At 37.8% G+C, this 265015-nt stretch overlaps 21 protein-coding genes and 1 long non-coding RNA gene across 41 annotated transcripts; 9 read left to right on the forward strand and 13 right to left on the reverse strand.

The window, feature by feature from the left end:
* Positions 1–216: 216 nt before the first annotated feature.
* LOC149940732 (solute carrier family 35 member F3) lies at positions 217–71862 on the forward strand. The gene is made up of 8 exons (XM_090178916.1): positions 217–765; positions 59051–59534; positions 64246–64465; positions 65807–65935; positions 66008–66197; positions 68387–68476; positions 70186–71269; positions 71482–71862. The coding sequence occupies exons 1-7, from the start codon at positions 252–254 to the stop codon at positions 70401–70403; spliced, it is 1845 nt and encodes a 614-aa protein (XP_090035042.1). The 5' UTR covers positions 217–251; the 3' UTR covers positions 70404–71269; positions 71482–71862.
* Positions 71863–75532: 3670 nt separating this feature from the next.
* LOC149940733 (putative transporter slc-17.2) lies at positions 75533–79044 on the forward strand. Its single transcript, XM_090178889.1, has 9 exons — positions 75533–75717; positions 75794–76005; positions 76509–76745; positions 76808–77128; positions 77199–77348; positions 77409–77541; positions 77604–77759; positions 77827–77912; positions 78351–79044. The coding sequence occupies exons 1-9, from the start codon at positions 75702–75704 to the stop codon at positions 78561–78563; spliced, it is 1524 nt and encodes a 507-aa protein (XP_090035015.1). The 5' UTR covers positions 75533–75701; the 3' UTR covers positions 78564–79044.
* On the reverse strand, positions 78737–94632 carry LOC149940734 (uncharacterized). The gene is made up of 3 exons (XM_090178890.1): positions 94333–94632; positions 79476–79949; positions 78737–79413 (listed from the first exon to the last, which is right to left on the reverse strand). The coding sequence occupies exons 1-3, from the start codon at positions 94384–94386 to the stop codon at positions 79042–79044; spliced, it is 900 nt and encodes a 299-aa protein (XP_090035016.1). The 5' UTR covers positions 94387–94632; the 3' UTR covers positions 78737–79041.
* Positions 94633–100626: 5994 nt separating this feature from the next.
* On the reverse strand, positions 100627–116082 carry sturkopf (lipid droplet associated hydrolase sturkopf). Of its 3 annotated transcripts, none has more exons than XM_090177402.1 (6): positions 115877–116082; positions 114669–114840; positions 113344–113408; positions 113187–113268; positions 112965–113119; positions 100627–101872 (listed from the first exon to the last, which is right to left on the reverse strand). In XM_090177402.1, exons 2-6 carry the CDS (start codon positions 114823–114825, stop codon positions 101327–101329), a joined length of 1005 nt encoding a protein of 334 aa, XP_090033528.1. In that variant the 5' UTR covers positions 114826–114840; positions 115877–116082; the 3' UTR covers positions 100627–101326. The 3 variants fall into 3 exon arrangements, with proteins under 3 accessions (XP_090033528.1, XP_090033525.1, XP_090033527.1); XM_090177399.1 differs by having other exon boundaries at positions 114669–114844; XM_090177401.1 differs by lacking the exon at positions 115877–116082 and adding an exon at positions 115519–115778 and having other exon boundaries at positions 114669–114844.
* On the forward strand, positions 116047–121159 carry qtc (GRIP domain-containing protein quick-to-court). The gene is made up of 5 exons (XM_090177396.1): positions 116047–116439; positions 117383–118074; positions 118149–118849; positions 118916–119050; positions 119494–121159. Exons 1-5 carry the CDS (start codon positions 116421–116423, stop codon positions 119894–119896), a joined length of 1950 nt encoding a protein of 649 aa, XP_090033522.1. The 5' UTR covers positions 116047–116420; the 3' UTR covers positions 119897–121159.
* Positions 121160–121164: 5 nt separating this feature from the next.
* Positions 121165–122058, reverse strand: RpLP1 (Ribosomal protein LP1). Its single transcript, XM_090177405.1, has 3 exons — positions 121882–122058; positions 121362–121560; positions 121165–121295 (listed from the first exon to the last, which is right to left on the reverse strand). Exons 1-3 carry the CDS (start codon positions 121948–121950, stop codon positions 121222–121224), a joined length of 342 nt encoding a protein of 113 aa, XP_090033531.1. The 5' UTR covers positions 121951–122058; the 3' UTR covers positions 121165–121221.
* Positions 122059–122490: 432 nt separating this feature from the next.
* Positions 122491–125792, forward strand: mus302 (mutagen-sensitive 302). Of its 2 annotated transcripts, none has more exons than XM_090177394.1 (11): positions 122491–122739; positions 122872–123038; positions 123120–123491; positions 123562–123647; positions 123714–124016; positions 124085–124304; positions 124368–124525; positions 124599–124817; positions 124890–125085; positions 125156–125347; positions 125420–125792. In XM_090177394.1, the coding sequence occupies exons 1-11, from the start codon at positions 122676–122678 to the stop codon at positions 125579–125581; spliced, it is 2139 nt and encodes a 712-aa protein (XP_090033520.1). In that variant the 5' UTR covers positions 122491–122675; the 3' UTR covers positions 125582–125792. The 2 variants fall into 2 exon arrangements, with proteins under 2 accessions (XP_090033520.1, XP_090033521.1); XM_090177395.1 differs by having other exon boundaries at positions 122509–122603; positions 122781–123038.
* A 52-nt stretch (positions 125793–125844) lies between these two features.
* Positions 125845–126786, reverse strand: ATPsyndelta (ATP synthase, delta subunit). The gene is made up of 3 exons (XM_090177404.1): positions 126560–126786; positions 126330–126483; positions 125845–126120 (listed from the first exon to the last, which is right to left on the reverse strand). Exons 1-3 carry the CDS (start codon positions 126680–126682, stop codon positions 125909–125911), a joined length of 489 nt encoding a protein of 162 aa, XP_090033530.1. The 5' UTR covers positions 126683–126786; the 3' UTR covers positions 125845–125908.
* LOC149940740 (uncharacterized) lies at positions 126616–128204 on the forward strand. 2 transcript variants are annotated; one of them, XM_090177398.1, is made up of 3 exons: positions 126616–126985; positions 127050–127604; positions 127674–128204. In XM_090177398.1, exons 1-3 carry the CDS (start codon positions 126919–126921, stop codon positions 128144–128146), a joined length of 1095 nt encoding a protein of 364 aa, XP_090033524.1. In that variant the 5' UTR covers positions 126616–126918; the 3' UTR covers positions 128147–128204. The 2 variants fall into 2 exon arrangements, with proteins under 2 accessions (XP_090033524.1, XP_090033523.1); XM_090177397.1 differs by having other exon boundaries at positions 127050–128204.
* A 23-nt stretch (positions 128205–128227) lies between these two features.
* LOC149940741 (leukocyte receptor cluster member 1 homolog) lies at positions 128228–129310 on the reverse strand. Its single transcript, XM_090177403.1, has one exon. The coding sequence runs from the start codon at positions 129107–129109 to the stop codon at positions 128273–128275; it is 837 nt and encodes a 278-aa protein (XP_090033529.1). The 5' UTR covers positions 129110–129310; the 3' UTR covers positions 128228–128272.
* A 15803-nt stretch (positions 129311–145113) lies between these two features.
* On the reverse strand, positions 145114–145720 carry LOC149940742 (uncharacterized). Of its 2 annotated transcripts, XR_016481385.1 has the most exons (4): positions 145678–145720; positions 145397–145607; positions 145233–145318; positions 145114–145172 (listed from the first exon to the last, which is right to left on the reverse strand). It is a non-coding gene; the product is annotated as an uncharacterized LOC149940742 (long non-coding RNA). The 2 variants fall into 2 exon arrangements; XR_016481386.1 differs by lacking the exon at positions 145114–145172 and having other exon boundaries at positions 145246–145272.
* Positions 145721–158336: 12616 nt separating this feature from the next.
* Positions 158337–163009, forward strand: LOC149940743 (post-GPI attachment to proteins factor 6-like). The gene is made up of 12 exons (XM_090178404.1): positions 158337–158515; positions 158587–158752; positions 158813–159026; positions 159093–159220; positions 159292–159572; positions 159636–159898; positions 159954–160085; positions 160144–160349; positions 161538–161695; positions 161757–161935; positions 161998–162258; positions 162331–163009. The coding sequence occupies exons 1-12, from the start codon at positions 158425–158427 to the stop codon at positions 162697–162699; spliced, it is 2448 nt and encodes an 815-aa protein (XP_090034530.1). The 5' UTR covers positions 158337–158424; the 3' UTR covers positions 162700–163009.
* Positions 163010–163830: 821 nt separating this feature from the next.
* On the reverse strand, positions 163831–168575 carry LOC149940744 (gamma-tubulin complex component 5-like). Of its 6 annotated transcripts, none has more exons than XM_090178676.1 (21): positions 168444–168550; positions 168232–168329; positions 168061–168167; positions 167898–168003; positions 167638–167722; positions 167441–167520; positions 167144–167370; positions 166934–167078; positions 166662–166872; positions 166286–166598; positions 166040–166212; positions 165754–165973; positions 165525–165693; positions 165405–165467; positions 165262–165350; positions 165115–165202; positions 164925–165045; positions 164754–164854; positions 164468–164682; positions 164298–164401; positions 163831–164014 (listed from the first exon to the last, which is right to left on the reverse strand). In XM_090178676.1, the coding sequence occupies exons 2-21, from the start codon at positions 168310–168312 to the stop codon at positions 163947–163949; spliced, it is 2766 nt and encodes a 921-aa protein (XP_090034802.1). In that variant the 5' UTR covers positions 168313–168329; positions 168444–168550; the 3' UTR covers positions 163831–163946. The 6 variants fall into 6 exon arrangements, 5 of the variants coding, with proteins under 5 accessions (XP_090034802.1, XP_090034801.1, XP_090034800.1 ...); XM_090178675.1 differs by having other exon boundaries at positions 163831–164011; positions 166040–166218; XM_090178674.1 differs by having other exon boundaries at positions 164754–164851; positions 166040–166218; positions 168444–168549.
* Positions 168414–169221, forward strand: LOC149940745 (PAT complex subunit Asterix). The gene is made up of 4 exons (XM_090178684.1): positions 168414–168569; positions 168786–168882; positions 168945–169042; positions 169104–169221. Exons 1-4 carry the CDS (start codon positions 168502–168504, stop codon positions 169174–169176), a joined length of 336 nt encoding a protein of 111 aa, XP_090034810.1. The 5' UTR covers positions 168414–168501; the 3' UTR covers positions 169177–169221.
* Positions 169222–169226: 5 nt separating this feature from the next.
* Tnpo (transportin 1) lies at positions 169227–181348 on the reverse strand. 6 transcript variants are annotated; one of them, XM_090178678.1, is made up of 20 exons: positions 181101–181348; positions 180806–180942; positions 179704–179779; positions 179381–179637; positions 179101–179316; positions 178770–178892; positions 178415–178702; positions 178297–178357; positions 178070–178222; positions 177678–178000; positions 177534–177608; positions 177382–177468; positions 176687–176794; positions 175869–176115; positions 175701–175799; positions 175541–175636; positions 174293–174368; positions 172315–172489; positions 172103–172241; positions 169227–169460 (listed from the first exon to the last, which is right to left on the reverse strand). In XM_090178678.1, exons 2-19 carry the CDS (start codon positions 180920–180922, stop codon positions 172134–172136), a joined length of 2685 nt encoding a protein of 894 aa, XP_090034804.1. In that variant the 5' UTR covers positions 180923–180942; positions 181101–181348; the 3' UTR covers positions 169227–169460; positions 172103–172133. The 6 variants fall into 6 exon arrangements, with proteins under 6 accessions (XP_090034804.1, XP_090034806.1, XP_090034803.1 ...); XM_090178680.1 differs by lacking the exon at positions 169227–169460 and adding an exon at positions 169471–171114; XM_090178677.1 differs by lacking the exon at positions 169227–169460 and adding an exon at positions 171237–171774.
* Positions 181349–198386: 17038 nt separating this feature from the next.
* On the forward strand, positions 198387–202077 carry LOC149940747 (F-box/WD repeat-containing protein 9-like). Of its 3 annotated transcripts, none has more exons than XM_090178702.1 (9): positions 198387–198505; positions 198664–198882; positions 198964–199103; positions 199314–199427; positions 199502–199611; positions 199687–199933; positions 200001–200108; positions 200448–200609; positions 201846–202077. In XM_090178702.1, the coding sequence occupies exons 2-9, from the start codon at positions 198666–198668 to the stop codon at positions 201852–201854; spliced, it is 1107 nt and encodes a 368-aa protein (XP_090034828.1). In that variant the 5' UTR covers positions 198387–198505; positions 198664–198665; the 3' UTR covers positions 201855–202077. The 3 variants fall into 3 exon arrangements, with proteins under 3 accessions (XP_090034828.1, XP_090034825.1, XP_090034827.1); XM_090178699.1 differs by lacking the exon at positions 201846–202077 and adding an exon at positions 201623–201839; XM_090178701.1 differs by lacking the exon at positions 201846–202077 and adding an exon at positions 201623–201839 and having other exon boundaries at positions 198490–198527.
* Positions 202078–202087: 10 nt separating this feature from the next.
* LOC149940748 (guanine nucleotide-binding protein subunit gamma-1-like) lies at positions 202088–204975 on the reverse strand. The gene is made up of 3 exons (XM_090178703.1): positions 204816–204975; positions 202888–202986; positions 202088–202819 (listed from the first exon to the last, which is right to left on the reverse strand). Exons 2-3 carry the CDS (start codon positions 202984–202986, stop codon positions 202718–202720), a joined length of 201 nt encoding a protein of 66 aa, XP_090034829.1. The 5' UTR covers positions 204816–204975; the 3' UTR covers positions 202088–202717.
* Positions 204976–205206: 231 nt separating this feature from the next.
* LOC149940749 (inactive pancreatic lipase-related protein 1-like) lies at positions 205207–210321 on the reverse strand. The gene is made up of 10 exons (XM_090178337.1): positions 210036–210321; positions 207555–207832; positions 207235–207490; positions 206928–207161; positions 206772–206864; positions 206274–206327; positions 205982–206188; positions 205774–205909; positions 205462–205683; positions 205207–205396 (listed from the first exon to the last, which is right to left on the reverse strand). Exons 1-10 carry the CDS (start codon positions 210163–210165, stop codon positions 205312–205314), a joined length of 1695 nt encoding a protein of 564 aa, XP_090034463.1. The 5' UTR covers positions 210166–210321; the 3' UTR covers positions 205207–205311.
* Positions 210322–210729: 408 nt separating this feature from the next.
* LOC149940750 (pancreatic triacylglycerol lipase-like) lies at positions 210730–217134 on the reverse strand. Of its 2 annotated transcripts, none has more exons than XM_090177332.1 (10): positions 216081–217134; positions 214997–215280; positions 214789–214935; positions 214615–214723; positions 214451–214546; positions 214226–214342; positions 211656–211913; positions 211458–211590; positions 211198–211392; positions 210730–211137 (listed from the first exon to the last, which is right to left on the reverse strand). In XM_090177332.1, exons 1-10 carry the CDS (start codon positions 216307–216309, stop codon positions 210966–210968), a joined length of 1740 nt encoding a protein of 579 aa, XP_090033458.1. In that variant the 5' UTR covers positions 216310–217134; the 3' UTR covers positions 210730–210965. The 2 variants fall into 2 exon arrangements, with proteins under 2 accessions (XP_090033458.1, XP_090033457.1); XM_090177331.1 differs by having other exon boundaries at positions 214430–214546; positions 216081–217133.
* Positions 217135–224337: 7203 nt separating this feature from the next.
* On the reverse strand, positions 224338–231865 carry Nup154 (nuclear pore complex protein Nup154). The gene is made up of 27 exons (XM_090177744.1): positions 231750–231865; positions 231451–231620; positions 231242–231379; positions 231071–231167; positions 230931–231001; positions 230770–230862; positions 230552–230703; positions 230367–230472; positions 230232–230305; positions 230078–230169; positions 229761–230008; positions 229606–229703; positions 229366–229533; positions 229025–229304; positions 228863–228955; positions 228652–228799; positions 228523–228589; positions 228255–228459; positions 227990–228183; positions 227717–227926; positions 226030–226377; positions 225854–225958; positions 225639–225793; positions 225314–225557; positions 225003–225234; positions 224678–224921; positions 224338–224576 (listed from the first exon to the last, which is right to left on the reverse strand). Exons 2-27 carry the CDS (start codon positions 231617–231619, stop codon positions 224438–224440), a joined length of 4170 nt encoding a protein of 1389 aa, XP_090033870.1. The 5' UTR covers position 231620; positions 231750–231865; the 3' UTR covers positions 224338–224437.
* Positions 231866–258382: 26517 nt separating this feature from the next.
* Positions 258383–259823, forward strand: LOC149940752 (proteasome inhibitor PI31 subunit-like). The gene is made up of 7 exons (XM_090177895.1): positions 258383–258667; positions 258737–258886; positions 259027–259103; positions 259163–259306; positions 259369–259533; positions 259593–259658; positions 259718–259823. The coding sequence occupies exons 1-7, from the start codon at positions 258539–258541 to the stop codon at positions 259770–259772; spliced, it is 786 nt and encodes a 261-aa protein (XP_090034021.1). The 5' UTR covers positions 258383–258538; the 3' UTR covers positions 259773–259823.
* Gli (carboxyl ester lipase-like protein Gli) lies at positions 259824–264182 on the reverse strand. Of its 2 annotated transcripts, XM_090177893.1 has the most exons (13): positions 264165–264181; positions 263961–264102; positions 263218–263847; positions 262855–263001; positions 262453–262792; positions 262147–262376; positions 261941–262073; positions 261692–261882; positions 261498–261627; positions 261275–261437; positions 260830–261150; positions 260295–260357; positions 259825–260163 (listed from the first exon to the last, which is right to left on the reverse strand). In XM_090177893.1, the coding sequence occupies exons 3-13, from the start codon at positions 263758–263760 to the stop codon at positions 260079–260081; spliced, it is 2346 nt and encodes a 781-aa protein (XP_090034019.1). In that variant the 5' UTR covers positions 263761–263847; positions 263961–264102; positions 264165–264181; the 3' UTR covers positions 259825–260078. The 2 variants fall into 2 exon arrangements, with proteins under 2 accessions (XP_090034020.1, XP_090034019.1); XM_090177894.1 differs by lacking the exon at positions 260295–260357 and having other exon boundaries at positions 259824–260163; positions 264165–264182.
* Between the last annotated feature and the right edge of the window lie 833 nt (positions 264183–265015).

Below are 265015 nucleotides of genomic sequence, written 5' to 3' on the forward strand. Positions count from 1 at the left end.
CGCTTCTGACGGAGATATTTTTCATATTTTTGGCAACGGGCAATGGCGACCTAGAAGACCCCCTACTGGGCTTACGAGGCTCGAGAATATTACCTTATAGTAACGAGAAATATTTGTAGCATTCGTTCCGTGGTTTACGAGTGTCGCGAGTGAAATGTGTTCGAATTATTGGTTCTCCCAGAATCATTCCTGGCATAAACCGAAGCGTCACGCGAATCTTATAAAAGGAGTTAAGTGACCGCCGCTCGAAAATGGTGACTTCCATCAGCGAGGACATATCGGGTCAAACTCACCATCAGCATTCGGTGCACCACAACCAGAACAGCGGCGGCAGCGCCCGGCCCAAGTTGTCGTACCTGAGGTCTTTGTCCAAGCCGCGTCCTCCGCCGGCCGTCGTCATAACGGATGACTCGGAAGCCTACCCAGACAATGGCGGCGGCGGGGTCAACCCTTCCGTTTTCGACGTTCTCTTTTCTCGACCTTTCGGCTCACCGAGCGCCAACAATCGTGGGGGCAACGCGGCGGGCGACCATCCTCCGGTTCTGGGCTCTCCCGGAAACTCGACGGCCGTGGTCGCCGTCCCGTCTTCCGCTTCCACCGCCTTCAACAACAGCGCCAGTTGCGAACTGTTTTCGTCTCCGTGCGGCAAGGCCAACGGCGTTTGTTCCGGTTCCCCACTGCGGCATCTTGGAAGGAGCTTCTCCAGGGACAGTTCCGCGGCTCTTCACGGAGCCGCCTCTTTCGCGACCGACCATTCCTTCGACGGTGAGTCCTTTTTATCCCACCTCGTACCGTCTTCCCGTCTTTCTCCATCTTTATCTCCATTTTTGTCTACCGTATATTCCTATCGTGAAGCTTATTTCATTGCAACCACCAGGCCTGACCGCAACTAGAGCCCGGATTTCGCCAAACAAGGTCTCCGATAAAGTATAGCTATCTCCAGTATAGTAACGGCTCTCTTGGGACCCGTAATTTATATTTTACAGGCGGCCCTGCAAATAACATCACCTCGTAAAACCGTCTTAGTTCTAATTAATCTATCTCGTTACGACCATTATCTATTATTGTATTATCTTTCACGAGGGGTCGGACATTTGCCTGTTTTGTGTACGGGATTTTGGATTTTTTGAAAATCCATGATTTTTTGTTGTGGATTTGTCATTTTTTTCCAAATTTTGTACGGGATTTGGCCGAATGACCGACCCCTCGATCTATCATCATTATATCGCACGCTAAAAGAGCTCAAGAATTAAGCAAAAATATGCCGAAATTAAGTAAAAATCAATTTAGTAGAGTAATGAGCATAACCGAGTTTAAATCAATGTATGTACATATATTGCTTATTATTTTAAATCCTAGTGTATGACATATTCCAAATTCTGAGTTCCTTTATTCTCCAACATTGTATTTATTTTACAACATTTTATTTATTTAACATTTTATATATTCAACATTTTATTTATTTAACATTTTATTTATTTAACATTTATTTACCATTTTATTTATTTAACATTTTATTTATTTAGGATTTTATTTATTTAACCCTTTATTTATTTAACCTTTTATTTATTTAATCTTTTATTTATTTAACCTTTTATATATTTAACATTTTATATATTTAACATTTTATATATTTAACATTTTATATATTTAACATTTTATATATTTAACATTTTATATATTTAACATTTTATATATTTAACATTTTATATATTTAACATTTTATATATTTAACATTTTATATATTTAACATTTTATATATTTAACATTTTATTTATTTAACATTTTATTTATTTAATATTTTATATATTTAACATTTTATATATTTAACATTTTATATATTTAACATTTTATATATTTAACATTTTATATATTTGACATTTTATATATTTAACCTTTTATATATTTAACCTTTTATTTATTTAACCTTTTATTTATTTAACCTTTTATTTATTTAACCTTTTATCTATTTAACATTTTATTTATTTAACATTTTATTTATTTAACCTTTTATTTATTTAACCTTTTATCTATTTAACATTTTATTTATTTAACATTTTATTTATTTAACATTTTATTTATTTAACATTTTATTTATTTAACGTTTTATTTATTTAACATTTTATTTATTTAACATTTTATTTATTTAACATTTTATTTATTTAACAATTTATTTATTTAACGTTTTATTTATTTAACGTTTTATTTATTTAACGTTTTATTTATTTAACGTTTTATTTATTTAACGTTTTATTTATTTACCCTTTTATTTATTTAACGTTTTATTTATAAAACGTTTTATTTATTTAACCTTTTATTTATTTAACGTTTTATTTATTTAACGTTTTATTTATTAAACGTTTTATATATTTAACCTTTTATTTATTTAACATTTAATTTATTTAACGTTTTATTTATTTAACATTTAATTTATTTAACGTTTTATTTATTTAACATTTTATTTATTTAACATTTTATTTATTTAACATTTTATTTATTTAACGTTTTATTTATTTAACATTTTATTTATTTAACGTTTTATTTATTTAACGTTTTATTTATTTAACGTTTTATTTATTTAACATTTTATTTATTTAACATTTTATTTATTTAACATTTTATTTATTTAACATTTGTTTATTTAACATTTTATTTAAAAAAGTGAGATTTTTTCTTTACACCAAATTTTCCTATACACCGAACTTTCCTTACAGAGAATTCCTTACACCAAACTTTCCTACACCGAATTTGTTTACACCGAACTTACCTAGACCCTTCAAAACAGTTTATTTAATTCTTTTAAATTTTTTATTTAATAATTTTTAGGTCCTTATTTATTTATATATTGCCAGGTTTTTAAGTCCTTATTTTTTATCTGATATTAAAACTGTTTATAATAAGTGTTTGTGTGTAGTCTTCGTAACAAGTCCAACTAAGGGCTACTAGCCAATATTATTAGTATTATTATTTAAGATGATCTTTAAAGATAACGCTATTACATACGAATGAAAAAAAAAAACGTTTCCGGCATCAGTTCATCGAAGAGAGAAAGAATTCTGTTTCCCGAATATGTTTTTATTTTTTGCGCTGTTTCGAAAAAGTGGGGGGATAATGGAAATATTCGAGCGAAATATTTAGGATTTTTGTTCGTACAAACTTCTCACTCTATAGTCTCCAGCATGTCTCCAGTCAATTGCTTCTGTCGTGATATTCCATTTCATATAGCAGACGAAAGATCATACAGGGAAATCCATATTTGTAACCATCGAAAACCAAAATTCCGAAAACTTAAATTTAATATTTTTGATTCCCGCAAATTGAAATTGATATTTTTGATTCCCGAAAATCGAAATTGATAATTTTGATTCCCGAAAACCGAAATTGATTTTTTGATTCCCGAAAACCGAAATTGATATTTTTGATCCCCAAAAACCGAAATTGATATTTTTGATTCCCGTAACCGAAATTGATATTTTTGATTCCCGAAAACCGAAATTGATATTTTTGATTCCCGTAACCGAAATTGATATTTTTGATTCCCGAAAACCGAAATTGATATTTTTGATTCCCGTAACCGAAATTGATATTTTTGATTCCCGAAAACCGAAATTGATATTTTTGATTCCCGTAACCGAAATTGATATTTTTGATTCCCGAAAACCGAAATTGATATTTTTGATTCCCGAAAACCGAAATTGATATTTTTGATTCCCGAAAACCGAAATTGATATTTTTGATCCCCAAAAACCGAAACCGATAATTTTGATCCCCGAAAACTGAAATTTTACCTACGATAACTAATACAGAAAATTCCCTTTATAAAAGATGTTCCATTTCGCCAAAGAAACTGATAATTTGGACCTATTTAAAGCGTTTATTTTAACGGCAAAACAAATAAACAGCCTTTGTAATAACTGCAAATCTGATTTCAGACTTCGAGAAACTGGCTGGCACGGTCATTTATTAAATCGTCTGGAAGGTTTCTCTGACGTGGTTGACCTTTCGAAAATCGATACGTTCGGGCTTAAATATTTCTTTTCCTATATCGAAAACAAAAGACTATAGCCATTTCATCCCCCTTTTTCTTCGCCTCCCCCCAGACTCGCGAATATTAACTTAATATTAGGGATCGCCAAAGAGCCGCGATCCTAAAAGTGAAACCGTACAAAAGACAGCCAATCGCGAATTCGCTTCTTAGTTTCAATATTTCGTTTTACCTTTCTCTCCCACTCTTCTACTCTCGGAGAGTATTTTGCCCAGTGCCGTCTTTCCCATTGGGCAAATAGGGCACTGCCCTAGGGCCCCAAGATTCTGGAGGGCCCCATTTTCAACTTTTGTAAGGCAAATTATTAAAATTATTTAACTATCTAAAACATGTCTTTTCGTGATATTTTTTATTTGAACCAATATTTGTAAATTAGGGCAACGATGAGCTTCGCATTGGAGGTTAAGAAATTGTCTGGAATTATTAGGGGCCCCGCTTATCACTTTGCCCTGGGGCCCCCAATCATCTAAAGACGGCCCTGATTTTGCCCGAAAGATAAGAGCGGAAGCTACAACGTTGAGACAGAGTTGCTCAACTGGCGCTCGCTCTCGATCGACTTCTCCATTAATATCCTATTTCAGCCTCCATTTATTTATAAGGCGCTCGTGCGAATTTCTTTCATCCGCCCACTCCGCTGGCTATTCCCGCTTGGAAGATGAGTATAGTCTTGAGGGCCCGGAAATGGTCTCGCCGAAATATTTTATCAATATTCCCAGTTACGCCCAGCTTTTTCTAATAGTCTTATCAAATATTGGACATTTTTATTCCCAATATTAACTTCGTTTCGAGCCAAAGAACCTGGACGCTGATATTTTTTTTAACAAAACACGACTGGAAACGCGGTATTACGGAAGTTTTTTAGTGGGAAATATTTTTATTTTGGACTTGGAAAGATAAAAATATTATCACCTCCGTAATCGTAAGAAATTGTAATTTTTAAATTTTGATCCTACTTCTTAATTTATATTGGAATTATTTTTTTAAGTAAACCAAAGTAAAACAATTAAATATCAAAATATAATCGGGAAAATAAAAAATTTAAACATATATTATTTTTTAAGGGTTTTTATTTTGGACTAGTCTAGAGGTTTAATTTTACTTTGGGATTCGCCAAATTTAATTTGGCGAACAATATTAGGCTAATCATGGAATAAAAACCTTTTTTTTTTCGGAGAAATACGGAATATTTTCCGGAAAAAAGGCTTCACTAATTTTACACGGAACATTTTCCGATTCACATCTATCCAATCTCATTATTTTTCATTCGTAAATAAATGCAGGGACAAAAGTGTTTCTCAAAGTTCGAGAACCTTATTTTGTACCATTTAAACATTTTCTTTTGTGTACTGACTGGCCAACAACATGTTTTGCGAAAGTGAACAAAATGCGCAATTCGCGTTCGGATTTCAAAAGCGGATTTACGCACGACACCGTGAATCGGTGACTGAAGTTTTTAAGTTTCGAATCACTCGTTGCTGGGGCTTATTTTCTGAAGTGGGTGTCGGGTTAATGTCTCGCTTTCGACGATTCATCGGGATTTTTGTCAAAGCTTTAGTCGGATCTGAAGGCGTTCAAAATAGTTTGCGAGTTTGTCGAACTCTTTGGCTCCTTTAATTTTTCGGTGAATATTGATCAGTGAAAGAATAACCTATGTTCTTAAGTAACCTAATAAGAATAAGTATGACACTTCCTATTGTTTTAACGCTCAATTTCTAATCGAACCTTATTTCGACACTGACAAATAATCAACTAGGCAAATACTCAAGGCACCACCTTAGGCCAAAGTCATCTAGCGACTTTTAAAGCCATTAATTCAGGTTGCCGGGTTACAATGCGTAGGAGGGTGGTGGCAAGCCCTTCATGTCACGCGAGCCAACAGCTCCCTACACTAACTATTACCGTTAACCTCTACACTTTTTTATGGAAAGGCGAAACCGAATAACTCGGGGGAAAACCTCTTTAACCAGTGGGGAGTGGTTCCGAGTTTTCCCCAAACCTGAGTAGTATATTATCGTCCTTTGTAGTCTAGTATTTAGACACTAGGGTGCTCTGTGCTGAGAAAATAAATTGGGCAACAATTTTTGCTAATGGTCGTATTTGCTATTTTAGACAGTAAAATTGGGCTAAATTCGTTAACTTTCCACCCATAAATTAAAAATAATGTCCAACGCGTACGGATATTTTTAGAGCAAAGATAATTACAATCGCAATTACCTTTGTTCGTACCCGGTTAAAGAGTAAAAATAAAACCGCAAACTTTTCGAAAGTGTATTTCTTTATCGTTCGTACACACACTCCAACCTGGCGTCCGAAGAAGGTAAGATAGAGGGATGGGAAGAGGGAGGGAGGTGATGGCCGCTTCTATATCGAAGTCACGCAACGGGTGTAGACCCCTTTCTAAATCTCTCGTCTTCACAACAGGCCTTCCGCCGCCGAACGGTACACTCCCGCCGACCTCGCCCTACTTAATCCTGCAGCCTCTCTTGGGTCGGCGCTGCCTCGAGTCCCTTCTTCTCGGCACGTTGAGGGAGAGAGCGATCCGTGTTCGGCCTCTTTTCGATTATAAGCCGATATTCGTCCATTTTTCTGTACTTCTAATTTTCTCGCGGGATTTATAAGGGCTCGGCTTAAACTCGAATATCGCGAAAAAGTCTGAAGCCCTTCTTTAGACGAGTTTCCTCCTTTCCCTCTACACGCGCCTTCTTTTTAGGGCCACGGATCGAACTTTCTCTCAGGTAGGCGTCGATTTCTCCGGGGAATACGATATTGGGTTTATCCCCGGGATGGATGGCCCGGATCACGATAGCAAATCGACAGAGTTCACTCACCCGAACGGAGTCCGTAGCTCCGCTGTTTGCTCTCTCGTTACTTTCTTATTGAATTAGATTAGATAGTTTTCATCGAAGGTATGATCAATTTCAATTTATTTCTCCAGCCGAATGATGATTTTCTTGTAGAATAACCGCGTGAAAATTGTACGAATTGACCCGAAATTTTTTTTTTAAACTTAACCGAGATGTTTTATAACGCAGGGTATTTTCAAATAGCGCTTTCAACCGGTTTTCATAGATCAGATTACGCATTTACGTTCAGATATTAACAGATCAGTTTATTTGGGTCAGAATGCAAACCAGATAGTTTTAACTCGAAACGTATCTGAATTCAAATATCTCTCAGTTATTTTTATATAATTCCTTTTTAAATATTCATTAAGAGTTATTTTAATTTGATTTCTACAAGATTATATACGTAATAAACTTATCAAACTAAATCTGGTGAGAATAATGATAGCAGATCAGATAATGAAGATTAAAAATTGCAAAAACCACTTCTTGTACAATAAAAAGTTTATTTAAATCTTTAAAAATATTTTGACCTGACGAAGCCCCGAAAGGTGGCGAAACTAGTCGTCTGAATTTTAAAGATTTGAAAAAAATTTTAAAGATTTAAATAAACTTTTTATTGTACAAGAAGTGGTTTTTGCAATTTTTAATCTTCATTGTTTTATGTAAAAGTGCCGTAAGTTACTTCTAATAAGATCAGATATTGTATCAGATACAGTTTGAAATCAGACTGCTGGATGGGGGAATAGATAAGATTAATTTGATTGGACTAACTAATTATCTTTGGGTATCTGAAAGCACTATTTCTACAGGTCAGGGAAATCAGGGAATATGAAAATAGCCCTAAATAGTCATGGAATTTCAATTTATGTTGAAATATTGGTGAAGGTAATTTCACTACCGTGCTGTAATAATTGTGCGTTTTTTAATTTAAATATATAAAGATGAAAAATGTCTAGTTATGGCCTTAACAAAGGTAATTCATACATCTCTTAGCAAAATACATGACATATATTTCTAAAATTATTACATCTGGAAAATGTGGTAGTGTAGTTTTTACATTTTACTTTATTAGAGGCAGGTTTCATTTTTATGGCGTCAATGGAAACTTATTTAGAAATGTTTTATAAACTAATGATAATACTTACCTTTTTTGTAAGAAAAACATGTTTTGTAACATACTGTTTGGAATTTTATAATTATTTAATTTTTTAGTTCAGACATTTTTCGTTTTCTGTTTTTCTCATTTGCATTTCTTAGAGTGTACAAATACCAATATGAAAAAAAAATCAAATATTTGTTTTCTGGGTACGTTAAAGGGAATATAACCCGCAAAGCAATCTTTACGGAACACCCCTTCAATTTTCTAATTTTCCCTGTACAGTGGCGATAAACAGTTTTAAAGCCAAAGGCAAGAGCGGCCAGAGCTGCAAACGTTGGTGTTCCACACCAAATACCTGAGGTTATATTCCCTTTAAATACTAAATCAAATATTAAAATCGTCGAATATTTCGTTCGAATATTTTTCAATGGAATGGCAGGTTCCGTTAATTAATACTTTGACGTATTTATTTTTACAGTTTTAGTTTTACTTCGATGTTTTAGCAAATTTTAAAAGACGTCCAAAAACTCTAATTTAGCCAATAGGAGACCAAACAGCTGACTGAGCTGCACCACACCAAGAATCATTCAGTTTGCCAAACTATTTGAAATACCAAATATTTTTTACCCCAGCTTAAGAATATTCGACTATTTGACCAGGAAATTTGGAGTATATTCCAAATCGAATATTCGATTCGTTGACACTGGTAGCATATTTAGGCAATAGGGGGCTCTGTGCTGAACATTACGCATTCACTCAAAATTTTGCTAATTGCCATTAATTATTATTATTATTAATGAGTGCTTTTCGACCGCTGGTTCATTGTGCAAGCCCAAACCGTAAGACTTAAAAAGTCCAATATCCGACGCAAAACTTAGAATCCGTTTGGCCGGCATGTTATAGAAATCAGAGCTTTCCAACTGATGCATACCAAGATGCTCGAACCTTTTGAAAAGTACAAAAGATAAAGTTTCCTCCACAACCTGGCAAGCCCTACAGATTTAATCATCTTTGATTCCAATCAAGTAAAGATGTCTGTTAAGTAGGTCGTGGCCTGTTAGTAGACCAACGACCAACGTAATATTGGCTCTTTTGCTCTGCATAGAGGGGCCCGAGATAAACTCTTTAGCCTGCCTTTGCGCTAATTGCCATACCAGAAGTAAATTACTTCTGGCCATACTTATATAACTATGTTACTTATGATACTGCGCTTTGTTATTCAGTTTGCATAAAGATCAAATTTATTTAATCAAATTTAATGTTAAATATTCGATATCGTAGGTTGATTATTTTCAATTTATTGTAGATTTTAAACTAAAATTTTCGTTTTCTGTTTTTCTCATTTGCATTTCTTAGAGTGTACAAATACCAATATGAAAAAAAAATCAAATATTTGTTTTCTGGGTACGTTAAAGGGAATATAACCCGCAAAGCAATCTTTACGGAACACCCCTTCAATTTTCTAATTTTCCCTGTACAGTGGCGACAAACAGTTTTAAAGCCAAAGGCAAGAGCGGCCAGAGCTGCAAACGTTGGTGTTCCACACCAAATACCTGAGGTTATATTCCCTTTAAATACTAAATCAAATATTAAAATCGTCGAATATTTCGTTCGAATATTTTTCAATGGAATGGCAGGTTCCGTTAATTAATACTTTGACGTATTTATTTTTACAGTTTTAGTTTTACTTCGATGTTTTAGCAAATTTTAAAAGACGTCCAAAAACTCTAATTTAGCCAATAGGAGACCAAACAGCTGACTGAGCTGCACCACACCAAGAATCATTCAGTTTGCCAAACTATTTGAAATACCAAATATTTTTTACCCCAGCTTAAGAATATTCGACTATTTGACCAGGAAATTTGGAGTATATTCCAAATCGAATATTCGATTCGTTGACACTGGTAGCATATTTAGGCAATAGGGGGCTCTGTGCTGAACATTACGCATTCACTCAAAATTTTGCTAATTGCCATTAATTATTATTATTATTAATGAGTGCTTTTCGACCGCTGGTTCATTGTGCAAGCCCAAACCGTAAGACTTAAAAAGTCCAATATCCGACGCAAAACTTAGAATCCGTTTGGCCGGCATGTTATAGAAATCAGAGCTTTCCAACTGATGCATACCAAGATGCTCGAACCTTTTGAAAAGTACAAAAGATAAAGTTTCCTCCACAACCTGGCAAGCCCTACAGATTTAATCATCTTTGATTCCAATCAAGTAAAGATGTCTGTTAAGTAGGTCGTGGCCTGTTAGTAGACCAACGACCAACGTAATATTGGCTCTTTTGCTCTGCATAGAGGGGCCCGAGATAAACTCTTTAGCCTGCCTTTGCGCTAATTGCCATACCAGAAGTAAATTACTTCTGGCCATACTTATATAACTATGTTACTTATGATACTGCGCTTTGTTATTCAGTTTGCATAAAGATCAAATTTATTTAATCAAATTTAATGTTAAATATTCGATATCGTAGGTTGATTATTTTCAATTTATTGTAGATTTTAAACTAAAATTTTAATACCTCAATCTCTCGAACCGTATGCGAAACCACTATTCAGTACGCCATCTGTCTAAATGTAACCGAAACACTGTAGTATAACAGTACTCCATTACTCTAAACACGGGACCAGTATATTATTTTTAAAGATCTCGCTTTGTATCGCGAAAATTTGGGATATTTTAACTAAATTATAATTGTTTGTTATACGCGGCTCGTAAAGTCACCGTGGTAATGGGTTAATTCGGGGAACATTTTAGTCACATTCTCGTCTTGATGGTGTACTTAAAAACCAAATACTGAACTTCCAAATGCCCCAAAATGGCAGTCGTTAAAATGATGACATCCGAAAAGATTTCTTCTGAATTCGCGGAATCGCCCGAGGAAGAACGTTTATTCATATTTTCCGCGAAGTACCGAATGAAGTGTGTTTTTCCATTTATTTTCAACAATATGGATTGCCAACATTTTTACCAAAAAGGCGGGAACTAAAAGTATCCCTCGGGTTGATTGGCTCGTTTTTTAATTTGACAATAACTTAAATTATAGTAATTTTTAACAATATATTTTATATAGGATATATAATTTAGTCCAATAAGTAGTATAAGTTGTCTAATTTTAATACTCTACTATGGTTCTCTGACGACGTTATTGTTTCGCTATTTTGAATTTTAACTTCCTGAGCCATTAATAGATGGCACCACGCTCTGCAGTAAAGTCGAGTAAAAACGTAGACTGCTTTTACAATACTGCCTAGCTAGCTTGACGGAACGCTGGTGAAGCCTTAGGGCGTTAAATTAAATTTACGAAGGACTTTCAATTTAATCTTTTCCACAATTTAACTACATAGAAAGATAAGGTAACGCCTACAACGTCCACCATTTCTCCAAGACGTCGCCGCCGCCCAAAAATTTTAATTGGCGCGCCGAACTTTTTTACCGCCGATTTTATTAAATCCTGATTAACATAAAAATTTACATAATTTTTTTTTGTAACCCGTATTTTTTTGTAATTTTGAAAATCATGAATTAATTTTAAAATTTAACTTCATAAAAGTGTTATACATATACCTTAAACGCCAAAGCGCTCCGCCGAATAAATTTTGGTTTAAAGCAGCGTTCAGACTATGTGAAAATATTACGTTAGCATCGGTCGTGTCGTTTCGGTTATGTTGGTCGCGTCGGTTCGTTCATTTCACTGTTCAGAAAGGAACCAACCTTGCGCGGAGATTAACATAAAAGGTGATTGTTCATCCAATCAGAGCTCAGTAAAGACGGCGGAAAAATTTAGATAATTTTTTATCCACCTCTGATTGGTTATAGTATTTCGATGGTTCTAAAGGTTGCCACTACCTAGAGTCAGCGCTGATGAGGCATAAGGTTAATTGTCTGCTATGAACGTTTTGAGCTTTAAACCGAGACGGAATCTAGGCAGTCCTCAACGAAATAAAAAATGTAAACGACACGCGCGAAAATTTAAAGTCTCGGTTGAGAAGTCTGAACGGTGTAAGAAATCGAAAGAACCGACACGATCGACGCAAACGTAATATTTTCACATAATCTGAACGCTGCTTAACGTCGAAGTAATTTAAAAATCTGCGCCCGGCTCTACTCGCCGCCGCCGACTAAAATTTGACGACGTCGAGAACTATTCTACACGGTCGTTTATCTTGTAAAAAGCCTTAAAAAATTTCAATATTGGAGAAATTATTAAAATTCGAGGTGACGGGGAAAATGAGTAAATCAATTTCACGGAAGAAAGATTTTCAAGTCATTTCTTCCGTGTTTATTAATTTTCAGAGATTGAAATCGCCTTTAAGCTTTCGTGCAGAATTTAATCGCGCAGAAACACTTTTCCTTAGTTGGCATTTCGCGAGGAACCCGAATTGGGCTTGACCTTTATTACGGCCAATGGCTAGCTTGACCGTAGGCTTGTAGGCCAACTTTAGATCAAAGAAACTACACGGTTGTGAAATTTGAACAAGTGACCGATCAGGACCCATCAAACCATTGAAATGGCTCGCCAAGTTAACCCTAAAATATTAACGTTTACCAATTTATTAAACAAAAACGCGTTATAGAGTGTTGTCATCTGATACGATTTTGAAAACTTGTAACGTCACAGCTGTAGTGTTAATAGTGGCCGCCATGACAGTTACCGTTTTTTATCAATAGGCAAATTACAATGGTGACGTCACAGGGTTTCAGACGACAACACTCTATAAGGAGAATACGCTTCCATGTAAACCTATAGAAGAAAATTTAAGTGGCCAGTTTGATAATGAAGTTTACTTCTCATTTTCGGCACTTTTGCCCAAACACTGTATCGCGTTGTCGGATTCTCCCCTTCACTCGAAAATGAAACAAGCATAACTAAAGAATATCATTTCATCTTCACAAGTTGTTCAAAACCAAAATCAGATATTTTTTGAGTTTGGTTTGTTATTAAGTCCTAAGATTTGATTTGGGGCCCCTTACTTTAAATTAGGTATACGCCCCTTACATAACTCAAGTATTCCGTGACTGTTTTAAGCGGTCCTAGCTGAATTTTAGTAGCACCTTCATTTATTTATATTATATAAGATTTCAAAAGTGCCCATCATTTGGTTGGGAGCACAATATTTTAAATAAGCGCACAAAATTGGGTTTTGGCTAATATCTCCGTTTTTATTGTTTTTTCGGCTAAAAACCCAATTACGACAATTAAAGCCCGGTTATTGTCTATATAAAAGGTTCTATGGAATATTTCGGTGCGAGCCATTGTTTTTGCGAAATTTCAGTTTGAACGTTGGACCCGAAACACCTTTTACAATTTGGCGCCTTCCTTGACTAAAAACGCGGCCCCCGCTTTCCTTCGCAATTGTTCGCGTAAATTTAATTCGCGTTTCTATCCATGTAGCCGCGTTTAAAATGGATAACTCGACTAGAAATTGTGGTTTCTGTAATAAAACGCTTGAAATTAATCACCTGTGTAAATTAAGCGTGGATTGAATACCCGGATAGAAGCTAGTATTGAGAGGAACGATAGGAAAATGAAATTAATGGGCAATGTAACTTCAATTAAAGTCCATATAGAGCATGGTTTTAACTCAACGAAAATCCATGGTTAAAACCCCCTTTTTTTATTAAAAAAATAATGAATTAGAAATATTGAAAAAACTAAAACTTTACCTTCACTTTTTGTCGTAAGTAATGAGAGCTAGATCTTATTTTCAGTAAGCCTATGTTATACTTTTGAAATTAAAAGTTTTGGTTTGATATAAATAAATAATTTAGCCAAGGGTCCCAAAAGGTCGTAGCGCTATTCTCGTCCCCATCATTTCGCAGAATATTGAATTAGTAGGTTTTGAAACGCGGCCATCTTTTCAATTTAAAGGCCGGGCCTTGAACTCGGTTCCTAATTGAGCGAAAAGAACACGCTATACGGCCTTAATCCTTTATTGCCTTTTCTTTCGAAACTATTTCCGTCCCCCAGCGGACTTCTACTATTAGCAACCATCATCATCGTCTAAAGTAGAGCTTTTAAAACTCTTTCTTTTAGTGACGACAACATTTTCGTCCGACTATTAAGAAAGCTTTCGTGACCAATCAACGCAAATTTTCATTTCTTTAAACCTCGCGACCTTTCACCCGAAATATACGGTCGGTCGTGTCTTCGTCGATGTTCAACGTCTTTAATAAAACGGGTTCTTCCTCAACGGAGAGAATGATGGACGCCTCTGAAAAATCCATTTCGAGATTTTCTTTAAAAGCGCGCTCCGATAATTTTTCCGCCGCGATATTGGATGGACGGTTTCTTCCACTAGTTGCCCGTTTTTCCGCCATCGATTAACCATTTCTCTTCTTCTCCAGATTCTTGTTGCGTTCGCTATTTAAATTTTAAATTGCTTTAAATTAAATAAAAGATAACGTTTTTCTTTTAAAATAGCGCGATCTGCTCTTGGCGTTTAAATTAAAATGTGAAGCGGCGGAAACGTCTACGCTACCATAACGTTTCGCGGCTTATCAGTTGAACCTCTACAGTCGATTTAGACCACCCTGGAAACCTTCACGTAAAATGTCTAGACTAGAATTTGCAGGCGTTCCGACAGGTTATCTTTTTAGCGTTGTCGATGCTTTGAAACGCGTGAGGATAATTAATCTCTCTAATTACGGCCGGGTTGTTATCGGTTAATGCGAAAGGAGCGTTACTCTATTAAGTAAAATTAGGAAACTTTGCATACATTTTATTTTATTTATTTTATGTTTTCACTTACTCCGAAGTTAACCAAGTGTATAGGTGTAATTCCACTATTAGCATAAGTAAATTAGCACGAGTATGACCGTTAATATACTTGCAAGGCTTTTGAAAGAGTCTATATCTCCAATGATCGTATAAATCATTACGTGCCTAAGGACTGAGCTATTAGTAGTCTTTGGGTTTAAACTATCTGGTTTTCAATTAGGCCCAAATCAATTGATCAGATAGTATTCGAAGGTAAATGCTGATAATCTGATAGTATCCGAAGGTAAATGCTGATAATCTGATAGTATCCGAAGGTAAATGCTGATAATCTGATAGTATCCGAAGCTAAATTCTGATAATTTGATAGTACCCGAAGGTAAATGCTGATAATCTGATAGTATCCGATGGTAAATGCTGATAATCTGATAGTATCCGAAGGTAAATGCTGATAATCTGATAGTATCCGAAGGTAAATGCTGATAATCTGATAGTACCCGATGGTAAATTCTGATAATTTGATAGTACCCGAAGGTAAATGCTGATAATCTGATAGTATCCGATGGTAAATGCTGATAATCTGATAGTAGCCGAAGGTAAATGCTGATAATCTGATAGTAGCCGAAGGTAAATTCTGATAATTTGATAGTACCCGATGGTAAATTCTGATAATTTGATAGTATCCGAAGGTAAATTCTGATAATTTGATAGTATCCGAAGGTAAATGCTGATAATCTGATAGTATCCGAAGGTAAATGCTGATAATCTGATAGTATCCGAAGGTAAATGCTGATAATCTGATAGTATCCGAAGGTAAATGCTGATAATCTGATAGTATCCGAAGGTAAATTCTGATAATCTGATAGTATCCGAAGCTAAATGCTGATAATATGATAGTGTCCGAAGGTAAATGCTGATAATCTGATAGTATCCGAAGCTAAATGCTGATAATATGATAGTATCCGAAGCTAAATTCTGATAATCTGATAGTATCCGAAGCTAAATGCTGATAATCTGATAGTATCCGAAGGTAAATGCTGGTAATCTGATAGTATCCGAAGGTAAAAGCTGATAATCTGATAGTATGCGAAGGTAAATGCTGATAATCTGATAGTATGCGAAGGTAAATGCTGATAATCTGATAGTATCCGAAGGTAAATGCTGATAATCCGATAATATCCGAAGGTAAATGCTGATAATCTGATAGTATCCGAAGGTAAATGCTGATAATCTGATAGTATCCGAAGGTAAATGCTGATAACCTAATATCTGAACAATCTTGTCGATTCAGATAACGCAAATGCTATCTAAGAATCGGAAGCCCGATAAATATCTCTTTATACGGAGCAGACAAATCTAAGTAAAAATTGGGACGTTTTCGAAACTAAGAATAACTCTTTCGCGAAATAATTTTAAGCTTTTGAATACGAATATTAAATTGGTTATTAACACTTACTTTCTTTTCTGAAGGTAGTTATTTTGAAACCTAAACGTAGTGCCACACTTTTGGTTTTATCTTACTTATGCTGTTAGATTAACTTTTCTTTTTTCGTTCTGCTATTTTTAAGTGGCGTGGTTAAACATTTGTTACTCCGAACTAGAGCAATTAGTTCTAGCTAGCACGAAATTGTTTAATAAAAGTAATTTAAACGGTGTTATTTTAAACTCATTACTACTAAACTTTTCAATTTATTTTAAATAGTTGAATCTAACGCGTTTGAAAATACGAAGAGTTTAAGTAGGAACAAACAAACGGAAAGAAAAGCTTATAAACTCTGTTTAATTAATTGTGGATTATAATAAAGCTGGAAATAGTGTGGAGTTATCATTGCTCACCAAATCCAGGAAATATCAGCTTAACTCCAAATAATTAATATAAATCAGGGAAATTCATCTTAACTTCAAATAATTAATATAAATCAGGGAAATATCAGCTAAACTCCCAATAATTAATATAAATCAGGGAAATATCAGCTTAACTCCAAATAATTAATATAAATAAGGAAAATATCAGGGAAACTCCCAATAATTACTATCAATAAGGGAAATATCAGGGAAACTCCCAATAATTACTATCAATAAGGGAAATATCAGTTAAACTCCAAATACTTACTATACATAAGGGAAATATGAGGGCCACTCCAAATAATTAATATAAATCAGGGAAATATCAGGGAACTCCAAACAATTAATATAAATCAGGGAACTATCAGGAAAACTCTAAATAATATAAATCAGGGAACTATCAGGAAAACTCTAAATAATATAAATATGGGAAATATCAAGGAAACTCCAAATAATATAAATCCGGGAACTATCAGGAAAACTCTAAATAATATAAATAAGGGAACTATCAGGAAAACTCTAAATAATATAAATCAGGGAACTATCAGGAAAACTCTAAATAATATAAATATGGGAAATATCAAGGAAACTCCAAATAATATAAATCCGGGAACTATCAGGAAAACTCTAAATAATATAAATAAGGGAACTATCAGGAAAACTCTAAATAATATAAATAAGGGAACTATCAGGAAAACTCTAAATAATATAAATCAGGGAACTATCAGGAAAACTCTAAATAATATAAATATGGGAAATATCAAGGAAACTCCAAATAATTAATATAAATTAGAGAAATTTGTGATTGTTGTGAAAATTTTGCACTAAATGACTAAATAAATTATTGACGTGATTACGTAGTTCACACAAACGCCACAACGAGTTTGGCGCTGTGTACAACTGCCAGGTAAAGACGGCGAGCAATCTCCTTCGTTAGACAATTTTTACTCGAGACCCAGGCTTATTGAATATTAAAACGCTTCCAAAAGAAAAAAAAATACAGCTTGATTCGGCAAAATAATGGAAACTGCATTGCATCGGAATCTGAAATTAATTATTTTGAACACTAGCTTCGTTTTTGAACTATTAACTTGTCCTCAGTTGCTAAAGTGTAGTGTTTTATCTATGTAGACGAAGTTCTTTAATAGTTTAGATGTTCTCGCACCTGAAATATCAGAGAAATTACGTTTCACATATTTTCTACGAGCCCTGTTAATTCTTGTTTGGAACGTTTTCATATTTTTTCCATAAGCCTATATTATTGTTCCATAAGTTTGATTGCTAATATTTTACTGAGAGCTAGTAACGGAGTGACGTCATCACAAGAATAAAATCTCCCTCAAGCGAGCGGACGCAAAATGGCGACGAAGCCCGTAATGCATTCTGTCTCGTGAATAACTCTCAGTAAAGCTTTTGCTTGTGAAAAATAGGAAGCGTCACACTTATGTAACAATATTATATACTTATGATTTTACTAAACTCATTGTCACAAGAATTTACAACAAAATTTCAATCACTTTGAAATATTTAATTTAATATTTTCCCTACGCGCGTACTAACTTCAGTTAAAATATAAAATTGCCAGTCACGAATTTGCAATTTGAATGTATTAATTTAAACTACACCGAACTTATTCCATTATATATATATATATATATATATAGCCTAACAAGTTCCCTTCTTTCTCTTCGATGTATTGTTCGCGTGATCTCAATTTTACTTCCTCTCTTCTATCTTCGAAATGACGCTTTTTTCGCTTTCACGGATGATCCATACGATTCTAGGCGTGTTCCTTTTTTGGGTTCTTAGAGAAACTATAGTTTCTTTGAAGAAGCGAACTCAAACCCGGTTATTGGCTCGCCGAGGAAAAGACAGTCATTTTGGACCCTGCAGCGTTCTAAGCAAACACAGAAATATATGCCCCCCCCCCCCCCCCCCCACCCGTTACATTTTAGAATTTTACGTAGTTATGTCTTTTTCTCCCGTAATGAATGAGTCGCGATGCTTTGCCTGGAAGCTCTTTCTCGTGACAACCTTAGAATTAAGGCAATAAGTTATAAGGCTTAGCTGATTATTTATTTATTTAAATAGTTCTTTTTATAAAATAACCTTGGCCATCTTGTTGAAATGTTGCCTCCCCGCTTCAGCTGTGGATCCGTTTTCTCTCCCACTAAAGAGTTTATGAACTCATTCTTAGGCATTGGCTGAACTATTCCAGGGCAACATTTCAACAAGTTGGGCAAGCGTAAAGACATTTTATAAAATCAACTATTGAAGAGGCTTGTGGCGTAACTTAGTTAAAATCTTTAGTGGAGAGCTATAATCAATTACAACCTTAAAAATGGAAAAAATCTATAGTACACTTTGGAGATGTGAATTCATTGTAAACCAACAGACAGAAGGTGACCATGGTGCTTCTAGCCGATTCTCAGGTGACAGTTTCCCGAGGGGTCGGACATTTGTACAAAATCCCGTTCACTTCTCTAGAAATCTCCGACGAAATCGCAAAATCTTATGAAATCCCGAAATCTTTGACGAAATCGCGAAATCTCTGATGAAGTCGCGAAATCTCTGACGAAGTCCCGAAATCTTTGATGAAATCGCAAAATCTCTGATGAAATCGCGACATCTCTGACGAAGTCACGAAATCTTATGAAATCGCGAAATCTTTGACGAAATCACGAAATCTCTGACGAAATCGCAAATTCTCTGATGAAGTCGCGAAATCTCAGACGAAATCGCAAAATCTTAGACGAAATCGCAAAATCTCTGATGAAGTCGCGAAAGCTCTGACGAAGTTGTGAAATCTTTGACGAAATCGCAAAATCTCTGATGAAATCGCGAAATCTCTGACAAAATCGCGAAATCTGATGAAATCGCGAAATCTTTGACGAAACCGCGAAATCACAGAGATTTCGATATCCCGTACGCTCTTTTTGGGAATGTCCGACCCCTCGCGGTTTCCATTAACTGAACCGAGGAAACAATTCCGATGGTTCAGATAAATAAGCCCGAAACTAATCTAAATTAATTTTCAACCGACAGACAAAAGGTGAGTAGATGACTCACAGTTCATTCTTATATATATCCCCCGTTTAAATTTATTTCAACATTTTAATTCACGTTTAATTTATTTTACTTTCCACAAGATTATGTACTAAACAGATAAATGTTCAGCTAACTGAGTCTGATTATATCAGATCGTTATTGCGATAATGTATTAGATACAGTTTGAAATCAGATTGTTGGAAGAGAGGAATATAAAAGATTAATCTGATAATCTTAAGGTATCTGAAAATTACATCCTGAAAAATCTGAGCTGGAAACACTAGTTGAAGTCAACTGCGTATTATTTAAAAGCGATATCGGTGTTACAATTTTTCCCTTTCTAAGATTGCAACCGAATACAGGGTGTTTTAAAAGGTTATGCAAAAATTTGAAGGAGTTGTAGGGGATGAGTTAGAAGTATGCCTGTTTTTTCCCCATTTTCCTACGATGAGTGAAAAGAGCACCAGAGAGCTTCAAAGTGTGGCCTACTAGCCCCTGGAAGTAGGCTGCAAAAAGCGCCAAACCAAGCAGCCGGGATTTTAGATACTGTTTAAGTTTACTTTTTTACGCTGGTTACCTCGATTTGTTTACAAAGTTCTTTTTTACCCATCACACGAACCCAAACCTTAATGTTCGTATTTCCCTGCTGCTTGGGTTTGCGCTTGTTGCAGCCTACTTCCAGCTAGGAGCAACAAACACAGCACCCACACAAGGAGAACGCAACCCGTCAAAAGTAGTGCATTTTCTTGCGTACCATTTTCATTGGTTAGACGCTTTAGCGCCTGCCGCTGTCGGAAGGGGAAAATTCTGAAATTGTCTTCCCACCCCCCCGCCCGCAAAACGTTCAGCGTAAAGGCTCGTCCAATGAAATTTTTACGCAACACTGCGTTAGTGTGTTTCAAGGCTAGCCGCGTTCTCAGCGTTGCCAGGCGTACCATAATTATGGTACACTTCAATAATTTTACTTCGAAATCTTGGTCGTACCATAATTTTAACCGTGTACCATATGGTACGCTATTATGCAATAATTTCTATAAGTTGTACCATATTTTCAATAATTTTTACATAAATCGAATATTATGATTTTAATTCATGTTCAGCCCCATACAAACAAAATACTAAAGTTACTAAACTCCGTTTGCGGCAGTTTGACAGTTCTGTTCTACTCAGCGTAATGTTTCTCGACGAACCTTGACTCAGCTCCAGCACGATAGCGCCATCTCTTATTTTTCCCCCGAAACACAAAACCACCGCCTTCCGCCTTAAAATCTCTAAATTGGGTGATTTTAACTCATGTTTCATAAAGAAAATAATATTAAAATTTTAAATAACTGCAAGTTCTTTGAATATGGCCTATAAGAGGATATGCAATAATTTTTCCAAGAATTCAATAATTTTTGATCAGGGGTGCAATAATTTTTGATCAGGGGTGCAATAATTTTTGATCAGGGGTGCAATAATTTTTGATCAGGGGTGCAATAATTTTTGATCAGGGGTGCAATAATTTTTGATCAGGGATGCAATAATTTTTGATCAGGGGTGCAATAATTTTTGATCGGGGGTGCAATAATTTTTGATCGGGGGTGCAATAATTTTTGATCGGGGGTGCAATAATTTTTGATCGGGGGTGCAATAATTTTTGATCGGGGGTGCAATAATTTTTGATCGGGGGTGCAATAATTTTTGATCGGGGGTGCAATAATTTTTGATCAGGGGTGCAATAATTTTTGATCAGGGGTGCAATAATTTTTGATCAGGGGTGCAATAGTTTTTAGTTTCTGACCTGGCAACGCTGCGCGTTCTTCTTGTGTTTGTTGCTCCTAGCTTCCAGGGACTAGTAGGCCACACTTTGAAGCTCACTGGCGCTCTTTTAACTCATCGATTTTAAAGAAACTTCACGATAATCATCCAGTTTTAACCGACATTTTAAAATACTGTTACTGGAACTATTCATAAATATGTCGGCTAACTATGGCGACGTTTGGAATGAGGTATTATCGGGGGGGGGGGGGGGTGGGACGCGATGCATCATCGTCTAGCGGTACAACCATTCTTCCGTATTAGTTGACCTTTTCCCTGGCGGCGTATAACGGGGTTATAAAAGCCGCGGGAAAGACGGTAGAGTAGCCTTTTAAAGAATAATGGACTGGGCTTCTCATTTTATCGGCCTTTTCTCGCGCGGCCGGGTGTGCCCACTTTGAATGATGATCTTTATTTCGAGAATCTTTCGCCTTCGTTTTAAATTGGAGCCGGCGTCGCGAGCGCCCCCTATTTTCTTTCCGCGGCACCTCGGGACTGCCTTAGCCTTAACAACCCTTTAATGATTTAGTAGGCTCTGGGACTATCACGTAAGATGGAGCCACGGATAGAGACGAAACTAAGAAGAATAAAAACCAGTTTCTTATACAGTCTCCTCTAATTCCGGATCGTAGTTTGAAGTAGATATATCCCCCTTAACAGGTTGAAAGGGTAATTAGAAGTTGGCATTATTCAAAGGGAGAGCTCCACCCGCCAATAACGGTGACAAAAACCTTAATTAGCTTTTTGTTTTCTTTTCTCGCGGGGCGCCCTAAAAGAAACGCGTGTAGGACCTTGGTAAACGACCCTTAACTAAAAAGATTCTCGCAAAGGCTTAGCGGCTCTTTTGACCGTTTTCTTTTATATTACGATAGCGCTTTCTTCCACGTCCGTTTAAAATTTTCCCACTCCCAAATATTCGTAAAGTTCTAACTCGGGATTCTTTTTTTGCGTCGTTCTTTTGCCAAAATCTCTTCCGCTTGAACGTTTTTCCCCAGTACGTTGTATTAGTTAATGACTTTATAATAATTTATCTGTGAACTTCTAATATAAATAATGAATAATTATAATGAGGAATCTTGAAACTTCGCGCTAATTAGGCTATGTCTTACCGCTATTAATTACCTAATCTCGTGTAAAAAAATGCTACGTTAGAAAATCTTAACGTCCAACTGATCAGGGGCGTGATTCTACTCTTATCGTTAGCTACTTAACGAAAATAATTTTTCGTTAGCTAATATAATTTCAATGGAGCCAACGAAAATTTTCTTTCGTTAACTCCTAACGATAAGAGTAGAATCGCGCCCCTGGATATTCCGGTCATAATTTTGACCAATATCTGATTATATCTGAGCGTAAATGCGGATAATTTGAACTATCTAAATTATTTACTCGGTTCATATAACGCGACTGTTATCTGAGGATCATTTTGGTAGCACTAATTGGTACTACTATCGAAGGCTAGATGACCCTTGTACGTCTAAGCTTTCTATTTCAGTTATTATATATTTTGATGATTAAATTGAACAGCTCATATTTCTTTAGCAATTTAATTTGGATGTAAGAAGAAACTTTATCCGCTAGGGGCGTGATTGAGCTAGAGCTCCTATAAGCGGAAGTAACTTAAATTATTACGTTGGTATTTTGGACAACAAGTATTCAGGGCTGGCACCATGGACACTGTAAGAGATACAGTGTCCATGCTGGCACAGCTCAGGGAATTTGAATATAGGCATGAAAGGGAATTTCAAGAATTTGTAAAAATTCTGGGAAAGGTCAGGGAAATCAATTTTATCTCGAAAATGTTTTAAAGATAATTTATGTGACTGAAATATAAGTTGAAGTTAATTTACGAGTTTTCACCCAGTACCACAACTCGGCTCCTATTGCTTCGAGGCGAAAGTGCTAACCACTCCGCCACCCCACTAATGAGATAAAAATTTGAATTTTGTTTAGCGGGAAGGAGGTTACTTTTCGAGTATGAGGGGGATTTGGAATAATGGTCGTCTCAAATAAATAAATCCATTCTTGGTATATCAAAGACCAGAGTATTATTTGAAGCGAATAAATAAAGATCCTTTGAATTTAGTTCCTACAACATTTCGTGCAATATCAGTTTGAAAGATATTACGAAGACTGGGATGAAAAGAAGGTGTTGGTACCGGAGCTTATTGAGTGTTGGGTTTATACATTTGCTATTCAGGCTTAGTTTGTAAAGCGTTTTAATAGAATTTTCTCTGAATGATGAGCGGGGAGCGTGATGGAAAACGCGCTTTTAAAGTTCTAAGGGGCCGCCGCTTTTGAAGTTTTCTCCACTTTCTGGACAATTAGATAGCGCGCCAGAAACTGAGCGGAATAAATTAGGAGGCGAACTCCTCGCGTTGATTACTCCCTTTTGCCGTAATATAATTGTCGACGGACTGCGGCCCGTAGTTTCATTTTGTCGAGCTGAACTCTTTATTATTATTTGTTGGCGGGTAAACGCTTCGGATACTAATGTTGGTTAACTCTTTATTTTCATTTTTCTCTCGCCTTTGTTGTACGGAAATAGGGGCTATTGTTTACTAAATTTCACTAATTTAGTTTGGGAATTTAAAAAGCGAAATTCTCAAATAATGCCGTCTCGGAAAGCGTCGGTTGTAAGTAATTAGTTTTAAATTCAAAGGGCAGTGAAATGGATAAAATGGGGACAGTTAATTGACATTGTGATTAAATAATATGTTTCATACACATATGTAACGTAATAACTCTTAATTAACTCTTCAAGGTGTTTTCTCAAATATTACGTCACTTCCAATTCCGTGACGGAAAAAGCATCATCAACTTTTTAGATGAGAAACGGAAGTTTCTCTCAATCTATAGTTTACCTAGCGATTACAAGATTCGGTTTCCATGGTAACCTTTTCAATAGCAATATGAATATACGAAATTAAATTTATGTATCATTGACATTTTTTCTATTTAAATGTTATACAGATACATACTTATGAAGTGTTTGACTGTCAGAGTTGGCTGATTTAAATCAATTTGAGTTAAATCACAGCTTTCATATATTCAATTTAAAACTCAGTCGGTAGGCGGCGGTACTTATGACCCAAAATTTAAACTACGCGCGAAGTCTATAAATATAGCGGTTATACAGATAATTATATTTTCGACGAAAATTAAGATAGAACTGCGCCCCAATAAGAAATAAATTTATCGCGTTCATTATCATTTAATAGCGTACTTACCTCTTTTCGGATAATTACGAATAACTATGAAACACATGTCGAGACCTGTTCGTCCTTGCCCTTTCGTAATTGCGTCCTTCCCCTGCGCACAATGTGCTAAATTCGCCACCCATGTTTCAAGGTTCGCGCTGAAAAGAGGTAATTAAATATAAGGAACTCTTCCAGTACCCCGCGGAGCTTGTATTGTCGTAATATCTAATATTTTTTAATTTCATTTTAGTTTTTAATTATTTTAAAAGCCGCCTGGTGTTGAACTGTTTATAAAGGTTATTTTTATTTTAACTTTAAACACTGACTGTTCTATAGGAATTAACCCTGACCCTCTTCGGTGATAAAGAGGTTAAGGACGTACGAAACCCGGTTAGGATATGAAGCCACGCTATTTCCTAAGAGTAAAACGACTGGTATCTTCTACATGGTGTTAGGCTTAAATAATACTCTAGACGTATACGATCTGGAATATTTTAGCTTAACTTCTCCAACGCGCTTTCGTACACGCACCGTGTAATAGAAGCACGGAATATGTATATAAGTATGAAGGGTTGGTTCTCCAAATTAGAAATGGACTAATGTTTTATTATTATTATTATTATTATCATTAAAATTTCGTGACGCGAATTTCAATGTCCCCGTGTGTACCAAGACAATCTACAATTGACGCAATGCGTAACAGAATTTTGGTTTTAATAGACTTTTATTAAAAGTAACGTACTTCAATGGATTATTTATAAATATTCAAAATGATTTCTGTAACAATAAGCAGATCCAAACATATCAGCCGAAGAACTGGCGCTTTCCTTAAATTATTTGCTGAACTACTAATCAGCAAAACCGTCATCCGTTAAATGTTAAAGGAAAAGTCCAGGTTGGGTAAAACTTGGGTCTATTTGAAAGATCATGTTTAAATATACTCAAAAATATCAGTCGTAAAATTGTATCTTTATTTAATGACGAGAAATTAATTTTTAAACGAGCGAAATTTACACGCCAAGCGAGCTGCCAGTCCTAAAACGTCACCGCGAAACAAAATGGCAGATCGCTTGGCTGGTAAATTTCACTCGTTTAAAAATTAATTTCTCGTCATTAAAAAAAGATACAATTTTACGACTGATATTTTTGAGTATATTTAAACATGATCTTTCAAATAGACCCAAGTTTTACCCAACCTGGACTTTTCCTTTAATTAAGGTGCTAGAGATGATGATTGCGTACTTACAAATTTTCGTCCGCTATAACAAAAATTTAGTTTAAAATTAAGTAACCAAAAATAGGCTTATTCAAGTTAAAAATAAAACAAATAACGAGTAATAATAATTTAGTTTACTTTTCTATACGCGTAAAAAAATAAAAAAGGGTATTTAGCTAACTAGTTATTTCGGATCATAAATCATTCGTTAAATCACGATTGTTTGGACTAAATTCAAGTGGCTCCAATAACTTCGTCCGTTATATCTCCTATTATGGATATTTCCAAAGCCCTCGCTTTGGACGATCTGTTAGCAGTAAAATCTCCCCATTCTAGATAAGTCCGGAGACAAAGCTTCTGAGAAAGCCCGGACTTAGTGATAGGCCACCTACGCAGTCAGTCTTCCCCCTACCCCCCCCCCCCCCCATCGTTACGTTTCCTCTCGCTCATAAAAGGGGGCGCTCGTAAATCATTCCAATACCAAATCTGCGTACTATAAACGACCCAGTCCAGTTACTCGCTTATCTAATCAAAGACCAAATAGAGCGAAAGGGGACAACCTTACTAATCAGCACGTATTAGGATCCCACCAATTAGGCGTGTCTCTTCCCTCCTGACGCTGTACGGCCAACTAAGGCTGTCTTTTGCCCTGGGAGGATGGAGATTATGGGGTAGACTGGGTAGGTAGGCTTGGCAACGTTAAAACATTGAACTTAATACAATATAGACATCTAGCGGATATATTTTGAACTTCAGAAAATATTTTCGTCGGCTAGTTGTTGGCACCTAGGAGCAACAAACACAAGGAGAACGCAGCTAGCCTTTATACACACTAACGCAGTGTTGTGTACAGCTTTCATTGGGCGAACCTTTACGCTGAACGTTTTACGGGCGGGGGGAAGGCAATTTCCGAATTTTCCCCTTCCGACGGCAGCAGGCGCTAAAGCGTCTAACCAATGAAAAATGTACGCAAGAAAATACACGACTTTGGACGGGTTGCTTTCTCCTCGTGTGGGGTGCTGTGTTTGTTGCTCCTAGTTGGCACACCACGTGTTTTTATAGTAAAAGCGTTCAATTTAATTATCCCCAAGAACACCACAATTAGTAAATATATATTGTGTAATTAGAGATTACAATATTTTGCTACTAAAACCAAACATTCAGCTTCCTCCACTAATTAAAATCAGTTTGAACTACTAAACCTGCCATAAGATGGCGCTACAGGCTGAGATTAAAGGTAAGCTCGAGCGACGTTACCGTAGGTGCGACCGGGAGCCCGAATTGGAGGAATACAGTTTTCCATTCCCGGATACGGGTCATTCATATTCCTACCCCAAATATCCCCGAATAAATAAAAGCTCTTAACAAGCGTCGACTAAATATGCGATATACTGGCATCGACCGTGCGTCACCAGAATTTTTTAAAAAGTTCATTCATATATTTAGCTTTGGCGAACCATGGTGGCCTGTTTGAATCGCGTTCCCGCAATTCAATTTAGAGAATACTTGATTTTATATAATTCCTATTTTTTGCGTCTTCAGCAGCGCGCGCTTTTACGTTGTTTTTCTGTCTCACCGACTTCTCACCAGGTGTCGCGGCGGACGCGCGCTTTTCGATTTCCCGAAATTTCTTTATTTTATTAAAAATTAACCACTCAATATTTTTTGATGCGGTTTTCGCCATAAATTTTAGTTTTTAATGGGCTATAGGGCTATTAAAGCTTGACCGTTTCCCTTTATGAATTGACCGAGATTTGATTTTGGAAGGCAGTGTAAAGGATTTTTTAGTAGTCTTTGATCGCTGTCTATAAGCGTATTACAATTGGCCACGTATAGAGGGCGCCATCGCTCCTATTCTGGCAGTATCGAAAAGTGGAGACAGATTTTCCAACTGATTAGGAATTCCTTCGGTTTTCGTTTCGATTCCGCTCCATTGACTTGGCGATTTATCTCCCGCGTCTTCCTCTCCGTCTGTTTTGTGGTTTGTGGAGCCCGTAGCCGCTACAGACGATCAGCGAAATGACGTTCGTGGCAACTTCGGAATGCTTTGCCAAGTTTACACTGTGAATTTCATTCGCGTTTGTAACGTCGGGAACTTAACTTCTCTTACCCAGCGTTCCTCTTTCGGCATCTGGATCAATAAGTGGTTCTCGGGTTGCGTTTGAATACATTATTCAGTCTAATTTTAGATTTAAAGGGGGAACGTTTGGTCCTTCTTAGCTCTAGAGAGTCTTTATGGGTAAAAAAATTACTTTATCCTAATTTAATTTGCGTGGGATTGTTACTTTCGCAGATAGTGTGCTAACTTCTTTTTTTTTTTGGAACTTTATTTAAAGAAAATATTTTATTATTTTCCCATGAGCAAAGAAACGACAGATAAATATTATTTATTTAAAAAAGAAATGCTTAAAACGATTTATTTTGGAAATTGATTTTAGGATGTCTATTGTTGACCTACTGGCCCCTGTAGAAGTATTCCATTCGCAACATTCTGGTGCTCAGGAACAAGCGCACCACCAGGCTGTCTCTTTTAATTTTAACTTCCTGACTTATCACCTTAAATTTAGAACTTTAGAACAGACTTAAAATTAAAACGAACTACATAATATTTTTGTACTTTTTCGAAAATTAACTGTGCTCTATTATTCGTTAATCTAACTATACTATTATTATTCTCAATCTTCCTTTACATAACTAATTTTCGTTTCATCGATTATAGATAAGCTATTGTATATTTCGTTTCATTCATTTTTCTGATAAATGATATATCGATAACGGAATCGATTAACAACCGCTATTCAAATCACGCAATCAATTTTTCGAAAAGGAGCGTGCAAATTAATAAAAACTTAATCACCATCCACAATTTTTAACCCGACACCGATAACCAAACGTAAAAACCAAAGTACATTAATAGCTTCCGGAATGGCAGAAACTAAAAATAGCAACTGATCCGAATATTGAGGGGCGAGAGCGTATTTCGACCCGCCGTCTGAGCCAGCGTTGATTAGGGCCATTCGCGAGGAAGACTGCAGGGCGTCAAATTTGGCCATTCAACTAGAGGCAAAGAGTAAATGGATGTTAGGCCTAAGTCGTTATACAAACACACACGGTAGAAAGGACAACGCCAGAGGCTAAAATTTTCTCTCCCTTTTTTTAACTCTTTGAATGGCTACTTTCTCCCGCTTCCCTTTCGCATCTTCCGCGTCCCTACTCAGCGCGCAAAGCGGGACTCTCTCGCGGGTGGCGACGGAATTGGGGATTTCGGGCGTGCCGTCGCCTGATAGCTTTATGTCAGCCGAAAATATTCGGCCTCCCATTCTGTTTTATACGCGGCTTCTTCTTCGGCCCAGTTTAGGCCTAGGACGCGTTATTCCGAGCGAGAGAACGAAAAGCTTTTTATTCTTGAACGAGTGGTTCGGGGGCCGTGAAGGGCCAATCGACGAAAAGCGTTTTATTTTCTGGCCCCCGGAGATATTAGTGATGATGAAAATGGAGGGCGAACCAATCTCGAATCTCACTAATAATTGCCGCCGAGGAAAGGAATGGGAATGGGGGAAGGGTTAAGGGTCAGGTGAACTATTAATTGCCCTAGAATGCCCCATAAATGCTTTTTTTTTGTCTATTTGCGGGTGTTGATTTTATAAAAAGTATTAAAACTATTTTGTCGGAATTTAATTTCAGCGTTTGCGCACTTGGATGGCGGTTGATACCTCATTAGTTATTCACAGAGTGTTGAGTTTTCGATTAGAAACTAGTTGAGCTGCTAGTTTGAATATAAAGCTTTTTTACATAAGTCTATAATATTATTCTATAAATTTGCCCCTTTGGGAAATATTTTACTGAGAGCTAGTAAAGGAGTGACGTCATCGCAAGAAGAAAATCTCCCCCTAGCGAGGTGCTGTCAAAGGCTACGAGTGACGCGTTAGCAAGCGGACACAAAACGGCGGCGAAGCCCGTAATACAGTATGTCTCGTGAATAGCTCTCAGTAAAACTGCGTGTAAAGAATAAGAAGTGTCACACTTTTTTAACAATATTATTCACTTACGGTTAAACGTGAATGATTGTTTAAACGCTACAAAATGGGTATAACTTGTAATATTATGTCCTTAATAAGTTGTTTATTTTACGTTAGCCTTGATAAAACAACTTAGTATATTCCGGGCACTGAGTTTCCTTTACGACCGGCACGTGCTTCCCGGAACACGGAGCCGTATTTTAAGTTTGGTGGGCTTAAAGGGAATACAACCGTAGCACGGTAAGTCAAGCTGACGTCGATTATCATTAGTGGCGCCACAGCCTAGAACGTATAGTAGAAAATCCTGCTGGGAAATATCGCTCACAGCAGGATTTTCTACTAAACGTTCTAGGCTGTGGCACTACGAGTGATTATCGGAAATCTAAGGCTTTTCGTCAAAGACTAAGTTCCAGAAGCCGGACCTTCCCTGCTAAAGTTAATCTACCTTTAAATTATTTGTTAAATTTAGTTTTAAAAACAATTATTTAAAAGTAAATTGAAAATTGTAACTGTGGAAAAATAATTTGAAGAAAGCTCTACAGCTTTAACCCCAAAGTGAAAAAATATCGCTAATCAATTCACTTATTAAGCCTACCGACAAAAGAGACACATTTAGTTACGCCTTAGAAATGTACTAATTACGGCAAATATTGTACACGTTTATATCTCGGCGTTTTTGGCGCTGAAACTCTCTATCGGGAGAGCAAACCCCCGGTAGCTCGCTTCTCTTCGCACAAGGCTCGAATTTGATCCGAACTTGCGCGGAAATTTCACTCAATTTACCTAATTTAGCCTCCATTAAAATTAATCGCGTTTCCGCATTTATACGTTAAACGAGCCATCGTTATAACTTTCCACAGTCATTTATTTTGCCAGATCCAATTTAGACATCTCCTTTTCAAGCCACCTCCCAAATTTCCGACCGCTTTCCTCGATTATTTATTTTATCTCGTTCGAATCCGCGTATAAAGGGCACACATTTATTAGGCCCTTTCACGTAGGTGAACTAAGTTACCAGTTTGCTCTTGTTTATCTTAGAAATGCCCCACTTTTCCCACAAAAAAACTCGTATTAATGACCACGTTGTAATAAAAAAATCGTACATTTTGTAGCCGCGATAAGAAAGCGAGAAAACACTTCTGTTTTGGCTTTTATTTCGCTCGAGATTTTTCTTGAGCGTGGAAAAATGTAGAAAAGACGTTGACCGAAAAAGTAATCGCGTTTGACCTTTTTAGGTCTGGGCGAAGAAGAAGAATAAAAGAGAAAGATTCGTCACTTTGTTTTGCTCAAACGGTTGTCTGAGAAAGGCGAAATGCCCTTCGGCTTACCTCGAAATCGAGGTTAGGGAGGGAACTAGTAGGTTTGCTCGGCCCCCTACGTCTCATAAATCTGTGGGCCGTGTGGGGGAACTTCGCTCCTTCCGCAATTGTAGTCCTAAAGAGGGCGATTGCATTCGCCGCCATCTTGTTTTGAGTCCTAGTCAAGGCAATCCGATTTTGGTCTGGTTCGTAGTCTACCAGAATTGAGGCAGTATGCCCGAGACTAAATGCACTAATTTCATAACTGGTCTATAAGAAACTCTAGTTGAAAATGGGTTCTATCGAGGATGCAGTGCTACCAGAGACCTATTTTTGTACGTATCTAAAAGGCAGGCGCTCATTGTTACCAGACAATTTATTTTTTTAATTCGTTCCTAGACACGAATACATCAACAAAACAAAACAATCCCTTCAATGCAGCGCGTTCTGGCCATTACGTTACCCGTAAAGTACAACTTAGCGATACGACCGCCATCTATTATCCAGTGTCGCGAACCGAACTATCAATTTTCATTCTCCAAATTTTGGCTAGACCGTGATTCCGGATTTTCTTTACTAATAATCGGGAGTGGTTTATGTTTTTGTTTAACCATTTTGCGAGCGTTTGGCGCTCGCCTAACCCCGAATCAAAGTATTGAAATACATTGCGTTCTTCCGGACTCTCCATCACTCTAACTAAACCTGCTGTGAATGGATTGAGGAAAAGCCGAGATGCGAATCAATGTATGGATTTTATAATGGAAATGGCCACGGCTTCTTAGCGGGCCATCTCGCAGTTTCACTTTACGCCGATTGTTTCGGCCACTAATGGAAATCTATTGTTAATGGTAGTTACGCGTTTGTGGTCGAAACAATTTTACGGCTCGCTAATTTACGTGCAAGCCGCGCAATCTGGCACTTATAACATCGCCGTAGACTGGCCGCCGCCGCTAGATGGCGTGTTGAAATGGTTAAACCCCTCGATCTATCGCGAATCTTATATCGATTTATATCGTGCTTAGATTTACAATTTAAACTGCGATTTAACCTTATTACGTGCGTCACGTTTTATCGTGCAATTACTAAATATATTGATTTAAGTGAAAAACGAAATTAACTTTCTTACTTTACGAGAGATGGCGCTACGAACGCTAGTCGAGAAAATCTTTCGGATCGTTTTCCCGATGTCGATTTTTCGCGTTCTTTTCTTAGCGAAAGAAATTTATACAACACATTTGCAACCGCAATGACTCTTTTCCGTAGAACAATTAAGTCAGTAGATTATAATCAATATAATAGCGTTTTATCTCATTATACTTTTGCATTCTAAGCTCGAATAGATTTAATTATCCTCGAAATCCGTATCACTATTTTGGGGAAATATTAGTAACCCCTTAATATTTCTTTTTAATGTATTTTTCGGACATTTCGTAAAAGACTTTTCAGGGTCATTATGGAAGTAGGGCTTCGCTAGGTAGTCAAACCTCTTTCGATTTGTTTTTATCGTTTAATAAGAATTATGAGGTGTCGAAAGCCAACGCCAGAGAGAACGAAGTATTTGTTATTCTCTTCGGATATATGTCCAGAGTATAGATATCATTTGTCATATAGGGCTCACCATAGCCGGCTAGTGTTACCAAGCAAGTTCGGTACGTCGTTAGAAATCTCCGCCTCCGTTTTTAGCGCCACCTAACGATGACACACCCCGAAACAAAGTGAAAAAATATCGATTTAAACGCTCTAGCACTGCTCTTCTGTCGAAAATTTCCTTTTTCTTGTCCTATGTGAAGGAGATACAAAGGTTAATATTTAGTTTTTATAGCGAACGATCTCCAAAATTGTATTAGCAAAGAATTTCGGTCTTTCTGTCGTTAATGGTCTAGGGTTTTATATTATATTATAAAATAATTATTGCTTAGTTTTATCCTAATTACAAACGTATAATAAATTATTATAATAACCCTCGCGAAAATCTTGTAAAAGTAATATACTAGGTGGTTTCTTTTCGGAGTATAATAATAATAATAATAATAATAATAATTTTATTTATAGACCCTTGGGATACAATAAATTCTTAACTGGTTAGGCCAAGTCGAAAGACGACTTTTATGGTAAGAAGAATAACGCTATGACGTCATTTTACTCCGATTCTGTGGTCGCAACCACGCTTATAATTCGAGTTGAAGTAAAAATATTTTTCAAAAATGGCTGCCTGATAAATTCTGACTAGCAGACGACCAAATCAGATTTTGTTTTCTTCACATCTCCTTTTCAGAAGGAGTAATACCAAGAGTAGCATAAGACCCAAAAGTGTGTCCGAACGGTATAGTAGTTAATGAGAGTTTGTCGCAAAGTAAAAAACGGAAACGAGGTGGGGTTATAAAATACGTCATCAAAATCGAGGTACTCCAGCGCCGCCGAGTGAGGCATTTTAGAACGTATGTCTACGGGTGAGTAAATCGAATAGAGATAATCGCGCCAGACTAAATATAATGTTGCAGGTACTATTCCAACTAGTAGGTTATGTAGTCTATAGCGTGACTAGGTCTCACTAGAAATTTTAATAGGCGCGAAGGTACAGCTGACACACTTATGGGTCTTATGCCTCTTTTGGTAATACTAATACTCCGGAACAAGCGAATAATTATGGGGCGGAGTAATTATCATTGCCGGAACACGCTAATAAACGTTTCAGGTACACTTTTACTCCGAGAACAGGCGAAAATAAACCATCTACTCGTTAAAGCAATTTATTGGAAAATTAAAATATTTATAATTTATTTATTGCGAAAAATTCACCTTTACATTTATGAAATTTTTTGTAAGTGATTCCTTTAATAATAAATAGATCATTTGCTAGTCATCTACTCAAAAAATTGGTTCTGAAAAATTATATGGTTATCCGCTAACCAATGAGGTAGAATATGAACTACTCTAGATTCCAAACAAATCTGGGATTCGCGGGACACGTTTTATTTGAGTAGGGTAATTAGGCTTAAGTTTCAACTTTATCCAATCGTGTTGGCGCCATCTGTTTCTATAAGCATAAACTTTTGCAAAATATATGAAGGTTTAGTTTTCCAATAATACGATAGATGGCGCCAACACGATTTGATTAGGTTCATTTACTAGGCCTAACTCACCAACTCAACAAATACTGTCCCGCGAAACAGTAGGTCCTGGAGGCGGATTTGGATCTCTATTTATTCTACTTCTACCTCATTGCCGCTAACCAACCGAAAATCCGGTAGCCAAGGCTTAAAACAATACGGCTTTTCCCGACTGTAAATCGAATTTGAGCGCTCTTTATAAACGACCAATTAATTTCGTTTCAGCTATAGATGGTAGATGCGTAAGTTTAATTACGCCAAAAGTAATTAAAAGTGGGGGAAAATCCAATCGTTTTGGTCCGGGGGTGTGGGGGGTGTTGAAGCTTTTATCAACAGTATCCCCTCGCGCCGGTCGAAGATCGAGAAATAACAAGTTTCCGTTTAAAGCGAGCCGTTTCTCCTTAAGGCTGTCGTGCCAGTTGGAAATAGCTAAACGGATCACGCAATATATCTTTAGAGCCCCTCCGTTCTATCGGCTTCCGCAATCCAGCCGGTATTTTTCGTTTAATTCTTAGCGGAGCTTTCCAGTATCTGTCTGGATAATTTGTTTCTCCCTGAAATGAGTTTATTTGTAATCCGTCAAAAGAGATAACCCTACTTAAACGTCGTAGCTTTCAATGTAATGTAAAAGGGTTTGTTATATTTTATTTTCCAACAAGAGAAAAGTGGGGGGTCATATTTTAAGCGCTTTCGCGTTATTTTTCTTATTGTCCCGAACTTGGAACTGTCATAAATATTATATTGCCCGCTATTATATATTTATCGTAGCTTTTAAATTAATCACCTAGGCCTATATGGCGGGGGTAATTGATCGAATTTTTATCTCCCTCTATCGGTGACCTTCGATCCGTTCAATCAATTATTAAACTTAATTGCCCGTAGTTATTCGCAATTGTCTTAGGCCTAAAGTTAAAAGGCAATTTCTCTAAAAGTAATTTTTCGTTTTGTCGGTGAAAATTTTAATTTGTTTCGAGTTGTTTCTGTTAATGACGAAGTACCACTTATTGAAATTAGACATTAGTTCGGCCTCTGCATAATTTCCACAATTTTGGACAGAAACTGAATTTATTTATATAGATATTGATTGGTGCGGACGAAATCATTGACGAAAATACGTACCCTATATGGGTCCCTTCGCGGCTTATGAATAATTTCGAGGTTTCGGTTGCCTTCTTGACTAGAAACATGGACCAAGGGGACTCACTGTTCAGGCCCCCGCCCGAAAACTTGTAGGATTGTAGACGTACGTTTGTGTGTACAGCGTGCACCTTCTATAAGTTCCCCGTACACGTTTTCTGGTGCTGGCTTAACGTCTCTATTTTAGACTTCGTACTCTAGATTCGAAATCACCGCCTTACGCGTAATCATCAGAGTTCACCCACTTTCCACCGGAACTCAGAAAAAGTTAGATTTCTAGTTACTACGGTAACTGATGGTGACCGATTTTTCGGAAGTCACGTGCCGGAAATGGGTAATCGCTTCGTCACAAAACTGTCAATAGGAAACCTCTCTCATAGTTCTATATTACCTTTGGCGTCGACGCGAAAAAAATATTATGCACTTCTGGTTAGGCCTATAACCGAGATTTTTTGCGTCATTGATCGCCATCACACTATTTTTGCATTTTGACGTCAGCGCTGTGGGGGCGCTGTCTACTCAAAGGAAACTACGTGGTAAATCTTCAAAACACCCAGATTGATCATCATTTTACATTCTTAAATTTAATAGACTAATCTTAAATTACAAATGTTTTAAGCGTATCTCTCTGCCTCCATAAAAATAGAAATTGTTTACAATTTTACTAACAGGAAATTAGCTGCGCATCACATGAGTAGATATATTTCGCACATCTTCCACGAGAGGGCCGTTGCGACGCGTTGCCATTTGAAAACGACCTTGTGTGTTGGCTTAAGCATGGACCAAGAAACTAAGGAGATTCACGGTTCCGGCTTTAAAAAGCACGCGTTAATACTGCTAATAGGAAATGATTAGGCTTAGTAAGTTTTAGACCTTTTATTTTTAAAATTGGTTCTTTAAAAGTTTAAGTAATTAAAAAATTTAATGAACTAAGCCTAACCTAACTTTCTCGCACGTACTGTCGCCTAATCATTGTATTAAGTAAAAATAACCAGTAAGCCGCGTATTTATAAGGTCATTTAAGTGGTTTTTCGACTAATCCTTTAGGGTAGCTATGAAAAGGACACGTTACAGTCTATAGACTTGAGAGTTAACAATTTTGTTCGCTTACAGACTCTGATATCAATTGGTGGATCTTAAAATTCATTTTGACCGTGAAAATAGGTGTTTCTATAAAATACGGGAGGTCACGTGTAAATGTTTTTTCTACGTCACTAGCTAAAGTTATTGAAGATAGAGAGCGTGCGCTCGAATCGATAAAGATTTTGGAATTTGAAGTCGACGTGCGAAACGCGCGTGCCAATATAGTACTAAAAAGCTTAAGCTCGTGACGCGGGGAAAAACATTTTATACATTTAATTTTTTTATTGATTTATTTTATAGAAACACCTATACGGCGCCATATGTTAGGGTATAAAAGCAGGTAAATGTACCAGCTATGCCTCACAACGTAAAGGTGCTGTCACGTGAAAAACGTAATTTTGAAATTGGTCAATTGAACGCTTGGTTATGACTGATAAATAATTTAACGAATCTTTATTTTCACAAAAAGTTCGGAATCTTTATTTTCACAAAAAGTTCGGAATCTTTATTTTCACAAAAAGTTCGGAATCTTTATCTTAACAAAAAGTTCGGAATATTTATATTAACAAAACGTTCGGAATCTATATTTTAACAAAAAGTTCGGAATCTTTATTTTAACAAAAAGTTCGGAATCTTTAACTTATCAAAAAGTTCTGAATCTTTATTTTAACAAAAAGTTCGGAATCTATATTTTAACAAAAAGTTCGGAATCTTTATTTTAACAAAAAGTTCGGAATCTTTAACTTATCAAACATTTCTTAATCTTTATTTTAACAAAACGTTCGGAATCTTTATTTTAACAAAAAGTTCGGAATTTTTAACTTATCAAAAAGTTCTTAATCTATATTTTAAAAAAAAGTTCGGAATCTTTATTTTAACAAAACGTTCGGAATCTTTATTTTAACAAAAAGTTCGGAATTTTTAACTTATCACAAAGTTCTTAATCTATATTTTAAAAAAAAGTTCGGAATCTTTATTTTAACAAAACGTTCGGAATCTATATTTTAACAAAAAGTTCAGAATCTTTATTTTAACAAAAAGTGTGTAATCTTTATTTTAGCAAAAAGTTCGGAATCTTTATTTAAAAAAAAAGTGTGTAATCTTTATTTTAGCAAAAAGTTCGGAATCTTTATTTTAATAGTTCGCTATTATTTCATTTAATACGAACAATATCAAGTCGGGGAAATAATGTCGTATAACTTTTATAATTCGGTTGGTAGTTTTGGGTGGGGCCACGACGGTCCGTATTCGTGAGAAGGTGAGTTGGCTTGTTAATATTTTGATGAACTGCCTACAACCGCCGTTACCGTTCTTCTATAGAAAGTTCCTAGTATTAGAAACTATCGATTTGGTCGCGCGGGGACAGATGAATGCGAAGAAATTGGGGGCCCAAATAGGAGTTTATCGTCTCCTTCCAAGAGAGAAGGGGTGTCAAGGCAAAGGGGGACTCTGGCGCACAGGTCTCGCTAAACGAGGGGGGGGGGAGTTTATCGAACGGGACGGCGCCGGCGCCCAAAATTCGGTGCCGTTTCTTTGGCCGATGCGGAAGCGGGTGTTGTTGCGTTAGCCGAATTCCCGCTCACTCTAAGAGTTTCGCTGGCACTCTCGGCTCACGCGTCAGTCGCCCCCCCCCCCCTTTAACTTTGGTTCGGTATTTAGCGCCACCTCCTCAGCCTAATCCGGCGTGATCGTGGAATGCGGACTGTAGGATCGTGCCGGCTCGAGGGGCTGACTTTCGCGTCTCCATTCGGTCAGTAGCGCAGCGCGGACGGGCTCCGGCACTGGCCACTTCGTCCCACGCTGATGAGTGGTCATGCCCGCCGTCCAGTTCACCCGCAAAATGGAACCGGAGCCCGAAGAACAGCGTCTCAACGTTCCTGGCGATGACCAAAACGAAGACGGGCCCATCGTCTTAGGTAGGAGGACCCGTTCACTCTCTCTCTCCATCACTCCCTCATTCGACTCCGGTTTGACATAAACGCGCTGCAGTTACTCGTGGCGCGCTGGTCTGATTTGCAATTTTAAAGCCGGGCTTCCATTTTAGACTTTAGGTCAGCAGAATTATGACAAGCCGCTTAAATAATCGACCTTTTTAACTGGTCCCATTCGCTTACAAATTTGACATAAATTTGTAAGGGAACAGTGGTGTAGCGAGGTTATTTGGCGCCCGGGGCATAACACAAAAATTGTCCTCTGGAAAACCACATTATTTTGGTTCATTTTTATTTTTTAGTTTTCAAGTTTCAAGAAAAAAAGAGTTTAATATATAATCAAATTAATCCATTTTACATTAAATACTTTGCCCCCCCCCCCTCGCTACGCCTCTGCAAATGATTAATTGTAATATTTACGAATGGAAGTACACGTTGTAGTGTTTAAATAAATATTACAATTTTCAAATTAAACCGTAGATAACATTTTAACAAACTTCTACGTCAAATTGAATAATTTATCAAGGTGTACGCAAAATTTGTCAAATAATTGTCTAAGTGAAGTGAGAGTCAGGAATCAGTGATTAAATAATATATCAATATATAATATATATATATATATTAAAGAATAAATAATAATAGCAATAATGAATTAAAAATGGTTGAAAATGAATAATTAAAAAGTACGATACGCGTTCGAATATGCACTGTTTTCACAATGTTTTATTTTATTTCTGTATTCCCTTAATACCAGCGTGATGGTCTTTGCCTTTAACCGGTTTCAATAAACTTTAGATCTTTAAAACCAGCTCAACGTGTAGTAGATTTATATAGATTTCACTGAACTGGTTTGAACGCCTAGAAGCGAAGCGCCAGTGAATGTAGAGGTTAAGCATGGGCGATAGATAAGAGTACGGAAACATGTAGGAGTGAAGATTTTATCACAATGTCGATTTTAATCTTTATCCATTCAAATTGGAAAATGTGGTGTTAGTACAAAACCGTTTAAATATCACTCGCTTTGAAAAGAACAAATGGTGAAGCCCGAATTTTTCAATTTCGAACTCTGATCTGGGATATTTCGGTACGATATCACGTCATGGCAAGTCAACTATAGGAGTGAAATACATATTCCCATAATAGTAATAATATTGCGATTATAACCAATTTTAATTTACAATCTGTGGCATGAGATATTTGTGGTCAAAGATAACCATTTTAAATTTATGTTTATTTCAAAAGAAAATACAGAAAAACAAGCATCGCTTTAAGCCTACACGTCCAAGTTCAGCCTGACGTTGCTCAAACGTCTAAGGCAACCACGGTTTTCTTCCTGAAATTACAATTGCGGCACTTTAAATCCGTCAACGTTTACGACGGAATCTCGCAAACGGAGCTTCCTCTATTCAAATTTGCATTAGGCCTTAGGCTCCTTTTAGAAACCACTTATCGTTCGGCTCGGATCAAAGTGGCAAACGCCATCAATTGAAACGACCACTCTCTTTCTTCGCGCGTTCTCGTGGTTATTATTGTTGTTCCCCGATTAGTACCCATCTAGATCTCCTCTCTGGAAGTGACGAAGCCCACTTACTAGAGCGAAAAGGCGCTCACCAAAATAATCGATACCTTCTCGCCCAAAATCGATAACTTCGGATCGAAGAGTTCGGGCGCAACATCGAGACTCGTAAAATATTGAAAGACGGGGGGAGGGGGGGATACGAAGAAATAAGAAAAAGAGCGGCTGGTCGGACTTTCAATATTTGATCTCATATTTTTTGAAAACGAGAGATATCGGATTCTCCATAATATCTTTCTCGTGTGTCCGCGAGCCCATTCGAGAGTCCCCCCCCCCCCCCGCTGTGACGTCCAAATTCCTTTTTCTAATCCTTTTTTTTTTATTTGCCCTTTGACTCGTATCGTGTCACAATTTCTGAAGAGATAAACTGAAATACCTGCTGTGTTGCTGGCCGCCCGTCCGATTTATAGCGAACGGAAAATCGCAGTTTCTACAGATGTTTTAAAGGAAATTTCTGAAATTCGAGGCTGTTGATATAAAATCTATTTAATTAAATTCGAATTTCTTATTTTATTTTTAATTTTTATTTTTTTTATTGATTTTTCATCATTTTACGCGTCTTTTTTTGGGCAAATTGGTTATATATTTCCGTTCCGAGGTAATGTAATGTAAAACTTAAATTAATCCTAATTAAATTGAATTTATACGTGTAATTTGGTTTGCTCTAAATTTGCATTACTACAGAAACTACTTCGGTACAATTATCATAAATATATTTGAGTATAATAGGCGATTTAAATCAATGATTTTTTTATAAAACAATAATTTTAATTAAATTTAAATTTGTATTTCAATTATTAATAGTCAGGTTAAGTCCGCACAGACGGTTTTCCGCCAGCACGTTCTCGCTACACGGTTTCTAGGGAGGACTAACCATAACCAGGCGAGCGTCAAAATAGTAAGAAGGAATTCTTCTCTTGAGAAGAGTTCTTCGTGGGAATTTTTCTCTCCGTGAGAACTAGCTAAAATGCGTCAAATGTAAAATGATGGCGGCTTACGAAGTTACGATAATGGCACAAACGTAGTAAACTAAGCCTTTGACAATAAACATTATTTTTACACGATTTCACGACAATATATGAAGGAAGAAAACATTTTTATATAATTTAAATGGAAATATTTCACCGAAATTAACTTAACATTCGATTTTCTCGGAAATTCATTCACAAAAATATCATACTGCTTCTTTTCTTCAGCATCAATTAAACTAACTAGAATATTAGTTTTATTTATCATTATCACCCCTTTTTGACCAAGTGAGAATGCTCGGAGGCATTCTCACTCTTCTCAAGAGAACTCGTGAGAAGAGATGACGTCACTTCCTGTGATAAGGACCGTCAAAATTTGTAGAAGTGAGAATTCTTACTATCAACGGAAGAATTCTTAGAATTTTGACGTGCCCTATGGGCGGCGGAATAGAGGGGTACAGGGGTATTACATTGTACCCTCCTAGATTTCCGGCGGGGGTTCAATCAATGTATTTTCATAAATCACATTTGATTCTATAACTTTCCAAAACCCTCTGAAATAATAATTATATTATACATAATATAGTAATATATTCATATAAATAAATAAATGAAGAAAGTGATTTAATTAAATACTGAATTAGACTCGCTATTTGCCAAACACTGCACTATTGTCGTGAAAATCACTAGCAAATATACCATATATATTTATATGACTAAGGTAGCTTAAATAATTTGGATTTAATTAAGCATTTGGCCAATATGATTTTATATATTCGAGGAAATTAAATTTCTCAAAGTTGCCAAAATCATATTTAGATAATCATGAATTAATTTAGTTCTTTTGATTTGATTAGATTTAGCGATTTAAAATTCATTTCAACCGATAAAAAATAATCTAAATGTAGCAGTTTTAGTTATTTTAGCTATTTCACTCTGTATCTGTTATTTTAATTAATTTTTAAAGCTATTTTAAATAATGGTATAAGTTTAAACTCTTAACAATATGGTATTTCTATAATTAAATTTTTTTGAAAACTAACTAATAAACGAGATTTTTAGTAAAAATGAATAACTGAAAAAGATTTTCACATAGCCTAAATACCTTTCTCATACTATATCCGAAAATACTTGAATTTGGCCGGCGACTAACCAACTTGTTTTCTTCCAATAATCCAATATTTAAAAAAAAAACAACCACTTATTTATCAGAGGGTAACGGCTATTGTTTCAAATAACCCCATATTAAATTTTATTCCCATTAGTTGTTCGTAAATACGGTTATCTATGATAAATATAATAAATATTGGAAAAATGTCCAAGGCCCTTATTTTATCGGAATAATAAATCAATGGGGGGAAGAACATTGAAATCGGATAAGCGCATTTCATTCGTTCCAATTGGACCTATTTAAAAAGTTATTTTTCAGCGTGCGCTCGGATATAACTGTTGATTTTAGACGAGGAATGTTCGCGTGCGCGAATTAATTTGGACTGAGTAATGGCGCTTTTAGCAACGCGGCTTTGGACGCAAACGTGTTGGACTAAATGTAGAAAAGTTCAAAAAAAAACTTCATCTAGAAAATAACTCGCTAACTATAATATAGACCCCGAACTTATACAATACCCCTATATTAAAAGGTGGGTAAAAATTTCGACCCACCCTACGAAATTTTAATTTATATGGAGATGAATTTCCTGTCTTCGGTTTAAAATCGTCCGCGTTTCAGACGACTTGTACCGAAATAGCAGTTTCTTATTGGTCTTTCATATACTTTCAAATTTTTCTGGGTGGGTCGACATTTTTACCCACTTTTCAATATAGGCGTATAGGGCGCCCTCTACAATTATAAAACGAACTAGTGGCTCTTAAATTCTTTCCGAAAATTAATGGGCCGAACAGATCAAAAATAAGAGCCATTTGTTTCGTTTTTCGCCTCTACACGTCACTAGTGTTTGACAAAAATTAAACTACACGCGAGGCTTACACCCGTATAAGTAGCTTTCACGTGACGTCATCTTCTCCATAATGGAAGGCTACTGTCAACATTTTCTCCCAATCGCAGCCGGCCTCGGAGCCCTGGCAGTTACGGCCGGATTAACCAATAGGCCGAATAGGCCTAGGCCTAGGGCACCAAGCCTACAAGGGCCACCAAGAGGGTTCGAAAAAGTACAAAACTTTAATCATTTGCTTTTCACAAAATATTTTCCGGAGTAATTTTAGAAAATGCGTCCACCCCTACGAACCAAAAACGTTTGATTTTCACATTCTCTGACGGACTGCCGTCTAGCCCCTGACGACATACTAAATCTGGCAACAAAATGAATTTTCCTTCCATTTCTCAATTATAAATTGAGGAAGCGCCTAGCTCGCTATTGAAAGGGGGCACCAAAATTAACTTGGGCCTAGGGCCCCATAAAGTCTTAATCCGGCCCTGCTGGCAGTCATTACATTATGTAACGATTTTTATTTGCATAATATTGACCGAGTCCGCGAGTTGAATAATCTTGGCGCCTAATCGACAGTTGAGTATATTTACTGACTGGAATTGAAAGAGAATGGTTTCTAGGACGAATGCGCGCTTGGTTTTAGTTTCCCGGTTCTTTGGCTAGATGGGGCGGCTGTCTTTAACGCTTCATTTGCTAGCTCGATCGATGCTGGTTCGAAGGAATCGAAAGGATTTATTGAATGAGAGTTATTGGCAATTGGTTTATTTTTAGCTCGACTGAAGGTTTGCTCAAATTTACCTTCGATTTGTTTTACGAACCTAGAGGCTAGCTAGATGAGAATAAGGTGGACCTGGGTTGCCACAAAATTTTGAGATTCAAATTACCTGACTAATCCCTGTTTTCCCTGACCATTTTAAGAGATTTTCCCTAACTTTATGAGACCAAAATTTTTATTTTATATTTCACTTTTATCAGAAGTTAATAAATTTAAATGGAGTTATATTTCAGTAAAACGGTTATTGCAATGTTGAAAAAATTAGTCATATTTTCAAGGAAAGAAATGATAATCATAGAATTTATCATAGATCTAGAGTAAAATTACCTTCAAAAAGTGCCATAATAAAATTGAAACAAATTCTTAAAATTCCCTAACATTTTCCTGATTTTTTAGGCGAATTTTTTAAATTCCTTGAATTTTCCCTGTTTTCCCTGACGTGTGGCAACCGTGTAGACGCTACCCAGGGATGGGTTGGTCTACAAAAGTCTAGGTGATTTTTCGGCTTACGGATTCTAGGAATTCATTTTTAGGATTTTTCGTTAGGTCTCCTCCAGGGAAAGTAAAAAAATACCAGTAAAATATAAAATAACTAAAAATACGTTAAGGAAAAACTATCCCATTAGAGTTGCGAAACTGTTCGTATCAGTTTTGACCCCAAAAACATGTAACATCGAAATCGTGTCCCTATATTGTTCGACATATATTTTGGACGTATCTAGCTGACGGAAACGACGCGGCGGAAGTCACTTTTGGACTTTGACCCGCCACGATTTTTATAGGTACATCCTTCTCTTCTCTCTCTCAACCCCCCCCCCCCCTCCCCCCGGGGACTGGTTACAACAGTGCGAAATCGATGCTGTGGACTTTAAGGCCGCTACTGTCTTGGCGACAAGAAGGAGCCAAATCTCGTTCAGAGAGAGAGAAAGAGAAACAAATTTGAAAGAAAAGCCTTGGCTCTTTTCCGAATTCATCAGCGGGATTTCTGGACGCTGGAAACGCTCTCTTTTCATCCCGTTCTAGCTGGCTGGCAGCGCCGTCTAGCGAGGGATAAGCTTAAGTCAATTTCCAAGGCTTAACTTCCCTTTCTCCAAATTTCTTTTCTACAATTCAATTTCCCCTCTAAGCTCCAAATTGAAAAAGAAACGCGATTGCCTTCAAAAGAAATGTGCCTTCCCTCCAATGACAATCAGAAATTGATCTGGACTAGAAACAAGACAATTTTCCACGTAAAATGCCACGCGCATTTAAGAAAATTGTCACTAATATATAATTAAAATATATTAATCGTTTTAATAGAGTTTCAACATGCGTAACATAAAATAAATACAGGGTTACCTGGAATTCCTGGAAAAGTCAGGGAATTGGAATATAAGTCAAAAATCAGGGAAAAGTCAGGGAATTTTAAAAATTAGTCCTAAAATCAGGGAAATGTCAGGGAATTTAATTTCAGTTGCAAATAGGAAACTTTTACTAAAATATAGGTTTAAAAATACAAAATCTTGGCACAAAATAAGTCAGGGGAAATCTCCGGAGATGGTCAGGGAAAACCTGGAAAAGTCAGGGAATTTGATTGTGAAAAAGCTGTGGCAACCCTGAAATAAGTAAGACACTGAATGTTAATTTTCTTACCGAATATTTTCCGACACTGACAGGCAACTTCCAAGGGCGTATTTAAGGGGGGGGAGTTTGGGGGTTTCCCCCCCCCCCGAAATGCTGATGACTGGGGGGGAAGGGGTGCCTAATAAAAATCAGTGAAACTTCCGTCAGCACCCCCCTCTTGAAATTTTCCCTCAAACCCCCCCTGAAATAAAATCCTGGATACGCCCTTGGCAACTCCAACTTGAACTTAAGAACTGGTTAGTATATTATTGTCCTTGGTAGTAGTCATATTTAAACGCTAGGGGGCTCTGTGAAGAACTAAACTTTGATCAGTTCGGCGGTATTTTTTCTAATTGTCATACTTATTTATATTACGTTACTTATGGTTTTAATAATATTCCAAATAGTAAAACATTTCTTAAATACAGTTATATTTTTTCAAAGCAGTATGAAATAAATTTACTTTGACAATTTCCAGTCAATGAAAGTTGCTATCGAACCCAGAAATATAACTCATAAACTATCGGTGAAAAATCATAGATGTCGCCACTACAGCTGTACGTGACAGTGTGGCTGCTTTCGAAGCAGTGCCTATTTTCGCTCTTTCTCTAGTTTAAATTTCAAGTCGACTCCCTCAAGGCAAGGCTAGTATATACGAACTCCCTTTCCGTATTTGTCCATATCTAACTATCCCACCTGTCACGCTTTGTTTTCAAACTCTGACGGAGGTGGTCGATAAAAAAAACGTCACTCAGTTCTTATACAGTCAAGACGCGCTATTTCTTATACCCTACTAAAAATATCGGCGAAAGAAATCAATTTTTTTTGTTGACAAAAAGTTGACGCCTCTCTAGAAACAGCGGGCTTACGAACAACAACCGTTGAAAAGGGGGAGGGGGCGAGGAAGGCGTGACGCTTTATGGTTCCTTTTGGAAAGCGGGGGGGGTGGCACCCAAAGAGATGAGACATTGTCCTCTAGAATCGGTCTCGCGGGGATCCCGGGCGAAGGGGCCGTAAAACGAGGCGGGGGGGGGGAGTGGGCGCGTTGCCATGGCGACTGACAATAGGTAAATGGCTCTTGCGCAATGGCCGCTCTCTAGGTTCCGCGCGCGCCGTCAGCTCCACTCTCGCCGCACACACACGATTATTTTTTGCGACCCTCTTCCGTCCACTCACCTGTTTGATTAGGCTGGTCACTCTAGTTTTTTTAATTTACCTTATTTCCCGCCAGTGGACACTACCGGTAGGCCAATAACCCGGTCGCGATCTTTACCGTTATTCCGCGACTGCCCCCTGCAATCTCAAAAATGACCGGTTTGTTCACCAACGGAACGGCTTACACTATTTCGCGTAAGTATATACGAATTATTGTAATTGAGAGCCGCCGAGGCTTAGCGGAAAGAAGATACAGCGTTTCCGCGTGCGTTTGCTGACTTAATTTTTGCGTCGATCAATTTTTAGCGTCGTCTAAAAAAAAACTTACTGTTTTGAATCGCCATGTAATTGCCGGTGTTGCCCCCTCTGGAGAGTTTTTAGTTTTTGCGTTGTATTGACATATTTCGTAATGGTTTTGAGTGTTTTAATTGGGGAAACGGAGGTAGGGGGAGTGCGTAGTCATTTGCATTGCAAACGTGCCTTGTCATTTTTGTGGGTCCGTGATGAATTGTAATTTGCCATCCCCTCCATATCGCTTTTCTAGAGCGTGTAATAGACCGGGAATAAAAACGATTTTGTGGCGGGAATTGTTAAATAGTCGTAATTATGTCGTATAGCTTGGCTGGTTAGGATTAATTTAGTTTGTATTCGTTGCTATGATTTCATTGGCGATTTAATGTTGTAGGTTATTGGCCCGGTTCAGTCGCTCCGTATAGATGGCGCTAGTGTCCATAAATAGAAATGATAACTGGGAATATTTTTCCTAGACTTCTTTACGATAAATTTATTTCGCCCAGGGCCGGATTAACCAATAGGCCGAATAGGCCTGGGCCTAGGGCACCAAGCCTACAAGGGGCACCAAGCCTACAAGGGGCACCAAGAGGGATCGAAAAGAAATAAAAGTACAAAACTTCAATCATTTGCTTTTCACAAAATATTTTCCGGAGTAATTTTAGTAAATGCGTCCACCCCTATGAACCACAAACGTTTGATTGTCACATTCTCTGACGGACTGCCGTCTAGCCCCTGACGACATACTAAATCTGGCAACAAAATGAATTTTCCTTCCATTTCTCAATTATAAATTGAGGAAGCGCCTAGCTCGCTTCGCTCGCTATTGAAAGGGGGCACCAAAATTAACTTGGGCATAGGGCCCCATAAAGTCTTAATCCGGCCCTGATTTTGCCTTTCCATAGGCTAATGTATTTTTTAAACCTTTTTTAACCTTTGGTTACCCGCCTCTCTTCAACCTTAATGTGCAATCTAAAAATGTAAATCATGTAAATTAATTTATAGCCAATAGAGTAATATCGGCGTGACGTATATCGACGTCACCCATGATTTATCCTATAGATAAAAAACTGCCCTCAAAATGGCGGCCATAGCCCAAAGCTACAGAGTGATACCACTCTATTGTTGTGAAACCCGCGAATGTTTAGTACGGTTGTCTGACACTAGATGGGGTAAGAGCTCCCACATCTTCGCGCGGTATAGATCTTAAAAGAAATTGATTTGAAAAAATTCAACGGTTATATTGTGTAAATTGGCGCGTGCTGGCTCGGAAAGGATAATCTTATTGGCTAAGACAAATGCGGATAAATATTTCTAAGCCCACGTGATTCTATTTTATTATCAGAATAAATAATTACACGTGCGACGAAAAAATGGGCGATATCATCGAGATTCACGCGTTTTTAATTTAAAAACCCTTCCTTTTGACGGTTTTTATTTTGGAGCGAATAATTTCTTTTAGCGTCTATTGCCGTGTTAGGATGAATTAAATTCTGTACGACCAAGACCGGTACGCGTCTAAAACCTACAGTTTTTAATAAATAAGATTTTTTTTGGAAATATACGCATCTAAAATATGGCTAAAAATCTCAGGCCTTCCACATTTTATATCGAAAATTTCCCTCTTTCGATAATTTCATTAAACTCTTATTTGACTTGAAAATTCCCATTTTTATCCCTCGCTATATTTTGGAGCTTTTAATACAAATTTTTACAGGGTATTTCAAAAGGTTATGCAAAAATGTTATGGAGTTGTAGGGGATGAGTTGAGAAGTATGCCTGTTTTTCCCCATTTTCCTATGATGAGTGAAAAGAGCGCCAGAGAGCTTCAAAGTGGGGCCTACTAGCCCCTGGAAGTAGGCTGCACCCAGCGCAAAACCTTGCAGCAGGGAAACGCGAACATTAAGGTTTGGGTTCGTGTGATAGGTGAAAAAGGACTTTGTAAACAAATCGAGGTAACCAGTGCGGCGTATAAAAGTAAACTTAAACAGTATTTTAAGTCCCTTCTCCTTAAAATTGTTGCATAACACTTTGAAACACCCTGTATACATATTCAGTTTCATTCTGAAGAAATAAGGTTTTATTTATTACAAAATTACTTACATTTGAATAATTTTGCAGAAATATATCCTCAAAAGCCACAAATAGATATTTAAATCAGGACTTTCATTTCTATCAAAATTACCAGCATTTTAGGAACGTATTAAAAATATTTTTTACATCTGAGACACATAACATGGACTAAATAGATAATTAGTCATTTCCCCCGCGAAATAACGTTTTCCCTCTTAAATTGCACTATTTCCTTTTAGCGATTTGGAATGTTGGAAAATCACGGAAAAGGGAAAAACTCCCCGCATGTGGAAGCACTGGCTAAAATGTACCTTTTACCTGCTTATATTAAATATTTTGTAAAAACCTATTAAGGGCTTAAATGAAAAATATAACAAAATAAACGTAAAATATATTACTATGGCATTTTTTAGTATTTTCCAATGTTTAGGATTTCTAAACAAAATAATTCCTAATAATAATAATGTTTAATCTAAAAATCGGCTCCCTCTGAAACCTGTAGTTTACTTTTCAAAATCAAAACCATTTTTAATTTAAGCGCCTAGAAAATGAATTAGAAAATATCAGAAAACGCCATTTTCGCAGTGTGTCACCTTAATTATCGTAAATTAAATTAATATTAAATGAAATTAATGTGGACAAAAATGTCGTGATCCTATTACGTAGGATTTTTTCAATGTCCCAATTTTTTTTTAACAGCTTCTGGAAAATGTCAACAATTTGGATGTCATTAATGTTTTGAAATAACTTTTTAAAAGTAATCATAATTTAGAACAAAATATTTTTTTAGGATCCATTAAAATTAAATAATGGTTTCGTTACAAAAATGACCTAATTTTGTTTTAACATTAGCCTTTATTTCTTTCCAATTTTTTTACTGATTTGTCTCTATTTCGCCTCGAATAACATAGTTTCCAAATTTTAAAACCATTTTTTGAGTGTTCGCTTAAATCAAAGAGTATAAAAACTATGTAAACTAGAGATATAATGACGGTCGAAAGCAGTAAAGGAAGTTGTAGCAACCGGGGGGGAAGGCACTCAGTGAATTTGCACTTCAAATTTCGGTACCGCAGCGGCACTACGGCAGTTTTTAGTACAATAAATAATAATACCGGAGAAAAATGGCAGTTACGGTGTTGCGGAGGTGCTAAATTTGGCATTTTGGATATTTAATTGTCTAATATCTGTCAATTCAAAAAAGTGACAGTAATTGGTTACTGTTTCGTGATTTTTTTAGTAAGAATTTGTGGATTCGTTGTTTCGGTGTTTATTTTCAAAAAGTGAAGAATAAGGCGTTTGTTCTCTACCGTTGCCAAGTCCTAAATGTAGCCAAGTCCTTAAGGAATTTTCAAGAATGTTGAACTAAATCAAAATGATTACCACTTAAAACTGCCGTAGTGGCGCTGCGGTACCGAAATTTGAAGTACAAATTCACTGAGTGTCTTCCCCCCCGGTTGCTACAACTTCCTTTACTGCTTTCGACCGTCATTATATCTCTAGATTACGTAGTTTTTATACTCTTTGCTTAAATCAACATATTGAAAAAGTCACGAAATGTCGTAGTTATGGAAGTACTTGATATTGCCGCTAGAGCGCTTCTTAATACAATCCAAACTTTCGGTAACACCTTGGTAATGAATTTATCTCTCTCTCGGCCGTTACTAGATTGTTTTTGTTCAGCGCAGCGCGTCGAAAAGTTACATAAGCTCTATCTCTCTATCTCTCTCTCTCTCTCTCGCCCCTAATGTTTGAGCTTTCCCGCAAATACAGGTATATAAAAAGTTAATGATTCGTCCCTAATTTTAGGAGCTAGGCTCAGTCTCTTTTGGCTAATGGTTCCAGTTTCATGGATGTCTCGGCTTCTCCTCCTTTTCAACCCATTTTTTTGACTATCCACATTTGATATTTATAACGTTTACCTTTGGGGACCAGCGATTTCTTTTAAATATTAACAAGGAGAAGTATATATCCTGACTTTCTCGCTGTTCTTGTTTGGAGAGCGACCATTTCTCCGACGGTAATAGATTCGGCGCTAGCCCGGAAGTGAAAAAGTTCCGCTTTTTTGGCCCTGAATTATTAACGAAGGCTTTCGGCGCGTCCAAGTAGATCGTGACCCCTGGGCCCGTTTTCACTAAACTCGTCGCGATCTTTTTCCCACTTTTGATTTCCACTTGTTTTTTCCAAGGAACTTTTTACAAGCGTTCATTTATAGACTTTTATTTTATTGTAAAATTTATATATTTAAGTGGGTTTATTATTGAGTGTTTTAATATATGTAAGAATAGTTATTTCTATCTAGGAGCAACAAACACAGCACCCCACTCAAGGAGAACGCAACCTGTCAAAAAACGTGCATTTTCTCGCGTACATTTTTCATTGGTTAGACGCTTTAGCGCCTGCTGCCGTCGGAAGGGGGAAATTCGGAAATTGTCTTCCCCCTTTTCGTAAAACGTTCAGCGTAAAGGCTCGTCCAATCATAGACAGTATATATCCCTAAGGGGACGAGAATACGCTCTGATTTTTAGACCCCCACCACAGTCGCTTTGCGGCCAGCTGCAAGAGTTCGTGTCGATGCTAGGGCCCCAACCGAATAAAGACGGCCGTACTTTAAAAACGGGAACTTTCAAGGTCGTTTGAAGCGCTTAGAAGCTTACGTGTTTCCCCCCCTCTTTCAATAACAGAGCGTCAGTGAGAGAAACAGCGACGTTAATGCAGTGGAAGGTAGGCGATTTCTCGTCCCCTTAAGGATATATACTGTCTATGGTCCAATCATGGACACTGCATCTCCAAGACTCCAACCGGACGGGAAAAGCTGTAGCTTCCCCCATACAAAATCACATGCCGCCGCCACCGTCTCTCTGTAAAGGGGGGAGGTTCAAGAATTTTGAAAGTTTCGGGCTGTCAAGGCCATATAATTCGTCACGTGGTCGACAATACGTTCTGAATGACCTTGACGGCCCTGCGAATCGAGTACGGCCGACTATTTCAGCTCATACGAAGTAGGACGCAAACGGACAGTGAGGGGGTACCTCTTTTAAGCTGCTTTTCCCGTCCATTTACAGATACAGTGTCCATGGTCCAATGAAATTTGTACACACCACTGCGTGTTCTACTTGTGTTTGTTGCTCCTAGATTTCTATGAATATGATAAGTAGCTAAAATATTAAAATTAAAGAGTCGAAAAGAAAATGCCGGCATATCTGGGTGAAATAAGTCTACAAATCTATTTCGGTCGTCGTGACAGAATCGCGCCTGAATGTATAAATTATCTGTGGTTTAAACCAAGTGATTTTTTTTTAAAAAAAACAATGGTTTTTTTTAATATTTTGTGTTTTTTTTAATTAACTAAAAATTATTCCAAAATGTTGGTACATTTTCTTACCGAAATTATTACATTTCTAAAACATTTACAAGGTGACCACATTTCCTTTATTTTCAATACCTTCCTATTCACCCCTTAGCTTTTCTCATGTAGTATATAACCCGTGGTATATAATATCGTCGTGTACCCTTCTTCATCCTATATTTCACTTAAATTTATCTACGGTTTTTCGATAACAATCCTTATTTTTGCTTATGGTTTTTCCTATATTTTCCTTTAATTCGCTTAAAAATTTCCTATTTTTTCCAAAAAAAATTCGAGGCATTTTCCTGGTCACTCTGCATTTATACAAAATCCAAAATTAAACTAAAACTAAAACTTTGTTCTGGCCACGTGAGACTTCTAATAATACTCATATTAATTTTTAGTTGATTTTTAATATGTGAAACAAAAGCAAAAAATAGATAAAAAGTAAAATAAGGAAGTGTTTAATTTACCATATTTTTTTTTATTTCATCAAAATAATGGTTTGATGTCACAATAATAATTAAAATAGTATTTTTATTTTAACATAGCCTAGGTTACATTAAACTTAGAGAAACCTCCTAGATAACCCCTTAGAAATACATTTAAATGTATGGAACGTAAAATCACTGTGCCGGAAATTAGTCTTTAACAGGGAAATAATTTGGTTTTCTGGTCAAATGTAAAATGTAATTGTTCCTTCTTTTATTTGTAGTTTAACAACATATTTTTGGGTGGTTTTTGCTTTATAAAAAAATTAGTAAATTTACCGGTAAAACCACTCGGTAAATTTACTGTAATTTTACCATTACCGTTAAATTTACCGGATCACATCTCTACAAAGAGCTGGTCCTTGGCTCCAGTGGCGTAGGAATGGGGGGGTACATGGGTACAATGTACCCCCCTTGAAATTGGAAAGGGGCGCCAAAGTGGTATGAAAAGGGCGCCAAATGGTTTTAGAAGGGGCGCAAAAAGGACGCGCCAAATTTAGCATCCAAGCTGTACCCCCCTTAATCCAAAACGTTCCTACAATTTCTATTTTTGTAAATGGAGGCAGAGAGATACGCTTAAAACATTTGTAATTTAAGATTAGTCTATTAAATTTAAGAATGTAAAATGATAGAAGTGAAGAGAAGCACATGGGTAAAAACTAAATGAAAAGAGACTTAAAACGGTTTTAAAATTCACAATTTATTTATTTAAAAAATCAAACGTTTCGGAGGAACTGTTCCTCCTTCTTCAGGGATTTTTACAAGTCTGTAAAATGATGATCAATTTGGGTGTTTTGAAGATTTACTACGTAGTTTCCTTTGAGTAGACAGCGCCCCCACAGCGCTGACGTCAAAATGCAAAAATGGTGCGATGGTGATCAATGACGCAAAAAATCTCGGTTAGGCCTAATCAGATTAAAGTGCATAATAATTTTTTCGCGTCGACGCCAAAGGTAATATAGAACTCCGTACCCTAGATTCTAATTGAGAGAGCTTTCCTATTGACAGTTTTGTGACGAAGCGATTACCCACTTCCGGCACGTGACTTCCGAAAATTTGGTGACCATCAGTTACCGTAGTAACTATGAATCTCATTTTTTCCGAGTTCCAGCGGAAAGTGGGTCAACGATCATGACTACGAATCTAGACTACGAAGTTTATAATAGAGAAGTTAAGCCAGCACCAGAAAACGTGTAGAAGGAACCTATAGAAGGTGCAGGCTGTACACACAAACGTACCTCTACAATCCTACAAGTTCCTTCTACACGTTTTCAGGCGGTGGCTTAACCTGTCTATAGTCTTTTTTCGCGTCCATCGGGACATTTGTACACTCTTGAAAACTAGCCCTTACAAGGACCATATAAATTATAGGTTGCACATCCATGCACGATGTATTACTACTTTCTAGCGAATCGGTGAATGTGTTTTCTGTTGCATTTGACTTTTACAACGAAAAATAAAGGGTTCGATTCTGATCACGTATTCAACATTTGACGTCAATATTTCATTTAGGAAAATTCGTTTCGAACGACATGTAAGTGTAACACGCTCGTTCAACGAACTTCAGAGCCATCTGCCGGGAAGTGCATTTTTCCTGGTGGGTTTTGGGGGCCTCATAAATAACAACGTGTCAACGCGCTATGTCAGGCCCGGTGAGACAGGGAAAATACCGGTACAAATTACCGGTACCCGTGTTTATAACATCTAATAGTTCTTTTTATAAACTAACGTGGCCTTCTTGTTGAAATGTTGCTCTTACGTCACAGTCTCTTACTTTGACAAGCCTACTAGCGCGCGCTACAGTCGCGAGGAATATAGCTTTTTCTAGAGCGCGTGCAAATCGCTCGTGCGAGGAATACACTAATAAAGCTGGGTCTTGTGACGTAAGAGCAACATTTTAACAAGTTGGGCAAGACCACTTTTTATTTTATAAAATCAATCTATCCAGTGGTAATGATTCTGTTAGGGCCCGAAATTATGGTTGTACTGGCGCCGGGCCCGGGCCTGCTCTCGGAGGCCCTATGAGGTGCGCGCCTACTTAAATATTTTGGGAAGTTTTCACGTGACCGCCATCTTGATGAAATTAATTATAATCTTAGCTTCGGTCAATTAAAATAGGAAGTATGTCCAAGGTTGAGGGGCGTAAGTGGTCTTTTAATGGTCAGTTTGGCCTTTTAATTCGCGTCCGCGCAACTAGTGCGCGTATTGACCTTCGGAGTTGAATTCGCAACGGCGTGTGTGAAACGCAATAACAATAGAGCTTGAAGCGCCGGTAATAAATGCTTTTTTACTGTTTACGAATTTCGAATGGCCAAGGTTGTTGTAAGCCCGTCTCCATGGCGACGAGAACCGCGCGGGGGGAGGGGGGGTGGTATTCTAAACATTAAATATGTCTCTCTCTATTCAACGCGAGAAACGATTCTGCTCACATCGAATAGGCGAAATTCAAACCCGAATTAAGTTTTAACGCGATTTCTCAGATTCGATCCCCTTTTTGAGAAGGATTACGGGATGATAGCTTGTTGAATTTCCATTCGGTAGCCCAGACCTCTTATCAATTTACTGTAATATATCTTGGCATCCGCTAACACTGAACCTTTGTTTTTGTGAGGAATAAAGAAAAAGGTTATCTGTTAGCACCGCATTCTATTTCGAATAGGTTGAACTGTTATTGTAGACATTATAGGTTGTTCCTTTTCCTTGAGTATAGCTCGTGTCTCAAAGCTTGATTTATTACTTTTGGGCTATCATAGCCCGGCTATGGACTAATTTTACCGAACTTTAAAACAATTATAAAGAGCTTTTTTGTGACTTGAGTGCTTTGCCTTAGATAAATTTGGTTGTTTGGCAACACTACATAATCTGGAAACGCCACTATTCTCGATATTTTTTCAAAAAACATTATTCACAAAATCCGTCGATTTATTCTTAAAATACTCAATTTATTTTTAAAATACTCAATTTATTCTTAAAACCCTCAATTTTTTCTTAAAATCCTCGGTTTATTCTTCTAATCCGTCGATTTATTCTTAAAATACTGATACATGGAAATCAGTGAAAACCTGGAAATATCAGTGAAATTTATTTAAAGCAAAAAAGTCAGGGAAATATCAGGGAAAATGAAAATTTTCCTGAAAAATCAGGGAAATCAGGGAAAATAATTATGAGAACTCCAAATTATGTGCAATTTGTTTTAGTATTAATGAAATTATTAATTAGTATTGAATTCATACGTTCAATCTTGACTAAATTAGAAAGTGTAACAGTAATGCTTTTAACATTTTAGAGACCCCTATTGTTTTAAAAAGTACACCTGGAAAATATTCAAAACTACTCTGGAAAACCTGGAAATATCAGGGAAAATGGTTTTTGAAATATTGTATGAACCCTGTAAAATCCTCGGTTTATTCTTCTAATCCGTCGATTTATTCTTAAAATCCTCAATTTATTCTTAAAATCCTCAATTTATTCTTAAAATCCTCAATTTATTCTTTAAATCCTAGATTTATTTTTCTAATCCTCGTTTTATTCTTCCAATCCTTGATTTATTCTTAAAATCCTAGATTTATTTTTCTAATCCTCGTTTTATTCTTCCGATCCTTGATTTATTCTTAAAATCCTAGATTTATTTTTATAATCCTCGTTTTATTCTTAAAATCCTAGATTTATTTTTCCAATTCTCGTTTTATTCTTCCAATCCTTGATTTATTCTTAAAATCCTAGATTTATTTTTCTAATCCTCGTTTTATTCTTCCGATCCTTGATTTATTCTTAAAATCCTAGATTTATTTTTATAATCCTTGATTTATTCTTAAAATCCTAGATTTATTTTTATAATCCTCGTTTTATTCTTAAAATCCTAGATTTATTTTTCTAATTCTCGTTTTATTCTTCCAATCCTTGATTTATTCTTAAAATCCTAGATTTATTTTTCTAATCCTCGTTTTATTCTTCCGATCCTTGATTTATTCTTAAAATCCTAGATTTATTTTTATAATCCTCGTTTTATTCTTAAAATCCTAGATTTATTTTTCTAATCTTCGTTTTATTCTTCCAATCCTTGATTTATTCTTAAAACTCTTGATTTCAGATCAGAAAAACGTTTTTACTTAGATTATTCAAATTATTGGCGGTTCAATTTTTTATATTCTAAGTAGTAAATATTTTCCACTCTATAGTTTAAAATCTATATTTTGAATTTTTACTCTAAATTTAAACCAGGTTAAATAGTTGGGTGTAAAACTCGTCCAAGGTATCGCCACATTTTCAGTTTCTCACAAACTGTAAAATCTCAGGGCCATATCCGTAATTATCCTTTGCCGGGGCCAAAAGGGGGTAAAACTTGATAGCCAAGTGACCGACGCGAGTCGCTTGACCGTTTGATATAAGCGGCGAAAGTGGACACTAGCCAGTTGATTTGACCACGCCTTTTCGCCGGACTGTTGTGATACTAATTTTTAATATTTTGGCAAGTCCGACGTGAAGCGAAAGGGGGCGGTTCTATTAACGCGCGTGTTCCTCCTTCGTCGTCGCGGCGTCCAATGTCCGCTATTAAACACGAGCCTTGACCAGCTCGCCTCTGAGACAAACGAGATTGCGCTCATTTTGGAATGTAAAATGTAAAACGCGTTTTTTGTTATGTATCTGCCGCGTGACTTCCTCGATTCGTTTTTCGCGTCGCTTGTTCGTTGGAAGACGATATATCTCCGCGTCGGATTTGACTCCGAGCGTTGACTCGACGTCCATTGTTTTGATCTTAGTCGTTTGTTTCCGGGGGATCTCATGTCCGAGCCGCAGCGACCAAGTAACGGCACGGTGTCGAATCTCGTGACTTTGACGGTACCTACGTGTTTGGAGTGTACCGGGATAAATCCGTCATCAGCCTTTCCGTCTCCCGGTTGGTCTCTCTTTGGTTTGTATAGCTGATAATTAATGAAATGGTGTGCTCTTGATGTGACTCGCGTTCGTTAGTACATCACCGACGATTTGCATCGCGTTTCAATTGGTCACCCTCCATATGCGAAGTGATTCATTGTCGAAGGGACTTTACGCTCCGATCAACTTGTCGGGTTGCGACGATTTCTTGGCAAATATTTCGGTCTATTATAAGATTATATTAATTTCTATCGGTTTGTAGACCCCGTAATGTTGTAGGAGATCATTTAACTTAACAATATTATTTCGTGTAAAAATACTCTACTTCAATGTCAACTTAATTTCCCTAAAATAATATAAAATGAAACGTGGTAAGCCTGGTTTTCACTTGACGCAATTCATCGGCGGGAACTTAAAAGTTGGCGGTGGTGTTTTTCTCGATTCCGCTCGCAGCCAGCGGTAGAGCATTTTCACAAGGCTTTTTTCATAATAGCAGATACTGAACGGTTTTGAATAATTTTAATAACACCAGAAGAAAATAGGGGGAAGTACGCTTCTAGTCAGCTTTGGAAAGGCGTCACTTTTCACGAATTTTCGCGCCAAAACGGTTTGGCGGGAAATCGCGGATGAATACATCGTTTAAAAAGTCAGTTTTCTTAAATTGAACAATTGTAACATATTGCCCTTCTCATTCTCTGCTATTTGAGCTAAGGCGTATTTGCTTTCGTCGATTATAGCCGTGTTGAATCAAAACAAAAGTAGGACTACTTTTTAAGTTTGGTTTATTATGCGTAAAAAGGCGTTTTCGTGGGTCACACGACGACTTCTACGGCTCAAAGCTACAGATACGTACTTCCCCTATTTTCTTCTGATAACACTCCACATTTTAAAGAGCCTAAGCTCAATATAATATGTATGATTTACTTAAAGTTTGGTGGTTATATACTGCTGTCCTGAACATTAATTGAATGTTAATTACTTTTATTCTAATCATATTTTGTTAAAATTAATATTAATATAACAGTAATAATTATAAAGATGAATTATTCATAATTAATTAATCTAAATATAGAAATAAGGAAAAAATAATTAACATAACTGTATTTATTTTGAATCATTTTAAAAATATTTATAAAATGCTATTAATTTGATATAAACTAATTAAAGGAGCATTAAACTTCAATATCAGTGAGCGGAATCGCCCAACTCAGCGGAAAATCAAAATCGCGACACAAAACCGAAAACCGACTGACTTTACACCAGGCGTCGACGGCAAATATCGCCCATTTCCCGTCGACGCCGAAGATTTCCGCCCAAAAACCGCCAAGTGAAAACCAGTCTTACTTCGAAGGAATAAAATATTATCGTAACTTAAATATCAATTTTACACGCCAATTCTTTAAAATTTAGATCAATACAAAATAAAACAATTTTTAGTTGGTGGTAAGGTAGCGTTTTTTAATTTAATAGAGTTCATTTAATCTACATTTACATTTTTTGAAATAAGTCAAGAAAACGTATTTAGTGGTGTCGTTTGTTTTCGTCTAGCTTCCGACAACACCGGAGACCCCGAAGCCGCCGTTTCCGCTCTTCGAACGAATCGCCGCAAATGTTGTTCGGATAAACAGCGGCGCGTCGTCCAAGGCATTTTCCTGACTCTGATCGTGGCCGGTTCGTGGGTCGGCTCGGCGCACCTCCTCAAGCGAACCTACATGACCAAGGGCTACTCCATGGACCCTCTGGTCGCCGCCACGTCCGTCAACGACACCAACCGGAACCATTTCGTCGTCGGACAACAGTCTTCCGTGAGTCATCCGGACCAAGCGCCGCCTCCATTCCCGGCGCCGCCGCCGCTGACCCCTTCGGCTGACCAAGACCACCGGGTCAGTCGCAAAGCCACGGACGGCTACAACGCGCCCTTCTTCACGACGTGGTTCTGCACCCTTTGGAACAGTTTCTTCTTCCCCGTCTATCTGGTCACCTCTTGTTGCGGCAGACCCAGAGACAAATCTTCGTCCAAGAAGCTTTTCGTGTAAGTACAGCCACATTTTTTTTACTAATTATGATCATGATTTTTAAGTACCAGCTTGGAAAGGAAAAATAGATACCATCCCTTTTCGCGTTACTAAATTGCGTTGAAAAAAATTATTGGGGCTTAAATATTTTTATTTAATTTCGAATGTGACTAAGGCGATTAGCTTTTTTCACTGACGCCCCATCATGTTTTAAGTAGTACTGTGACACGTATCACCATACAAAATTTCATAACTTTACCACCTTTACCACGCGAGCTACACGCGATTTACCTATTTTTATTCCTAAAGCTGCGGAGATGCGGTGCAACTTAGAACATTAATTTTGAAAACACAATAAACTAAGATGCGCGCGTCCTCGGCAACAAGAGCGTTTTTTGCTTATAAAAGTTTTTCCAGTCGGTTTTTTTGAAAAATAAAATTCAGGTAGTCGAGAGTATAGTTCAAGGCACGTGTATATCAATTTTCAGAGCTGTATACCAATTTCGAACAATCGGGTATGTTTTGTAACCATTCGCTCTCACTATATTTTCATACGTGGGAAATGCAGATTTTAAAGTTTTTAACACTTTAGCTTAACGACCACCATTGATCTCACGTGGTCACGTTCTCCTTCACATTATATCAGGGTTGCGAAAAATGAACTTAATCGTGTAGTAAGACTGCAACCTAAGCGAAGATATTCCCTTAACCTCGCCGTCTCGATTTTCGGCTATAAGCGCTCCCCATAAATTAGCCCGTAATAGACGTTCTCCAATTACCCCATCCTTAGACAACAATTACGATAAAAATCCCCATCCAAATATAATAGAAAACGGCTGAACTGGAGTGTAATAAAACGGATAAGCTGGAGCGCATTTGCGAATGAATGTTGTTATTTGGACACGTTCTTCTCCATTATTCTTAATTAAAGGGAAAGCGGAAATCTAGATAGTCCGTATCTGTGTCACTCTTTTGTTTATTTTCCTCGAAATGGCCAACTATCGAGCGTCATCCGTAGACGCCAAACTCCCTTCCCCGAAACTATATAATCGCGACTCGTAGGAGGGTGCTGCCATAATTTGAAGTGGAAAGCGACCCTCCCTTTATCACTGCCCGCTTTAAGCCTAGTTCCCACTTGACGAAAAAAGCAGTCTTCGCGCTGTTAATAAAGAGGAACCGGGTTCGATCCCAGTTTGTGGTACTAGGTGGAAACTCGGAACAATTATTTCTGCGTTGAGTTTGCAAATGATCGCCTCAGTGGTTTAAGGGGTTTCCCCCCGAGCTCTTCGGTTTCCCCTTCCATAAAAACTTGTAGAGGTTAACGGTAATAGTGAGTGTAGGGAGCAGCTGTTGGCTCGCGTGGCACGCGGGGCTTGCCACCACCCTCCTACGCATTGTAACCCGGCCACCTGGATTAATGGCTTGGGTATTAGCCTAGCGAATTATTTTTTTAAAATAGTACAGCTATTTTCTGTAAGAATTTCCAATAATTTTCTTCGCGTGTTAACGTGCAAAATCACGGTGACGTTTAGTTGACGTACGTACGAAAAGGTCAAAGGTGGTGCCATGGGTATTAGCCTAGCTGAGTATTATTATTATTAACCTAAAAACCAAATAAAATTTAATTTTCAATCTGAGGCTCTTTCCATGAGCGCACCCAGATCGACCTTTCGGTGTCGACGCATCTGAACGGTCATGGAAACGGGTTAGTGCGATAAAAGTGGTCGACCTTCTTGGCACGACAAAAGAGGTGTTCCGGGGAGAAAATATCGCTCCTTTTTGTTTCTTGGAAACGGTCATCGCATCGTTCTCACTACATTTTGGGTGTATCTCTCCTTATTCCTTCTATATTCGGTGTGCCTCTTAGCCAATTTCCGAATTGAAAAACAACTGGTAATTTCTATCTGAACATATCAATCCGTTATCTTTTTCTCACATGATCAGGTACAATTTGAATTATATATCCAAACTGCTTCACTAATTTCACCGTCAAATTTACATTTATATGAACGTATAAATTTGTGGCGTAAGCGTAAGTAAAATTAGTTTGGGTGAAAGTCGAGTTTGGCATTGGGCTAGAAAGAAAATATTAGGATAAATGCTTCAAAGTGCCAGTTAGTAGCACTACAAATGGAGCGATCTACTCATCAGTGGGGGTTCGATTCGACAATGGAAACAGGCGGCGATATCGCGTCGCGTAATTTTCATGACCGTTCAGATGCGTCGACACCGAAAGGTCGCTCTGGGTGCGCTCATGGAAATAGCCTCTCTGTCAAACATTATTTATTTCAAATTACTCACTTGAAAAAACTTTCTCGATCGCAATTCCTCATTTCTTGAATAAGGTTATTGCAATTAGTGTCTTTTTAGAAATATATTTCTAATCCAAAAACTTGTTTGATTTTTGGAGAAATATTTATCAAATATTGTATAAACCAATACACTCTTTTATATCCTTATTTGTGAGAGCTGCCATTTTATTACAGGTCTGATTTCAAATAGCGCATGCAAGGCCGCTTCACGCGGTCAAGTGCACGCGACGTGTCGAGCTGATGAGCACGTGCAGGCGCCCTTGCCTGTACTATTTTAAATTAGGCCTGTGATGAAATGGCCGACTTCGTAAAAGAGTGTATTAGATATTAAGTAAAATTAAATTTATTTGATTGAAATTCTCAACATTACTCTCCATTTGGTTCATTTTGAAGCGATATTAGGCTTAGCGTTTTTAAATATTCGCGCCAAATGAGAACCTACCCCTAGCGATTAAAAAAATCGCGCTTTTTTCGTCGGAATATTTCGTCAAGTGGGAACTAGGCTTAATGCTGAATAATTGGATGTCTCTTGACGTGCGGGGCTCGTTTATTAATTGGGAAAACTTCCCGGGTCTTTCTAGCAAGCTGCCGCCGCCACCGCTTTTGTTCTTATCATTCTTCCTCGCGGATTTAAAAAAAGTCGGCAAGACGAAATTTGAAGATGATGGCCCCTCTAGTTATTTAAATATGGATGGCGTCGCTGGTTCGCGGAAGGGTCATTTCTCCGAAGGACCCCCCGTTTTTCGGACCAGTTGTTTATCGATTGGATAGTTCCCATTAATCTCGCCAGGGGGATCCGCCGTCACTTCACGTAACCAACCTATTTTTCCATTCTTGATAAATTCGGATCAATGCTAATTTTCCAAAAGATATTGACGCGACGTACATAAAATGTCATTCCGTAATATCATTTTACGTTCTTCTTATGAGAAGGAACGTAATACTTAAACGATGTCACCGTTCAAAATTTAAAAAATATAGTGTTGTTAGTCGGAAAATTTTCCGCAAAATGACCGAGGCCTTTTTTTCCGGAAAATTTTCCGTATTTTGCCGGGAAAAAAGTTTTCATTCCATGATTAGTCTAATATATTGTTTGCAAATTTAAATAAAGCTGCATTATCGTCTAATTTTTCGAATCTGAAAGTAAAACTAAACCTCTAGACTAGTTTAAACTGATTAACAATGTAACACTATTAATGTTTTGTAGTATGTTTACTGTTATTAGACATTTTATATAAATAAAAAGTTAAAAACGTTAAAAACCCTTAAAAACTAATTTATGTTTCAATTTTTTATTATTCCGATTTGCGGATAATTTTCTGGAAATTTTTCTGCATTTTATTTTTACGGAAAATTAACAACACTAAAAAAAATAACACCATATAAAGCTTTATTTTGTACATTAAAATGTAATTGCACTAAAACTGTTAAAATGGTAACATCATAGATACTTCATAAAACACGTTGACCTTTTCGTACGTACGTCCATGAAACGTCACCGTGATTTTGCACGTTAACACGTGAAGAAAATTATTGGAAATTCTTACTGAAAATAGCTGTACTTTAAAAAAAAATGATCAGCTAGGCTAATACCCAAGGCACCACCTTAAGCCTAAGTCATCAAGCGACTTTTAAAGCCATTAATTCAGGTGGCCGGGTTACAATGCGTAGGAGGTTGGTGGCAAGCCCTTCAAGCCACGCGAGCCAACAGCTCCCTACTCTTACTATTACCGTTAATCGAAAATGTCGATTATCATTAAAAATATGAATTAAATTTATATATTTTTTAGCTAGTTAGTGTAGAGAGCTGTTGGCTCGCGTGGCATGAAGGGCTTTCCACCACCCTTCTAAGCATTGTAACCCGGACACCTAAACTAATGGCTTTAAAAACGTCGCTCGAAGGCTTAGGCCTAAGGTGGTACCTTGGGTATTAGCCTAGTTGATTATTACTTACTTATTAGTTATTACTATTACTAAACACAGCACCCCACACAAGGAGAACATAACCCGTCAAAAGTCGTGCATTTTATTGCGTACATTTTTCATTGGTCGGAAGGGGAAAATTCGGAAATTGTCTTCCCCCTCCCGCCCGTAAAACGTTCAGCGTAAAGGTTCGTCCAATTAAATTTGTACACAACACTGCCCGTGTTTAAAGGCTAGCTGCGTTCTCCTTGTGTTTGTTGCTCCTATATTCAACAAAATCGTTAGAGAGTGCGGTTAAATGTTACTGGCGGAAATTTTCTTTCCATTCGGAAGGAGCGATTCGATTGGCCAGCTGTGTTTGGCAACCGAGTAAAGCTAAAAGGTTCGCTTTCGCGAGTAAGCCTAGCGTATTTGTATGTGTATTTTGTATTTCCAAACGTGTTAAATTTAGATTTTATATATAACATTCGTGGTTGTTGTTTTTCCTCGAAAGAGAGAGCATTCAGCAGTTCCAAGAAAAGGGTTTCACGGTGCTGCAGTTCTTCGGCCGATGTGGTTTCTTCAGCATTTTATGGGTGGCCACCAACTACATGTTCGTCCATTCATTGCGCTTGCTGCATACTACCTTCGTGGTGGCGCTCTACTGCTCTAACGTCTCTTTCGTCTACCTCCTCTCTTGGGTGGTTCTTCACGACCAATTCGTGGGCATTCGAGTATGATCACCTTGCACCATAAGTTTGTAATATACCAGCTTCCTATAACTTCGAATCGTACATAGGCTGCGCGTTAACAGCGATTTCTCCCAAGACGTGAAAGTCGCCATCTGGTGGCGAAAAATCGAAATACGAGCTTGCCTGTGAGATCCGGTATCGTTTCAACGACGGGATCGAAGCTCGTTAAGCCTAAAGCGAGTGGTCGCGAAGAGATAAGCAGTACGAATATATTACGACAATACCTATTCATATTGAAATTAATAAAATTAGCGTTGTAAGTCGGAAAATGACCGAGACCTTTTTTTCTGGAAAAATTTCCGTATTTTTCCGAAAAAAATAAAAATAAGTTTTAACTCCATGATTAGTCTAACATATTGTTTGAAAATTTAAATAAAGCGGAATTTTCGCCTCGGTTGTTCGAATCTAAAAGTAAAACTAAACCTCTAGACTAGTTTAAACTGATTAACAATGTAACACTATTAATGTTTTGTAGTATTTTTACTGATATTAGACATTTTATATCGATAAAAAGTTAAAAACATTAAAAACCCTTAAAAAGTAATTTATGTTTCAATTTTTTATTTTTCGATTTGCGGAAAATTTTCTGGAACTTTTTCCGCATTTTATTTTTCCGGAAAATTAACAACACTAATAATATATTCTTATTCACATTAGTTTCGTTAAATTTAACCAAAATCAAGGATTTCGCCAACCAACAAACCCATCCCCGCCAGTGTCAAATTTAAAAAAAGCGTCGTTACGGCTAGCTCAGCTCTACGTGCTAACTTCGAGCGTTTCGGTAGATCTCGTATCCATGGAGGAAACCGTTTCCGCTACCGACTGAAGTGGACGAAGCTTAAAAGATAGGCCAAAAAGCAATAAGGTAGAATAAATAGAGATCCAAATCCGCCTCCAGGACCTACCGTTTCGCGGAACAGTTTTTGTTGAGTTGGAGAGTTAGGCCTAGGAAATGAACTTAATCAAATCGTGTTGGCGCCATCTATCGTATTATTGGAAAACTAAACCTTCATATATTTTGCAAAAGTGTCTGCTTATGGAAATAGATGGCGCCAACACGATTGGATAAAGTTGAAACTTAAGCCTAATTCTCCTAATCAAATAAAACGGGTCCCGCGAATCCCAGATTAGTTTGTATCTCTAGTTCATATTCTACCTCATTGGCAAAAAGTCGCCGCAGGGAGTCACGTAAACCGGTTCTGATTTTCTATGGGAGAAATCGGTGTTGACATTAGATCTATGGCGGATTCTAACTTATATGGAGCTAGTATGTTATAAACAACGAAACGTTTCTAATCTTTGACCTTTTCCCGCGAATTATAGATTGTCGCTGTCATTCTTTGCAACACAGGAATCGCCCTTTTGGCCTACATGGACGGCGTCAGTCGCGCCTCGACGCTGGGAGGAGTGGTCCTGGCGGCAGCCGCAGCCGCCGGTTCCGCCGTTTACAAGGTTCTCAATCAAGATGTCCACTCAAATACGCGGATGTTGTGTATTGACTTATCGTTTCACTCTGTTATTTAGGTTTTCTTCAAGAAGCTGGTGGGGGAAGTGTCCTTCGGCCAACTGTCTCTCTTCTTCTCGCTGGTGGGCATCCTGAATCTGTTGCTCCTGTGGCCTATCGTCTTGACGCTCTACTTCAGCAATGCCGAAATCTTCTCCTGGACGCACTTGCCCTGGGGGTCGTTGGGAGGCGCTGCTGGTCTTTCTCTCGGTGAGAAAAACCCACTTTCTAACTAGCTTATTTGCTATGTGGCGTATTTGGCACGATAAACTGTTCCAAGTAAGGTATCCTTTACGAAAATGGTAGATCGAATTGCATTCCATTTAAAATCAAATTCCAAATTGTGTTATATTTGACGCAATTACAATGAATTAAATTCAACTTTATTCCGAGTTGATTCAATTATTTGATGCAAAGAGAGTTGGATGCCAACTGGATGCGTCTTGATTCTAGTTGGATACAAATATTTGGACACGATATCAATTTATTTTTGTAAAGGATATTATTATTGGAGAGATGGCGAGATTAGTGTGCTTTATTTTAGCACACTTGGATTGCCTCACAGTTTTTCTGTATTTTCCGGTGAAGGTTAATTACTAAAAATCATACTAACAAATTATTAGTGTCTAACTGGGATCATACGGGTAATTTAAACCGTATATACTTATAGAATATTAAGGGGATGTTTTAATTTGCTGCATGGTTGTCAATGCTACTTATAGAATATTAAGGGGATGTTTTAATTTGCTGCATGGTTGTAAATGCTACTTATAGAATATTAAGGGGATGTTTTAATCTGCTGCATGGGTGTAAATGCTACTTATAGAAAATTAAGGGGGTGTTTTAATCTGCTGCATGGGTGTAAATGCTACTTATAGAAAATTAAGGGGGTGTTTTAATCTGCTGCATGGGTGTAAATGCTACTTATAGAAAATTAAGGGGGTGTTTTAATCTGCTGCATGGGTGTAAATGCTACTTATAGAATATTAAGGGTATGTTTAATCTGCTGCATGGTTGTAAATGCTACTTATAGAATATTAAGGGGATGTTTTAATCTGCTGCATGGTTGTAAATGCTACTTATAGAATATTAAGGGGTGTTTTAATCTGCTGCATGGTTGTAAATGCTACTTATAGAATATTAAGGGGATGTTTTAATCTGCTGCATGGGTGTAAATGCTACTTATAGAATATTAAGGGGATGTTTAATCTGCTGCATGGGTGTAAATGCTACTTATAGAAAATTAAGGGGGTGTTTTAATCTGCTGCATGGGTGTAAATGCTACTTATAGAAAATTAAGGGGGTGTTTTAATCTGCTGCATGGGTGTAAATGCTACTTATAGAAAATTAAGGGGGTGTTTTAATCTGCTGCATGGGTGTAAATGCTACTTATAGAATATTAAGGGGATGTTTAATCTGCTGCATGGTTGTAAATGCTACTTATAGAATATTAAGGGGATGTTTTAATCTGCTGCATGGTTGTAAATGCTACTTATAGAATATTAAGGGGTGTTTTAATCTGCTGCATGGTTGTAAATGCTACTTATAGAATATTAAGGGGATGTTTTAATCTGCTGCATGGGTGTAAATGCTACTTATAGAATATTAAGGGGATGTTTAATCTGCTGCATGGGTGTAAATGCTACTTATAGAAAATTAAGGGGGTGTTTTAATCTGCTGCATGGGTGTAAATGCTACTTATAGAAAATTAAGGGGGTGTTTTAATCTGCTGCATGGGTGTAAATGCTACTTATAGAATATTAAGGGGATGTTTAATCTGCTGCATGGTTGTAAATGCTACTTATAGAATATTAAGGGGATGTTTTAATCTGCTGCATGGTTGTAAATGCTACTTATAGAATATTAAGGGGTGTTTTAATCTGCTGCATGGTTGTAAATGCTACTTATAGAATATTAAGGGGATGTTTTAATCTGCTACATGGTTGTAAATGCTACTTATAGAATATTAATGGGATGTTTTAATCTGCTGCATGGTTGTAAATGCTACTTATAAAATATTAAGGGGATGTTTTAATTTTCTGCATGGTTGTAAATGCTACTTATAGAATATTAAGGGGATGTTTTAATCTGCTGCATGGTTGTAAATGCTACTTTTTTTGCCCGAATAGTAATGTAGCATTTGCGTTAAACACTATAGTCAGACGGTCCTTAAAATGTACCATACATTTCCCAGAAAAACTATTTTGTAAAACTTGAACTTAACATGAAAATCCTGAAATTTGATTTAAAATTATCTCTAAATCTAGTTAATCACGACACAAATTTTGAAATTATGAAATGTGAAATTTATTTATTAATGAAATTGGATTCCGTCACTTTTTCATCGCTTACTCACTTTATTAATTCTTCCGATTTAATGACAATATTATCTTATACAGTTGCCAATCTTTTGGGTAATTTCGGGGTCATCTGGACCTACGAAATCTTTCTGACTTTGGGGCTTGTCTTTGCCGTCCCCGCCTCTGCCGGTAAACCATTATCTTTCTCTTTCTGGGTCGTACCAGAAGTACCCATATCTCAAGCGAGAGAAGTATCCATCTACTCGTGTGTTTCTACCAGGGCCTCACAGAGCGGGCCCGGGCCCGAAGAGAGCCGTTATCACAGACGATAGCCATAAATAGATAAAATCATAAGTGGATCATTCTCTCTGACGAGGAGTGTACCCGAGGTGTAAATCACTGATTTCGATGAAACTCGGGGGTTATGTAGACCTTGGGGTAACTTGAATTTTCACCAAGGGAAAAGTTACGCTGGGCTTCCGTTTTGCTATGGCAACCGAAAATGTTTTTGACAACTTAAAATGAAAAAAATCTACATTGAAAAAAGCATGGGATTTTCTCGGTTTCACAGGGGGGATACTTGATGAATATCACCCAAAATTGTTCAAATTTAGTATTTCAGTTGAAATTTAAATTTTTTTTTTTTTTTTGGGTTTTCAAAAATTCTCATACGGTATACCCCCTGTGAAACCGAGAAAATCCCATGCTTTTTTCAAAGTAGATTTTTTCATTTTATGTTGTCAAAAACATTTTCGGTTGCCATAGCAAAACGGACGCCCAGCGTAACTTTTCCTTTGGTGAAAATTCATGTTACCCCAAGGTCTACATACCCCCCGAGTTTCATAAAAATCGGTGATTTACACCTCGGATACACTCCTCGTAAGTATACAAATTCCGGGTCTCGGTCGGGTATCTTAGTCTGGGTTTCGTGACGTCAGAGCTTGTATGGAGAGCAAACTCCAGAGATATTTTTTTTTTAATATTTCGGTGGAGGCGCCACCGAGTGGTCAAGACGGCAACTAAAGGGGCGTTTATTAAACAAAACTCTACCCTTGGATCTGAAACTGACCTTGAACAAATATGGTATAGGTTTTTCGGGGGGAAAAAATCGAGGAGCCTACCCCTAAAATGTCTCTCTCTCGGGCCCTCGAGACACGTTTCAGACGTGAAGAGATGTAAGAAACGCTAGATTCGGCAGCAGGGCCAGACTGGCTAGTAGTTGGCCCCACCGGCTATGCAATCGTGTTGGCCGCAGTTCCCATTAATGCCAAATTCTTCCTCTTTGGCCCCCAATTTGAGTTGGCCCCGATCTGACCGGCGATCGCCGGTTACCCGCCCAGGCCAGTCCGGACCTGTTCGACAGTATAAATTCAGAGTGAAGTTGAAGTGATACATAGTATAGGGTGGTTGTAAATAGCTGCCAGACCGACCCCGACAAAGACTCTAGTCATAGGTAGCGTAGCGTTTTGTCTACTTAGAGAGAATGATCCACTTATGATAAAATATAAAGGTACATCGTAATGTTCTAATCCCATCCCTCCAAGGATGCACGTAGCCCTACGATTTGTATCAGATCTTCACCTGAATACTCCCCCTATCGATGAAAATGTTAATATTTATTTGTTTATAAATGATATTTATGATATGTTATAGTTTTAGAAAATCACTATATATTTTTCCACCGCTCTTCTGAAAAGTGTTTATCACAGCGGAATCCCGCGAAGGTGCGTGTTGCAACCGATGAACATTAGCAGTATATTAAGATGAATTTACTTCTCTCGCGAGAGCTATTTGATATACTTTTGATTGTTTTAATACTAACAATTTTTCCATCTTTTGAAACTTTCCACTTCCGTTGTAACCAATTGGCACGCGTCTCGTGACTGACCAAAACGTAGTCATTGACGTCATCATGTACGACGTTCACTTCGAAGGCATGAAATTGTCCGGCATCATTTTGATCGCGGTCGGTTTTTTCCTGGTCATGTTCCCTCCCGACTGGCCGGATTACTTGACCCTTCTACTGAGGTGGCGCCGCAAACAACGAACGGCTCAACAGGAAGCTTTGACCGCCCACCGGTCGAGATTACGGACGCCTAGTGGTCAAGTCAAGTGATGAATTTGCCAGTCCAACGGGGTTTCTTCATTCCATCTCAACCAGCCAAATGAAAACATTACGCGGAAACTTTATTTTCTCGCCACGGATGGGCGAAGGAACGCGCGTCTACCACGGACGAGACACTTGGTTTTTCGCGAAGAAACATTGCGCGTTTTTAATCGACATCACGAACTATTTAGAAGAAAACAAGAGGTTTTAAGCGGTACATTTTTTGATTGGGGGGTGGAAACATTTTCAAGAATGATGCCAACGAAATTCATTTCTCTCTATTGTCACTGACTAATATCTTTTTCTCTGTCATTTTGTCCTAGCTATATCTCTCTATTTTATTCTCAAAAATCCTGGAAAATTAACTTCTCGACTACGTATACTTCAAATTCAATCGAGGATACGGCCATTCGTGACCAATTTTAATACGGAATTTGTCTCAAATCTAACGTCATATTTCGATGGATAACTTATATAAATTATTATTTAACTGATAACAGCCCTACACCCTTCTATTGTAGAATCCATAACGCTTTTTATCACCACGAATTCATTTCCGTTAGTCTCTCGATCAGGGTACGAAATACGATATTTTTCTGAGAACTGTGGAAAGCGAGGTGCAATGTTATATTGCATTATCAAACTATAGCATTTTAAACCCTTCTCTTACAATCGTTTGTTAATAATCCGCTATCACCTAATTTGTCATAGCTGGTCCAATCTTCTGGTTCCGCTACCACCATTAACCGGAAAGTAGTCGAACCACTATTTAGTACAGTCTCTATAATTTAAGAAGAGTTTTAAAGTGAAGGTCGCAACGCCATCTGTCGAAACGTGGTAGAACCAGTCGACGTAAAAACAACCATGACGACAAGGTGGGATCGGGTTAAATAATCCGCTATCACCTAATTTGTCATAGCTGGTCCAATCTTCTGGTTCCGCTACTACCATTAACCGGAAAGTAGTTAGTCGAACCACTATTTAGTACAGTCTCTATAATTTAAGAAGAGTTTTAAAGTGAAGGTCGCAACGCCATCTGTCGAAAAGTTTTCGAACCAGTCGATTTAGAAACAGCCATGACGACAAGGTGGGATCGGTCATTTCCGCGCAGTTTCAGTTAAATGAGAAAATTTTATTACTACCCTAGTTAGTTTAATTTTGTACTCCCTTTGTAATACGTGACCAGAGCCAAAAATCACGAATATGGCCGCCATGTTAACCTGAATAAGCTGCTCACCATCACCATGTCAGAATCCTTTCAAATTCAATCGTACGTTTAAATACAGTTCTTGCTTCTTGAAAATACACGCTCGTAATATCAAACCACAATTCGATTCCGTGTTATTGTTATTGTTCGTCAAAGTTGAATCCAATTTTTAAAGTTGGATTTACGTTTCATACGGAAAATATGAAAACATCGGTAAAACATTGAGCTGACAAATTATTTATCATTAGTTCGCATTTGGTCAATAACCTTCATTTCCGTAGAGTGCGAATAAACCAGCTTTAAAAGTTTAAATAAAACTAAGACATTTTGACATTAATTTTAATATACATAGATTTTTAAGTCTCGCCAACCTTTCCAAAAATAATTTAAATAAAACAATTTTGTATTTTCGTTATAATTAGAACGATCTGGGGGTCTTGTTCTACCACGACGATGCCTATAAAACCAGGCTTAGAAAAACCAGGGCTTTATCATTTAAATCTCAGTATAGTTAACCATGGTTTACTAAATGAAATCTAAGCTCGTGTTTTATAACCTTCGTTAGAAAAATTCATAACGATCGTTACCCTATGAAATTGCGATGAATAACGATCTATCATTACCGATAACGAACGCGTTAGAATAAGACCCCAGTATTAGTTATAATGAAAGTAATTTTTGCTTATGAATTAATTTATCGAATTTCCCTAGAAGTTGTAACTTTTATCTCCAATCATTGAAAAATCTCTCTCGCGTTTTGTTTTCGGTTAATATAAAAAGTGTTATCGGCCAAAATACTCATGTAATGCCCCCAAAATGTGATATAATCGAAACTTCTCGATAAACTCTATTTCCGCCATATATATATAACATTTTTTCAACTAGTTACGTGAGAAAATAAAAATATATTATAAAAATATATATTCTATTTGACAACAGGGGCGCAAAAAATGTGGTCAAGTTCTCTTTCCGGGTTACCAAAAATATAAATAATATCAAAAATAAATTAAATAACAAAAGTAAGTTCAACTTATGGGAATTTCCAAAAAAAATTATCAAATCTCTATAGCGAAATAAATGAAATACAAATCTCAATATATACGTGCCAGATAAAAATTTATATACTTTAAAAAATAAAATACATGAAATGAACTGAACCGTAATTACGAAATATATACGATTTATCGATGTCGTTTGACATAATTTATTTAAAAGAAATCAACTCTATATATATACCCGTAGTAATAATAAGTATATAGATAAAAAGTTCCGATTATTAAGTGATTTCAGTTCATTGAGAGATATTTTTGTATAGATAAAATGAAACGGTCTAATCTACGGTATTTTTATTATACGCATTCACTCGTTCTATAAAACACAAGATAACCGAAAAAATCCATTGTTTTTCGAGAGTTTAATCGCTGGAAAACGTGTGGAGAAAAATGCGTAAAATAACGGTTTTTATCATACTTTTATTAGAGTATCTCACTTTTTGTCAGACTTAAAAAAAGAACTAATTAATCTTAGTATTTTAAACGTTTTTCTCTTTGTATTGCGCCGCGCTTAAACTCTCAAGTAGTAAAATGATGACGCGTTATTTATTGGTTTGCGGTGATTTATTATTGTTCTAATTATCAGAAATGGGCCATTTTAAAAGATACGAATTTTTATTAATATGTGAAATTATTTTTAACGAATCACGTAACTAATTTGTTAGTTTAACTTTTATTTAATAATTAAAAATTGTTGGTAACTACTTTATCTTTTAACACGGAAGTCAACAAACCGTTCGCTGAGAAATTCTTCGATGATCAAATCCCAACCAGGATTCGAAGATACGACAATTTGAAAAATATTGGCAGTTTGAAAACTGTAATAACGTGTTTTTTTATTTTGTTTTTATTATTTTTTATACATTGAAAACACGCAATGTTTTCTACTTTTTATTTATCAATTTAATTTTTTTTAAAGTTTTAAAGTTGTTTTAAATATAAACGCGTATGTCTATGTATACTTGATGAGATACGTGATAAAGTTTGTATTTATTTCTATTAAATCGCGTAGGAATAACACTTAACTTTAAATTTACACCTTTGAAACAAGGTCGATAAAAATTTCGTGTCTACCGTGTTTGTACGAGTTATTTTATTCGTGCTTAAACTTAATGTTTAGTTGCTCTCATACTGTTGAAATAGTAGACATTTTTTCTAAACGTTCAAGTCATCTACACGTAGGTGTTGGACGTGTAAACAGTTTGCTTAAATATCAGGAACAAGTTGAATTTGATATCATTTTAATCCCTCTGAGAACAAGGTTTGTTTGATTAAATTCCTCATTCACTGCCCATACGTTATTTCTAACGAAACAAAGTTTGCGTAAAAATTAAATTTTAATTACAAATGGTAAGCTTAAGGGTATTTAAAAAACTCATCTGTCCATATTATAAACAGATACCATTTCTGCAGATTAATAACTTAATTGTTATCCAGCCGTTGGATCAATTCGTTTCGTGAAATTTGTTCGTATTTGTTAATGGATAATTGGATATTGTTTTCAAACCGTGTAATTTTGATCCCCCTCCTTCGAATTAAGCCCCCCCCCCTTCCCGAATGAAATATAGTTTGGAATAAATTATATTACTATAGTTGTTTTTAAAAATACAGTTTTTTGGTTTTGTTTCACGGGTTACCATAAGTGTATAATATTTTTACATAAGCGTGACACTTCCTATTCTTCACGTGCAAAAGTTTTACTGAGAGCTATTCACGAGACAGACTGCATTACGGGCTTTGTCGCCTTTGACAGCGCCTAGCTAGGGGCAGATTTTCTTCTTTTGATGACGTCACTCCGTTACTAGCTCTCAGTAAAATATTCCCAAACAAACTTATGAAACAATATTATAGACTTATGGTAAAATATGAAAACGTTCCAAACAAGAATTAACAGGGCTCATAGAAAATATGTGAAAAATAATTTCTCTGATATGTGACAAACTTATGGAACAATATTATAAACATATGGTGTTACGAAAATTATTTAGTTCAGGCAATCGCGTAAAGGTACGTTGCAGTTGGAAAAATTTAGGAATGCGCGCGTTGTCCTTGAAACAGCCAGCGATTTGGAAACGTGAACTATGATCATACAAAATTGTTCCGTTCAATTTTAACGTAGTCAACAGCAATGTTTCGGTTAGACGCTTTTTGAACCGTCACGCGAATAACTACCGATAGAAATTTCGTTATTTTTTTAGTTTTTCGTCTTTACCGTGATTTTGTTAGAAAGCCGAAAGTATTACTGTACAAACTGTTAATTTCGCAGTCCTGACTCAGCTCCGGTACGAAATCTTGTTAATCATATTGTAGACCATCGTGATAATAGACAGATGAAGTCGAATACGTGAACGGGGAACGTGTAGGAGTGCGGATTGTACAAAATAAAGCTAAGTCCCTACACTCGGCTACAGGTTTCCCCGTTCACGTTTCCTAGCGCAGGCTTAATCTCTCTATTTTCTAAACCACGAGCCAGAAGGACGAATTTCCTGTAAATAGAATATTTTCCAAAACCATAACCTACAATCGTCGTCAGGTGGGTAGAATGTAGAAGATAGTTAAGTGTAATGGCAGCGCACACGTCTAGTAACGGTAGTTGTATTTTCGTTCTGTACGAGCTCTTAAGCGTTATTACCTTTGTGGTTGAAAATTATTCTTTTAAACAGGGGTATATCCTTATCCCCTTCGTATACCTATGGCGTACAAACAATGGTCTGGCAGCCATTCATGGAAATAAACAAGTTTTATTCCTCAAAGTCACGGGTGCGCTTTTGTTTTTTGCTTCATAAAATGATATGATACGTCCAAATGAATTGGAAGCGGGGGTGGAGAAAATGAGGGGGTGGGGCGGTAATGAAAGCCTTGTCGGTGCATTAACGAGTGCCATCTGCCGACGGGGGTAGCGTGGACTGGTGGAAGACACTGCAAAGCCAAGCGTAGATAAAAGGTGTTTTTTAGTCCGCGCCTCTATCTGTTTAGGATAGATACGACGCGAAGCGATTTGAAAATTGTGATATTCGTCCCTTTCCTCGCGTCGAGCGTAAGTCGACGATGAATTTATCTTCAGGTACGGCGCGTGGCTCTTGTCTAATGAGTTTTAATTGTTTGGTTCTTAAAACTAATCCTGTTTTGTTCGGGTTCAGGCGGCGGCGGCAAATGCAACGCCTTTCAGATTGTGCCAAGTCGTTATGTTTTCACGCTATTGTGCGCTGTAGGTCTGTTTATGATATTCGCTCTGAGGGCCAACTTGAGCGTTACCATCGTTGCGATGGTCAAGCATCCTCCCGTAAACATGACGCCGGAAAACAGTGATCGCTGTCTGAATCCCACGAACAATTCATCACACGCCAGTGAAGTAATTCCAATAGTACCGCTTGTTTTAACCTTAGTCATTGCTATTTACCCAGGCCCATCTTTACCATCCGGTAGGTAGGGCTAAGCCCTAGGGCACCGCGCTCCAGAGGGGCACCGTCTGGCCCTTTACATTTATTTTTCGATATAAAAAGGGCGCGTGATATTATTAGCCCAGGGGCGCCAGAAGGGTAAAGACGGACCTGTATTTACCCCTTGCTTTGGTAGCAGTTTCGTCGCTTTTAAAAACGCCGTTGTAACAAACGTGCGGTGTGATTAGTCAGTGAACCAAATCCTTCTCATGGTTTTGGAATATTAGAATTACGTTTTAAGTTTAGTTTCCACGAAAGCGCGTAATAATGCATTTTTCAGAGCGTAAAATACGAGTGATAGTGGAAAAAAGTTAGACTTCAGTAGAGTAGAGTAGGCTAGAGCGAGTGCGGTAAACCGCTCCTTTTTGATGCCATGTGTATTTGCCAATGTTTGAGCGGTGTCTTGTTTGTTAAGATTGATGGTCCATTCAGTTGGAACCTGTATCAACAAGGCTTGCTTCACGGCGCTTTTTTCTACGGAGCCGCTGTGTCTCACATTCCAGGCGCTTGGTTGGCGCAGGTCGTCGGCGGAAAATGGGTCTTCGGCGGAGGAATGATCATTCTGTCCACGCTGACCTTTCTCGTCCCGGCCGCCTCTTACGCCGGATACGGACTGGTCGTCACCATCCGCGTTGTACAAGGACTGGCTGAAGTATTTAGCTTCAACCACCGGTTATCATTCGTATACATGGTAGCGTTGTTTTCAACTTTCAGGGCGTATGTTATCCGGCCATGTACAACATGATGGCACGCTGGGCGCCGAAGAATGAAAGGACCATTCTGTTGGGGATTACCACGGTTGGCTCGATGTTGGGCAATATCTTCGTTTACCCTATGGCCACTTACCTCTGCAGGCACGGATTCTCCGGTGGATGGCCGTCCGTTTTTTACGTCACTGGAATGATGGGTGTGCTTTGGTGTTTCATTTGGAGTTTTATGGGTTCCGGCTGCCCCGAGGACCACCCGAGGATCAGCCAGGAGGAGCGCTTTTACATTGAAAATTCGCGGGATATTTCCAAACGCTCTTTCCAGAATGTAAGAAAATTATTTTTGATTGGCTCCTGGATGATATTTCTTACCAATCGCATTTCTATCACCGTACAAGACATCCCGAATTCCTTGGAAATCCCTTTTCACTTCCAAAGCGATTTGGGCTCTGATCGCCGTTCGCTTCGGCGCCGGATGGGGATATTTCACTATTCTTACGGAGCTTCCCACTTACTTGAAGACTGTTCATCATTTCAAACTTAAAACCGTGAGTTCTTATTGCATTTGGTGTTAAGTACGCGATGGTCTAACCGTGATGATTTTAAAGAACGGGGCCTTGAATTCCACGGTGTACGTGTGTCAAATATTTGGGACTCTCGCTGGTTCGTTCGCCGCGGATCTCCTCAGAGCCAAAACCACTTTAAGTATTACCGTGATACGTAAAGGCTTCGTCGTTTTCGGTAAACGTTTTTAAATTGTCTCGTGTCGATCTTTTCGCGATGACTTATTACGATCTCTTCAGCGTTCATGTCCGCCGGCATACTCTTGTGTTTCGTCACTCTGGCCGGATGCGATATGGCGGCCGTCATCGTCCTTCTATTGACGTCAATGGTTTGTTACGGAACCGTTTCCGGCGGAGAGTTATCCACTTTCGTTGACCTGGCACCTCAATTCGCTGGTACTGTATTTCTTTGGCCTATCCGGTTGAGGAACTGATTGTAAAACATCCGATTTCAATCCCCCAGGCATGGTGTACGGTATCTGCTCGGTCTTCACCAGTATCAGTGGTTTTCTAACGCCCCAACTCACAGGAGCCATTGTCCAAGAGAACGTAAGCGTTATCGTTTTATTGAACTATCTGTGCCATTTAACGAAATGCGACCCGTTTGTCACGAGTGTAGTCTATCGTGGTGAGGGTAGGGAGTAAAGAGGAAAATATCCGGTTTCGCAACGCGTCAATTATTCATTTGAGTTTACATAGAGCCACATAGCGGTCAACTTGACAATTTCATAAACTGCTAGATTTTTATCCGCTAAGCTTTTATTATAATTATTATGATTTATAATAATTAATTATAATTAATTTGAAACACAATATTTATATTGGTACCATAAGATATTTGTTTTATATAATTTCCTATGTGTAGTTTTCGGCTCTAAGACAGATGGCGCAAAACCGCACAGTGATATTTTCCCCCGTCCTGACACTGACTAATGAGTTGCGCAAAAAACCGTTTCCAGTGCAATTAATTTGTTTTTGTGATTCCAGGCTACCATATCTCAGTGGAGTGTTGTCTTCTACGTCTGTTTGGGCATCTACGTGGCGTGTTCCTTAATTTTTCTAATGTTCGGGTCGTCCCAAGCTCAATCGTGGGCGGATGGCGACGAAAAACTCTCGATGGACTCGATTACCTCTCTTAACGTGGCCCCGACAGAGGTTGTTCTTACCGAATACATGACATTTCAACAGTTGTCAAGTTGATACCCCTTCTTTAGGATCCCTTCTGCTATTCTATCTCGGAGACATTTCAGCGTTCTTCTATTATAACTTCGGTGGAAAATTCGCACCGGAAATCTGTCGCGTAAACGGTGTATAATATTATATTGAACTGTTTTGATTTTAAATCATATACATTTTAATTATCGTGAGTCTTTTTATTTAAAATTTGCTATTATCAGAATTATTTAAAACATTTTATATGTAAAAACACTCAATTAAATTGGTAAGTAGCTAAATTTGCGTATACGAATCGTGACGTTCCTCGTCCGGAACGAACAAGCCTATAAATACACTTATTGAGTTGAAGGGCATTTTTCGGCGAATACAAAATAGTACGTACTTATATACTATAATAGTTCGAATCTATCATCCGCGTATATACCGAAGAATATAAAAATAGTTGTATTCGGATAATTGTAAACCCGGAACCTTTTCTAATAAAGATGAAGGTCTGAGGCTGTCATTGTTCCGTTTTCTTGGTGACCATTTGCACTATGATGTAGATGACTAGCACGGCGACCACGCCTAATACCGCCACCGTGATCAAGATGGCCGCCGTGTTTAAGTTCCATTCGAGGCACTCGCAATCCAATATTTTGTCCAAAAGGGAATCTTTGTCCACGTGCAACGCGTACATGGCGCGTCGTCGCTCCATCAAGAGGTTGGCGTCGCCGAATTCCAGGGTTCGCTCCAAGTGACTATAGCCCGAAATTGGTCGTTCGCGACGCAAACTCAGGACGCTGTTGCGGCTGCTTGGGGTGGTCTCCGACTGACGGATGTTGGAAGCTCTGCTGGACCTGCTCGCCTCCGATGGACTCGGGCTGGACACGATCTGCCGGAAGACAAAGATTAGACGTAATCGCGCTCGACGATGATTATACGGGTTAAAAATACCTCTTCGGTGGAAGCACTGGCTCTGGACGATTCGGGCTGATGGGGCTTGGCGTCTTGGAAAGTGACCACTTTGGCAATGTTACCATTAGGGATAATATCGGCCTTGACCAAGGCTTTATCGCCAGCGTCCAACGGAGTACCCCTCTCATTGCGATTGATGTCCACCGTCGGCAAGGCACTGACCATATTCGTCTTGGTGAAATTGTACTTGGGCTTGTTATCCCGCCTCGGAATTCCACTCGTCGTGGTACCGGACGGCGTCCCTACGCCTATGGACTGGACGTCCTTCCTACTTCGGGACGGCACCGAATGACCATCGTTCTTCCGCCGATACCGGGAGAAGAAGAGAGAGGTCGGTGGACTATTGCCGACCGTCACAACTCGCTCCACTCTTTCGAAGCTGGACGGCTGCGGATCCAGCGGCAGCCGCGTGCCGGAATTCAGCTCTCGGAAAGAACTCTCTACCAGAAATATCTACATGGAAGAGAGAAGACGACGAATTAGAGAGAGTATTTCAGCGCGGCCTCGATTAACGCGCCCATTCTTTATAGTTCACGAACGACATTAGCCTAGATCGAATCGTCTGCTACAGCGTCGTTTTCTTACGATTGAACTCTAACCTAGATAGCCCGTGGCCACGCACTCTCTTTTAAGTGTGTATAATAACTGCGGGTAAATGGCGCGGTTTTTGTTATTCCGGAAACGGGAGCGGAAGTAGGGCGGCACTCTCCACTTAATCTTGGACGCGGTCAGTTATTTTGAAGGACTCGGAGGGTTTCCACTTTGACGTCATTACGCGCCGTAAGCACGATTAACTTTAACGTCTGGTAACACCGCGCGACTGCCTGCTATACCAGTTCGAAATTGATCGTCGGATATAGCGCCGCGTTCTCGAGAAACGAGGATTTCTCAGTAAGGGTGCTCTTGTACCGGACGTTTCCCTGGGTGACCTCTAATTAATTCATTATTGAATACTACCAAAAGGCGCCTGAGAGAGTACCACTTTACTTTACACCGGACATTCCGCTACCTTTATATTTGCAAGTACGTGGCCCGAAAATGTTTCCTAATAATACTTTTCGACTTTTTCTCTGCCGCGAGTGAAAACATGACCCTGTTCTCATTTAAAAGTTACTTCCTTTTTGGGCATACCCTTAATTTGCTTATTGAACGAGTGTAAATTGCGAGGGGCTAACCACTCTTAAAAAGTCTGTACACCGGATTACGCTTAGATTAGCACTGCCAAAGGCAGGGACTTCAAAGATTACGCGTAATCCCATTAGTACAGTCAAAGGTACGGCTCTGTACACCGATTACGCTGAGTGATCAGCCCCTCGGTAAATTGCTAAATTATTCGCTTTCAAAATTGCAAGGCGAATCTTTGGCCGCGAACGAAAGTTACTTTCTGGATAAATTTGGAACTAGAGACGTTAAATATAAATTTATCTCTAAACTAACTATAATTATATACGAACATTAAGATTAAATTAGATCTATTTAAAGTTAAGAGTCATGGTCCTTCTACAATAAAAATAGATAAGCATAAAAATTCTATATCTTTAGTGAAAATAATTTTTGTTTATCGCAATGATCACATACCCTACAATGAGAGATAGAAAAATAGTTAATCGTTGTTTCGGTCGGTAGATGTTATTTTCAGATAGGCACCATGGCTACCCAACGGATATATATTGCAAAAAACAACATCGATAGTCTAATATTATACTTATTCCATAGACTAAGAAATGTTTGTCTGTTTTTTCATGGTAATATTTAACATTGTTTTCGAAGTCAACCCGTGGGCGTGTACTTCCCCATGAACAGCGCTTTTACTGAAATACTTATATATGTGGTAACTATAATAGATATTTTTGAAAAATACAAATACAGGCAGCTTCAGTACCAAAGGTCCTTAAGTTTGTTTCCGCTTGACAAATTTGAAGCCTGAGCTACTATTAATTTTTCTGCCAAGCTATGTTAACGTTGATTAATTAGCCTTTTCATTTGACACGGGGCTTAACTTAGCCGCTGATTTTCGTGTGCTAGGCAGACGCTTTGTCTTTAACATATTTCTACCAAGCTATGTTAACGTTGATTAATTAGCCTTTTCATTTGACACAGGGCTTAACTTAGCCGCTGATTTTCGTGTGCTAGGCAGACGCTTTGTCTTTAACATATTGCATGTATGATAAAGCGAATTGGTAAAGACCGCTTCGATATTAAAATGTTAGAAACGAATATAAATAAAAAGTGCTAACTATGCTCCATTTCGTGACCAGGGAGTCTCGTGGTTTTGACAAAGTCTTCGCGAAGATAATTGGCACAGTAGTGTTTTCACGTCGCCTCCCCCGATTTTCGGTTTCCCTTGACAACAACTCCGAATTCCCAAAATATCCGCGTATAGGTTGTCGTATTTACATTTAGAACGCATTAATGTTGCTCGCAAATCATTATACGAAACGTGTATATAGAAATGGTGTTGCCAAACCCCATAATTTGTTATGCCAAGTATGGGGATACGCGCTATCGGGCCTACAACGAGAAACTAGGCCTAGGTTAATATTACGATCCAGAAACACTACGCGGCGGTTCTTCCAAACCAAACATATAAAAAGTATATTTCCCAAGAATTCTTCGAATTGCGTAGTAAAGATCTTACGACGGTCTATAATCTTACGTCTCAGAACATATACACGGTTCTACTCCCTTAATAGTGCCAAGCGCTATAGACGTCTTGATGATTTTATTTTATTTATCTTCAACTGGGCAATCTCAGAGTGAGCGCCGATTAGTTCACTCATAGCGTTTTCCATTTGACTGCTCTCGAGCACTCTATATCGCTCTGATCAACATTTTATGTTCCATTAGCGTGCTCGGATCTGCTCCGATCAAGTTTCACGTGTTCCATTTCACGCTCTCGGGTGCTCCGAGATCGCCCAAAACCGATCTGCCGATTTCGACAGATCAACGGATCGAGATCGAGATCGGAGCAAATTTTCGCGTGTTCCTTTTAGATTGTTTGTCAAAATGGCAGACCAAGACGCGAAAATTCAAATTAAAAGCAGACGAAAAACAACAAAGCACGGGAATATGTTCATGGAATGCTCCATTTGCTTTTTACTCTAGTCGATTGGGGCGAGATCTATGACGTCAGAGACAGATTCAGAGCGAATCTTGAGCAATCAAATGGAAAACGCTATCAGTCAGTGATTGTTCACTGCGCGGTGAGCGAGATCGGATGGATTATCGACGCTCTAGCCTGCTCAATTTTAAGTGAGAGACAGGATAGTTCGTTTTCCCGGAATTCGCTCACAGTGGGGTTAGAAAAAAATTACAAAAATAATATTTTCCAGTCGATTTGCATATTCAATGCGTTTTTTTAATAAAACAAATCGACCAAAAAAATATATTTTTAACTTTTTCTCACCGCGTTGTGAGCGAATTTCGGGAAAACAGACTATCCCGTCGCTCATCGGGATGAGAAATTCCAATATGAACAAACTACTGCCTCAATCAGCTCGATCACGCTCTGCTCGCCGTCAGCGCTCTCTAGTGATTAGTGAACGAACTATCTCGCCGCTAGAGGACGCGGCGCTTAAAATTGAGCAGGCTGGCGCGCTTTCGTTTTGACACAGACGATAATTAGTTCCCTGTGTATGCAATGTTTGAGTACGTTTGGTTTTTCGAGAAGCAGCGCTACAAGGAACACCATTTGAGTAGCTCACCCGCTCCAACAATGTGGTAGCGGATCACTGAAAATCGAACGCAATCGCTATATAGTGCATCGAACGTACCTTTATGGGTCTCTGACCCAATTTATAAACACACGAGAATCTTCACTTGGCCGATAGTGTTTGCTTTTCTTATGGGCGTCCCCTTAAAGTTGGCTACGAGGTAAACAAGGGAAAGTTATCGGGCTATAAAAGTAGAAGAGACCGAGTCTGTATCTATCAACAACGTCAGGCCACCATTGTTCTGGTCGTAGGAGTCGAGCCTTCCATTATATTCCTACGGAAGTTGATAATTTCCTAAGGCTGTCACCCCTTTTATTTTGAGCCCCAATTGTCGTAAATAGCCCGCTGGTGAAGGACGAAAGGCAAAGGCTTAGAGAAGACGCGTTTCTTTAAACGCTTCGTAGTTGGCGCGCCGATTAGACTATTCGGGAATCGATTGAGTCACGGGAACTTAAAGGGTAATATTTCGTTCCGTAGGCTGTACCCGTTTCACGTCTTCGATTGCAGTATTTAGTAAAGTTAAGGTTTTATCAATAGACGTTAATTTATTATTCATTCTCATCGTTAATTTTGTTTACTTTTTCCCCAGTACAAATATTTCAAAGGGTTTCTTACGCTATGAAGTTTAAATGACAGAATTTGAACTTCACCTTTTCTGAATGAGGCCGATCTCAGCTTACAGTACCGATGGCTACTCCGATATAAGTTTCAAATTATGGTTGTTAAAGAATAGGTGTATTGCAATCATTTGTAACGTATTTCGTGTTACAAATCACCAAAGTTTATTTTTATACGGAAATATGTATAGAATATAAATTTGAGTGTATTGAAATAGATTAGATAAACCTCGTCCACAGCGGGAGCTTTTTAATGGAAATTTCGGAAAAATTGGAAGAGTTAAGGCCTATTCACACGAAATAACATTTTCGTAAAACATTGTTGGGATGTTGGCCAACAGGAGTCGCAAACCGAATTGCTCCGTGCGAATTAGAGCTCGGCCGGGGAAACGGATAAATTAACCGCCAAAATTTCAATTAACCATAAAAATTCGAATAACTGTTTATTTATGGATATTATTCGCGACTATTATATGATTTAATATGCAACAAATAAGTTTTTATTCCAATAATTTTCGGATATGGATATAAAAGAAATGAACGGAAAATTTCTTATCCGAACGCCGAGCCCTAGTGCGAATGGAGAGTCACTTTCCACAAAGTGAAGGGCACACAAACGCTTTAGTGGGCCAAGTTTTGAAGAACGAACAGTTTTTACGACAGAGGAATACTTATTTCCATAAAATCCTCTTCAACTGTCTTGCCCCCTGTCGAACATTGCTGCCAGAACTTTGACAAAAGCTTTGGCAGTATAAAGAAAAACCGCTTGTAAGTTCAGTTGCGGTCGCACAAATTCTATATTTGACTTGGATGGGGATATTAATTTAATATTAATTTTGCCCACATTTATTAATTATTATTAATATTATATTTATTATAATATTAGCAAAATGGAGAAAAACTGTCCACAACGTGTTGCCCACCCAAACGTATTTGTTTCGAAGCTAAGCTCCAAACATTTTAATCTAATAATTTTCGTACACATCATTTTTATTACACAAAACTAAATGATAATATTAATATTAAACACCTTAATTCGTTTAAGTTGACATTTTATGTAGTAGGTAAGGTGGTTTTTCAATAATGACGATTTAAGAGTAATTATCTACAACTTTTCGTGTTTTTGCAAATTCGTGTAGATATCAGTGCTCAACAAATTTGGGCAAAGTTGTGGCTCGAGTCCTTAAATTAAATTAGCAAGGACGTATATAAGGGGGGGGGTTTAGGGGGCTCAACCCCCCTCCCTTAGGACTCGATTCCTTTCTTACGAAAGGAGCGCAACATTAAGAAATAAACAGTAAGACGTAAAAATTAATTGAAATATCCGCAACGCAGCACAGTAAAATATATTAATATATTAAATATATTAATAGGATCATTAATATTATCATTTTCTCGCAAATGTATTAAAAAACTTCGTTTGATACACGTGCGGAAATGTCATTGTCACTCGTCCCGATCGAGTCTAGCCAGTACTTTAAATATGCGTTATTTCGCGGTCGCTGCGCTAGCGATTTCATCTGGTTGTGTTAAAACTCGTCCCCCCCCCCTTTAGACTTTCTATATCTACGTGCTTGTAAATTAGTATATATCTCGTAAAAATAAAACCACTTTCACTCGAAGTAATTTATTTACAAATGGAGCTTTTACCATAGGCAATTTTTTCCCTAATGGCCAAAGTACATTTTGCGTGTTTTCTATGAATGGTTAACTCCCACCAAAACGAGATTCCGATATTGACACAATCATGGTATCCGAGATTCGTACACAATATTACGTTCACGCTAAATAGGTAATTTTACAAAGTACATAAAAGTAAATAAAAACGTCCGTTTAAAAGACATCGAATGGGCCAAGACGGTAAACAATTATTTTTCTTAATAGTAAAACCATTAGTTACCGCAGACAGATACAGGGAGTTTCTGATAATAGTTTGACTAGAATATACTATACGCTTCTGGTCCTAGCAATCAGGGTCTGAAACCAATTCGAAAACCCACGCTAACACACTTTGGTTAGTTCATTTCAAGGTCAAGGACGCGACAAAGAGGTTAGAAATCAGAGTAATATACACGGGACTCGGTGGAAAAGAAGAGCAACCATGCAAGCTTAATAAAGAGGCCAGCTATGTTCTTCGTCCGCACGCTATTTCATTAATAAATGTCCGCGATTGCATAATTCCCTCGGGCAAGGGTTGTTGATCGTTTGATTTAAAATAAAACTAAAACTAGATTTATTTGATATAAATTGGATTTTAATTTCCATTGTTTTTTTTTAAATTTTACTCTGAAATGTAATCTACACCAAAATACATTAATCTGAGTTAAACTTAATTAATACTTGTTATTATTTTGCAACGGCAAACATTTTTGTCCATTTTCAAAAATAATGATAAAAAGCGTAAAAAGTTATATAAATCAATGATTTAGAAAAAAATCGTTTGATATAAACAGCATCTTAAATCAATGATTTAAATCAGATGCCAAGAAACTTCACACGCGTGACTCATTTAAGTGAAAGAACACGTTTCTGAATTTTTGGCAGACGTTTGAGAAACACGCTGTATATTGTAACAGTCCAGTTGGCTATATCAGACGCGTATCCGAAACCCATTAGAAACCAAAACTGCCCTATTTCCATCCCAAAATAGCTATTTGTATTTTTGTCGAGGTTTAATATTGGAGAGTCCAATATGAAGTAGACTTCATTTCGGCTTTCCCAATTCCTTAAACGAAACAAACCTTCTCCTTTATCGAGGAGGAGCGCTTTGAGTCTGGACCCACTCGACAATTTCGTAACTCGTCACGGTACATAGTATGAAGTGTGTAGAAAGGCGGTGACGTTCGCGTTTAGGAGTATTGGACAAAGCGTATCCGAAGTAATGGCATACGGGGGGCCTATTTGATCAGCGCGTGATTTGCTTTTTTCATTTTTGCTGACGTAATCGTTGATGATATTTGGTCTTCAACCTATTTTTTTTCTTCCACAGCGGTTCTTTCACTTTTAGCATAAAAGTAAGTCTTTAAACGCGTTCACCGATAACTGATGGACGTATCACGTGTTCGGGGTTAATTTTTTTTCTCGCAGCTGTTGCAAACGCTTCCCCATTTTTTTCGCTGGATTTCTGAACAATTTCTCTTGAGAAATGGGACGCCATCAAGGTTATTCGCGGTTCGAACCAAACTTTAAAACTGCGCGTTTTTCTAAATAAAGATGAAGGTGACCGAGGGACATTGCGCACAAAGTGACTCGCAACCCCACCGTGTAAAAAAAAAAGTCACACGGATAATTCACATCATACGAAATTTATTTAGAATAGAATATAGTTTTATTGTTTAGTAATAACAAGAATGTATTTATTTATACCTAGGGAGAATGTCTATGTCGAGACGGTTTTTAGCCTTTCTCTCAATCCACCCATTGGTCCCCCCAGTACGCTCCTCCGGTTAAAATAAAACGAATAGTCCCGGTATTTCATTGGCTGCTTAAAATTTACGTCACCTAACGCGATGGTAATCAAACGCCGGTGACGTTTTGTCTCCCCCCCCCCCCCCGCGCCAGACGGGGGAAAGGCGTTCAACGTGCCCGGCGATTGTCGCAACATAATCATTCTTCCTAAATATAAATAAATACATTCTTGGTAATAATAAAGAAATTTCCCTATTCTAGAATTTATAGCGTTTTCCATTTGACTACTCTCGAACACTCTAGATCGCTCTTCTCAACATTTTATGTTCCATTAGCTGCTCGGATCTGCTCCAATCAAGTTTCGCGTGTTCCATTTCGCGCTCTCGGGTGCTCCGAGATCGCCCAAAACCGATCTGCCGATTTCGACAGATCAACGGATCGAGATCGAGATCGGAGCAAATTTTCACGTGTTCCTTTTAGATTTTTTGGCAAAATGGCAGACCAAGACGCGAAAATTTAAATTACTAGCAGACGAAAAACAAAAAAGCGCGGGAATATGTTCATGGAATGTTCCATTTGCGGTTTTACTCTAGTCGAGTGGGGCGAGATCTATGACGTCAGAGACAGATTCAGATCGAATCTTGAGCAATCAAATGGAAAATGCTATTAGTGATACACCACACATACTTTAACCCTCAATGATTTTAAATTTAAACTTACCAATCTCCATTTAAATAATGTATTAATTTATATCATAAGCCTATCATAAGGTCCCCATAAGTAAAGGTCTACCATAGAGGCCCATGGTAACGGCGTTGTCCTGGAATTTATATCATAAGGTCCCCATAAGCAGGGTTGTAGAGAGATGGTTCGATCACTTAGATTTTTCATTTGGCGAAATATTTTTCTACCACGGATGGCGCTAGTGACGCTAAGTTGCCCCTACAGATATTTTGTGGGCTTTACCTCATTACACTGGAGTACCTGCGGAAAGGGAACACTACCATGTTTTCGTGTCGATCGATCTCGGTTCTTTATGATTTCTAAATTAGTTAATTGTCGCTTTGTTATAAATTCCTTAACAATTTAATTTTTGAAATTGCGAACAATCTAAGAAAACCTTAGCTAATTAAGAGCCAAAAGGCAAAACTACGGTCAGTGTTATTCCTTTATTAATTCTAGTACAAAATTTTTATTTCAGTTCAAATAAATATCTGATAAACTGAAATTTAATGTTCGCTAATTATAAATATTAAAAAAATAAATTTCCTTAAAATTCACACGTGTAAAAACGTAACAGAAATTAAAGCGATCCCAGTTAGCTTGTAAAATTTAAATTTCCCGCTGTCTCCTATAAATTAGGCTGCACCTCAGTACTTCTATGCATTGGGAGAACGCCCTTAAGTATTTGAAGGGGCTACACAGTGTCGGGCTCGCCATCTATTTGCCACTTTTTCTTTAGCCAAACTCTCCTATGGTAGAATTGCTAAGTGATCGAACCATCTCTCTACAACCCTGCCATAAGTAAAGGTCTACCATAGAGGCCGTTGTCCTGGAGATAAGGAAATTAACGTACGACGATAGGGCAGTAGCGACATCTTTTTAAAAATTTCTACATCTTAAATATTATCTTACTTGGTAGAGCAGCCACGCTCGGGTTGATAAATGCCACACAAAACGCGTCTAAATCTCAAATTAGAAAAAATACCTTCAGAAACAACTTTTATTTCTAATAGCCAGTTATAGGTTCTGATGAATAATTTTGCAAAGATAAGTGTTAATTTTATGTTTTAAAGCGATAAAATTGCGAATAAGCCTTGGCTACGGTGCTAAGGGCTCGCGGCGGAGATTTCTCCCGCGTGGTTCTAGGTTTAAAAACGTTCGTGCACGGCTTGCGCGCATTCATAATGCATTTCGCGAAATTTATTTCAGAAATGCGTAGTTGAGGACGTAGCCACTAGGAGGTGCAGATTTTGAATACCTACCTCTTAATAAAGGATATGTGATCGTAAAAAAATTGGCCCAGACCTTTGCTTATGGAGACCTTATGATAGGCTTATGTTTATATTTAGAGATAATCAATCCGTTGAAAGCAACATGTTCTAGTTTTAATCCGTCACGAGAGGGGAAAAGGAAACACGTCAGCCACCGGTGTCCCAACCAATGATATACCGGAATGATTTGATTAACTTTTAAGACATTATTTCATGATTAAATAGCTAATGGCTATTCTAAGATGGTCTAACACACGAGTTAGGAACTTAGGATTTTAGTTTGGGAAGCTAACTAGCTCGGGCCGTTGACCATCGAAGTATGAGAACAAACAATTACAAAACTCATTACGCTGTCATAACCAGAACAAATAAAAAAAGTATTCAAATTATCCAATTCCTCGTATAAATAGTTCTTCGATAAATCGATATCCAATATTATTAATAGATAAAACTGAAGGTTATCGGTGCCATGCACAAAGAGTATTATGTAAGGAAGAGTGTAAGACCATTATGCCATCGATAAATAATCCGGCGTGTGTAATGAGATAAAATATTATAAGCGATTTCGCGTATTGTTTACTTTCTAAGCACGATTTTCAAATAAAAGATTTACTCGCGCATATGTATATCATGCCCGCGTATACCGATAGTTAAAATTGACATTTTGAAAATGACCTATCGGTTAGATTTCCTAGGCATATACTTCCGGATTTTGGTCGTTAGTCTTAAACAAGGAATAAGAAATTCAGAGAGAGAGAGGCGAGTGAAAAAACACGGAAAATAACAATTTAGAAACGGATAACACAATACGAGGAAGAGGATTTTTTTGGCTTGAAACTCGAAAACACGGGTTCCCTTGGCTTTAGTTAATAGGTTGGTAATTTTCCTGGTACGGAAACGGTCCGTCGGGCCTTGGTTACAGCTGGTAGCTCGTTGGTTCGGCTAAAGGCCACGCGTCGCTTCCTCTCTCCGACTCGGACTTCTCTCTGGAAACCGGAAAAAGGGTTTAATTTATTCCTTTTAACCGCGAGGCTACGGCCGAACGGGTTAACGTCCCTATTGTTTTCTGGTCGATGCTACAACGAGCGGTTGTTACGGCTTATTACCACGCTTATTATACCCCTACCCCTTCGAAATCACGTCCCTGAGTATGAGGCTCAGGGTAACGCGTCCTTACACTATCGTGATAATATTTCGCGCGGTTACAGCGAGAAAGCCTCATCTAATGAGAAACTAATTTCCTCTGGGGTTTTTTCGCGTCGTGTGTCAGGGACTCGCTGCTGTGTGACCATATTTATATAGCTAATTGGATTGCTGTAGGTTCAACATTGTTAATGTTTACCTAATGGATCTAGGCTTTATCCGTTGGTGTTTTAGACTTTAGACCAGGGTTCATACAACATTTGGAAAATTAATTTCCCTGATATTTCCAGGTTTTCTCCTGGAAATTTCCCTGGTATTTCCAGGTGTTAAAGCACCGTGTGTTTGGGTTTAATCGAAAAAAATTAATTATAATTATTGAGGCACTTCCAGACTCAAACTAATTTCCCTGATGTATCCAGGTTTTGGTTAAATATTCAAAATTTCCCTGATATCTCTCTGATTTTTATGAAAAGAATTTGTTTCACTGATATTTCCAGTTTTTCCAGGTTCTCCAGGTTTGTATGAACCCTGTTAGACCGTAAATAACAATTGTTAAGGGTGGTTAATCGTAAAATAAATTAACACCTGATTACGGATTTCAAAAAAATATTTTGCGTAAATTTTTCGATCATTTTCAGTGATTTCCCGTTATTAGCTGCTATTTTTACACCTTATTACTTAAATCACTACTCCTTCGATAGTCAGTTTTACCAGGTGAACTTCCAAATGTTGACAAATAACCTGACGCACCTCTTTAAATAGATTGTGGACAGGCGCGTAGGAACGTTTTGGATTAAGGGGGGTACAGCCTGGATGCTAAATTTGGAGCCCCCTCATCAGCATCCTTTTTGCACCCCTTCTAAAACAATTTGGCGCCCCTTTCCAATTTCAAGGGGGTACATTGTACCCCTGTACCCCCCGTTCCTACGCCGCTGATTGTGGAAGTATTTAAACGGTGTTAACTTATTCAAATATTTTATTTCGTTATCATAATGTTAGTATCGTTCAGACTTTAAAGCCGTGTTCGACAGAGGCGACTAAAAAAATGTGCATTTCAACTATAAATTCGGCAGATCAAGCTGGTTATAAAACTGAAAAAGTTTAGATAATCATGGAGTGTGAATAACATAACAGAGCTGCCAGGCTTATTTATATCAATAAGTATTCAAGTTTTATTTATTTGTTAATCAATTGCTAGTGTCGATTTTTCTTCAAAACCTTGTTTGACTGAAGCAATTAAACAAAATTTGATATTTCAACACGGCAATCTGCCAGATAAATGGATTTTGGAAACTGGAAAAATTCTTCATTCTTAAGAATTAATTCAAAATTTATATCGATTTTCTAAGTGTGTCTAATATGTTAATGATTGTAATCATCGAGCAATTAGAAACTAATACCTTCAAAATGTGTTATGTTGAAATGACCCGTGAGAATTATGGTCGAATTTTCCCTGGCAGGTAAAATGTTTCCCGGGAGGTGTCACTCTGAGTCTGAGCTAAAAAATGCAATAGGAACTTGGCAGTGCTACGTCAAAGTTTTTTTTTTTCAATAGTTTTTATCGTGGGGAGAAAAATATGACCACAATGGCGGCCATGGCCAAAGCTACGGAGTGCCAAGTCTCTATACAATCTTTATGCTTTTTTCAAGGCAGTTTTCAGCCTCCAGAAAAAGTAACAATTATCCGCGAGCCTCTACAACTGCACAAAACTTGGACTGGTTGGCTTTCAGTTGTTATAATAATTATAGTTTACGCGCGTCATCGATACGTTGGTCTGTATTCTTTTCGAGTGAATGTTCATTCGATCACTTGTTATCGGAATTTGCAGGGTCTACCTCACTTTTCTTAGAACGTGTAAAAACACGCCGCAGTTCTTTCCGTCTATAGACCGTAGATGGCTCTGGTATCGCGTACTAACGAAGTGAACAATTCCAGGTGTTGGAATGAAGAGGTTCTCAGGAAAAGGGTGACTCTTTTTTATTTACTTTATTATTTTAACGTGTAAAATTATGCCTTTCATTGGTACTTTTCTTAAGCCTAATGGAATGTGAGCTACCTAGGCTTAGGCTTACGAAAAGTATCAATTAATAGTAGTATTTCACACGTTTTTCTCTACAAGTTTCGCGGCGCTTAAACCATTTATTTGAACCTATCTATTTTTTTTTTTGGAGCTGATCGTGAAGGTGATATTCGTCACGACTTGGGCAGCGCGACCAACTCCGCCCAGTTGGCTTTCCTATCAACTAGGATCTGTCTTTAAGAAAATTGCCCCCGCTGTATTCTTTTGAATCGATAATGACCGCTTGTTTAGAAGAATCGCTTTTTGCCTGCCTATATCACTTCTGGAAAGATAAAGTTCTCTTTGTACGCGATGCGCGCATTTTCGTTTTGACTAGCTCGCTTGAATTTTAAGCAGTGCTATTTTGGCGATATTACATTTGTTAATGTTTGTGTTTTTCGTTTTTCCAGATAACTTTTGACTGTAATTACTATTCACGTAATAGTGGATTCCACTATTAATTTGAGAATTAGAAGTAATATGTTATAACCTAAAGAAGCTTAATGTTAGATTATTGCTGTTAAACTAATGACCCCAAAATAGTAAATACAAAAAGGTGGGATTGAGTTTTTCAGTAAAACTACAAATTATCGTGGTAGACAAATATAACTTAAAAAAGGCCGATTCAATATATTTTTATGTTTCATTTCAGGTATTAAAAAAAAACATACTGAATTATGTTGTATACCCATAAAAACTTGTAGAGGTTAACGGTAGTAGTTAGTGTAAGGGGCTGTTGGCTCGCGTTGCATGAAGGGCTTGCCACCACCCTCCTACGCATTGTAACCGGGCCGGCGGTTTAATGGCATAAAAGTCGCCTTGGGTATTTGCTTTGCTGATTATTATTATAAGTAACATAATAACAATAAATATGGCCCTTCCTATTGTATTAATGTAAATTTTCTGACCGAACCTTTTTTTTTACACTGACCCTTTCCCCTAGCTCTGACTTGGACATGGGGGTTATGTGCTGAACTGTACATTGATTGCGCAATAGCTCTAAAAATCAGTTCGGTAATAATTTTTGCTCATTGTCATACATGTTGTTTCTTATGGCTATTCTAAATTACTAATACATCAATTTTCCTTAAGAAATGTTAAATAACTTAACTCCTCTACTTTTTAGCTTTTTTCAACAAAACTGAAATTAATTATTTATTTCGTAATACATTTCGACTGGCGAAACATCATCAAAACCTATTTTCAGTAGTCGTAACAGTAAATTTACAAGAGCTAAAAGGAGTTAAGTGAACTTTTGTTCGAGACAAGGCTTAATGTCAAATCGGCGACGATAGTTTCCGAAAATCTCAGCTGTAAACCACACCCGTTTCTATGGGTATCATCAAGACCATCACGGTCTTCCTTAAACATTCATATTAAATATTAATTAATTTCAAAAGCTTAACCTTTGACGTTAAAAACGGGTTAGGTTTTTTTTATTTTAGAGAAAGGATTAAAACCAATTGTCATAAAGAGGCGCCTGTAGAAGTGTTCCACACGTGGTGAATGAATGAATGAATATTAATTTAACCACAAATACATGTTCCTTTTAAATCAAGGAGGAGGCGTTGCCTCCCGGTTACAGTTTGCAAAAATTGTTTTACGAATTTTAGGTTATTTACAAAATTAACAATGAAAATTTAGGGGGATAGTCTCGCTTAACCCCACTCAAATAGAATGTTTTTAGCTAAATTGATAGCTTCCCAGTTCCGTTCGCTAGAAAAACCTAGACTCCATGGTGTCCACAGCCCTCTCTGAACGTAACGTTTGGAACACCGGTGTTCTGGGAAATGTTAATTTACAGGATTTGAAGTACTAATGCCATCTCGAAGCGTAGACGCGTTCCCACGCGCGCTTATAATACTTTTAAAAAGCATAATGAAGTTTGAGAAAACAATTACCTGTTTTCCCTTGTCTTTGGAATCTCTTCTGACGTCGGCCAATCGTTTTGCCATAGAAGGGACTTTAATCCGAGATGTAAATTTTCCAGCCGAGTTGTCAAACTGATTCCTTTGTCACCTTCATTGCCCATTTTATCGCGAATTTATGGGCTTTCGTGTATTTTTCCAAAATTATTCTTATATACAACTCGAACTAATATTACTTTTAAAAATAAAAATACTCGCTCGCGACTGTGTGACGCGATGTATACTTTTACGAAGTTGTAACCACCATAGAGAGGAGGATTGAAACGTCGCCGGATTCTCTCTCCGCCGCTGGAGAACTTTGTACCAAATGGGGAGGGAGTGAAGAAAAAACTTTCGACGCTGGGAAAAAGGGTGAAAAATCATAAATGAGAAAAGTTCCGCGCTCAGTGGTGGTTGCGAGAAAGAAGGCGAGAGAGATGAAAACAAGACGTTTGCGCAAACAGTAGTAATCGTCTTAGGCGGAACTTCGTCGTCAACTAGCGCCATCTGTCGCGACTCGAACGAAACTCGGATCCGCGAAATTTCGAAATTGCTACGGAGAGAATATCTAGCAACTTGTACCTCTTCTCTTAATGATACCTTACAAAATACGCGTTTAATATTACGTTTTTTAAAAGAAATATTTGTTTTATTTATTTTATTACGCGAGTGGGTGACCTTTCGTATAATAGTGGGCGCGTTTAAGGACCTTAGCGATTCGTAATTCTACTTGTCACCTATTTTCCCCTCGCTTTTTTTATTGCATAGGTCGAATCTGTTTGCGCCCCGGGGATTCGCAAACGCTTGTTTGACGAGGATTTAATTTACGAAATTAAGTTTTGGGTGGAGATTTCTCTCGGTACGCGCGAGTCGCCGGTTTGGGGTCGCAGCCGCGCATACTAATCACCTTCCTGAGCTAAATTATCTTGTTTTTTTTAATCGAAGAATCGTTTTCCATTGTCACAACGTTATAGTGTTTAAAGCTGATTTTGAAAGCGGCGTATTTCGTGTAGAAAGAAGGTATATTTTTCCGCTAGGGAATATTTATCAAGTATTTAAAGCGTAGATTTTGTCCTCGTTACACTTATCGGTACGCCTTTCTAAGCCGATTGAAATCCGGCTATAGTTCTTTTTTTCTAACGAGTATATAACATTTTAATAGGCCTATTTGCTTAGTTCAACAAATAATGTGTATTTTTTGTCCGAAATTATCAGTGGCGCAATCAGGGCGGGAGGCCTACTAGTCCAAGAGCCCATGACCAAATAAGCATGTGATAAGGTACACGATGGGTCAAGGTATTTTTTAATTAGGTTAGTGATTTGTAACAAAGAACTGTTTGTCTTACGAGTCAAAGTGGGGGCTTTCCGGAAATACGAACCACGTGACGTCACTTCCGGTGACCTTGAAATTGATATGACCTGATATTGGTATCATTCGATTGGTCTCAACGTGCTTTTACCAAATATCGCTAAATTAACCTTCAAATCTGAACCAAACGGCGTATAAGACTAATAAAGTAATTTTGTCTTATACATGTAAATTTGGGAGGGGCTCGAAATTAATTTTTTAATCTTATACGCCTCTTGGTTTGGATTTGAAGGTTAATTTAGCGATATTTGGCGAGAGCACGTTGAGACCAATCGAATGATACCAATATCATGTCATATCAATTTTCAAGGTCACCGGAAGTGATGTCACGTGGTTCGTATTTCCGGAAAGCCCCCACTTTGACCCGTAAGACAAACAGTTCTTTGTTACAAATCACTAACCTAATTAAAAAATACCTTGACCCATTGTGTAACTTATCGCATGCTTATTTTGTCATGGGCTCTTGAACTATACCCCCTTGTGAACTAAATTGAATGATTGAATATTATTTTAGAACTGTGTCTTTCCGCAGTCTCCGGAACAAATTCTCGTTGTGCAACTGATCAATGTAAAAAACTGCTGTATATGAAAAAATCTGGAAAAAGAATTAATGCGCGTGTGAACAGACTGCATTTACAATACCTTTCAGAATGATTATGTTGCTCAAAATCCCCCGAATGCTCAACAAGTATAAGCTCCTTCCTCCTAAAAAAAATTCAATCAGCCCACCGGGTTCGACCGCGGCTTGTGGCACTAGTGAAAACTCGGAACAACTCCTTCCGCGTTTAGTTTGCAAGTTATCTCCACACTGGTTAAAGGTATTTTCCCCCGAGTTCTTCGGTTTCCACTTTTCATAAAGACTTGTAGAGGTTAACGGTAATAATGCGTGTAGGGAGCTGTTGACTCGTGTGGCATGAAGGGCTTGCCACCACCCTCCTACGCCATTTAACCAAACCCCCTGAATTAATGGCATTAGTGTGGTGCCTTGGGTATTAGCATAGCTGATCATCGATTGACGTATCGGAAGAAATGTACCTTTAAGGCCCATTTTCATGCTCGCATCCTCCACTCGCAAGCGTGAAAATAAAGCTAAAATATCTGTTTGAAACAGATCGACGCGGAAAGTGAAAAGTGTGTAGCGGAAGCGGATTTTGTCGATTTTTACCCGCTACCAGCGAGCATGAAAATGGGGCTTTAAGCTAGTTTTCCACTGGCGCGCGCAACGACGCGTTTCTCAGCTTTGAAACGTTCAAACGTTTTTCGCGCGTAAAGAAAATAACGTTATGACGCGCGCTAGTGGAAAACAAGCTTTAGAAGTTAGAACTGAAACAATAGGAGGTAGGAGCTACGCTAAAAAATTGAAATCCAGAATAGTTTTTTTCTTGGAAATTTTATTAAAATCATCACAGAGAATGGAAGCACTCAACATGCACGTCAACCATATATTCGTTTCGCCAAGGCACACTCAATTTACACTTTGCGCGGGTTACACTTTAATCAAAACACAAATATCAATACACCACTTTATTCTTAAATTTTCTTATGGAATATCAACACGTTGTTGTATAGATTTAATTATTGTTTGGGAATTAACAAAAAATGGTAAATAATATCGTAATTTATTCCGTTTCTTTAAAATGACCTTGTTCTAAATATTTCTCACAATTAATTAAATTATTTTACACCAAGTGGTTAAACGTTAAGGTGAAACATTGCGAATGTTTAGTACTGGCGTCTGACACTAGATGGAGTACGAACTCCTTCAGCTTCGCGCTATAAATATGAATTAAATTTGGTCCGACCAGAGGCGAATAAAAAGCTGTACGCTTCTAAAACAGTAAAACCTCCACTTTTAACTAATTCATATTTACGTCGTAAAGAAAGGAAATTAAAATAAAATGATTGAAACATGTTTACAAGTGTGGAAAACGTTATGAGTAATATCATAAATATATCCAAAATAACAAAAGTATGACCTTCCTATTGTTTTAATGCTAATTTTCTCACCTAACTTTTTTTTACACTCGCCGAGCTCCAGCTTGGACTAGAACTGAACTGACAAGGAGACTACCCGAGGTGGTTATCACAGATTTTGTTGAAACTCGGGGGTTAGGTAGACCTTATGGTAGTATGAAAATTCCCAAAGGGAAAAGTTGGAATGGGCTTTAGTTTTCCTATGGCAAACGAAAATATTTTTACCTCTCCATTTAAAATAGCATGGGATTTTCTCGGTTACCCAAATTTTGTAAAAATTTAACCAAAATTGATCAATTTTACCCAAAATAGGTGAAATTCATCTTTTTGGGTAAGTTTTGAAAATTTAATTTTTTCAAATTTTTTAAGTAAGTAAGTACCCTGTGAAACCGCGAAAATCCCATGAGTTTTTAAATGGAGTTTTTTTGTTTTGAGAGGGAAAATCATTTTCGGTTGACATGGGAAAACTAAAGCCCATTGCAACTTTTCCCTTTGGAAATTTTCATACTACCATAAGGTCTACCTAACCTCCGAGTTTCAACAAAATCTGTGATAACCACCTCGGGTAGTCTCCTAAAATAAATTCGGTGATAATATTTGAAAATCGTCATACTTAAAGAATATATGTTACTTATGGTAATATAATTTACAAAATAACAAAATAAACCGCCATTTTCACAGTGCTTCACCTTAAGAGTATAGGGAAAATTCGCGTATAAATAAAAGATTAGACATTCTTAATATTCTTGTATCTGAACGTGGACGTCAACGTATAGGTTTCCATTAACCTCGTGGAACTTTAGCATTTCACGTTCGCGTTCAGACGTATGCTGTTTAATCTGTTTTATAAAATCATATTTTATATTAATTAGGCATGTTTTGGTCAATTCCTTTATTAAAAAGTATAAAACGTGAAAATACGCGGTTGCAGAAGGCATTTTGATAGCATTCAATTTCTTTTCCTGTATGACGGAATAATTTTCTCAAACATTTTGCACGGTTAACAAATACGGGCGACATTTACGAGTCATGATATTACACATTTTGGTTGAACTAGCGTAATATAACCGCAATGAGGACGATTTCTACTCCAAATACGCTGAAGATGGCGCCACACGTCATTAAGGGATTTTTCCGCTTCAGATTAATAACGGCGCTCGACCATGGACCAAGAATCTAAGGGGACTCACTATTCCCGATTATTTAAACACGGTAGGCGTGTCCTAAATCGGAAGGCTTACTGAGGTACATCATGGACTAATGTTTTAATTAGTCCATGGGTACATCAGCCGTTTGGAAGCGATTCAAGAATTCTGATCAACCGGGGTATATTTTATTTGTCTTGGGTTCGTGCGAGAAAGCTAGGTTAGGCTTAGTCAATTAAATTTTTTAAGTTTAGGAACGAAATGGACTCCAATACATTTGATTAAAAAACCTCAGACATACGCGGCTTACTGGTTATTTTTACTTAACACAATGGTCAATTACCATTACTTAAACTACGTCGGAAATCGACTTTAGCGACACCAAGTTTGTCCACATTGAACTAAAATTATCCTATTCCCAGTATTAACGCGTGCTTTTTGAAGCCTGAACAGTGAGACCCCGTCCATGGCTCGACGGTTGCCCTGTGGCGTATGTTCAACTTGAATGTGTCACGGAGCATGCGTCGTGCAGCGTTGCCAGATTTTCAAATTCAAGTTATCGTTCCAAAGACTCAAAATTATAGATTTTAAATCGAAATTATCGTTCCAAAGACTCAAAATTATAGATTTTAAATCGAAATTATCGTTCCAAAGACTCAAAATTATAGATTTTAAATCGAAATTATCGTTCCAAAGACTCAAAATTATAGATTTTAAATCGAAATTATCGTTCCAAAGACTCAAAATTATAGATTTTAAATCGTAATTATCGTTCCAAAGACTCAAAATTATAGATTTTAAATGGAAATTATCGTTCCAAAGACTCAAAATTATAGTACCAAAAACCTTCGCCAGGAAAAAATTTTGAATCCCAAAATCCGGCGTAACCAACGCTCAGCGCTATACTTTACATATTTAGATTTTATAGTATGCCAATAACGAAGATATCGAAAGGTCCTATAATAATAGGACGTCTGGCAACGCTGGCCACTATAGTGTCGTGTGGCGCCATCTTCGGCATAATCGGAACAGAAATCTTCCTCATTAAAACTTAACAAAGAAAAATATTTCAAAATTAACGATTTTATAAATGAAATGTAAATATTTTAATACTGAAGTCTATACATATAAAGGGATTACTATATATATAAAAAGATTTTGTTCACGGGTCAATCAATATTTACGCGTCTATAGGATTTAAGTTATGGCGTTATTCAAATGGGGTCTTTATTTGTTCAATTTATCCTTTTGTGTTACTTGGATAGACTACTATCATTATTTTCTATTAAACAATGGATATATCATTTAGTTTGACTCGTGTTTTCAGTGTTATCAAAAGAATATAATGGGTTGGCTGGTTTTAACAAAATGGTTTAAAAAAAAAACCAAAAAAACGTTTTTTTTTAACTTTGGTACACAATTTACTCTTAATGATAATTATTGGTATATATTCTTACCAAAACACAGGAAAATAAAACTAAAACGTCTTCTTGTCCAAAATATTTGTACATAATCGAAACAAAAACTAAAACTAGTGAGAATTTTGTAATATTCAAAATCTACACATTTTAAAGCAATATTGCTGCTCTATAGTTGTTCATTGGATAATAATAATCGACTAGGCACAGATATAGCATCTAAACTTGTATTTTTGTTTAAAGTTTTTAACCAAAATGTTAAACAGAGTAAAAGAAGTGTAAGCCCTTTAAGTTTAGTAACAGAAAATAAAAAGTTAATTTTTTAATATGGGCATATTATTTTGGTACTTTAATTTTTACACTCAAATTAAATTTTAGTTAATAAAGAACAGTATGTACAGTTAAAAAGAATTAACACGAGCGAAAAAATAGTTTAAAATTAATATAAACCAATATTTAAAAAAAAACTCGGTTCAAAAAAAACAAAATCTGGTTTAATAAAAAATAAAACGGTTATTCGGGGTTTTTTACCAACCCATATTTTGGAGTGAATGTTATTCTGTTAAAACATACACTCGCCGGCTCCCGCTGATTTTTTAAGATGCGGTACTGTTAAAAAAAGTAGTTCAGTCCGAATTGCATTATATAGTGAATTTTTCTCAAATCTATTATATCGTTAAAATATGATTTACGAATTAGTAAGTATCCCTCCGTAGTTTCATTAGTAAATTTTAGAACGTTGGTCGTAGTAATAAATACGTACACGTTTCATTTTTAATGCCTTTCTCGTATTTTATGGTTTTATCCACTTGCATCGGCTGATACTCAAAATACATAATTACCGTACTACTATATAGTTAGGTTGAATATTTAATATAAATGGTTGGGATTAGAGCTTGGGTTCGTGGACAATCCATGTTAAATATATCAAAACAATTATTTAAGCCCTATCTGGGCTATGTACATTTAAGTTTAATATTCATCATCGAAAATATGAGTTTGGACACTAAAGGTATAACGTAATTGAACACTAACGTTCAACTGATCGTAGCCGCTGTTTGAAAATGAAGGAATGACGCGGTTCAAACTAAGAGAGATTTGGCGTGAATGTCCCTCGGGGTTCCCAGAATACCTTCTAGAATCCAAGCGGCCAAGAGAGCGGCCATTTCTTTGCCATTCTCGAGGACAAAAGCGTGGTGGAAGTTGTGTTGACATAGTCTGACGTCCCCGTCGGGGAAAATGTCCTTCATGTCCTGGTAGTAGGAGACGGGACACCAGGCGTCGGAAGCCCCGTAGTACAGGGTGATTTTCTTCAAGTTCTCCTGGATATTGTCGACGTCCAAGGTCTGCACGGTGTCGAATTCGTCCTTGGCCATCAAGACCACCGCTTTGACGCAATCGGGCCGGAACACGTAAAGGGCGGCGCGGACCACGCAGTCCGGGATGGAACGACCTCGCAAGTACCACGAGACCAAGGCCTTTTGAGCCGATTCCCCCAAGTAACTGGCCGCGTAGACTCCGAGCAGCATCGGGTACTTGAGATAGTTGACCAGGATCGACATCCATTGTCCTTGAGGGCTCACCGACATCCGCTCGATGGTGGGAAACAGAAGAAAGGCCCGTACAACCTTGAATGGGACGATTACAAAATACGCATACTCGTTACTCTCAGCGTTACGCCAAAGTAAAACACTTCTACGCGTCAAGAAGTTATATAAATCTTATCGCTATCGATAAAAAATCTTTAAACGCGATTCTTCGTAGGCCTATCCAGGCCCGTCTTAAGACCTTTTGGGCCCCTGGGCTAAATTATTTATTTATATATATATATATATCTATATAGAGATATATCTATATAGAGATATATCTATATAGAGATATATCTATATAGAGATATATCTATATAGAGATATATCTATATAGAGATATATCTATATAGAGATATATCTATATAGAGATATATAGATATATAGAGATATATAGAGATATATAGAGATATATAGATATATAGAGATATATAGATATATAGAGATATATAGATAAATATAGAGATATATAGATATATAGAGATATATAGATAAATATAGAGATATATAGATAAATATAGAGAGATATATATATATCTATATATCTATCTATATATATATCTATCTATATATCTATCTATATATCATACCAAAACTTTTAATTTCAAAAGTATAACATAGGCTTACTGAAAATAAGATTTTTATATCTAGCTCTCATTACTTAGGACTAAAAATGGGGGTTAAGTTTTAGTTCTTTCAATATTTATAATTCTTTCTCAATATTTTTTACTCGTTGTTAGGTTTTAGAAATTGTTGGTACCGTATGACACGCGATGTGGCGATGAGTCAAATTACTTTAGACGTAACTAAAAGATACATAATATCATATGTAACATAATTACTCATAAGTATGCCTCTCTATAACATTTCCATTGAAAAAAATTCAATGAGACCTTGTTTCACGCGGAACATTCATTAAGCGGACCAAAAAATGCAAAATTCTTATAATCCTTGCGCTATTGAAAAGGTTACCAAGGAAACAAAACAAAGCCAGGAACGCGCGAGGAATTCTCACTAACTTCCGTTTCCAATCAGTAAAGTTGATGACGCGTATTTCGTCACGGAATTGTAAGTGACGTAATTTACGTCATATCCCGTGAACAAGGTTTCATTAACGAAAATACTTTTATGGCATACTTATGAGTGATTATGTTACATATGATAATATTAAATGAGCATAAATAATATTTAACCAACTAAACCCTCATCCATAGAGTAGAGGCTGTATGGCTGGCCTTTCCGGGGCCCAAAAACTGGCTGGGGGCCCTGGGCTGTAGCCCATTTAGCTGGTCTCGGCCTTTAAGACGGCCCTGGGCCTATCTTCTATATCTTAACGACGGGGATTCTTTACGGCTTTTCAATAACTGAAAATCGTTGCGTGTAAGCCCGGGAAGGGATCAACCCGCAATGCTAAGGTTACAAAGCCAAAGGGGTTCGAGCCTTCAACTTCACGTCGCTAAATTTAGATGTATCTAGTACGGCGATCGAAGAACGGGGGCGAAACGATCGAGAACACTATCGTCTACTTTCTCTTTTAATCTCCGTTGTATTTATTCACTCTCTCAGGACCCATTTGTATATTAAAGTTCTAAATATATTATCTACAGGACCCGTTAGGTCTAACTCAGAAAAATACGTTATTTGTCGTAAACGAACTTCTCTCTAGTAAAAAAAAATGTTCATTTTTGGTCGCTCTATTGTCGACTCTTTATCGCGGGCGTCGTTGGAGTTTTAAAATGCCGGAAACGTTTTGTCAGGTGGTTTGATGTATTGTACGAAGAGAACCTTAAGCCCGAGTAAGAAAACGCCTAGGAGGAACGTGTAGCTTAAATAGTCTACGCGCGATAAAGCTACGTCGACGCTACTACACGTTTCCCTTAGACGTTTTTTATTATGGTATGCGTGGAATGTTTTGAGCGAAGGTCTTGTTTAAAACTTTTGAGGGCATATTTTATATTTATGAAAATGTCTCGCTCTAAAAATACTTTTCGGAATCAATATTTCGAAAGTTCAACGAGGCCGAACTAGGCTCAAATTTGTCTCTGGTATTTTTATCGGTGACAGAGTACGGACCACGCAACTACGAATTTTATCGTGGTGATGGGGGTTTTTCCCGGAGGTTGACCAAATGAGGGACATTTAGACCAAATAATTCGATCGAATACCAAATCGAATATTCAATTCGTCGAATCGAATAGCACTTGGGAAAGTTCGCGAATATTCGTTTTTCTTGATCAAATAGTCGAATATTCGAAAAGATATTAAAAAAGTATTTGGTATTTTCAAATAGTTTGCAAACTGGTCGAATAACCGCGGGTCTTTTTCTAATTTGTTGAGTTTCAAGGCCATCAGAGGAGAACGCTGTGAAATTTCCGAACTAGTGCTTATTTCTGGCACCTCTCTTTAGGCCACAGCGGCAAGGACCATATAAAGAGTAACTTGCACGTCCATTATTCATACCGTGTGTATTAAGGCAGAAGTTATTTATTCTAGCGCTTATTGGCTAGAATATTCGCGTGTTCTTTGTTATGGAATTTTCTAGAATAGCAAAGTAAAACTAAAACGTAAACCAAGTTCAAAACAAAACTAATAACTGGGAGAAAGGTTGAAGTAAGTAACTTTTTGGATTTTCCGGTTTTGAATTTTTGAGTTCACTAAATTATTGGTTTAAAATTATTATAAATTAAATTAAATATTATTTTTTTATTTGTAATAAAAGATCTGTTCCTTCGTGTTTTACATATATTTAAAAATTCGAGATTTTAATGAAGTGTTTGCAAAGCATGAAAAATATAGCATATCCTTTGATTTTAATTGTAGTTAGTAGTTACTAAAGTGGGGTGGCGGAGTGGTTAGCACTTTCGCCTCGCAGCAAGAGGAGCCGGGTTCGATCCCAGCTAGTGGCACTGGGTGAAAAACTCGGAACTACTCCTTCCGCGTTGAGTTTGCAAGTTCTCTTCCCACTGGTTAAAGGGGTTTTCCCCGGAGTTCTTCGGTTTCCCCTTCCATAAAAACTTGTCGAGGTTAACGGTAATAATTAGTGTAGGGAGCTGTTGGCTCGCGTGGCATGAAGGGCCTGCCACCACCCTCCTACGCATTGTAACCCGGCCACCTGCTTTAAAAGTCGCATGATGACTTAGGCCTAAGGTGGTGCCTTGGGTATTAGCCTAGCTGATTATTATTATTATTATTAAATAAATAATAAAAGTCGCTAGCTGACTTGGACCTGGGGTAGTTAAACTTTAAAAATGTGTATTTTAAACCTTGTTTGTAAAAGTTTTCTTTGAAAAAGTTTAGTATTATAGTTTAAATTTATTAAATAAAATAAAATATAAATTATACATTTGGTTTAGTATTTTACTATTGCAAGTAAAATGAACAGTGATTTCAATTACTTTTTTATTTTTTTGACAAATATGCAAACTATTTGGTTATTTCAAAACCAAATAAGTCGAATTATTTGGTATTCGAAATACTTTTTGGTATTTGATCAGTTAACTGGCTTAAATTTTGCTCTAAAAATATTCGACCAAATTATTTGACGGTATAAATATTCGATTTGGTATTTGACGTGCCTTGAAAAACAAAATTTGATATTCGATTCGATCCCCAAAAAATGGTATTTGCACACCTCTAAAGCGTACCCAATTTCGCTAATTGGACGGCTTTTAAAATTCTCTTTGGGCTGGAAAATACCTTTACATGTTATGATAAAAAAAGCGGGTAAATAAATCAAGCAGCATTAGCGTCAAGCGCAAAAACCACATTTCAAATTCGGTCAATTACAAAGACTATTAATAGGAACTGGTTTGATAATTACATAAACAAGATGTCACGTATATTTAAGTACACACTTTGTATTAACTATATTTTAAATATTAAATTTCAATTTGAACAAATTTCCAATCATCTTGTACATTAAAGAGAATATTGTCCGCTGCATTATATAGCTTTAGATATTTCTGGCGCTAGCTAGTTAGTGAGTTCTTGCACAAATTATTAGTTGTCTCCCATAAAGAATGTGTTGAGGTTATATTCCCTTTAACTTAATAAACCCAAGAGGAATTTTATCGAACAAGAATTTTTCGAGTTACCTGATTTTGCAAATAAAGTAGCGAAACGCGAACACGTTACTTTATATTAATTTTTCGAGTTACTTGGTTTCGGAAATAAGGTAGCGAAACGCGAACACATTAATTTACATTAATTTTGAGACATACCGTATTTTTAGAGTGACCTGGTTTTGGAAATAAGGTAGCGAAACACTTTAATTTAAATTGTCATTCGTACCTTAAAAAGAAAGTATGTAACGCTCTGTAGAAGACAATAAACACAGTTAGTACCAAGGTCGAAGATCAAATATATGGAGACAGATGGCACTTGTATACTGAATTTTGAATTGGTACGAAATTCAAATATGACAATAGTGCGTACGCGGTTCGTAGGGTCCCGCGAATTGACCAGAAATATGACTTAAAATTAAAATTTCTTAGTACTGATCATTTCAGAACTACGTTTTCAGTTTCACTAACTAAAAATATAATTTTCAACCAAATCGGTCTTCATTTAAAAAAGTATGTAGAGTTTAAGGCGAAAATTGCGAAAAACCACTAAAATGGGAAAATGACTTACTTCTTCGGCTCCGATTCCGAAAATTTAAAAGGGGCTACCGAGGGCATGACAAATGCTTTCGATTGACAAATCACTGACTCTTCTAGACTTAATTGTAGAAGAGTTATGAAAGATTCGGCGGTATGGGGCGCCAAACCGGAAAAAACTAAATAACATTTCTAGGTATATTTTAATGGGTCTGGGATTATTTTAACGGGCCTGGGATTATTTTAACGGGCCTGGGATTATTTCAACGGGCCTGGGATTATTTCAACGGGCCTGGGATTATTTCAACGGGCCTGGGATTATTTCAACGGGCCTGGGATTATTTCAACGGGCCTGGGATTATTTCAACGGGCCTGGGATTCTTTCAACGGGCCTGGGATTATTTCAACGGGCCTGGGATTATTTCAACGGGCCTGGGATTATTTCAACGGGCCTGGGATTATTTCAACGGGCCTGGGATTATTTCAACGGGCCTGGGATTATTTCAACGGGCCTGGGATTATTTCAACGGGCCTGGGGTTATTTCAACGGGCCTGGGATTATTTCAACGGGCCTGGGATTATTTCAACGGGCCTGGGATTATTTCAACGGGCCTGGGATTATTTCAACGGGCCTGGGATTATTTCAACGGGCCTGGGATTATTTCAACGGGCCTGGGATTATTTCAACGGGCCTGGGATTATTTCAACGGGCCTGGGATTATTTCAACGGGCCTGGGATTATTTCAACGGGCCTGGGATTATTTCAACGGGCCTGGGATTATTTCAACGGGCCTGGGATTATTTCAACGGGCCTGGGATTATTTCAACGGTCCTGGGATTATTTCAACGGGCCTGGGATTATTTCAACGGGCCTGGGATTATTTCAACGGGCCTGGGATTATTTCAACGGGCCTGGGATTATTTCAACGGGCCTGGGATTATTTCAACGGGCCTGGGATTATTTCAACGGGCCTGGGATTATTTCAACGGGCCTGGGATTATTTCAACGGGCCTGGGATTATTTCAACGGGCCTGGGATTATTTCAACGGGCCTGGGATTATTTCAACGGGCCTGGGATTATTTCAACGGGCCTGGGATTATTTCAACGGGCCTGGGATTATTTCAACGGGCCTGGGATTATTTCAACGGGCCTGGGATTATTTCAACGGGCCTGGGATTATTTCAACGGGCCTGGGATTATTTCAACGGGCCTGGGATTATTTCAACGGGCCTGGGATTATTTCAACGGGCCTGGGATTATTTCAACGGGCCTGGGATTATTTCAACGGGCCTGGGATTATTTCAACGGGCCTGGGATTATTTCAACGGGTCTGGGATTATTTCAACGGGTCTGGGATTATTTCAACGGGTCTGGGATTATTTCAACGGGTCTGGGATTATTTCAACGGGTCTGGGATTATTTCAACGGGTCTGGGATTATTTCAACGGGTCTGGGATTATTTCAACGGGTCTGGGATTATTTCAACGGGTCTGGGATTATTTCAACGGGTCTGGGATTATTTCAACGGGTCTGGGATTATTTCAACGGATCTGGGATTATTTCAACGGGTCTGGGATTATTTCAACGGGTCTGGGATTATTTCAACGGGTCTGGGATTATTTCAACGGGTCTGGGATTATTTCAACGGGTCTGGGATTATTTCAACGGGTCTGGGATTATTTCAACGGGTCTGGGATTATTTCAACGGGTCTGGGATTATTTCAACGGGTCTGGGATTATTTCAACGGGTCTGGGATTATTTCAACGGGTCTGGGATTATTTCAACGGGTCTGGGATTATTTCAACGGGTCTGGGATTATTTCAACGGGTCTGGGATTATTTCAACGGGTCTGGGATTATTTCAACGGGTCTGGGATTATTTCAACGGGTCTGGGATTATTTCAACGGGTCTGGGATTATTTCAACGTGGCTGGGATTATTTCAACGTGGCTGGGATTATTTCAACGGGTCTGGGATTATTTCAACGGGTCTGGGATTATTTCAACGGGGCTGGGATTATTTCAACGGGGCTGGGATTATTTCAACGGGGCTGGGATTATTTCAACGTGGCTGGAATTATTTCAACGTGGCTGGAATTATTTCAACGTGTCTGGGAATATTTCAACGTGTCTGGGAATATTGTAACGTGTCTGGGAATATTGTAACGTGTCTGGGAATATTTTAAAGTGTCTGGGAATATTTTAACGTGTCTGGGAATATTTTAAAGTGTCTGGGAATATTTTAACGTGTCTGGGAATATTTTAACGTGTCTGGGAATATTTTAACGTGTCTGGGAATATTTTAACGTGTCTGGGAATATTTTTTAACTCTAGGCATATTTTTTACCTCTAGGTATATTTCTAGAAATGTTAAAATATTTCTAGAAATGTTAAAATATTTCTAGAAATGTTAAAATATTTCAAAAAATAAATATTGTTCGCCTGACAATTAGGGGTAAATTTTAATTTTGTGGAATAAAAATTTTTGATAACGCTTAAATTAATTTCGACATATTGAAAACAGATATCTAAATGTTAATAAGTAGCAGTTTTAACTAGGCCTGCGCGGGTACTCGAAAATAGCGAGTACTCGGACTCGGGATTCGGGACTCGCAACCCGTTTTTCTAAGGCTCAAATTTGTACCCGAGTCCTTTGCCAAGGTCTAAAAATTACTCGAAGTGGACTCGAGCCCGAAAAAAAAATCGCGACGAGTCCCTTATTCCCGTCGTGCGAGAAATTTCAATTCCCGGAATGGCGCTACAGTAGCCATTTAAGTGCACACAGTTTGTTTTATGGAGATCACTTGGCTCACCTTTTAATTTATAATTTTACGTCAAAATGTGATAAAGTAGTCACTATGTTCCTTACTTGAAAAAAAGTTTTACTTTTTAAGATAAGATTTAAAGTTTACTTTTTATTGTAAAAAAGCTAAACAAAAATAATAACCAAAATAGTTTACCAAATGTTGCTGGTGAATAATAACCATCATTATCCAGATATAAAAAGGTTTTTTAAGAGAAAAAACACGAGAACCACCAATGGTCTAGAGAGTTAGGAGTAAAAACGCGAACAAGTAAAGAGACCAAGAAGTGGGGGAGAAAACTAAGCTTTATTGGGGAAAAATATGCGGTACTTCAGCCGATAGGCCTTCCAGGCGAAAAACTTAATTTAGTCTTAATTAAGTTTTTCGCATATTTTTATCCAATAAAGCTTAGTTTTCTCCTTCACTTCTTGGTCTCTTTTAAGATAAGATTGATTTGTAGCCAAAAATTTTAAAATTAGTAGTTAGTGAGAAAGAAAAAGACTCAACAACGTTTTAAAGTACACTATTGAAGATTTTATTAAAAATCTTTACAATTAAAAACTCGCGACCTGTTTCGATATCTGCGAGTACGCAGCCGTTATCAAGCGATACGAGTCTAACCATCATCAGATGGCCAACGTTGCACCGATGAAATCCAAAAAGGAGGTTGGGGGGCGCGAAGGTTAGAAATACAGTAGTTATTTTTATTATACAGTGTAAATGCATACTGAAGGATGTATGCATGGCGTTTACGGGAATAGTGAAAAGTTTTTTAAGTGAGGGGGGCACAATCTCAAAGGGAAGATAAATATATTTACGAAAAAGTTTTGATTTCTTTTTCAACGCCCTAAATGACTTTAACCAAGGTATAAGTTTTACAATTGAGTACGGTGCCAATAATAAAAAAAACTATCCCGTTTTTAGACACACTAATAGATATACGGGGTAACAATACCAATATTTCCGTATATAGGAAACCCTTCTCCATATGTACCCCACCCCATACGTCTTCAGCGCACCCTAGGAGTAAAAAAATCTCCGCTCTTTTAAATACACGTTTGTCTTCAGAGCTCTGCATATTTGTAACACGCCTGCAGCTATATCCAAAGAATTGAGTTTCTTGAAACAAATCGCAATTGACAGGGGCTCCCCCCCCCCTCTGATATTATAGACCGGGCATACCATCAATTTCATAATAGAAAAGAACTACAGAATACAACCAAGCTCTGTTCCCAAAGAAAGTTAATCATCCGTAGATTAGAATTACCTTTCTACCCGGTATATCTACTAAAATTAGTAATATAATAACTAGAGATACTGATTGGGGGGTTGCCTTCAAACCATTAAATAAAACTACGAATCTTCTAATCAACTTAAAATTCCATGTAATTGCGAAAAATGTTATATTGGACGACCTGAACGACGTTTCTCAATTAGACTTAAAGAACATACTAGAGACGTAACCAACAATAAATTTGAACAATCAGCCCTAGCTTCACGCATTAAGGACAATATTCTATGGAATGAAGCCGACCTCATCTTCAAATCTAAAAATTCGATACATCTAAATATTGTTGAAACATATCTCATTAAGAAACACAAGGTCAATACGCGCTAGCCCAGAAATTATAAAATTCTGGAATTGCTTATTATAGGTCGATCACACCCCCCACCTGCCTCCACATAGTTTGTAATTTCCCTATACATGTATTGGTTTTTTTTTCCGTAAATATATTTATCTTCCCTTTGAGATTGTGCCCCCCTCACTTAAAAAACTTTTCACTATTCCCGTAAACGCCATGCATACATTCTTCAGTATGCATTTACGCTGTATAATAAAAATAACTACTGTATTTCTAACCTTCGCGCCCCCTAACCTCCTTTTTGGATTTCATCGGTGCAACGTTGGCCATCTGGTGATGGTTAGACTCGTATCGCTTGATAACGGCTGCGTACTCGCAGATATCGAAACATGTCGCGAGTTTTAAATTGTAAAGATTTTTAATTAAAATCCTCAATAGTGTACTTTAAAACGTTGTTGAGTCTTTTTCTTTCTCAATATCTATACACTAGTCTGGAGTCACATACCATATTAGTAGTTAGTGTTCGAATTTTTTTTCACAAGTATAAATAGTTATTTTATAATCGGGACTCGAATTAGACTCGACTGGAAATTCTAGACTCGAATTAGAATCGACACCATATTTAAGGACTCGAGGGAGTTCAACTCAAGGTTGCTAGAGATTTCGCTAATATGAGTCCAACTATCAAAGACTCGAGACTCGTTCAAGTCCACTTTTCCAGGACTCGGGATAAGACTCGAAACCCAAAAAAAAACAGGACTCGCACAGGCCTAGTTTTAACTGGTTTTTTGCAAAGTTATACAATTATCGTACATTAACGTACGCGCACTCTGAATTATCGAAAATAGCGTACTATTATTATCCTACGGTCTAACAAGCCGTGATATTAGTTCTACATCAGCCAAATATAAGCCCCCCCCCCCAAAATGGGCATCGCTATCGAGATAAAATTTGATAACTCTTGAATCGACGTATCGTTTACATATGCGGTCTCAGCGGTTTCCAAGAAATCAATTTCCCATAATTAAGGGCGCCAATGGGTATCGCGATTGAGATAAAAATTTAATCAACCATTAATGGACGTGTCGTTTATATTTGTGGCCTCAGCAGATGCCGAGATATCAAGGGCCCAAAGTTAGGGGCCCCGAGCAAGGGCGTATCCAGGATTTTATTTCAGGGGGGTTTTGAGGGAAAATTTCAAGGGGGGGTGCTGACGGAAGTTTCACTGATTTTTATTAGGCACCCCCCCCCCCCGTCATCAGAAAGAGTTTTTCATAACCCATTCATGGACGTATCGTGAATATTTGTGGCTAAATCTATGGACTCCTGAGGTATCACGATCAAGAGAAACTTTCATAAGTCATGAATCGATCGTTCGGTAGAAGGTAAAAACCAAATGTTTTGAGATAACTGGTTTTAAAATAAGGTAGCTAAACGCGAACGCGTTAATTGACATGCTTTTTTACTCAAACCGAGTAGTTTTAGAAACCTGGTTTTGGAAATAAGGTTGCAACGACACCCTATACCACAGCAATGACCTCGCGAGTCATCGTCAGCGCGCCCGAACCAGGTAGAAGGTACAGTAATTCGTTTAAAATGATGGTACTGCATTTGAACGGTAGATACGATCCAGATAAAAGTCATTAAAAAGAACGACATTGATTAGTAGTTCTGGGAAATAGTTATTAGAGTGCGTAAAAAATAATTGAAACTTCAGGAGGGGTAAAATGAAAAGCTCTTCCAAATTGTAATTAAATAGTTTAAGCTGACGAATCCTGGCTCTGCGGGTAGCTTTATAAGCATTTTGAAAAAAATTATGATGTTGATATGAAGCCCCGATAAAAAGTTATGAAAGGTTTTGCAAAGTAGGACTACCACTACTACTACTGCTACTACTACCACTACTACACTTGAAAGAAACCAATAATTCCACTTCTATCGAAATATATATATATTAAAATTGGCTCGGAATTATCGACCTGAAATAATGGCTTTAAAAGTCGCTTAATGGCTTGGGCCTAAGGTGGTGCCTTGGTATTAGCCTAGCTGATTATTATTATCGTACGTCTGTCAACGCTGCTGCTGCCCATATTTTCTCTGTTCAATTCACCCGAATACATAATAGTTGAGAACGTGAAGTATACTGACCCTGAGTTGAGGTATCCTTTTCATGAGTTCCAAAATGATGTAACAACCTATGGAATGTCCGACCAGAACCAAATCTCTGTCGGCTGGAACGTATTCTTGGATGAAAGCTAATTTGTGTTGAATTTGCCCTTCCAAATTGTACATTTCTTCGTGTTCTGTTCGTTTAATCGATAAGAAAAAGTATGACTATATTGAATATAACACGGTGATATAAACAATTACCTCCAATTTGTGGTCCGCTGGTTTGGTCCGACGGTGGCTGACCAGAGTGGCCAGCGTGCGAGATGGCCCAAATCGGGACGGCCTGCAAAAATGGACAAAAATTAACTTTCGAAATTTTTATAATAATATATATATAATTAATTAAAAAACCACCTACCCTTTGTAGTCCCTCGTACAAGCTACATACGAATTCTTCGTAATATTCTATGGCACCTGGATTACCTGTACAAGTTGAAGTTGAAAGTGGTCAATAACAGGGCTGGCGTTAGGGGGGAGTAAGTAGGGTAAAAGTACCCCGGGCCCAGGTGCCTAATTAAAATATTCTGACTATTTCTAAAAAAAAAAAAAAAATGGAGTAAAACAATTTGTGGGGTGCGGGGTAGGGGCCTGAGAACGCTTACCTTATCCTAGAGCCATCCCAGGTCAATATCGAAAACATCTTAAGCGCGGACTCTTTGCTAAACTAAACCTTAATTGCGCAATAAATTTGAAAATCAGTTCGGTGATAATTTATGATATTAGCTATTTCCGTTCATAGTGAGGTTAATTTCCGGGGGATGGCGCGGTGCGAAATGTTCTCAAGAATACTAAATACCCGATTATTAATTTAAAACCCTCTGTAACGCAGACGCGCAATGTTACAAAATGGCCAAATTAATTTCGTGAATTGGCGCCTCAATAAAAGCAAATCAGCAAGTCGTCAAGGAGTAATAGCACTGAGAGCGTAAAATGGAAAGCTAGGTTGTATTTAGTCCTTGTCTTTTGGTATTGAAGCGGTGCCGAAAATAAGGCCACATTTTAGGCGGTAAAAGTTATATACAAGTTTAAAAAATAGAAAATTTTACCTTTATATCATATAAAATTTATCATTTACTTCGACCAGGACAAACACGTGTGCAAAGGCTTGTCTCTTTTGTGAAAGCATGGTGAAAGTGAAACGCAAAATCTATTTTACAAGTCGGATTAAAGTTGGCTTAGTTGGTTGGTTGGTTACCCTGTTACCGCCCGACCGAAAATATTTCAGATCAGTGACTAGGTCATGGGAGAAGCGAAAGGAGAGCGGCGTTTATTGAGACGACTATTGAGTCAAGGAGATAAGATTATCGGATAACCGCGAGAATCAGTGAACCACGACAGAGTAAAAACAATTTCCATTTCGCGTAGACAGAAAACCAATAGTTCTTTCTATAAAGTAACATGGCTTTCTTGTTTTAATGAAGCTCTTACGACACTATATTTACCTTTTCCAACACTACGAGCGCGCGCTCGAATCACGAGGAGCTTCCTATTTTCTAACGCTCGTGCAAATCGCGCGTGCTAAGATAATTCTGCCAAAGCTAAGTTTTGTGACGTAGGAGCAACATGTTATACGTCTACTTTTAACAAGTTGGATAAGCGTACAAAATTTATAGAAAGAACTATTAATGGTTTTTATTTTCGGTTCCATTTATTTATCCCAATAAAGAAAGAACGTAGTTCTACCCGGAATGACAATGATGAGCAGTTTCTCGTTGACGGGCAATTTCTCGTCGAGCCATCTGCCGCAAGTGATCACTTTGGTCGGAATCCTGTTGACGGTGGCGAATTCCTCGTGCAGAAATTGGCGGTCGCTCGCCGGATTGTACGGTACCTCCAGCATCTTCGACGCGCTAAACTACCTTTAACATTCAACAACGTGTACCTTTAATCACTTCAATAAGGGTCACTTTCTTTCCTCAACTCTCTCTATATAATATATGGCAAAGCTAAACTAATGTTGAAATGATTTCCCCTTTGGCAATCGGTCGCGTTTCTACCATTGTTTCTATTTCCTCGAGTTTTAAGTCATTAGGAAACATTAATTTCTATACTCTAACGGGAAAGCTGAAAATATTCGAGAGACGCGTTATTTGATTGACAGGTCCAACGATAGAGGAGAGCCTAGTGGGCCTGATTTTGAAAAAAAAAAAAACATGGTAAATTCTGGAGTATATTTTTACCGGAAACGTATAATTATTTCCAGTTATTTCACTTGGGGGTCGGAATTAACAGTTTAAACGGGGCCAGGGCCCGCTCTCGGTGTTAATGATTATTTTCGTTAGGAATAGAGAAACCCCTGTAAAGTTGGCCGTGATATTTTATTTGCAATACGACTATCTTTCAGTTAAATAAAAATTAAAATTAATGTAAAATAATTTATATTTCGAATCTACGTTCTTAGAAATGGTTTTCCACGCCTTAAAATGCATTGACGAGATTCTTTTTACGCATATTTCAGTTATTGGTGGATAATTAAATTGTTTAACGCGATAGAAATACGTTAACAAGGTTTGCTTTAATTTAAATAATTTACCTCTAGTCGTCACCCTGAACGTAATCTCCAACGCCGGGTTTTAGAGTGGGCCGTTGCCCTTTGCTAAAAGACGCACGTGCCGGCTATGTCACTTATTTTTGCGTTATACCGGGTTATTTTTCGCGTATAACGAACCGTTTCACGTGTTAACGGTGCGCCTTTACATCGCGTCTCCTCGTGCCATGAAAGCAGTCTCGTTCGATAGGGAAATTTCGCGATAAGTAAGAAATCTGGCCTCCGCTACTTTTAAGAGATTTGCCGTTGTCTACATTACATCAAAAAGGAGGAATTATATCTCTAAAATAAAAGTGAGGGGGATAAGGCTTAAAGCGAATGTCTCGCGGGGAAAACCACTTACCCGTCTATCGATCGGAGTTTTCTTCTTAAAACATCAGTCACTAGGCTTATTTTCTACGCTAAAAGGATTCTACGGACATCGGAGATATACGTACAAAAAATCTACAACGGGAAAAAGGTTTTCTACCCCTACGGCATACACCTAAAGTTCCCTCGCGTTCTCCAACGGCGGCGATTTCCTTTTGATGTTTCTCGAATGAAACAGCCCCTCGAGTAGGAAAAAGCTAGATGCCGCGCCATCTGAATCCATTTTACGATATTATTACAGCGTAGTATTTATCAGCGTCATAAGGCCTGAAGCGCAGACAGATGTATCTGTTTCTTCGCTACCCACTTTCACGTTAAAATGTTTAATAGTTAAAATGTTTGCGTGAAACTTAACCGAGGCAAATTATGGGCCTATTTTTCTAGTCGAAAAAAATCAATAGCTGTAAAAATGTACCGAATTACGCAGCTTGATAACTCGGTGTGGATCGAAATCCAGTAAGCCTCGGCAGCTTTCAATAAGGAAACGCGTTTTACCTTTACGCGTACTAGTAGACAACATGGATGACAACAATAGCTGTAAGTAGAGCGTATTTTGTCTATATCGGGAACTGTTAAGATAAATCAAATCTTGATACGGTTATATAAATCGCTTTCCTATAGGACAAGATGTAACGCTTCCCGTAATAAACCATGACAGCCTTATGACCTAAGTCATAAAATATAATTTAAAAGTTTGTAATGGAAATATGGACTTCCCCCGAGAATTCACCCTTTAAGATGGTCAGCGAATGTAACGCGTCAGTGACTAATTTATTAGCAAGGCGATGAGCCATATCTCGAATACCACCATGAGAAAGATGCGTTAATTACAAAATGTCAGTAAAAACGCGAACTTTCCAGTTAAAACGAGAGAAATTATCGAGTTTGTTGACCGTTCAGTAAAGTTATAATTATCGAAAGTACGTACCAGCTACCACGTAGCTTTGTGGAAATTTGCCCGATGGGAAGTTTAGTTCACAGTTCACACTCGAATAGAGACAGTGTGCCCGCGTGGTCCTTCCTTTTCCTTCACGCTGCGTCTAGCATTCCATTTACGGTTCAATTGGTATCGAGTTACCCTAAGTTCTTAATGTTACCAGAATGAAGAAGAAGAAAAAAAACGCGAACCTAACAAAAAATCCTTTTAATTTTTAGACTCGGAAATAGGTTTTTATCTTCCGTATATTTTTAAAGAGACAACTTCGGAAAACATTCCAGAAAATATTCGCGTGTTGAAAAGACGGTTTTAAATTTATAAACTTCAATCGCGATAGACGCCGTGAAGCGAAATATGACGGTAGTTACGTTTAACTATTAAGCGCTTCAAACGGCAACTGCGGAATGAGATGGTCTTTTTTAAAAAGATTATTAATCATAATTTACTGTGGGTTTGCGCAAAACCTTTGTAATCAAAATTAGGAGGACAATCCCGTTCAGTGACATTGTTTTCCAATCGTGATTTGATATTTTTCATGTCCAGCGTCGTCACCGACTGCTAAAGAAAGTAAAGACGTTCCCGTTGCTCTTACTAACAACCAACAACAGGGGAAGGCCACAATGACGAAAGAGATTATACGCAACAATAACAACAACAAAAACGAGCGTCCATCTCGCCAACAAAGTCACATTCCACGCTTACAAAGATCGTCGTCTTTGCGACTGAAAAAATCGGAATCGAGCTTCGAGAACGCTTCCAACGACAATGGCAATGTTGAAGTCAACGGAAATAACAACGGGTCCCGGTTCATCGGTAACTCGCTCCGTCGAAGTCATTCCTTCAGCTCCAGTATGGACAGACGCAACCATTCCAAGGAGAACGGCTCGAGCCGGGACTGCCACCGCCTGGGCCGTTCCTCTTCCGAGCTAGACGACGACGACGCCTCTTCCGTCAAGTCATTCGCCAGTTCCAACAACAGCTTGGCGTCTTGCGATCTGGGAAGTACCATCTCCGGCCGTCGATCTTCAGCCAGCGTCTGCGGCAAGAAGTACATTCTGCATTGTCAAAGGCCCATCCCGCAGTCGGACGAGAAGTACTTGACGCCGACGCAAAGGAAAGACCGCCAAATCAGGCAGTTGAAAGCCGCCCTGGTCCGCGCCACCCGAGGATGCGAAGAAAAGTCCGTCGAAGTTGAGAGACTCAAGGCTGAAGTCGAAAGACTGAGATTTTCATACGTAAGTTTTAATTCGTTAACGACCGACTTTTCGTATTTCATCACTATACGATAAATAATATTTCTACCTTTTAGAGCGTAGTCTCGGGTCACGGTAGTCAAATATGCGAAAGTCCCTCGCCGGTAGCGACGGATGATTTGCCACGAATGCAAGAAGAAGCGACCGAAGCTCAAACCTTGAAATTCGGGCTGGATTCGATCGACGAGACTGACGCCCGCGACGAAGGCATTCAGAGTCCGGGCGTTAAAATCCGAAACAGCAACAGCCTGGAAGACAGCGGTATCTTGAACGATCTCACGGACAACGACGGGCGCCCCGTGTCCGGCTCCTCGCTCTTGGAAGGCATCGGCTCATCCGCGGAGGAAGAGCGAATCAACAGCGTGGCCGCTGGCCTTTCGGAAAGATCGGAATCCAGCCACAAACACAGATCTCATTTCGTCGAAACGACCAAAACGGAAGAGGCGGATCTGAACGACAACCTTCGCAATTGCCGGGAAACGCAGACGGAGAAGGCGCGCGATGCCACCATCAGCCCGCCTTTCTACGACAGTGAGAGGGAATCTTTTTACAAGGAAACGGAATATTTAGCGAACCTCAGCCGCGGCACTAGCCCTTCGTCCGCTACCAACGCCAATCTCCACGAAGTTCCCAACAATTTGTGGCACTCTCTGGAAAACATCCGCCGGAACCACGCTCTCGAGTGTCAAGAAATGAAGGAGAAACACAACAACAAGGTAGAAGACTTGTTGCAGAAGCTCAGCGAGCTCAACTCTAGGTTCGTCTAGTCTTCTATATTCCATTACTAAACGAACCAATCATTTGACAACGCTCGTCTCCGCAGGTACTTCGAAGTCCGGTCCGCGTATGAAAAGTCGTTGGAGCGCATTCGAGTCTTGGACACTCAGGTTTCGGAGCTGAGGAAAGAGATGTCGTGCCAGGAAGAATGGCACAGTCAGATGTATCTCAAGATGTACCGGTTCGTACTCTTTATTTGTTTCTCTCTCCTCTGACAACATCGTGATCCTTTTAAGTACAGTAAACACACCCAAAGAAATCGGCCAGAAAACTATAACGAGCATTATAGTCCCTGACAGAAGCTACTCTATGATATTTACAGTAATTTATAATATAAGAGATATTTATATTTTATTTATTTTATTTTTAGTTTATGACAAATTTGTACTTGATTAATTTTATTAGAAAAAGTAAACTCGGTTATGATTAGTTCCTACAAGTCAAATTGATGTTGTACTCGCGTTACTTAATAAAAAAAATTAAATGAAACAACACTATGAAAAATATTTTTTTTTACGTATACGAAAGTGAATAATTTCGGTAGCGTAAAGCCAACAACTTTGGTATCGGGTATCTTAAGAAAACACAAAGGGATGTAACCCTTAAAACCCCCTATTTCTTCAGCAAAGGTCAAGAGGCGGCCAAATTTGAACACGCTGACGAAGTGTTGGAGTTCGCTCACAAGGCTCCCAAAAGGGTGTCCGTACCCGAGTTGCTGCAGAGAGTGTACCGGGCTGAGAGCGACTTGGAACAAATGAAGCAGCTTTGCGAGATGTACCGACGCCAGCAGCCAGGTTCGGAGCCGTACTCCGCCAACAGCTCCTCCTCCAATAGTCTTAATTACCACCACGGAGGCGACAGAGCCGCCGAATACACCTTGAAGTTCTTGAAAGACGCCGTCTATTATTACCTCACCGAGAAAGATAACAAGGGCCATTTGCAAGCGATTCAGAGTATTTTGGGCTTCTCCGACACCGAGCGCAAAGCCGTAGCCAAAGCTATCCGAAAGAATATTCGTTTAGTTTGATTTTCCACTTAAATAACGCGTTTTTTCGTCGTATTATAGAGAGATCAATCTAACGCGAAGCCCCGAAGACGTTATAATGGAAACTTCAGAATGCTATGTCTTGACGAAATCGAGGCCCGAGCCTAGACGTTCCCGTTCATACCGTCGACCACCTTCTCGCGCGCATTACGAACAATATTTTCGGACTAGCCAGCCGTTCGCGTTTTGTTTGCTGATACGAACAAATTAATTTATTTAAAGTAGCGCGTTATTCCTCACCTGAATCTCACTTAATAATTCGGTGACGTAGCCAGGGGATGGATTCCGTTTAACTTTGACGGTACTAAATTTTTACCCCTTCTCAATCTCCCTCTGAAAATTTACATAGTCTGAACCACTTTCCTTGACTAAATTCTGGCTACGTCACTGTAATTTTCCTAGGCTTTTTCTGAAATTAACAATTTGAAATACTGCTTACGATTTATATAAATTAAGCGTTCCATCCTTACAGCCATTTACGGGTGTTTGCAACTTGATTATTTTTAAAATTTACTAAGAGGTACAGCGCAATCACCGAGCGTAACTACCGGCTGTGGTAAAAACTATACAGATTATAGAATGGTTAAAAATGGTCTAGGGAAGTAAACATCTTGAATCTTGGGTGTTTTTCATAAAACTAATCTTAGTGTAACTTTTCATTCTGTTTAGCTTCAGCTAAGGTTCTTACACTCGTGTACCTTCCACCAAACGCATTGATCACTTGTCGTAAATTTTCAGCTTCTGTCTTCCATTATGGGAAGCGAAATTGGGTTTTAGTTGTTCACCTATAAAATTAAATTTCCCCAAAGCTGGTGCTTATGTTATCTTAAAATTTAGGAAATTTTATTTATGGGTAGTGCTAAGAGACTGTCATATTTTAGTATTAAAAACTATTACCCCTAAGAATGTGACAATTTAGACACCAGTGTGATACTACTACAGAAATATATTTTTTTCACACTTTATGGAAAATGCAGTTCATAATTATCCATGGAGTAGGAAACCAGCTTTAAGGGTTTAAAACCTTGTAGCCTAGGTGTTCAACTGATTTAGGGAAAGCAGTCTATTTTGCTCTAACTAGGTTATTTCTCAATGATACTACAAATTCCCAATAAAACACACAAATGTTTAGTTATCTATTTTGTTGAGAAAATGAGTTACTAGTTTAAAAGATTTACATAATTTGGGTTGTGATTTTATATTTAAATACATTGTAAGAGGAGTGAACTATAATAAATGAAACATCTATGTTGCTTTAACCTTAAAGCTTCTTTATTGTTTTGTAAAAATAAGGGATGGAATGACATTTAATCGAAGAGACCAAATCCCATATCATCATCTTCTTCGGACTCCGACTCCTTCTTCTCTTCCTTCTTAGCTTCTGGAAAGCAACATTAAACATGGAGAGATATAGTAAATGATTAAAATGGAATATTTCTAAGATTACCTTCTTTAGCGGGAGCACCTCCAGCGGCTGGGACTGCTGCTCCAGCTGCGGGAGCACCAGCAGCTCCTCCAGCACCAGATCCCACATTAGAGATTAAGGCCTTTAAATCCAGTCCTTCCAAAGCTTTGGCGAAAAGGCCAGGCCAGTAGGGCTCAACATCAACATTGGCGGCTTTCAAAATGGTGTTTATTTTTTCAGCCTGTATAATCAAAACCGTGGTTTTAACTAAGCCAATTGACCCACGTGCGATTTTCAGTGTAGGCCTAAGCAATATACATGATGAAAACACAATCTACTTTAATCAATTTAATCACCATATTAACTAATTCAAATCAAGAAATTTAATAAGGCGGAAGGTTTGATAATTACATATTGTTAATTATTTCGGTAAATTTTTTTAAAACGAAGGCATTAACGTATTAAAAATAAGTCATTAACAATTAACGTATGACAAAAAGCACGAGCAAGGCTTAACAAATTTGAGAAGAAAACGCTAATATGTAAATAATTTTTAACATACTGTAATTGCAATATCGTCGTCTTGAAGGATCAAGGCGCTGTAAACACAGGCAAGTTCGTCTGATGCCATTTTTTAAAAGTTTTTAGTTAACTTCGGTGCTCGTCGCCTGTAACGTGGCCTTAGCTCTAAAAAGAGAACAGAACACTAAAGAAACCAGAAACAGCCTGCCAGAAAGTGACTCTACAAATATAATTTCCTCTATTAACGAAATTTCGACCGCGAGGTGACTCTCATAAGTTGAAATTACGTCACAGTAGTCTTGGCGTTAGGGCCATAGAGATAGAAAAGAAATAGAGGGAAGATTACCGCGTTAAGGCACCCCTGTTTTTGACCGAGAAAATTCATCCCCCCCCACGCATGTATGAAAGTGGAGATGGGCAGAATTTGCAACGCCATCTATCCTTCCTATGTTTACATCAAATGACAGTTAATTTTCCAAAAGGCATAATGTATTTCATTTCACCGCGCGTCGATGGCGCCACGTAATCTGCCCATCTCATGGCTTCCTACATTGGCGAAAAGGGGGTCGGCACTCGCGGTCAACTTCGCCAGATACAATAGTGCCTCTATTTCTTCTCTATCTCTATGCTTAGGGGAGTTAGGGCTCAACTTCGTTCAAGAATTAAACAAAATTTTTCAAATTCTGTTTTACCGTTATAAAGGTTTTATTCATTTTACTTAAAAATTTATGTTGTCTTCTATCTATTCAGATCGAGAAAAAAGTACGGAAATTTTAACCGACACTAAGAATTTGTTGAATTCTGCATTGTTTTCATATAAATGGCATTTAGAGAATGAGTTTAGCAGCGTATTTTTTAGCCCTAATGGCGGCTGCTGAAGCTGATGCCGCTGAAGTTTGTAAGTGTTGGAGCTCTTAAAATATTGAATTTCTCCTTCAGCATTCATCTCTAGCGAAAGTTATATTTCTTCATCTTTCGCCTGGTTGAAAATCACAAAATTCTCTCTAATCGTCATTAAAAATAATGCCAGACTCTGATGATGATAACTCGTCGGACTCTGATGGAAATTACGCTGATATGGACAGTACTGATGTTTATAGTGGGCAATCAGATTCCGATTTAGACTTTATTACTAGTAGTGATTCTGAAGAGGACAATAGTGATTCAAGTGATGACAGAACTACTCTTGAATATAATGTATTACAATTATTTCATTTTAGAAGTAATTTTCCCAATGGTTAAATCTAATTGTGTAATTTGTAATTTGAAAATGTTTAGTCGAGTGATTCCAATGAAGCAAGGCCTGTAATTATAGAATCTAGTGAAGACGAGATGGAAGTTGAAATTGTTGGAAATAATGATAATGAAACCGAGACTGTAAATCCTGAGAATAGACAAACAAATGAAGGAGCAGATGGAGCTGTCAATCTAGTCACTGCCTCTGATAATAATAACATTAGTCAACTGGCCAGACCCTACTTTGCTAATGAAGTGGACCAGCATCAGCAAATCAATCATCCAAACACCTCCAATTCATCTTTAATAACCGAATCAGCCACCCATAAGCAAGAAAACGAAGAACCTGACCCAAAAAGGCCAAAAACTGAGGCTAATAATTCTTGTGATAAGAGTTTAGATGACGATGGCCAGGTATAAATATTTGGTTAATTGTATTAACAAAGTTTATTTCATGATAATTTATTGTTTGCGTATTTTCAAGAGTTGTCCAATTTGTTTTGAGTCTTGGACAACAAGTGGCGAACACAGACTCGTTTCCTTGCAATGTGGCCATCTCTTTGGAAAGCTGTAAGCTTTCATCTAAATTGTATTTTGGATATTGGTTCATGAAATGGATTTGGATGTTTTGTATAGGTGTATTGAAAAATGGATGAAGAATAGTTCCACAAGCGCTCGGAGTATTAAAGGAAAATGTCCTCAATGCAATGCTGTGGCCAAGAAAAATGATATTAGGCCAATTTACGCCCGTTGCTTGAAGGTTTTAGACACTTCAGAGAGGGATAGAGCCATTAAACAATTGGAAGAAGAGAAGGAAAAACGGATGAAGATGGAATTTGAGAAAAATCACTCTGTTCTGAAGCTTCAACTTGTTGTTGAAGAGTGTAACAAGCTAAAGCGAGAAATAATTGAACATAAAAGTATTATTGAAGAACTTAGGTACTTGAGTTTATTTTTGTCATTATTGTTTGAAATTAATAATTTAATATCCATATTTTTTTGAAAAGATATGCCAAATTTAAAGGTGGGAGAAATGGATTTGCAAATGGCTTAAATCAAGCAAGCTGTTCTCAAGTTCGACTTAAATCAGTGTATAAGTTGGAGAAAACCTTGGATCTCTGTAAAGAAGGAGGATGTCGGCTCTTGGCTACTTCAAAGATTCTTCCACTCATTCTAGCCTCCCAACGGAGTAAAACCTCTATATTTCCTGGTTATGGTGTTAAAAAAGTAATAAGTTGTTGAATTAATTACATTTATTATTTCTAAATTGGTATTATTTTCTTCTCCAAGATTTCTTCTTTAGATTTCCAACCAGCAGAATTTCTGTTTCTTCATTCAAAAGAAATCAAAGATATTGCATTTCATAGTCACGATTCCCTTATATTATCAGCCTCCATGGATAAAACTGTGAAACTAACAAATGTGTGTACCAATACAATTGTTCAAACGTATGTATTCTCTATATAAGTAACTTTTGATACTATAAGTTTTTAACCGTGGAACTTTTGTAATCAAAATAAGTTATCCGATGGATATGGAAGCTTGGAGCTGTGCGTGGAATACTGAGAGTGAACAATCTCATACTTTTTACGTAGGATTGAGAAATGGCTCAGTCCATGAAATGGACACGAGAATGCCTCCCAACACGGTTCAAACTCTCCCTCCACCTATTTTAGGAAATTCTAACTCACCCGTGGTCAGGCTTCAGTATATTCAAAGGGACTACATGAAACAGAAAGGGTAAGATATTTTTTCATCTTTTAGGAGGCTTCAGCCTAGTTATAACTTAAGTATTTTATGTTAAAATTTCAGTTGCGGAGGTCTTTTTGCATTGCAATTATCTACAAGCTGCTTCTACGAGTCCAAATTGGGTGGAAAATATAACACTCATCCATTACCATTGAAGGGTAGTTTTACGTCTCTCAGCCTAGAACCCACAACGGGACATATTCTCATATCATCTCGTCCCTCCCCACATGGTCCAAAGCAGGGAACTGTTAAACATATGGTTCGTTTTTTTATATTTAGTTCTTTCAACTTCATTTTTGAGAAAAATCCGTTAATTTTTCACTTTTTAGCTCTGTGAGCTTTGTCCAACCAATTCAGTCATTCAAGAACCTTCCCAAAGCAATTATTACTACACCTGCAATGTCCTTAATTCTATAGATGGAGGACCTATTCAGGCTCAAATCACCAGGTCACAATTGTTTTTGGATCCAGACTCTCTGAATGCGCCTTTGGTCTGTGCGGGAGATGAAGCTAGCCAATCTGTAATACTGTTTAATTTTTCATCAGGATTTTGCTATAAAAACGTCTAAATGGTTTTTTAATTTAATTCGTAGGCTTTAATTTGGGATATAAGCAGTGGCCTCCAAAAAGAAACTCTGGGAGCCAATCTTCCTGTTCTGGATGTTTTGAACTTAAATAGTGGTCGCGATTTTTGTTTGGCAACCTTAACTAAGGAGTCAGTTAGGTTTTACAAATACCACAATTATTCCATATAAATGTGATTGACTCTTGAAAATTTATTTTTCTACCACTTGTGTAAATATTTATGTAAATAATCTTTCAAATTTGACCTTAAGAGGAGCTCAGGTGTGTTTTTTGACCTTGGTAACTTAATGCTAAAATTGAAGTCTTAAGACATGGGGGGGAGAAAAAAAATGTGAATTTTTCAGGTTAACTTTATAAAAATAAAATTTAAATTGTGATTTTTTTTTAATGTCAATTCTCTTCCAATAAGGACAATTTTTTTTTCCTTTCCAGGTTTATTAATTATTAACTATTGGAATCAGAATTACATACAATTATTTTTTTAACATCAGTTTTGTCTATTCAACTGCCTTGACTAGCGCTTCGTATGTTTCAATAGAAATTTGAGCTTCAGCCTTGTCTTTTTCTGAAGAGGCAGAAGCTAAAGCTTGTTGGGCTTTGCCAAGGCCTTCACGAGCTGCTTGAACATCAAGTTGTTCAACGGGATATGCTTCTTCAGCAAGAACTTGAACTGAAGAGTCATCATTTACGCTGATTGTACCACTACTAACTGGAATTCATTTTAACAGAGGTTAATTTTGCAATACTCAATTTAAATAATGTATATTAACCAAATTTTAAATGACATTATTGAGTGTGATACTAGCACTACATGTCTTGGGAAAACACAAAACAGCATGATTTACTTTTTTTTACCATAACATGTATTGGTATTTTCACATGTAAAATGAATTTTAAAAGCTATCAATTGTGTAATACCAAAGAATTTCTTCGCAGTGCCACTTTCTTCGTAGACTGTTACCACTCCTGGTCTAATGACTGCTAATGATGGAACGTGATTTGGTAATATACCAAAGCTACCACTATATGATGGTACGTCTACTTGCTTTACACTTGTACCATTGTAATGAACCTATTTTAGAATTTTTTTAAATCATTTTAACCTGCAAAGTGGATTAAAGAATGATGTAAAGGTGAAAAGGTCATACATGTGAAGGGGATGCGAAAGTCAGAGGCATTTGAGCGTCGGCGTAGCTACGAATCGACGATTTCAGTGAAGCCCGAAGTATTGGAGAAGTAAGGGATGATGTTAATTTTCTAAAAAGTGCCATTTTTTTAATTTTTCAATTAATTTTACTTCTAATTACGAATACTTTCCTTACTAATCTCTTCGGGTCAGGGCCATAGACTATTAACCCAAGCGAACCGACAAATATTTTTCTTCAATCTAGCAGAGCCATCTGTTACGAGAAATATTCTAATATTCCAATTTTCCCGCCGTTTTTGAAACTCGTTTAAAACTTTCGCGTTCATTTTGCGTTTTACTAGATGGGGACTTCTCAGTTTAATGTGTAATATGGAAACTAACGTGGATATTAATTCCTTATCACCAGAAAGTACGCCAGATATTATGGGTAAAACATATGTGATTGTGTAATTTGACAAAAAGTTACTGCGCTTACATTTCTTTTTTTTTAGGTTGTATTCCTGTGGAAATATTAAAGACGCCAGAGAGAAAAAGACAATATTCTTCCTTGAAATGTATTGATTTAGTTGAATCTACAAGCATTGAAATTGATGAACAATTTTCTCACTCACCATCTCTACTTGCAAATGCATCATTTCAAGAAGGCAGTAGAACTCATCAAATAACATCCAAAAATAATACAGAATTAATAGGCTTCAGTGATTTCATATACAATGAGACTCTAAGCAACGCATCTATTCAATCTATCCCTCCTCAAGGCAGCACATCAGATTTTCATTCTCTGAACACTCAAACCAACTATCTCACTCCCAGACCAACACCAACAGTTACTAAACAGGGAAAGCGTCAAGCTACTAAACGAAGAGCAATACAGGATTACCTTCCTGAAAACCTGAAACAGCAAAATGCGGTCAGTAAAAGCGTCAAAGTAGGCTGGACTAAAAAGGGTTCAAATACTCAAAAACAAATCAAAGATCGCCGAATTGAATCCAATGATTTAATCAATCCAAATGAAAAAGAAATTTCAGAATTCGCAATACTACTAGGTTTAAAAGATGGTTTAAGTAATCTTGATGAGAAGTTTAAAACTGAAATTGAAATTGATGACATTGCAGATTTGAATAAATTTCTAGACATTCTGAAGCATCTGAACTTACGTCAAACAATGGAGCATAAAAGTTCACCAGGCAGCACATTTAACTGCAGAAGAAATAAACTGGAGAAACTGTTTTTGTTACATTCCACACTTACGCTAAAGATCAATAAAAATAAAGAAATGCCTTCATCTAAGCCTGGAGTAATGATGGACCATGAGTCCACGGAATCTACCTCGATTGCCTCAGACCAAGCACCTGAAACCACTTGCTCAAGTTCGCCACAAACTCAAAATAATGCTTCTACTTGGAGCAATAACGCAAACGGAATAAATTGGCGAAATATAAAAATTCGCAAAGTACAAAGACATGAATGGATTCGCATTCCTGCAAATGAATTGGAATCAATTCAAAAACAATTCTCTGATGAGAGGGTTTTTCGAAATACAACCATTCCTCTAAAAGTTTGGGACCAAATTAATGACTGGTCATAATATCTTTTCTTTTAAAACCACTCTAAAAATATTTTATCTATGTACAAATTAATATACATTGCATATATAATAATCACAAATTTCATATAAATAATGTTTTATTATCTTTTTAACAAATTATAGAAATTATTTTGATGGCTGATTTTGACGTGCCAAATGAGGGTTAAATTGGGAATTATAACGGTTCTGGCGCTCATCAATGGCAATTGGTTTTGCTTGAGATTTAGGTAAATCTCCTCTTAGCTTGGCAAGTAATTGACGCTCTCTTTCTCTTTCACACTTCTCCCGTTTCAGTCTTTCTTCTCTGAGTTTTTCCAAGTTAGATTTCTGCCTTTCTGTGTCATCATTATCAGTTCCTTCATGACTCCTTTTTCGATGTTTCCTATTGATTGTGTCTGTGCTTTTCTTATTGTCCAAAGCGGTTTTCGTCTTTGAATCATCCTTTCCAAATGACATTTTTAAGTATTTTTTCATGTCATTCATAGGATCCAAAAACTCTTTGCTGTTACTGCTAGATTTTGGTTTCTCTTTCTTTTCATCTTCTATCCTATCTTCGTGAGATTTCAAATACCAAGGTATTTCCCCAGATGATTCTGTAGATCCTTGCCCCAGGTAGTTTAATAAACCAATGCTTTTTTCATATTTTTCTTGTTCATCTTTCTTTTCCGTTTCATGCTCTTTATTTACACCTCCGGTATATCTCCCATCACGTTCTATATCTTCAAAGAAGTTAAGGTGTCTATTTGCTACATCACCGGGTGTGGGTAATTGCTCGCAATTGTCCGGATCTTTACTGGTTCGGGCTTTGGCTCTCAACAAATTTGTTCGCGCTTCTTGCTCCGCCAACAATATACGTCTCTGATTTTCTTTCTCTTTTTCAAGAGCCTCTGCTTCATCTCTTCGCACCCTTGCAATGTTCTCCTTAGTACGAACATGCCAACGTTTTTTTGGAAGAATGTTCATTTGGTAAAATCAAGAATGTATTTGGGTAATATAGTCAAAATAGTACTTAAAAAGTATTTTCAAACTTGGAAAATATCTCAAAATTTTAAACTCAATCAATATTTTCTTTCTAGCTTTTACGCGGGGGCAGTCCTTTGGAATGGCCGCTGTTGTTTACATATTTAAGCCCTCCGATTGGTTGAATATGACACGCAGGATTATTCAGCCTTAGAAGGTTAGATGCATGAGGCGGATAAGTCAGACTTGCATTCCTCCAAATTATCCTCTTTTATTGCGTGGGAGCGCCATCTAGATTAATAATTTTGAGTGAAGATAGAAATAAATGAAAATAAATATTTATTTAATAGTCATTTTCATAATTTAAATATGAATATAATTAAGTATTTTCATAATTAATTTAATCGATCACGCCATTTTTTTTTTCAAAAAATAATAAACTTTATTTTGGTGCACATGACAACTAGGCCTTCGCACCATACACACCCTGATACAAATACTCAAAAACAAAAGAAAAAGAAAAAATATATATACAGAAAGATAAAAGTTGGCAGTCCTTTCTACTGTTTTCTCTTCTGTGTTTTTAACAAAAAAAAACAAAAACAAAAATGACTATTTATGTCTGCTTTGTATTCTACTTGCGATCACGCCATTGTTCACTTCATTTTTCTGTAATAGAGAGGGCGTTGTTGACTTATCCTCCTTTACTTGGGGGGGCGGGGGGAAGAGAAATTCTGATTCATTGTGCGACAGGCGTTTCTGTTACTGGTATAGCGTAATCAAACCACCTAAAAGTTGAATAACCCTGGCTTAGGTACGACCAAGAAGTTTTTTAATAGAAAGAATACCAAGAATGTATTTATTTAAACTTAGGTCTTTCGGTTTAGCATTAACAACTAATTAACCTTTTTTGTCAGCAATTAAGGGCTGACAACTCTCCGCGAGTCTTTGGAAGTTGGAACTGTAAGATATGCATGCCTTAAGGGGTAAGGGTTGCAATTACTAGTGTGCTTTACCAGGGTGTAGGGGTTTGCACACTGGGAGATGTTTCCCTTGGACTCACCTCGGTCTGACTTAGCTCAGGTAAGAGCTTGTAACTGTGCTTCGGCTCCGACTAACGGGTGCGGTTCTTTTTATCGCTTCAAAAAGGTTTGTTTTTCAGCTATGGTGGACCTCCGTATAAGGCGAAGTGGTCCTTGCTTTCCAGTCTTTTGTATCAAATCAAGCCGATGAGTTTCGGCTCAAGCGTGCTGCGCGGGGGTGCAGAGCTTCAGTGTGCCTGTCGTCCTGCCGGTGGGTAACTTCTCTACCGGGTCCGAACTCCATAATTTTCCCCACGGCTGTGTCCAAAGTGGGAGAAGGTCGTCCCATTGTTGCACTTTTCGGGGGGTTGAATGGCGTGTGTCAGTGGTACGACTGTCAGAATCGTGGTTGTTAGTCACTAGTCCGCGCTGTGGGTGCAATCGAAGGGTATTATTATAAGACTACCGGTAATATAGAAGAACTAATATCCCAGTTGCACCGGTATAAATAAATTCTTGCCAGGAAAACAGCCGCCTCTAGGTTTTTTAACGGAGAAGTCCAGGCCTATTGAAAAATCCAAAGCAAAAATTAAACTTTCTTTAGAAATATAATGATGAATTGTTGAATGGGAACATAAAGTAAACACTCGATCAGTTCGGGTTTGTATGAGATAATTATTGATTTTAAAAACTTTTTTCTCATTTATCGTCATTAAAATAGCCTGACGGTAATTTTTCAATGACGGAGGTAAGCAGTGACTAATTTCAAGTTCGAAAACTTCCGATTACACAATCGCTCTGTGACAGACAATTATATTTATTCTATGATACTATTTATGCTTATGTGTATTATGTTACTTATGCTATTTTAAACATTTAAAACGTTTTAATTTCTGATTTATGAAAAGGCTTTTTTAACGCGGATAAAAATACATGTGATCAAAAGTATCTTGGAACGGTTTTCAATTTCCTTTGGTCAAGAGACCTCTCACAACCCAAATTAACTGCAAGCAAAAGATAAATGAGATATTGATCTTTGATCCGTTTTTGGCGCATTTTGTATTGTAAGAAGCTAGGGCTTGAGGTTTATTTCTAGTGAACAAGGCGAGATAAAAATTTAAGTTAGAAGAAACCACCTATGGACTGTGAGAAGGATGATAAAATACGCGAAAAAGTAGATTAGTCCATAATTAAAAGGGATAATATAGCTAAATCCTAAACAAATTTGAAGAAATTAAAAAACTTACTAATAACTCGTACCAATAGGTCTTCGAGCACAAAACGCGAAACTCGGATCAAATAGATCTTCGAGTAATAAAATAAATTAAAATTAAATAAAATAGCCAGAAATTCCAACGGTAGACCGGTTTCGTTCTATTTGGAACTCATCAGTACCGTGCGGGAAATCTGGCTGGCGACTGTCAAATCTAAAGGAGAAACCAAGGATCCTTTATAAAGGATCCTTGCATATAGCAACGGAAAGCCGAAAAGGGGGGAGTGTGGTGGAGAATAGAATATACGATAAGTTAAGTTTCCGAGATAAACATTTAATGATGTTAGCCTTTTGGGTTTTTGTTTAACCCAAGCCTAATTTAACCTAACTGTTTCGTTAGTTAAAATTATAAGCTTCTCTTACAAGTTACAACAATCGGTTTAAAAGGTAGGTCTCTGAACTTTTGTTAGGTGAAAACTAAACTAAAAAATTAAAGTTGGAAAAATGTCACAATTTGATTTGGCCTATCTGCTATCACGAGGGGCGGAAGTTTTTCAAATGACTCTGCGGCACGTTTACTACGACCAAAAGTAGCATAAGACCCAAAAGTGTGTCAGAACGGTAAAGTAGAATAATGAGAGTTTGTCGCAAAGTAAACAAGTCGGCCCAGGCCGTAATATTAGTTCCACATCAGTGTATTAGAGTGGACAAATATATACACCCTTAGTAGACACAGGTAGGCAAACTAATACAAAAGCTAATGAGGCTACGTGATTTATTATCTTTTTATAAATAAATTGCCACCCTAAGTTAAAGAGTGGATGCCGCCCACCATCAGCTGACCCGGGTGGGCAAACTAATAAAAAATCTGTTGGGCCCATGTGATTTCCTATTGTTTGAAATAAAATTCACCATCCTATGTTAAAGAGTGGCCACCGCCCACCCTCATGAAATCAACTTTTTTTCCGGTAACTCTCCCTTTAAGGGGGTTGGTCGGAGGGGGCGGAAATTAACGGCACTGCGTGCGCGTTAAAGAGTTCTATCGAATGAGACCAACTGTTTTTTTTTTCGGTCACTATCCCTTTAATAAGAAAGTGCCACACTTATTTATTACTTCTGACCATACACGGTTTCGATAAGAAAGTGCCACACTTATTTATTACTTCTGACCATACACGGTTTCGCTAAGAAAGTGCCACACTTATTTATTTCTTCTGACCATACACGGTTTCGATAAGAAAGTGCCACACTTATTTATTACTTCTGACCATACACGGTTTCCATAAGAAAGTGCCACACTTATTTATTACTTCTGACCATACACGGTTTCGATAAGAAAGTGCCACACTTCTTACTTTTGACCAAACACGGTTTTGATAAGAAAGTGCCACACTTATTATCCCCAGTCCGACCCGCAGACCGCACCGTCAGCGGGGGCTCGCGATTCAGGGGCGAGGGAGAAAATTGTCGGGCGAAAAAGCCTATGTATTACGAAAAGAGAACGGAATATGGTTGTCCGCAAATCCCCAGTCCGACCCGCAGACCGCACCGTCAGCGGGGGCTCGCGATTCAGGGGCGAGGGAGAAAATTGTCGGGCGAAAAAGCCTATGTGATACGAAAAGAGAACGGAATATGGTTGTCCGCAAATCCCCAGTCCGACCCGCAGACCGCACCGTCAGCGGGGCCTCGCGATTCAGGGGCGAGGGAGAAAATTGTCGGGCGAAAAAGCCTATGTGATACGAAAAGATAACGGAATATGGTTGTCCGCAAATCCCCAGTCCGACCCGCAGGGGGTCGAAATTAGGGCGGGGGGAGGCGGAGTTTGAGGTTAGCTTGACCCTAAAACGCCGTAAATATACGTAAAAAAACCCGGAAAAAGGAACGAGAATTGCGACAACTTAACTTGACAAATCCCCCTCGCGTTGCAATGAAAGACTAGATTTTCCGAGTAAATAAAGAGCGGTGTGGCGCAGTTGTTAGAGGCGTCGGGTGTAGGAGATTACGCGGCGAGCGGCTATCTGTGTTCGAGCCCCGGCCAGGCCAGCAATATAAATTATATTAATAAATTATTTTTCGCAGCTCCATCTACCGTGTCGTCGCTTTTCCACAACAAACACACAAACAACAACACTTAACGACAATCCGTCCATAGCAATAGTCCCACTTCGATATATATATCTCGATGTGGAACTAAAAAGGGAAACGAGGAGGGGGGTCGTCATCATAATCGAGGTACTCCAGTGCCGCCGAGAAAATCGCACCAGATTGTAGACTAAATATAATGTTGTTACTGCTAGTACTATTCCAACTAGTAGGTTATAGCATGGGGCAAATATTTGGCCCATGGTTATAGTCTATAGCGTGACTAGGTCTCACTAGAAAATTTAATAGGCGCGAAACAGCTGACATACTTTTGGGTCTTATGCTACTTTTGCTACTGCTTATAGTAAACAAACCTCTCCAGTTTGCAGAGCCACGCAGCGGCCAACGTGATAAGTTCATAAACTGCTAGATTTTCGTCTGGTAAGAAGACGATTTGCTATTATATTATGGCATCTGCTTAGTAGACGAAAAGCAAGCAGTTTAAGAGCTTTTCGCGTTGGCTATATGTAAACTGAATAGGCTAATTGCCGATGTGTACATCGCATCAAAGCTCAATATCTTACGCGTGTGTCTAACGAGGTAATATAGGTAAAAATACAATCCGTATGGGTATAGAGTAGTGTCAGAGCTACATCACGCAACGTCACCCATGCTTTTTCCTATAGAGTAGTATCACCTCGTAGCTTTGGCCATGGCGCGTTTTTTCTCTATAGGAAAAAGCATGGGTGACGTTGCGTGATGTAGCACTGACACTACTCTATAGAGAAAAAAACGCGCCTAAAATGGCGGCCATGGCCAAAGCTACGAGGTGATACTACTCTATATCAGGAAACTATATAGGTATGCACTTGGAATGTCTAAGGAAGATTTTTACGGTCGTGTCTTAAAGTGGGAAAACTCACGAGAAAAACTCTCTCGCCTCGCTACCCTAATTCGACGAAAACTCGTCATACTAAAAGTAGCATGCTACTTTTGTTTATACATAAAACGTTAAAACACTTGTCTGCCCAATGTTTCAGAAACGCATTATATGCAAAATTTTTGAATAAAATCGAAATTTGATTATATAATGAAAATTAGAAAACTACGCCCGCTACCCGCTAGCGAATAGGAAATACGTTGTTCAGGTTTTTATAATGGCTTTTCAGAAAAAGGCAAAGTTAACAATTTTAAATATAGCGAATCTATTAAATAATTAAGTAAAAGGCCTCAACACGAGTAATGCGTTTTCATTGATTTTCATGGATACGGGTCATTCATATTCCTAGCTCCTATGAGTCCTATCACAAGAAGCGGCCATAAAAAAAAAAGTTTTTTTATTTCTTTTTTAATTTTAATTTCTTCAAATTTGTTTAGGATTTAGCTATATTATCCCTTTTAATTATGGACTAATCTACTTTTTAGCGTATTTTATCATCCTTCTCACAGTCCATAGGTGGTTTCTTCTAACTTAACTTATCGTATATACTATTCTCCACCACTCTCCCCACTTTTCGGCTTTCCATTGCTATATGCACGGCCAACTTTGATCACGCGCTACTACGGCCAACACATTCGTCGAAATTCCGCGAGCAAGGATTTTCCCCCTATAAACTGTACTATAATCTTGGAGGAATAAAACAAGTATAAATGAGTTGCGGAGAGCTGGGAAATCGATTTCGTCAGTGAACGTGAACTCGCGCGAGACGGAGGGGTTCAAACGCGACTAGCGCCAACTGCATACGCTATTTTGCAACTATTATCATATTATATCATTGTTTTCGCGTCGTCTGGTTTGTTTTGAAACATTTCTAAATTCTTTGCGCCTTTTTCCAAAATGACTCGTATTTGCTTGGAGGAATAAAACAAACCAGACGACGCGAAAACAATGCTTTAAAATGAGAATAGTTTCAAAATTCCGAATGCAGTTGGCGCTAGTCGCGTTTGAACCCCTCCGTCTCGCGCGAGTTCTCGGTCCCTAACGAAACCGATTTCGCAGCTCTCCGCAACTCCTGTATACTTGTTTTATTCCTCCAAGCTATAATGTGTAGGAGATCAGCGCCACGCTCGGTGGTTATATTGTCCCCAATGTAAAAACTATACTAAAAATAATAATCCGCTAGGGGCGTTGACGTCATACACATCTTTTGCTCATAGGTTAACACAGGAACGTCAACGAATAAGATGGCCGCTGTAGCGCGAGAGATGCGCGAGAAATCAAAGTTGGTCGTGCTATATGCAACGCGTTTTGAAATTTTTAATGTTTAGGCTTAGTTTCTCTTTTAGATTTAACAGTCACCAGCCAGATTTTCCGCACGGTACTGATGAGTTCCAAATAGAACGAAACCGGTCTACCGTTGGAATTTCTGGCTATTTTATTTATTTTTAATTTAGTTTATTACTCGAAGATCTATTTGATCCGAGTTTCGCGTTTTTTGTTTGCTCGAAGACCTATTGGTACGAGTTATTAGTAAGTTTTTTAATTTCTTCAAATTTGTTTAGGATTTAGCTATATTATCCCTTTTAATTATGGACTAATCTACTTTTTCGCGTATTTTATCATATAAAAAACAAGACGGCCCAGGCCGTAATATTAGTTCCACATCGGTAGTAGACACAGGTAGGCAAACTAATACAAAAGCTGTTGAGGCCATGTGATTTCCTATCTTTAGATATATAAAATTCTATCCTAAGTTGAAGGATTAAAACTTGGGCGCCACCCACTCTCAGAAGACCCGGGTGGGCAAACCAATACAAAAGCTGTTGAGGCCATGTGATCTCCTATCGTTTGATAGACTGAAAGTATCAAAGGTGAAATAGGTAAGCAAAACATGAACATGGGCGTCGCCGTCAAAGGCCGGACGACTCGGGTCGTTTGTGAACGGAATGACGATAATAAAATGAAATTAATGTTGGGAATTATAAATTTTTTAAATAAATAATAAAACTTTGAAGAAACGACAAAACAATTGTTTTAATTTTTGTAATGTTAGTAACTAAACCTAAATAAGAAAAGTGAAACAGAATTTAAAAGTAAATCAATTACAAATATCACGCCCAAAATAGAACAAGTCGGCCCAGGCCGTAATATTAGTTCCACATCGGCGTATTCGGGTAGGCAAACCCATTAACCCATTAACAGGTAGGCAAACTAATACAAAAGCTGTTAAGGCCATGTGATTTCCTATCGTTAGATAGACGGAAAGTATCAAAGGTGAAATAGGTAAGCAAAACACTACGAACATAATTCTTTTAAATTATTGAAATTAGTGGAAATATGATTTCAAGAAAATCTTAAACTGGGATTCAAATGTGTTTATTTTAGGAAATTTATATCAAACATTTGGGTAGTTTAGGCACCAAAAGTCATGTAAATTCGCAAATTCATAAAAAAATACTCATGAATTTATTTTACGGAAAATAGGAAATCAGTTGAAGACGCGTCAGTGCGATGATTTCATCGCAATGTTTAGGGCGTATTACAAATTTCGTGGCGTACGATATCGTACCATTCGGTGACTCTCCCTTTAAGGGGGTTGGACGGAGGGGGCGGAAATTAACGGCACTGCGTGCGCATCAAAGAGTTCTATCGAATGAGACCAACTTGTTTTTTTCGGTCACTCTCCCTTTAAGGGGGTTGGTCGGAGGGGGCGGAAATTAACGGCACTGCGTGCGCGTCAAAGAGTTCTATCGAATGAAACCAACTCTATTTTTTCCGTCACTTTCCCTTTAAGGGGGTTGGTACGAGGGGGCAGAAATTAACGGCACCGCGTGCGCGTCAAAGAGTTCTATCGAATGAAACCAACTGGTTTTTTTCGGTCACACGCACACGCACACGCACACGCATACGCACACGCACACGCATACGCACACGCATACGCACACGCATACGCACACGCATACGCACACGCATACGCACACGCATACGCACACGCATACGCACACGCATACGCACACGCATACGCACACGCATACGCACACGCATACGCACACGCATACGCACACGCATACGCACACGCACACGCACACGCACACGCACACGCATACGCACACGCATACGCACACGCATACGCACACGCATACGCACACGCATACGCACACGCATACGCACACGCATACGCACACGCATACGCACACGCATACGCACACGCATACGCACACGCATACGCACACGCATACGCACACGCATACGCACACGCATACGCACACGCATACGCACACGCATACGCACACGCATACTGATGAGTTCCAAATAGAACGAAACCGGTCTACCGTTGGAATTTCTGGCTATTTTATTTATTTTTAATTTAGTTTATTACTCGAAGATCTATTTGATCCGAGTTTCGCGTTTTTTGTTTGCTCGAAGACCTATTGGTACGAGTTATTAGTAAGTTTTTTAATTTCTTCAAATTTGTTTAGGATTTAGCTATATTATCCCTTTTAATTATGGACTAATCTACTTTTTCGCGTATTTTATCATATAAAAAACAAGACGGCCCAGGCCGTAATATTAGTTCCACATCGGTAGTAGACACAGGTAGGCAAACTAATACAAAAGCTGTTGAGGCCATGTGATTTCCTATCTTTAGATATATAAAATTCTATCCTAAGTTGAAGGATTAAAACTTGGGCGCCACCCACTCTCAGAAGACCCGGGTGGGCAAACCAATACAAAAGCTGTTGAGGCCATGTGATCTCCTATCGTTTGATAGACTGAAAGTATCAAAGGTGAAATAGGTAAGCAAAACATGAACATGGGCGTCGCCGTCAAAGGCCGGACGACTCGGGTCGTTTGTGAACGGAATGACGATAATAAAATGAAATTAATGTTGGGAATTATAAATTTTTTAAATAAATAATAAAACTTTGAAGAAACGACAAAACAATTGTTTTAATTTTTGTAATGTTAGTAACTAAACCTAAATAAGAAAAGTGAAACAGAATTTAAAAGTAAATCAATTACAAATATCACGCCCAAAATAGAACAAGTCGGCCCAGGCCGTAATATTAGTTCCACATCGGCGTATTCGGGTAGGCAAACCCATTAACCCATTAACAGGTAGGCAAACTAATACAAAAGCTGTTAAGGCCATGTGATTTCCTATCGTTAGATAGACGGAAAGTATCAAAGGTGAAATAGGTAAGCAAAACACTACGAACATAATTCTTTTAAATTATTGAAATTAGTGGAAATATGATTTCAAGAAAATCTTAAACTGGGATTCAAATGTGTTTATTTTAGGAAATTTATATCAAACATTTGGGTAGTTTAGGCACCAAAAGTCATGTAAATTCGCAAATTCATAAAAAAAATACTCATGAATTTATTTTACGGAAAATAGGAAATCAGTTGAAGACGCGTCAGTGCGATGATTTCATCGCAATGTTTAGGGCGTATTACAAATTTCGTGGCGTACGATATCGTACCATTCGGTGACTCTCCCTTTAAGGGGGTTGGTCGGAGGGGGCGGAAATTAACGGCACTGCGTGCATACGCACACGCATACGCACACGCATACGCACACGCATACGCACACGCATACGCACACGCATACGCACACGCATACGCACACGCATACGCACACGCATACGCACACGCATACGCACACGCATACGCACACGCATACGCACACGCATACGCACACGCATACGCACACGCATACGCACACGCATACGCACACGCATACGCACACGCATACGCACACGCATACGCACACGCATACGCACACGCATACGCACACGCATACGCACACGCATACGCACACGCATACGCACACGCATACGCACACGCATACGCACACGCATACGCACACGCATACGCACACGCATACGCATACGCATACGCACACGCACACGCACACGCATACGCATACGCACACGCACACGCACACGCACACGCACACGCACACGCACACGCATACGCACACGCATACGCACACGCATACGCACACGCATACGCACACGCATACGCACACGCATACGCACACGCATACGCACACGCATACGCACACGCATACGCACACGCATACGCACACGCATACGCACACGCATACGCACACGCATACGCACGGTGATTGTAAAACCCCTCCTAGGGGACTTTGTCTCGGAGAGATTATTAGCAGAATAGGAAGGTTTATATTATATACTTCTGCTGTGACTTAGCTGCTGTTGTACATAATTTTTGATGTTGTAACTATATAGTTGACATGTTAATTATTTTTTACAGTTATATGTTTCTACTTCACTGTTGTAATTAATTCATATCTTCAGTTCACAATAAATGTAAACAGAACAATATGTATTATAAACTTCTTGTGTAATTCATTCTCTCATCTTGATAATCAATTATTTGTACCATTGGGCATCCAAAGTTACAAGGCCATCTTGTTTAGAAAATAAGGATCAACCTTTTTCGACTTCTGGCAGTTGTCTTTTTGTTGCTGTTCCTCGTAATCGCGGATCCTAATTTGCGTATTCCCTAAAAGGCAGAGTTGGCAGAGGTGGCAGAGTTCCGGCAGAGCTCCTCTTCCTACTGCGGTAGTAGCGACTAAAGGTAGTCGAGAGAAAGTAAACCAAGGAGAGGCGCGACCATTTCTAAGGCGGTCAACGTTATTCACGCGATTTCAATTTCTAGATTTAGATTTGGCAGAGCTTCGGGCGTCTTATTCCGTAACTAAGGTCGGCCTACATATTTAATTCCGTAACTAATGTCGGCCTACATATTTAATAATGTTATTCACGGGATTTCATAATTTAATTTCGTTTCTAGCTCTGATTTTGATTTGGCAGAGCTCGTTACGCAATATGGCAGAGCTCCGCCTAAGTCGCGCTTTCCCTGGATAACCCTATTATTCGGGCGTCTTATTCCGTAACTAAGGTCGGCCTACATATTTAATAATGTTATTCACGGGATTTCATACTTTAATTTCGTTTCTAGCTTGGTTTTTAATTTGGCAGAGCTTGGTTGCGCTTTCCCTGGATAACCCTATTATTCGGGCGTCTTATTCCGTAACTAAGGTCGGCCTACATATTTAATAATGTTATTCACGGGATTTCATACTTTAATTTCGTTTCTAGCTTGGTTTTTAATTTGGCAGAGCTTGGTTTCGAATATGGCAGAGCTCCGCCTATATCGCGCTTTCCCTGGATAACCCTATTATTCGGGCATCTTATTCCGTAACTAAGGTCGGCCTACATATTTAATAATGTTATTCACGGGATTTCATACTTTAATTTCGTTTCTAGCTCTGATTTTGATTTGGCAGAGCTCGTTACGCAATATGGCAGAGCTCCGCCTAAGTCGCGCTTTCCCTGCATAACCCTATTATTCGGGCGTCTTATTTCGTAACTAATGTCGGCCTACATATTTAATAATGTTATTCACGGGATTTCATACTTTAATTTCGTTTCTAGCTTTGTTTTTAATTTGGCAGAGCTCGGTTTCGAATATGGCAGAGCTCCGCCTATGTCGCGCTTTCCCTGCATAACCCTATTATTCGGGCGTCTTATTTCGTAACTAATGTCGGCCTACATATTTAATAATGTTATTCACGGGATTTCATACTTTAATTTAATTTCTAGCCCTAATTTTGATTTGGCAGAGCTCGTTACGCAATATGGCAGAGCTCCGCCTATGTCGCGCTTTCCCTGCATAACCCTATTATTCGGGCGTCTTATTCCGTAACTAATGTCGGCCTACATATTTAATAATGTTATTCACGGGATTGCATACTTTAATTTTGTTTCTAGCTCTGATTTTGATTTGGCAGAGCTCGTTACGCAATATGGCAGAGCTCGTTACGCAATATGGCAGAGCTCCGCCTAAGTCGCGCTTTCCCTGCATAACCCTATTATTCGGGCGTCTTATTTCGTAACTAATGTCGGCCTACATATTTAATAATGTTATTCACGGGATTTCATACTTTAATTTCGTTTCTAGCTCTGATTTTGATTTGGCAGAGCTCGTTACGCAATATCGCAGAGCACCGCCTATGTCGCGCTTTCCCTGCATAACCCTATTATTCGGGCGTCTTATTTCGTAACTAATGTCGGCCTACATATTTAATAATGTTATTCACGGGATTTAATACTTTAATTTCGTTTCTAGCTTGGTTTTTAATTTGGCAGAGCTCGGTTTCGAATATGGCGGAGCTCCGCCTATGTCGCGCTTTCCCTGCATAACCCTATTATTCGGGCGTCTTATTTCGTAACTAATGTCGGCCTACATATTTAATAATGTTATTCACGGGATTTCATACTTTAATTTCGTTTCTAGCTCTGATTTTGATTTGGCAGAGCTCGTTACGCAATATCGCAGAGCTCCGCCTATGTCGCGCTTTCCCTGCATAACCCTATTATTCGGGCGTCTTATTTCGTAACTAATGTCGGCCTACATATTTAATAATGTTATTCACGGGATTTCATACTTTAATTTAATTTCTAGCCCTAATTTTGATTTGGCAGAGCTCGTTACGCAATATGGCAGAGCTCCGCCTAAGTCGCGCTTTCCCTGCATAACCCTATTATTCGGGCGTCTTATTTCGTAACTAATGTCGGCCTACATATTTAATAATGTTATTCACGGGATTTCATACTTTAATTTCGTTTCTAGCTTTGTTTTTAATTTGGCAGAGCTCGGTTTCGAATATGGCAGAGCTCCGCCTATGTCGCGCTTTCCCTGCATAACCCTATTATTCGGGCGTCTTATTTCGTAACTAATGTCGGCCTACATATTTAATAATGTTATTCACGGGATTTCATACTTTAATTTAATTTCTAGCCCTAATTTTGATTTGGCAGAGCTCGTTACGCAATATGGCAGAGCTCCGCCTATGTCGCGCTTTCCCTGCATAACCCTATTATTCGGGCGTCTTATTCCGTAACTAATGTCGGCCTACATATTTAATAATGTTATTCACGGGATTGCATACTTTAATTTTGTTTCTAGCTCTGATTTTGATTTGGCAGAGCTCGTTACGCAATATGGCAGAGCTCGTTACGCAATATGGCAGAGCTCCGCCTAAGTCGCGCTTTCCCTGGATAACCCTATTATTCGGGCGTCTTATTTCGTAACTAAGGTCGGCCTACATATTTAATAATGTTATTCACGGGATTTCATACTTTAATTTCGTTTCTAGCTTTGTTTTTAATTTGGCAGAGCTCGGTTTCGAATATGGCAGAGCTCCGCCTATGTCGCGCTTTCCCTGCATAACCCTATTATTCGGGCGTCTTATTTCGTAACTAATGTCGGCCTACATATTTAATAATGTTATTCACGGGATTTCATACTTTAATTTCGTTTCTAGCCCTAATTTTGATTTGGCAGAGCTCGTTACGCAATATGGCAGAGCTCCGCCTATGTCGCGCTTTCCCTGCATAACCCTATTATTCGGGCGTCTTATTTCGTAACTAATGTCGGCCTACATATTTAATAATGTTATTCACGGGATTTCATACTTTAATTTCGTTTCTAGCTCTGATTTTGATTTGGCAGAGCTCGTTACGCAATATGGCAGAGCTCCGCCTAAGTCGCGCTTTCCCTGCATAACCCTATTATTCGGGCGTCTTATTTCGTAACTAATGTCGGCCTACATATTTAATAATGTTATTCACGGGATTTCATACTTTAATTTCGTTTCTAGCTTTGTTTTTAATTTGGCAGAGCTCGGTTTCGAATATGGCAGAGCTCCGCCTATGTCGCGCTTTCCCTGCATAACCCTATTATTCGGGCGTCTTATTTCGTAACTAATGTCGGCCTACATATTTAATAATGTTATTCACGGGATTTCATACTTTAATTTAATTTCTAGCCCTAATTTTGATTTGGCAGAGCTCGTTACGCAATATGGCAGAGCTCCGCCTATGACGCGCTTTCCCTGCATAACCCTATTATTCGGGCGTCTTATTTCGTAACTAAGGTCGGCCTACATATTTAATAATGTTATTCACGGGATTTCATACTTTAATTTCGTTTCTAGCTTTGTTTTTAATTTGGCAGAGCTCGGTTTCGAATATGGCAGAGCTCCGCCTATGTCGCGCTTTCCCTGCATAACCCTATTATTCGGGCGTCTTATTTCGTAACTAATGTCGGCCTACATATTTAATAATGTTATTCACGGGATTTCATACTTTAATTTCGTTTCTAGCTTGGTTTTTAATTTGGCAGAGCTCGGTTTCGAATATGGCGGAGCTCCGCCTATGTCGCGCTTTCCCTGCATAACCCTATTATTCGGGCGTCTTATTTCGTAACTAATGTCGGCCTACATATTTAATAATGTTATTCACGGGATTTCATACTTTAATTTCGTTTCTAGCTCTGATTTTGATTTGGCAGAGCTCGTTACGCAATATCGCAGAGCTCCGCCTATGTCGCGCTTTCCCTGCATAACCCTATTATTCGGGCGTCTTATTTCGTAACTAATGTCGGCCTACATATTTAATAATGTTATTCACGGGATTTCATACTTTAATTTCGTTTCTAGCTTGGTTTTTAATTTGGCAGAGCTCGGTTTCGAATATGGCGGAGCTCCGCCTATGTCGCGCTTTCCCTGCATAACCCTATTATTCGGGCGTCTTATTTCGTAACTAATGTCGGCCTACATATTTAATAATGTTATTCACGGGATTTCATACTTTAATTTCGTTTCTAGCTCTGATTTTGATTTGGCAGAGCTCGTTACGCAATATCGCAGAGCTCCGCCTATGTCGCGCTTTCCCTGCATAACCCTATTATTCGGGCGTCTTATTTCGTAACTAATGTCGGCCTACATATTTAATAATGTTATTCACGGGATTTCATACTTTAATTTAATTTCTAGCCCTAATTTTGATTTGGCAGAGCTCGTTACGCAATATGGCAGAGCTCCGCCTATGTCGCGCTTTCCCTGCATAACCCTATTATTCGGGCGTCTTATTTCGTAACTAATGTCGGCCTACATATTTAATAATGTTATTCACGGGATTTCATACTTTAATTTAATTTCTAGCCCTAATTTTGATTTGGCAGAGCTCGTTACGCAATATGGCAGAGCTCCGCCTATGTCGCGCTTTCCCTGCATAACCCTATTATTCGGGCGTCTTATTCCGTAACTAAGGTCGGCCTACATAATTAACAACTACATTAGTTTAATTTAATTATTTTTTATTTTCAAATTTTACCAGTAACATTATCTGAATATGATTTTCTTTTATTGTATAAAGGGAGCAATTTTTTTTTAAATATCTTTGCGGATAATGATAATTTCAGATATTGATCTGTGATCTCCTTTATCTCCTTTCATTGATGTAAATCGGACTGATCTGATTTCTGGTGGCAAACTGGTAATTGAAATAATATTAGAGGTAGGTTTATTTCCAGAAGTCCATTTCGTTAATACTAACTACTTGTAAGCTTTTGTCATCAAAACGATGATGAATCTGGAAAAGTCGATAATTTTTATTTTTCGTCAATCCAATGGGTAATTTTCCAGAACTTTCGGGTTCATGTATTCCAATGAATGTTTTCATCTTTGGGGTGAAAGGCACAATATTTTTAATTTTAAATACCCAGAAACTGAAATGATAGTAATGACACTTTTAATTAACGACATTTTTCAATACAGTATAATTATAATCATGTAACATCATTACATATGCGATATTACATATGCTATAATATAAACGTCTTACAAAAATATTCAAGAAACCATACAGGATCGAGCTCTTAACTGTGAAGTTCTAGTTTATAAATGAATTGGCATGATTTCCACGTCTATAATAATATTTTTTTTTCATTTCATTTTATATTAAATTTCTATTAAATGAAACCTACCTTTGTCAATTTTGGGGTCATTTCACTAATGCAGTCTTCGCTGGATAAAATGTTAGTATAAGTTAGTATAAGTGAAATGAAATAATCTAATATTAAAATAATAAATATAAATAATATAAATAATCTAAAATTATGGCATGCCTATTAGACTTCTTATAAAATACCTGGTTGAAAGTCCTAACACTCTCCTAACAACTCTCAAATGTAAACTTTCATTTTACATTTTACTTATGGACAGTGTGATGGGGTGACCAAGTTCTTCGGAGTGGGTTCACCTGGGATAGTTTTTCAGTGTCTGTGAGACTGTGGAAGAGGAAGATGGTGATAATTCAGCTACTGATATCCCTTACGGCCCTTCGGGTCGCTGTTGGCAAACTGGTAATTGTAATTAGATTGGAGAGAGGTTATTTCCGGTATTTAAGTACGCTTTGCTAATACTACCTACTTGTTAGCTTTTGGCTTCACAATGTTGATCAATCTTGAATAGTGGAACTGATCTCTTTGCGTTCATCAAATAAGCAATTAGAATAAGTAAATTTAAATCTGCAATAGAATAAATATAATTGATATAATAAGATTATCACTAAAATTATGGCCTCCCGATTAGACTCGGAATATTTACCTGGTAGAGAGATCTCATTAGGGCTTCTAACTGTCATCTGTTATTTGTCGCTTTCAGAGATGAACTTGGTTATTTTTACTCCGATACCTTTGGCTTTTACGGATTATCTAATTTTTAAATTATATCTTTAACCGCGATAACTGAAGATATCCTATTTTAGTGTAGTTTTATATTGACTTGGTTGAACAGAGCCAATTTTTCTTATCGTACTCACATATTTAAAAGGATAAAAAACATTTGATTAGGTAATCATAAATATTTAATATTAATTAATATTAATTGTAAACCTGACGCCCGAAGAGGGGTTTCGACCCGAAAGCTAGCGTTTTTAAAATTTTTACATAATAAAAATGTTTTAAACCATGAAGTATCCATCGTGTTTATCACTTTTTAATTGTAGCATTTAATTAGGTGTTTGAATTTTGTCAGTATAAAGACTTTCTATATCCGTGGCCACGTCTGTTACCGAAACCAGATAATCAAAACAGATAGCCGTAGGTCAGATAACAAAAGGGGGCAGGTTTCCAGATAAATCAGGTAGTTTATCGGGAATATATCTGATATGAGAAAGGTAACCAGTTTGCCTTATTCAGGTAGTCGTTAGAAGCCGTAGTTCTCATCCTACACTCTTCGGCGTTCAGCCTTCGACTACTGGTTTGATTATGCGCTTTCACCAATCGGCATTATACATTTAGTATTACCACCCTAAATGTTTTTGTACATTTTCTTTCATTTTGGTATTTTCTAAATCATAAGGCATATTTTTGTACACCGCCTTCGAGAGGCTAATTGATTCACCGCCTTCGAGAGGCTAATTGGTTCACCGCCTTCGAGAGGCTAATTGATTCACCGCCTTCGAGAGGCTAATCGATTCACCGCCTTCGAGAGGCTAATTGATTCACCGCATTCGAGAGGCTAATTGATTCACCGCCTTCGAGAGGCTAATTGATTCACCGCCTTTGAGAGGCTAATTGATTCACCGCCTTCGAGAGGCTAATTGGTTCACCGCCTTCGAGAGGCTAATTAATAATAATAATCAGCTAGGCTAATACCCAAGTTCATTGATTTCTATGTTTTAGGATCATTTTCAATAATAACATTATGGAATAACACGTATTGTTTATAACTTTCTGGAAGCTCTAATATTTCGTAAGCTTCTTTGCGTGATAAGTTAGGATTCCACCTCTGTTCTTGTTCAATCAAGTTGTAATTTTAGTCGTTTCTTATCTAATAATATTTCCTTCTCAAATTTATAGCGATTAATACGGCTCGATCTTTCATCATCAGTTTGCACGTTTCTGTAATGACATATTTCATTTCCTGTTGGGTTAGGCACCAAGGGACAGAATTCTCCAGTTGTTAACCAACGGTTGAATTGTTCTTGGGCCCACATGAAATCTACATGATTAGGACGTTCTAAGAGATCTATCAATTCCTGTGGCAAATATTTCTTTCCCAGTTTTCTAAAAGCATTCCTAATGTCTGATTCTAATAATGAAATTATTTCAAAGTCCGAAAAGTCGATCTTTTCGTCTAGATTTTTATTCATTTTTTCCAAAAACACCTGAAATACTTGATTTAAATTTAACCCAATAACTTCCATTATTTGCGAAACAATTTTTTTCCTCTTCTCGCTCGTGCAGTATAGTTCTATAATTGGTTGTTTCAGACCTTGGTCTTGTTTTTCGTCGGTAATATCTAGATTAGGTTGTTTCAAACCTAGGTCTAGTTTTTCGGTGGTTTCATTTAATTTACGATTTTTGTTGATTTCTTTGACTGAATTGAAGGAAGTTTTTGCGCTCGAAATCTGACAATTATTACATTTGTAATAACTTTTTAACTTTTGGACCTTTTCCCCCTCGCAGCTAGTGTGCACCCATTGGTGGCACCAAACGCATTTCTCCTCCATCACATTTTTCACCATACGAGCAAATTGTGAGATTTTGTACGTCATAATTTTCCAGCCAAGCACTCGTTATGTCTTCTGTTGTAGTTTTTTGAACTTGGACGAATTTTAATTGGTCGATAAACTTAAAGAAATCAGCGACATTGCAGGGTGCCGGGAATTTACCTTTAATTCCTCCGGTTTGTGAGAATAAACAAATAGGCACCACTTTCTCCTAATGTCTTCGTCTGGAATAGATGTTCGCGCGCCCTTTAATACTCCATAAAGGTAGTATACAACATAGGGCCCGCAGTCGAACCCGTTCTCTTGTTCGGGACAGTCAGTACTAATTTGAAATTTCCATCCTTCTAAATCGTAGGGTCGTTTCGCCACATCGAATGCCAATTTCACTATGGCCAAAAGGGGTTTGAAAAACTTTGAAAGCCTTTCCGGTACTACATGTAATGCGTCTAATATTAAGATACTCTTGGAAGAAAAATGAATCAATCCCAAAAGCCAATGATAGCCTTCGAATGGTCGCAGTGGTATTAATACCGAAATGACGTCTTTGTTTAGGGCGACCTCCATTTGGAGAAATTTCGATACTTTACTAATCAATTCTTCACGACTAGGAGCATTTGGAAGAATGTTGTTGTGAACAGCGCGGTATATGTTTTCAAACATAGGCAGGTCGATATGAAGAACGTGCTCTGCTCTTAAGTAATGGATAAGTGCTTTGGCGCAACCATCTATTATTGAGCAGTCGACCCATTCCCCAGGTTTTAATGTGCTGGTTACCACGAACCTGTCAAACTCATCGTTTTCGATATTTTTAACTAAATTATTATCGAAAGAAAAATAAGTCGAAGCCATGGTACCTTTCTTCAACTTACGATAAGGCTTCCACTTAAAAGTGGTTTCTCTGGTCCCTTTTACTTTACCTACAATAGTAACCTCTTCCAAATTGGTTTGCGGTTGGAAATTACTAGTTTCTTTAATTACTTTCTGCGTCAAATTTTCTTTTTCAATTAACACTTGCGTGAGTAAACTTTCTGTTTCCGTTCCAGAAACTGATTGAGTATCATCAATATTTTCTTCCTCCTCCAATATGGAAGTAGTATTTAAAAGTAAAACTTCCGGACTGCTTCGGATCGAGATTACCTTAGGTCTTTTCGTTTCGTTATTTGCGCTTGGAATTGAAGTTGGTCGTTTTCTCTTTAAAGCATTGCGGCTTCTCGAAGATGGAGCAGCAGCGAACGTAAACTTTCTATCGGATTTTTTTCCCATAAACTCTTTGGGAATTTTGGGACGCTTGGTTTGAAGCGTTTTCCCTTTTCTGCCGCTAGGTCGCTTTCCTCTACTAGACTTCATTATTTTGGTAAGTCGGAAATGCTGAACCGACGGTACCTTTTGTTCAATCAGCAATCTGACAGCGAGCAAATGGTAGCACGTGCCAGTGTTGCAAGAACAAGGTTTTTTCTTGTTTCTCACGTTTACGACGTGGTACTCTTCTTTCGCAAATGGGTTGCCTACGATGTAAACCTGCGCTTCATGTTGAAAGTAAACCATTTTATTCTTAAGGCATATATCAGCGACCGCGCGATTAGATTGCACCGTCACTTTATCTTCAATGTTTTCGGAGTGGGGATCGAAAAAGACTCTACCCTCTCTAACACCTTTGACAATGTCTTCAATTTTACCAAACTTCATCTCGTTCAACTGTAGTTCTTTGGCAACGGTTCGAAATTGGGGCTTCACCAAGTAATTTCCCACCGTCCCTCTAAAAGCTCTATTGAACTCATTCAAAAAATAGCTTTGAACTAGCGTAAAAACCATTACAATTTCCTCCGCATTCAAGGGTTTTTTGTCGGTTTCATCTTTCAGGGTTCTGTTGAAACGCTCCCCTATATTATTCGTTGGTACTATGTTCTCGAAGGCGGAAAATTCCTTCGTTGTGCAAGCTATCGCGCGGGTCTTCAAATCTTCCTTTAGATTTTTATCGAAGTAATCGGCAACACCTAAATCCCATTCATCAGAAAATTGAGAATACAATTCTTCAAATTCCTCTGGACTCTGGCAGTCAAATAATTTGTCTAGGAAAGCGCTGTATGCTTGAACCTGTGACGACCCCGCGTTTTTCTTTTGCAGCCATACCTTAAAATCTGATCTAATATGGTTCCGACAAAAGCGTAAATTTTTCTTACAGATTACGGAGGACTTAGAAACGCCGTTGTACAAACCTTTTTCTCTATCCGTCATGACTGGAGAATGATGACCCCACTGATCGATTTTCAGACGTTTTACAACGTGATCCCTCCACAGCTGCGTATGGACTTCTTCTTTTTTGTTGGTGTGCATAAGAAAAATTAAGGGAAATGAAGGATCTCCAACAATTTCCGTATTTTTCATCATGATTACTGATATATAGCAATCGCCTAAATTGAAGCGATCTATCTGAAAAAGAAGCTTTCAGAAGGCGATTAGCTAAGGTAAATGCTTCTGTCCAAAGTTTTCTAAAACCCACCCCCTCTATTGTGTGGTGAAAACCCGAAAATAAACCGTAAAAGTAGTAAGTACACCCCGCGAGTGATTCAGAGCGGCCAAGTAGATTTCACTATTCACTTCATTTCCTGCATTTAAAGCTGCTCTATGTCTGCAAAAGGGGTTTTTCAAATCAAATCAAATAATTTTATTTTAAATTTGTTACATATTTTTGTAGTAAGAGGGCCAAGTCAACATGTGAATTATAGCCCTCGCTTTTTTGAGTAAATCAAAATGAGAAAAAAAACTAGTAAAATTAACAATTAAATGTAAAGTTAAAACAAAATTTAGTTACATAACGGAACAATATTTTATCCCCCTATTGATACTGATGAACGGTCAAAAGAAGAAGTCCGAAATATTAACTGTCTTGGAAAACCAGTATTCCAGTAAGTCGGAGCTATGAGCGGAATTTCGCTATCTAAACAGGTGGGGAGGGTGGGAGAGCGGGGGTTAACAATGGAAATTCGGAGATAAGCAGAAAATTTGTGATGGTTAAATTTAAAACAATCCCCCAAATTAAAAAATGTACTAAATATATGTCAAAAATATGAAAATGTATTTTCGTTTCATATATTTTCAAAATGTACTAAATACGTTTCTAAACGTTTACTTTGGTATCATAAATTTACAAAATGTACTAAAAACGTATTAAAAATCTCAAAATGTATTTTGGTACTTCAAAATCAAAAATGTATTAAAAACGTACAAATGTACCGCCTGGAACATCACTACTCCGAACGCTTGGCGAAAAGACGGACCAAAAAACCGGAGACGAACCTCTAATTGAATGATTAAATCGTGATTATTTTTATTAGATCTTGATCTTAAGGGATTATTATTAAAAATTAATAATTATTGGCGCTTGTACATTTATAATATGAAATCGACAAATTAAAAGACCGCTGTGTGTACAATAAAAAGTTTATTTTATTATTTTACTTATTATATACTTATTATATATTTACTTTTTATTGTACACACAGTGGTCTTTTAATTGGTGGATTTCATATGATCTTGATCTTGATTGAATAATTGAATCGTGATTATCTTGATATTGATTGAATGATTAAATCGTGATTATTTTGATTAGATCTCGAACTTGATTGAATGATTAAATCGCGATCATCTTGATTTAATTAGTTTACTTTGATTATATAACGCATCCAAACAAGTAGTGACCTACCCGTTGTAATTATAATAAAATGGTAATAACTAATTATTTCTCAATGGTATTGATCAAGTAGAAATCAATGTAGACGAAGAAAAAGAACGTGCGAACGGTTTCCGGAGTTACAAAATTCTAAGAAAACGGAGAGAAAAATTCCTCGTCCGAACAATCGCCACCTGGGAGGGTGACCTAACCCCCCTAGGTTACCCTAGCTTCTCCGTGCGAACATGGTATTACCCAGTATCTATTTTTACGTCTACTGTCCCTGCAGGGTCACTCCCCCCCTCATAACCCTACATATATAAACCCATCGTATCTGCAAGCTTCACTTCACAACTGCCGAAGAACTGCAAAAATGTCGAGGTAAATATACTTGATTTTCCTTGGTCGTAAATTTCTACCATATCAACTTTGGAATTATCCTATATTTCAATGCTTTTCTTTATTTTCCTATAATTTAACTATGTTTTCTATATTTCCCTATAATTTAACTGTTCCCTATATTTTCCTAAAATTAGATTTTGTATTTCGCGCGATATTTTCGAATTTTCCTCGTACCTAGTTAATTCAATTCACTTACTTGTTTAAAAATTAGTAATTGAAAGTGTCTAACTAGTCCTTTATGCGCGAGTCTGGGATGTTTTTAAAGTATTATTAAAATAAGTTCCTTTTATATTAAAACAAATTTAAATTTCATTTCTGCAAATTTTCCTATTTGGTCCTATATTATCAAAGAAAATACTCTTATATTTTATTTTCCTATAAATCGACTGTTGAATTTCCTATATTCCTATAAATGGGGGTTTTCAGTGGTCACCCTGCATTTTATGCTTTTTCCAAGAAATATCTCAATCGCCACACTTTTTGTTTAAAGAATCATATATACTTAAAACTATATTTTGTTATATTTTAAGAAATTTCTTAAAAGTTAGGCGCTTTAGCAAGCAGCTTGAAAATCAAAGCACGCGTAGGCATATAGATAAAATACGTAAAAGATTTTACAATAGCCATCAGTGGGTAATAATTTGTGTTTAATTCTATGTAGAATCACAGATTTCAGCGTATTCATCAATGGTATGGAAATCCAGGTAGGGGAAGCCACCGGGAATTACACTATTATGTCGATTTCCGCGTGGCGAACCCTCTACCTGGAGGAGCTAAGACGAAGGCGAAACATAACGGATAATCAACTAATCGGACACGTGGATATCACTGGTAAGTTTAAAAAAAATATTCTTTATTGAAATCGACCCCGAAAACAGGATAACGGTGCTAGGAACAATTTTGATTTACCTTGTTTAAATCCGTGCCGTACGTTATTGTACAATTTATTTATTTAATCTCATTCAGTCTTAAAATGCTTCCATGTTAATGTAATCCTAATAAAAGTTCCATATTATTTTCCATGTAGTCAGCCTAAGATCAAGCGGCAGTCCACGTGTCCGATTGGAGGCGCAGGTGAGGGACATAACGCCCGAAGTGCAGCTCGGCCGAGATGCCCTAAGGGATCTCCGGGTTAATTTCAATCGAAGGGGGAGTATGATGGTCCTGGAGAGTTGGAGGTGTAGAAATTGTGGCCGTTTAGGTCACGGCCAATTCGAGTGTCGTGGGCGGAGGAGTAGACATTCCCCGTACTCCTCCGCTCAAAGTAGCGGCAATCACCTCCAATCTTCAGGAGGAACTCCCCCCGCTGCCACCAATAGCCCTCACCTGCATACTTCTCCTAGGAGAGAGATGGCAGCAGGTGTTGTCGACGTCGTCGACAACACCATTGAAGACGAAGCTGAAAATGAGCTAATAAAATAAATTAATTTCCAAATAAATTTAAAATGTAAAATATAAAATGTCTAAAATGTGTAAAATTTAAAATGTGTAAAATTTAAAATGTCTAAAATATAAAATTGAAATGTATAAATGTGAAAAAATATTTAAATAAAAATGTAAAATGAAATTGAATAACATTCTAAACATGTAGGCCGAATAATATCCAGGGAAAGCGCGACTTAGGCGGAGCTCTGCCATATTGCGTAACGAGCTCTGTCAAATCAAAATTAGGGCTAGAAATTAAATTAAAGTATGAAATCCCGTGAATAACATTATTAAATATGTAGGCCAACATTAGTTACGAAATAAGACGCCCGAATAATAGGGTTATGCAGGGAAAGCGCGACATAGGCGGAGCTCTGCCATATTCGAAACCGAGCTCTGCCAAATTAAAAACAAAGCTAGAAACGAAATTAAAGTATGAAATCCCGTGAATAACATTATTAAATATGTAGGCCGACATTAGTTACGAAATAAGACGCCCGAATAATAGGGTTATGCAGGGAAAGCGCGACATAGGCGGAGCTCTGCCATATTGCGTAACGAGCTCTGCCAAATCAAAATTAGGGCTAGAAATTAAATTAAAGTATGAAATCCCGTGAATAACATTATTAAATATGTAGGCCAACATTAGTTACGAAATAAGACGCCCGAATAATAGGGTTATGCAGGGAAAGCGCGACATAGGCGGAGCTCTGCCATATTCGAAACCGAGCTCTGCCAAATTAAAAACAAAGCTAGAAACGAAATTAAAGTATGAAATCCCGTGAATAACATTATTAAATATGTAGGCCGACATTAGATACGAAATAAGACGCCCGAATAATAGGGTTATGCAGGGAAAGCGCGACATAGGCGGAGCTCTGCCATATTGCGTAACGAGCTCTGTCAAATCAAAATTAGGGCTAGAAATTAAATTAAAGTATGAAATCCCGTGAATAACATTATTAAATATGTAGGCCGACATTAGTTACGAAATAAGACGCCCGAATAATAGGGTTATGCAGGGAAAGCGCGACTTAGGCGGAGCTCTGCCATATTCGAAACCGAGCTCTGCCAAATTAAAAACAAAGCTAGAAACGAAATTAAAGTATGAAATCCCGTGAATAACATTATTAAATATGTAGGCCGACATTAGATACGAAATAAGACGCCCGAATAATAGGGTTATGCAGGGAAAGCGCGACATAGGCGGAGCTCTGCCATATTGCGTAACGAGCTCTGTCAAATCAAAATTAGGGCTAGAAATTAAATTAAAGTATGAAATCCCGTGAATAACATTATTAAATATGTAGGCCACCATTAGTTACGAAATAAGACGCCCGAATAATAGGGTTATGCAGGGAAAGCGCGACATAGGCGGAGCTCTGCCATATTCGAAACCGAGCTCTGCCAAATTAAAAACAAAGCTAGAAACGAAATTAAAGTATGAAATCCCGTGAATAACATTATTAAATATGTAGGCCGACATTAGATACGAAATAAGACGCCCGAATAATAGGGTTATGCAGGGAAAGCGCGACATAGGCGGAGCTCTGCCATATTGCGTAACGAGCTCTGTCAAATCAAAATTAGGGCTAGAAATTAAATTAAAGTATGAAATCCCGTGAATAACATTATTAAATATGTAGGCCGACATTAGTTACGAAATAAGACGCCCGAATAATAGGGTTATGCAGGGAAAGCGCGACTTAGGCGGAGCTCTGCCATATTCGAAACCGAGCTCTGCCAAATTAAAAACAAAGCTAGAAACGAAATTAAAGTATGAAATCCCGTGAATAACATTATTAAATATGTAGGCCGACATTAGTTACGAAATAAGACGCCCGAATAATAGGGTTATGCAGAGAAAGCGCGACATAGGCGGAGCTCTGCCATATTGCGTAACGAGCTCTGTCAAATCAAAATTAGGGCTAGAAATTAAATTAAAGTATGAAATCCCGTGAATAACATTATTAAATATGTAGGCCAACATTAGTTACGAAATAAGACGCCCGAATAATTGGGTTATGCAGGGAAAGCGCGACATAGGCGGAGCTCTGCCATATTGCGTAACGAGCTCTGCCAAATCAAAATTAGGGCTAGAAATTAAATTAAAGTATGAAATCCCGTGAATAACATTATTAAATATGTAGGCCAACATTAGTTACGAAATAAGACGCCCGAATAATAGGGTTATGCAGGGAAAGCGCGACATAGGCGGAGCTCTGCCATATTCGAAACCGAGCTCTGCCAAATTAAAAACAAAGCTAGAAACGAAATTAAAGTATGAAATCCCGTGAATAACATTATTAAATATGTAGGCCGACATTAGATACGAAATAAGACGCCCGAATAATAGGGTTATGCAGGGAAAGCGCGACATAGGCGGAGCTCTGCCATATTGCGTAACGAGCTCTGTCAAATCAAAATTAGGGCTAGAAATTAAATTAAAGTATGAAATCCCGTGAATAACATTATTAAATATGTAGGCCGACATTAGTTACGAAATAAGACGCCCGAATAATAGGGTTATGCAGGGAAAGCGCGACTTAGGCGGAGCTCTGCCATATTCGAAACCGAGCTCTGCCAAATTAAAAACAAAGCTAGAAACGAAATTAAAGTATGAAATCCCGTGAATAACATTATTAAATATGTAGGCCGACATTAGTTACGAAATAAGACGCCCGAATAATAGGGTTATGCAGGGAAAGCGCGACATAGGCGGAGCTCTGCCATATTGCGTAACGAGCTCTGTCAAATCAAAATTAGGGCTAGAAATTAAATTAAAGTATGAAATCCCGTGAATAACATTATTAAATATGTAGGCCGACATTAGTTACGAAATAAGACGCCCGAATAATAGGGTTATGCAGGGAAAGCGCGACTTAGGCGGAGCTCTGCCATATTCGAAACCGAGCTCTGCCAAATTAAAAACAAAGCTAGAAACGAAATTAAAGTATGAAATCCCGTGAATAACATTATTAAATATGTAGGCCGACATTAGTTACGAAATAAGACGCCCGAATAATAGGGTTATGCAGGGAAAGCGCGACTTAGGCGGAGCTCTGCCATATTCGAAACCGAGCTCTGCCAAATTAAAAACAAAGCTAGAAACGAAATTAAAGTATGAAATCCCGTGAATAACATTATTAAATATGTAGGCCGACATTAGTTACGAAATAAGACGCCCGAATAATAGGGTTATGCAGGGAAAGCGCGACATAGGCGGAGCTCTGCCATATTGCGTAACGAGCTCTGTCAAATCAAAATTAGGGCTAGAAATTAAATTAAAGTATGAAATCCCGTGAATAACATTATTAAATATGTAGGCCGACATTAGTTACGAAATAAGACGCCCGAATAATAGGGTTATGCAGGGAAAGCGCGTCATAGGCGGAGCTCTGCCATATTGCGTAACGAGCTCTGCCAAATCAAAATTAGGGCTAGAAATTAAATTAAAGTATGAAATCCCGTGAATAACATTATTAAATATGTAGGCCGACATTAGTTACGAAATAAGACGCCCGAATAATAGGGTTATGCAGGGAAAGCGCGACATAGGCGGAGCTCTGCCATATTCGAAACCGAGCTCTGCCAAATTAAAAACAAAGCTAGAAACGAAATTAAAGTATGAAATCCCGTGAATAACATTATTAAATATGTAGGCCGACATTAGTTACGAAATAAGACGCCCGAATAATAGGGTTATGCAGGGAAAGCGCGACTTAGGCGGAGCTCTGCCATATTGCGTAACGAGCTCTGCCAAATCAAAATCAGAGCTAGAAACGAAATTAAAGTATGAAATCCCGTGAATAACATTATTAAATATGTAGGCCGACATTAGTTACGAAATAAGACGCCCGAATAATAGGGTTATGCAGGGAAAGCGCGACATAGGCGGAGCTCTGCCATATTGCGTAACGAGCTCTGCCAAATCAAAATTAGGGCTAGAAATTAAATTAAAGTATGAAATCCCGTGAATAACATTATTAAATATGTAGGCCAACATTAGTTACGAAATAAGACGCCCGAATAATAGGGTTATGCAGGGAAAGCGCGACATAGGCGGAGCTCTGCCATATTCGAAACCGAGCTCTGCCAAATTAAAAACAAAGCTAGAAACGAAATTAAAGTATGAAATCCCGTGAATAACATTATTAAATATGTAGGCCGACATTAGTTACGAAATAAGACGCCCGAATAATAGGGTTATGCAGGGAAAGCGCGACATAGGCGGAGCTCTGCCTTATTCGAAACCGAGCTCTGCCAAATTAAAAACAAAGCTAGAAACGAAATTAAAGTATGAAATCCCGTGAATAACATTATTAAATATGTAGGCCGACCTTAGACAGGGAATAAGACGCCCGAATAATAGGGTTATGCAGGGAAAGCGTGACATAGGCGGAGCTCTGCCATATTGCGTAACGAGCTCTGCCAAATCAAAATCAGAGCTAGAAACGAAATTAAAGTATGAAATCCCGTGAATAACATTATTAAATATGTAGTCCGACATTAGTTACGAAATAAGACGACCGAATAATAGAGTTATGCAGGGAAAGCGCGACATAGGCGGAGCTCTGCCATATTGCGTAACGAGCTCTGCCAAATCAAAATTAGGGCTATAAATTAAATTAAAGTATGAAATCCCGTGAATAACATTATTAAATATGTAGGCCGACCTTAGTTACGAAATAAGACGCCCGAATAATAGGGTTATCCAGGGAAAGCGCGACATAGGCGGAGCTCTGCCATATTGCGTAACGAGCTCTGCGAAGCTGGAAATTCCGTTAACAGTATTATTAAATATAATGGCCAACAGAAAGTATAAAATTTCGTTAATAACCCAACATAAACATTTAATTTTAATTTTGTTAACAATACGGCCTAAACATTTTTTGAGCAATTATATAACGACCAAAAACTCAGTTTTGAAATGCTCGCGCCAAACAAAGGAAGGTTAATCTTCCTTGGCTTGCTTTCTCTCGAATATCTATAGTAGCTACTACCGCAGTAGGAAGAGGAGCTCTGCCGGAACTCTGCCACCTCTGCCAACTCTGCTTTTTAGGGACTATCCCTAATTTGTTATGACGGGACTTTAAAATACATTGCCGTTCGTGGTATTTTTTCCAATGAAACTTTAAAATTATTCAACTATGTGTTTCTCATTATGAGTTATTCTAAAACTACTCTTTATCTTGTGTTTTGTGCTGTTTTGAAAATTTCTTTGTCAGCTTTGATTATTAGGGCATCTAGTTTAGGTATGTTTTGAAATGGTCCTGTGTTTCATATGTTTTCGTATCTAATATTAATATCCCATGTTTTTATTTAGTTTATACTCCTTCAGATGCTTATGAAGAAAGTATTCTTCGGCCTTTTCGTTCATACAGCGATGTGGCTATCTTTCATTTTTCAGTTCCTCAGGAAACAAAGCGTGCTATGTGGCAATTTGTAGCGTTTATGGATGACCCATCTTGCGTTCCTAAAACAGTTCATATGTAAAATACGGAAAATATAATTGTAGGAATATTGTTATTTATATTATGATTGCAATTTAGCTATTTGCGCCATGGTAGCTATCCAGTTGTTTCTCCAGATAATGGTTCCTATCCTAAGGATGTTGTGGTGCCCAAGACACACCTATACGCCATAAAAACAGTCACCAATTACCAACCAAAAGAAATGCCAGAATTTCATATTATGAACCCACTCCCAGGGAGTTGGTTTGGTATTGCCTATATTCCAGATTGGAATAGAGAGATTAAAGTACAGGTAACATTTTTTAATTTTTAGCCTATTGTTATTGAAATATAGTGTGTAAATATGATTTTGTAACAGGGTATTAGTCACAATTGTCATTATAGTCTGGGCAGTATGGCTGCTTGGACTGTTCAGCCTAACATTCAATTGTTATCTCCAGGCTCTGCGATAGAAATCTACACCTCTTCTCAAATAAATTATTACAAGTAAATTTTAATGATTTCAGTTAATATAAAATGAAACATTTCATTATTATTATTATCAAATATATTTTCAGAATTTTTGTTCTTGAAAACACTTGGAGTTTTCAAATTTTAATATCTGGTTGTTCAATGAGGAATAGTTCCTTAGATGATTTTGCAGCGCAAGAAACCAAAGATTGCGTCAGTCAGTTCGGTATCCGGGCAAATGGATTGCCCTTTTCTTCCCCCTTAAATCTCACCAATGGCTATAACCCATTTTCGCACACATTATCTCAGCCTCAAACTAACACCTACTACTTTTTCGTAGTCATATCGCTGCAACATGTATTTTACAATATTTCAGTGAAATTTCAAAGTAATAATCAAGAATTTAAACTAACTCAGTATTAAACCAATATAATTTGATTGTTCCGTATAGGTTGTTCCAGCAGTTGGCATCAAGTCACAAATAAACACTCCAGTCAGCCTGTTAAACACTTGTACTTGAAAGAACTTTGGTCAAGTTTATCTAACAAAATGGGGAACGTTAGTCGCTTAGAAAAGAGGTCTTTAGAAGACGACGATTTCAATCAGTCTGAAGATATTTCCACATCCTGGAAGTCGGAAGAAGACTGCGTACCTGTCATATCGTTAACGAGGGTTAAACACGCCCAAGATTTTCTAGATTCATTCTTACTACAGGTTGGCTAGATTTAAATGTTAATTTCTCTTAATAAAAATATATTATTGTTAATAGGGTCGAGATTGGTTTTCTTCTTGGCTCTCAATATCAGAATCGTTTCCATTGTTAGTTAAATTTGAGCTGTTGCCTTTCGTGGATATTGGAGGGACTTTACAAACCAGAATTCACTTGGATCCGATAGCCCAAGTATTAATGTTTAGATTAATTATTACTCATTTATCTAATATGTTGTTTTTTTTTATAGAATTTTACAACTGAAATTGTGAAAGTAAATATGTGTGTTAGTCACAAAATACCTCCCATTTTTATCAAAGGTAAAGCTAATTGCGAAGAGGATTATTCAATGATGATATCATCAAATAAGAACTTGGGTGCTGTCAGATACTTTCCTTTTCCAAATCCAGGAACTTGGTTCATTTCTTTTGAAATTACCTGCTACAATGCATCAGGGTATTTATCTTTTGCAATAGGTGTTTCTATAAAATACGGGATAACGTTTTGTCTACGTCTCTTAGCTGTAGCTCTTGAAGGTAGAGAGTAACCCGGCCACCTGAATTAAAGGCTTCAAAAGTCGCTTGATGACTTGGGCCTAAGGTGGTGCCTTGGGTATTAGCCTTGCTGATTATGATTATTATTATTATTATTATTATTAGTGCGCGCTGCAGTCGCAAGACCCTTTGAAATCTGAAACCCGCGTGCAAACCTCTTGTGCAAGTAAAGCGGATAAAAACATTTTATACTTCTAATTTTTTATTGATTTATTTTATAGAAATCTCTATTAATAGGTGGACACTTTTCGCTGGCTTTGGTGCAGATAATGTTTCTACACCGGCTGCGTTCAGTAACTCTCAGCGAAATATCAAAAAAAATATTTTCGTTGAGACCGTTGCTAACGTGACGTAGGATCTTGTTGAACGCTTTTTACGCTTGTTGTAAATTTTGTAAAGTGTCTGTTGCGGCGTCTGCAGCTAGCCTTACTTAGTGATGCAACGTCACGTGACTGTTGAGCAACGGAAAACCTGCTCTTACAGCTGATGACTTCGTTGCTCAACAGACAGGCAACGTGACGTCAAAACAGTATGTAAAAAAACCCGTTCAGTAAAAACCGCTGACTGTTGAGCTAAGCGCTGAGCTTTTTTAGAGTTACTGAACGCAGGCACCGTGAACTATTCGTCAAGATTGGAGTATTAGGACTTCACTTTTTACTCCTCCTGGAAAGGAAGTGTAAAGAGAGTAAACTAATAAAATCGTCTGATTATCCAGAATTTATCTACTAAAATGACCAAAGGCAACGATTTTGGGAAAAGATTTTTATCCCCATGCAAACTATTCGCTACCACAGAATCTGAGTAAAATTTCGTCATAAGGTTACTCTTCTTACCCTACTCCGAAATCCCAAAACCAGCGAAAAGTATCCACCTAATGTTTCTATAAAGTTGGGTATGAAACCTCTGCGAGATTAAAGTTAACTAAATTCCAAGCCATTGAAAATGTAACGAATCATGTTTAAAAAATGTTTCCTAATTAATGCAAAAATATTTGTTGGCCACCCCCTAATAATTTATGAAAATATTCAAAATAACTAATTCAATTACTCATTTCTTAATTCTTGTAAAATATTTAACAAATAATTTGTAGAAACGAAATTCAGAGTTGCGAGTTGGATCAAGTAATGGTTGATTTAGCCATCAGGCTTCAACCATGTGTATTTGAAGGGCAGCCGTGTGGCTCTAATGGATTGTGCAGAGAAAACCATTTTAGGCAGTTTTATTTTAGTTCTTGTCAATGCATTGCTGGTAGGATTTTTGCCTTAAATAATTGTGTTACCATGATTCAATAATTTTACTATTCATATAGGTTATAGAGGATGGGGCTGTACTGATGGTAGTTTATCAGTATCATCCTCCGTTGAGCTCATGAAAACTTTACTGTTGACTCTCAGCAATGCATTTTTTATTCCCTCCATTTTACTCGCTGTGAAAAGGAAATATTATACGGAAGCAATTGTTTACGCAGTCACAATGTTTTTTTCTACTGTAAGAGGAATGTTTTTTCAACGTATCTTTATTCCATAATTGTAATGATTTATACTTTCTAGTTCTATCACGCCTGTGATGTTGACAGATACAGTTTTTGCTTAATGAAATACGAAGTCCTTCAGTTCTGTGATTTTTACTCCGCTATTCTTTCTGTATGGGTAACAATTGTGGCCATTGCTGGTTTATCACAGATGGTTACGTCCATTGCCCATATGTCTGGTGCACTGGGAATTGCCCTAGGTGTCGAATACCAAAGAACGGGATTTTGGGTATTTGTCATTCCTTTTGTAATAGGAGTGATCATTTTAATTTTCTCTTGGGTAAGTGTTAATATTATATTTCAATTCTAGGTGAGATACTCCAATAATTTTTTTTGATTTTTCCTATGTCAGGGTTGTCGTTGCTACCAAGTTAAATCTTTTAAAACTTTCCAAGCTCGATCTCTGGTGAGACTTTTAGCCGGGTCTTTAACCGCAATAACAGGGTTGATACTTTTCGCTTTTGTTGAGACTGAGGAGAACTACAAATACATCCACAGCACTTGGCATATCATTATCGCAATATCTATTGCATTTTTGCTCCCTACCCGGAGTACAAAACTTGGGTTTGGCCCATTAAATGACAGTGGAGATTCCACCTCCATCGTAGACCCACCAGTATTTTTTCATTCGCCATTAAACAATGATTCAGAAATGCTCGATATTTCTGAATATCACATTCAGTCTGATCGAAGTATTTTAATTAATGGAGGTACAACTTAAATTTAAGCTTTCTTAAAACTTTGTTGTAGTTTTTTTATTTATTTAAAACGTGTAATCTAAATTGAAGACTGATATACGCCACACATTAGCAAAATGTTTTTAACATTTTATTTCACTTATGATATCTTTGTAAGAATCTGTTAAATGTAAATTATTATTTTAAATTTAGAAACGAAAAATGTTCCTAAAAATTTAAATTTAGATATTATCAAATTTATTTTGTACGTTTTTGTACAAAATGCGTACTTTCTACATTGAACAGTCTTGAAAGTATTCAACTGATTTGTTGTATGTGTACAATGATGGAATGTTATCTGTAGTTTATTGTATTCATGTTCCTACATGTAGGCACTAAATATTAAAAAAAACAAAATTATTTTGATTTTGTTAATAATAATAATATTGATTATCAAAAGCCACAAACTGGGGTCTTAAATTTTTTTCTTGGGTTCTTCCTCATTATAATGTCTTAGCCAACTAGATTGTGGTAAGTTATAAACAGAAAGTGGATTCTTCCTGCTTCGATCTATTGTAGTCAACCAAAAATGGCTAGATGAAATCTTAAGAAATGATAAGGTTTTCTTCTTTCCATAAGTATAACACTTCTTATTGTTTTAATACTAAGTTGCAACCAAACTGAGTAGTATATTTTGCTTTGGCGAAATTTAAACAGTAAGGATCTTGGTGCTGAACCAAACTATGATTGTGCAATAGCTCAGAAAATCAATTCAATGATAATGCCCCTTATGCATAAACATTTTTTGCGTTTTACCAAGACTAAACAGAATTTTTGGATTTTTTACATGTTCCAATTCAGCTAACAAATAAAAGTGCTCAAATCTTCGAAGCATGTTTCATTTCTTAGATACTTCAGAGTGAAATTACTGCAATAAAAGAGAAAGTGCTAAGGAATAAATTGCAACTACTTTGGGAAAGACTCACCTGCCAATTATGGGGGGGGGGGTCATTTTGACACCACCAGAAAAATTTGAACCTTATATGTTGAAATACTTCGGCTATCCATACACCTGCGTAAAAATAATCACAGCCTAAAATTTATTAGAAGACTCATGCCAGATTGTCTTTTGAAATATTTAATTTCGCTCGGTATTGCTAGGAATAAGGAGGAGTAAAACAAGACAAGAAAAAGTATGTATTTTTTTATATTACATTGAAATATACAACAATTATTTTAAATGGAAGTGTAGTGATCACATGTTTTTAATGTAAAGAACATTTTTGCAATTTCATGAATAAAGCTCTTGGAAAAGTAAATTGATGTCAGTTTTGTTAGAGTTCAAATGAAATGCAGCTACTTTGAAAGAAAATTAAAATTAAAATTCTATCATTGCTATAACATTACCTGAAAACCAAAACAACGTAATTTGAATTATATGGTATGGTATTATCTATAAATAATGATTTAAATTCTAATATGATTACTGAAACCAGTGACAAAAATTGCAGTTTTTTGTCACAAATATTTATGAAGATACCAACTGTTTAAAACTGGCATTTCTTAATTTTCCCCTACTCTTACCTACCAAAGAGTTACATGATTTTGGTTTTCAGGCAATTAATACATAATTGGTACTTACAACTCGAATAATCACCCCTTTTCTGGGCAATTTTGATCATGGCACTGAAGAAATTTAAGCACCTTGTATATTCTTGTTCGATGAGAGATAGCTCCAATTGGTAGCTATGATTAAATAATTAATGAATTATATCAAATTTACTTATTTACTAATTATTAAATGTTACTTACTGATCATCATCGACTTCAGAGTTCCATTGGTGTGCAAAATTAATAGCTAAATTTAATATTTTAAACACTCCATCCTTTAAATAATGCAAATTTGGAACTAAAAAACATTTAGTTTGAATTTTTTTTAAATAAATTTTATGGGCGTCCACCAAATCTTTAACATTCTTCGCTTTCTCTATTTCATCTTTTAACTCCAAATGCACAGTGTGCAATATCTAACAACAAAACAGACCAAAGTTAGTAAACAAAACACCAATCAGAGACTTTAAAAAAATATATATAATACTCCAATCATAAAATAGTTGTGTATGGAATTAATAGTACACAAAAACTTCATCTTTAACAAATATTGAATGTGGCTATGCTTTTTAGTTTGGGAATTTTCTGCTAAATTAAATATTTAAAACATTTCAATTATTGGTCAGAACTTATAAAACTAATACATGAAGGTAACTACTTGAAAAACGTAACTGATCCAGAGCATATTTGGCACATTTAATCTGCATTAAAAAACTGAATATATTTTGGTAAACTCTCATCGACTCATTGTCGAGGATTATATTGATGGGCCAAGGAACCTAATTACAAATAATAATGGAACAACCAAATAACATTTACAGCAAAGCCAAGAAAAACTAAAGCTTTACCTTATAAACCAACAGAAGCATTAGTAATTCTTCCAAAGGACTCTTTGATATCACCAAGTCTTCATTTATTACAACAGAAATATTAGAGCTGAAAAAGTATAATTTCAATAGGCATAATTTAATATTTTAAAAAATACAATGAATTACCTAAATTTTGCAAATCCTGTTGCTTCCGCTACTTCATTAAGATAGGTGTTCAAGCAAAATACATTGGCCCAATTTCTGCCTCTTAACATCTAGGGTTGAAAACATTAACCAAATTTTACGATTGCTTTTCTTAATTAACTTACTTTATCAAATACATTTGAGCAAAAATAAAGCATCGACGCCCCTGCTTCCAAAAGATAGAAGGCCTAAAAATATACACAGTTAATAAATTTGTGGGCATTCTTCAAACTTCTGATGTATACCCTAATGAGATCCAAATGCCTTAAAAGGTTATGATCTATTGTAAGTACATCAATAGCTTTTTGATTACTAATATGACACTTTTCAATTATTAAAGGGATCAAAGAGTTTCTCAAAAGTAATGGAAGAGGTTTTCGGCATTCAAACTCTACATCTAATATTTCTAAGCGTCTTAAAAATAGAACATAGTTAATGATAGTTTTAAATCACTTTAAAATTTCTTTAATTTACTCATTGGTCTTGCGTTTAACTTTCCTTTCTGGTTTGTCTTTCAATATAAATTGTTGGAAATTTTTATCCAACAGAGAATTTCGGCTTGTAATTTTGTTTATCCAAGAGTTATAGTTATTAAACTCGTTTGTCCAACCAATATTTGTGTTGTTACATTTTTCATTTAAATTTATGCCTAAATTATTTAACACTTTACTGAGAAACAAATTATAGAGGCATTCTGTAAAAGTACATATTTATATTAAAATTTATAATTTAAATGTTGGATTGCCTAATTTCAAATTACCTTCATTTTTAGATTCAAAAGAGTTTTTAAAACCTAGTTTAGCCAATACCTCGACTGACTTTCCAGCTAATAAAATGTAGGGCAAAATTTCACTAAACACAAAGAACTTATTTTCTACTTGGTGCAATATTAGAATCTTGTCCCAAAAAGATTCGTCTTCGGCTTTAGCACTTCTATTTCTAAGAAAAATTGACAGGAAAACTAATACAACCAAGATAAAACCCAAAAATTTAATATATTCATTACCTTTCTATCGCAAATTCTTCATAAGTATCTACAAGTTTCCCGTTAATAAGCTGATGAATAAAATTGAAGTATGGCTTGCATGATTCAAATAACATCGTTAATAAAATATTTAGGTGATATTGATTTGTCCCTAATAATCGAACTTCCTCCAATTTCCTGCCAATGACAGTCAAAAGATGAGCTACTTTAAGCCTTTTGGACATGGTTTCTTCCACATTGGTAACTCCATCTTCGAAAACGCTGTAAACCAAATTCATATTGGAGAAAAAATTATGTAGTTCTATTCGTAGTTTTATCAAAGTCCAACACTCCACTGAAAACAAAAAAAAATATTTACTTAAAAATGTAAAAAGCTATAAATAAATAAAAATCTCACTGTTCATGAACACTTCTTTTTCAAGTTGTTGCAGAGGTAATAAAAGCTCTTGCAAGATTCGAAACAAGGAACTAGCAAAAGCCTCATAAACCTCCGATTGGAAATGATACACTTTAAACTTATTTTGAACAATACTGTTGACAAAGTATTTCATGTTAACTACACAATTTGCGTAAAAACAGAATGGTTTAATGAAATTACGTAATGCTTCCTAATAAAAAAGGAAAATATCAGTTCTCATTGTTTAATATATTGATAAGTGTTTCACTAACATTATTTAAGCTGCACAGTCTAACAGATTCTTTAAGAGAAAACTTATCAAATTGATAATCAAAAACTGAAAGTTTAGTCGCTCCTCGGAGCATCCATAATATTTCAGTTACAATTACTTCTTCTCTTACAATCTCACTCTCTGTACTGAAATTTCAAAAATGCAATTCAGAAATTTTATTATCTTATTGTACGAAACATTTTTTACTCACTTGTTTAAAATATTATCTCGCAACCACTTCCTACTGTTAAGATTTAAATTTAAAACTGACAATGTAATGGTTGGTGAGGGTGATGAAGGCATAGGCCTAATTTCAAAGTCGGGTGTTTGTTCAAAACCAGAATCACTGGATGGAGTGCCAACGTATAATTCCACAGGTGGATTTTGGATTTCAAACAACTCATCCACATCCTCAACTGAGGAACTAACATCATAAACCTATAAAAACAAAGTAACTCAGTTTTTCTACATTACAAAAAAATATATATAGTTAACAATTTTATTTTACTAGGACTGGATCTGGAGAATCAATCAGCTGAAATTCCTCATTCTTTAAAATACTTTCCACGGATATACCCTCCTTGTATTCTAGAAATACAAAAAACGTGTTAAAAATTCACACTAGCAAAACAAAAAGAAAAATTAATATTGTTAGAGTCATTAACCAGAAATGAAAGGACTTTAAGATATTGAAATGTTATAAACCTAATGGTTTCTGATATAAACATAAATTTGAGGTTCCACGTGATATTTTCATCAACAAAAACAAAACTGCACACAACTCATCTTCCTAGTTTCATTCAAAATACAAAAAAAAAAACACACAAATGCTTTTAATTTAGTAAATAAAATAAAATAAAATAAAATAAAATAAAATAAGATAAAATAAAATAATATAAGATAAAATAAAATAGAAAGATGTCTGAAATGCATTCGCACCAAACTTGCACATTTTAATAACTTACAGATGACCCTGTAGTAGATCCAATTAGGTTTTTAAATTTTTTAACTAAATCAGAAAACACTCTGGCATGTGTGCTTTGGGCTTGAATAACCAATTTGGAATGCAAACTAGAAAGTAAATAATAAGTATACAAATAATAACGTGAAACTGGCTACTAAACAAACTTGTCAGCCTTCTTCCAAACATCAGGAGCAATTACGTCTAAATAACGATGATATAGAAAATTGGACAAAATAAACTTTTGACAAATGGCAAAATTCTGATCATCTTCCTGAAAACGAAAAATTACTCAAAATTATGTGACCACCAAAATAGCTATTACCAGGGTTATTTACTTGTATATTTGTAACATTTTTTATTAATTTTTGAATATCGCTAGAAATTTTATCGGCTTTCTTAAACGTTAAAGGAGGCATTTTTTACTGTATTGATTCTATTGAAACAAGGGAAATGAAAAGCATTAAACTTTTCTTTGCGATATTGCGCGTAAATCTTGAATCTTGAAACAACCAATCCAATATCAGTGAGCAGCAGTGCTGCCAATTACCAATCATTAACCTTTCACCCTTCGTCCTTGACTTTTCTGGAAACAAATTACACGAAAAATGGCGGCGACTGGCAGTGGTACCTCTTCTGTAGGAATAGAACAGAAAAAGAGCGACAAAATTACTCGGTATGATATTTCATTGAATGTTAAAAAGCTTACTTATTGTTTCTATGCCATATACCGTTCGGCCTATTTCTTTTTATGAAACTTGCTATATACTAGTACCCAGAAACCATCTATATAGATAGTCTCGGTAGTACCTTTAACCGTTTAGTTATGGCTCCATCTTATTTAGAAAGATAACTCCACTAGTTTGATTAAGGAGTTAAAATATATTAACAGATACAAAGCTCTAACAACGGGGGCGGCGGATGATCCAACTGCCGACTATATGAATGTCCTGAGCATGATCTTTTCAATGTGTGGTTTAATGATGAAAGTAAAGCTGAATGTTTATTTTGTCTTAAAGTTTTTCCTTTAAGTTTTACTCATTAATTTCAGCTAAAATGGTGTGCTTGGGTAGCTCTTTACTGCTCCAGCATCAGTTTTGCTAACTCAAGAGTTAGTGATGATACCAAACAAATTTTGAGTAGTTTTATGTAAGTGTAATACTTAAAACGTAAATGTTGATTGCGATTATTCAACTATATAATCTTTTAGGCTCTCCATATCAGCAGTGGTGATGTCCTATTTACAAAATCCTCAACCAATGACTCTACCATGGTCTTCCTGAATGTTTATATGTATAGTGCAAATAAATTATACTTGTAGACATGCATTTTTTTATTTTTTTCAGTAACACGCAGTTTTGTATTCATACATCTTCAGCTCATATAATTACACTTTGTACATTGGTACAAAAAACAACCTTCAAACTTACACTTAAAAGTTTAATGGACCACCATTTTTTAGGCTAATTTTTTTCTTTACAATAGCATGGCCCCAATAAAAGAGATATGATTGAAATTGTACAACTCTTTGTTCCAAACATGCCTATTGTTCAAAGGTTTTGCACTTCTAATTTTTTTTTCAATTTGCACATAAGATGGCACAATATTCATTGAAAGGGGACAAAACATTTGCGTTACTATAGAAATTTTCACTGTTGTAAGTTAGAATGCAGTATAACACAGCTATATTATCCAATTTTTAACCAAAAAACCATACTGAATAGAAACCAGTGAAACTTTTCCCTTTTCTTAATTTCAAAAAAATAAATATTCAAGCTGCCTAAAATTTAATCTACCTAAAGCCAATCTCGAAAGATTTTATCTTAAACACTATCATATCTCACGCCATAATTTTTTTTAAGTACCTTAAGAAGTACTCATGACAGTTAAGGGTAGCCTAATTAAATTAAGGGTAGGACATAAGTAAATTAAAAATAATTCTTATTGGAACATTAACATCATTGGTTTATTGAAGCGTCAAACATTCACAAACCATACTTAAAAAAGACACGCATTTAGACCCACCCACTTTGAGAAAATTGTCACATTCACGCGATTTTATTTAAATTTTAAACATTAGGAACAAATTCTATTTAAAAAAACATTTGTACCTGACTATATATAAAGAAATCACAGTTTTATCACCATTTATAAATGGGGAAAGGGGTTGTTTTGTAATTAATATACTTTTGTAGAAATCAATTTGGTTTTTAAATATCTTAAAACTCAAGTCAATTGAATAATTAATTATGTACGCTTTTGTCCATTAAAATTAAAAGTTTTTTGGCCATTGCACTTAGGACTGATTTTTGTGACTAGCGTTTTAACTATTCTTTATTTTTTCAAATTGAGTTACGAAATATTTAAAAATAAGTGGGATCTACAATTTCCTAAAAACCATGAGCTATACATAATGTTCTTCCAATAAACTATGCGGGAGATTTAACTTAATGATTGTTGTTAAAAAGTTAATCAACATACAATAAAATGTATGGGTATTACAATTTCAAATACTGGCAGTATGTTTGGGAACTCAAGTTTCCATTTTTATCAACAATTACAGAAAATGAAAATTTCTACCAGAAGTAGGCTTGGAAAAATTATCTATAATAAACCATGATAAAAATGAAATAACTTCCCAAACTTTTTAAATCCATAATTTTCATTTAAGACTAACATCATTAATTAACTGAGAGAACCCACCCCACCAAACCCCATTTCATTAGTCGCATTTTTTAAATTCGCGATACCTGGGTGTCCAAGATAGGGACGTAAAAGTTAAGGCACTTTAGTTTGGTATCATTTATATGCCCATTTGAGGAATAATGGAATGCTCAAAGCCTTATGCCATTATTTGTAAGCAAATTTCTAGGGATTGGGGATAATTGTCACAATTTTTTCTTCAGTGACTTTTATAGGTATATCGTAATTAGGGCAAATATTCAATTTCATTTTTAAACATTTACCATTGCTTTGCATATATGTTTTTTTTTTCATAGCAAAATAGCAAATACCTCATCGCGAAATTTAGCCCAGGACTTTAGGATTATTAAATATTCCGTGATGCGTGTTTTTTTCTCGTAAGTCATCTGTCTTCCAAAAAATTAATTCACGAAATTCACACAATGACGCATGGACACTTTTTTCAGACAAAAAAGGACGTGACGCGAATGTGTATCTTTGGTGTCAAGTGAAATAATGTTTACATTTTGGATAAAAAGCTGCAAAGCCAAGAACTTTTTCAAAATACAATTAAAGTTTATCTAAATTATATCTGGTTTCAAAATAAAGTGGAAATTCATCAGAAGGATAAACATCTAACTTTTTTAATTCAACTTAAAAAGATTCAATAACATCGTCTTTAACTATTTCAAAAGAAATTAACGTTCGTTTTTATCACAATCATAAGAATATCGTGATACGTGAAAATATTTTAAGTGAAGAAAACTAATTTACTGTAGCAGATCAACAGTGAGATAATAAAAAATTATCAACAACAACAACAACAACAACAAAGTTCTCTGCTTGTATTTTAAAGTCTAGTTTGAATAAATGTTCCACAATCATTTTTGAGAAAATACTCAAATTCCCTAACTATATTTTGTCCCCAAAAGCTGCTGGTGAAATCACCCAAATAAACCAACAGGTTTAAAGCTTTTTTTTTCAGAATAGTTAAGTGAAGTAGGGTTTTGTCTTTTTAATAATATGCTTACGCGCTTTGATTTTTATTTCTAGGATGAATTTGTATCATACCTCCCCCTTTCCCTCCCTACCCTGCCCGGCGCAGGGACGCGATACGATTAACTTACAAAAGTTAATCAAGCCCCCGTATTTATGATGGTTGTTAGTTTTCTTCATTAAACTTAAGTCCTCAACTAACTCTAGAAAGTTAAGAAAAGGACAAAATCTTGAAAAACACCACAGGTGTACACATACACGAACTAGCGTACAAGTTGCAACAAATGTTTTCACTAATAATGAGCCAGGTGAACCATTTCCTTTATAGATAAATGTAAGAAAATTTAAAAATTTATTCACAATTTACGTATATTTTCATATAGATATCAAATTTCATATATATAAAGAGTCCGTTAACCTGGCTTTAGAAGAACAAAGTACTGAAAATTATAAGCCTGTTACAACAAGAGGGACAAAATTATACAAATAAAGCAATCTCTACAAGGATAGTTTTAAGATCTCTACATTTACCTTTCAATTTTTTTCTAGACTTTATCCAACGTTAGACTCCATAATAGACTACTAGTCTTTCTTTTAATGGTTGAGGAAACTGCTCAGAGAATTGACGCCAATTGTCTTCACCCACTTGAGTCATGAATCCGGTTAGTATCTGAAAAATAATTGAAGGCATTTTAACCGAGTAACCTACTATGATTGAGGAGGAGACTTGATGGAATACGTACTTCTCTGAACATATTCTTTAAATCTGGTTTGGGACTGACCCAGGAAGCTACAGCGTCACAAAAAAATATGAAATCTTGTACAATCCCTCCCGGATTAACAGTTATCATGTTGCAGATGCCTCGAAAAGCAGAATCTTTCTCTTCATTATCCCTTATATTCCTCAAGGAAGAACACCTTTAATTCACGAAATGAGTCGTAAATTTAAAAGAAATGAATTGGTGAAAGCAAAAGTAATATAATAAATTAGCCATCTGTTGATAATTAATAAAATTATCTACCATTCAAAGTAAGCTTGTTAAATTTAACTTAAAAACTGTACAAAGTTCTAATATAAACCCAAATTAGTACAAATGATATTCAATATAAATGTAGATTATAAAATGTTTATATGATAGTCATAAAAAATAAACTTATGGCATTTTCCTTTCGTCCGCTCCAAAAGTTCAGTGGTACATCTTAAAATTTTAACACTAAGAAAATTGAAATGCAAATATTCTGTAGAAATATTTTAAAACAGTGCATCTGTTATGATTGTCTTGTAAGCCAATTGGAAAAGGCCATCAGTTTTTTTTACTTTTAATTTCTGTCCCAGGTTCCCAACAATTTTATTACAACATGCTTATAGCTCTCATAAATACATGATGGTATAAAACCTGTTAATAAGCAAGGTATCTAATAGCACTTCTTGATTTACATAATTTTAACTGATATGTTAAGTAGGGATGTGTGGATAATGTTTTTTGGTACCGGTTCGGATATTGAATAACAGTTAAATTTCATATTTTAGCTAGGTTCGGTTATCGGTTTAGGGAAACTTTGAAAGCAGTCAACGGTTTCAATTTTGAGAAATTTAGCTTTCTTAATCGATTGTTTTTTTACAAATAAAAATCGATTAATCGTTTTTATTAGAATACTAAAAGTTTAGTTGTTAATTAATTGGTTAATTGATAAAGCCGTAGATAATTTCTAGTATTCGCATAATTTAAAAAAAAAAAAACCTTAAAATTTCACAAAAGTGACTTTAAACATGACTATTTTTTTTGTAGTTTTACAAAAATTATGAATAAGGTTGAAGGAATACTATTTATTAAAAAATATTCCTTCAATCTTATTCCTCTAAAAGGACAATTATTTTCCTCCCAAAGCAGCAACCTAATGTGTTTTCAAAAACCTTTTGAGGTCACTTTGAATAAGCTCCTTCTTTACCTCTCTGCTCCCAACCTATCCCCCCATATTTTCAGTTGGAAAACAGGCTTCAGATGATAAAATAACTCTGATACTCAATATTTCTTGGTATTCGGATATTTAGTAGAAAATTCAAATAACCGGTAACAGGGCCGGCTTATCCATAAGGCACACTAGGCAAAGTGCCTAGGGCCTACGAAAATTTTAGTAGACATTAGGGCCTGCGATTCCATAAAATAGGGCCTACGAAGGTCCGAAAAGTCGGTAAATGAGAGATTTTTGCCTAAGGCCTACGGAAAGGTTAAAACGGCCCTGACCGGTAAGACAATCTGTGAAATTGATTAACCGAATAAAAAAATAATAATTTTAACCAAAATTATCAAATACTTCATAAACCCCCAATACAAATTTCGAACCAATTTAAATTTTTTCAAAAAACTGTATAAAAAATTCAGTTAGACCAACCGAACCGATAAGTCTTGGTAAACGGTTATGCACACATCCCTAATGTTAAGGCATTAGACTTATTTCTGTGACTGGGGTTTCACTCTGAACAAGATAATTTAACATTATTCATATAATAACATAAGTAACATTATAATTTTGTTACTTATGATTATATTTTATAGAAATGTTTCTATAAAGTGGTATTAAAAACAGTCACGTACAGTTTCCCCCATTCAAGAAATAACCCTTATAAAAACCTGATTTGTTCTCAAATATTAAGACTTAAATCAAAGGAACAAAATATTGAAATTATTAAAAATAGAAAAAATAAAAAAATTTACACACCAAGGGCGGATAAACTGCTGTAACATAGGGGCCACTTCCTCAGGACAAACATAACCAAGACGACCGATTGTTATGGCTAATGGTTGTTACCAGGGTTACCAAGGAGGTACGAGTAGACGAAGACCAATAAAAAAAGTTTTTTTTGGTTCACGAGATTTTGGAAGTTCCGAGGGTAAAGGAAAAGGCCAGAAAGAGAAAAAAGAGAAGCAAAAAAGACAACTCAGATGAAAAAAATTAACAAAAAACCCCAAAAATAATGTAAAGACTAGTCATAATAAATAACATTAATTCAAATTAATCTCAACTTAATGTTAAAGAAAAGATCGCTGAAAGCAGTATGTATAAAAGTTACCTACCAAAATAAACAAAGACAAGTTTTCTTTAAAAATATAATGTTAATTTTATCGTTTGTATTTGAAAACAAATTTATAAGGCATGTGCAAGTACTCTATTTTGTTCGGAGCCTCAAATCGAGGCCTAGGCTTAACTTTCGAGTACTCTAAACTATTATTCTTAGCAAAGCACTGCTTGTGAGCTTTTAAAAATGGGGGGAAAAGCTACTTAAAAAATTCCCTTAAGATCTCTTATTGGGTGAGGTACAAGTCCTAGTTGTTTCTGATTGGTCACTGATTTTAAATGTAGAAAACGAAACCAAAACCATAAGTTACATAATGTAGGGTGCCAGAGCTGTTTTTTGTCTGTTGGTTTGGTGGTTCATCAGTTAACTATTTTCTTGTTGTAATCCCTTGTATGGCCAGTTATTAATTTAGACTTCACAAATAAACGTAAAAGCTCTGGCAGTAAATATTCTTTTAATGAAGAAATAGTAGAACCTAGTGATAGAGCTAACTCTTATTATTAGAGTAGTAGAAACCTTCTTTTTAAGCTAAGCCTAAAAGCTCGATAAAATTTTAAAGCTCAGCAGCTCAATACTCTAATAAAAGTGAAAATTTTTATACTCTAAGCTTGGCTCGAAACCCAAAAATCAGGGCTGGCACATGTCTAAAATTTATTATGGGAACCACCATTTTAATATTATATAGCAATTCAGACGTTCTTTGCAGAACACAATTATGAGCATGTAGTAACATTCTCAAAAACTTGTCTGGGTTAAATAATATAAACAACTATGTAATACAGTTCATAACTCATAAAGCTATAATTAAAAATTTTGGGACAAATTTGTCAACAAATTTTTTCTTAGCTTTATGATCAGCAATTAATTCTAAGAATCAAAATCATATTTACCAGTATTTTCCAGCAGGGTTTTCGGTGTATTTGGTCGATTAATAATTGTTATTAATTGAGTGAGTACAATGGGGATATAAGGTTTCATGTCCCTTCCTAAAACATGGTTATAGAACAGAAAAATTAGTAACAATTTAAAAATTAACAAACATAAATTTACCTAGTTTAACAGCTATCTCTCCTATCGCCCAAGTAGCATTGTTGCATACAGAAATGAATTCAGGGTTAAGATTTTGTCCTAAGATCGGCAAAAAATCAGCTAATAATGAAAAATAATTAAAATGATCAGGGAAGTATTTAAAATATGGCGGAATCAATAACGACATACATATGCAAGGGTTAACGTGGTGAAAACACGCTTTGGTCAAGTCTCCTAAAAGGGCGAAGGAACTTTGCCGAACTTCGGGCATTGGGTCTTGCATACATTGATAAAGTAGTTGCATGATGTTACTAGACATGACCAAAGACTCCATGTGGCCATTCAAGCCTTCAGCTAGTCCACTTAATAGATCCAAAGCCACAATCATAAAGTCTTTGTCGGGAGCGTCAAATTGGTCAGGATGAGCTGCGCTGGCCTAATTTGGTAACGATAATTAGACTAAGAGTAAACTATAACTAAAAGAACACTCTTGGTTTCATCAACTTAGATGACTGTTACAATTTCCAAGAAGTTCAGCTGATATCAACTCATCTAAAACCAATTTCCTAAGATATTAGACAAACCAATAATACCTAACGAGTTAAGCCCTCTTAACTATGCGTATTTAATATTACTGGAATATTTACAGTGTATAAGATGAGGTCAATGGACAAAAGCAGTAAATGGTGCATCATGCATAGTATAAAATAATACTGCTAAATGTCAATAGTTAATTTTTTAACTGAAAGCACACATAGTTTGAACCAAATTATTCTAAAAACGCGGGTAACTAAGTGATAACTTTAAGAGAGCTTTATTCAAAAACTAAATGGTAAATTGTCTATAAAAGAAATTAAATACATAAATTAATATATCCCTCAAATAGCTAAACTAAAATTAAATGTTTTTTACAACTAAAATTTTTATGAGTCATCTATATTATTCTATTTTTTTCCTCATCTGATTAGAAATAATAGAAAATAAAAAATAAACGAACATGGACATACCATATTCTGATTTAAAGTCTGCTCAACTAATGAAACACAACGTCGAAACACAGGCTCGCAGTAGGGCAGAAAGCCTGACTGCAGTGCAGTGGCCACACTAGACAGACACTGGAAACGTACAGGTAGTAAAAAAGGAAAAGAAAAAACAAAAGAAAAAAACCAAAAAAATGTTCTTAAAAACCAGAAAATAAAACAAAATATAAGGTTGTAGTTTTTTTTCAAGGAACTTTTAAAAATAATTTGACAGAATTAATCATAAACTTAAAATTAAACTAAGTAACACACAAAGTTCAATTACGCTGGTGGGAAATTTTTTGCTTAAGAATGGAATATTACAATTTTTTTTAAGATGCAAGGATTTTTAAAAGCTTGAAATGTTTTGTAGAAAGTGCCAAAATACTAAATCTATTTAATCAAGTACAAGTTGAAAATTTATAAATAAAATCAAGGGGTACCTTATTCGATAAATTTTATTTTGGTGTTTGGTGTTACCAAAAAAAAAAACGATAAATGTTTCTTAAATTATTTTGTTTTTAACAATAAAAACTTTCAACTTCTACTATATCCTGAAGATTTTAACACTTAATAACAGTTATAGGAAGGAAAATGATTAGTCTTGGCTAGCTAGATAGTTGTCAAATCTAATATGAAACAGGCAGGTTTACTCTCAAACCTTTAATAAAAATTATACGTACTTCGAGAAGTGGAAATAAGTCTTTATCATCATCAGTTAAATCATTCCATTTTCGTATTAACGGTGGCATTAACAGATTGATATATTCCTAAAGAAACAAACAGGTTTGTTTTATAATGAATCATTCGGGTGAAAACTGATTTCAAATTTTACCTCTTTATTTAAATGATGGCCTACAGAATCTGCTAAAGTACCAATTGCATCATACAATATTAATAGGTTTTTGTGCTAGAATTCAATAAAAATTATAAAGTAAAATTTTAAGTCACGCAAGAAAATTTTTCTGATCTGACTGACCTGATATTTGCTAAAAGCAAAAACCAATGTTTCTAAAATAAAGCCTAAATAAGGTACAAGTTCCGTGCAGGCTTCTTCTTCTAAGGTAGCGAAAGCGCTGCAAGCAGCTTCTTGTACTCTTTTGTTGGCGTCTAAAACCCTTTTTAAGAGTTCAGTCATGAGGGGCATTAGGTACTGGTCATGTGGCTGCCCAACTACCCAATGAGAATAGCGGCTTAAAGTCCAACAAGTTATAGACCGAACTAACGCTTTCTTATCCGACAAACACGTTATTAAATACGGTGTCAATTCTGGTAAATGAGGAACCATTCCTACCATACAACCTAAGATAGCAAAAAAACCAATAAATATAAATTCTGTTGAAAGAAACAAGGTTTTGTAAAATTACGTACCCTCCGCAATAGCACCAAGAGCTAAGATCCCCGATTCTTTAATTTCCCAACCTTGATGGAAGAGCGTGTCTTTCAAAATTGGCAATAAAACGGGTAAAAGTTCATTGTGGAAAACATTGGCTAAGACATCTAAAGCAGCAGCTGAGCACTTCCCTAAAAATATTAAAATTGAACAAATGGTTCAAAACCGAAACTTTCACAATATTCGTAATGTAGACTAAACTCACTTAAATTCCAATCTGATAATGTATTATCATCGTCAAGACCATCTTCATCATCACTATCATTCTAAATGAGAATAAAATATAATAAGTGCATGAATTTATGCGTAAAACGTGACCTTACCTCCGCATTATCATCCATGTGTTTTTGACTATGCGTTTTAGATTTGTGAAACCTCGGTTTGATATCTTCCTCTCTGTCAGGAATCATTTCGTCCTCTTCAACATCCCCTTTAAGAAGGATAATGTCAATAGCCGAGTATTTCATGCCTCTGACTAGAACAGGTATTAGCTGGGGTAGATAGGGAAAGAGAGCTTCTTTGCAGACATCCTGATCAGCTAGAGCCAACCAAAACTCGCAAGCTTCTAAAGCAACGCCATCATCAGGATCTTGAGTACGCATAAGCATGTACTGGAAAGTGAAGAAAGGAAAAAACCCAATTTATGATTTTACAAGAAATATGAAAGTATAACCTTACCTCAATAATACTGTTCATGTGGGGAACAAGTCTGTCCATTCTAACTTCGAGAAGCATAACGAGTGCTCTACAAACATTTTTCCTAACTTCCGGGTCTTCGTCAGAAGCCAAATGGAATAAATTCTGGAAAACCATGGAAATTAGGCACAATAATAGTATGTAAAAAAATGTTTCGAAAAATCTTTCAACAACGACATAATTTGCCAATTATTGAAATGGGTTTATTTTCGATTTAATCTACTTCCCAATTTTGTTAGTCGAGCTACGAAGCTAGACCACCGAAAGAATTGGAAAGAATTCTCAATGAAAATCAAACTAGTTGAATAATTACCTCTAGGAAAGTGTCAATGTGTAACATTAAAGCCTGAGTACGGCTCATAATAAATTGATTGACACACGCTATAGCGTGAGACCTTATTTTGGGGCTACTGTGTTTGAAGAATTGAAGAAACTTTGGAATTAGGAAGTTTAATGGTCTATTCAGCGCATCACTATCAAGAGCTTCAGCCGAGTCTTCGCATATTTTTTGCAATGCTCCAAACGAGCCCTATATTCATACAAAAATGTAACTACAAAAATCTTACATCTACAAACTAGGAAATCATATTTACTTCGCAAACATTGTAGTCTTCGGAATCTAGTAACTGAGAAAGTCTAGGTAAAAGTTCTGGCCAGTTTGTGAGATCACCTTGAGTTGCTATTGTCGTGATCAAAATGCCAACTGTTGCTCTGATCAAAGGAGAGGGATCACCAACACTATTTAGACACTCGGACTTGATAAATTCTGTGACCTCTGTTGGGAACTCCCGAAGGTGAGCTTTCACATTGTTTTTCAAGATTAAACCACTGAGAGATCGCGTGGGTTCATCTGAAAGAACACAGATATTTATTTTCTTGCAGTTTATTATATATAATTACGCAAAAAGTGTCTTACCTTCAGTAGTTAGCTTTGTGAGGACAAATATGAGGTAGTTACTAAAATCGGGATACTTGTTCAATTCTTCCAATTTCTAAGTAAATATTAAGGAATAAAATGGGAACTACCGGCCTTTAGTATTTCTTTTAGTTTTAATTCCATAAAGAAAATTACTGTAAACGGTTATTGATCTGGATTTTTGATATTGATTACAATAGCTTTGTTCAAAATAATGTGTAAAGTACTACAACCCTATAAAACCCAATATGATTTTCTTCATATTCATACAAAAATTACTATGTAGATGAAAATGTATCAAAAAATCTTTCAACAATGGCATAAGAGCTTGGTTATTGAAATGGGTTTATTTTTGATTTTATTTTCTTTCCAATTTTGTTAGTCAAGCTACGAAGCTAGACTACTGAAAATATTAGAAAGAATTTTTTATTTCTTTTCATACACTACATGTGTATGTTATTATTGTTAAATCAGTTATAGATTACAAATCCCAATTGATTTGTATTCTAAAGGTATATTACATTATCTCCATAAGCTATCAGTATCTAATCTAAATAAAACAACATAATGCAAAGTTTTCTCAAGTAGTTCTTACGCACCCTTTCGAGATTTTCCATTCGATCATAACTTTTCCTCAAAAACATCTCTCTTTCACCCATATTTATTTAACTTATTTAACACTTGCAGCCTTCCCATGGTAGTTCATCTAAAACATTACCATTTCAAGAAATTTTTATACCACCCTATTGCTATAAAATGCTAAAAATAGGGTTTTTATTATCACAGATTTAACTTAATAAATAATTTTAATAAAATTGTCGACTTTGGAGACTTCCTAGTTGGCAGGTAATAATTCCCCTAGTTTCCCCAGAGCTTTGTAGGTTTACAGGAAAAAAGTAGAGTTTTAATTTTTATATAAGTATATTTTCTGATAATTTTGGTGGGTCAACAGTAAGAAACCTTGGTGCTGATTGCTTCACATAAATGGAATAAGAGGTCAATCTGCCTTACTGCAAAGATTAGTATTACCAACAACCAAGGCTCAAAATTATCACTTTGACTTTACAGTTAACTCCATGGGTTAGAATTATAATAAGGATACTTGTTGAACTGATCTTTGTGTTGCTGTATCAGGAGATTGGGATTCCTTTAACAACAACAAAATTTGTCGCAATCCTTCATCTTGTGGTTGCCATGCTAGCGCCATGTTTTCTTTCATTTTCCGGTAACTCTGCCAACCTAATACAAAAATTAGGCCTAGCCACTCTTCTAACGTGCATTTATGGTTGTTATCAATGACAACTTATCATGGGCAGAAAGGATAAGCCTTGGTGCTTAGAAGCTTCGGTTTCATAAAGTTCACCGAACTAGATTGAGAAATAAGAATTGCAGCTTACCTTAATCCAAATTCTAGATTGTGTAGTATCAACTAATTAAATAATTCCATTTAATGAACAGTTTCCTTGTTTCTATTACTTTCTCAAAAAATTACAATATGGCGGACAATTTTTGAACTTCTCGACTTGACGGATTTCAACGATGATTGTGCTTTATTGGATGAATAACTAAAAAGCCGATAAATTTCCCAAAAGAAGCTAACCAATGAAAATTATCCAGTGAGATGCAATGACCGCCAAAACAGACAAAACTCGTCTCTTGTTAGCTACCAAACCAAACCAAGGAGGATCCTCCTTGACCAAATTATACGAGCGCTCATAAGAGTAAGATTAGAGAAACTCGCGATCCGGTAAGCGCTTTTCAGACCTAGGCAGGGCTAATAATATCAGGCGCCCTTTTTCATATGGCCGGTCTTTATTGGATACTTTACAATTAAATTATTAAAAAAATATAAATCGCCAGACGGTGCCCCTCCGGCGCGTGTTGACCTAGGGCTTAGCCCTACCTACCTAGCCCAATGGGGGAGATGAGCCTTGCTTTTATCTTGGTCTTGGATGAATAATAGTTTTTCTTCTAATAACACTATTATTCATCCAAGGTTAAGGGCCCTAGTTTCTCGAGTTGGATAGCGCGAACGTCTCGCGCTTATGAGTGTGGTAATTACCCAACGGGGTCTCGATCGAGAAACGGTTTGAAAGAATTTTTGGATTGCCTCCAAAATTCGTCTGTTGCTGACGTCACCCAGATGAGATCCCATTGATTTTCAATTGGATCTCATCTCAGTGACGTCACGATGTTCGTTAGCAACGAAGTTACCAACCTTAGCTCTTAGCAACCACGGCGTATCGAGGCAACCTTTTATAGCCTAAAATTTACTAACCTTGGTAATTACCAAGAGACCAATTTTGCCTAGTTTGGTATGCCAAAGCAAAGATAATATAACTACGTACCCTACGTAATGCAGGCTCTTACCATAGATATAGGAAACGTATATAAAGGTCTAGATAAAATATTTCAAAGGGAGTGAATACGGAGGTGACAGCTAGCAGAAACGCGTAATTTCTGCAGGCTACCCTTATAAGGCGCTATCTATCGGTAAAAAAGCTCGTGCTATCGTCGCGAGAGCCATTGTCTCCTGCTTAAAAATTATACTAAAAGTCACCAACAGATGGTGTCTAAAGACTACGGCCTGCGGAAAGGTCAAGCACTTAGTACTAAATGCAAAGAGAGCTCGCGCTCTTGGTCACGTGCCTTCCTCGGTGTCTGCTAGGTGTCAATTCCGTATTTGGACACCCCGAAATTTATCTAGACCTTTATATACATGTCTTATATCTATGGCTCTTACTGAGTTCCCGGCGGAAGTCGGAAAAAACTGCCTTCATAGAGCCGCTGCCATAGAAATCTCATAGGTAACTAGAATGCTGCCGCCTACGGCCGAGCTTGACGCCAGTTCACCTTGAACCTTCAGCCAATGAGACGCCGTAGAGTGGTTCCGCCAAGGAGGATAATAATCCTCCTTGGATCCGCTACTATAGCGGGAGATAGGTGACGTCATTCTCTCTGGTGACATTAAATTCTTGGCAAAACCACTCTTTGAGCTCTGATTGGCTGAGATCTGGCTATCGTCTGCCACGGCGTTTGGCTCATTTGCCAGTTACACGGCAGCATTCTAGTTACCTATGAGATTTCTATGGCCGCTGCTGGCAGGGCTACCGACATCTAGTTAAAAGGTTTTAGTGAAAATTGCACCGTGGTTTTTGACTTGCGGTTTTCAAGATACCAGATATTTTTGCGCTATATTGTTTTAAAACAATAATGGATCATGCCTGTAGCTCTAAAAAAAGTTTCTAAACGAAAGAAAACTAAAGGTGAGTAATATAATTTTGGGTTATCTATTGAAATTCCTTATTGCTCACCCTGCTATGGAGCCCGATTTTTCCGACTTCCGGCGCGAACTCAGTAAAAGCCTCACGAGAAAACGGGCTATCGAGAAACGCCGAGATTTCGAATCTAGGGTACGTAGTTATTTTATCTTTGGCCAAAGTAACTTAAAAAAGCTCGCAAATTTGAAATTTGAATCATGAAACACGAAATCTTGTATTTAAGAATATTAAAATTAGATACATATTTTTATTAAATATGACAGTAAAAAGGAGAGTTAACACCATTAATGTTACTCGTAAAACACTATTCTTGCGCCCCTTCTCTTCAATGTTTTGATAAACTAGCTCTCTCCCTGATTCTATTCATGAGGCCTTTGCTGCACTATTTGCTGATGACATGGTTGACACCAAACTTTACCTTTGTATTAAAACTACTGCTGATTGCCTTAGGCTACAGTCTGATAGTGTCACCGTAGTTTCCTGGGCTTCCTCTAAGGGGGTCGACTTCACAACGCCGAATTCTCCTTTCTCCGAATTCCCATATCACCGAATTCTCTTTTCTCCGAATTGATATAATTCCGAATTGCTTTTACTCCGAAAGTTCATATCTCCGAAGTCCCATTTCTCCGAAATGTATTTAGTGACCTCACATCTCCGAATTCTCGTTTCTCCGAATTCCAATTTCTCCGAATTCCCATTTCTCCGAATCCCCATTTCTCCGAATCCCCATATCACCGAATACCCCTTTCTCCGAATTCCCATATCACCGAATTCCCTTTTCACCGAATTGACATATTCTTGCTTTTACTCCGAAAGCTCATATCACCGAAGTCCCATTTCTCCGAAATGTATTTAGTTACACTATGCAGAGTTAAACCTCCTACGTGTCACGCCCGCTTGTGGCTAAAGCAAGATTATTGAAATTAAATAATCTTGACTAAAGTTTTCCCTTTATTTTAATTTTTGGTCGTAATTAAATATGATGTTTTATTACAGTATAAGAAAATTGTTTGGTAGCATATTTTATTGTTACAATACAAATTCTATAATGTAGATGGCGTTGTGTTTTCCGTCCTCTGTCAGAAGGGGACAGAAGAATGAATTTTTAATATAAAAACACATATTAAGCTTTCAATATCCATGTCAGCTACAGTACACAATTAAATAAAAGCAGGAACCGCGGAATTGGGGGGCAGGTAGGGCCAAATGCACCCCCATTTTGCATCGTAATGTAGGGTTATTTATGCTTTAGTCGTAGGAGCCTAGGAGGAGCTAGACATGGAGTACTTCCGCGGTTACTGAATAAATCAGCTTTCAAAAAAAATTCTTACAAAAAATGTCAACGTTTTGTAAGTAGAATATGTTAAGACAATATAAATTGCGGTAGATAAATAATTTTAAATAAAAAAACACCAATATCAAGACCCTAAAAACTACGACTTTTTAAAATCGCGCGGGCAGACTGTCGTGGCTCCTGACAATCGTACCTTTATAGTACAGGCAAACCGGAAGGTGGGAAACATGCATTGAAACAGGGTCAATCGATAAATTTCTTGAAATCCAAAATTCCACATACTATAATTAAATAATTTGTTAAAATTTAACTGTTTAAATAGCACTCTTCTACGAATTCTTGTCTATCACACGTTTAAGAAGAGAGAAAAAATCGCCATTTTGGTAAATGGCGACCTAAATTATGAAAAAGTCAAGCGAAAAAAGCTACATTTTAACATAACGAGTAATACTTTAGAACGTATTGTATATCTACCATATTATTATTGAGAAGTATATTAGCCTTAAAAAAACGTAACCTAATTTTAGTTTATAATTATAATTGCAATTTTATATTAATACATAATAACTATAAGTATGACACGTCCTATTTTCCCAATGCTACGTTAGTTAATGATAGTCTGTCTCGGCGATTACCATTCATCTTCTAGACGAACAGATTTTTGCAAATTAAATCGGGACAAATTTTAAACATTACCCAGGTGTTTGAAGGAAGTGCTTTGGCTGGTACATAATACGTAGATGTCATTTTTTCGACGAATTTGCAGTTTCTAATCCACCGATTACGCAATCACCCCGCGACCGATCATCATTAATATCATTAACCGACGTCGTTCAGTGATACTTATGATTATTATGTTAATTATGATATTATATTAAATCATATATTTTATTCAGTTGAGTGGTAATCAGCTTATTTTAATAACAAATTTTTAACAATAAAAATATTTTGGTACAAGCTAGAGCAGTACAATTAGAATAATTACGTGGCGAATTGAACTAGCGACGAAATAGAACTTAATCGGCGATGATTACTTTTCATGTCGCCACTAGTTCATTCCCCACCTAAGTAATTATCCCATAATCCCAATATAAGAGTCTCTAATAAGGGTACAAACTGGGCACTTACAAGGAGAGTCCCCGATGTGTTAATTGTCGATTTTGTTCAAAGTCCGGCGTATATAATCAAAGATAATTTAAACTCGTACCCTAGATTGACGATAGCGTTTACCCACTTCCCGCTGGAACTCAGAAACAATTCGCTCCGTGGTTTGCTCCTAACCGCAACCGATGGAGCCCGATTTTTCTGAGGTCACGTGCCAGAAAAGGGTAAACGCTTCGTAACAAAACCGTCAATGGGAAAGCTCTTAGTATTCGAATCTAGGGTACGAGTGAAGAATTTCGGTTTATTTCTTCTCGTAACAATTTTAATTTTAGGAGAGCGTTTGATTTTAGCAAATCGTACTGAAACAATCCACTAAACTATCGTTTGATCGAATTGGTGAAATAACTAGTGAAACAGAGTCTATTTAAAACCGAGAAATATTGCTTTATTTTTTAGGACTTTTATTTTTTACAAGGTGAACGCTTTGGCGTCCGAAAAGACAATGCTTTAGTTTTCTCCGATTTCCAGTGGTTCTTTTTCATTGAATGCCAGTAGATACCCTTTAAACCCCGCTCGTTCGCTTTCCGGTCCCCCCAAGAGATGACACTTAACACGTGTCTTGGGCCTTCTAGAAAAGGAGCATCCGCGAACAATGCGGGGGTCCCCGGTCTCATCTGGCAGCCATTGCAAGGGCTTGTCGAACTCGAACACGTGTACGAATACATCATTAACGACAGAAAGACAAGTTTAAAAATACAAAATACTTTTTAAGAAAACCTTTAATTTTTATCTTTTTGACATTTAGTTTTGAAACTTTTAATTCTTATTTTTAACATTCTACATAGTTTTAACAGTTTCTTAACAACGAGTTTAAATTATCTTTGATATAATGTAGACCTATCTGAGATATGAAATTTCCCAAAAGGAGACGTTGCACTTCCCTTTCGATTTGCCATGGAAGCTGAAAATGTTTTGACCACTTTAAACAAAAAATCTCCATTTTAAAAAGCATGGAATGTTTTCGGTTTTACCTACGAAAATTTAAAAAAAAATTAAAATCACGAAATAGGTAATTTCGACCACTTTTAGGTAAATTGGAACATTTTTGGGTAAATTTTAACATTTTTGGGTTAAAGTTGTAAATATTTTTGAGTAAAATAAGGAAAAAATCTCATTTCTGTTTTAAGTGGTCAAAAACATTTTCGGTTGCCATGGCAAAACCAATGGATAGTGCACCGTTTCATTTTGGTAAATTTCAATTTTCATATTGGCCTACATTACGCCCGACTTCGAACAAAATCAGAAAAAAACACCTCGGATACTCTCCTTGTTAGTATCCGTACCATGGTTTATGAAAATTAAATCTGGGGATCTAAATGGAGGAACTAACTTTCGTAAGTTATTATATTATTTTCAAGAAATTGCAGTCCATTTTCACTTGAAATGGGGGCGTTAGTAGTTTAGATTATTATTACTGTGTTAAAGTATTTCAAGCAGAAATACAGAAAATGGGAAATAGAGTAGTATCAGTGTGACGTCTCCCATACTTTTCACACGTTCCTAAAATTCTATAACATTCTGAGATTATGTACGTTAGGTTAGGTCGAATCCGACTCCTTGAAAATAAGAGCTGGCCTGTAGTCGTTTATTCACTTCATTGCATCGAGTCTTAATTTTTTCAAACATTTCTGCTCATTTTGTTCTTTGAAATCGAATTTGGAATTTTTTGGATACAATTTAGCTTTACCGAAGCACGTCAACAAAAATAAAAGCAGACGAGGAATCGGAACTTTTTGCAGGTAAGCTAGACGGCGAAATGAAATGCGCCCAACGGGGCCAAACCCGAGGCCAAACCGAAGGGCAGTTCACTCCTTCTTAGAGTGCAGAAGTAATCAAGGTTAAAAATTTAATTGGATTACATTTAATACAACCAAAGCTACAGACATTAAACTTAATCGGATTAAATTCAATACAGCCAAAGCTACAGACATCAAATTTAATCAGATTTAATCAACCAAGAGTGCAGATTTAATCATGGGAGTGAACTGCCCCTCGGGCCAAACCTAAAAACTACGAATTTTCAACGGAGCCTTTTTTCTAAATTATGACAAATTTTGGGGCTTTCCTAATCGAAGAGCGATGCTATTCATTTTACAGAAAGAGAACAATTGTAAAATACGCTAAAATCCCCTGATACTACATAAACACTCTTTGCTTTAAGGGCGTACCAAAATATTTTTATTATTAAAAATAAAATATACCATTTCATATATAATATCATAACTAACATAATAACCATTATTATGAAACTGAAAGACATCCGTTAATGATATTAATGATGGTCTGTCGTGGGGTGATTGCGTAATCGGAGGATTCCTAACCGGAAATTCGTCTAAAGATTATTTTTACGGCTGTATATAAGAGCCAAAGCACGTTTGGGCAAGGTTTGGGTCTCAAATTCGAACAAAACTACCTTCAGAAACAAAAATAAAGTTTAAAATATGTTCCGATTTAACTCGCGGAGAGTTGTCAGTCCTTAGGATGTAAGTGACCTTCTTGGTTTCTTACACGAGACTCTTCCACCGCACGATGTTTTCATCTTAATGGGAGATTTTAACCTACATGTTGACTGGTCGAATCCGTCCCTTTGTACAGCCCAGGAGCAAATTTTTTGCGATACTGTGTTTGGCCTTGGACTTCAACAGACGGTATAACAAATCCCACACGCGGAAATAACTTCCTTGACTTGGTTTTCATAAATGACGAACGATTCCTCACTGCGATTCACACTAGAGAAAGCCTACCAGGTTGTGATCACTTTGCGGTTGCTGGAAGCCTGAACTTACCTCGGTATTTTGTTCAGAGAATTCATCGAACTATTCTCAATTACAAAGATCGGTCTAAAAATGATCTTGCAGGCACTTTGTACTACGCTCCTTGGGACATTGTTTTTTCTTCAAGTGATATTGATGTGACTTAGGAACTTTGGCTTGATCTCTTTTGGGCATTGAGTTAGGGACAATGTTCCGAGTATAACCATTCATGGAAAGAAGCGTCCGCCCTGGATTACGGCTGGTCTTGTTCACGCGAGCCACGTGAAGAATTCTCTTTTTAGGAAGGCCAAATGGTTGGGAAGAGATTTTGATTGGAAGAAGTATCGGGATTTTAACAACACTTTGGGAACTAAGACTAAAGGTGCACATGATATATTTGTGTCAAATTTGCATGATACCATTGCTACTTATCCTACGCGGTTTTGGAGTTTCGTCCGCTCAAAGTCCCAACTCCCTCCACCGTCTTCGTTTAAAGTAAAGAATCATAGCTAAGGCCTTTGGTGAATTCTTCTACCGAAGCTTTAGAACGTCAGACACTGCCTTATCTCTACCATCCGTTTCGACACCAGAAAAAACGCCTTGAAACGTTTGAAGAATGGATCGGCCTGTGGGCCAGATGGTATTACATCCTAGGCTTCTTAAATTGATGTCTCCTGCCATATTTGACCCGATGGTGAAAATGTTTAAGTTATCACTATCGATGTCTTCTCTGCCTTCTGGTTGGAAGCTTGCTAATGTTGTGCCGGTCTTCAAAGGGTCGGTCAAGCGCAACGATCTTTCAAATTATCGACCTATATCACTCACGTCTGTCGTTGGAAAATTACTGGAATCGATTGATTACGAGAAGCTGAATAAGTTCTTGGAAGACAGTTCCTTAATACCTACCTCGCAGTATGGATTTCGATGAGCGTAACCCAACTGACATTCACGTGGTGTCGTTTGACTGGTCAAAATCTTTGGCTCCGTTTGCCACAAGCGGCTTATTTTTAAACTTCAAAGAATCGGGATCACTGGTGAGGTATTGCTTTGGCTTCGGGATTTTTTATCCAATCGCTTTCAACGAGTGACCTATCGTGGTGAATTCAGCACGTACCTTCCAGCGCGTTCTGGAGTGCCTCAAGGCTCGATTTTGGGACCATTACTTTTCAACGTCTTTGTGTATGATCTGCCATCTGTGTTGACTTCAAAATGTTATCTATATCAGTATGCGGATGACAGCTATATATATCTCGCAATTAGATCTTCCGCGGATCTTTTGAACTTGCAAGATAACATCACTAGTATTTTCAATTGGGGTGTGGCCAACAACATTTCCCTTAATATTAAAAAATGCAACGTCATGGTAATTACAAGGAGGAAGTCCCATGATGATGTCTCCTATAATATTAATGGCGTTCCACTTAACCGTGTGTACTCTATGAAGATTCTCGGTGTCGTCGTTTCAAGAGATCTAAAGTGGACCTCCCACATTAATTACGCTAGCAATCGAGCTCACCGCTTTTGTGGTCTTATTCGTAGAACCACTGGTTTTACGCCTGCATCTACCACATTCTTTCGTTCGATGTGCTTGCCAGTGCTGGACTATGCGTCTCCAGTTTGGAATCCTTATCTCAATAAGGATATTGCAGCACTGGAACGCGTACAGCGTAATATCCCGAGTTACTACCTTAAGTAGCCTCGGTCGTATTTGCCTGGTCATATTCCTTATAGCCAACGCTTACGAAATCTTCACCTTCGGCCACTCTCCGTTCGTAGAAGTGTTTCGGATATGGTCACACTCTTGAAAATTGTCAAGTCACCGACCTTTAATACAGATGACAAAATGACATTATGCACCCGGAAGACCTGCCCTACGTATAATCTAAAGTTTGCTAGATGCTTGGCTTTAGAAAATTCCTTCTTCTTCAGAAGTGCACGGATTTGGAATCTTTTGCCAGCTGACATCCGGTAGAATGCCACTTCTCATTCAATTCAACATTTTTGGTCTTCTTTTCGGATTGGCTTTTTCAAAATTCTTAATTTATTTATTTATAATTTAATTAATATCTGGTATAATTTATATTGTGTATTTATTTTTAAATTATTTATTTTAATTGTTTGTACTGTTTTGGTAACCACCCTGTATAGGCTTTGCCTCTGTGGTTGCCTGCAAACTTTGTGTTGCGAATTAAATATTATTATTATTATTATTATTATTATTATTATTATTATTATTATTATTATTATTATTATTATTATTATTATTATTATTAATGATTTATATGGTCATGCCGAGACAGACTATCATCAAGAAATTTATCATTAGGAGAATAGGAAGTGTCATACTTATACTATTATGTTACTTATGGTATTAAGCAGTTTGTGAATACGTAGCTTTTTTATAACTTTAGTCGTCATTTTCCAAAATGGCGAATTTTTTACTATTCTTTAAACGTGTGATAGAAGAGCGCTTCGTACTATTAGTAATAGATTTATTCACTTTAAGCACTTAAACAAAGTTACATAGAATGTTTATGGTGAACCAAAATAAAATAAAATAAATAAATAAAGGTTGCCAGGTAATCGGCGAGCGAAGCACCAGGGGGGAACGAGTTAAGAACTGATGCTGCGTTCCCTCTTTGAACCGCAATAGCAATTCTTTGCGTGAGAAATTCCACCGATCGCGGCTCGCCGGTAGCCTCACGAATTCGACGCCCGATTTAAACATCGCAATTTTACAAAATCTTTAATTGTAATATGTGGAAACAATATCGATTTACCCGGTTTCAATGCATGTTTGACAGCTTCCGGTTTGCTGTATTACGCAAAGACGCAAAGGGGCGGACTTAGAGTTCCTGGATCAGGGGCCCCCGAAAGATCCCACGTCAATACGCTTATTCAAAAAACAATTATTTGAAAAAAAAAACATTAAGCTTATTTAAATTGAATAACAGTTTTACCCCATGCTTTTTCAAAATGAAAACAACCAATAACTTTGAAACTATATTGATTCTATTTTTCATATTTATAGTATAAACGAAATATGAAATACTCTTTCGAAAAACACTAAAAAACGAATTCGAGTAAGTCGAAATACGGTACCGCGTAGCCTCTATTTCGTTTTACGGTGATCTATAGAGGTAAAACCGTACCAAAACGACTACCTTGTAACTTACATAACCAATCTCTTATCCACTCTGTGACTACGTGTCAGGCCGCTCAGCAGAGAGGTAGTAGCCCCACCCTTTTCCCAGCATTAAACAAATTTGAATAGTCGAACTATAATTTGGATAATCATGGTCCAGTTGTTTCTTCCTTTAAGTGGGTGCTATGGCATTTCTTTTTTGGTTTTAGTTACGTTGTGACTTGTCACGTATGGAAATCAGGAACGTATGTAATGAAGTGCTTCGTCTTAGACGAGGGGTAAGACACTCTGCGAACTCGATGTAAACTGCCATACCTTTGACAGTGCTAAATGGAACTCGCGAACTCTTGAAAATATGTACCTTTAACAGTGCTAAATGCACGAACTCAACTCGGTGTACCGATTATATGAGACTGTCTTACCCCTCGGTCTTAGCGGGGTAGGGTGAAAAGTTAGGTTTTTGCCTAGTCAAATAGAAAAAGGTTGGTTTTTGGGCTCAAACAGAGTTCAAATAGAGAGGAGCATGCAGTGGTATAGCCAGATGGGTGGGCCAAGGGGCAAGTCCACCTCCCCTAAACGTATGGCTTTTTTTTGTTTCCCATTGTGTGCTCCCTCCGAAATCAAATCCTGGTTACGGTGCTGGGCTGGAATCCGGGAGAATGTCACTCAGAATTCAATTCCGCTATTTCGTTCTTGAGTATCGGAATTCTTTTTTGGCATTTGGCTTCCGCAAAATTCTTAATTTCTTATGTTAAATTTATTTATTTTTTAAATTTGGTTTTATCTATTTAAACCTTTTTTGTAGAGCTTTCAAATCTTTAATCTAATTTTTAATGGAATCTAACCACCACGTATAGGCCTCTGTGGTTGCCCGCAGAGTTTTATTTTGCGAAATATTATTATTATTAAATCAACAAACCTTTCTAGCTTGAATATTTTTTAGATATAGACGCGTCATCAGTCATGATATTTTAAAATTACTGTGCAATAACACATTAATTGGTATAAACTAGATAGTAACAAATTTGCAAATAGCATTTGTTTGAATGAATTAAGCAAAAACGTATTAAATGGTTTTTCCAAATGAATTTCAATGATTTTCTCGAAATGGACTTTCGGTCCTTGATGCGTTTTCGCTAATTAAGGCAGTGGTGACGTCCCTATACTGAAAACGTCAAAGGGTACAAAATAATACGTAACGCAGAACAGGCGAAAAAAAACCACCTATTAAAAATATAATTTTATATAACATTAGGTGGTTTTTTTTCGCCTGATCTGGGTTTTTTGAGCAGGTTCAAAAGTGTAACCCTATGACGCCATTTTATTCCAATTCTATCTTGACGAAAAAAACGAGTTGGAGTAAGAAGGGATAAGTTAGAGGTTAAAGGTTATATATTTGTTTTGTTTTTAAGATGGCGACCGGTGGTGAGATCATCAATATAGGACTCATTTTTCTTATTTATTTAATAATAATAATAATCAGCTAGGCTAATACAGAAGACACCACCTTAGGTCTAAGTCATCAAGCAACTTTTATAGTCATTGAATAGCATTTAACAATTGGATATTCGTTATTAAAAGCTTCAAAACCCGTTATGTTTTCGTGAAATGAAATTTAAGCAGACGAATCTATATAAGCGCCTCTAACGTGGCGTCGCCGAAGGTACACGGAGGTACACACTTAAGGTCTCCCTAGCGCTTCGCCTTAATACTAGGTCATTGAGTATATTTCAGAAATAGGGTCTAACTTGACATCGCCGAAGGTAATTTATCTGTGTATAACCCGTGGTCGTTGCGCTTCGCCTTAATACTAGGTCAAGTATATTTTGGTCATTAAGTTTGTTTTTGGAATTTCGGATCGGATTTCGCACTGGCTCGAATTTCGCACTGTAAATCGGGACTCAAGGACGAGCGTACTTTTATTTGTTCGTCATGAGAGTAAATCAGCCATTGGACACAGGGGGTTTAAAGGAGCACAGAGAGGTTTGGGACGGCGGCGAGTTTTGGAGTTATTTTTCCGGGAAAAAGGGTACAACGGAAATTCTCGCATGGGAAAAGGGGAGGGGAGGACCACGGTAACTATCACATGGGGAAAAAGGTAAGGAAGGGCCTTACTGGGGTGGTTCTACTATGGGGAAAAGAGTACCATGGAAATTATCCCCTGGGAAGAAGGGAGAGGTGAGTACCACGGTAATTATCAAACGGGGAAAAGGGGAGGAAGGGCCTTACTGCGGTGGTTCGACTATGGGGTAAAGGGTGCCACGGTAATTCTCGCATGGGAAAAAGGGGAGGCGGCCTTACTGCGGTGGTTCAAATATGGGGAAAAGGGTGCCTCGAAACACACCACTAGCTGAGGGCCCGCCTGTAAGGCGGGCTTCTCAGCTAGTTTTATATTTAAGCTAGATTAGTCCCTCTACACCTCCTTTCGAGGAGGTCCTTTCGGGGAGGAGTAAAAAGTGTAACGTTTGAGCTCTGGAACAAGCGAACAAAATTCGGAACAGGGTAAATCTTACCCCGAGAACAGGCGAATAAAACATTTTAGGGTAAAAAGTTTACACTTTTTGTCCTGGGACAGGCGAAAAAAAACCACCTATTAAGTTATTTCTGAACAGCCTCTATCTAAATTTAAAGTACCCTTTTTTCGAATAAATATGCCTTCTAAGAATTTTCCCAAATATGCTTCGCAATACCATTTGTCAAATCACAGTTCTTTATACAAATTTTATGTTCTTCAATTCTATCGGTAATTGAACGTTTGGTTTCTCCAATGTATACATTAGAACACGAGCAGGGAATTTCATAAATTACACTTCGTAAATTTTCTTCGGAAATTTTTGGTTTTAATTTTGAAAGTTGTTTTCCTAATGTGATAGTGGTTTTCGAAACTAGATTTATACCAAATGGTTTTAAAATACGTTTTAATTTTTCCGTCGTGTTCTTCATGTATGGGAGAACCAATGTTTTTAATTTTTCCGAATCAACTGGTTTTAAATTTTGAACTATATTTTGGTTCAGAATAGAAGTCACCAAATTTTTAGGATAGTCCGAGCTTGTTCATTGATTAGTTATAATTTGTTTATCTAAAATGGGATTATCAGATATTTTCTCAATGTGGCTTTTTTGACCCTTTATCACTGATGTTTTCCCCTGGTGAGGATGATTGGAATTGAAATTTAGAAACGTTTTTGAATGAGTTGGTTTTTGGTACATCGTGAAACATAAGCCATTTTGTTTTTTCTCAATATTAATATCTAAAAATGATAATCAACCAGAGTTTTCTAATTCTAAAGTAAATTTAATTTTCGAATTAATATTATTAATAGATTGGTGAAAAGCGTCTAAATTTTGTCAATTGCCTGACCACACAAAGATAATATCGTCCATAAAACGTCTTCCAAATTCTCAACAAATAAATTGGCAATGATCGGGGTTGATTATCGGGGTGATAATTAGATTGAGTTGATATGGAACACAGGGCCGTGCAGATGGGGGGAAAGTGGAAGGGGGGGCAAAATCCGCATTGTCCCGTTGAAAAGGGCCCATGAGGGACTGTTAGGGGGCCCGCAAGTTGAAGGTGCCCACGGGAAAAGTTCAAGGGGGCGGGGGTGCAAATCGAAGCCCCACGAAAGCTCGGCACGGCCCTGATGTGACAAGATTTAATCTTAAATTACAAATAATCATTAATGATAATTTTCAAGTATAGGTAATTTATCAGTTGAACTCGGGTGATGTTATTTAACCAGTACATATTTACATCAGTTTATAATATTTTACATAAGTCTGTCACTTCCTATGTTCTACATGCAAAACTTTTACTGAGAGCTAGATACGAGAGACTTTATAATGGACTTCGGTGACGTTTTGGTTCTGCTCGTTATCGGGTCTAGCGGGGCGATTTTCGTACTATGATGACGTCACTCTGTGATTAGCTCTTACGAGACGTTAGTAAAATATTTTCCAAAGTGATATACTTATTGAAAAATATTATAGACGTATGATATTTATAATACCTGAGTTTCAAATATATAACTAGATATAGCCATAGGTGCCATAACTACAATAAGTAGGACACTTTCTATTGCTTTAATTCTAATTTCCTTACAGAACCTTTTTGCGACAAAGATACTCTCCTGAAGTTACCGTCCTTAATGAATAATTTTCTTTAAGAATATAATCCTAATATCGGACAGGCCGTTCTGGAGTCGTGAGGAACTTTGCCTTTGTTTTGAAACCCGCGTGCGAATCACGTGTGCCAAAAAACATATTTGGGCTCGTGCCGCCGAATTTTATTTTTTATTTTATCAATTAAGTGTAATATTCCGCCGATCTATCGGAAACCAGATATTTTGGAAGTCTCGCGTGTTTTAGACACTAGGGGGCTCTGTGCTGATAAAACATCTGGATTGCGCAATAGCTATGAAAATCAGTTCCGTTGTAAATCTCGTTAATTGTCATACTTACTGTTATTATGTTACTTATGATATGGCCTATTGAATCTTTCCATTATTTCCGTTAATTATAGTCCTTTTTTCATCATTTATTTGAAATCAACACGCTTTCTCCTATTCACTTCCGCAAGAGAGCTTTACAACGAAAACAAACTTCACCATTGAGTTGAGAATAATAATTAGCATTTCCGTACCCAAAAAACTACTATTCGAAGTTATGGAAATTCGAAGTTATGGGAATGCGAAGTTATGGGAATTCAAAGTTATGGGAATTCGAAGTTATGGGAATTCGAAGTTATGGGAATTCGAAGTTATGGGAATTCGAAGTTATGGGAATTCGAAGTTATGGGAATTCGAAGTTATGGGAATTCGAAGTTATGGGAATTTGAAGTTATGGGAATTTTGTATTCGGGGTTTTGGTTCGAAGATATGAGAATTCTATGTAATGGGAATTCGGAAAATGGGAATCGGCGATATGGGAATTTATGGGAATTTTGTATTCGGAGTTGTGATTTTCGAAATTATGAGTCGTTCCCCTCTAAGGGTATCTTTTTCAACTCTGACAAATGTTCTGTCCTACACCTTGGGAATAAAAACCCTAACCATATCTACACCATTGACGACGTCCCAATGAAAACCCATAGAAATCTCATAGGTAACTAGAATGCTGCCGCCTACGGCCGAGCTTGACGCCAGTTCGCCTTGAACCTTCAGCCAATGAGAGGCCGTAGAGTGGTTCCGCCAAGGAGGATAATAATCATCCTTGGATCCGCTACTATAGCGGGAGATAGGTTACGTCATTCTCTCTGGTGACATTAAATTCTTGGCAGAACCACTCTTTGAGCTCTGATTGGCTGTGATCTGGCTATCGTCTGCCACGACGTTTGGCCCATTTGCCAGTTACACGGCAGCATTCTAGTTACCTATGAGATTTCTATGTGAAAACCACGTTATCCGATAGGGACCTTGGTGTCAGTGGCGTAGACAGGGGGGGGGGGCACAATGGTGTGCCCCCCCGAAAGAAAATCCTGACTACGCCACTGCTTGGTGTACTGGTCGACCCTGCTCTAAAATTATCTATCCATGTCAATAAAGTATCTAAAAAGATTCGCTCAACCACTGGTATTATCCGACGCAACCTCCTTTTTCGTTCTCCCTAAATAATCCAAACTCGATCTCTACAACTCCCTTATTCTTCCCCACTTAGACTATTGCTTTCCAATCTGGAAACCCTCCCTTTTATTTGACATCACTGCCCTCCAAAATGCTCAAAATTCTTTCACTAAACTATCTCACAAATTTTCTCGTCATCCTGCCCCCACCCGCTTACGTCTTCTTCATATTGACCCTGTCCACCTTCGTCATCGCGTTAACAACCTCTGCTTGCTCTATGATTTTTTATATAATAATTTAACCCTGAACTTTTCCGATTTTTTCTCCATCAATATCTCCTCTACTCATGGTCACTCCCTAAAATTATCTAAACCAAGGGTCTCCTCTGCTAAGCGCCAAAACCATTTTTCTTCCGGGGTCATTAACGACTGGAATTCTCTCCCACGGGACTCATAGCGATTTCCACTGGGAAGCTCCGAGAGCGCCCCGAAATCGATTTCGACGTCACAGCTCGTGTCGAGATTTCCAAGGATCGCTGTCGAGCGAGTCTCCCAGTTTAAGAGCAACTCTCGGGGCGAGCATTTTCCAGTGAAATACGCGGAAAATAATGGCGGACAGTAATATTGTATTCGATAAACTTTATTAATCATCCATGGTTAAGCCTAGGCGTAAAGGAGAACTTACTTCATTTTCGGAGTACGAATATACCTCATATCTTATTATTTTAGGCCTTTATACAATTTCCGGCGTTTGCCATAAAAGAATTGCCTCTATTTCTTCGTCGGAACTATCCGAAGACGATTCTATAAACAAATAAGCAGCCGGAATATTTATTGTCCTATCTAGTTCCGCCATTTTTAAAAATCACGAAAACCGCTCGAAATCTGTCGATCCGTCGAATTTCTCGGATCAAAATTTTCGCTCTCAAAGCGCTCGCTGTGAGAGCGAGATTGCCAGTGGAAGACACGGATCTCGTCACGAGCTGCTCTCGATTTCCCAGTGGAGGGCGAAATCTCATCACGAGCGCTCCCGGAGCGCCCGAAATCCCCCAGTGGAAATCGCTAATAGTTTCAATTCCCAATCACCACACATTTCACAGCCATGTATCGGATTATCTACGTAGCAAATGTCTCCATTATTTTAATTTGCTTTTCACTAGTCATAACATTTATTTTCTCAAATTATCCTTAATCGTATTAATCAATTTTCTCATTCTCACTAAAACAGTTCTCTATCCTCCAATATTTTATAAAGAAAAAAAATTATAATCTCTTTTATTTAATTTAAATGTTCGGTTTTTTACTCATTCCCTCGATGCTCCAAGAGAAGCCCACTCTGTGGCTTATGGAGCCTTTTGTTTAAATAAATAAATAATGTTCTTATTAAAGTTTTATCTTGGTCACTCTCTTCTTTTAATGCAATACTTGGATTTTTGACGTTTCCTTAATCCTTAGGCGCCGACTTGTTTGATTTTGGTGTCTGCTGATTCATTCGGAATCAGTTTCTTAAAATGTTTTAAAAAAAAAACTGGGGTTAGTACGACCATACGACGTTCTTAAGAAAAAAAAACCTTTTTTTTTAATACTTCTATATTAATACGAGTTGTAAGTTGTTCAAAATAATATTGTACGTATTATAGACCATCCTTTAAGGAATGATCAGTGGTGTAATTTGACTTTCACCCCCTCCCCCGAAATATTCAAAGTACGCCACTGTTCATATTTGTAAAATGCGTAAAATTTAAATACTTTTTTACTTTTAGGTATGAACATGAGTGCAAATAAAGAAATTACGCAATTTTTAAGCTTGGAGAGCCTGCCTACTGAAATTCTGCTTAATATTTTTAATTTCTTAGATGCAAATTATGTAGCTAATGTTGTAAGTTTAGTTTGTCAAAGATTCTTCGAGCTACTGAATGACAGCTCTGTGTGGAAATCAAGAATGTTGACTAAATTCCATGAAAAATATTTAATTATTCCTAGTAATATATTAGCATGATTCATTTATTCAAGTTACCAGGTTTATCATTGAATAAGCCATGACTTTCATCTTATGTGTTTAGATGTAAAAATTGACTGGAAACAAGCATGCATAGAAAGAGAAGAGCATTATAATTATTGGTCTAATTACACTGAGCTAACGGATTGTATAACTTTGAGAGAAATACACCTAGCCAACATTGATTCCTATAAAATGTTGCAAGTGTGTATTATATTTTAGTATAAAAGTGGCATAGCCAGAATTTTGCCAAAAAGGGTTTAAACATGTCAAATTTCACATAAGTAAAATTTTAGTAATGCCAAAAGTCCAAAATTTGTCTTGGAGGAGATTTTGAATCCTACACTTGTCTACGCCACTTTAGTATAGCTTAAGTTTTTGTAAATTTAAGCCAAGACAATCTGTTTTTTTTAGGACACTCCATTACTAGCGGCAGCATCTAGAGATAGAAGTTATTCTATTTGGAATTTAGAAAAATTACATGAAGAAAATGAAGTCTTGGTTCATCATAAAGAAAATGCACATGCAGTCTCTAAAATATTTTTAATTTCATTCCTTACATTTTGGGACAAAAATATTAATTCTTATGATACTGTAATTAGGGTTGGATTTGGTGCGTTTTAGGACGTAAAGAAAAATTCTTTACTGGATCGTGGGATTCTACAATTAAAACTTGGGATTTGAATACTTTTGAAAACACAGACACAATAAAGTAACTTACCTGGAGATCTTTTAGAAATTAGTTTTTTTGTGTGTGGCCATAACAAAAATAGAACAATACTCCTAGGTGTGTTTCTAACATTCTATGTTTGGCTGAAGATCACGAGACTTTATTCGCTGGCCTGTTTAGTAGCAAAATTGTCCGAATTGACCTTAGAGAACCAACCCAAGTAAAGAGTCTCCCATCCAGTTTTCACAAGGCGTCTGTACTAGATCTAGCTATTGTGAAAGAACACCATCTAGCCTCAGTCTCCGAAGATTGCAAACTGAATATAATAGATTTAAGAATGGAGAAGGTACTTCATTCTCATACGGTATGATAGGTGTTCAAATTACCCTATTAAATCAAATTTGGTTTACAACTCTGTATGCTTATTTCAGTTTGAAAATTTTCCATCATGTCTGTCATTTAATAATAATCAGATCTGGGTTGGTGATAAAGGAGGAAATATTCATCTAATAAATCCCGAAACCTACGAAATTCTGATGGTAGTATATGAATTTCATTATTCACAATAGACGCTTCAATAAAACAAACATCTTCAAGGAAATTGCCAAGAATTAATGATTTCGAGATCCAGGACCTGCAAGTTACTGTTTATATAGTGCTTGTTGAAGTAATGGAAACTATTCACCTATACTGTATGCAACAAGTGTTTCCTTTTAACCACTTAGCTGTTGACAGGTGAAAAGTTTCCATTATTTCAACAAGCACGGCATAAATAGTAACTTACCAGTCATGGGCTCTGGGATATATTACTTCTTGACAATTTCCTTGATGTTTTATTTAAGCGCCTATTGGAACTAATATAAATTTAAATACACCAGACTCGAACTGAGATCCATAAGAAGTTGGTTACGGGAATCAAAAACTCCGTTGGAAGTGTCACAACATCATCCAAAGACGGGTCCATTTGCATTTTAGAGCCTACCCTGGGTGCTCAAGAGATTGCTAGAATTTCAAATCCATACAAAATGGAAATTACTGGGGTATTTTATATTTTTTGGCTTTACTTTAAGTTACTCACAAGGAGACTACCCGAGGTGTTACACGCCAATTTTGTTCAAACTCGGGGGATTTGTAAAACTTCATGTAACTTGAAAAATCCTGAAGGGATTTTATTCAATAAGCAACGGTTTTGCCATGGCAACGAAAAATGTTTTTGACAACCTAAAATGGTAATTTTCTTATTGAAAATAACATGAGATTTTGACCGATTCCAAAGGTCCCCCCTGTGAAACATTTTACAATATTGAAAAAAAAATTAAAATACCAAAATTATAAAATAATTGATACAAATTGACGAAAAAATCAAAATTGGTCACATTTTGATCAGTTTTTTAATTTTTTTTCTCAGGGAGATAGGTCAAAATCCCATGTTATTTTCAATGGAAAAATTTCAATTTTATGTTGTCAAAATAATTTTTCATTGCCATGGCAAACCCGTTGCCCATTGAATAAAATCCCTTTAGGATTTTTCAAGTTACATGAAGGTCTACCAATCCCCCGAGTTTGACCAAAATCGGTGTGTAACACCTCGGGTAGTCTCCTTGTCAGTGGCGTAATGAGGTATTTGCAGGGCTCCCAGCCAATAGGGCTAAAAATTAAATAGGAATTATAGAATCAAAATTTCAAAATTATAGGACTAAATTACCAACTTAAAGTAGTTTTATAGGGTTGAAATATAGAAATGTGTAAGTTTTATAGCGTTCATTTAAATGGAGTCATAACACGGTAAGACAGATTAGAAAAAGAATTTCAAAATCTTTTCGAATCTGCTCCTTAGTGATTCAATGCATTGCTTTTTGAGAAAAATTAAATATATTTCTTGTTGGTATTAACTTATTAAGTCTTAAAATTTGATCAGTTAGATTTTAACCAAATATGCTAAAAATATAGGATAAAAAATGGAATTATAGGATCGCTGAGAGCCCTGAAGATTGGGCTCATTAAAGCTGGGATCAACCTAATACAAATCATTCATAATAATTTGCTCTTACAGTTTGAACGGTACAACAATATGCTTATCAGTTCTGTAAAATCAGGTTGTGATCTTGCAATTTGGGCTCCAAAATCTCAATAATTTTTGATGAATTAAAGGGAAATATATGTTCTAAAATTAGCCATGCGTATATTTTAACACTAACAACTAATGTTAACAATAATAAAAGAGGCCTTTCTTCGAAAAGAAAAAGATTTCTCAAGAGCATAAGTACAATTTGCAGGTCAATTGAATATAAACCAAAGAGAATGTTGTAATAAAGGCAGAGAAAAGTTATCAAGCCATTGCAAAACATTTTTTACGCTTTCTTAAAAACTAACTGCCTTTTGCTTGTGATATATTAAAAATATTGTTAGGTGTTTTTTTCTAGTCTAACTCCTGTTATATTTTTTTAACTTTACACTTATTTTAACTGTATTTAAAAGGGTATTTTTTTAATAGTACTTGAATAAATTTCTTATAAAATGGTAGTGTCCCTAAATTTATTTAATGACATCAAATTTACATCAATTTTCTACAACTATTATATATATATATAGAATATTAACCAGCAAACACTATCGCATATAAGGGGCTTGAATAAGGGCAGGCGTAGATTTACTGAGAACAAGCAACTGGATAGATGGTCAAAGGGGCTCGTATCGGCCACCTAACACAGCCGCTTAATACTCGTTCTTTTCATAAATTTCTGTTCGGTCACATTTCAAACAGAGTCACTCAACCATTTTTTAGTGTTTACATCTTTAGTGGAGGGTTATCATTGTCTTAAATAGTAAACATTAACATTTCTCACGAATTAATATGATAAAGACAAAAAGTTGAAGAATGACAACTGTTAACATTTGTTAATTTGTTCCGTAATTACTTTTAAACTACTCAATGACAATAATACGAGAATACAATAACATTTAATTTTTAAATATTTAAGAATGCAATATTTTCTCTTAAAACGTGTTTACTATAACATCATAAATAGCGTTTAAAAATGCGGTGTACAACTTTGTGGCCACAATTCCAAGTTATTATAATTTTAGATCCTTTCATGGTGGAAAAGCAAAATTTTTGGTGTTTTATCTTGAGTTGGTAAATGTAAGTTTATAGTACTGTGCAAGAGCTCTTTTCACGAAACGGATTTGCCTTTTGCGAGTGAAAGCCGACTAATAAATAATCGTCGTGTTCATGGTCTTGAATGTATTTCTAGTTATAGAAGAACAGACATACAAGTGTTAAGCGTACATAGTAATTTTTTTAATGAAAATACGTACCTTTAGATCTTCAATTGCCGCTGAGACATTGATTCTTTTTAATGCCGCTTCTCTTTTTAGTTGTTCAACAACTTTTCTTTGTTGTTGTAGTTGCGACATCTATAAAAGTATAGTCAATATCAACAATTGAAAATTATTAATACATAAAAACTCCCTTCACTTTTGGTGCTAATAGCTACCTCGTAAAAAACTGATATATAAAGAAAACACTAGTGATGTAATTACAATTTTCGGAAATATAAAAAAATAGCTCCTTGAATCCATTAATAATATTTTGATTTTATGTTTTGCAAGAAATAAAAATATATAAAAGATTTATGCAGAAACTAACATTTGTGTATTTAGAAAAGTATCACTTTAATGTATATTCTATCATTTCTATGGGAACACTTTGTCAACTTTGATCCAACTTGTTTAACTAATATACAAGTTAGGTTACAGTCAGTTAGGTTTCCTTATGTTGGGAAAAAAGGGAGGTTCAAAAGTTAAGCATTAAAATTACATTTTACTGCAGCAAAATATATGACTTATGATTCATCTTAACTTCAGTTAACAAAACTTTTGCAAATATTTGTTTCATTATAAATATCCTAGAAATTAATCAATCCCTGACATATTTTCAGGGGGAAAAATGCTATAGAGCTCAGTTCACAGTTAAAAGAGATACTAGACTGATATATCTAAATTAATACTTTGTAAAGATATTTACTAATGTTTTTGAAGAGTAAACCAGCTTTAATTAAAACTCACAGACAAGGTAAATCATGTCTCCTTCATCCTTAAATATATTAGAGTATCTAAAATTATACCATCATATAAAGCTCATTGTTGAAGCTAAATAAATCCTGCTAACACCAGATCACACTTATCTCTGCTGGGAGTATCGTTAAAGCCATTAACTACTTGTATCAAACCTTGGTAATCCAGTATACCAACACCTTTTGGTTGAATAATACAGTAGCATTATATACCAATAACCTTGTTATAAAAAGTTGACATTTTGGCTTTGAAAGTAGTGTATGAGGATATTGTCCTCGAGCCAAATTAGCTTTAGGCTTTGCTTATGAGAATATTGCTTTACTTCAAATATGATAAATTTCAGTTTTTATATTAATTCTATTTTTTCAAGCAGATAAAACAAATCAAGCAAAGCTTCCTTTAAGTCAATATACTAAACCGATTTGTTTGGTAATTTTTACATAAAATGTAATCTTGCGTGTCATTAGAAATAAGGCAAAGAGACAAAATATTAAAATGACTTTTGACCCATGATACTTTAAGTGGAATATCACTGATAACATCAATTGGTACTAAGTTTATGGAAAATTTTTAAAGAACAATGTGATATCTCAGCAAATTCTTCACCAATTTGTGTAAATGTTTTTAATGTTTTGTGTTCCAAACAAGCTATGCAGGGTCACAAATCACTCCATATGAAGGCTGTGCTTTTATTTATAATAATAGGAACCCTTTATGGGGAAACACATGGCTCAATGTATTATTTAATATTTTTTAACTGGGCGACGGACACATGGCTCGATTTTAATATCTGAAATATTTATTAACTGTGCGACGGAAAAATGCGGTATAATAATCGCGTATTGCAATGTTAACTCTAGGGGAAGAACAGTTTTTTACTTTTTTCTGCGCGCTAACAGTCTGAGCCATTTCCCCTTCAGTTTATGAAACAGCATTTTAGCTTATTACAAAATCTTTGCTTGAAAATGCTAAAACTTGTTTATAATACTAGCCTATAGTTACTAGTTAGGAGAGCCTGAAAATAGGCCTAGGCCTTACAATCTACCATTTTGGATTTTTAAAGCCAAAATGGATGGCGTCTTCACGGACGAATTAAACCCTAGCTATTATTTTTTCGCGAAAGAACCCCAGAAAACTGAATTTTCTAACGTTGAAGGAACCATACTTACTTTAGTGGTGATTAGTTGTGATTTACTTAAAAACTAAAGAAACTAAAGAAAACGATAAAAATAAAATAAAAACTAGCCTAAAATTCACCCGAACTGCGGGCTTTCTTTCTCTTTCCGTCTTCGACGCCGACTGACTTGACAAGGCTACCAGTCTCCTAAAACCAACCGCATGGTGCACACGCCATAATAAACCGACACCAAAATTTAGAGCCAAGAGTAGCAGCAAAGAATATTTTTGGATGCTAGTAACGGGACGGTAGGTTATATTAGAAGTATATAACTTTTAATATATATATTATTTTCTGAATGAACCGTAACGCCTAAAAACGTATTCAATCATAAAAAATAATAATTTATTAACAAAGATAAGAATAACGAACATTTACAACTAAATCAAGTAAAAAATAATTGAATTTCTCGATGCTTCGTTAAAATAAACTGATCAGCTCACAACAAGAATAAAAATGTACCACCATACAGGAAAGTTAAAACTAAATTAAAAGATGTCACAAACCCCCCCAACAAAAACTGATTTCAATGTTGCTGGTTTAATAGGCTCGGTATCACCACAAAATGTAGATCTAAAATAATGAAAAATGAATTTTATACGATCCCTATAAATAAGTGTTATTACGTATCTGTTCACCTGATCCCGGTTTCGAGATTTGTTATAATTATCCTATCGATGTACAGTTCCGGAAACCGAAATGAGTTAGATGGTCCTGTAGCTAAAGGTGCGCCATTGCTTAAAAGATGATGACTTTGTCTGGCTACTGCTATCCACTGAAAGTCTAGCCTTAAAAGTCGTCCCAGATTTGGTCCGCTAACCAAAGAATGAATACTTTCCCCTGGCGCAAATAACTCTGGTCTGCAATGTTATAAAAACTCTCGTATAAAATATTTTGAGAGCAATATAATAAAAAATTAATTTATCTAGTATAATTTTAATAAAAAATACCCATATGTAGACGTTTCCAGATATTCCGTTTTCCCTTTCGTTCCAGTAAGTCGGATGACAACGCTTCCACTTTCATTTCCATGACGTCTGGCTTCCTCAGAATCCGATACAAACATCTCAACGTGATAATGGTGACCTAAACCGGACACCTCGTTTTCAAAAAATATTCCCAATGTAACAAAGAACGCAATAAACATTGGACACTGACGGCAAAGTGGTTCTTCAAAGTCGGTTTCCAAGTACATCTTAATCGATTGGGACCCAGCAGCATTGGCTCTCCATTCTTCCGCGTGCATTCCAATTGGAGCACAAAGCAATTGATTGGCGCCACAGCCTTCTCTACAAGCACCTAAGGTAAAATTGCGAAAAGAGTCGCACCGAAATCCGTAGAATGAGCAGTCCGAGTTGATCGACTCTGTAAATGTAATTTAAAATATAAACTTTTATCGTAGTTATAAACTTATGGTTTGATTAAATATCATAGCTTTTCTATTCCATACCTAGGAATATTTCATATGCTCGAACATGGTTGCAATTAACGTATCTTCTTCCCTCTAAATGACATATTTGTAATTAGAAATCGTGTACAAACTATTATGTAATACCATAAATAACATAACAGCCTAAGTATGACATTGAAGGGTACTGGACAACGATAGTCTGTTGAAGAGTGATTGTGTATTCAGCAGTTACGGTACAAGAAACGTGTTACTCCAACTCTCTTTGTGATAAAATCAATGCCAAATTAATTTGGTAGCAATTAACACGAGCCAAAACGCGTTTAGGTATCATATTCGACAATGTGCTTTTAATATATATATGTCAGGCATCGTGTCTGGCCGTTCCAAAGAGTAGTAAAATCTACCAAAGAGGGTTATAGTTAGATGTCAGTCCTTCGTTATCTTGTCATTATCAGTGAAAAAATAGCTATGGAAAAATACGAAGTGCCACACTAACTGATGTACTACTTATGGTAACACATGAAATATCCTAGCTACCTCCATGGAACGCTTCTCTCCTCCTCCTGCGTTTCCTAATGTATGGAGAAGAATCTGCGTCGTAATTGTAATAGTTGGAATCAACTGGAATAGCTATTTTACAAAAAGTAGTTTAATTTCGAATACACATTGATGGACGATCAAAGAAATTAATACCGTAGTTATGGAGCGTATTGTGTTGAGTTAACATAATGCCTTCGTAGCATCCGGGTTGAATTCGACCACCGTTGGGATAAAAATCCAAATGACCACTCTCCTGGTATATTCCTTCACCAGGTGCCCTTGTTGTACCAATGTCAGTATGGATGACGTCGACAAAATTAGCGTCTGTCGGATCCAGACGAACTTCGACCGATGTGCCCTCAAAATAGGCCGAAGAAGGATCCAAGCCTTTTGGTATAGGGCAATGATGAAATTAATTCGAAAGAGTACAATAAACGCAACGACTGAAGTAACGTCTTACCCGTAATCCTTCCTAAACCTCTGACATTTTCACCGGCGTATCCTGCAACGTGTGCTCCGAGACCATGACCTATGATATGCATATCCGCGGAAGACATTCTGAACCTGTCTTCCATGAATTTTATTATATCAGCTATGACTACTCCAACCATCCTAGCATTTGCAACTGCTTGACTGTAGGGAGGTCCAGCCCCAAGTTGCCAATCTACCGCAATGACGTTATAATTATCAGCGGTTAGCAGCTCTCTCGCCATCTCCTGTAAACATCAACGGTTCAAAATTTTAGTTGTTACGCGATATAGTCGCAAAGTTTAAAATTACCTCCATCCATAGCATATTTCCGCTGCCTTTATAATCGTGAATTAGAAACTTGACGGATCTCGCAGAATCGAAACTGGACAAGGCGAATGTACCATTGTCCCGAGATTTGAGTAAATGGAATGAGTCGGGGTTCCTTCGAGTCCATAACAGGAACTTGATGTGCAGTACGTCAGGATGCAAAGGAAAGACGCTCACAGGCCTGCTGGGAGCGAAAAACGGCCCTCCGATCGAAAGACAACCCCATCTTCCGTAACACCGAATTAACAGCGTATCCGAATCTTAATCGTTTAAAAAATAATTACAGTCTTTTTAAATACGTTTCTTAGAAAAGACAAGGTCTGTACTTTCACTAAACAATAAACGGAATGTAGCATTGACCCACAAAGTAATTGTTCAAGTTGGTACCATGGTGGGTCAATTGCCAATGTTAAAATAGTAGGATATTGTTATTGACACACTGGACGGGAAACCCAAATGCTATTACAAGCTCCTGCCGCTTTTCTATCTCATTATATATTTCCCTGAACGCACGATGAAGAAAGTTCACGCATGACTGACCGTTAACTTCACGATAAATTGATTACGAGAAAAGGACACTTCCTACTATGAAATTTTCGGGGCGCTCATTACGAAACAAGAGTTTAATGTGAGAGCAGAAGTGTATTACGAGAGAAGTATCCATCTAGACTATTATAATGGCACATATAACTAGGATCGGGCTACTTACATAGCATCACGACCCAAATTTAAGGCGTGTATAACGAGGTAAATGTAAAAATTGCACGCCGTAGGAATATATACTTATATAACAAAACATTTTACAGATGCAATAAATTTATAACGTTAGTAATGTATTTAGCCCACAACTATTTTTCTTTCAAAATGTATTTTCAAAAATCGGACGGAGCCAATGAAGCTATAAGGATTTCAAGCTAATTATATTAGTCACACGATGACTTAGGTCTAAGCTTAGCGGTGCCTTAGGTATTAGCCTAGCTGATTACTTGATTACTAGGAGTCTAGGATAGGAAGATGGATCCTTCTTTTGTAAGAAAAAATTCAATACTTCTGGGGAGAAGTATTTTCGCGACCCTGGTCTGTATATCTCAATAATTTACCAGATACATTTCTATAATTCCTAAAAATTTAAGATTCGTAATTCGAAATATTAGTCAGGACACGAGTTGAAGGTGAGATAGAATGGCTATTCGGATATATATCGCCAGGTAAATGTGAAAACTATGACATTTTTTATTTACCGCAGCTTTGACAGTTCTGCATTTTTACACCCTTCCCCGACACTCTGTACATAGTCAAATCCCCCCCCTCCTGGACGAATTTTTAGTTTTATTACTGATCTTCTCAAATGTACTCTCGCTTTTGTACAAAACTAATAGTTGATTTTATAAAATAAAAAGTGGTCTTTCTCAATTTGTTAAAATGTTGCTCTTACGTCACAGGACCAAGCTTTATTAGTATATTCTTCGCACGAGCTATTTGCACCAGGGGCGTAGGAACGTTCTAGAAGTGGGAGGGGCCAAAGAGAAACGAAAAGGGGTCTGGAGAAAGGTTTTGAGTTTTTAATGGAGTGTAGCTTCTCCGAATGCATGTGTACTTTTTACTTCTATGTAAATGGGCGGGATAAGACTGAAATTTAAACACAGTTGAGGTTCTATAAGCTTTCTATGCTTTTAAAATGAGAATTTGAGCATTTTGAATATTGCAACTGACCAAAAGGTTGGAGGGGGCTATAACATTAGTTGCCCCCCTGTCCCCCCCCGGTTCCTACGCCCCTGATTTTGCACGTGCACTAGAAAAAGCTATATTTATCGCGACTGTAGCGCGTGCTCGTAGACTTGTAAAAGCAAGAGACTGTGACGTAAGAGCAACATTTAAACAATAAGGCCACGTTACTTTATAAAAAGAACTATTATATCGAATTCTATTTCAATACTATTTAAATCAACGGGTTTTTTAAATTCAGGTTTTTTATTATGGAATTGGGAGGAAAATGCTAGGATTTTACAAAACAATTCTACGGGATTTTATCAAATTTCCGAATCCTAGATTTAAATTTTCATCACATTTTTTGATAGTTATTAAAAAAGGGTAATGACTTTGTCCTTTTCTTTTTAAAGAGTTCATAAAGGGAATATAACCTGAAACTCGTTATTAACAGAAGACCCCAAATCATTTAGAGATTAAGCCTAAGAAACAAACCACTAAACGGTGCCGAAATTGTGAAAAACCATAGGAGAGGTGACCAATATTTTTACACTTTTGAGGCCGACAGAAATACTAGCTGTTATATTCCCTTTAACAATTCATTAAATGGCTTTTGAAAATAAACGTTTTTACAAATTTTCCGTGTTGTCTACGGCTTTTTAAAATTAATTTTTATGTCAAAGCAGTCCAGCTGCTATCTGCGACGAGAGCGGCCTACGTAGTTCCCTTAATTTATCTTAAAATACAAATACGTACCAGTATTTGAATCCTGCTGCCTTCGATTGACCCTGAAATCCCTGTCCACTTGTCCATGTCCGTGTTGAACGATCAAGACCAATACCGTAGCTTTCGCCAACAACTCTGCGATTCCCCTACAAATTCTCATAATTGGTGACGCAAACACCGCGAATTCGAAATGAAAGTGCTCCTAGTGTCACCGCAAACTCTTCCAACTAATCCCCGCGAGACGAGCGACTGAAACAGAAATGGTCTGGCACGAAGACTATAGTTAACGCCCCCGATTTTATGAATGAAACTATTAAAGTTTTGGCGTCGGAGGGGTTCACTCTTTTCAAAAGAGAAAAATCACGCTTTCTCAGTTTCGCCCACGACGAACGCCTGAGTCGAGAGAACCCGACCAAGCGTAACGTCAAGGTTAACTTTCTTCTGCCGCTTACTCAATTTCAAGGGACGCGAATCATTATCTCCAATTTGTACGGAGTCAAAAATCTCCGCTAAGACAATAAAAAACTTCAGAAAACGACGAGACCTATTGCAAATTACGCGAAATTTTGACCTTCAAGTTCAACGGTCTGGTCAATCTTTCTCGGAACTTCGAAGGCAATTACTTCACTCTCAAGTCCAATAGTCAGAACAGACAGGATTAAACCGTATAAAAAGTACAATATTACTCCAAACTAAATTCAAATTGACGATTTAATGACTTGAAAATAAAAGGATTTTAAACAAAATAAAAGTGTAAAAAAATAATGTAATTGGTTGGTAACTGCTTCGGTTGGGTTGGCTCACGTGATAAAATAGACTATTAAATAACGAATTATGTGAATAAATGTTATATAAACGTAGCTATAAAACAACTAAGCAGCAACAAAAATAAACTCTACGGGAGAGCTCAGCCCCTAATACGATAGAAAGTGCACTTGTGGCGAAGTTCTGCGGCTCATCTTAGGGTTCTGTGTCGGTAGGAGGAGCGGCGGGCGTCTGGGAGCCGCCTGGGCTCGTAGCCTCAACTTCTGGTTCTTGGGAGTCCTCGGGACAAGTCTCATCGTCGCCAGCCGCGAATAGGACTCGGATTCTTTCAGGGGCTTGGGGCTCGTTCCGACCACAAAATTTAGTTCTAAAATAACGAATGGAAGATTACGGCCATCCAAAATGAGAATATTTCGAAATGACTTACACTACTCCACTTTCGAGAGTGGTGACCGTCACCGTGTTGACGTAAATAGAAGGAGGGTCGAAAATCCTCCAAGTCAGAGGGTTGAAGAAGTGGCCAGCGTGGGACGTCCACTGGATATCCAGTCGTAACAATTTACCCAAGTCTACGTCGCTGACCAAAAAGCGCGTTTGACCACCGGCTTCGAAGTGTATGATACTAAAGTCGATAATCTTCGTTAGTTCATCACGCATTTCAGACTGAATATAAATACATTTCCTAACTGATTTTGGGCCTCGAAAACTCGCGACTGCCTCCTGGAACCGGAGAAATGAACGAAAAGACGACCCTTTTCGCCATTTTTCTTCATAGCCGAAGCTGTTTTGGCATACTTGACGTCAATGGCGTAGTGATAATCTAACAAGAACAAAAAATGGTTTTTCGGAAATGTTTTCCAGCGATCAATACTAATTGAATGTTACGGCAAAATGGTTGGGCGTTTCCGGTTTGCAGGAACATTTTTATCGATTCCGGTGCGGCAAACTGTTTCCAGTTATCGGCCCTGAATCCAATCGGGGCGCATCGTTTGTTGTCCGGCCCGCATCCTTCGGAGCACAGGCCACCGGTAAAATTGCGATAGCTGTCGCAAACGAACCCGTAGAAAGGACATTCGGTGTTAATAGAGGCTGTGTACAGTTCGTACGCTCTCAAATGATTACAACCAATATAACGACGAATTCCTGAAAAAGTTTAAAAAATTTACGATTTTAATATAGAAATTTATGAATCTGAAACATTTATAAGAATTTGTAGCAAATAATTTTAATTTACTTGGATCAATAATGTATTTATTTATGCTTTCGGAAAATGACTATGTTAAGACGATTTTTAGCGTTGCTTCCAATCCCCTAATGATCCAAGACAATGGTTCCCAAACTATTTGAATGGTGGAACCCTTTTATATTTGAAAAAATTCGCGGAACCCCTAATTTGGGGGGGGGGGCGAAAAAACCCCTGGATTAAATATTTTAAATAAAGTTTAACTATTTCTTAGCGCAATTACTTGCGGTTTTATTTATCACATTTTTTTTATTTAAATAAACAGCATGCGTTTTATGTGCTACATATATTTAAGCCCTATGGGTTATTAGCACTTTATATTTTTCCCATAATAGTGCCGCGGAACCTCTGGAAACATGACACGGAACAATAGGGCATCGGTTCCCATTTTTTTGCTATGGCACAGTGGCGTTGAAGTTTGGGTGCGCTTAAGCCATAAATTCTGCAGGGCTGTTGGGTGGGAGAGTATCACCCCATAAGTTTACTTTTTGACGAACCTTTTTTTGGAACAATTAACTCTTTTCAAGGAAAATTCCAAGATTTCGCCAAACTTAAGATGGAGTTGGCGCATACCTCGAATCCTCGGTACGCCCGGTTTTATGTGGTTCTTAATATTTACTTTCACCGGGTAAACCGCCATTACAAAAAATAATAATTTCCTTATGTTATGAGTTACGATAGTAGCCAGTAAACATAGAAATAAATTTATATAACGACACATTTGAAAAACTCAAGAGCGAAGCGGGACAGACTTTTGATGGTTTTACTAGAATTTTTCAGAAATTTTAGTAGAAGCAATAGTTTCATTTTAGGAGGCGTTTATAAGAAATTTTTAGGTGGCGCTTTTAAGAAATTTTAGGTGGCACTTTTAAGAAATTTTAGGTGGCACTTTTAAGAAATTTTAGGTGGCACTTTTAAGAAATTTTAGGTGGCGCTTTTAAGAAATTTTAGGTGACGCTTTTAAGAAATTTTAGGTGGCGCTTTTAAGAAATTTTAGATGGCGCTTTTAAGACATTTTAGATGGCGCTTTTAAGAAATTTTAGGTGGCGCTTCTGAAATATTACAGGTGGCTCAACTTGCTCAAGCGACGCCACTGCTATGGAACCCTAAATTATCCACCTAATTCGGGTGGAACCCCAACTCATTGTTTTTACTAATCTTTAAAGACTCTTGAGCCTTGAGACAAACAAAGATGGCCGCGCTGCGAATTCTCGAAACCCCTGTGACCCTTCCACATCTACTGACGCCATTAGGTGGTTTTTTTTTGGCTTGTCCGGGGACAAAAAGTGTAAATTTTTTACCCTAAGACGTTTTATTCGCCTGTTCTCGGGGTAAGATTTACCCTGTCCCGAATTTTGTTTGCTTGTTCCAGAGCTCGAAGGTTACACTTTTTACTCCTCCTCGAAAGGAGGTGTAGAGGGAGTAATCTAGCTTTGTCGTCTGCTTAAATTTTGTTTCACGAAAACATGACGGGAAACTTTTTATAAATAACCTTTAACCTCTCCCTTCTTACTCCAACTCGTTTCTTTCGTCTAGACAGAATTGAAGTAAAATGACGTCATATGGCTACACTTTTTAACCTGCTCAAAAAAACCAGAACAGGCGGAAAAAAAACCACCCCCTTCCCCACTGGGGCCTGCGGGAAGATTCGACCGTGATGCCCGCGGATCGTCTCAACATAAATAAATACATTATTGCTTAGATAAAGACGCGTTTTAAAAATTATTCAATTTAAGGGTCAATTATATTGTTCATAGCCAATTATATGAACTAAGATTGATTTTGGGAGACATTGCGTCACGGCAAGTGTAAAACCAGTTGCGCGAGCGGCTTTTTCGTTACGCAAGGTAGGCAATCTCTAGTCTAAGAGGACAATTGTGAAGAAAAAGGAAATAGAAGGGGAAATTTGTGGGGAGGAAGGATAGGCTTTCCATCCTGTCGCCAAACCAATTTTGTCAACAAAAGCGCTTTCGCCCTTGACCGACGGACGATGCAACTTCGTCTTTCACTCCACCGTATAATTATTTATGTTGATATCCGATTGTACCTGGCCTATAATATCTCTGTGGTCATTTCACTTAGCGTTATCTAATTTCTTTAATCGTAGAAATGAAGAGAAAGCACAATGGAACGATTGAAAACTAGCTAGCGTGTAACGAAGGTTCTTGGCCCAGACCAAAATAATAGTGAAAATGGGAGAAATGATGATTACCGTGGAAAATTCCTTCCTTTTCGATGGAGCCAATCACCCCGTTGTCGCAGCCGGGTTGACGAACACCTCCGTTCGGGTAGAAATCAACGTTGCCGCAATCCTGAATCATACCCAAACCTATATTTCAAGACGATCACGTACGAAAATTATTCCGGTTTCAAAAAAAACGTGGGTTATTGTTTGAGGGAATGGTTTCTCTTTCACCTCCTCGAAGCAAACTTCCACCATCCGTGTGAATGACATCCACGAACTCCGCGTCGCTCGGATCCAGCCTGACCTTCGGGTCCGTGTACTGGAAATAAGGCTCCGCTGGGTCCAGACCTAAGTCGCGCGAGATTAAAATATGTATCGCCTTTTGTAGTTTACTTTCGTTGGTATTTCAAATTTACCAGTAATTCTGCCGAGTTTGTTGATTCTCTCTCCAGCGTATCCGGCGACGTGGGCTCCTAGACTATGTCCGATGATGTGAATATTAGCGGCATTTACGCTATAATTGGACTAAAAATACGGATTAGTTAGTAGATCACTAAGAAATTTGCTTAGTTTTGGCAGAGGAAACTAACTTGAAGATATTTGATAAAATCGGCCAGAATGACTCCGACCATCCGAGCGTTTGCAACCGCTTGCGTGTAAGGAGGGGCCGCCCCGAATACCCAATCGACACTTATAACGTTGTAATTGTCTTTAGTCAGTAATTCTTGGATCATGTCCTGCAATAACTAAGGCTGAATACGCCATCCTATGATGTTGTTCACGAGCAACTATACCAACCTTGATCCATTTCTGGTTTCCGTGTTCCAAATATCCGTGAACTATGAACGTAACGGGTTTGGTAGGATTAAACGGCGAGCCGGAAAAGGACGAGTTGTCAGTTGTTCTCAATTTTAAGAACTGTTCAGTATTTTTTCTCGTCATTAGAAGAAAATGGACCTTGAGGACGTCAGGATGGAAAGGATACAAGTTGACGGGACGGTAGACGGACAAGAACGGCTCTCCGAATGACAAACAACCCCATTTTCCGTAGCAACGATTCGGAGTGTTCCCTTCGTTACTCTCTACAGGAACATGATCGTGTCATAAAACTTTTCCGCGTTTTACAAGTATTTGGAAGTGGTGACCTTATATAACGAATAGTTTTTGTTTTCGACCACTTGGGTATGGACGCAAACAACATATTTTGTAAGTCTAAATTCATTTTGAAAGCGCTTACCCAAAATAATTTCCATCTACGCATCAAGAAATCATTCTGGTGACCTAAGAATATGGGGCTACAGCGTAAACCTCTGGTACCACCCTCGCATACTTCGAAGCGAAAGTTCGTCCTTGTTTTAATCACAAAACGTAAATATAGATGGCGATCGGTCGTTAGCGAGAGTGTCACGTAGAATAAAAGCTCCGCTGACGGGTTTGCGGTCTTTTCAGAACCGAACCGCCCTTGTATCTTATTCATTATATTTATTTATATTCTTAGGTATCCGAATTAACCTACTATTGGAAAACCCCGTTGAATAAAATCAAATTTCTAGCGTATGACAGAAGTTCGTATACATTCTAAATAAACCGCCGTTAAACCCGTTTCAAAGACGACAGATTTTAGGGTGATCCTCGCAATTCTATAAAAACCGAACTCGGGTGTTCTTCTGAATTCTAAGAGTTATATAGTATTTAATTATGTGGGAAACCGGTACTGGCGGTTGAAGTTGAGCTTTTTTATCGCGCTCTCGGAAGGATAAAGGCAAGTCTGGTGTTCTTGAACTCTCGCGTCGGGGCGGACGATAAGTTTATTTAAAAAATGTATATTTTGGGGAATAAAATATGAAGGGTGGTATCTTTTTTCCCATTTTTAACACTTTACCTGTTTCGAACGCGGCTTCCTGAGCTTCCGATTTTTGATCCCCTTTCTCGGATGGACTGGAATCGGCGATCTGCTTAGCGGGTGGTTCAGACGTGACTTCTTTCTTCGGTAGCGGCAGTATTTCTATTTCCGGGTTCGAAGAGCTTCTGCCCTCTCGTTCCTGGCTGTACCCCGCCGACACTGCCAACAATAACAACGACATCATTTGTACGCCGTAAACGGTAAACATTGTCTTTGATGTTCGTGAAGACGCGCGCTTAACTAGGTCTGATCCGATTTCGATAACAGAATACCGAACAAGCCGTTACTGAAACTAAAAGTAACTCCGTGGACAATGAAGAGTTACGTCAGTGAAATATCCGAGCGCGGTGGGGTAACGAGCTACGAAGAAAATTGAAACCGTTCTTTCTATCACTTTTATAGGAGAAACGGAAAAAGTTGCCGCCGCCTTTTTATTTAAAAGGTTTTTCTTTCGTCCAGTTTATAATGTTGATACGGAAAGAATGTTTGATGGCGGTCAAGATGAGAAAGACGCAAAAATTCTCTTTGTTTAAAGCTTGGCCAATGAGCAACGCGTGACCCGTTAGTATTTTCTTCCAGACGTTAAACGCGATTCTACCCGAATAATTTGATAACAATAATTGCGTTCGATTTAACCGCGTACGGTGAGAGCTTTTTTTTTAAAGAAGAAAGACTTAGTTGTCCGTAAAAGATGCGCTATTGGCAAACTATCGTGGCCCGGATACGCGGCAGTGACTCTTCGACGAACCCGAAAAGTCGCGCTGTTTTCAAATTATGACTTTGTCGTAACTACCCTACCGAAATCGCGCGCCTTATTGACAAAAATGAAAGGTAATTTTGTAGACAAGTTTTTACGAAATTAAATGGGTTGATAATAAATTATTTAGAACTCGTAAGGACAGAAGTACCTCGAAAGTCGAAACCCAGGTACACAGTTTCCAGGGGAAAACGTTGTAGGAAATTCTCAAATTTGCGATCTTTTTCTTGAGTTAATTATTTTGGAAAACCTTGAGACAGCTCGCACGTATCACGGTGAAAAAGAAATCCCGACTATAATATCAATAATAACAGTTACATAAACACGTTTTTGGTCCCCTTGGAATATAAAGCCCTAAATAATAGAAAAAGCGGGCGTATAATACTGAAAGGAAATTATCGGAGAATTGTAGAGGAAAATGGTCAGAAACAGACACGTTACTATACGACTTAAGGTCTATTCACACGAGCCAACTTTTTGATCCAACTAGATGAGTCAACTTTGAGTTGAGTAAACTAGTTGGTTCGTGTGAATAAAAGTTCGATGAGTTGATCCACCAAAAAGTACGCGAGAAAAAAATGGATCACTGATCCATTTTTTCTGACTCAGCATTTTGATTTGAAAAGTTGGCTCGTGTGAAAAGGTCTTAAGTGAAAAATATGAGAATTGAACAAAATATAGGAAGACCCTCACGAAAAATATGTTAAAAAGTTGGCAAAAATTATACTTTTTGAGAAGTACGATTGCCAAAAGGGAATGGGAATTTCGTGAAAGGGCGTTTTCCAAGTCTCTACACCCCAGAGGTCAGGAAGTCTAGGGAGCCAAATTTAAGTATTATTTAAGCACCTATTCTTATTTAAATACATTTAATTAAAATGAGTGAATCCTACACCTTTCTAATTCGGCGAGAAAAAATGTTTTACGAACAATACTCACGGGGGCTAAAGTATCAGCGGACTTTTTAAGGACTCCGCCTTTTTGGAATTTGCATAAAAGCGGGCATAGTTTGAGTATACGGGCGACTTTTAATATTTCGGAAACCATAATTTGTAGGCGCCTTATACACAAAAACAAATTAGACGAAAAAATTAACTATTCTGGTTTTAAAGAGACAAGCCTTAATAATAACCTTGAAAAACGTATTTCGCGTTATATATAACATTAAATTATTATCATTAAAACCACTCTTTACTGTTGTCTGGCGTTTTTGTTGCAAAGATTTAAATTCGGGTAAACGGAGAATGTGAAGACGCCCCAGTTTTCATGATTCTCGTAAGCCTAAGCACGGATACGGTCCATGGCCTGAGATAGTATCGAAGTGTCTCCCCCCCCCTATCGGAAGAAGAGGGGGAATAATTACAACAGGAAAAGCGGAGGGGAGTGGTTGTTATTCCGGGAATCACGAGGCGATCAGGGTACTACCTACATATTCTCTATTACGCGAGTATATTCTTGGTTATTAACTCCGAGGGCTTTGCGATGGAAATGCTAAATCCGCGAATTGTCTTTTATTGTAACATTCGACGAGAATTTCAGGCACAAAGCCAATATTAATAAATTTCCGCCTTTATTGAAAAACGATTAGTCGCTTAACTTTAACCAGCTTTGAAAATTTCAGGGTCTTAAATAAAAAAAATAAAAATTTACTTTGTTTACTGAATGATATTGGAGAAACCAAACGTGGTAAAAGGGACATCAGTCGTTTCTCAAAAATACCGGAGCATTAAAATTGAAATTTTAATAAGTAGCTGTCACTTATTCGGTGTTACTTTGCGGTTTATGTAAATTGAAAATTCGTCAACTTTTATCGGTCCAAGAAGCGATTTTTAATCTAATGACAAATGACAATCAATTTGATTGGCTAATGTATTAAATTTTAAATCCTTCTCATTAAGCATTTGGATTTACTGCAAAATAAATTTTGGTTTTTCGGTCGATAAAAATTTAACCAAAATAGATGGACAATTTATCAATTCAAATCAAGTGTTAAATTCTTAAAAAGAAAATCCGGACGAATTAGTCAACAAAAATCTCATAGTGTAAACGCGCCTTTAGAGAGGTTAAGCAACGTCCCGTTGACTTTTTAATTGGAAATTCGGAAAGCTTTGATTGCGCTGTTAAATTAGGGTGTGTTTGTTGCTCCTAGGTTTAATGAAACGTAGGGCCGCCAAGAGCGAGCCCTGGCCCCGGCAAATTATAAATGCGGGCCCCCAAGAGAGCCATTACTACGAATGATAACTATAGAGTAGTTTCAGTTCGTAGCTTTGGCTATATGGTCGCCATTTTGTGCGGGATTTTTTCTCTATGGGAAAAAGCATAGGTGACGTCGTGTCACGTGATACTGAAATCACTGTATAGAGTAGTAGCACTCCGTAGCTTTGGCCATGGCCGCCATTGTGGGCGCGAATTTTTTATGAATAGGAAAAAGCATGGGTGACGTTTTGTGACGTAGCACTGCCATTACTCTATACGTTTTCGGAGATAAACCCGGGAAACGTATACCTCGTTTGTTCAAACCCGGCCCCCTAGGCTTGAAAACGTCTAGATGTTCCCGTTCACAACGCCGGTCGCTTAACCTCTCTATCGTTCACTTTTGAACCATCCACTGAACCAAAACTAAACTTACCAACAGCGCGTTCTTTCGCAATTTTGGTATTTCTCGTTTTAATCGAGGCATCAAAGTATATTGTAAATTATAATTATTCGACCGTAAAAAAAAGAAAGATTGAGATTAGAAGTTGGCTTGTAAAAGGGAAAATTTTTTGGCGAAAGTGTTTTCATTGTGCTCGCAGATAGACGCGGGAAAATACGGGTCAAAAGGGCGGAGAGCGAAACTTTCCGAAAACATTTTGTTATCCCGCAAAACAAACAGCTTTAAAAAATCGCTAAAAGAATTATTGCGAAACGTTGGGAGAATTTCCGGGTCGGGTCAAAATTATAATGTTGTACCAATTAAAAGACTATTAAATTTTTAATGAAATAATGCCGAGTTTCGAGTTTTCACGATACGCTCTCTAGATAAAAAGTGTGGTTTCTGCGTTTTACTTTCACCAAACCTCCCCACAGGTCAAACATTAAAAAAATATAAAAAAAAAATCGAACCACAGAGTTAAGAAATTTTGGTGTCAGTTTTCGCTTCTTTTCAATTCTATTATGATACCGTAAATTACTAAAATTGTGTCTATAATGTTTGGATTATAACAGTCTCTAACAAAAGTCCATAAGACACCTTCGGCCCAGAAAACTGATATAATAAAAATTTCTTCTAAAACCAAATTATCCCAGATTCATATTTGACCCCAAAAGAAGAAAGTCCGCCGGGGGCGTACCGAAGAGGGTCGGACCTAGGTCGGACTTGATTTTTGTCACTCTCATACTCTCATTAAATTTTCTTCTGGCTCACTTGGCGAAATATTTTCTTAAGGGCATCCTTCTACACAAAACGGTTAATACTGAACCAACGGAGATTTCATATTTATATAATGATATTTTAGGTAATATAAATTTAGTTAAAATTAAATTTTTTTAAAATGTTTTAAAACTTGTTCGTTTAACGGTGTCAATTTGGGCTGTCAGCACCACCGCTACCCTTATAAAGTCATACGGGTAAAAATCCCCATTGGTTTCTAGATAAATTTGGGAAGCCGGGCCGTGCTTAGAGGTCTCGCCGCTAGCCTCACCTGGATTAAGAAAATTCTTAATCCAAGGCCTCATACACATGATACACTTACAAGGTCCTATATCCCGTCTCCAACTCTCCATTAACAATTTCCCTATCATTATACCCCGAAAGAATATTTATCTTTGTTTTATTACATTTCCTTTGTATAAAGGATCCGATTTGTCGGTAAGCTCGGAAACTAACTTTCCTCGGACATTTTCGCGACTAAAGAATGCGTTGATTTTGCATAAAAACCTCGAAAGACGCATTTATACAAAATAAATTCGGCAAATATATTTTTTTTTGACAGAGGGAAAGGCAGATAGCGCATACGCAGTCGTTCTTTTTATCTATAAGTTAATATACCCCCTGCATGGTCACTCGCGTAGTTGCGTTGCCCTTTAAGCAATCTTTTCCCGACCTAACGGCTAAATATGATGCATTTCACCTCGAACTATTTTTCTCTTTTACATTATAGCATAAGTAGTCATATATTTTCTCATATACTTTTTTTCGCAAAGTTAATACGTTAATTTCATTTTTAGTTCCACAAATGGGACTATTTCTACATGTAGGACCGAAATGTAGTAGTAGTAGGAAGAGGAGTAGTAGTAGTAGTTAGATGTCATAATTTGCAACACCTTTCATAGCTTTTAATCGAGGCTTCATATCAACATCATTTTTTTTTCAAAATACTTATAAGCCTACTCGGTACCTGCGGAGCCAAGATTCGTCAGCTTAAACTGTTTAATTATAATTTGGCAGAGCTTTTAATTTTACCCCTCCTTGATATTTTACGCACGTTTTAAGCGTAAGTGACTTTGCGAAATTGGCCAGAAAAATAGGTAACAAATTAATTTTTTTCCCGATAATGGTTTTTGGTATTAGCAAGAACGTATATATGTATAATAACGTTGAACGATCAAATTGGCGCCTGATGCTATCTAGGAGCAACAAACACAAGGAGAACGCAGCTAGCCTTTAAACACGCTAACGAAGGGTTGAGTACGAATTTCATTGGACGAGCCCCACGAGCCTTTACGCTGAACGTTTTACGGGCGGGGGGGGAAGACAATTTCGGAATTTTCCCCTTCCGACGGCAGCAGGCGCTAAAGCGTCTAGCCAATGAAAAACGTACACAAGAAACTCCACGACTTTTGACGGGTTGCGTTCTCCTTGTGTAGGGTGTTGTGTTTGTTGCTCCTAGATGCCATGATGCAATCGGTTACAGAATAACTCCGCCCAAAAAACCGCGTGCGGCGCGCGCTAAAGGTTAAAACCGTTTCTAGTTCAAGCGCGCGCTGCACGCGGAATTTAGAGCGGAGCTATTCTGAAACCGATTGCATCATAGCCCAAGTGCTGCCTTTTGTTATTATTGGTTTCGTTTTAAAAACTCTGGAGCGTCCCTTACTCTTAAGCTTACTCAGTCGCTTTTGGATTTTATAATCCCTCAACCGCCGGGAGATTGTGGGAGAAAACTTTTTATTGAGTTAATATCCTAACGTGGATTAGTTTGGTTTGGTCACTCACGTGGAAAGGTTATCTTAATGCTTTTTATTAAATAATATGATTATAATTAGCTTAAGGGACGGGAATGAAAAACGTTTAGTCAAATGAAATGGGAATGAAGTAGTCATGGAATGGTAATGGATGGAAACGAGTAGTCATGGATGGGAATCGATGGGAATGGATGGAAACGGGTAGTCATGGAATGGGAATGGATGGAAACGGGTAGTCATGGAATGGGAATGGATGGAAACGGGTAGTCATGGAATGGGAATGGATGGAAACGGGTAGTCATGGATTGAGAATGTATGGAAACGGGTAGTCATGTAATGAGAATGGATGGAAACGGGTAGTCATGGAATGGGAATGGATGCATCACGATTTTCGTTAACAGTACTACCAGAAAAATTTATAATTTCGTTACAACCGTTGGTGCACAAGCAGTTCGGCGATGGTGTTTAAAATAATTAGAGTCAATAAATCGGTTGCGGCACTTTTGAAATCACAGCGGCTGAGAGGTAATTTGACTTTATCAAGGGCGTATTTAGGTGGTTTTGTAATACAAACCATCTCCCCTCGAAATGCATCGACGGGGGTTGCACAACGTAACAAGGTAAAGCGAAGTTACTTATAGGTCTCAAAAGGAGTGCAAAATTTGAACTCCACCCAAAATTGGGCATTGGCTGTCCCTTGCACCACTAGGGATAGGAAGGGATATAATTTATTAATTGAGAGTGAATATTCGATTATCGAGCCCTTCCTGTCGCGCTACATCAAGTTGGGAACTCAGGGCACACATGTTTGACATTTGCTCAACAAATTATTTTATAGATATTTCTAACACATTTGGGGATTGTACGTACCAAAAAAAGTAGGCATGTGCGAGCCTTGATTTTTGGGTTTCGAGTCGAGCTTCGAGTATTAAAAATTTCACTTTTCGAGTATCGAGCCGAGCTTTCGAGCTTTTAGGCATAGCTTAAAATGTGGTTTCGAGTACTCGAAGAATTAGGCTTAGTTTAAAAAGAGGGTTCCGAGTACTTGAATAATTACTAAGACCTAGCTTTATAAAGGGGGTTTCGAGTACTCCGTGATAGATTTAGCTTAAAAAGACTCTGAACAATTGGGTTTATTAAGTAAAACATTTTTCAAAAATAAACTATATTTATTGACTAGAAATAACTAGTAACAACTATTCTTTTTCAATATCTGATTGTATCTTGTGAGCCACTGGGCTGTATTTCATCTGTGCTTGTACTTTGATCAGAAGAATCATTTAAACTAGAATCTTCACTTTCATCACTAGGTTCTACTATTTCTTCAATAAAAGAATAATTACTGCCAGAGCTTTTATGTTTATTTGAAACCATATTTGAGGTCTAAATTAATAACTGGCCATACAAGGGATTACAACAATAAAATAGTGGACTGATGAACCGCCATAAAACTAACAATAAACAGCTATGGCACTATACGTAATGTAACTTACGGTTTTAGTTTCGTTTTCTACATTTAAAATTGGTGACCAATCAGAAACAACTAGGACTTGTACCTCACCAAAGATAATTTAAACTCGTACCCTAGATTCGAAATCACTCTCTCGCGCGTTGCCGATAGCGTTTACCCACTTCCCGCCGGAACTCAGAAAAAATTCGCTCCATGGTTTGCGCCTTACCGCAACCACGGCCGACTTCGATCACGCGCTGCCGCGCTCGTGGCAGCGCGTGATCGAAGTTGGCCGTGCCGCAACCGATGCAGCCCGATTTTTCTGGGGTCACGTGCCGGAAAAGAGTAAACGCTTCGTAACAAAACCGTCAATGGGAAAGCTCTCAGTATTCGAATCTAGGGTAGGAGTTTAAATTATCTTTGACCTCACCCAATAAGAAATCTTAAAGGGAATATAACCTCAGGTATTTGGTGTGGAACACCAACGCTTGCAGCTCTGGCCGCTCTTGCCTTTGCCTTTAAAAATGTTTGGCGCCACTGTACAGGGACATTTGAAAAATTGAAGGGGTCTTCCGTAAAGATTGCTTTGCAGGTTATATTCCCTTTAAGGCGGGACTATAGAATATTTTTTGTAGCTTTTCCCGCCATTTTTACAAGCTCGCGAGTAGTGCCTTGGTAAGAATAATAGTTTCGAGTACTCGAAATTTAAACCTAGGCCTCGATTTGATGCTAAAGCCATTTTCGAGCTTTTCAAAAAATGATTTTCGAGCTTCGAGCCGAGTACTCGTACATGCCTAAAAATAAGCCTTAACAACATGTATTACATGGGAAAAGTAAAAAAAAATGTGTTTTTTTTTATGAATTTTAATTATGAAATAGTTAAAATTTTGCGTATAAATTTAAGGCTGTTTTATTATATAGGTGAAATTAAATTAAACCATAATTTTCACCACAATTAGAAGTGACAACCTAAACAATCCTTTCCAATTTATGTTGCACTTCACGAAATTTTAAAATCAGTTCTGGAACACCCGCTGTCACACTATCAGTTTGTAAATCAACTAAATATGAGGCGACTAGATCCAAACAGTGTGACGCCAATGGCCTTCTAAGGAAGAACACAAAATTTACCATAAAAGTTTGCTATTTAAAAATATCACATTTTTTAAGATAGTCAATCTAGTGGAAAAATAAAAAATTTAGTCTTACCTTTCATTGGAGACTGTAGTTTTTGCATTATCGGCGAAAGACGTTATCAAGTGGCAAATTACTTGTAAGAGATGGTGGGGTCTATGGACAGTCCTCCAGCATGGATCCCTGATTCGATATAATTTGTGGTACTCTTCCAGGAGTTTGGGAAATGGAACTCCAATTAGAAGAAGTGTTTGAAAAACCCAATCAATATCAAAATTGATTGTACAAGAACGAAATTCTAAATGCTTGATGAGAAAACCTAAAAAGCAAATGATAAGTTTTTAGTTCTGAAAGTAAAGCGATAACCAACAGCATTGATGATTTTGATTATAATAAATACCAATTGGAAAATATTTCTGGGACGCAAAATAGATCCTTCCCAAGCTGATGATTTTATTCCTAAGAGCAATTGTTCTCATGTCAATCTGATTTCCTACAGTTTGTTGAAGGATACCATCAATGATGTTCTTCCACAAGTTTTCCAATAATAAGGGGTCATAATGTTCGGCGCAGTGTATAATAGATAGCTGAGCTTCATATAAATCAAAGGGTTCCGCAAAGAGTTCAAATAGCTGTTAATTTCATAAATAAGCTTGTGTTAAACGGTTTTTCTCAAAACAAAGAATTTCAAACGGAAATTTTCGTTCTTACTTGAGTTATATCTAATAGGTCAGAATTAAGTCTATTTAAAGCATTAATCACAACTGGTAACTGTTGCTTCTGACTTAAAGCTTCTGTGATTTGAAGCTGAATTCGTGCCACTTGCATTTTTTCCTCGAGTTCATGCAAAAATTCTCCTTCTGAGGCTGAAGACGTAACCCTCAATTCCGAGCTTTTAATACATATGATGGCTCTAGATAAAAATTCTAAACGTTGCTGAAGGTTAACTTCAGGGCTAAAGTTTGAGACATCAATAGAAAGTATTAAAATATATTGCTATATTATATATGTTTTCAAAGATAAAAATACACTGCACCTGTGCCTTTCAGCTAACTTAAGAAGTATTCGGGCAGCCGCAGAAAAGTTACGGTTCTTTTCATAATATTTCCACATCAAATCAATGGCTGTTAAATTATCATGATGCCTGTCAACATTTCTCTTCAAATAAGATTCTAAAAAGGGAGTTTTCAACTAAATAGTAAAGTGTCATTAATACACATAAATTAAGGTGAGTAGTGTTAGTACACAAACCTCCAGCAGCTTTTCCGTTAATTTCTTATCAATTAACCAGTTGTATAGTGCAATGTGAAAGAGCTCATCATTAGACTGAATAGCTTGTTTGAAGACCATATCCAACTATTCGTAATAAATCAATAGAATAGTGTAATTACAAATAAAACCTTGGTCCAAGATCTACATTCACTTACGTGTGATTTTCCTTCTTCAGGAGCCATAGTATCAGGGTCAGGTGGAGGTAAAGGACCAGGACTTTTGGGAATACTGGGTGACTGTGGATGGGAAGCGCTTAAACTCATCAGATGACCCAAGGTATCTAAAATGGCTTTATAACAATCCATCCTATTTGCATAGGCCTGGAAACCTTGTCTGTCCTCCTGTGGCTCTCCATTACGAAAAAAATGCAAGGCAAGTCCTTGGGGATCTCTTTTCTCAGCAGCTCCTAAGCATAAATCCACTACCCCTTCGTAATAATGGACACCATGAAATAGTCGACAAACTGCAGGTAATTGAAGCTGAGGGCTGATGTCCTGACACAACTGATTAATGTAAAGGAAAAATATTTAAAATGTTAAATCACAGGCGTAATTTCAGACCAGATAGGCCGCACCTCACAAAATAACCTAATTAATAAAAAGTCGCGTGATATGAAGCATCTAATTATAAACGGTCATTATCAGTAAGTGTAAACTAGTGGCTTGCATTAATGGCACTCATAGCATTTCCCATTGAAACAACTCCGAAAGTGACCCGTTTGCCTACTACGTCATCGCTCGAGTCAGAGTACTCGAACTCGAGACGAGTACTCGCACAGGCCTAGTTATAACCGGTATGGCTGGTTCCATGCCAACCCAGGAAATTAAGCATTCACATGACGGAACGGGAAACGTACTTTCAGTAAATGTCAAGCGGAAAGTAACGGTACGCATGCCGAGTCTCTGAAGAACTTTTCGTGGGTCAACGGCACGGGAAAAGGGCTCGCACTAAGGGTCGCGAAAGTACGTTCAGTGGTCAGCGGCACGGGAAAAGGGCTCGCCCTAACGAGGAGACTACCCGAGGTGGTAATCACCGATTTTGTTGAAACTAGGTGGGTATGTAGACCTCTTGGTAGAATGATATTTCACCAAGGGAAAATTTGCAATGGGCATTAGTTTTGCCATGGCAACCGAAAATGTTTTTGACAACACAGTATGTATATTTTCCCATTGAAAATAACATGGGAATCTGAGCACTTCTAAAAAATTATAATAATAACTCTAATTGAAATTATTAATTTTGATCAAATTCAAACAACTAAACTATATTTTATTAATTTTGAAAAAATTCATTTATTACCATCGATTTGGCGATTAGTTGGTAAATACAACTTTTTATTTTTATATTTCGCTTTTCTCCATTTTTATCGATTCTGATCAATATTTACATATTTTGATCAAATTGACCAAAATATCATAAAATTAATTTCATTTGTCAATTTTGATTTATTTTTTTGGTTTTGAAAATTTTCAATGGGAAAATATACATACTGTGTTGTCAAAAACATTTTCGGTTGCCATGGCAAAACTAATGCCCATTGCAACTTTTCCCTTGGTGAAATTTCATGTTACCATAAGGTCTACATACCCACCTAGTTTCAACAAAATCGGTGATTATCACCTCGGGTAGTCTCCTCGTAAGGGTCGCAAAAGTACGTTTCGCGGTCAGCGGCACGGGAAAAGGGCTCGCACAAAGGGTCGGGAAAGTACGTTTCGTGGTCAGCGGCACGGGAAAAGCGCTCGCACTAAAGGTCGCGAAAGTACGTTCGACGGCACGGGGAAAATGTTGTTTCGGGCAAGGTCCGGAAAATAGACCTCACGCATAACTACCGGAAATATTTACTTTTAAGGCTTCTTTAAGAATTTTCTCCTTTTCAGTCTTATTTTTTATAGTTTTAACCATGACGAGTTTCTCGTGCGCCTTAGAAAATACAGCATCTTCATTTCTGAATATTGATGGGCATACTTCCCGCAGCCGGCTGCTAATAGCATCCGTCGTTGCATTATCATCTAGATAGTGATGAATTAGCGCAGTTACTAGGGCATTACAAATCTGAATAACAAGCAAAATTTTAAAAAAGGTTCATAATTAAAGCTGATGTTGCTTATTTTTTACATCTGCTCCATTGACTATCAAGTCCTTGAAATTGAATGCTCGTAGCTGAGATTGGATGTCTTTAGTTAGAGAAGCAGCTACGACGTGGAACTGATGATCGCAAAGAACTTTCCACAAGCTCAAAACTTCTGTTGTATGCTTTATCAGTCCTTGTAAATTGGACAAAGAGATCTTTTCTTGTTGTTGAGCTTCAACTAAATTAAATAAGAAATTAAATGCTCTTATAAGTTCGAAAAGTATATTAGTGAAATCTTTTAAGTTCAACCTTGATTTCTCCTCTGAATTTCAGAGTGCATAATATCCTCCGATCGAATATAGCTCCCACTCAAATGAGGACTAAGAGGATCTGGTTTGCGGTTTCCACCAGGTATGTTAAGCAGATGTTGCCAATTGATCTCAATAAAATGTTTTAAAGCAGCCAATTTGTCTAGATAGTCACTCAAGACCTCCGAGCCTATTCTACTAACAATCTAAATCAAACAAGTAATGTGTTTAATACCTAACCAGTTAGGAGAAATAAAACCATCACTTACAAGATCCGGCTGGCTGTTAATCGATAGACTGTTATTATCATAAACTAGCCTTGTATTCCAAATAGATCTTAATGAACACAAAACATAATTAAATAACAATATTATTATAATATAAATGTGTCTTAATACCTAACAATTCGCCCAAAATAAAGGTATAGACCATTGTGTTTGGCTGAGAAATAACCTTCAGCAGACCCTTGCATTTGTTGCATCTGATAAGACCCTGGATCAATTTGATTTGATGAGCCAGCCCAATTCATGGTACGATAAGCAGAAGCTATATTAATCATAAATATATTACAATCACTGTAAAGTAGAGGATATTTAATTGAAACTATACACTGAGCTAATGGGGACTGAACAGGAGATGAGGCTTGAAGAGGTGGTCCAAGAGCAGTAGAATGGGCAACTGGTAAAGGTGAAGCAGACCAAGCTAAGCAAACAACTTTCTTAGAACCCAACAAACCACAAATAGTAATTTTGCAGGGAAATCAAAATTTACATGATTGAGGTTGATGTCCAAGGTGAGGAGATTGATGGATGTAGAGAGAGGGAGATGAACCTTCACCTCCGTACATGAAAAATGCAAGGGTGGACCACTCCACAATTCTTTTATCTTGCAATTGCCTGGAGCAGGCTAATATGAGGCAAACGGCGCAAGCTTGACTTTCTCTTAACAATGAGAAGAAAGATTTAACAGCTTCACAATCAGGTCCTTGATTGTCTAAGAGGAGCTGCCGTAACTGTTCCCATGGTTGGAGTTTGGTTATTATATGACTACCCTAAAAGATGTTGGAATGAGTAACAATAGCTAAATTTTCTTACTATCTCTATATGAATAACCTGAGGTGATAGAAGGATAAACTTTTGAGGTGGGTCGCTGTGTTGGGTAACTAAAACTGGAGGGTCAAGGACCCCACTGTCTGCAGCTTGGGGGGGAGGTTGTCTTAGTCTTGGAGGTGGTGGAATCTCTCGTAGAGCCCAAGTTTTACCACCTACAGACACTACAGTCTGAAAACAAGATATAATTCAACAAATAGGCTACTTAAAAATGTCATAAATTATTAAATAATTAATTCTAACATGAAGCTCGATCAATCTCGGTTGACTTGGGAATGTATCATTGCTCATCACCCAGAGCAAATCATTGTCCCCTTTAGACGAAACCAACAAAGAAGTGCCTATATTCAAAAATAGCTATAGTCGTAATAGATTTCATTAGAATTATATTAGAATACCTCGCTTGTAATGCGCATGATGAACTTGATTTGGCTGTAGAGGAGAGCCTCCTACCAAATGCCCAGGTGGAAATCGAACATGAACCACCGTTAGAGAATAGGGTCGGGCTGGTTGTAGCATGGAAGTAGTGGTGAAATACAGTCTAACTCCAGACTGAGTGAATGCAACCAAATGAATATTAGGGGATTCTTGCAATTCGACACTGTTTATGTGTACAATTGACTTCAGAGCTACTGGGTCTTCATTTCTATAATTTCCACATATAACACCATTATCTATAATTTATAAACAGAGTATATTGTCAATTAATACAAACCTAGCAGCATTCACTGCTTGGTCTATGATTGAGGGTGGAGATGCTGCGACAACTTTGCTCATTTGAAAACCATCTAAGCCCAAATCAAATATCTTAAAGAATAAAAAAATGTATGAATTAACTATTTTCTTATGGAGTAAATTAATATTCCCACCTGAATTCCACCTTTTTCTGAACGTGCGTAAAGAATATTTCTAGTTTCATCTATTTCTATTTGGGCTACCGGATCTGAAAATTAAAGACTAATCAGAAGGTGTTTTGTATATTATAAAAATTATATCTTGCATACCCTCTTCATAAAAAGCCATGTTAATGAATTGCGGGACCAGAAAAGATAAGGAACTAGCGGAATGGTTGATTTTTCGGCATTTCCTTCTAAACCACCCATCCTCAGCCTTCCAATATAGATATGAAAATTGATTCAGTTTTAACTCTATATTTCATTTACATACATACAAACGAAAATAGTTAAACCTGGTAAATTAGCTCGTATACAGAACCATCTTTACTTCCCATGAAAACCCTCCCATTTCTTGTGCCTTTAATGCAAACCATATGAGCATTATCCGTAGCTAATGTGAATAAAGGCTCTCCTAATAAATGCATTTCTTCAAAAGGTGGAGAATCTGCCATTGAAGAAAATATTAACGATTAATGTAAAAATTCATATGAAACCGGGGGGTTAAGCTAACCATCTCTTTTTCTTGTGAAACTAACACCTAACAAGACAATTTCAATTGGTGTTGCTAAACACAGCAAGAACTGAATGTGAGGCTGGAAAATCCCTAAAAAAAAAGGGTTATTGCACACTTGAAAATCTTATTTTCCTTTTCCTACTTTGAAAAATAAATACCTGGCTTGGGGTAAATAAGACCTACAGATAAAATGGTTTCACTTAAGCCATCAAAATATGCAAGATCCCCTCTGTAAATTAAAAAAAAAAATTCCATTTTAAACTATCACCCAAACAAAGCTTAAGAAGATTAACTATACCCATCTTCATATGTCCAAACGAAAATATCCTTGTCAATAGTCAGCCATGCTCGGCCAATTTCAGGGAAGATTCCCATTTCGCAGTAGCTTTGCATGTCTGGTAAATTTCGTTACGGAAAACATTATCTAAAAACCGTCATATTCTTTCTGAAAATCACACCAAAAAGATACGCCCAAATTGTTCCATTAATTCTGCTGGAAGGGGAACTTTTTTAATGGGTCCAATTTGAGAGAGAGATTTTAGGCTTCTGCTTAAATGGGTAAGACCAGGGTAATCCGAATCTTGTTGACCACTTTGATTTGGAAGATCTAAATACAATAAATAATGACATTTATTTAAATGAGAATTGGTTTTTCATAATACTGTTATTATTTCATACCACCAAGTGATTTGAAGCAATCTAAAAGTGTTGGATTTGTGTAGTCAATTTGAATGAACTGATCAACAGTTCTAGCAGCTGATTCAATATTCATAGAATCCCCACTTCGAAAAGGCATGCTACTTGATAGTTGTTGAGACATGTTTGATGGCAGATGTACCAAAACCATTCTATTCAATCAAAAAGGATCAGAATATAAGAATGTAATGTACCAAATGTTAAAATTCCAAAAAATTGTTCTTTAATGAGAATAAATTTATTTATCTCAATATAAATTTCAAATGAACAAAGATACAAACCTGCCTTTTGAACGTGTTTGACTTCAAAAACCGCCAAACGAAGGGGCTATTAGTCTTAATACAGAAGGAAGCTGGCAGCCTTGTCTTGAACTTTGAACCATGGACTATGTATACATTAATTAGTCCATGTTTGAACTGTGATGGCCAAAGGGGAACGACCATAGATATAAGAAATGTATATAAAGGTCTAGATAAATTTCGGGGCGTCTAAGCCTAACATAAAATACGGAATTGACACCATAGATATAGGAAACGTATATAAAGGTCTAGATAAAATATTTCAAAAGGAGTGAATACGGAGGTGACAGCTAGCAGAAACGCGTAATTTCTGCAGGCTATCCTTATAAGGCGCTATCATGGACTGTAAAATTTACAGTCCGTGGCGCTATCTATCGGTAAGAAAGCTCGTGCTATCGTCGCGAGAGCCATTGTTTCCTGTCGTTGCGGGTTTTTTTTTGGTGCGGAAGGACGTGTCTTTTTTGTCTTCGTCTTTCTTTTACCTTCCCTAGTTCTTTTTTTTTCTCTAAGCCTTTTCGGCCTAGCTTCTTTTGTCTTAGCTTTCCCAGTCCCTATCCTGCCTAGTTTTTTAGCTTTCCCCTTCCTGTTTTAGTCGCCCGCTTTTGGGACTATGGCTTCTTCCTCGGAATTTGCCGGCGTTTCTCAAGGTATGGAGTTGGCCGAAGATGACTCTTCCGGCTACATCACCGTGGATCGCCGCGGCCGGCCGATAAACCGCGCCAAGCGTTCGCGCTCGCCGAGCGTTGGGGAACATTCCTACGTACGTGCCCCCCCCCCCACCGCGAATTCCAGGACGTTTCGGCGCCCGGGCACCCCCTCGCCGGGGTCTCCCCCCCCCCCTCCGCCTGAAGCCGTCTTTAGAAGGAGAGAAATTCTCAAGCCTGGGTACAAAACAACTTCACGTGTATACGCGATTTACGAGGTAACCGCCCCCTTTTTGGAGGCTAGTGCTGTGGAAGCTACCGGCTTCGATGCACCGACAAGGAATGTCAGCCAATGAAAAAGGCGTGCCGACATCTTATGACGGCGCCCACAGAAATGCTCTCGTAAATCCCGTATACCGTTGGTGCTTTCGGCGAAGGGGTCACTTTTCAGCCCCTCCCACAGGGGGACCTGCTGGTCTTCCCGACAACAGAGGAGCAGGCTGCGGCTGTCAAATCAGCGACCGCTTTCGGAGATTTCAAATTTGGAGTGGCGGGATCCCAGACGGCATCGGAAGTGGCTCTACGGCGAATTATTCATGTACCGACGGACATTACCAAAGCGGATATTGAGGAGGCCTTACACTCCAGGCAGCAAGCGGTCAAGTCGGTCCGCCGTCTAGGTGGCCGTTCCAATACGTTTCTCATCGGCTTTCCCAAGGAATCCGTTCCGAGGAAAATCTTCGTGTATGGCATGGCTTTTGGGGTTCTAGATTACACCCCTCGTCCACTACAGTGTTACAAGTGCCGGCACTACGGGCACATTGCTTCGGCTTGCAGAACCCAGGTGGCTCACGAGATCTGCGCCACATGCGGAAAGGATCACGTCTATGATCCTACTCAGAGGTGTGAAGCGACGGCATATTGTGTCAACTGTAAAGGTGCCCACAGCTCTAAGTCTTCAGAGTGTCCTTCTCTGAAACGGGAGCAGAAAGTACTACAAGTCCGCCGCACAGAGGATGTCTCCTTTAGAGAGGCACGAGCAATCGTCCGTCAAAAGTCATACGCCCACGTAGTGTCACGCCCCAGGAGTAAAACCCCACGCAGGCCACCACCGTCGGCTGCGTCCGCTCCAGCGCTACAGACGCCCGCGCCTCTCCTCTGGGTCTTTTTTCGGATGCTGATATTTCTCTGATGGTGGCGCACATCGTGGCCGCCGTTGTGGAAACCTACGAAAAGATCCAGGGCAACCAGGACAAACGGTCGGTCTTGAAATCCCTTGCGGCTTCTCTTACCGCCGGATTTGTGGACAAGTTCAACAGCAAATTGCCCCCTCATGGTCAGGGCACTACCACTCAGGATGCCTTCACTTCACATCCTACTGGAGATGATTAGCGTCCTCCAGTGGAATGTCAACGGCGTTCGTTCTCGATTACCGGATCTCATTGACCTTCTCGGTGACTTACACCCCAATATTATCGCGCTTCAAGAAACTTTTCTCTCTCCAACGGATACAGTCAATCTTCATTTCGGCTGTTATGAACCCTTTCGTGCGGACAGGGTTGTCCATCGCCCTTCACCTTCCGGAGCTCGTGGTGGTGTTGCGACTCTCGTCGACAAGTCTCTTCCGGTAGTCCATCTACCATCTCCAGCCTGTGTCGGTGTGGAATCTCTAGCCTTGAAGATTCACTCCTCGGTTGGATGGTTCACCCTCTTCAACATCTATGATCCTCATAGTAAAGCCACTAAGGCGTTTTTCAACCTTCTCCTTCGGGATGTAACCACTCCCGTCTTAATCTTAGGCGATTTCAATGCCCATAACATTCTCTGGGGCAGCTACAAGACAGACGCACAGGGCTGCCTCGTCCAGACTTGGCTGGAAGACCACGACAATCTGGTCCTCCTCAACAGCGGTGAGTCGACTCGTCGCCCAACTAAGGGTCCTGATGGTGCACTAGATCTCGCTTTTGCGAGTACCGACCTGGCTATCCATCTCCCTTGGTCTGTCATACTTTCAGGCACCAGTGACCACCTTCCGATTCACATGGGCGCTCCATCTCAAGCAGATAGCGGTCATACTGGTCCAGCTCACTGGCACTACCCTGCGGCTGACTGGAAACGCTTTCGCATTCTTTTGGATGATTCCCTATCAACTGACCCCTTGACAACTCAGTCGGCTGAAACTATTATATTTCAAGCGGCCCTGGCAACGATTCCGGTTAAGCGGGGAAGTGGTTCCGCAGCCCCCCGCCAGCCTCCTTGGTGGGATGCCACATGCACGAAGCAGGCCAAGACTGTCAAAGCGGCTCGTCGCAGGGCCCAATGATCGAGTCATTCGTTGGATCAGGTCGCTTACAAACGTGAAAGGGCCCTTTTCAAAAAACTAACTAGAGAGACGAAGCGTAACAGTTGGAGAACTTATTGCAATAAACTACATGCTCACACTCCTTTGACTCAGGTCTGGTCTCAAGTTCGGTGGTTCAAGACCGGCACGCGTCCACGGAAGCTAATTACGTTGAACACCGGAGACAAGGTGGAAACGGATCAAGCCCAAGTCGCAGAGTGCCTCGCGCAGTCTGTTAGAGCGGATATACATCCTCAGCCAACGCTCGGCCCGGAACAAAAATACCAGCCTGAACCACTTTTGGAGCAGCCACCGGCGAGATACAATGTCCCTTTCTCGGAAGCGGAGTTATACGAGGTCCTCTCCGGCCTTCGCAACACCTCCCCTGGGAAGGACAACGTCTCCAACCTCATTATAAAGAACTCGACTCCGGCTTTTCGAACGGCACTCCTAGCGCTCTATAACAGCCTTTGGGCGGAGGGCATCATGCCTTCTCGTTGGAAACATGCTGTCTTGCACCCCATTCTGAAACCTGGGAAGCCCTCTCTCGATGCCGCGTCCTACCGCGCTATCTCTCTGCTTCCTAATCTCGGCAAAATTTACGAGAAGCTGGTTTTAGGAAGACTGGTCTGGTTCCTAGACCAGAACGCTGTTCTGCCTGCAGAGCAATCGGGTTTTCGACGTGGGCGTCGAGCGACCGACAATGCGATCCGCCTTGCTATGGCAGCCCAAGGCGCTCTCGCTACGAACAATCACTGCCTCGCGGTCTTCTTAGGTCTGAAGGATGCTTTTGGCAGTGTTCACCACCAGGCGCTGCTCTACAAACTCCAACACCGGGGCCTTACCGGTAATCTTCTTCGTTGGGTGGAAGACTTCCTCAAGGATAGGACCTATCAGGTCAGGGTCAATGGTGCGCTCTCAGCCACTTACCTCGTCACGAGAGGCGTTCCTCAGGGCAGCTCGATCAGCCCCACCCTCTTCACTGTAATGTTGGACGGGATTCCTCAACTATGCCAGAGACATGTTTCCCAAGGGGAGCACGCCGACGATATTGCGGCCTGGGTCTGTGGCCAAGCCCTTCGCTCCTTATACGGCTCCATGCAGCAATCGCTTGATCACATCGCGGAGTACGGTGCACTCTGGGGGCTCAACTTTCAGCGACTCAAGTGCCAGTTTATGCTTTTCTCAAAGGAGACTACCATCCCAGGCGATCTCACTCTCAGTCTCGATGGCACTCCCTTAACCAAAGTCCACTCGTATAGGTACCTCGGTGGTATTTTCGACGACCGACTCACATGGAAGCTTCACGTCGAGGCTCTAGACTCCTCTTCTCTCAAGCGCCTCAATCTTCTGCGTACTGTCTCAGCGACCGCTTGGGGTGCCAGTAGAGGCGTGCTAAGGCTTTTGTACACCCACCTCATTCGCTCCAGGCTGGATTATTCCAGCCCCCTCTATGCGTCCGCAGCCGCTCCTCTGCTCGCCTCTTTGGACAAAGTCCAAAACGCTGCTCTACGGGTCATCCTTGGTGTGCCACGGTCTACACCCATTGTCCTAATGGAAGCTGAGGCCGCAATTCCACCGCTGAGTTTTCGTCGCACTCTTTTGGACCTCCATACACTTGCTCCATGTGGCGCAGCGGATACCCCGACGTTTTATCCCGCTCTTCTTTGGGACAACCTGGCTCAACTGGAGGTCATTGAGCATCGCTTCGCCCCGGATCGGCTTCCTTTTCTGCTCCGGGCGTGGAACAAGGCTAGGGAACACAATATCTCCTGGCTCTTTCATTCCTCCAGGGGTCATCTTCCGCCCACGTCCACTCCTCCCTGGGAACCTCCCAAGGTGACGGTCATCTCCCGTTGGCTAACTACTCGCAAAGGTGACCTCTGCTCGGACGCGCTACGACAGTTGTTCCTCGCGACGCTCGACATCTACGCCAAAGACGCGACGGTTATTTACACTGACGGGTCTCTCGCCCCGGACTCGGGAGTCGGGGGTGCCGCCTTCGCCATTCCTTCTCTCGGGGTCGGTGCTCGGTCTCTAGTGGATCCCGGCCATCCCATAAACAGGATAGAGCTGTTGGCCATTCAATTGGCACTTTCATACGCTTCCGCTCATCTTGAAAGTTCAATAGTCCTCTGGTCCGACTCCAAAAGCGCGCTTACGATGTTACATTCGCGTTCAAATGATCCGGTAATCACCGCTATTCATGACTTATGCGACGGGTACTCCTACTCAGTGACTCTTTTGTGGTGTCCTGCTCACGTCGGCGTAGTGGGCAATGAAACGGCGGACGGTCTCGCGGATGTCACCAGTCTTCCGCGTCCCTCCAAGGTGGACTTTTTCCTCACGGCTACGCTCTCTGAATTGAAATCCGCGTGTAGTAAAGTGGTTACCAGTGCTTGGTGGGACTCCTGGCAGACCCGCGCCACCTCCTACGCGCTCAGGGAAGCGAAGCCTAATCCGGGCTCTCGCGAGATTGTGCGGCGGCAGCTTCCCAGGCGGGATGACACTCTTTTGGCGCGCCTCGGCTGCGGACGCCTTCCCACGAAAGCAACTCTCTTCCGCTTTAATTTGAGTAGCTCGGATTCTTGCTCGAAGTGCGGGGCGGTAGATACCGCGGAGCACATTCTCTTCGCCTGTCCATCCCAAGTTGCAGCACGGCGAGGTCTCCTTAGTAGTCTCCATAAGAGGGCTCTTCCCGTCTCTCTGACGGGTGTGTTGAAAGCGGTCCACGCCGGATTTTCAGACGTTATTTCCGCCACTTGTGCTATACTTCGCAACGCTGTTCGGACTTGATAACTTTCTGCGGACTATTATTATCTCGTTTCTTTTTTGGTTTTGTTATTCGATTTGTCGCGTATTTTATTTTTGTTTTGTGTGTTCATTTTATTGCATTGTTCGCTTTTAGTGTTTGTTAATTTTTCCATTTGTTTTATTTTGAATCTGGTGCGCTTGGTGTGAAGGCTCATTGCTATATACACCAATATTCATTCTCGTTATTTTGCCCCCCCCCCCCATTGTTTCCTGCTTTAAAATTATACTAAATGTCACCAACAGATGGTGTCTAAAGACTACGGCCTGCGGAAAGGTCAAGCACTTAGTACTAAAATGCTAAGAGAGCTCGCGCTCTTGGTCACGTGCCTTCCTCGGTGTCTGCTAGTTGTCAATTCCGTATTTTATGTTAGGCTTAGACGCCCCGAAATTTATCTAGACCTTTATATACATTTCTTATATCTATGATTGACACCTAGCAGACACCGAGGAAGGCACGTGACCAAGAGCGCGAGCTCTCTTAGCATTTTAGTACTAAGTGCTTGACCTTTCCGCAGGCGGAAGTCTTTAGACACCATCTGTTGGTGACTTTTAGTATAATTTTTAAGCAGGAGATAATGGCTCTCGCGACGATAGCACGAGCTTTCTTACCGATAGATAGCGCGTTATAATTATAGCCTGCAGAAATTACGCGTTTCTGCTAGCTGTCGCCTCCGTATTCACTCCCTTTGAAATATTTTATCTAGACCTTTATATACGTTTCCTATATCTATGGGAACGACTCATAATTGCGAAATTCACAACTCCGAATACAAAATTCTCATAAATTCCCATATCGCCGAATTCCCATTTCTCCGAATTCCCATAACTCAGAATTCCCATTACGTAGAATTCTCATATCTTCGAACCAAAACCCCGAATACAAAATTCCCATAATTTCGAATTCCCATAACTTCGAATTCCCATAACTTCGAATTCCCATAACTTCGGATTCCCATAACTTCGAATTCCCATAACTTCGAATAGTAGTTTTTTGGGTACGGAAATGCTAATTATTATTCTCAACTCAATGGTGAAGTTTGTTTTCATTGTAAAGCTCTCTTGCGGAAGTGAATAGGAGAAAGCGTGTTGATTTCAAATAAATGATGAAAAAAGGACTATAATTAACGGAAATAAGGAAAGATTCAATAGGCCATATCATAAGTAACATAATAACAGTAAGTATGACAATTAACGAGATTTACAACGGAACTGATTTTCATAGCTATTGCGCAATCCAGATGTTTTATCAGCACAGAGCCCCCTAGTGTCTAAAACACGCGAGACTTCCGCCTAAGCCAAAATATCTGGTTTCCGATAGATCGGCGGAATATTACACTTAATTGATAAAATAAAAAATAAAATTCGGCGGCACGAGCCCAAATATGTTTTTTCGCACGCGTGATTCGCACGCGGGTTTCAAAACAAAGGCAAAGTTCCTCACGACTCCAGAACGGGCTCTCCGATATTAGGATTATATTCTTAAAGAAAATTATTCACCAAGGACGGTAACTTCAAGAGAGTATCTTTGTCGCAAAAAGGTTCTGTAAGGAAATTAGAATTAAAGCAATAGAAAGTGTCCTACTTATTGTAGTTATGGCACCTATGGCTATATCTAGTTATATATTTGAAACTCAGGTATTATAAATATCATACGTCTATAATATTTTTCAATAAGTATATCACTTTGGAAAATATTTTACTAACGTCTCGTAAGAGCTAATCACAGAGTGACGTCATCATGGCACGAAAATCGCCCCGCTAGACACGATAACGAGCAGACGCAAAACGTCACCGAAGTCCATTATAAAGTCTCTCGTATCTAGCTCTCAGTAAAAGTTTCGCATGTAAAACATAGGAAAACTTATTTAAATATGTACTGGTGAAATAACATCACCCGAGTTCAATTGATAAATTACCTATACTTGAAAATTATCATTAATTATTATTTGTAATTTAAGATTAAATCTTGTCACATCAGGGCCGTGCCGAGCTTTCGTGGGGCTTCGATTTGCACTCCCCCCCCTTGAACTTTTCCCGTGGGCACCTTCAGCTTGCGGGCCCCCTAACAGTCCCTCATGGGCCCTTTTCAACGGGACAATGCGGATTTCCCCCCCTCCCACTTTCCCCCCGTCTGCACGGCCCTGTGTCCCATATCAACTTATTTCATATCTCAATCTGATAATCACCCCGATAATCATCCCCGATCATTGCCAATTTATTTGTTGAGAATTTGGAAGACGTTTTATGGACGATATTATCTTTGTGTGGTCAGGCAATTGACAAAATTTAGACGCTTTTCACCAATCTATTAATAATATTAATTCGAAAATTAAATTTACTTTAGAATTAGAAAACTCTGGTCGATTATCGTTTTTAGATATTAATATTGAGAAAAAACAAAATGGCTTATGTTTCACGATGTACCAAAAACCAACTCATCCAAAAAAGTTTCTAAATTTCAATTCCAATCATCCTCACCAGGTGAAAACATCAGTGCTAAAGGGTCTAAAAAGCCACATTGAGAAAATATCTGATAATCCCATTTTAGATAAACAAATTATAACTAATCAATGAACAAGCTCGGACTATCCTAAAAATTTGGTGACTTCTATTCTGAACCAAAATATAGTTCAAAATTTAAAACCAGTTGATTCTGAAAAATTAAAAACATTGGTTCTCCCATACATGAAGAACACGACGGAAAAATTAAAACGTATTTGAAAACCATTTGGTATAAACCTAGTTTCGAAAACCACTATCACATTAGGAAAACAACTTTCAAAATTAAAACCAAAAATTTCCGAAGAAAATTTACGAGGTGTAATTTATGAAATTCCTTGCTCGTGTTCTAATGTATACATTGGAGAAACCAAACGTTCAATTACCGATAGAATTAAAGAACATAAAATTTGTATAAAGAACTGTGATTTGACAAATGGTATTGCGAAGCATATTTATTCGAAAAAAGGGTACTTTAAATTTAGATAGAGGCTGTTCAGAAATAACTAACTGGGGTCTACTTAATGTTTAAAATTATATTTTTATTGTAGCATTTATTCCATTTGGTATCTGTTTTGTTTCACGTTCTTTCTTTTTTTTGTCATACATGCGCCCGAGGGGCTGATCACTCCGCGTAATCGGTATACAGAGCCGTATCTTTGACTGTACTAATGGGATTACGCGTAATCTTTGAATTCCCTGCCTTTGGCAGTGCTAATCTAAGCATAATCCGGTGTACAGACTTTGTGAGAGTGGTTAGCCCCTCGCATGCGCCTCACGCGACATGCTTTAAAATCTCGTTTTTTTTAAATTTATATTAATAGGATTAAAAAAATGGATTGATAAAGGGCCACGGCTCGAAACGTCTTCGAATAATAAATTTATACCGTGTGATCTTCTCCAGTTTCATTGTTTTTTAATCACAGTAATCTCTTTTAATCAGTCATTTAAATTTCCATGAAAAAAGATTTGACCATTATTTCAAATAATAATTTAGAACATTGTTATTTTGTTATATATTTTTTATACTCACAATATGATTATAAAAGTTTTACTTGCGTTACGTATTATTTTGTACCCTTTGACGTTTTCAGTATAGGGACGTCACCACTGCCTTAATTAGCGAAAACGCACCAAGGACCGAAAGTCCATTTCGAGAAAATCATTGAAATTCATTTGGAAAAACCATTTAATACGTTTTTGCTTAATTAATTAATAGACCTTCATTCAAAAAAATGCTATTTGCAAATTTGTTACTATCTAGTTTATACCAATTAATGTGTTATTGCACAGTAATTTAAAAATATCATGACTGATGACGCGTCTATATCTAAAAAATATTTAAGCTAGAAAGGTTTGTTGATTTAATAATAATAATAATATTTCGCAAAATAAAACTCTGCAGACAACCACAGAGGCAGAGAGTGTAAAGCCTATACGTGGTGGTTAGATTCCATTAAAAATTAGATTAAAGATTTGAAAGCTCTACAAAAAAGTTTAAATAGATTTCTTATGTTAAATTTAAAAAAAAATTTAATTTAACATAAGAAATTAAGAATTTTGCGGAAGCCAAATGCCAAAAAAGAATTCCGATACTCAAGAACGAAATAGCGGAATTGAATTCTGAGTGACATTCTCCCTGATTCCAGCCCAGCACCGTAACCAGGATTTGATTTCGGAGGGAGCACACAATGGGAAACAAAAAAAAGCCATACGTTTCGGGGGAGGTGGACTTGCCTCTTGGCCCACCCATCTGGCTATACCACTGCATGCTCCTCTCTATTTGAACTCTGTTTGAGCCCAAAAACCAACCTTTTTCTATTTGACTAGGCGAAAACCTAACTTTTCACCCTACCCCTCTAAGACCGAGGGGTAAGACAGTCTCATATAATCTGTACACCGAGTTCGTGCATTTAGCACTGTTAAAGGTACATATTTTCAAGAGTTCGCGAGTTCCATTTAGCACTGTCAAAGGTACGGCAGTGTACACCGAGTTCGCAGAGTGTCTTACCCCTCGTCTAAAGCCCTTTCCACACTAGCTTCATTTTTATCGCGGTACGAAACCGGAATAGTTGGCTCGCGTCCAGACGGAAGCTTAAACCAGTTCCGATAACGTGATCGGTTCACTTCGTCGTAGTGTGAACAGAACTAGCTCACTTTATTATCAAACCGCGATCGGCACGGCCAGAAAATGTTCGGCGTAAATAATGCCATTTTATTACTCCTTATGTTTTTTAAGTACCGTATACGTAATAGACATAACAGATATTTAAATAACAAAAGAGAGATAAAATATGGAATTGAAATATTAGCATTAGCATTTTTAAAGAAATGACCGAAGGTTATTAAAAAATTGTTGTATTATTTTAAACAAAATAGCTCGATAGCTGATATTTATTTTAGATAAGCGTTCACCTTCATACTGTATATTGTTATTATATTTAAATAGACTTAATTTTAAATTTTTTAATATTTAATTTGTCAGGTAACCAAAAGTCATATATTACTAACGTTATTCGATATAAATATTTAATTTAAAGATTGCAAAAGAAATACTTTTTAATAAAATGTTACTGGCACGGTTGGTGCGTCCACACGCACTTTAAAAATGACGGAAAGCGCGCCGAATACGGTTAAACCGGGCTGAGACTACCTCTGGCAAAAGATTCCAAATCCGTGCACTTCTGAAGAAGAAGGAATTTTGTAAAGCCAAGCATCTAGCAAACTTTAGATTATACGTAGGGCAGGTCTTCCGGGTGCATAATGTCATTTTGTCATCTGTATTAAAGGTCGGTGACTTAACAATTTTGAAGAGTGTGACCATATCCGAAACACTTCTACGAACGGAGAGTGGCCAAAGGTGAAGATTTCGTAAGCGTTGGCTATAAGGAATTTGACCAGGCAAATAAGACCGAGGCTACTTAAGGTAGTAACTCGGGAAATTACGCTGTACGCGTTCCAGTGCTGCAATATCCTTATTGAGATAAGGATTCCAAACTAGAGACGCATAGTCCAGCACTGGCAAGCACATCGAACGAAAGAATGTGGTAGATGCGGGCGTAAAACCAGTGGTTCTACGAATAAGACCACAAAAGCGGCGAGCTCGCTTGCTAGCGTAATTAATGTGGGAGGTCCACTTTAGATCTCTTGAAACGACGACACCGAGAATCTTCATAGAGTATATACGGTTAAGTGGAACGCCATTAATATTATAGGTGACATCATCAATTACCATGACGTTGCATTTTTTAATATTGAGGGAAATGTTGTTGGCCACACCCCAATTGAAAATACTAGTGATGTTATCTTGCAAGTTCAAAAGATCCGCGGAAGATCCAATTGTGAGAGATATATAGCTGTCATCCGCATACTGATATAGATAAAATTTTGAAGTCAACACAGACGGCAGATCAGACAGAAAGACGTTGAAAAGTAATGGTCCCAAAATCGAGCCTTGAAACACTCCAGAACGCACTGGAAGGTACGTGCTGAATTCACCACGATAGGTCACTCGTTGAAAGCGATTGGATAAAAAATCGCGAAGCCAAAGCAATACCTCACCAGTGATCCCGATTCTTTGAAGTTTAAAAATAAGCCGCTTGTGGCAAACGGAGTCAAACGCTTTTGACCAGTCAAACGACACCACGTGAATGTCAGTTGGGTTACGCTCATCGAGAAAGGAAGACCACTCGTGGAAAGACTTCAGAAGCTGGTGCGTGCAAGAGCGACCCTTAGAAATCCATACTGCGAGGTAGGTATTAAGGAACTGTCTTCCAAGAACTTATTAAGCTTCTCGTAATCAATCGATTCCAGTAATTTTCCAACGACAGACGTGAGTGATATAGGTCGATAATTTGAAAGATCGTTGCGCTTGCCCGACCCTTTGAAGACCGGCACAACATTAGCAAGCTTCCAACCAGAAGGCAGAGAAGACATTGATAGTGATAACTTAAACATTTTCACCATCGGGTCAATTATGGCAGGAGACATCAATTTAAGAAGCCTAGGATGTAATACCATCCGGCCCACAGGCCGATCCATTCTTCAAACGTTTCAAGGCGTTTTTTCTGCTGTCGAATCGGATGGTAGAGTTAAGGCAGTGTCTGACGTGCTAAAGCTTCGGTAGAAGAATTCACCAAAGGCCTTAGCTATGGCCAAAGGACATGATATTTGCCCATTCTTTACTTTAAACGAAGACGGTGGAGGGAGTTGGGACTTTGAGCGGACGAAACTCCAAAACCGCGTAGGATAAGTAGCAATGGTATCATGCAAATTTGACACAAATATATCATATGCACCTCTAGTCTTAGTTCTCAATGTGTTGTTAAAATCCCGATACTTTAAATCAAAATCTCTTCCCAACCATTTCGCCTTCCTAAAAAGAGAATTCTTCACGTGGCTCGCGTGAACAAGACCAGCCGTAATCCTGGGCGGATGCTTCTTTCCATGAATGGTTATACTCGGAACATTGTCCCTAACGCATGCCCAAAAGAGATCAAGCCAAAGTTCCCAAGTCACATCAATATCACTTGAAGAAAAAACAATGTCCCAAGGAGCGTAGTACAAAGTGCCTGCAAGATCATTTTTAGACCGATCTTTGTAATTGAGAATAGTTCGATGAATTCTCTGAACAAAATACCGAGGTAAGTTCAGGCTTCCAGCAACCGCAAAGTGATCACAACCTGGTAGGCTGTCTCTAGTGTGAGTCTCAGTGAGGAAACGTTCGTCATTTATGAAAACCAAGTCAAGGAAGTTATTTCCGCGTGTGGGATTTGTTATACCGTCTGTTGAAGTCCAAGGCCAAACACAGTATCGCAAAAAATTTGCTCCTTTGCTGTACGAAGAGACGGATTCGACCAGTCAACATGTAGGTTAAAATCTCCCATTAAGAAGAAAACATCGTGCGGTGGAAGAGTCTCGTGTAAGAAACCAAGAAGGTCACTTACATCCTAAGGACTGACAACTCTCCGCGAGTTGAATCGCAACACATTTTAAACTTTATTTTTGTTTCTGAAGGTAGTTTTGTTCGAATTTGAGACCCAAACGTGCTTTGGCTCGTATATACAGCCGTAAAAATAATCTTTAGACGAATTTCCGGTTAGGAATCCTCCGATTACGCAATCACCCCACGACAGACCATCATTAATATCATTAACCGACGTCTTTCAGTGTCATAATAATGGTTATTATGGCAGTTATGATATTATATATTAAATGGTATATTTTATTTTTAATAATAAAATATTATGTAGTATCAGGGGATTTTAGCATATTTTACAATTGTTCTCTTTCTGTAAAATGAATAGCATCGCTCTTCGATTAGGAAAGCCCCAAAATTTGTCATAATTTAGAAAAAAGGCTCCGTTGAAAATTCGTAGTTTTTAGGTTTGGCCCGAGGGGCAGTTCACTCCCATGATTAAATCTGCACTCTTGGTTGACTAAATCTTATTAAATTTGATGTCTGTAGCTTTGGCTGTATTGAATTTAATCCGATTAAATTTAATGTCTGTAGCTTTGGCTGTATTAAATTTAATCCAATTAAATTTTTAACCTTGATTACTTCTGCACTCTACGAAGGAGTGAACTGCCCCTCGGTTTGGCCTCGGGTTTGGCCCCGTTGGGCGCATTTCATTTCGCCGTCTAGCTTACCTGCAAAAAGTTCCGATTCCTCGTCTGCTTTTATTTTTTGTTGACGTACTTCGGTAAAGCTAAATTGTATCCAAAAAATTCCAAATTCGATTTCAAAGAACAAAATGAGCAGAAATGTTTAAAAAAATTAAGACTCGATGCAATGAAGTGAATAAACGACTACAGGCCAGCTCTTATTTTCAAGGAGTCGGTTTCTACCTAACCTAACGTACATAATCTCAGAATGTTATAGAATTTTAGGAACGTGTGAAAAGTATGGGAGACGTCACACTGTGATACTACTCTATTTCCCATTTTCTGTATTTCTGCTTGAAATACTTTAACACAGTAATAATAATCTAAACTACTAACGCCCCCATTTCAAGTGAAAATGGACTACAATTTCTTGAAAACAATATTATAACTTACGAAAGTTAGTTCCGCCATTTAGATCCCCAGATTTAATTTTCATAAACCATGGTACGGATACTAACAAGGAGAGTACCCGAGGTGGTTTTTCTGATTTTGTTCAAAGTCGGGCGTAATGTAGACCAATATGAAAATAAAATTTCCCAAAATGAAACGGTGCACTATCCATTGGTTTTGCCATGGCAACCGAAAATGTTTTTGACCACTTAAAACAGAAATGAGATTATTTCCTTATTTTTCCCAAAAATATTTACAACTTTAACCCAAAAATGTTAAAATTTACCCAAAAATGTTCCAATTTACCTAAACGTGATCGAAATTACCTATTTCGTGATTTTATTTTTTTTTTTAAATTTTCGTAGGTAAAACCGAAAACATTCCATGCTTTTTAAAATGGAGAGTTTTTGTTTAAAGTGGTCAAAACATTTTCAGCTTCCATGGCAAATCGAAAGGGAAGTGCAACGTCTCCTTTTGGGAAATTTCATATCTCAGATAGGTCTACATTATATCAAAGATAATTTAAACTCGTACCCTAGATTCGAATACTGAGAGCTTTCCCATTTACGGTTTTGTTACGAAGCGTTTACCCTTTTCCGGCACGTGACCTCAGAAAAATCGGGCTCCATCGGTTGCGGTAAGGCGCAAACCATGGAGCGAATTTTTTCTGAGTTCCAGCGGGAAGTGGGTAAACGCTATCGTACACGCGCGAGAGAGTGATTTCGAATCTAGGGTACGAGTTTAAATTATCTTTGATTATATACGCCCGACTTTGAACAAAATCGGCAATTAACACATCGGGGAGTCTCCTTGTAAGTGCCCAGTTTGTACCCTTATTAGAGACTCTTATATTGGGATAATTACTTAGGTGGGGAATGAACTAGTGGCGACATGGAACCTAATCATCGCCGATTAAGTTCTATTTCGTCGGTAGTTCAATTCGCCACGTAATTATTCTAATTGTACTGCTCTAGCTTGTACCAAAATATTTTTATTGTTAAAAACTTGTTATTAAAATAAGCTGATTACCACTCAACTGAATAAAATATATGATTTAATATAATATCATAATTAACATAATAATCATAAGTATCACTGAACGACGTCGGTTAATGATATTAATGATGATCTGTCGCGGGGTGATTGCGTAATCGGAGGATTAGAAACTGCAAATTCGTCGAAAAAATGACACCTACGTATTATATACCAGCCAAAGCACTTCCTTCAAACACCAGGGTAATGTTTAAAATTTGTCCCGATTTAATTTGCAAAAATCTGTTCGTCGATGGGATGAACATAGGCGTGCGCAGGCATTTAAAGCAGGTCGGGCCAGCTTATTTTTTACGCCCTTTTAAGCTCTTGCGCCCTCTATCCTTTTTTGTGAAACTTATTAAATACCAAGGCGCTCCTGTGTAGTTCCTTTCTTTCTCAATAGATGTGGCTAGAAATTGTTATAGTAGAGTATGTGACGAAACAATAGTACTTTTTAATTTAAACTATACTAAAAACCAATATAGTTTACAAAATTACATTGACGCGTGTTGCTTTAACAAAAACGTTTTCTACTTTTCAAAATTTGATTTTCACATTTTTACTATATTAAAAAAAATCCATCAAACCTTTTATTTTATCCTTTTTAATTCAGGTATCTAGTTTTCGTGTTTGATTTATTATTATTGTTTAAAATCGTTGCCCGATTTACGTTTTCGATTTTTATTTCTACGCGCTGGTTCGCGAAGCAATGGTTCGGCGAGCAGTGGATTTTAGGAAATTTTGGGCACTTACAATGTTAAGGTTTGCATAGGCGTGCGCACGATAGGGCCACCATGGCCCGACCTGAAAACTGAAAGGGCGCAAAAAATTTGGGAAAAAAGGGCGCAAGCCTTAACATTGTAGGTGCCCAAAATTTCTTAAAATCCACTGCTCGCCGAACCATTGCTTCGCGAACCAGCGCGTAGAAATAAAAATCGAAAACGTAAATCGGGCAACGATTTTAAACAATAATAATAAATCAAACACGAAAACTAGATACCTGTATTAAAAAGTGGGGTGGCTGAGTGGTTAGCACTTCAGCCTCGCAGCAAGAGGAGCCGGGTTCGATCCCAGCTAGTGGCACTGGGTGAAAATCCGGAACCACTCCTTCTGCGTAGAGTTTGTAAGTTCTCTCCCCACTGGTTAAAGGGGTTTTCCACCGAGATCTTCGGTTTCCATTTCCCATAAAAGCTTGCTGAGGTTAACGGTAATAGTAAGTGTAGGGAGCTGATGGCTCGCGTGGCATGAAGGGCTTGCCACCACCCTCCTACGCATTGTAACCCGGCCACCTGTTACTTGATCACGCACAAGCAACATTGCTTATGTGGTCGAAGGTGGTGCCTTGGGTATTAGCTCTATTTAAAAAAAAAGAAAAAAAAAGGTTTGATGGATTTTTTTTTAATATAGTAAAAATGTGAAAATCAAATTTTAAAAAGTAGAACACGTTTTTGTTAAAGCAACACGCGGCAATGTAATTTTGTAAACTATATTGGTTTTTAGTATAGTTTAAATTAAAAAGTACTATTGTTTCGTCACATACTCTACTATAACAATTTATAGCCACATCTATTGAGAAAGAAAGGAACTACACAGGAGCGCCTTGGTATTTAATAAGTTTCACAAAAAAGGATAGAGGGCGCAAGAGCTTAAAAGGGCGTAAAAAATAAGCTGGCCCGACCTGCTTTAAATGCCTGCGCACGGCTATGATAGGCTGGCGCCCTTTTTCCCCAAATTTTATGCGCCCTTTCAGTTATCAGGTCGGGCCACGGCCCACCCTGGCCCTATCGTGCGCACGCCTATGAGGATGAATAGTAATTGCCGAGACAGACTATCATTAACTAACGTAGCATTGGGAGTATAGGACGTGTCATACTTAATTTAGTTATTATCTATTAATATAAAATTGCAATTATAATTGTAAACTAAAATTATGTTACATTTTTTTAAGGCTAATATACTTCTCAATAATAATATGGTAGATAACTATACTATACGTTACTCGTTATGTTAAAATGTAGCTTTTTTCGCTCGGTTTTTTCATAATTTAGGTCGCCATTTACCAAAATGGCGATTTTTTTATCTTCTTTAAACGTGTGATAGACAAGAATTCGTAGAAGAGCGCTTCATACTATTTAAACAGTGAAATTTTAACAAATTATTTAATTATAGTATGTGGAAACTTTGGATTTCATGCATGTTTCCCACGTTTGCCTGTACTATAAAGGTACGATTGTCAGGAGCCACGGCAGTCAGCCCACGCGATTTTAAAAAGTCGTAGTTTTTAGGGTCTTGATATTGGTGTTTTTTATTTAAAATTATTTATCTACCGCAATTTATATTGTCTTAACATATTCTACTTACAAAACGTTGACATTTTTTGTAAGAATTTTTTTTTGAAAGCTGTTTTATTCAGTAACCGCGGAGGTACTCCATGACTAGCTCCTCCTACGACTAAAGCATAAATAACCCTACATTACCATGCAAAATGGGGGTGCATTTGGCCCTACCTGCCCCCCAATTCCGCGGCTCCTGCTTTTATTTAATTGTGTACTGTAGCTGACATGGATATTGAAAGCTTAATATGTGTTTCTATATTAAAAATTCATTCTTCTGTCCCCTTCTGACAGAGGACGGAAAACACAACGCCATCTACATTATAGAATTTGTATTGTAACAATAAAATTTGCTACCAAACAATTTTCTTATACTGTAATAAAACATCATATTTAATTACGACCAAAAATTAAAATAAAGGGAAAACTTTAGTCAAGTTTACTTAATTTAAATAATCTTGCCTTAGCCACAAGCGGGCGTGACACGTAGGAGGTTTAGCTCTGTATTTAGTTACACTAAATACATTTCGGAGAAATGGGACTTCGGTGATATGAGCTTTCAGAGTAAAAGCAAGAATATGTCAATTCGGTGAAAAGGGAATTCGGTGAAATGGGAATCCGGTGATATGGGAATTCGGAGAAATGGGAATTCGGAGAAACGAGAATTCGGAGATGTGAAGTCACTAAATACATTTCGGAGAAATGGGACTTCGGAGATATGAACTTTCGGAGTAAAAGCAATACGGAATTATATCAATTCGAAGAAAAGAGAATTCGGTGATATGGGAATTCGGAGAAAGGAGAATTCGGCGTTGTGAGGCCAACCCTAAATTGAAGTCACCCATTATTCCGACTATGAGATGATATTTCTGTATTTGATTTGAAATAATTCCGACAATCAAATACAGCACATTTTTTGGGGGCATAGCTATAGAAAAATTAGTAAACATTTAACCAAATAATTAAGCAATGGGGCATGCATGTTTATAAAATTGAAAAATTATATTTTACCGTCATTTAATGTTCAAAAAGCTTAACCAATTTACCAATTATAAACTGCTTAATTCAAAGCAAAGGCCTAGAGATTTGTGTACCAGTACTAACAAAGCAATTAAGGCAGTTGCCATTCAAAAGAAAATGATGAAAAAACCTATAAGCAAATATATTTAAAAAGTAAAAAGTGGTTGAAACTTATTGTAATTTACAACTTTACCTAAAATTAATTAGGCACATTTGGAAAATGCCATTCTGTTTGTAGGAAATTGAATTGCAGAATGAAACCTTAAGACGGCTGGCCGGCACTAACTTTTGTTAAATACCGCCCAACAAAAAAACAAATAAAAATTATTTCCCTTAGCTCTATTTAAAAAAATGTTTAAAAACAATTATAAGGTTCTATTACGCTTCCTAAAAATGCAACTAAAAGCTGACGTTGTTTTATAAATGAAATACTTAGAGAATTGGAAATAAAATCCACTATATGGCCTACATATAGCCAAATTGGGCTACTAAAATCTCAAGGTGGAAACGTGGAAAATGGGATTTGTCTTTATGTACTCGCGCCTGCGCAGTTACTTTAACCTCTGCCTCTGTTGCGGCATCTTGTTTCTTTATTTCTCGCCAGCCCCGTCCCCAGACTAGGGGAATCATAGCTATCTTCCCCCATCCCGCGCGACTTTAGAAATTTACCTTCGCGCCCCTCTTACAAAAGCCAACCTTATAGTGCCGCTTGTAAGAACCTTGGACTTTCCCATCATTTTCCATAGAAATCTCATAGGTAACTAAAATGCTGCCGTGTAACTGGAAAATGGGCCAAACGCCGTGGCAGACGATTGCCAGATCTCAGCCAATCAGAGCTCAAAGAGTGGTTCTGCCAAGAATTTAATGTCACCAGAGAGAATGACGTCACCTATCTCCCGCTATAGTAGCGGATCCAAGGAGGATTATTATCCTCCTTGGCAGAACCACTCTACGGCGTCTCATTGGCTGAAGGTTCAAGGCGAACTGGCGTCAAGCTCGGCCGTAGGCGGCAGCATTCTAGTTACCTATGAGATTTCTATGTCATTTTCTCTCACAATAGCTTCATTTTCAAGCGATTTATTGCAGAAATAACAAGAGTTAGCTGGTTGGTAAATTTTAAACGCGCTTTCATGAAGAGCAGCGGAAGCGTTTTAAGTCAACGAAGGCGCAAAATTGTAAGACGCGTTTCGGGTACAACGTTAAAACCGCGAATACGATTGCTCGTATGTAAAATGTTCATAAAACATTTTTTGTATGAAATAGCCGGGCCCTAATGTTCATAATTGGGTTTATAGCCATACATACAATACTAACGTAGATATACGTGATAAACCATTACTGTGCACTGGCTTCCCCCATAACCATTGCGCGTAAAACAACTATTTCTAACAGTAACCTGTGAAAAGATGTTTTTGTTTGAGTAATTACACCTTAAATATTTATTTACGCAATTTTGAACCATTCTTTATTTTTTATTTAAAAAAAACTAGCTTTCCATGATTTGAAAGAAACGCGTTTTCTAGTGCGTTCTTAGCGATTGGAAATTATGGTAGAAAGAAAACTATTTCGAACACTAACCTGTGAAAAGATATGTTTTCTTTTGTGTATTTACTCTTACAAGATTTAATTACGCAATTTTGAGCCATTCTTCAACTTTAATTAAACATAAAGTCGCTTTAAAGATGTCAAAAAAGCCGCGTTAGCGTCGAGCTAAAGTGTTAGTTCACCAGTACGGCGCCGATGGCGTAATTTTCGTTGCCAGTCAAACGAAAAGCATGGGCCAAAGGCAGGGTCATTGAGTTGGGAATATTAATCTAGAGATCCAATCAAATCTGCTCCCCGCGAAACAAGTTTTTGAAAAATACGAATGTGCCGTCTGCTCTAAAATGACGAGCAAACTCAGCAAACGTTATCATATGACCCGTGGCGCCATCCATTATTTTGAAGAAAAAAAATCTTTTTGCTTGAAAACGCGTCTTATTTGAACGAACCATTGAGAGATAGACGGCGCCACGGGTAGAATGATAACGTTTTCTCGTCATTTGGGACGCCGATGGGAGCAGACGACAGTATTCTTATTTTTAAAAACTTGTTTCGCGAAATACTGAAATCCGACATTTTGATTGGACCTCTAGATTAATATTCCCAACTCAATGGGCCGGGTTCTTTAAAAGTTCTAATCGGACCACGCGACAAAATTTCAAAAATCGTTCTTGTTTGTTATCCGATTTCTATGGTCCCGACGCCCGGGCCATTGTGATATACATATACCAGGATATTTCACGACGTCTGCTTTCCCTAGCTTTGGCAGTGTAATGGTAGTCATTTTGAGCGGGTTTCTCAATACGAAAAAGCATTGGTGACGTAGACCCCTATACAAGTGGTAGAGCTCTATACTTACAATGTATTTTAGTTAATTTCGTTTTTTTTTTGTTTTATATTTTAACTCTGCTGAGCTCCAAAAGAGTGTAAATTTTATTAAGACAAAAAATCCTTTTAAACTTTTATCCGAAAATTTGGTGAGAAAAACCCAATTCTTTTTATAAAATAACCTTGGCCATCTTGTTGAAATATTGCCTCCCCGCTTCAGCTGTGGATCCGTTTTCTCTCCCACTAAAGTGTTTATGAACTCATTCTTATGCACTGGCTGAACTATTCCCGGGCAACATTTCAACAAGTTGGGCAAGCGTAAAGACATTTTATAAAATCAACAATTCGCAACCGAAACGAGTCTAATTAGTCCATGGGTGGCCTAACGGCGCTAGCTTCTCCGAGGTAGTTCCCATGATCTAGCGTCTGCTACTGACAAATTAAAAAGTCATAACAACAAGTACAATTATATTTGCAAGGAAGATTTCATTAATCTTCTTTGATATTTGCATATCAAATTTAGGAATAACGATGAGGAAACACTAATCGCTTTAGGCGCTACCTATCTAGGTTTCAATGACGACCGAAAGGGGGCGTATCTAAGGTTTTCGGTCGTGAATAATATTATTAATTCTAATTAATATTATATTAGTTAATGTAATACTGAAGTTTACTTAATTCTTAATTTTTAAATTACTCTTTTAAGTTTAACCTCTAGCCCCACTAGATAGACGGCACCATAAACCTAGATCAGACAGCGACGAAGCCAAGCGAAACTTCTAGCTCCATATTATACTTTCCCTCTATATTCTGTGAGCCAGATTGACGCTCTACATCTAGCAATGCTGTCAATGAAAAAGAAATTGGTCCCTTGGGAATTAGCAGAGTAAGTTCTGGTGCCTTCTATTATGCGCTGAAGCTTCCAATCACTACAGAGAATACAGACGTTTACACTTATTTAGTGCAACGATGAATCATATGATGTATTTTCCGTAGGTGTTTGTTATTGTTAGGCAAAATAATTCGCCAGTTTCAATAATGTAAAGGTATTTTTAAATAAAACAATCAGAGCCAACTTCAATAGTTTTCAGTTTGACATGCGCTTTTATTTTATCGCAATTGACCAGGATGGTACTTTTGTGCGATACTGATTTGAAGCACGCGCTGTAATAACAAGATTAGATAGAAGTTGGCTTATAATACCATGAAACCAAAAGTTCAACAGCAAATTGCCCCCCCCCCCCCGTCAGGGCTCTAACAATGAGGAGGCCTGAACTTCACATTCTACTGGAGATGATCATTGCATCATTGACCTTCTAGGTGACTTACACCCCACTATTATCGCGCTTCAAGAAACTTTTCTCTCTCCAACGGATACAGTCAATCTTCATTTCGGCTATTATGAACCCTTTCGTGTGGACCGGGTAGTCCATCGACCTCCGCCTTCCGGAGTTCGTGGTGGTGTTGCGACTCTCGTCGACAAGTCTCTTCCGGTAGTCCGTCTACCCTCTCCAACCTGTGTCGGTGTGGAGTCTCTAGCCTTGAAGATTCACTCCTCCGTTGGATGGTTCACCCTCTTCAACATCTATGACCCTCAGAGTAACGCCACTCCGGCAAATTCCGAGGAAGAAGCCATAGTCCCAAAAGCGGGCGATTAAAACAGGACTGGGAAACCAAAAAAACCAGGCAGGATAGTTACTGGGAAAGCTAAGACAAAAGAAGCTAGGCCAGATTGGCTTAGAAAAAAAAAGAAACTAGGGAAGGTAAAAGAAAATACGGAGACAAAAAAGACACGTCCTTCTTCACTAAAAAAACCGCGAAGAGGTGTGGCCAGGAGTCGGAGCAGAAGGGGGGGTCGAAATAAAGGTTTACAAGTTTATAGTGTATATGGCGGGGCCTTCACACCAGGCGCGCAATTTGAAAATGAAAAAAAAACAAATAAAAAAAACAAAACAAAACAAAAAAAAACACGAAGAATACTGTACAAATGGTAGAATTTCACCAACACAAAGTGAAACAAAAAACAAAATAAAGAAACCGATCAGAATGTCAATGCACCGCACGTCGCAGAATAGCGCAGGTGGCGATAATGATGTCCATATGACCTTCATGTCCCGCTTTAAGAACCCCCACGAGAGTGTTCGGAAGATTTCGCTTTTGGAGCGCTGAAACCAGCGCTGGTCGACGCCCAGTGTGTTAGGGGCAGGTGAATAAGACGTGGTACGCACCGTCGATAGCTCCGCAGTGAGTGAAAGCGGCCGTCACACTGAGGGCAAGGTCCCGGAGCAGGAGAGTGCGGTAGAAGTCCGGAGTGTCTGCCGCCCAGCATGAAGCAAAGGTGATTAGAACCCTATAGTCTCTCCTGTTGCTTAAGGGCGGAATGGCCGCTTCTGCTTCCATTAAACTGATAGGAGAAGACGGTGGAGTCCCGAGGAGACTCGAAGGGCCGCATTTTGAACTTTATCCAGTTTCTTGAGGGCACAAGCTAGCGCCGACGCGTAAAGGGGACTAGAGTAATCCAGTCTGGAGCGTACCAGGCGCGTATACAGAAGCCACTAAACCTTATGACCTGCACCCCACTGGGTACCCGAAACCGCTCGCAGGAGGTTTAGTCTTTTCATCGAAAAGGAGGAAAGGTCCTCGATATGGGGCCGCCGGAAAGTCGGTGTCGCGAGAGAAGGTCATAAAATTGCACTTGAGAGGTTGAAAGTTTAATCCCCAGTTTGCACTGTAGTCGGTGATCCTGTCAAGAGCAAATTGCATAGTCCTGAAAACACTCCCCCAGTCAAAGCCGCTGATCCAGGCGGCAATGTCATCTGCGTGCTCCCCGTGATCGACCACCTTGGAGCAGAGCGGAGGAATCGCATCCAGCATGACACTGAATAGGATAGGGCTAATTTCGCTGCCCTGAGGGAGTCCTCTCCGGACTGGGAAAGTGGCCGAAAATTCACCGTTGATGCGAACTTGAGAAGTGTGATCGACCAAAAGTTTTCAACCCACCGCAGCAGGCTGCCCTCCAGGCCAAAACTTTGGAGTTTGTAGAGGAGCGCGCGATGGTGGACACTCCCGAATGCGTCTTTGAGATCCAGGAACACCGCTAGGCAATGCTTATTGGAGGCCTGACCGCAAGTGGCCACAGAAGCGAGACGAATCGCATTGTCAGTGGCACGACTACCTTTGTGGAAACCCGATTGTTCCGGAGGGAGCACCTTGTTGAGCTCTAGATACCCGACCAAGTACCAGTTTTTCGTAGATTTTTCCCAGATTTGGGAGAAGAGCCATGTCCCTGTAAGCGGTAGCGTCTGTAGCAGATTTCCCTGGCTTCAAGATTGGGTGTATGATGGCGTGTTTCCACCTCAAAGTCCCAGAGGCGGTTGTAGAGCGCCAAGAGGGCCACGCGATAGGCCGGAGTAGAGTTTTTTATGATCAGATTAGATGCATTGTCCACCCCTGGGGAAGTGTTGTGTAGACCGGAGAGAACGCCATAGAGTTATTTTTCGAAGAAAGGAGCATTGTAACAGGTAGGTGGGCTAGCCAGGAAAGAAGCCGAGATATACTCCTGGTCAGGACGAAGCGCCTTCTGGTCCGTAACGAAGGCAACGACATCTTTAAGGGAGAGAAGTTTTCGAGGTAAGGAACCTGTCTTGCACCAGTGAACCTGAGACCACACTTGGGTCAGAGGAGTGTGAGCGTGAAGCCTGGCACTGTACTGTCTCCAACGGTCCGTTTTTTTCCTTGATGAGGCGTTTAAAAAGAGCTCGTTCTTTCTTGTAGGAAATCTGATCAAGAGAGAACCCTGAGCGCTGAGCCTTTCTACGAGCTGCTTGGACAGTCTTGGCGTTGGCTTGTAGTGGGGATCGTTTCTGACGCCGCCTGATAGAGGAGACACTCCGCCGATTCGACCGTTAAGGGCCCTTCGCCCAGGGAGGCATCCAGGTTGATGCGAAAACGTTTCCAATCCACCTCTTTATATTTACAGAAAGCTGGGCCCCTTTGGGACGGGAGTAAATCCCTGCTATCTTTTCCGTGCCCCCCCCCCCACGGGCGTCCGGTTCATTCACCCGAATTAAGAAGGACCATGTGGTCATAGTCCTCCAGCCAAGATTGAATGCAGCACCTTGTACGTTCCATTGGAGAACGTTAAGAGGAACTTGAGTCATCAGGGGGCCGTTTAGAGGACACCCACGGTGGGAAATCTGACACAATGGGTGCCAAATGAGCCGCCATGAGTTTGTGAGTATAGTCCGCCACAAAGGATTTCAACTTTTCCCTTTTGTCGGATTGCCCATGAAGTTTTTCGCAGAGCTCTGCAACACCAGCCACTAACTGGACGATGAGTAGAGAGAGATCACCAGCGGTGAGATACACAGGGGCCGCAGCGCCAGTGGACACGGCCGGCTCTGCCACTGGGTTGGGAAGACGGCGAGGGGTTTGACTCCTGTGGTGGGTGGCAGCTTGAGCATATGTCCCCTGCCGGACTATCGCTCTTGCCTCCCGGAAAGTAACATCCTCTGTGCGACGAACCTCTAGAACCTTTTTTCTCTCCTTAGCGTGGGACAGGCCGCAGACTTCGAGCTGTGCGACCCTTTGCAGTTGACACACGTTCTTCTCGCGAAGCGCGGCTTAAATATCTCCTTTTTTTAGATCCGATATGATGCGCCGAAGGGCCACCGTCGAAGCGGGCGTAGACTCCTCTACCTCAAATTTGAATTCGCCAAAAGCGCGCGAAGAGCGGATAATAGCCGCTTGATCTTCTGTTTTCGGAAAGACCAAGAGATCCCCTTGCGGGAGGGATTGAAAGTGAGCCCCTTCTCCCAAATGCTGAATCGCCTGCTCGTGAGGCTTCTTTGTGCCGAGTTCCGAGAACTTTGCGCAGGACTGCGAGGGCTTAAGGCGAATTGGTTTAGACGGGGGAGGAGACCCCCGGTCCCCCTACGTCCTTCCAGAAAACCGCAGGGCGTCGGGTACGAGTGGTCCCTCTCGTGAGTCGCCTTTGTCCGCTTTAACGGGCGACCGTTGCGGCCCACCTCCTGAAAGTCGGTTTCTTCATCTACCTCCATTTGAGTAGATTCTTCACCACGGACCGTTCATGAAGTGGGCCCCTCACACATGATATCGTTATAGTTGTTAAAGCTGGGGCCCTTTGTCTTCTTTCAGCTTAAAATATTAGACCCAGTCTGCCACTGCTTCGCCATGTGGTCCGCCAGAAATGGCCGACTTAGCCATTTAAAATGCCAATAAAGAAAATAACGGGAAGGGAACTGGAGAGAAAACTAACTAAAGCAGCAGAAGACCAAAGGCCGAAAAAAAAATTAGGACAAGAAAGAAGAGAGAAAGGACAGAGACGAACAACGCTACGTCCTACCCATAGATATAGCAAACGTATACATTTCTTATATCTATGGTCCTACCTCTGGCAAACTGTTCTAATTTTTTGAAACCGATAGATGGCGGTAATGTTATTGAAACTGGCAAAAATAACGATGTTGTGAACTTGTGAAGGCTTCGATGCCACACGCACCAATTACAACTACCATTTTGAAGAAAAAAAAGTGAAGTAAAAAAATACTCTTAGTTTCATATTTGCATATTTTATAAAGTGACAGGTCATGGTACTTTGCATCTGTAAAATTTATTTATTTGCGATAATACCATTAAATTAAAATGAAGGGTCTTGAATTACTTTTTGAAGTTGAAAAGCAAAATATTAAATCGAAACAAGATGCCTTGGTTATTGCCACACATTGCTACCTATTAAATGAGGGGTTACAATGTTTGGGTTATGGTGATGAGGTATTTATACATTTACTGTTTAGCATAGCTTAAAATGAAATGTGAATATTGATGATTCCTTTCATTTAGTGGGGAACAGATTTACTGACCACGGAACTCCTTCCTCAAAACTGGAATGCTGATCAAAATGTTTACACATTGCGTTATCTTAACAAAGATCAATCTAAATTCATGTTGAAGATTGTGAAATCTGAGAAGCATTTGCTGATCAATTTACTGGTTTGACCTACCTTCAATATAGAGTAGTAGCCATTGTGGGCGCGAATTTTTTATGAATAGGAAAAAGCATGGGTGACGTCATTTGACGTAGCACTCTATATGTGACAAATGCATTTTTAACCTAATTTTTTAATTAATAGGGAATTGAAAAAGAAACAACTAGTGGAACAGCCGTTGTAATTGAGGATTTTGTAGGGAACACTACCGATTTCAAATCGTGAGAGAATTATGCTTAAGCAATCAAATTGTATTGGAAATAACAATCATATCTTGCAGCGCATTCAAAAATTTAAAAAATTTTGGAGAAAAACTGGACAGAGATATTTTGTTAAAAAAGATAAAGGACGAAAAAACTGCTGACCCATTAGTTGAAATACCTTGTTGTAGACCAAGTAGATCAAGAGACATAGATCCTGACTGGTATTTTCTGCGTAATTCTTAACATTTAACTCCTTAAGATTTCAATTTTGCATTTCTTACAGGGATACTTTTAGAGACCCTTTGAGGGATCCAAGAAACATTGGTCGATCAGATTTAGATCCACTTGCCAGGGGTGGAGGTGGAATGTTATTTGACCCTTTTCCAAATCGTGGAATAAGTGACCCTAATCCTTTTATGGGAGGCGGTGGTGGTATACGGCTGCCAAGGTAATTAAAATTACCAGAATGATATTAATAATTAAATTAACACTGTGTACATTCTAAAGAGGAGCTGTACCACCAGGAGCTAGATTTGATCCATTTGGACCAAGGCTACCGAATGATCATTTTAGGTGAATTTTCTCTTAAAATTTGTTATCTTTTTTCTAAAATCTGTTGAACTTTTTTTCAGGCCACCAGGGTCAGGATATATGCCGCCACCAGATTACAATGACATGTTTTTTTAAATTTGTATAAAATTTTGCTTGATTATAAAAATTTTCATTACTTAAAGATAATTCATATTTATTTGAGCTAATTTAAATTCGTCACCGGTATTGGCAATTTGCAACTTAAAAACCTTCACCAAACAACTTGGGTTTGATTCAACATGACAATGTAAAAAATAGTTCCATACTAAATGTCAAATGACTAGGATAAAATATGCATATAGATTTAAATTGTATAGTTAATTTTGGACGGAATGATTGTTTGATTGTAAATAATTACAAAAATTGAGACCTTTATATTAAAAAATGGGACGTTAAAAATTCTTATACCCTAGTGTGCTTCTGGGCAGCATCGTTCATGAAAATAACTTCAGGGGAAAATTTATGGTGATCTTCCATCAAATTTTCACTAAAATCAAAAAAAATTAATTAATTTTTAATTAGTGGACAAATTTAAATCTAAGGCTGAATTTGTATGGGCATTTATAATGGGCAGAATTATTTTTTACAAGTATTTAGATATAATGTTATGCCACCTACCGAAGAAGGGAATCGGGAGTAGTAATTTCGTGAGGAATATATTCATCTTCTACAAGGTGTTTGCTATTACAGAAAAAAAGGACTCAAATGAAGCTGTAAGAAATGAAAAGACCAAAACAGAAGCACCCACAAAAAAGAAAGGGTAAAATAAGTTATTGGAAAGTTAGTGGAAATAGCGTGAAGGGTATTAGTGCAAATCATAATGCAATTTTAGGCTTTCACATTATCACCACTGAGGCACCATGGTCTTTCTAAAGCTACGAAGAAACTATATTTCAATTTAAAAAACATTTATTTTATATAAAATTTCAGTATAAATTTATGAATTACCAGTATAGGAGGTATAAATTTTAAAAATTATGATTATAACAATAATTACATATGATTTGATTGCGAGTATAATGCATAAATGTGTATAATTTTTTTAAATATGGCAGGATTATACTACGATTGATTGGATTCGGAGATCATTGAATAATTACCAATCAAAAAAACTTTCACGTAGGAAAACGAACCTACTTAATACGAATCGTACCTCTTGGCTTTACAGTAGAGGCAACAGCATATGAAGGTTAGAATGATGAAAAGGGCCGCAGCTCCCACCATTCCATAAAGAGCACTGGTGTAGATACGTTTCTCTCTACGTTCCCAGGGCTCATAGATTGGAGGGAAAGTTGGCATAATCTTGTCAATCAGAGTGGGCAGGTATTCGCTCCAAAATTGGCTTTCCTTCTGGCGATAGTCCCGGTGCATCACGCTTGTTAAGTTAGTTGTGTTGATGGACAAATACTGAAGGTTATTTGGAGACATGGGCTCCCACAATATGGTGTTGAATAAAGCTTGAGGTGTTGGGTTTCTGAAATTGAACTTCAAAATTTCAGAACTAGTTAAATTATAACTGACCCCCTTTAGAAAAAAAATTGCCTCATAACAAAAATTTCAGGAATTGTAGGCCCTACAAGTAAAAATAATAAACTGACCCCCTTTTGGCAAAATTGGCCCAAGTTTGCATCAACAGCAAACTCATATTGCGATCAGCCTCTGTCCAACGAGCTCGGCCATAATCCAGAATTGGTGGGTAAAATTCAGGGTCCATAAATGGAGCTCCCGTCGCAAGAGCATATTCAGCGTTATGGGGAACTCCTGAAAAAATTATAGCCATGTAATATGTGCTTTGGTGAAAGAAACAAAACACTATAATACCTTGCCATTCAGGCAGCCGCCTTCCTTCCATGGTATAATTCAAAACATACATGTATGTTTTAACACCTTTAGCTAACAATTTCTTAACAATTTTGTCATTTGGAGCTTTAATGTAAGAATCGGAGAGCATCTGCGTTAAAGACACAAATTTTTTTAACATTTGTTAATATTTAACATGTGTAATTTATAATTACATCAATATAGCCCTGTCGGAGAAGCGTTGCATTGTCAGGTCCCGCAAAGTCAGTGTACATGAAATTTATGGCATTAAAAACCGCTTCCGGATTGAGGGTGTAATTATACATTTTCATGTAGGCCTTGATTTTTTTGTTGAAAAATTCCCTTGATACTACATAACGGTTCCTTTTTAATTCATCATCTTCCACTATTAATGAAAATAACCATTAAAAGGGACTGACCAAATTGCAAAATAAAACTCTTACAAAGCATCGTAACTGCCTCATCCCTCGTGACACCTGCCATGTACGAAAAACCAGGCAAAAATCTTGGATTTCCATCCAAAATTTCATCAGGTGTTTTTGGGAAACATATATTTTCCGTAGTTGTTACATTGTCCTAATGGGTAGAAAAAACTAATCAAAGATAATCAAAGGCGAGCGAGAATGCATTTATTAAAAAGAATCATTACAAGCACAGGGCCCCAAAGCAACCATCCAACTTCAGGTTTTTTGTCAACATTCATGAGATCAGCTATACTCCTAGAACGCAAGCATTCTACCATCTCATAGGAATTGTGAGTTGTACATCCAATGGCTTGGCCAAATATACGACTAGCATTGTACATGAAAGAGGGATCGGAAATAAATGCCCAATCTGCCAAAGCCGAGCCACTTTGAGCAATGACCCCCTTTACTACATCTGCATTTTTGGAATAAATATTATACAGTTATCTGCAAGTATTATTTGAAATAGAAAACTGAAAATTAGTTTTTACCAGCAGTTTCTGATGAAAGAATATGAAGACCTGCGCTAGCTGCACCCGCACCTGGTCCAAAGAGAACCATTTTATTCGGATCTCCATTGAAGTATTCTATCCTTTCGTAAAGCCATTGAATAGCCATTTTCTGATCAAGAAAGCCGTAATTGCCAGGTGAAGCTGGATCGGATGTTGCTAAGAAACCAAAGGCTCCCAGTCGATAGTTTAAGGTGACAACAATTACTTCCTGAGATGCGACAAGCATATGAGGAGGGAAGGTGCTGGCAGAACCATGATCAAAATCTCCTCCGTGAATGTAAATCATCACGGGAAATCGAGTAGTTATACCTTGTTTCACCTTTTCAAAGCATGACCAAATATTTTAGTAAGATAATGAAAAAAAAATAAAAATGGGCATACCGTCGGTGAAAAAATATTGAGATATAAACAATCTTCGAGAACCCTGTCAATTCCCATGGTATATCCATAGTACTTCGAATGTTGAGGGCAGGCTGCTTTATACTGATCAGCCTTTATGTAGGCTGGATTATTTTTGACCCGAGGTTGCTAAAGGAAAAATATTCGCATGAAATACCATATTTTTGGGCAGATGAGGTATAAATAATCCAACTAGAGGGTTAAATATAAAGGTATGGAGTAAATAGCTTGCTGATAACAACATTTATCTTATCAGGTATGGTTTAGGCCCTTAGCCACATATAAACCATTATTACAATAAGTTTAGGATATTATAGGAATATTATAAGACAAAATTAATATTACCTTGAATCTGTACTCGTTAATAGGTGGTTCTGCATATGGAATCCCAAGAAATACTGAAATATTTCTATAAAAATACGTGATGGCTCGCCCTGGTATTGGTCTGTTGTATTCAGGTACTTCAGGTCCATCACAAAGGTACACGTATTTCCCACGAATAACACTAGAGCCAAGAATTTCCACCGAAACATCACGCTCTAAATTTTCAGTTATTGCACTAGGGCAACGCTTATCACCGTAGTCTTTTTCCGAATAGCGAACATTAGGGGCTTTATAACCCCTTCCATAATTCACATCTTCATTATACGATGGATACCGCCTATCTATATTGTCATTATTTCTATAAGCTGGTCCATATGATTCATGACGAGAGTCTTCTCTATTGCCATAAGGCTCTTGTCTATTCTGATTTCCACCTCTGTTATAATATGGAGTTCCTCTAGGTGGAGGAGGCGGTAAATCTTTCCAATTTTGGGCGAGAAGATAGCCCAAACAAGTGCCAAAAATTAACAGGAGTTGAAACAAAAGAGGCTTCTTTGGCATCATTTTTGAAATTCAAACCAAAATTACCAAACTTCCTTTTTAAGCCTTGTTATACTTTTATTTCATTAAGTAACCATCCTGCGTTTAAGCCTATAATCAATTTGAAAAATGTTAACTGTAATTCGAAATCATTCTAGAAAATATACTAGCTTAATCACATTTTGTAGATATAAAAAGAAGGAAAATTAAGCATAATGCATTACCTCATTTTTCCTCCTGATAAAAATTACTTGGTTGTAGCGTCGTCCGCGCCCATTTTCTTCTTCGAAAAAGACGCGATGTTGCCATGGAAATGTTATGGTCATAGAAACAAGTCTAGCAAACCATAAAATATAAAGTTGCACACTAGTGCAAACCGAAATTATTGGCAATTAATATAGAGTTTAAATCTAATATAAACCTCGTACCCTAGATTCGAAATCAGGAAGCTTTCGGATTGACGGTTTTGTAACGAAGCGTTTACCCACTACCGGCACGTGACCTCCAAAATGTCGGTCTCCATCATAGATATAAGAAATGCATTTCTCTACAAACCTTGTAAGAAATGTATATAAAGGTCTAGATAAATTTCGGGGCGTCTAATGGCGGTTTCCATTGGGACTGCTCCGAGCGTGATCCGGATTTGCCTTCTACGTCATCGCTCTACCACGGAGAACTCCGCTAGGTGCTCGGAGGACTAAACTTCCAGCCCTCACAATGGAATACGAATTTTTCTCGGAGTCACTTTGCTTAAAAATTGCTCTTTTTTGGTTGCCCCGTCCCTCGATTTGGGGCAGCTCGGATCAATCCGCGAGGGAGCAACAGTGCCAATGGAAGACGTGCCTCCTTTTTGGAGTTGCCCTTTTTGTCCCAATGGAACACGTTTTATATTTAGGAGCGCTCAGAGGACTCCAATGGAAAACGCCATAAGCCTAATATAAAATACGGAATTGACACCTAGCAGACACCGAGGAAGGCACGTGACCAAGAGCGCGAGCTCTCTCAGCATTTTAGTACTAAGTGCTTGACCTTTCCGCAGGCCGTAGTCTTTAGACACCATCTGTTGGTGACTTTTAGTATAATTTTTAAGCAGGAGACAATGGCTCTCGCGACGATAGCACGATCTTTCTTACCGATAGATAGCGCCTTAAAAGGATAGCCTGCAGAAATTACGCGTTTCTGCTAGCTGTCACCTCCGTATTCACTCCCTTTGAAATATTTTATCTAGACCTTTATATACGTTTCCTATATCTATGATGGTTGTTCACTAAAAAAGATA

This window comes from Leiobunum rupestre, chromosome 6 (genome assembly GCF_980474605.1).
Source record: "Leiobunum rupestre chromosome 6, qqLeiRupe1.1.hap1, whole genome shotgun sequence".
NCBI lineage: Eukaryota > Metazoa > Arthropoda > Arachnida > Opiliones > Sclerosomatidae > Leiobunum > Leiobunum rupestre.

Bases quoted from the DNA above. Each gene is read 5' to 3' on its own strand.
- LOC149940732 (XM_090178916.1), top strand. From the start codon at position 252: ATGGTGACTTCCATCAGCGAGGACATATCGGGTCAAACTCACCATCAG. The intron at 65,936-66,007 runs GTTCTCAATCAA...TCTGTTATTTAG, and splicing joins CCGGTTCCGCCGTTTACAAG to GTTTTCTTCAAGAAGCTGGT. The intron at 68,477-70,185 runs GTAAACCATTAT...ACCAAAACGTAG, and splicing joins TGCCGTCCCCGCCTCTGCCG to TCATTGACGTCATCATGTAC.
- LOC149940733 (XM_090178889.1), top strand. The intron at 76,746-76,807 runs GTATTTAGCTTC...TTCAACTTTCAG, and splicing joins TTGTACAAGGACTGGCTGAA to GGCGTATGTTATCCGGCCAT. The intron at 77,760-77,826 runs GTACTGTATTTC...TCAATCCCCCAG, and splicing joins CCTGGCACCTCAATTCGCTG to GCATGGTGTACGGTATCTGC.
- LOC149940734 (XM_090178890.1), bottom strand. From the start codon at position 94,386: ATGGCAAAACGATTGGCCGACGTCAGAAGAGATTCCAAAGACAAGGGA. The intron at 79,950-94,332 runs GTAATTGTTTTC...TCTTCCATGTAG, and splicing joins CCAAAGACAAGGGAAAACAG to ATATTTCTGGTAGAGAGTTC. The intron at 79,414-79,475 runs GTATTTTTAACC...GTCTTCCGGCAG, and splicing joins CCAGTGCTTCCACCGAAGAG to ATCGTGTCCAGCCCGAGTCC.
- sturkopf (XM_090177402.1), bottom strand. From the start codon at position 114,825: ATGCTGGAGGTACCGTACAATCCGGCGAGCGACCGCCAATTTCTGCAC. The intron at 113,120-113,186 runs GTAATTGTTTAT...TTAAACGAACAG, and splicing joins CAGCGGACCACAAATTGGAG to AACACGAAGAAATGTACAAT. The intron at 101,873-112,964 runs GTCAGTATACTT...GTCCCATTCAAG, and splicing joins AAAGGATACCTCAACTCAGG to GTTGTACGGGCCTTTCTTCT.
- qtc (XM_090177396.1), top strand. The intron at 118,075-118,148 runs GTAAGTTTTAAT...TCTACCTTTTAG, and splicing joins AAAGACTGAGATTTTCATAC to AGCGTAGTCTCGGGTCACGG. The intron at 119,051-119,493 runs GTTCGTACTCTT...CTATTTCTTCAG, and splicing joins ATGTATCTCAAGATGTACCG to CAAAGGTCAAGAGGCGGCCA.
- RpLP1 (XM_090177405.1), bottom strand. From the start codon at position 121,950: ATGGCATCAGACGAACTTGCCTGTGTTTACAGCGCCTTGATCCTTCAA. The intron at 121,561-121,881 runs GTATGTTAAAAA...TTGATTATACAG, and splicing joins ACGACGATATTGCAATTACA to GCTGAAAAAATAAACACCAT. The intron at 121,296-121,361 runs GTAATCTTAGAA...GTTGCTTTCCAG, and splicing joins AGGTGCTCCCGCTAAAGAAG to AAGCTAAGAAGGAAGAGAAG.
- mus302 (XM_090177394.1), top strand. From the start codon at position 122,676: ATGAGTTTAGCAGCGTATTTTTTAGCCCTAATGGCGGCTGCTGAAGCT. The intron at 122,740-122,871 runs GTAAGTGTTGGA...AAATAATGCCAG, and splicing joins AGCTGATGCCGCTGAAGTTT to ACTCTGATGATGATAACTCG. The intron at 124,818-124,889 runs GTAAGATATTTT...TTAAAATTTCAG, and splicing joins GACTACATGAAACAGAAAGG to TTGCGGAGGTCTTTTTGCAT.
- ATPsyndelta (XM_090177404.1), bottom strand. From the start codon at position 126,682: ATGGCACTTTTTAGAAAATTAACATCATCCCTTACTTCTCCAATACTT. The intron at 126,484-126,559 runs GTATGACCTTTT...ATTCTAAAATAG, and splicing joins CTTTCGCATCCCCTTCACAT to GTTCATTACAATGGTACAAG. The intron at 126,121-126,329 runs GTATTACACAAT...AATGAATTCCAG, and splicing joins CACTGCGAAGAAATTCTTTG to TTAGTAGTGGTACAATCAGC.
- LOC149940740 (XM_090177397.1), top strand. From the start codon at position 126,919: ATGTGTAATATGGAAACTAACGTGGATATTAATTCCTTATCACCAGAA. The intron at 126,986-127,049 runs GTAAAACATATG...CTTTTTTTTTAG, and splicing joins AAGTACGCCAGATATTATGG to GTTGTATTCCTGTGGAAATA.
- LOC149940741 (XM_090177403.1), bottom strand. From the start codon at position 129,109: ATGAACATTCTTCCAAAAAAACGTTGGCATGTTCGTACTAAGGAGAAC.
- LOC149940743 (XM_090178404.1), top strand. From the start codon at position 158,425: ATGAGTTATTCTAAAACTACTCTTTATCTTGTGTTTTGTGCTGTTTTG. The intron at 161,936-161,997 runs GTAAGAGGAATG...TATACTTTCTAG, and splicing joins TCACAATGTTTTTTTCTACT to TTCTATCACGCCTGTGATGT. The intron at 162,259-162,330 runs GTAAGTGTTAAT...TTCCTATGTCAG, and splicing joins TCATTTTAATTTTCTCTTGG to GGTTGTCGTTGCTACCAAGT.
- LOC149940744 (XM_090178671.1), bottom strand. From the start codon at position 168,312: ATGCCTCCTTTAACGTTTAAGAAAGCCGATAAAATTTCTAGCGATATT. The intron at 165,694-165,753 runs GTAAATTAAAGA...TCTATTTTTAAG, and splicing joins GTTAAACGCAAGACCAATGA to ACGCTTAGAAATATTAGATG. The intron at 164,402-164,467 runs GTAAGTAACATT...ATTTAATCATAG, and splicing joins TCTGAAGTCGATGATGATCA to CTACCAATTGGAGCTATCTC.
- LOC149940745 (XM_090178684.1), top strand. From the start codon at position 168,502: ATGGCGGCGACTGGCAGTGGTACCTCTTCTGTAGGAATAGAACAGAAA. The intron at 168,883-168,944 runs GTAAAGCTGAAT...CATTAATTTCAG, and splicing joins TGTGTGGTTTAATGATGAAA to CTAAAATGGTGTGCTTGGGT. The intron at 169,043-169,103 runs GTAAGTGTAATA...ATAATCTTTTAG, and splicing joins CAAATTTTGAGTAGTTTTAT to GCTCTCCATATCAGCAGTGG.
- Tnpo (XM_090178678.1), bottom strand. From the start codon at position 180,922: ATGAAAGAAAACATGGCGCTAGCATGGCAACCACAAGATGAAGGATTG. The intron at 179,317-179,380 runs GTAAATATGATT...GTATGAATATAG, and splicing joins AAGACTACAATGTTTGCGAA to GGCTCGTTTGGAGCATTGCA. The intron at 177,469-177,533 runs GTAAAATTTGAA...TTGTTTCTTTAG, and splicing joins GCCATCATTTAAATAAAGAG to GAATATATCAATCTGTTAAT.
- LOC149940747 (XM_090178699.1), top strand. From the start codon at position 198,666: ATGAACATGAGTGCAAATAAAGAAATTACGCAATTTTTAAGCTTGGAG. The intron at 199,104-199,313 runs GTGTGTATTATA...TGTTTTTTTTAG, and splicing joins ATTCCTATAAAATGTTGCAA to GACACTCCATTACTAGCGGC. The intron at 199,428-199,501 runs GTCTCTAAAATA...TACTGTAATTAG, and splicing joins ATAAAGAAAATGCACATGCA to GGTTGGATTTGGTGCGTTTT.
- LOC149940748 (XM_090178703.1), bottom strand. From the start codon at position 202,986: ATGTCGCAACTACAACAACAAAGAAAAGTTGTTGAACAACTAAAAAGA. The intron at 202,820-202,887 runs GTACGTATTTTC...TTCTATAACTAG, and splicing joins CGGCAATTGAAGATCTAAAG to AAATACATTCAAGACCATGA.
- LOC149940749 (XM_090178337.1), bottom strand. From the start codon at position 210,165: ATGAGAATTTGTAGGGGAATCGCAGAGTTGTTGGCGAAAGCTACGGTA. The intron at 206,865-206,927 runs GTATTAATTTCT...TTTGTAAAATAG, and splicing joins CAATACGCTCCATAACTACG to CTATTCCAGTTGATTCCAAC. The intron at 205,397-205,461 runs GTGAACAGATAC...TCATTATTTTAG, and splicing joins AATCTCGAAACCGGGATCAG to ATCTACATTTTGTGGTGATA.
- LOC149940750 (XM_090177331.1), bottom strand. From the start codon at position 216,309: ATGTTTACCGTTTACGGCGTACAAATGATGTCGTTGTTATTGTTGGCA. The intron at 215,281-216,080 runs GTAAAGTGTTAA...ATGTTCCTGTAG, and splicing joins GGAAGCCGCGTTCGAAACAG to AGAGTAACGAAGGGAACACT. The intron at 214,343-214,429 runs GTGAAAGAGAAA...CTTGAAATATAG, and splicing joins TGGAAGTTTGCTTCGAGGAG to GTTTGGGTATGATTCAGGAT.
- Nup154 (XM_090177744.1), bottom strand. From the start codon at position 231,619: ATGGTTTTGGTACATCTGCCATCAAACATGTCTCAACAACTATCAAGT. The intron at 231,002-231,070 runs GTATAGTTAATC...TTTAATTTACAG, and splicing joins GTTTGGACATATGAAGATGG to AGGGGATCTTGCATATTTTG. The intron at 230,009-230,077 runs GTTTGTATTAAT...TGGAAATTATAG, and splicing joins CAAGCAGTGAATGCTGCTAG to AAATGAAGACCCAGTAGCTC.
- LOC149940752 (XM_090177895.1), top strand. From the start codon at position 258,539: ATGAAGGGTCTTGAATTACTTTTTGAAGTTGAAAAGCAAAATATTAAA. The intron at 258,887-259,026 runs GTTTGACCTACC...TTTAATTAATAG, and splicing joins ATTTGCTGATCAATTTACTG to GGAATTGAAAAAGAAACAAC. The intron at 259,307-259,368 runs GTATTTTCTGCG...CATTTCTTACAG, and splicing joins AGAGACATAGATCCTGACTG to GGATACTTTTAGAGACCCTT.
- Gli (XM_090177893.1), bottom strand. From the start codon at position 263,760: ATGATGCCAAAGAAGCCTCTTTTGTTTCAACTCCTGTTAATTTTTGGC. The intron at 261,628-261,691 runs GTAATTATAAAT...TCTTTAACGCAG, and splicing joins TCCGACAGGGCTATATTGAT to ATGCTCTCCGATTCTTACAT. The intron at 261,438-261,497 runs GTATTATAGTGT...TAATTTTTTCAG, and splicing joins GCGGCTGCCTGAATGGCAAG to GAGTTCCCCATAACGCTGAA.